This window comes from Manis javanica, chromosome 5, assembly GCF_040802235.1.
Source record: "Manis javanica isolate MJ-LG chromosome 5, MJ_LKY, whole genome shotgun sequence".
Lineage (NCBI taxonomy): Eukaryota > Metazoa > Chordata > Mammalia > Pholidota > Manidae > Manis > Manis javanica.
In genome coordinates this window covers 71,815,522-72,059,150 of record NC_133160.1, presented here as the reverse complement: position 1 = coordinate 72,059,150, position 243,629 = coordinate 71,815,522, and the positions used below count along the sequence as shown (strand labels likewise).

At 37.9% G+C, this 243,629-nt stretch overlaps 1 protein-coding gene across 8 annotated transcripts; it reads right to left on the bottom strand.

Annotated features, from left to right (window-relative positions):
* Positions 1–16,123: 16,123 nt before the first annotated feature.
* Positions 16,124–126,020, bottom strand: TNIP3 (TNFAIP3 interacting protein 3). Of its 8 annotated transcripts, XR_012131600.1 has the most exons (14): positions 125,882–126,013; positions 88,860–88,968; positions 67,021–67,104; positions 63,719–63,799; positions 61,230–61,295; positions 59,675–59,947; positions 57,547–57,675; positions 53,058–53,177; positions 50,135–50,260; positions 46,389–46,439; positions 45,393–45,488; positions 42,721–42,851; positions 42,505–42,565; positions 30,440–36,788 (listed from the first exon to the last, which is right to left on the bottom strand). XR_012131600.1 is itself a non-coding variant. In XM_073237101.1 (13 exons), the coding sequence occupies exons 1-13, from the start codon at positions 125,911–125,913 to the stop codon at positions 16,212–16,214; spliced, it is 1,299 nt and encodes a 432-aa protein (XP_073093202.1). In that variant the 5' UTR covers positions 125,914–126,012; the 3' UTR covers positions 16,124–16,211. The 8 variants fall into 8 exon arrangements, 7 of the variants coding, with proteins under 7 accessions (XP_073093202.1, XP_073093203.1, XP_073093205.1 ...); XM_073237101.1 differs by lacking the exons at positions 30,440–36,788; positions 42,721–42,851 and adding an exon at positions 16,124–16,282 and having other exon boundaries at positions 125,882–126,012; XM_073237102.1 differs by lacking the exon at positions 42,721–42,851 and having other exon boundaries at positions 125,882–126,007.
* Between the last annotated feature and the right edge of the window lie 117,609 nt (positions 126,021–243,629).

Sequence of the window (243,629 nt, the reverse complement as noted above, 5' to 3'; positions counted from 1 at the left end):
AGAAAATAACATCTAACATAGAGACTCAAAGGATGGGTCTGTCATCTTGGTTCAATACAGGTATGTGGAGTTAATGAGGGTTTGAAGGAAGAAGGAACATATTTAGGGAATGTTACAAAGAACCATTACTAAAAAAAACTGCCTTAATTTTAAAGATGTAGACAAGATCAACATATATTCCTTGAGTTTCAGTTTTCTCACGAAGTAAAATGGCATATTTAAAAATCATTATATTGCATTTAAATGCATTTAACTTAAACAAGAATTACCAGTATCTTACACAGATATCATTGGATTTTCAAAAATTAAAAATTTATCAGAAACCTCAAACAATTTTGCATGATTTCTGAATATTAATTTAGAACATTGAAAAAAATTTTTAAATTCTGATTTCATTCAAAGCACTGAGCTCAATGCTGAAAGAGATACCCAAAAACTTAAGGCATAGTATTTACCCAGGAAACTCTTCAAGAAGAGTCCAGAAATGACAGCCTCTCAACAACTGGTGTTGACAAAACTGGACAGCTACATGCAAGAGAATGAAATTGGATTATTGTTTAACCCCACTTACTTTTGTGTACTCAAAGACCTGAATGTAGGTCATGAAACCATAAAACTCTTAGAAGACAACATAGGCAAAAATCTCCTGAATATATGCATGAGCAACTTCTTCCTGAACCCATCTCCTCGAGCAAGGGAAACAAAAGCAAAAATGAACACATGGGACTACATCAAACTAAAAAGTTTCTGTACAGCAAAGGACACCATCAACAGAACAAAAAGGCATCTTATAGTATGGGAGAATATATTTGTAAATGACATATCTGACAAGGGGTTAACATCCAAAATATATAAAGAACTCACATGCCTCAACACCCAAAAAGCAAACAACCCAATTAAAAAATGGGCAGAGGATATGAAGAGACAATTCTCCAAAGAAGAAATTCATATGGACAACAGACACATGAAAAGATGCTCCACATTACTAAACTAATCATCAGGGAAATGCAAATTAAAACCACAATGAGATATCACCTCACACCAGTAAGGATGGCCAGGATCGAAAAGACTAAGAACAACAAATGCTAGTGAGGATGTGGAGAAAGGGGAACCCTCTTACACTGCTAGTGGGAATGTAAGCTAGTTCAACCATTGTGGAAAGCAATATGGAGGTTCCTCAAAAAACTCAAAATAGAAACACCATTTGACCCGGGAATTCCACTCCTTGTAATTTACCCAAAGAATACAACTTCTCAGACTCAAAAAGACATATGCACCCCTATGTTTATTGCAGTACTATTTACAATAGCCAAGATATAGAAGCAACCCAAGTGTCCATCAGTAGATGAGTGGATAAAGAAGAGGTGGTACATGTACACAATGGAATACTATTTAGCCATAAGAAACAAATCCTACCATTTGCAGCAACATGGATGGAGCTGGAGGATATTATGCTCAGTGACATAAGCCAGGTGGAGAAAGACAAATGATTTCCCTCATTTGTGGAGTATAACAACAAAGCAAAACTGAAGGAACAAAACAGCAGCAGACTCAGAGACTCCAAGAAGGGACTAGTGGTTACCAAAGGGGAGGTGTGGGAGGGTGGGTCAGGAAGGTAGAATATGGGGATTGAGGGGTATTATGTTTAGTACACATGGTGTGGGGGGTCACGGGGAAAACAGTGTAGTACAGAGAAGGGAAACTGAACCTGTGGCATCTTACTACACTGATGGACAGTGACTGCATTGGGGTGTGATGGGGACTTGATAATATGGGTAAATGTAGTAACCACATTCTTTTTTCATGTGAAATCTTCGTAAGAGTGTATATCAATAATGCCTTAATAAAAATTTAAAAAAAATAAAAGAAGAGCCCAGACATGTTTTCTTTCCTTCTTTTAGATTTTCAATAAATATTTACCAGCCAGATCCTGATGATGTATTTTTTAAATAAATGCTGCTCCCTTTGCTCAAACAGAGCATGCAGTACAATAGTGACAAGTTAGTTGGCTTTCTAATATTGGTGACAGCATCAGATACCAAGTGCTGATTGCCAAGGGAGTGGTAAAAAATTATAGGATGTGACTTATTCACCAGGAGTAAACATCTGAATTGATTGATGGAGAAGAAGGTAAAAGCATCAAAGCCATAGCAGTGTCACTGGGAAAGGTTCAGAGGAAGGAAATACCAAGATGGATCAAGAGACAATCAAAAGAATAGTTTGTCTAGGTTGGATTTTGCTTTGTTTTCTCATCTGTAAAATGGGGATAATAAAATTTCCCTGGTAGGGTTATTTTAATCAGAATTAAGCTGCTTTGAATATGTAAGGTCTGCAATACATAAATAGGCACTGAATAACTGCCAGTTCTTGTTCCTCGGATTCAATTTGCCTTAAAGTGCTTAGAACATGTGTCCCTAACTAGTCAGAAAACTGTTTGGAAGTGTAAAAATAAAATGAGCACAACCATTCAGAACCTGTCCATTAGGATGATCAAAGTGAGTGATTCCTCATTTGACAAAATGTGCTATATCTAGTATTCTTCCTTTACAAATTTCATCTAGTTTATTCCTTAAAATATCCTGTGGAAAAGACAAAAACTCCCACACTGCACAGGTGAGAACACAAATTTAGGGATGTAACTGGCCATCACATTGGGGTCTGACCCAAAGCCTCTGGTCTTATCCAACTTGCTAGGCTGTGCTGATACATTACTTGGAGTCTTTCTATCAGCTATTTTCACAGATTCATTTTTCTCTTTTTGGTGCTGTCAACATAATGGACAGCTTTTAAAAGAGGACTTTACTGCAGAATTTGATTTGGTGGCTCCTTGTTGCTGCTTTATAAGAGCAAATTTAACTGTTTTCACAAAAGTGTACCGATTCATCAGTTCTAGCCACAAACCTCTCAAGTCCCAAGCCTGGAAGATCAAACCAGGGGAAGGTACAGTAGTCCAAACTGATTGAGCAGCCGGAGTTGTTAACCTGGGAGCCATTTTAACTCCATCCTATTGACACAGTATGGGTCCTTCCCTAAAGGTACTTAACAAATCAGCTCATCTATGAAAAGCATTGTGGATAGGAGGCCTAACACAATTCTAAAAATCTTAATCTGTGCAGCTAGTAAAAAGCAGACGTATGATTGTGTAGTCCTTTGATTTAACCAGTTTCCATGTTTCCATTACTAGTAACTTGTTAACTCTAGAGCTTAATTACTTAAAAAAAAGGCATCCCTTCATTTACCTTTTGAGTGTCCGATCCTTGTTATTAACTGAATGATTTCTACATGCTTGCTACTGTTACTGCTCCCTAGTCCCCACAACAGCCATCTTCAGTAGGAAATAATATGATTCTCAGTTTAGAGATGAGGCTACTGAGGCTCTCAGGACTTGTCATATTTTTTTGCCAAGAAGAAATGTGAACCCAGGCAGTGCTTTTTGTGAGGACAATCTCTCCTCCCCTTTTGGAATGGATTCAAGACAGTCCCTCACAAATGTGGGGAATGAACTAAATTAAAGAATGCATAAATTAAAGAATAAACCAAGTACAGTCATATCGACATCCATTTTTAACTATTTCTTAGTAGTTTGGCATATATAAATTTTCACTTTGAGAAAATGAAACTTTTCTTGAATAGAATTGCATTACTTGAAAATTCTGTTAAGCTTTTCTGTGTGTGTTATCAGACTCAAATATATTAAATTTCTTATTGGATTAGACCTCTAACACTGGATTCTGTCACATTTCTATTTTTAAATACCACATGGAGGAAAGAAATGGATTAATATTTACTTTATGGAGCCAAATTTGATTCCATTATAATATCAGATCAAATATGAATCACTATGCTGTAAAATCAAAATCTGTATGTGTAAGGTAATGAGAAACAGAATTCTTATTTTTTTTGTTCGAGAGGGCATCTCTCATATTTATTGATCAAATAGTTGTTAACAACAATAAAATTCTGTATAGGGGACTCAATGCACAGTCATTAATCAACCCCAAGCCTATCTCAACAGTCTCCAATCTTCTGAAGCATAACGAACAAGTTCTTACTTGGTGAACAAGTTCTTACATAGTGAATAAGTTCTTACATTGTGAACAGTGCAAGGGCAGTCATCACAGAAACTTTCGATTTTGATCGCACATTATGAACTATAAACAATCAGGTCAAATATGAATATTCGTTTGATTTTTATACTTGATTTATATGTGAATCCCACATTTCTCCCTTATTATTATTATTATTATTTTTAATAAAATGCTGAAGTGGTAGGTAGATGCAAGATAAACGTAGAAAACATAGTTTAGTGCTGTAAGTGAGCAAATTTAGATGATCAGGTGTGTGCCTGTAGACTAAGTGTTAATCCAAGCTAGACAAGGGCAATAAAACATCCCCGGATTCAGCAGATTTCTCTCAAAACAGGGGGGGTGAGGTTCTAAGCCTCACCTCTGTTGATCCCCAATTTCTCACCTGATGGCCCCCCTGCGACTGTGCCTGTCTTAGGTTGTTTCTCCCTTGAGGAATCTTACCCGTCTCTGGCTAACCAGTCATCTTCCGGGGCCATACAGGGAAATGTAAAGTTGGTAAGTGAGAGAGAGGCAATATTGTTTGAAAAGGTTAGCTTTTTACTTCTTCGCAGATTTATGCCCTGTGGCTCTTATGCCCAGTATTTGTCTTGAGGTATCTTTACCACTTGGAAGAATTATGATACTTGGTAAAGAATTCTTATTTTTTGAGCAAGAGTTCTCAACTCTTATTATGCCCTGTTGAATAAAAAACTTGCATTATTTTGGCTCATTAAAAAAAAGTAAAGCCATATTTTTCTGGATAATAAATTGTAATCAAATCACTGATATTATTTTGGGAAAACAGCTTCCATTCCAAAGAGTCTGATGTGGTGCTGAACACTATTGGTGTCACAAAGGAAAAAATTGATTTTGTTAAGGTAAGTTTAGGTTATCTAGTCTAAATCTTCATTCCTTCAGAATTACCCCTATATAACATTTTCTCTCCATAAGACAGAATCAATACAATAATTCAGTTTTTCTCTTTTGTCTTCCTAGCGTTTCATCAGTAACTCTCTCCATTTCTAAGTACATAAATTTCTATTAATGTGATAATCATAGTGATATTGTATCACTTCTAATCTCCAAACTTGAAACTACTCAGACAAAATCTAAGGGAATTCCTTTTGTGAAGAAACTGAAAATTTAAGGGTTGGAAATTTTTCTGCAATTAGAAGAGAGTAACACCATGAAAATTCAAATAGGATGGAAACTCAGAGGTCATTTGAAACACTAAACTCCAAAGAACTCATTTGTACATCTGTCAAAACACAGGAAAATCATTCTGATTTTGAAAGAACTTTTCAAAGACCTTATCTATGTGGGAAATTACACACTGACCTATGAGGAATATGTAATTTGTGTTAAACACAGAGTCTCATTCAAGAACTAAATAGGTAGTAAAATGATTAGGGTTAAGTTTGGTCAGTAGCGGGCATGGAGGCAGAGGATTTGAGAAATGAAGGCAAAGTGAGTCAGAGGAGGCAAGAAATCCAAGAGAATGGGGTGATACATGACTTGGCACCAAATCTAGAGGTAGCATCATAAAGCCAGTGTTTATGTGGTGAGGAAACAGGGTGGGGACAGTGACATTTACTGGGGGGCAGAGTAGCAGAATTTTTATCTAGCTACCAGTTAGGAAAGCTTTAGAGGTGCTTGATTTTCATGGACAATTTGAGTGAAAGGAATGATGATTGATAGAAGCTGAAACAGAGAGGATCTTGAAGTTACAGAGGCCTTCTTGGTAAAAGGAGAGAAAGTAAATTGGATTGTGTATTAGCACCTAGTGGGATTTCAGCCAATATGCCTTAAAGCAGAATTTCCGAAGTTTTCCACGTTTACACAGCCTCTATTACTTACTTGATTTGTTTAAACTGTAGTCCTCCTTTTTCACTAAATAGCTTACTTAAAAAGGAAATTATCAACCTAAACAGCAATATCTGTTTCACGTGCTGGTTATATTCCTTTTTCTCATGCACATTAAAATAAATAAAATATTTGCTATGGAAACAGCTAAAATAATAGATCATGCCGTTGATAGTTTGCGTGTGAGGTAGTCCTAGCCTCTGAGGAGGGCAGGAGGGATCTTGTCTGATCCACAGTAGGGGGAAGTTCCTGAATGATTCTAAAGCGGCAGGAAATACGAGGGCAGCAATGGGGAGTGACCCCTGAGGCTTGGAAGAAAGGAGCAGAGGTGAGGAATTGTCCCTTGAGGTCTGGCACAGAGGCAGCACACTGTCACTTCTTCCTCATTCTGTTGATAAAAGCAGCTCACAAAGCCAGCTCAGATTCAAGAGGTGAGGAAATAGACTCCATTTCTTGATGGGATGAAATGTAAAGAATTTGTGGCCATTTTTAATTCACTTCAACACATATAATCACAGGCCCCAAAACTCAAGAGTCATCAATGTAATTGAAAAGAGGTGATGTTAATGTGGAATGTCACTTTCATATTCTTTTGAACTTCTAATATGTGCGGGGCTATGTTTCACAGAATTAGGTCAGGCAGAAGAGGAGCCTAGCCAGTTTTATTCTCTCACTGTTATTTTGGGAAGCTGATTCTTGCATCCTATTTACCGTAAGTATACAGACTCACGTAAACACACACACCTCTAGGTCTCTTGTAGATTCTTGCACTATTTTTGTTCAAGCGAACTAGAAAATTATTTTTATAGCGTGAATGGGAAAAAACAAATTAAAAGCCAACTTAATTTATTTTAATCCAAGGTAAACACAAAATGTCTTGTTTTTATACAGCATCTCTCAGTGGGTAGAACACCCAATTCAAGTATTTTAAGAAACAAATATTCAATGAAATTGGTGGAATAGTTCCCCTACAGAATGGAGATGGAGAAAGGATTTTATATTCCACTTAGTTCTTAACTAAGAATAATATAGTGTTTTACTCAACACTTCTAGTATATTATTGTTAACTCAAAAATATAGAGGAGAATAATTTATGAATTCTATTGCCCAATGTTTACAGACCAGTGTAAAATTCACAAATCTGCCTACAACAATTAGGGACTTGCTTTCTTACCTCATTGTTAGAGTTTGGGAATGATCCCTTTTTCGAAGTCTAAACATGTACGAGGCTCCCCTCTGAATGTACAAATACGTGTGTTACAACGTTTGGTGCCTGATGTTTCGTCTCATCTCTCCGTGTTGCCCCACCAGCCTCCCCGTGCCGCCGCCGCGCCCAGCAGGACCGCTTCCCTGGGCTGGGCTGGGGACCAGCTCCAGGCTTCCCCAGCGAGCGGCGCCAGCCCCGCACACCTTCAGGGGGTCGCGCAGCGCAACAGCCCAGCAACCGGGGCCTCTCCCGCGGCGGGCGGGTAGCAGGCGCCCGAGGCGGCCTCATCTTCGCGATGGCAGGTCCGCGCCGCCCGCTCCAGGCCCCCAGGTTTTCATCACTGCACCCCTTCTCTCTGTGCCCCGGGGAGCCCACTGCCTTCTCAGCTGCTGCCGCGTGAGGCCTCGGCGCCCCCCTTCGGCCCTCCGCGTGCCTTTTTCAGTTCTTCCATGCCTGGTTGTATTAAATTCTCTTTGCTTAAAGAGCATATAGATTTCTGTCCTCTGACTGGACCCTGACTGATACATGTTATTTCCTGTTTGGAAAGAAATTCAGATTTTGACATTGGCTCCATTCTTACTGAAGAAATTTTATTAAGACAGTGACTAAAGAGTAACATAGGTAATAATATACAGCTGACCCTTGAACAACATGGACGTTAGTGGCTCTGACCCCACACAGTCAAAAATTGGAAAACTTTTCACTCCCCCAGTATTTAACTACTAACAGTTACTCTTTGAGTGACTTATGGATAACGAACAGTTATCAGAAGCCTTACAGACAACCAGCAGCTGACTGACACATTTTCTATATTATAAGAATTATATGCTGTATTCTTACAATGAAATAAGAATAGAAGAAAATATTTTTTCAGATGTTGTAAATCTTTTTGATAAAAAAATTTCCAATATTTTTAGTGAAAAAAATCTATGTATAAGTGGACCTGCACACAGTTCAAAGCTGTGTTGTTGGAGGGTCAACTGTAATAATATAACATTAATCTTGATCCTTTTAATTGTCATGTTCCAAGCTCAGGATGTACCTCCTGGAATCAGAAGGCTTTAAAGAATACAACCTTTAAGAAGTTTTGGGGTTCACAACATTCTCTTTAAGTAGTTTAAATTAGAGAGACTCTCTAACATTGAAACTACATAGTTAACATTAAGTAGGCTTTTCGCCCAAGGATTTGAAAAGAGCTTCATAATACTGACTGTCTTAGTTCATCTGCACAATCATCTTGTGAATATGATAGCATGTAACTATCACATATGTAAGTCAGCCAAAGATTACGATTATTTCACGTATACTTGTTTCAAGCAAATATAGGGAAAAATCCAATAAATAATTGTATATGCATCGAAGTTAAGCAAGGGCGTGGAGAAGAAAAAATTAAAACAATTGATTTTTGATGGTTTGCCTTTTCAGTAAGAATGTGTAAGAATAGTGGCCATTTAGTTGTTAATGATTCTGAGCAGAAGATGTAGCAACTTTGAGCTTCACTGAGCCCTCTGCTCCCTGGGGGATTGTGTGCTGAGAAGGATGATTTTTTTAGACTTGGGACAGAATCCTTCTCAGTGACTGAGTGACTTTTAATAGTAAATACAGTTAACAGTGCCAAGTAGGTCAACTGTAGGTGTCACCCCTGGGGGCTGCTGGCTTCAAAGGTGGTAAGTGGAGTTGTAGGTTGGAGGAAGGTGTGGAGGGCAGTTGGAGAGTTTTATTAAAGTTACATAATAAATTGCATGTAAATATAACTTCTTTTAATTGCATATAAATGTAAAATATGGAAGGATAAGCAAATGATAACATCTGTCGCCCCTAGTGAGGGAATCTGAGATCTAAGAGGCTACAGACAGAAGTGGTAGAAGGATGTGCCTTTCATTGTATACACATTTGTATTTTTAAAAATTTGTACAAGTTGTATAAATTACCTATTCAAGAATAAAATAAATGAGCTAAATGTTTAATTCCTATTCATATTGTCCTCTACAGTTTTCAAATGGCTCTAACTTCTGTAATTCCTTCCTGTTCACAAAATGCCTGTGAGACAGATATGGGTAGATTCTTCTCATTTTATGCATGTAGTAACTGAGGACACAAATATCTGACCTCTTCAGAGTCACACAGTCAACTAAAGCTTGGGTTAAAAACAAGGTATTTCTGCTCCAAATTGCTCCTTCCATCATATTGCTCTGCCTTATGTGTACTGAGGACTACAAAACAGACTGGGGAGAAAGAAATGTCTGCCTTTACAAGACAGAGCTTACAGGCCAATCTCTGAGCTATGTTCCCCTCTATGCCTGGTGAAACCCTGTTATTGCAGCCACAGTAATCTACAGACCAAAAAGCAGACCCAAGCTCCATACTATATGAATTAAACAAATAATGTATTAAATAATGATAATCCCCTGTTACTAGTCCAGGGCTAAGGACCTTATATACAATATTTAGGAACTTAACCAAAGTATTACAAACAGGTATTCTCCTCATTTTGCAGATAGACATATTGAGATACAGAAAGGCTATATAACCAACACAGTAGGTAAAAGAAGATAATTGCAAGGCTGGGATTTGTCTTTGATTAGACTTTCCCAAAGCCCATTCATTTTTGGCAAGTGGGCTCGTTGCTGTGGTGGATACCCAAGTAAGTAACAGAGCAGCTCCCCCAAAAGTGAAATGTGCATTGTGGGGTGTGGAGAGGAGCAGATGGTGGGGTAGAGAGAAAACAAGTACTGTGACAGCCGCAAAGCTGGTGAACCCCAGTGTGATGAAAGAAGCCTGAGCAGGATGCCGCAATAGTTTCAAGGAGGAATCACCCTTAGTCCCCTTGAGATGAATTAGACATGGCCTCCTGAGACAACTAGGATTTGAAAGAGCATGGAAGAGTAGGTGGAACCTGAAATACAGAGTACATCTGGAGCGTGAATGGGAAGAAGGTGAAGTATTACAGATGGAATGTGTGGATGCTTTTATGACTGGCCAGCATCTGGAACATAAACTATATTAATGAAAACAACTGTCTATTGGCTCCTTTGGGTCAGGTCTTTAGGTTGCAGGAGCACTGGCAGAGATTTTAGCGACTGAAGTCCCTCAGGAGAAAATAGGACAAAATAATAATAATAACAATTGTTGAATGAATGAGTTTAGGGTGACAAAAAAGGAAAGAAAGCACAAGAACCTCTTTTCTGTAATCCCCTATCATTTTGTTTTGCTGAGTGCTGAGTTATCTTATTGTAATAATTATTCAGTGTTTGATTATGATATTAAAAAAAAACAACCTCAACACTGTTAAGACACATATGAATACAAAAATGATGTTTTGCCATGTCAGCTGGCTTTCTCCAAGTACAAGGAGAATGGCAGAACTCCTATTGCCCAATATCAACTTCCCTCAGTCTAGGGTAGGTTTCCAATTCTACTCTCTAGATACTTTGGACCCTTGAAAAGATTTCAGGGGTTCCACAAACAATGAAGATTTAAACTGCCTCAAAAACTCATCTGTTGATTTTATCTACTTTTTTTATATTGTAGTCCCACGTAAGATGTCATTAAAAATTTTTTTTACAATCCAGCCAGATAACATATGTCAATGAAATATGTACTCAATGTTGCAAGGCTTAGAAATTCTGAGCCCCACTGGGCATGCTTGCATGAAGTGTGAGTGAAGGGAAGGCTGGTGTCAGCTACAACACAGTGTAATGGGAGGACCGCTGGGTAGCCGGATGTGACAGTGGGCTCTACTCGGACATACTGACAAGACGGGAGTTCACTTCTATGTAGGGCGGGATCTGAACAATGAAATCTGACCTCTTGGGACTCCTTTTTCCTTATCTGTATGATGAGTGAATTGAAAAAGATGACCCTTGCTTGTCCAGTTATTGCCAATTAAGTACTGAACTCTTTCTAGGATTAAAGCATACTGCTGCTTATTTATTTCTTCTATATACATTTAGCCATTTGGATAATTGAAAATGTTACATTTGATGTGAGTCTATGAACTAAGCTAAAGAATTCACTTCGATTTTTAAATGCCTAGAATTGTCCAGCACAAAGTAAAGTGTTTTCTCCACTAGTTCAGTATAACTGAAGATAAACTACTTCTTCAATATAAATGTTATAGTGTGTAAATACATACACAGGCTGGGTTTGAACTATTGCCAAATATCAATGGAATGTAGACTTTCCCTGGCCAATTTATTTATTATGATCCTCTTGAATATCTGTATTGATTACCACAGGATGATTCAAATGTTATGATGTGACAATCTGTGTAGACTTGCCCATCTATGTATATGTGAAAATACAATTTGATAGAATTGCCCAACTTTTCCATGATATGACTTATGTGTATGACCATATAACTGACTTGCTTAGATGAAATCATTGTCATAGGTGTTCTGCCATTCTCCTTGTGCTTGGAGAAAGTCAGCTGACATTATTCACATGGCAAGGAAACCCCCAAACTATCTAACCAACCACAGAAGGTCTTTTTCTCCCCAGTGTAGTAGGTTTTATTACTTTTCAAAATTCATCATGTATTACATACATTGTTGAGCACCTACAATCTCTTCGACACATATCACACATTGTTCACTGCTATGTGCTAGGCACTGTATTAGGCACTGTGGTCATGGCTGTGAATAGTATCTGTGTACATTAATTCATGAGCATACAGGTGTTTGCAAAGAGGCAAGAACAATTACATATGATCTATAAAGGGTAAGATGCTGCTGGAAGCACATAGGACAGGTACCTGACCCTGGTGCGGTAGGTTCGCGGAGATTTTTCTAGAGAAGAGATGTGTCACCCGTGAGGCTTGGAAGATGAGCAGGAGTTAGCCTTGCAAAGGGGTTGACAGGTGGTAATAAGGTGATGTAGACATAGGGAATGGCATGTGTAAATGGCCCAGCAGTAAAAGAGCGTGGTATGTTGATGAACCTGAAGGTATTAGAAGAGCTGGAGTGTTGTGTTTGAAGGAAGTATGGGACCATAGGTGATGCCAGAGAAGTGAGTAGTGATTGGGTTATGGACACTATTGTAAACTATCTTAAGGAAATTGGACTTTGTCCTACAAGTCATTAGAGTGATTGATGTGTTTAACCAGCGGATGATCAGATCTGTATTCATCAAGATTGCTCAACCTTCAGTGTAGAAAATGCACTGACAGAAACCAAGGCTGTAGGCAGAGTGATGAATTAGAAGGCATGGTGGAAATCTAGGTGAGAAATTATGGTCTTAACAAAGGTGTTGGGAGAAAGATTGGAGAAGAGAGGAGATATTTAAAAGCTTTGTAGTTGGTAGAATTAGCAGGGCTCAGTGTTTGATTGACTATGTGGCATAAGAGAGGGATTATCCAGGGGAGATTCTCTAATATCTGATTTGGGAAACTTGATTACTGGTACTGCCTTTCAATGCGATGAAGAACAAAAAATAAGGAACATATTTGGGTGAAGTGGGAAAATGTGATGAGTTTGTCTTAGAATATGTATTTGGGGTATATATGGCCCACTCAAACAGAAAAGTCTAGCAGGCTTTCTGTAGGTATAAAGTTCAGGAGAGAAGTCTGGGCTGGAGGTAAACAAAGAAACACAAGTCATCGGTCTAGTATCATCTGAAGCTGTGGATTAGATGACCATTCAGGGAAAGTGTGATGACTTAGAACAGAAGGCCAAGGACAGAACACTGATTGAAATCCATACTTTAAACAATGGGTTGAGACACAAGAGGAAATCCCGGAGCATAAAGTGTTACAGAAGTTCAAGGAAAGAGGGTATTTGAAAGAGGAAAGAATGGCCAATAGCATTAGGTGAGGTCAAATAAGGAAAGGTTTAAGAGGAAAGGTTTAAGATGTGCTTTCTGGATTTAGCAATCAGAAGGTCATTGGTTTCCCTTGTGGGAACAGTTTGACGTGAGTGATGGGGATGGAAGCCAGATCACATAGGGCTCAGAAGTGAGTGGGAGCTGTGGACATGGTGATAGCATGTGTAGAAAAGCCTTTCAAGAAGTTTGGCTATTAAGGGGAGAAGAGAGAATGCTGGTTGAAAGAGTGTATCAAGTTGAAAAGAAGGCTTTAGGAGAAACTTAATCATGATTACATGCCATGGGAAGAAACCAATAAAAGAGAAGAGAAAAGCCAGTGACAGGAGATCCCTAAGGAGGTGGCAAGGAGAGTATGAGATATGGTGTACTAGTGCATTAGCCTTTACCAAGAAGATGCAATTCCTCCAGGTAAGAGAGGAAGGGGTGATGACAGTCCAGATGGTTATAGGTTGGTAATGGAAAACAGTGTGATAAAAGCATTCAAGATGCAAAGATGAGTATGCCAGTATCTGAGTCCTCTCTCTGTTTTGAAGAGGGAGGTAAAACATATGCAAATTAGGTAGAAAATGACATAGCGTAAGAGAAATACAATGCAATGAGTGGTAGCTTAGAGACTGGAAAGGTTGTTCCTGATTTGAGACAGAGTAGAATCAGAAAGGAGTTAAAATCTGAGATATGTCTTGAAGTATATGAGGAACTCAGAGGTGTGGACAATTATATAGCAAGACAATAGTTTAAGCAAAAGGAAAATAAGAAAGTGAAGGTGGTGTTTAGAGAAGGATGAGTAAATAAGATTTGAGTGAAATATAAGATATGTGAGAAATAGTAAGACAACAAATTTCAAAATGGAAGTTGGAGTTGTATTAAGGAAAGCCATGCACGTGAGACTCAGGAGTTTGGTGTTAGGTTTGTTTTCAGTAGGCAATAGGAACAAAGAAGACTTTTTTAATGTTTAAAAGCAGACTATTTGGGAATCAAATTAAAATGGTAAGACAGCATACTAAAATAAAGACATGGAAAACATTGAATGCCAAAAAAACACATATTAAGAATTTGATAAGTATTGATTGATGAATTAAGGGGTAGATGGATGGATGGATGAGAAAACAAAGTAGTGTGCAATCATTTCAATACTGGAATCAAGGGCTTACGTTGTTTTGCACTTCCTAAAACAATTTGAGTAGGCTAACTTCAGTTCTACTCCTACCATTTATGCCAGACATCACCAGTGTGGAGTTATTGACGTAACAAACCAGCCCATGATCCCATAGGAATAATTCAGTTGCAGAGTTTTATGACTGGAAAATGAGCTTCTAGGTATTTCAAAACACAAAGATTTTATAAGTAAAATTTACAGGGTGAGAACTGCTTTTGTATTTGTATGAATAATATATAATATTAAACTAAAGCCTAATGTTTGAAACTTCATTTTGACAAATGATTTAAAGGAAGAATATAAAATCATTATGTTAGTTTTTGAGAACCTTAACTTATTTGCTAAATTTTACTGTTAAATTAAGCAAGAAGAACACTTATTCTCAGAATTTTTTAAAATATTTTTCAACTGTGAAGGAATTGAAAAAAATGTAAGAAGCTATTTTAACTTTTGCTATTTAATTAGAAAAAAAACTCCCTTCAACTTTTATAACAAAAAAGAACCACAGTATTTTCAAGGACCTCATGGTGACTCAGACTTGCTTTATGAAGTAAATACTCTTTGATATTTCCAATTATTACCTCAGAGAGTTTGCTGAGGGGCTGATTTATTTTTCTTTATCAATTGTTGAAAGTATACACTTGTGGATGACGTGCAGAAGAAGCTTATCATTAAGTTGCAGGCATGAAACCTCTAAAAAGCTTTTATATTGTATCATAACTTTGCCTCCTCAGAATTGTACCTCCTAAAGATAATGTTAATAATTAATTCCAAAGCCATGTTTAATTAGAAAACATAATATGCCATAAGACATTAAGTACATATTTTTAAAATATTAGTCATAAACATCATTTGTAACAAAACAAAAAACCACTTTAGAAACTGCCTTAAGTATACTAAAGGCAAACTATGACAAATTTCAGTTAATAAAGAGAATTTTTATGTCCTTGTCAGAACTGCATAGAGGAATGGAATGTAATTCGCAGCTTTACTGTGCCATTTGCATTAACAAATAGTAAAATATGCACTTTAAGTACAGTTGTATAAACTGGGCAAGAACTCGTGAATACACTGTGGTATTGTTTTTTTTGAGAACTTGATAGATATATCTAAAAGATACTCACATTTAATTTGTGTGTGTGTGTTTCCACATTTGAGGTTTTTCTTTTTTTAAGTATTTCAGCTTTTTCAAGGTGTTTTAGCTTTCGGGTTTTTATTTAACCTCTATAAATTAGGTTTTTTATTTTTGACTCATATTAAGCAAGTTCCTAGGACTCTGATTTTAAGGCAGATTTTATAATGAAGATATTTTCATTTGTGTAATTAAACCTGTGAAGTGTACAGGGAAAAAATGTTTTACAAAAAATCTCAGCACTGAGACTTCTTCACTAAATAAAGTCTTAAAGATGCAGAGGTTTTCAGAATACACCCTGTCAAATGGCATTCATTTTTAAATGCTAATGTAATTTTTATTAAAAATATTTTTAAAAGAAAAAGAAAGGACATCATCGATCAGTTTTGATGATGTAACTTTCAGTGAAAAAATTTTAGAAATAGGTCTATTCCAAGGCATAACTCTCCTTCTTTTGAAACAATAGTTCCATCTAGTGGACATTTTACTTAGAAACAAACCTTTGATTCCAAATGTTAGGAAAAGGTTTTTCCCTTTTGGTGAAATCGGCATTAAAGGAAAATAACCAGGATAATAGCAGAGATAATTTGTTTAAAATCTTAAACTCACAATTAACAAGCTAGAAACCAAATGATTAAGTTCTAAAACAAACACAAATATCTACTTGCAAGTAAAACACTTTCCTATGTTTAAGAACACATGAGAAATCTGGTGAAAATTTGACTAATTTAATCAATAGAGAGGCAAGGCCAGTAACACTGGAGTGACTGACATAGAAACAAACTACAACTTGATTTTAAAAAAAGATCTGATATCAATACTTCAAAAAATACGGAGTAATAGAGATTGTTCATTCGTTTATTCATTTCAACAGCAACACTTACAGGACTTGAACTTCAGCTGTGTGCTGGTCACTCTGAGCTCTGTGACACAGACACTCGCTCTGGCCATGTAGCACAGGAGGTGTCACTCCGTCAGTGCTGTCTGCAGGGAGCCATCAGAGAAATGAAAGCTCGGCTTCTGATAAGGGCTCTGATCTGCAACACAGCAAAATAGCCAGATTCATCAGACACCTCTTCCAAATAGTAATCGTCTAGGTGATTCTAGTGTCAGCATTATGGATTTGGCAGAGTGGTACTTATGAATATATCATCTCTAAAACCAGACTGAAGGTCTGCAGAGTAAATTTCCAAACACTTGGAGTAAAGTAAGCCTGAAGTTATAGTTCTTGTCAGTGTTGGTCTGCGTTCCATGAACTTAACACCTGAATCTTCTATGAATGGCTCTGTGCCAAGTAGACCTTTAACTAATTTTATTTCAAAAGACCAAAATGGTTGATTGGATCATTATTTACTTTTAGTTTGGTTTACAATTAAAATGATTAAGGTCTGAGTAAATCTTTTAAAATGGACAGATTGTGTTTCTAGGTACAAGGTCTTTGGATTAAGGCAGGACATATCTGGCTTTCTTTTAGCCCTTCTTTTATTTGACTATGACTGGCTCAACCCAAAGCAAACAAAATAACTACCAGGGCACTCTTAGGTTAAGTAAAGTCTCTGTACCTCCTTCACATAAATTGGTACCAATTCTAGGGCTTTCCAATGCTGTTTGGTTTTAGGTGTATGAGTTGGTACCAAGCCTGTGCTGAAGACTCAAAAATGAAGTCCAATAAATACAGTTTCGACCCTCAAGAAGTACCTCTTTAAGTCATGGCAAGTAGGCCTAGTAGGCCATGATTTCCGGCAGTGCATTAAGCCCCACTGCACAGGGATACAGAGTCCTGTGAGAACACAGAGAAGCATAACCAGGGGAGATGGAGACTGGGGGAGGCTGCGTAGAGGGGAGGATGTTTGTGCTTACTTTGATGGATGGAGATTTTTATTTATTCATTCAACCAACCAACACTTACTGAGTACCTGTATGTGTCAGGCATTCTTCTAGTACTTCCAAACTTTAACGTGAATCAGAATCATCTGGAGGGCTTGTTTAAACACAGTTTGCTGCTCACTGAGGCAGGAGATCTTCAGTAGAGTTTGAGAATTTGTGTTTCTAATGCATTTCTGGGTAACAGCACTACTGGTCCAAGAACTGTTCTTTGAGAACCACTGCTGTAGACAGAGTGGTAAGAAATGGGGGGAAAGACAAACAGTGCCAAAATGAGGAGTAAAAAATGAGGTTTAAAGCAACTTTGCTTGAGAAGGAAGTCTATTAGGAGAAGGTTAGAGACCCTAAGCAAAACACCATTCTGAAGAAGAGATTTCACTTCAGTAGTGAAGAAAGGGAAAATCCTACAGGTGATCATTCTTATTTTTTAAATGTTTTAAAGAAGCCCAGAGCCTTTGGGTTATTTTGTGGGATCATACTTGCTGTACACACCCACAGTATTTCCACTGCCTACAATTGTTCAGCCCCTTGTTTTCAAAACAGCTTGCAGTTTCAGAGAATATGACTGTGGATAAAATGAGAGTTCCTGTGGCCAGGATTCTCACCTGGCTGTGGTTGACTAGCTCACTGCACACCTGTGGGCACTATATGGCTGTTGACTCTATAAGAAGAGCTCTGCCCAGTGCTTTGGGCACAACATGGTGGCAGGCTGCAAGGCTGCAGGAGAGCAGAGCAGAGGCTGGAGTGGTGGCAGCGCCGAGGACAGAGGCCCAGAGGATGGCTGTGCAGGACGGCTGTGCAGAGAGGCTCAGAAGATGGCTGTGTGGGACGGCTGTACATGCAGAGAGGCCCAGAGGATGGCTGTACAGACAGAGAGGCCCAGAGGCAGAGACCGGCTTCCTGCATACAGACTCGCTCTGAGTGAATGGGATTCTAGCGACTGACCTGCCACTTGGAAATAAAGTTGGGTATAACCCTTTCACCCTGATAATGTTTGCTGTCATTTTCTTTGGTCACGTTGAATCCATAGTGAACTTGACTGGAGCTGAAACCCATTGGCAAGACAATGATCAATGTATTAAAATGGATTTGGGGAGAACAAAAAATATTGAAATTTCAACATTTCTATAGTAGAGCCAAAAAGTTTAAAAAAGATTATTGAATGTTCTGCATACAGTACCTTGTATACAGTGTTAGGACTTCAGCAGAATGAGAGATTCTTCTCTTCATTATCCAGTTAACGTGCAGGCAATAGCTGCTGTCTGCTAATACATTACATGTGAAGTCTCAGAATGCATCCAGGCCCCAGGACAGATTGGTAAAACTGATGGCCAGGCTCTCACCCCTGGAATTTCTGATTCAACTTCTAGGATATGACCTGAGAATTTGCATTTCTAAGAAGTTCCCAACTGATGTTGATGCAGCTGATCTGTGGACCATGAATAATTCTTACAATGAGGAAATCAGTATTTAGATGACAAGAGTCCAGCTTCTGACAGTTCATAAACGAGTGTGGTAAAGCCAGAGTTAAGGCAAAACCAGAGTAACTGTGTGCACCTCTCACTGCTGTGAAGAGAAGGTGCCAGTTTAGCACCATTGTAGACCAAAGATTTCATACATAAAATGATAGGTATAATATAGAAGCATTTCAAAAATCTGACCTCAGTGGAAGAGATTGGTTATCAAGTTAGGTAAGGCTGGTTGGGTCACATCAAGTAAACGGAGGATGTGAAAAATATAAACATTTGTTTTGAATTTTCTATTAAATGAGAAAAAGATTCCCTAGAGGTAAACGTGAGGGCATATATTTGTACAAATCAGAAATCAGAGCAAAATCTGTGCTACATTTGTCCTTGAACATGCCACTTTGTATTTGAAGAACACTGCCAGTTGGAAACAAGCACAAAGAGAATAGCACAGAATAGACTTCCCGGTGATGTCTACAAGCAGGTCTGGGGACCCTCACGGATCTTAAATCTAAGAGCCACCACTGAGATTCAGCGAGTGGCAGCTCACCCGCACATTATTTAAGCACTCCTAGATGAAGTGGCTTATTTGGCCACAAATAAGTCACTGAAATAATTGGAAACTGAAATAGCTTTTGCACACTGTCCTTTCTTTGACTTCTTGCTTTCCTTCTTTCTCTTCAGGAAACAGGTTTCATCCAATGAAATGAAAGTGGATCAAAACTACTATGGAATAAGCTCAGTTGGTGAAGGGGTTTCCAATATTTATCTGTGAGTGACCAGGCTTTCATGAGTATATATTACTAATATAAATTGGTCTGTTAATATGTAACCTTCAGTCGAGAAGCTAATTTGGAAAAGAAAGCAGTAGGTGATGGGGACCTATTTCAAACGGGATAAGTTTAACACAACACTGTTACTGTGAAAAATAGCACTGTTGGTTCTGAAAAGAGAAATGTGTAGGCTCTGAGTAACTATCATAGGAAAACATTGCAGAGTCTTATTAGGAATGCGGTTGGAAGAGGCTGGGGTGGGAGCGTGGGGCTCAGTCCCTTTAAGAGGAAGGTTGGGACTATTGAGTTCACGCTCAGCTCCTCTCATTAAAAGGGACTTAAATGAAGACTCCTGACTGCGAAGGGGAGGCCAGACAGGCTGGGTGAAGGAGGAGGCTTCTGCTAACAAGCCTGGTATGGGGCCTTACACAGAAAATGAGCACAATTGACTTCCTTTGTTGTTTCTTCGTGGACTGCTGTATGGGATAGAAGGCCCTGGTGGGTTAGTTAGGGCTGTCCCTTTTGAGGGAGCCCTAGAAAAAGAGCCAGATGGTAAAATAAAGCTTAGCTGAGATCAATGTGACGCAGCCTCCACAGCACCCTGGAGTCATGGCTCTGTCATACTGGACGAAAGTGTGTTCGTCCCTCTCTGGTCACATGCCATGCTGTTGTGGTGTGAGTGTCTTGAACGTGCCCATACAAATGCAAAATGCTTGGACTGGTATAAAGCGTTATTTCACTATACCCACAAAGGCACCTCAATTAGCTAGCCCTCTTCCCAAGATGTATTCTGATGGTTGCCATTCTTTACTCCGTATGTGCGGTAGAGCCAGGTAGCCACCAATCCCAGATGGACTGATTGAGAAAGGCTCACTGCCCACTTCAGTCCAGCAGCTTGTGTTCTTTTAAGCACTTATAAGGTGCTCAGCACCCTTATGCTCTGAGGTTTTCCCCACCACGGAGGGTGACCTGGTCCCTGCAGTATATTCGCTATGGCTTGGCCTCCACAAAGTGTGCTCCTCATAAGTGAGTCCGAGGAAAAGATCAAATTCAAAACTGGAGAGGCATTATTGCAGGATGGTTTTCATGAGGAAAGTCTGAGGAAATCATGCATAATGTGTTTTTCCCTTTAAACCAAATAATGTTTTGAAGAGTGGAGTGGAACCAACATGATAGAACCTGGAGACAAAGCTACAGATGAGGGTCCTGAGGCCAGAAATAACACAAATAGGGACGGAGATTTGCAGAGTCCACCTTTACCACTTTATAATTTGTGTTGCTTTGAAGGGATTCTCTAAAGAGATTTGTTTATTTCATCAAAGCAAGATGGCTGACTTTTTAGAATATCTATTTCCAACACTAACACTGGCTCTTCAGTTTGCCCAACAAGAATTTTTGCCATATGTTTGCTATCTGTAAAGCAGCTTTTCCCCTTATCTTCAATCAGTCCCAGAGTTCAGTGGTCTGATGCCCATTCCCTACAAGGTCCTAATAGTCTTGGTGTTGGACTTGTTGGGTTAGAATTGTGTCCAACCATCCAATGTGTTTCCAGTCTGCTTTCATTTTAACCGTATTTCAATGAAAAACTTTTGTTGGCATTGCTTTTTTCAAATTGTTAATTCTCAAACTTTTTTGCTACATCTTAGGAATTTTATGTATGGCTCTGTTTTGTGAAAGGAATATGCTGAATCATGGTAGTCATGACATTGTTCATTGCCAGGTAGGCTGCTTCTGGCCCCAGGCATCATCAATAACCTTTGGACAAACCCTAATATCTGCAAAGGAAAACAACCATTACAACCACAACTGCCACCACCAAAGTTCTAGCTAGGGGATGGGGAGATTTCAAGACAATGAGCTAAAAATAAGCAAGATATTCCATTAAGAAGATTCAGGAATGACTGAAAGCAAAGGATTCATAAAAACCTCATTTTATAAACCCTATGTGACCAAATGTCATGTAAATGCATGCATGTGATTTTTGTTTTGGTACTTCAGGTATCCTATTTAAAGTGTGGAGATCTTAGCTATTTGTTGTTAAAGCATTTCTATAGACATTTAAAAAGACTTTTGAGTCGGGTCTTGAGAAAAGGAGCTCACAAAATTCAGTGCCTGGATATTATTATCTTGTCATGTGGTACTCAGATTTGTTCACATGGTTTGGGCAACTGTCCAGTATGCGCTGGGCTGGAGAGCCCCTGTGCCATCATCTGAAGAGCACTCTGCCCCTAACCTTCCCTAGTTCCTGTCTGATCAGCCTTTTCCACTGGCAGGGCTTCTGCTCTTCTGCTGCAGGAAAAGCAATCCCTGCTGAAGCCTCTACAAAAGCTCTGCTCTCCGCAGAATTCACAAGGTGTTTCAGACACAAATATGCAGACCATAGCACCAGGACACTTTAAGCCGGAAAGGGATACTGTGACAGATTATACTATATCTCCCCAAATTCATGAATTAAACTCCTAACTCCAGTACCTTACAGTATAACTTAATTTGGAAATAGGTTCACTGCAGATATAATTAGTTAATTTGGGATAAGCTTGTGCTGAAGTTGGATGAAACCCTAGTCCAATATGACTGATGTCTTTATAAAAAGGAGAAATTTGAACATAGACATGCCCATGAGGAGAAGGCCACGTGAAGACGAAGGCAGAGATGGAGCTATGTTCCTGCCAGCTAAGGAGTGTTAAAGATGGCCAGTCAACAGCCACTAGCTAATGGAGAGACCTGGGATGGATTCTTCCTCACAACCCCCAGAAGGAACAGCTCTGCCAGCACCTTAATCTATGACTCCTAGCTTCCCAAACTGTGAGCCCGTCAGTTTCTGTTGTTTAAGCCCCGCTGCCTGTGGTCTTTGTCGTGGCAGCCCTAGCAAATGAAATGCTGGGAATGATGCCCTCAGCAGCAGGGAACAGGGTGCTCCCTATTCACCTGGGTCAGGTGCAAGCCTGCTAAGAAGTCTCTGAGACTGTCTCATGTGAAGATATCACTTCAGCAGGTCTTCTTGTTTTCCAGTTTCTCCAGGCCTGGGAACACTTTCTGTGAGGAACTCTAGTTTGAAGCTGTTTTACCAGGCCAGGGGTGGGATTGGGGAACAGGGGATGTTCTTTTTCTTCATCCCTTAAGTCCCTGAACTTTGACCCACTATGATGCCAGATGGTCTAGCTTGGGGGGTCCTGGGAGCAGGAGCACATGCATAAAGCCGTGGAGGTCTACTGCTTCAAATATCATTGCTGCAGGAGTTGTTTAAATTAAATAGTCATTTTTTTCCTACCCTCCAGTTCTGCTGTCAGATTAGTAAATCTAAGTACATTTTCAGTTTTCAACTAGAGAATAGAAAAGTTAAGTGAAATTTGATTTGATATGAAAATATATTTACCTCTGAAGTGTTAGATTCATAGAGCATTAGAACAAATTAAAATTAACTATGTCACAAATCTTAATAATAATGTTTGACACTACATATTTATGCCATGTTGATAATGTAGTTTCTATGGCTTTGCTGGAACATGACCACTGGTAATAACTACTGTTTTTAATACATACTGTGTCAGGTGATTTACATATATTATTTAGCTCCACAAAACTCTGTCAGATGTTTAAGCTTTGCTATTAAGATATACAGACTCTGGTTAAAAAAAAAAAAAGCCAAGTAAATTGCTTAAGATTATCCAAGTGATAAGTGGAAGAGCTGGGATCAAACTTTGTTCTATCTGCAAATGCCATGTTTTCCACTACAATACTTTGAGATTATTACATTTTTTTTAAGAGAAAGATAATTATCTTAATGTATTTGGGAACAATTGTATCTTTTTATTTAAAATGTTTGTAAGACTGAATAGGACATACTCTATCTCAAGAGCAAGTCTCATAATCCCAAATACCCAGAAAATAACAGATGCTTTTTACAAGGGGTGCATCCATTATCCTCCACTGACCTCACTAAATTTCACATAGCCTTTTTTCTAGAATTCACCTGCACAATTTAATGTTTTCTAGATTCCTAATGGAAAATAGCCCTATTTTCAATAAAGTCACATTATGTATCTTCTACATTTATGACACTGATTTTTAAACATACTGATTAGTTTATGGACACTGAAGAATTTTCACATTCTAGTAAATTATGTTGTGGTGGCACCTATTGATGATGTATGATATTGCAGCTAATATCATTGGATTCTTCAGATTTTGGAATAGGAATAAACTTTTGTCAAGTTTTAAAACTACAAAATGCATTCCTGGAGAAATATGGTATGTCTAGAGTATAAGAATTCACAGAATATGCATGGCACATCTTTCTGATGTCTCAATTTTATTCAATATTTATATTTGAAAACAAATATATATCATGACTTAGACTGTAAGATTGGCTGGAATTTTTAATCTATGATGAAAATCTTCCAAAAGTGTCCATGTTCCAAGCACATTCACTTTTACCTTGCCATTAGAGGTTCTTCCATGGGAAACTTTGAAAACATCAAGTCTAGCTTATCTTCCTGTGTGAAAGATGAGAAGATGATCCATTTCTGGGTCTAGTCTCAGAGACAAATTCAAGGAAGACTGAGTTCTGAATTCTTATTCTACCTTCTTTTCATCTGAATTTACCACAGGATCCTCATATGTATAGTATATATACCCAATCAAAAGAAGAAGAAATGTTAAGTTTGGGGGAATCACAACATGTGGTCAAAAAATTTGGAGGAATGTGAGAAATTCCATAACCTTGGAATGACTGAAAATTGGTAAAAATCTTCTATCTGCAAAATCTTTGCAAGTTCTCAAATGACTGGAAAAGATACCCAGCAGTCCAACAACAATTTTTGGAACTGATAATCAGGGAGTTTTCTTTGCTGGAAGTTTTTAATTCAGTTCTCCTTGGAGGAGTTTTTGGTTGGGCATATACATTTAATTTTATCATGTTGGATAACAAATACATCATCAGCATCAGCTTTATAATGCAGTCATCATTGTGAAATATATCTATTCCATATAATAAAGGTTACTTAAACTTAAGCCAAATGTTTAAGATTCAAAGAATAGCTTTGAAATAAGACTGTAGATGAGCTATTTATTATTTGATTTGTACTAGGTAGATCTCCAGATTTTTTTCTCATATATGCTTTTTGTGTTTTACTCTGCTTTCTCAGAGAGCAAATTGTGAATCCAATTGTAAGTGAAAATATGTTCTCAGAAAGCTAAGGGATTTTGATGTAGCCTAACAATAGACCACTTCAAAAATTCCAAATGGTTGCTCAAAATGAAGTCATAGGTGAGGCTGGCAAAAATAAGAATTGAAAACATACAAGGAAGCATTACTATGGCAAATAACAAAATATGGCTTAAAATGTGCAAATTTGCTGCTATCACATTGCTGAAAAGGCATGCCTTTGGCTTTTACTCAAATGGCTTGGGTCAATATGGAAACTTAACCGTGGAACACTAGTTTTTAGGTATAGAAAGGCTCCAGGTTTGTTAACACAGCAAGTCAAGAATGCCATTAAATTCCCAGAGTCATTCCTTTTGTTCTACCAGGCTTCCTTTCCATCTTGGATAGGCTCGTTAATGTTTGCAAAATGACTGTACCTGAAACCGTACACCTTCACTTATCTATGTCCAGAGGCAAAACTGACCCAAGAGGCCTCTCTCTCATGTCTTTTTTAAGAGTATAGAATATTTTCCCAGAAGCTGCTCCATTCATGTGTTATTACTTAGAATTGGATCAGGTATACCTCTTTCTAGCTCAATTTCAAAATGTCAAAGGAAATGGAACTATTGCTGCCTTTTTAAATGAAATGGACAGGGAAGACCTCACAGAGAAAATTTTGCGTGTTTGCATGTGTATGTGTGTGTATTATACATCTATGTAATATATATATATAAATATATTTTACATAATATATTTTTATGTGGGTACAGAAATACAGGTAAATTAAAATTAAATATTAACTATATATGTATACATGCATCTTTACACTGAAAATTCATTAATATATTCCCCATTAATTTTAAATTTGTGATAGGGCAAACACTAAATTGGTTAAAAATTTATCTTCATGTTTTCCATGAAGAGCTTCTAATAGTATAAAATATCTTTGAAATTAATGTTAAAAATTTTTTTTTGTTTTTCTTGATTCTAAAAGCTTGCTTACTTTAGAAAATTCAGAACCCAGAAAAGAAAGAAAATAAAAATCATCTGTAATCTCACTGCTTATAGCTAACTACTACATTTTAGAAAATTCCTCCCTTCCTCCACGCCAGCCCTCTTCCTCTTTTCTCCCTCCCTCCTTCCTTCTTCCCTCTGTCTATCTATCCAGATAAAATTGAAAATAATTGTATAAATGGATAGATTTTTTAAAAAATTGAAGCTCTCTATAGGTCTTCATTCCTCATCTGAAACTTTTGGCACCCAAATGTGCTTGAGAATTATGAAGTAATTGACTACATAAACAGGTAATTTGATATAAAAATATAGTCTGGCGCAGGACTCAGAAATCAAATACATTAACATTGAAATGTCTGAGGGTTCACAGTAAAAAAGATGAATAAAGACTAGCCTCATATGAGTTAAGGTCATATTTTGCTATTAAATAAATTACTAAGTAGTCTTCTGATTTTCTGAGCTTCCTGGATTTCAGAATTGATATAGTGAATTGTGAAGCTAAGTACATTTTTTTAAATGGGACTTTTTCTTTGCTTAAACTTAACTTTACATTCTATTATGTTAAATTTTTGTAAACAATTTGTTAATGACAAAGTAACTTATTACAAGGATGTTTCTTAATTTATTTAACTATTCTCACAAAAACCTTTGATCACATTGCTGACTTTTTCATTTAGATTCGTAGAAGCAGACTTTACTGGATCAATGAGTAAGAGCATTATTAGAACACATGATACATCAATTGCTTTCTAGAACAGATGAACTAATTTACACTGAAATCAGTAGTATAAGGAGATTCCAGACTTGTTTTAGATAGCATAAAGTATAATTAAGTGCTTAACAAATACTTAGTAAATAAAGTTTAAAAAATGTGTTGAAACTATTAACATTAAGCATGGGAGCCAATTGTCCATCATATTGGATGCATATATGTTTTCCTGGTTTATTTTTACATATTTGCAGTGTTTAAAAAAATATTCACATATGGCACTTATGGTGCTTACATACATATTTTCCTACTTTATAGTTATGGTTGCATTTTGTAGATCAAATATATTGCTGTTTTCAGTTGTTTCTTCTGTTAAATTTTGCTTTCTTTTAGGGTGGTTTTATATTTTTCTTTTTACAACTTAATCCACCCAAAATATGTTCTTCAGCTATTAATGTGTCTTTAAACATTTAGTTTGGAAGTTCGCATGCATAATATATTTTCTGAGCAGATATATATCATACCTACAGAGAGAGAAAGCTCACAATACACACACACACACACACACACACACACACACACACACACACACACACACACGTAAGTATATCTAAGGCTTCAAGACTTTGGCAAGTCCAAACTTTCTTCTCAAAACTTTATGAGAGCCTCTCTGATTTTCGAGAGCCAGTCTGGCTCGGAGAAGCACTCCCAGCCACGTGGAAAGCTTGGGAATGGCGCCTGACCTTCCAAGGGAGGGCCGCCTGGGCCAGTATTGCGGGCGCTGGGTCAGCAAGATTATTGGCCAAGTATCATCTTCAAAAAAACAAAGACAATAATTGCAAGTGGCTAAAACCGTGAAGAAGGGAAAGCAGCTTTTGTCTTCAGAAAGTTTGTGAAGTGTACAAGAAGAAAATGCAGTGATTCGGGTGAATGCCTGTACATTAGAGCAGTCACTCACTGGTGTGGGTTTTCAAAGTGGGCCTGATGCTAGGAAAGAGCAGAGAAACTTCTTAAGGGGTGCACGGCATTCAGAAACTCCAGAAAAGAACTTGACGTCTCTTATTCTATTTAAAGCTATATAGATGGCATTTCTCAGCAAAGTATTCTCTGCTGGCCTGGTTGATGGTCATGATGAAGCTTGTAGTGGCTGCTGATATACCAAAGATAACCTTTGTGCTTCAAAGATGTGGGCACTTAAGTTGGCTTCTGACTGTAGTTGCTGGGGTTCCCAGCTAAGGCAAGTTGATTGGTTTTGTGCATGGAGTGTCAGATGATGGATGTCCTTTGATGTCACCAATCAACCCTCCACCTTCTTTCTTTCTGCCAAATCCCTCTTACCCCTTAGACCCAGAGCCTATGAAATTGTAAAGAGGGTGGCTGAGCTGAGAATGGGAGAATACATTTTATAACCTTACTTCATTGAGTTCTGCTTCTTGTTCTAGCAATCAGTCTAAGCACAGGCAAATGTCACACCAGCATGACTGTTGCTATTCTATAACCTGCCACATAACGTCCTTAGCAATTAATTTGGAAATCCCTTATAAAGAATCTGAAATGCATTTCAGGTGGCCTGATTGCTGGCACAAAAAAACTTTCAGAAAGTTACCAGAAGAAAAAAAAATGTTTTTATCAGAAGTTTAGTTCTTTCATTGTTACATTTGTTAGAATATTTTAATTGTCCAACTATTTTACACTGTACTTTAAAAATTTATATATATATATATAATATATATAAATCGTTTTCACAGATTAACTATATAGGAAAAACATGTGGATTATATGCTTCTTACCATTAATTTCCTGCTGCTTGAACAAACAGTTTCAGGTATATATTTGGCATATTTGTACTTGCACCTTTTGAAATGACCTAATTAGGAACCAGGATTTATATTCTGTTGAAACTAATTGACAGTCTAATTTTCTTTGGGAAATCGGAGGTGGCTTGCAGACTTTATCAAGAATGGGCCTGAAGCTGCTTTACTCTTGAATATGGTCAGATCTCCAAAGTTTCTCTACATACATGGTGTATGTAAGTCTTATTCCATCAGGATGCCTACAAATGCTGTCATTTTGCTAGATTGTTAGCTCTATATCCATACCCGTGATTTAGCTTTTCCTTATGTGATACGATTTGTTTTTCTAAGGGAGATAAATATGAAAAACTGGAATCTGAGTTTTACTTGAAATTCTTCAGAATTGCAAGACAGGATAAAAAGTATAATTTTCTGCAAATTTTGTGCAATGGCCAAAACGCTTTTTGGTTTCAAAAATAAACTCTTCTGACTCAAATAGCCTTTAGCTTTCAATTATGACCTGTGTGTTATGAAACTAATAAACCCTCAGTTTTTCAAAATTGAAAGATAAACGCTCAGGGAGGCAGGCTCCTTGCATTCATTGTACCTGCCACATTCTAATTAATTCTAGATATGGTAGAAATGTATTAGAAATTTTTTGTTGCAGTATAGTTAATATACAATATTATATTAGTTTCAGGTGTCTAACATAGTGATTCAACAATTACATACAGTACTAAATGCTCACCATTGCAAGCATAGTTACCATCTGTCACCATACAGTTGTTACATATTACTATATTCCCTATGCTGTACTTTTCATTTCCATGACTGATTTATTTATCTGTTTTGGTTTTTTTTTTATTTTTTTTTTATTTGAATAAAGTTGATATAAAATATTATATTGGTTTCAAATGTACAACATAATGACTCTATAATTGTATACATTGTTAAGTGCTTGCCATGGTAAATATAGTTCCCATTACCATACCAAGATATTACAATATTATTGGTGACAATATTACTGCACTTCCATTGCAATATTACTGCACTTCCATTGCCATGACTAACATTTTTATGATTTGCGCTTTGTACTGCTTTACCTAATTTACCCATCCCCCCTCCCGCCACCCCTATGTCAATGGACAGTTTCAGTATTTATGAGTCTATTTCTGTTTTGTTTGTTTTTATTGTCTTAGATTTTCCAAAGAAATGAAGTCACATATTTATTTGTCTTTGTCTGACTTAGTTCAATTTGCATAATACTTTCTAGGTCAATCCATGTTGTTGCAAATCGCAAATGCAAATTGTTTTTTTATGTCTAATCCTCTGCCTACTTGTTAATTGGGTTGTTTGGGGTGTTTTTCTGAGAGAAATCTCTAAACATCACAGTGAACAGAAAGGAGCTAACATGTATTGAACACCACCCAAGAGCCAAACATTACATATTGATGTGAATTAATTTTTTACAAAAATCTTCTGAGATTGTTTTCTTGTCCTTTCTCAGTTGCGGAAACTTAGATTCGCTAACTTAGGCATGCTTGCTCATGTTTGCAACCAGTGCAATCAGGCCCAGAATCCGTCCATGACTCCAAATCACATGCTCTTTCGGCACAGTTTTGCTGCCCCCATTCATTATATTCTTATGTGCAAAAAGTAGATCTCTCACAGGAGGTATGATATAAACTCTTCGACTACCTTGATTACTCGTATTGGTAAAAAAAACCTTAATTTTTACTTGATTATTTTTTCATTTTACTAGAAAGCAATTTAGCATATACCATCTCTCCCCAATCAGTAAAGGAGGTAAAGGAGATAGGTGTTAAATTATTTGGAGGTAAAGCAAGAAAAAAAAATGTCTAAAAGTACATTAAAAGTTTGCAAATATTGTTAATAAATTTCTTGTGAAAAATGTATGATAAAACTGAAAAAAAAAGAATTTATGCAGAACAATGGCCTCTAGGTCCTTCCATTAAAAAAATCCATTTTCACTTGACCAATTTTCTTAATAATAGATGTTTTGAGATTAACCTTTAATATCTCATGGGAAAGATAGATTTCTGTCATATTGTTAGAAGTTTATCAAAGTAGGAATAATACACAATAAATTAAAATCAAGTTGTTCCTTTGGACAGAGTGGGTCTAGATTTTGCTGATTATTAAATAAAACATTTTTGTAAAAAAAAAAAAAGCTTACAAAAGTTTTCTAGAATGCTTGAGTATTGTATTATTTTTCTCAATTTCATTGCCAAATTCTCACTATACCCTGTGCTTTATGTAAGGAAGGTGGTACTCTGACAAACATTCAAAGACCATGGAGTATGTTGGAAATTAAAAAGAGCTTCAATCTCCTCTGGCTTCAGTGCATCCTCCCCACAGCTGCTAGAATAATTTCCCTTAGACATCAGAAAGAATAGGAAATGGCTTTATTTCTTTTGTATCACCCATCACTGCATGCCCAGTAAAGTTGTATGCAAACAAAAGAGATTTCTAATAAATGACATTAAGAAATAACAGCATCCATAATAGAAAATTGATCAAGGTGAGAATTAGGATATGTGAAGAATTGACCAGCTATCTAAATATATACTGATTCACAAGAAATTGTGAAGCCACCAGGAATTTTAACTTCTCATTGAGGAGCTACTCTGAATTTACATTTTACTATAGAATAACCTTAAGTTTATAATGCTAGAGTTTCTTGCTGGAAAGAAACACCATCATACCACTGATTCTTAAAGCAGAACTCTTTTGGTACAGTTCTTACACAAAGGAATTTTATTTTCTGTGATTTATTTATTAACGACCTATTGAAATGTCAATTATCAGTTATATGCAAGTAAGCACTTCTGTAAAAGATGTAAGGAAATTAGGCCTCAGTTTTTGTGGTTTTAGTTCATTGGAACGTTTCCCAAGTTTGCTTCATTAAAATATTTTCTTAAGGGGTTTGGTCAGATTTAGGAGAAAATTCAAATGAAGTATTGTATTTTATTTTTTCTTATGGTGTTTTCCACTTTAAAACATACTAAAATGTGCTTCACAATGATCCAAGTAATATTTTGAAAAACTGGCAAGCATAACATTTGAATTGTTTAACTCATCTGGTTATGTGAGATCTTATATTATCATAAGCTTCCCACCAGACCTATTTTCATTTTTAAAGATATCACATAGAAAGAATGTATATATTTGTAAGATAATATAAATATTATCCAGACAATCCTCACAATACCCCTGTCATAAACTGTCTGAGCTTTAACTCCCACATTTGTGATTAATTAAGATTCTTTTGTTTCAAACTAGAGAAACTAACTCAGAATGACTTAAAGACTTGACTAGAGAGACACTGGGTCACTCACATTGGTGACAGAGTTGTAGAACATGGTCAGTTTTAAGGAGCCCAGGTAACAACCACTGCCTCCCCAAGGCACTTTGCTGGCTTCAAGTTCACATTCCAGCAAAGGAATGTCCAGTGGTCCTAGCTTGGGTCATGTGACTGTTCCTTCCTCAAAAGAGCAGAGGTTACTGTAGATCAAACTGGGTCCAGTGAGGGGAAAAGATAATTTACCTAAAGGATATATTAAAGTGCTATTTCAAGATGCTCCACATCACTAATCATCAGGGAAATGCAAATTAAAACCACAATGAGATTATCACCTCACACCAGGAAGGATGGCCAGCATCAAAAAGACTAAGAACAACAAATGCTGGCAAGGATGCGGAGAAAGGGGAACCCTCCTACACTGCTGGTGGGAATGTAAGCTAGTTGAGCCATCATGGAAAGCAATATGGAGGTTCCTCTAAAAACTAAAAATAGAAATACCATTTGACCCGGGAGTCCCACTCCTTGGAATTTACCCAAAGAATACAATTCTCAGATTCAAAAAGACATGTGCACCCCTATATTTAATGCAGCACTATTTACAATAGCCATGATATGGAAGCAACCTAAGTGTCCATCAGTAGATAAATGGATAAAAAAGATGTGGTACATATATGCAATGGAATACTATTCAGCCATAAGAAAGAAACAAATCCTACCATTTGCAACAACCTGGATGGAGCCGGAGGACATTATGCTCAGTGAAATAAGCCAGGCAGAGAAAGACAAGTGCCAAATGATTTCCCTCATATGTGGAGTATAACAACGAAGCAAAACTGAAGGAACGAAATAGTAGCAGACTCACAGACTCCAAGAAGGGACTAGAGGTTACCAAAGGGGAGGGGTGTGGGAGGGCGGGTGGGGAGGGAGGGATATGGGTATTGAGAGGTATTATGTTTAGTACACATGGTGTGGGGGATCACAGGGAAAACAGTGTAGCACAGAGAAGGCACATAGTGAATCTGTGGCATCTTACTACACTGATAAGACAGTGACTGCATTGGGGTATGGGTGGGGACTTGATGATGTGGGTAAATGTAGTAACTACATTGTTTCTTCATGTGAAACCTTCATAAGAGTGTATATCAATAATACCTTAATAAAAAAAGTTTTTTAAAAAAGGAAATCTTCACTATCCAAGGTCTTAAAAAATAAAAAAATAAACTGCTATTTCAAAAAGAAGATGGAATGGACATTTGGAAACCAAGAAAGAAACAAGTCTCTCAAGCCCATTTTTAGTCTACTTCAGCACAGCAGCTCTCCCACTTGCAGAGGTGTGTCTGAGTGTGTGTGTGGGGGGGTGTTGTTCTTGCCAGCTGTGTGTGTGTCTGGGGTTGACTAATGTGGGTCAGCATCCCGTGGCTACAGATGAGGGGGAGGGAAGCCATGAGGTTCGTCCACAGATGTGCAAGTGCAATCACCAGGCCATCTAAGCACACTCCTGCCAGTCAACTTGAAACCAATATAGTATTCTGTATCAACTATACTTCAATTAAAAATAAAATGGGTTCTCCCAGTAAATTAATTTTCAGTAATAAGGTAAACATATTGGGAAAGGGTTCGGGTGTTTTTTCCAAAACAGTATTCCATGCATCTCATATACAGTGCTCTTCCTTCTGATACTGGAACGGAATCAAGTGCAAAAAGAGCCAAGAGAAATTATTTTAACTTTTGACTGCAGTAGTACACAAACTAGTGAAATTCACCCACTCCCACAAACATTAAAAATTCCCTCATATTACTCAATGATTACCAGCACATTAATTGGGTCTAGATCTCAATGTTATCACTTTCTGTAGGAGGCCTAAGATAGTTTGTCAGTATTCTTGGCAACATATTATACACACGGGGATTTTAAGCAAAATGAAAAAAAAATTATGCAATTTTTTCCATTGAATAAATCTATTAGTCACAAATGGAGAAAGTAGAGAACTGTAATGCTGTCTGAAAGATTGGGGAGGCAGAAGCAGGGAGACAGAAGAGTTGTGTGTGTGATGTGTGGTGTATGTGGGTGTGCATATAGTGTGTGTGTGGAAGTTTCCTTTTCTATGGAATCCCTAAGGCTGGGAGTGTTAATTGCTCCCTTATAACATCTTTCTTCTTTGGAGTAAAAGATGAGAGTGAAGAAGTAGATATGTAATAAGGAAACTAGGAAAAGAAATTATTTCTAAAATTATTGAAAAGTAGGGATTATAGCAAATATTTTCTTTTCTTTTGAGCTGTATAATTGGAGCTTAAGCAATTTTGAGCCAGGAAAAGAAGGATCACAGTGTGACTGCAAGAGCAGTGTAACTGGTTTTATAACGTCCTAGGATTTAATATCATAGGGGTCCCCAGGATGATGAGAAGGAAAATGGAAAAAATGAAAAAAGGGACAAAAGGTCTTCAAATTGGGGAGAATAAAGGCTGCTAGATGACTTGGTCCCCCCCTCTGAATATATATTCAACCAAAGCTAGTGCACAGAGAGGATGTGTGAGATGTTTTGTGCTTTGTAGACAGTTTAGAAAATTAGTGGGTATTTCAATAAATTGCTAAAATGGGTTATTAAATTGGGGGGACATATTCTCTTAGATTCCATTCCACTAGTGACTGAGGTACATAAAAGTATTGTTGCACAAAAGCAACCATTCAGAAGCATACTTGTACCCTTAATGCACTTAAACATTTAATGTCTATTTTTCTTCTCTCAGGTAATAGTCAAAATGAAATACTTCCCTTAAGGGGTGACTTAAACTTCTACACCATATACAGTATTTTTCTCTTATCAAAACACTTTCTCCTAAGAAGTATGTTCTTGTAATGTGATGTGATGAAAACCCAAAGGGACCCTAAAAGCCATTTGAACTTGCTGGGGTGATCTAGAAAGAATTAGAGCCTGCATGGAATGGAATGGCCCTGGCTCCAACAATTTTGAATCCTGGTTCTGCCGTTTTTCTGCCACAAGACCTTGGGGAAATGACTGAAACTCTCTTTGCCCTAGATTAATAATTTATAACAAGGGCATAATAGAAGCTCTCTTACTAGGTGATGGAGCTCAGTAAATAACTGAGGAAAATAATCTGAAAGTCAGTCAGTCAGTCCATGCTTAATAATGTTAGCAGTTTAGTCCAAAACATCCTTTTTGTTGATAGAGAAAATGGGGTCCAAAAAAAAAATCAGTGCTAGTGAGCATTAGAGGCTGGCCTAACCCGCAGACCTAACTGGGCTCTGAGCAAGGGTTTCTTCTGACCTCACATCACAACCAAGACAAAGTGAATATACTTTTCTCTTCAAAAGATACCTTCAAGTCAAAGACCATATTCTCCATAACCATGAAAAACTTAAAATATGCCTATTCTGACATTACTTAAGTAAAAGAGATTGGTGGTATGGCTTCCTCTCTTTTCAAAGAGACACAACTATTCCTCACACAATTTCCATAAGACAGTGTTTGATAATGAAGCAGGTGCCACCACTGAGGGATGTGACTCTTATAATGAGCTGAGACAGAAAAGTCCCCACACAAATGATTCAGGGAGAGGGACACCATGGGGACTGGCTGACTCTCAGACCGGGGCCATGGAAATCTGTGATCTTGGAATGGCAGTTGCACTCTGAGCAAGGGGTCCTCTTCCCCCATTTGCAGTCACCCACTGGGAGTTCATATTAAAGAAGGTCTCACTTAAATTGGATTTTCTTCCATTAAGTTAGCATTTGCACAATCTTGCCAAAGTTTGGCAACTTGCTAATTACTGACAGGATGACTTCAGTAATAGTAATAGGATAGTTAAGTCATGTTTTACTGCTGTTGAATTGACCTAGAGTAAGCCCATTAAGGATATTTTTTATATACATGTTCAGTTTTTGTTCTGAGGTGGGTACACCTCACTTGGCAAACTTAATCCACCACTCGAAGTTGATATTATGGTGACTTTTTCACTGATCTGAGGAGCTGGAAATTAAAAAATATATGCCAACATGTTTCAGTGCAACTAATGTGTTAATTCTGTTGTTTTACTGATTTGCTTATGCTGAAGTATTGCTCGAGAGTGATTTGTTTCTTTAATAAGTATTAGCAAAATAAAAGCTTTTGAAAATTAATGTAAGAGAAAGACAATTCTTTCTCAAGAATTATGTTCAAGTACACAAAGTTGAGGCTAAAAGTATTTAACTTTCTAAGACTCTTTCACCTTCCCCATTACGTAGAGCTTCAAGTATTTGCAGAAAGTGAAAAAAAAAAGTTTGAGCTGGAATTAAGCAGCATAACTTCTGGAAGTTGGAGCTAGAATAGTCCGAGCAGTATGCCTGGATTATGTTATGTAACTGCAGCTCCAACCAACGCCCCTGGTTTTCTTTATGTACTTTAGCACAGATACCTGTGGATCTCACACTTTTTTGTGTATCTCCTCATAAAGAGGATCTCCAGTTGGTCCTAACAGAATCCTTATTAAATGGAAGAAATTAATACTTTTAAATTTGCTTAGTCTTTAGACATCTGTCATATCACTGTATAATTTAATTGCAATAAAATTTGGATACATTTGTTCTCCACTTCAATTGATTTGAGAAGTCAGAGTTACGTTTTTCACTAATAATTAGTCAAGTCCATGAGAAGGAAAGAGGTTTAACTGCAAATTCATGTATCTTGGAACTACTTTTGTAAGTATACATGACCTGCAAAGCCATCATCAGCATGTTAGGATTTTATCTTTCATAATCTGTTCCACCTAAAAATGAAGTAGGCTAACAATTTCTCATCATCTTAAAGAAATGATCAGTTTAAAGAACAGTTTCAAGTCTACCATTTTATTCTGATGGAGCCATTCATTTAGTTTAAGGAAGTATATACACCTCTTCTGTCCTATTTATAGGTGCACAGGGACCAACAATGCTGAACGTGGTAGCTAACAAAACTGGCTAAAGAATGAAGCCCCTATAAAAATAATTGGAGCAATGTTAAAAATTTGCAACTGCAGAAAATTTCCCCCAGGGAATACATATTTAAATCAACATACAACATCACTGCACCCAAAGCGGAGTCCCTGGAATCATGAATGCATCTCTGTAAGTTCAACAGTGACATGCTGAAGAGAGCTTCAAGGAGGGCCGCAGAGTCCATCTGCCAAATCTCCTTTTGAGGAAACTGGAAGTTGTGTTTAGTTGTGTTATACTGGCTCCTCAGACCTGATCAGGATCTCAGCTGTCACAGTCTTTTCCTCTATCCACGCCAGAAGGAAATATTATGAGGCACAAGTAATGGAGTAGATGATGTGCAGTTGTGGCAGACACAAGACACCGTAAAAAGAAAAATGAGGGCTGCCAGCCAAGCTCTCCCTCTGTGCGGTCCTCTGCTTGTGTATCTTACTATTGATTGATTTTCTTTTCTGAGGAGAAACCTAAGAAAAACAGCAGGAAAATGTTTCAGATTAAAAATTATTAAACATTCATTCCTCTTCTTTGGGCTTAGGGCTAACATAAACTTTGAGTCTGGCAAAATATAAGGAATATTTTATGAGTCCCCACAAGTTCTTGCTGTGAAATCAATAGGCTGGCAATGGAGGATCATCCCGTTAAGCAATGACATATGCTTACCATTTCACGAAATCAGCTGTGAACTCTGTCTAAGCCTGCCTGCAGAGGAGTGCTCCACACTCCTTCTCGGTCATGCTGGTGTTTTGGTGGCCTGGGCTTTTGCTTATGAAAGTGTAAGTCACATATCTTACTCTTAGGTTCAGTACGTACCCCACAGAAAGATAACAGCCAAATAAACTACTTAAAAAATATGGTACAGGGCATGTTATTGTTAAAGCCATAGAAAAGATCTTAGTTCTTAATATGGGTTAGTGTGTCATGAAGACCAATATGAGAAATTTGGTAGTTGAGTAAGACCGAGTTAGAAGGCCACAAATGAGTACCATAGGGAAGACAAAATCAAAGAGGTCTACTCAGGAACAGAAAAAAGAAAACATATCAATGCCAAGAAATAAGGTATTATCCTTATTTATGATACAGTGTAGAATACAAGAGGTGTTTTCTGCTTGCGGTCCTGCACTTGGTATTTCAAAGACATGCTAAATTAACATCTTGGTAATAGAAAGATAATGTGGCTTTTCCAGACTTCAAAAATATTCTTCTGAGAACAGTGGCCATTACATTAAAAATATTTTAATATATTGAGAACATAAATTTGGACTCAGAAGTTTAATACTCTGGTCTAACAATCTAAAGTTTAGATTCAATCCATTAATAATACGTACCCCAGGTATCTTAAAACACTTAGAAAAATTTATTCCTTTGTAGTTTTCATAGTGCTTTTGCAAAATAGGTATAGAAGCCAGGGTCATTATCCCCATGTTTTAGATGGAGAGAGGTTGTGACCCAGGAGGAAATCCATGGCAGAATGGAAGTCTAAACAAAAGCAGAGATAGCTCTTCAGTTCCTTGAAGGGAAGGCAGGAGTGTCCCCTTGAAGTGCAGGTGGGAAGGCACTTTGGTCGTGAGACCAGTCTCGTGGTTCCAGGGGCAGGGCCAGGAGAACGGCCACATGGAATTGTGGGTCCCCACAGCGCTGACAAAAGCTGGCCTCGTCTTACTGGGTGGCAAAGCACTCCACAGCCCACTGTGGGCCTGACCGCTCAGTAGTGGTATCTGTTACACTCCATGCTTTTATGTTCATGACGGCTAAGTGGCATGATGCCAAAGTGATCTGACTAGGACCCAGAGATGCTGGTAACAGCGGTCATGTCTAGACTTCACATCAAGGATCAGCTGAACCTGAATTCAGACGGTACTGAGAAGGGAGAGGGAATTCTGTTCTGTACATGCTCATGAACCTCTTAAAATGTGGCTGCTTAGGCATAAACAGTAAGAAAACCTAGGAAAGAAGATGTTCTTCCCAGTTGGGATGCAATGTAATGATATACACCTTCATTATAGATTTTTATCTTCCATTTAAGAGATTTACTGCAATTTTATTTACCTGGTGGAATAATGACTAGTCTAGACTTACTGTGTGTATTTTTCTCAACTAGGCTTGCTTTATCATATTTATAAATATATACCAGTATATATTTATCTGCATAGAATACTCATTAGAGTGTTTAGTCTTTGCTTCTAAAATCTATATTTTAATAGGAATATATTTACCATCTACTACCAGAAACAGGAAAAAAAAACTAATGATTCCAGCCATTCTACCAATGCAAAATTATCTGTAATATTTGGATATAAAGACATTTATAAAAAGACAAACTGAAAAATAAAGATTCTGGCTTTCAAGACTGGGCCATTAGAATGAACACATCCAAACTGCACTGCCAGTATATTGTACTCAGGCATAACATGGGGTAGTCCATGCTGCTTAATAGTTATAATGTGGGTTTTGGAGCTGGACTGCCTGGGCTTGTTTATGTCCTTGCTGGGTCCTAGCTGTATAAAAGTACATTATCCCTCTGTTCCCCAGTTTCCACACTTGTAAAACAAGGCCAACCACCATCTAGTTTAATAGAGTTGCTATAAGGTTTTAATGAGATAATATACAGAAAGCACCTGAAATAGTTTCTGGCGTATTAGTTAGTGTTAGGTGTTGAATTGTATCTGTCCCAAAAGCCATGTTTCAGTCTTAACCCTTGGTACATGTGAATATAATCTGATTTGGAAATAGGGTCTTTGCAGACATAACCAGGTAAATAAAAGATTATACTGGATTAGCCTAATCCACTATGATGGTGCCCTTATAATAAGAGGAAAATTTGGACACAGACCCAGACAGAGGGAAGACAGCCAGGTGGAGATGGAGGCAGGGCTGACAGTTAAGCTGCCACAAGCCAAGGAACATCTGGGGCTACAAGAGGCTGGAAGCGACAAGGAAGTTTCCTCCCCTAGAGGCAGAGAGGGAGCATGGCCTCCCGACACCATGATTTCAGACTCCTAGCCTCCGGAACCATGCGAGAATAAATTTCTGCTGATTTAAGCTGCCTACTTTATGGTACTTTGATATGGTAGCCCTAGGAAACTATTTCAGTCAGTATGCAGCTAATTAGCTATTACCAGACATTAGTAAAGGCCTATTGTAAGAGTGGGGCTTTTATTTTCTATATGTAGAGAAATAATTATGTCTGCTCACAACACAATCTCAGATGTCTACATTTCATGTCTTTCCAAATATGTTAAGAATTGAGTTCCAGCTCATTAGACAAAGTTCAGCTCTGTACCCTATGAAAAATTTGGAAGGTACAGAAGTGAATGTCATGCAATACACTCAGAAAACATAGTCTTTTGACATTTCACAAAGAAAGAAACAAATATTATGTTTTTAAGGTCACACTAACTCTGCTATGCCATAATAATTGTTTTTGAAGCACAGAAGTCCTTTGCATCCCATTCTGATAACAGATGAAAAGAGATTAAAATATTCTTTGTAAAATCACGTTTCTAAGTAGGAACTGTAACCCATTAACATCTGTGGACTCCAGTGTACAGCAATGCCACTTTTAATGCCATACAGAGAGAAAGCAAGAAAATCTCAAATACCTTGAAAACCTCTATTTAAGTCTTTAGTTTTTGAAAGTAGAGTTGATTTTCAATGTGACCGCAAAGCACTCTAAAATAATCACTGAGAGCTAAGTTGGAAACGAGCTGACCTAGAGACTGTTTGATGTGGTACTCTATACCTACAGACCTTAATCCCTGGCCAGGGAGCCCTTCCTTGGGATTCCACTCTTCAGAGGACCCTGCTCGGGCTCTCTTCCAACCACTCACTCTCCCTCCCCCCACCCACCCCATAGTATGAGGCTTTCCTCTAGAACAAGCTCCTGTTATCCACCCACAGACCCCCAAATTCTCTGCTCTAGTGAGCCTGGGTTTGCCTCCAGGCTAGGGGTTGGAAGGCAAGGCGGAACCCTTCACCCCCCCACACACACACATTAAAGAAGCAACTACAGCAAATACAACTCACCCTGAAAACAACCTGAAGACTGCAGAGCAGACCACCTACACCTGGCAAAGGAGAGAAGACCTCACAGAAAAGGGGACCTCACTTCCTGCCCCAGATGGAAGCCACAAACCACACACTATTGAAAGGGTGTAAGAGGGCCAAGAGAAGTTGACTTATGCCTGTTATCCAAGGTCTTATAACACATCGGAAGAAATAGCCATGCAAATCACTAATCACAAATAATGGCATGGTTCCTGAGGTGTGACTACTCATGTTGAGAACGGAGGAAAAGGAGATATTGGACATCAGGATTATGAGCCACACTGTTGATAAACTGTCTTTTCAAAATCTTTCCTGGATCTACTTGCAATAGCTTGGCTCAAGATACATTTGAATCATGATATTCATGTATCTCTCATGGTGAGGCTGAGAAATGAAAACACAAGGTGTGCACAGGAAGTCTGCATCAGCCTAGAGCAGGGTGAATTTCAGATGACTCCCACAAGTATGACTCAACAACCCTAATTACCCAGGCTACTTATCTACACAGCTACTGCATTTCTAAGAGCAAAATATTAATGGAGAGGAGAGAAAAATATTGGTGGAGAGCAGGACCCATTCTGTTGTTCTTGGGTTCGATATTGATAGAGGAGGAAGGGATCTAATATCCAGTTAAGGGAAACAGAGACTAGAGATCATAAAATAAAGTCTAAAGGGGAATTAATTATATAGCCTTTTATTATTACAATAACAATACATATGGTAATAAATCAGAAAATAAAAACATATATTTAAAAAATTAAAACATATTGTTACTAACAAGAGAAAAAAATATTCATTCCAGACCAATATAATACAAAATGGAAAGCTGTAATTGGGTGGCAATTAAGCTTTTAGACAATAGTGGATTTAAAAAGCACAGACATTATGCAACAATCATGATGGTTAATAATATGCCTTTTTCATAAAACTCCATTAAGCCTGACAAACAACAACTTCATTAAAACAAATGGTTATATTTGTAGTAGAAAGAAAAGAAAAAAGAAAGTCCAAAAATTTTCTGATAAATTATAGAGTTCTCTCTCTTTTCTCTATGCTGCTGGGTAAGCTATGACCTTTGCCACTCTCATTGCTGCTGGGTATAGCTGTCTAGGTTGTACACTGCACAACTCTAGGAGGCTCCATTTATATAAACTACCATAAAGAGCCCCTCAAACTTATGAAGTTTGCAAGCTTCAAAACTATGTGGTTTCCCTGGCTTCCTACTTCCACTCCATAATGGACTTATATTAAAACTAAATTTGATTATCTCAAATACAAATGAAACAAGATTAAATTTCAAGTATGGTCTGAAATTGGAATATGACTCATTTCAGTGTTTCTAGATAGATCAAATCTCTGGAAATTAACAACTCACAGGTGTTTATCATATGAGATTTTAAGCATTTAGCAGACACTGCTGACTTTTGATTCCATGTGATGAGAACAGAAGTGGGATTCTGATGATAGCCCAGTTTATACAGCCCACTCCTGGGTGGCCTCATGAGACCACAAAAACCAGCAGTAGAAAGTATAGCAGGTTCTGGAAAGGAGGAGGAGAATGGCACAACAAAGCAACATTAGGTAAGAGTCCTCTTAGTTGTCAGTACTTTATAGGTGACTTTTTAGCACCTCCCAGCACACTTAAAGGTGGGTGTTTCTGGGCAACCTTGGCCTAAACCTGGAGTCTGATATTTAGTCATCAGGGAAAACAGTTCTGAGCCTTTGGTTTCCTCTGTCTGTCTGCCAGGGACATTTAAAACATCTGTCTAGCAAACTCAACCTGGAAAAGTGGATGTGCATCTGTCCTTTGTAGTCAAATCACAAAGCTTTATTGTTGTTGTTACAGTACAGCTCTACTTGAAGTTTTCATTTCTAGTCCCACATGGAATACTAACTCTGAAACTGGAAGAGTGACAGAAGCCAGAACTGAGATTCATGTGTTTCTGCATTCGAACATTTTCTTTTTCTTAAGTTGTTCAGTTTAACCCCAGGTGCATCAAATTACAGTTGTGTATGCAACACAACTAAATAGTAGGCCCTCCCCAAGTACAAATGAATGTACATTGAGTAAACATCCCCAAAAGATCCCATTAAAATGTAAACATGAAAGAATGCTCAATACAGCTGTGGTCTTACCATTCGCCTTGTGCTGCACATCTGGCGGAAACTGGTCAGGAGCGTACCATTGACAATCAGGCTGTATGGAACAATAAAACATTATTACAGCAAGATGACTTCAAACAAAACATAGTGGTGCATTAAAAATATAATTATATGATGTGGCTTTTATCGCGCAGGCAACACACAAGTAGATTCTATCCAAACCTGTTGCCAATCTCACGCATCTCTTACCTCACTCATCACTACTACCATCTCCCTGTCCCAAATCCACTCTATGTTTGGCCAGAGTTTCTACTACTTTGGGGTTGAGGCATGTTTTCTTTTTTTTTCTTTTCTTTTTGCAACAGATGTGTTTTGGATATCTGCAGAAGTATAAACACTTTAGTAAAACTTACTATAGCCCATAAATAAAACAAAGCACTTTACCATCAACAAATACTCTCTAAAACCCTCACACAGGAGGCAACAGGAAGATCAGGAAAAAAATGACAAGCTTAAGATTCTCTTGTGGTGGGGACTTGGCTTAGAGAGGCTTGGGATGGTGAAGTAGGGCAGATTTTTCCCTTTGTCCTGTTCCTCGGCAGAAATTATTCTGGAAATTGCTCAGATAGTTTAGACTAGAGAGGCAGTAAGAGGAGATGAGATGTGGTTTCCCACCTGGGATTTTCTCCTAGGTTTACCCCAGTTAAAAACTGCTAGATATTGATCATCAGGGAATGTGTCAAACAAGCTGCACTGAATAAATCATAAACTAGGGACCTAAATTTCAACATATTTCAAGTCCAGTGTCTTTGTATTCAACTACTTGGAACAGGGCAATCGTAGCTTTCTCTGCCCATGAGATTGGTTCGTCTTCCTGCTCCAAATGCTAACCCCTGCCTCCCATTTCTCCGCAGTACACAGAAAATATAGACCTTTTGTTCTATTAATCACTTAACTCCTGAAATAACTAGGGGAAACTTCTCCAACATGGAGCTGACAGGGAGCGTTCTAGGGCTGCCAGACTGTCCCAGGACAGCCCGAAGGCCAGCTACCTGCCCAGACCCTCGGACTTGCTGCAGGTGGTGGAGGCTGGCCCAATGCTTCCCCATACAGACACCTAGGCTCTTGGCTCCCTTCGGTCCATGAAAAAGCTCAAAAAAGAAATGAGATCACCTCTGTTGTTTATCTCCTCCTTTATTTTTAGATGTCTCAAGTAACACAGAGGGTAAGTGATGTGAGCCTCAGTTTTATATTCCAGGAGAGCTGCCAGAAGGGGGGAATATACTGTAGTTTAAAAAATATAATAATATTTTTGTGCTTTCATTTGGCCTTAGAAATAAACATGAAACATGAAATATTATTTTAAAATGAATTCGGGGAGTTTTTGTAAATTCTACTGTTACACTGAGATTTTATTTAACTGAATACTGCTTGAAAGTGTAGGCTGTAATACATGGCTTGGAATCTTTATTCAAACAGACCTTTATTTGGTGATACTTTCACATGATCTGGACCACCTTACCTCTTGTAACTGATTGGGGAATCAGTTGGGCTTTTATAGAAGGTGAATGTCTACCTAAAATAATATTTTTATTTTTAGATAAACTTGAACGACGCACTGGTTTTATAATTAACCTTTCACAAGACTATTTCTAGAATTCCCTAACCTGTAAGAGCTAATGCCTAAGTAAGTTTCATCTCTTTATGTTTTCCATGATGTTAATTTACTTCTACATGCTAAAAAAACAAAAAAAACATTAAGGAATGATAGTTGTGTTGGAGATTCCTAGAAATATATCTGGTGAAGACAGTGAAGTGAGCAAACAGATAAGAAGAAAAGGAAATGAGGGAGGGAGAGCAAATACACTTAGCAAGCGACAACAACACAAAAAGAAACAAACTCTCGGTAGTGTGCTGAATCCCACCAGGGTCACATAAGAGATGCTCATTAAATTCTGATATCCTTCTGCTATCCAAAGAGTCATTATCTCCTCCCGTGGGAAAAGGGCTTTGAGTTACCCTTAAATATAAAAGTATGAGAAATTTCATGCAACCAAGAGAATCATGCTCTCCATAGTGGTCTCCTAGGAAATCCCAGTTAATACCTCAGATTCTTTCCATGATTAGACACACAGTTAATGAAGACTAAGGGGGAGGGGAGTTGTCTGAGCAAATCCAAAATGCAGAAAAATGCCAATTTTTTTTCTTTATAAAGATTCTGTCTGCATAGGCAAAATAGGAGAGACAGGAGTCCAGAGCATGGAGAAGGGTGGGTGGAATACTGCTATGAGGAAGGAGGAAGGGAGCTTCGGGTCGGACTTATTCAGGTTGACTGTCCAAATCAATTCTACTCACAAATAATTGCTCCACTGCTCATTTCATTTTGCCTGGGTAGACACTCCATAGAGAACAATTTAAGTGGGTCACGTTTTCTTAGATCCTTTAAGAATATCCTTTCAATTGGAAAATGTCAAAAACCATTTTGCACAGATGTACCAATTTCCATAGCAGTTCAACAGAAGTTTACAGATGAAAAAGACATCTCCCAGACTGTTTTTCTGTATTCATTTTGGTTTTCTTGATAAACGAAAATATCTTGTTGGTAGGGTCAGGTATGCTATTAAAACTGACCCATATAAAATGTTTTATATTCATTCATTGGATTATAGCTCAATTTGATAACTTTCAGTTAATTTATTCATATCTATATGTCCTATGGATACAAAGTCCTAAAGATAATTATACTTTACATTAACCTCTGTAACCCTGCAAGTTAGAGGCTGAGATAAAGTAGAGGCTCTTTCTGTAGACAATATTATGTGCCAAAATTCCAAAGACAGATAAATTTCTACCAAAAGAGAGTATTAGCACTTATTAGAGAATATAAGCACTTATTTGTTGATGTGAGAGTTCTTACTTACAGGGTGCTTCTGGAGATCCTGCACAGTCCCAGGGCCTGCTGGTACATGTGGATCCTGCAGGAATCCCAGGTCACAGTTACAGGTTGGGAAATACATCTGAGGAGAACAATGCTGTCAGTTCACTGGAAGTGGGTGAAGTTGGAGTCATACTGACTCTTGCTTTATAAACCACAAGATTTGGTTTAAATCATAGAGTTTAGCCTAAATCTGGAATAATTGTAACTCAAAATAGTAGACATATCACTGTAGACTCTGGACCACTACAGATGAGGCTCAGAGGCCAAATTTTACTTAAGGTGAAATTATAATTATTTTTCCATTTTGAAAAAATTAGAAATACTTGAAAAGTACAGTTAACTTTATGTTTCTGAATTATCTTCATGGAGGGTTCTTGCTTAAAAAGAACCAGCAGTTAAGACATAAAATAAGTTTTCTTAAATTGCTCCCAGAGACTCCTACTGCATAGCTAAAGTATGGAGAGAAAATCAGGAATTAAGAGAAACAATATTTGTTCCTTAAGGCTACAAGGGAACCAATGGGGTAGAATGCTGCTTCGGAACCCAAGAAGATTTCTATTTCCTCAAAAGAGGCACAGGCCTTTGAGGTAGTTTTCCACTAAAAGTGGGTAAGCAACTGCAAGAAATATCAAGGAAATGTATTTCCAGGTGTTTGTGGGTCTATGAAGAAATCTCCATGAGCATGAACATGCACTAAGGCATGTACTAATGGTACTACATTCTGGAAAGCATGTGTTTTGTATGACTTTTAGGGTTTAAATGCTTTGGTGGTACTTAAGCATCATCTATGCATGGACATTGTAGTTGAGAATGAAGACTATGGGTTGTTCCAGGCCATCTGTAGCAGACAGAGCTTGACTATATCTTTAATTAGGACCATGAGGAGCTGCTACTTGGAAATAAATGTGTGGGTAAAACTTAAAGCTACTGTTTCAACCATGACAATAAAGTTGGTGAATTTGGGTAAGGACCAACGTACCTGTTTTAATTGCTTTTCTAGTTTTTCTTTCTCCATCTGACAGGTTTTTATCTACATACAAACAAAGGCATTTGTTTATCAAAAAGAGCTCAGATGGTTAGTTCCAAAGCTAATCTTGACCCAGCTGCCAGTGACCTGCTCAGAAGCCCAAGGGGTGAAGCACCAACAGCAGTATGAGAACAGTCAAATTTTGGATTTTCCAGACATGCAGTGGTTCTACTTTGAAATTACCAAATGAAGTTTGGAAAATTAGAGATTTTTAAATTGTTATTCCAGTTTGTTGGGGCCAGTAGAGGTTTACTTTTAGGTTTATATATTTAGATATAGATGGAGATGGAGATATAGACATAGATATGAATGCAGAAACAGCTTCCACTGCTTATTGAAGGCTTCCACAATAAAATTTAGAAGCTGTTCATGTACTTAATACATGCCTCACCTGATCTAAGTGCTTCATATAAAACAACTCTGGCTCTTTCCAGTGGCCCTATGTGATACTTAATATTAACCCCATTCTACAGATGAGGACTCTGGGACGTGAGACGCTGAGTAACTGCTACACTTCACGGCTTCCCATTGGTTAAGGCCCAACCTCATCCAGCACAGTCATCTACCTAGCACCTAGGAGGACTCCCTGCCTGGAATTCCTCAACATCTGAGGACACTTCTAGAGAAAGCTTGTTTTCCTTTGACTCTCACCATGCTGCTGTCCTCCCAACACCTCATGTCGCACATCCCCATACGCCATATGACCAGTTGTCCCCTGCTGGATGATACTTTCCCAAGTATCACCTATCGGAATTGTTCTCTCCTTCCTTGGTCTTCCCCTTTAGCATTATATATTTACTATGTGCTTTTTTTATAGTCCAGTGTTTACTGTGTACAGTCAGTTCTCATTATTCCCAGTAGCTCTGTTCTATAAAGTCACTGTGGACACAGCAGCAGCAAACACTGAACCCACTGCTTGTGAGGAAGGGCAGGGTTAGGTTCTTAGGAGCCTCTGGTCATACAGTTTGGTTGACTGGTCAATACATAATTTTGTTTTACATGTGTTTGTATTAAAGATACCTTATTTAATAAATATTGTTGACCCATTAACATTGAACTCGTGGCCAATCACACCCTGAATGAAGCTTATCTAACACATCTTTTCTGTTAGGCATGTCGTAGCCTTCCTATGCTTAGGAACATGAGACAACACTATGGCATGATGCCTGGAGGACACTTTAAACAATGAAACCACCAACAAAAAGCATAAAAATGTGAACACTATGGCACTATATAGACTATGAAAAGGATACTTTTTTATGATATGAGAGCCGAAGAGGAAGGCAGAGCACCACTTTGTTGCACCTTAGCAAAGGAGTCAGCAAGTGTGTCAGGCAGCTCATGTTTTGATGCTCTACATGTTCTCACAAATGACCTTGAAGGTGACATGAGTATTGATTTGGGGGTCATGAATAAATTTTAGTGAATGAGCAAGTTCACAAATATAGAATCTGCAAATTTTAGATATATATATATATATATACACACACACACACATATATATATATATATGTACCCCTCATTATATTGTAAGTCTTTTAATAGCAAGGATCATTCTTTTATTCCCTCACAGCATAACAAGGGTGCCTTGCAGACAGAAAGCATCAAAATTAGATTATAAAGAACTGAATGTGGCATACTAATTATGCAACCGAATGAAATTATTAAAAATTCCCCCTTCTAATAGACTAAAGTCATTTATGAAATACTTGTAAGCTATGACCTAAGTGAGATGTTTTGGAATAGACTTCTTTCACTTAACCCTGAGAACAATTTTTTGAAATCCTGATCGGTACCACCTATATTTTGCAGGTGAGTATATTGAGGAGGGTAGAGTAACCTATTTTTCCAGACAGAGGTTTTAGACTTGAAAGAACCGTTTGAGAGATGATCTAGTCCAGTTTTGCCATTTTACAGATGAAGAAAAGGAAGAAAAGAAAAGTTGAATAACTTGTTCAAGGCCATCACCAATTGTCAAAGCGGGCAGGAACACCAGGTTTCTACCCCTAAATTCCTCTGACTCTTAAGTGTCCCTAAGGATACTTTCATTTCGCCACACTGCCAACTTTAACAGCCACTGGCTTAAAATGTCCTCAGTGACAGAATGAATAAACTCTGATGAATAAGCAACCAATTGGTCCAATTACACCACAAGAAAATTATACAAGAGTCAGATAAGACAATGCCAATTCTATTATATCATGACATTTAATCTCCTGTTAATACATTAAACATGGGTTGTTAAACCATCTACTGCATCTTTTTGTGGGTTCCATCATCCTTTTGCCAGAATCAATGAGACTTTTGAAAAATAAATGCTTGGACTATCATTATATTAGAGAAAAATCTGATAATCTTTGTTACTAAGATTGTCCCATAGTTCATAAGCACAATTGTACTATACTGTATTTAGATGATAGATTTATTTTGTTGATATAAATTGACATTTAGATTACAGATGACACTGGAATCAAAAAATCATGTGCAGAGTGAGCAGAGGGTTATGTGTTCCTGGTTGTGCCAAAACTAGAACCATGAGGACACTGCCAGTCTTAGATGCTAATTTGCCATCATCTGAACTTAATGTAATAGAACAAATAAACTTAAAACATGACAAGAAATAATCTTTGCAGTGCCAACTTAAAAGAAACTAAGGCAGCTTCACATGTAAGACAGAAAAATTGAAAGATTTCACATGTAAGACAGAAAAATTGAGAGTTGCATAAGTTATTTTCAGGAAAGCATTTTCTTATATGTTTACCACTATTTTACTCTTTCCAATTTCTTAGAAAAGAAATGGTTCTAAATAATTTTTCTATACAATTGGGAATTTAAGTTAATTCTTGAAAAAACATCAGAGAATAAATTAAATTTACAGTATACTTTGTATTAGGAAGAAGAGGATGATGAATAGTTTAAAATGTCTTCTCAGACTAAGAATCCTGAAGCTCTAGAGCTATCACAGCATGGCCCATAACAATTTCCTATTCATTCAAAGACATTGCAATAAAATTTTGTGGTTTATTTTCTTTTCTTAAGCCAAAATTGTGTTAACTACACTTTCTTCATTAACATCTTTATTTACCTATTATGGAAATTTCCTAAGTCCATTTTTAATACTTAATATTAGAGTGCTTACATTCAATAAATTCTGTTTCAATAAACTGGCTGAGATTATCTGGCTTCCTTGAGAGTGCTGCTCCAGTTACATAAATTTAATCTGGGAACCCACTGAACATATTCTCAGTTTCACCAGATATATAAATGATATTAGGAAATACATAAATTTTTGGAAGACAGGAACATTCTGACACAGCCCTTTAACAAAAATGACAAGAATTTAGAAGCAACTTCACTGTGCTGGAGTGTTTCAGATTTGAATTTGAGTACTACGTAGTTCAACCTCCACGCTACCAAGATAAACATTATGAGAAAAAGATCAAAAGAACTGGATTTTACAAAAGACACTGGAATCCAATTTCTTGGGTAACTCCTTAATATATTTAAGTTAAAGAAATCACCGGTCATTTTCATCTCCTTACAGGATTGTTTAAGAATGATTTCATTCCAGGTGCTAACCTCTCAAAAGAAAAATCAATGTCAATTAACAGAAGCCAAAACATTTTGATATTTTTTGAAATGAGAAAATTAAAAAATTCAGATGTGCTGGCAAAGATTTTTTTTTTTTTGATGTGTACCTGGGAATTCAGCTTGTTCAACTGGGATTGCGACATTTGATTAATTTGCTGTAGCTCTTCTTTCTCTTGATTAAGTCTTTCTCGGTCTGATCGTTCCTTTTGGAAGTCTTCTTCATATATTTGTACCTAGGAAATATTAACTTGCTGTTATTGTTAGCTTCCTTTTCCCTTAGGCCGTTTAAATAATTTTGGAAGAGGTTTCTCCAGATTTGTCCAGTCTGAGTCATTCCTATCTTCTTCCTATAAATACTTCTTTGTGGGACTCCACCCTAACAGATATGACTACAATTTTATCTTTCGCTTTCTTTAGAATGGCAGTTCTCAACTTTTTCCTCCTTGAGTATGTATCAAGAATCCAGAAGCAAAGGAATAACATGATATTTTGAAAAAATTTCCCTCACCCATTATTCTGCTGCATATTCCATTACTGTGATGAGCTCTCCAACCTAGTGTTAAAGGTCACTCTTTTGGAGCAAGTCATATATTCCTAACACAAGGCTTTGATGTATGAATACTGCTTGAAGTACTAAAAGACAGTTTACTGATGATAGAGGTGAAGCAAACCCACTATTCACATGCCAGTTTCCAAATAAAAATTATAAGTTGGACACAAAATAGAAATGAAAGGCTCATGTCTGTGGAAAAGCAAAGTATAACTGCTAAAAAGTATTCATGAAAGTTGCCCCAGTAATTTTGGGGGTATATCCCCCCAAAAAAAGTAATGTTTTAGTGAAACTACTCTCAAGAGACATTCCAAATCTTCCAGAAAAGTAATCAAATAAAAAAGAAAAACAGACTTCATTATTATTGTATTTAATTGGCATAGTGTTGACTGACAGCTTGGAGACTCTAGTAGGTAGATTTATGATAACAAATGAAGCTTAGGGAATGAAGCAAAGGTATTCCTCTGAGGATCATGATTTAAATCACAACTTACAGTGGAACCTAATAGGTTTCTGTCTATTAACACTAATGCACATTGCATCTTCATCACCAACAGTGCAACACATTTTAACTAGAAGTTTACCAATTTTAAGTCAGTAATAACATAACAAAATGTAATAGGATGAAATTAAACATTTTATACAGATCTAGATGCAAATACACATATTTCATTTTAAGGTTTTATTTACCAGAAGCAGGGGACTACACCCAGCCAAGTTGATGTTTTATTTTTTATTTTGTTTCTGCTTGAGAGCTGAGGTTCAGTTCCAGACACAGTCAAACTAATGCTCTGTAAACAATTACCAAAGGCAACTAAAACGGGAGAAGTCCATCTGATCATAAGGGAACGCTTTTTATCAAACAATACTGATAGTGATATCATTGCTTTAGTCTGGTGGCCAAGATTCTGGCTCAGTTTCTCTGTGAATTGTAATTCTTTGATGTTTCACTTAGCACTTGGTAACATAATGATTGTGTGTGCCCCATGAGAAATGTGTAGGGTTAAAATGTGTATGTAGAAAGTTAGCAAAAGAGCCACATAAAATCTAAGGAGATGGATTCTGGTCTACTCTTGGGATATTGGAAAAAAGAATACCTGTCATTGTCTGTATCAAACATGAGGTAAACCATGACTGCAAACTCTGTGTATAAGAGTGACTCTCTTGCATGTGGTGTATATTATATGAAAGCATCAAAGATGATTCAAGTGTCTGGACATAAGCAGGACTTCTTTTCAGAGGAATCCTGGTGAGTGCCAAAATTTAGGGGTTGAGAATTTGCAAAAGCTTTAATACTCTCAGTACTACCCTTATTCTCATCATAGGTTTATTTTTAAGCTATATATTTGATCCTGAATGTAATGAGGTGGATTATTCAAATGGAGTTGACAGAAGAGAAAAATCTAACTTTATCATCAGGTGCTCTGAATTTTTTAGATATATCTATAAGAAGTAATAACAATAGAGTAAACAACAATAACACAATTGCTCAATTCTTTATGTGTATTTCATCAAGAATCTTTGTAATTGGCACTTGCTCAGAACAAAATAGCCAACAAATTGTACTCATGGACATCAGAAAAATAATTCTTTCCAGCCCTTTGTTCTATGATATTCTCTCCCCCACCACTAATATATTACTAACAATGTGTGCTTTGGAGATAGGAATTCTTATATGTATCCTGTATTTGTTGAGATTGCATGAAGTGTTGGAGGCTTTACCTACATGAGCTTATTTAAGCTCTCACAGTAAAAGAGATATGATATGCATGGGGGCCCCTCAGCTATACCACCTCCAGTTAGCTGAACTAAATTTTGACCCAAGTAGTTTAGGATGTCCTATTTCCCCCATCCCTGTGCTGCTGACACATGCAGAGGCTTAGAGAGGGCATCCTGTACTCTTGCTGTCCACTCAGCAACAGGGAGTGAGGCTGAGTGAGTTGGGTGAGTGCATCAGTAAACTGCTAGGTGGTGCCATCGATCCATGTGGGTGGATAGCAGATCTGGCTCTTCAGTGATTATGATCACTGCAGAATATTCGCTTTAAAACTGTCCTTTGTGTTCAAAGGTCTGGAGGCCGACAGCTACAGAATAATAGCCCAGCTGCTACTACTTTCTGAGAAAGTCCAGAGTCTGGATTAACAGTGTTTTAAAAATAAATTAGGTCTATATGAAACTTTCTAGATCCAGTGCTAACAGAATAGCACCAAAAGGTTAATTAGTATGACCTTCTCTTAACTGCATGATCTTGGGCAAGCCATATTAATCCACCTGAAACTGAATTCCCTCTTTTATAAAGTTTGAGTTGGGCTATCTAATCTGTATTCTCCTATCAAGCTCTAAAATTAGATAATTCTAATGAAAACAAATGCAAAACCTTTGACACATTTTGAACAGCAAGACTTCTAAAAATGTCAAAAAGGAAGAAGAACAACAACCCCTCCATTCTCCACATGATCCTGCCACTTTCAGCTTCTCACCTGTTGTTTGAGGACTTCCATTTCTGTTCTCATCTGCTCATGGCTGAACTCCATTTCAAACTTGCCCGAACAGTTCTCAGGAAATGAAGAACACTCGATTTTTAAGGCATCCTGGAGAGCCTGTTTATAAGATAAGCACACTGTGAACTGAGTTATCACATCATATGAACTCCTCTGTAACTGTTACCATCATCTCAAGTTATTATTTTAAAATACTTTAAGACCAATATATTCAAATTAAGTATATGCTTCCAATGAAGTGGGCTCTGATTTACAGTGGAAATAGTTCAATCAATTTTTTCTTAAGGGGCAAGTGCTATAGTAATATAGCACTATTGCTATAGTAATAATACCAGGAAAAAAGTGTTGTGCCAGAAGTCTTTAAAGTGGCAAGTCAGAAATATTTACTCAGAGTCACTGAATTTAATTCTTCCTCTCAGAATTCCAAGTTGTAAGGGTTACTCAAGAATATATATCACACAAATGAAAGAAGCAATGTGAGTCTTTCTTAATCTGAACTATCATCCTGAATCAGTAGATCTGGGCACTGAGCTTGAGAACTTGTAATCTTCAAAAACAGGTGCTGCTGGTCCAGATGATATTTGAGTAATATTCTTCTATAGAGCCATAGGAGAGGGGGCAACCCATAGAAATGTGAGCCTATGCTGATTCACTCTCTGTTAGATCTGCCATACGCTTGCTTTTCTGCCCTGTCCTCCGCAGCAAACCATGACCTAGCTTAACCTGCCCTATTCGTTCTCCAATAAAATATCCGTTAACTCACTACAGGGTAGAGAGAATGCTCTGCTTTCCTGACATTCAGCAGAACTTGGAGTTTTCACAGTGGGGTGAGGAGATATAGGAAATAGACTTAGATTTGCCAAGATGATTACCGTCCTTACTAGCCCATGATGCCCTGACATAACCTACACTTGATCAGATCTCTTGAAAGCCACTGCCTCTATGCTGAACACCTTGGTTCAGGATGAGTTCATTAAAATGGCTGCCAAAGATGGTGACACAACATACCTCATACTGGTGTGATCTCAGAGCCCACACGCAAAGTGACTACTTGCTCACTATTAAATGAGTCCTCTATACAAATAGAAAAGGTTCACTTGCAGAGTTCCAAGAATTCACTTCCTCTGTGTTTTTTAGTAGCTTCGGTGATGTTTGATGATACTATTAATAGCTCACTTACCTGAATTACTATATAATATGGCCATAAAGGTAGGAAAAGCAAATCAAACTTATGGTCTTAAATATGTGTAGACAGACTAAGAATTACCTAGTAGAATGTCTTATGGTCTCTGGATATTGTCTAGTCCGGTCAAAATGTCATTTTTAAGGAAGGTGTAAGAGAAACAAGAACTTTTTTCTCCCTCCAAGAAGTTGAAGAAACAGCAAAAGTTGTTTAGTAATGAATGTTTTTTTAGAATTTGTTTTGAAGCTACAAAGTTCTAGGAAGTATCATAATAGTTACAATTTTTAAAATTGTCGTGTAGTTGTAGAGAATCTAGGGTGGGGTAAGCCAAATGAGTTAAGACAATGAAATATGCCGGTTCCATACCCTACACCTATGAATAGACTCTTTCTGTGGGTCTTGTTATATTTGAATTTCCTGGTCTACCTTTCATGCTATTCACACTTCTAGAAATTTTGCAAATGAGTCACAAATGAAAAGTGAGTCTAATAGATATTCATTCCATCTTGGGGCTTTCCAACTTCCTTGAACAAACATCTGTTAACCCATTCTAGAATAGTAATTTACCATCTGCACAGATACACTGTTAACAATTCTACCCATCTCACAATGCTGAGATGTCAGACAAATCAATTTTGCCCATGGGTGGCACTGGCTAACTACCCTCAGGTAATTTCTCACTTTGGTTAAACATCTGGCTTCTCTTCAAGAACTTGATGAAAACAATGCCTATGGGTATTTCCTTCAAAGCCACAAAGTTGAATTACTCAATTATACAGAGCATATGCAGTTGTGTGAACTTCTGACAACCATATGCTAATTACTAAGCTGACATGCTACAAATTTCTGCTGAGTGAATGAGAGGGCAGGCAGCTGGCTTGTGCAAGTAGGGTGGGCCCCAGATTCTATGCTGTGATGGACAGTGAGCATGATCAGTTCCCCAAATCAACATTTTTAGTAACTTCTATTTACTACGGTGATAGAAAGAAAAAAAAAAGAAAAATTTATCCTGAAAAATAGAATAATTTCTTATATTTCATGATACTAATTCATGCATTAAATGAGAAAAAAAGCTCTTTTCATTGCTCATCACTTTATATTTATGTGTTTTTAAGTGAAAATTTAAGGTAGAGCTGTGGGAAATTATTTCTGGCTTGAAGCACCCTTTTAATTTTCCTTACTACTCATAAGTAATATGACATGCCTGTTGAAGTATGAATCCCAGTGCCAGAATTAACTATTGAACATATTATGTACTAGCTAACAATTCATTCATTGATTCACCCATTCAACAAATATTTAAGAACATACTGTGAGCAAGGCAGGCCCTATCCTAAGCACTTGAATACAACAGTAAACAAAATAGGAAAATCCAGGGCCACATTGTGACTGTTGTTTTTATGAGTCCTTTCCTCCAAATAAGTATATATGTTATATTTCATAACTGCATTCTTATAAAGATGAATATGTTAATATTGGAATTTTTTTCAACCTAAAAGTTCTTTTTCATCTTCTGATTTTAAGAGAAATTAAACATAATAACGGGCCACTACTAAAACTGGTGTGTGCCCTCAACACTATGCCTGCCATGCCTGATAGAGAGGTAGGGCTGAAAAAATCTTACCTCTATGGGGCTTACAATCAAGATTGGGAGACAGGAAATTAATAAAGTAGTCAATGTGAGACATTAGATAAGCATATATTAGATAGAAATAAATTCTAAGGAAAAATTAAAATACGAAACAGTAGAGCTGGAGTATGTAATTTCAATGAAGATAGCCAGGAAAATCTTCTCTGAGGTGATATTTGTGTGAAGAACTGAATTTTACTCAAATTAATTTTTCTCACTGAGATATGATTTAATCAAAAGAGTTATAGAATTTTTACAAATTAAAAAATTTCTGTTGACTATAAATACAGATACACAAAAATGAAGGGTGTACATGGACATGAGAAAAAACAGAGTTCTTGGCTGTTCTAATTTCTACAGTCTTTATATCCTCATGCTTTCATTTAGAGAAATGAATTAGAGAATGAAGAAAATTTATTAAATAATACATCAGGAATGGGAGACATTTTAAACATAAGCTCAATTAATGTTAGTTTCTCTAAGTCATTTGTGGAGAATTTCCAACAGAGAATAGAAGGGAAAACTCATTTGCCCTGAATTTGTTTCTCTGAAAGTTGTTTTTCTCTCTTAGAGGATAGAGAAGTACATTGTTTATGCAGTCATTCTCTACTTTCCCATTTTTCTCCTGAATAATTACATGTCCCACACACACATCAAATATAGCATTGCATTTGTAAAGCACCCTGTCAACGATGCAGGCACATTCTTAACATTTGGGGAATCTTTAAATGTCACCTCTGAACACTAATTAACTACAAGATTGCACACAATCCAAAATGCAGGGATTGAGCATGTTTTCAAGGCTAATCACCTACTCTTGTGCTGGAAGACGACTGTGTTACTTTGGTCAAGAAATGTCTAGCTTGAGAAATGAATATCTCAATTTAACTAAATTCTATAAGTATTCCTATGGTCTACTTGTGATAAGACTCTTGGAAAAGTCAACAGCAAAGGATTTAATTTTTTGCCTGAGTAAGTCAGCACTTTCCCCAGAAAATTAAGCTATTAGTTCATAAAACACACAGACACACGGCACACATACACATGCAACAATGAAGCATCATCCTTTGCAGCAACTCACAGGTGGCCCGTCTGAATAGTTAAATCAGAACAAAGGTTTTAAGCCACTTGTGTTTTCCTCCTAACAGACCTACTCCCCTCCACCCGCCATTGAAGGCGAGTTTTAGGATCATTCTCAAGAAGGGCACCCTCACCATCCTCGCTTTGGCATTTCACATGCTTCCAAAGAGCCTGCATCACACTCAGCTCCTGGTGATGATTTTCAAGGGCAGCCTGTTTCCTCAGGAAACTTCTGCGGTTGACCAAGAGATATGCTACTGGTCGCAAACGCCCACTTGCTTTTTGTGGTTCTTTGAACTAAAAAATTGTTCTTACTGTCTTCTATAATCTCGCCTAATTTCTCTTTTTCATGATGATTCTTTGCAGGGACATGAATTCCCTAAAGCCTCCTTCGCCAAGTACGGCTGAGAGCAGCAGATAGGAGTGAATTACAAAATTACAAAGGGGCTCCTGCACAAGCCCCCACGACTGGGAGCACCCACGCGCGCAGGAGGCTTCGTTGTGACTCTGTCAGGAATGTGCTCTTCGTACAGGGACCCCTCATTTGATCTCCCCAGCTTGACTAGGCCTGATACCTTGTTGAGGCGTTTTATCTCACATTCATAATGTTCCTTCTTCCTGTTTGAGAGAGCATTTTTTTCCTTCAAAAGCTTGTTTTCCTTCTTCAATTCATGTAGTTCTTTATTTAGGTTCTCCTTTTCCTTCTGTAGTAAAGAACAAGAGAACAAAAGTCAAAATCAATGAGATGCTAGTGTAGGAATACTGAAATACAATAAAAACAGAACTTAGTAGATTTTCACATAACATTCCATTTCAGCAATATTCTCTGAGTGGAGGTCAGAAGAAATCTTTCTTTTATTCTGTATGCTAAGTTTGGTGACCCCAGAAAAAGGTATCAAAATTCCCAATCCTCACTTCCAAGGGTCAAATGGGTTTCCACTTAAGTACTGCTACAAGGGGATGGGTAAGTGATTCTTGAGTAAAAGTGACTGAATGTTCTAAAGACAAAAAATATATATTGTTGCAATAAAAAATACTAAATATGTCAAAGCCTGATCCTGCATCATGCTGGACTGGAGAGAAGAGGATAAAATTTCAAGCAAATAAGACCCTTCACTACAGATAAGTACACAGAGCAAACTGTATTGTTGTGATTATTTTAAATGGAAGAGATCAACTTGTCCAACTGCCATCACTGCTCCATGTTTCAGAGCATCTTGAAAGAGTTTCACGATTGAAATGACTGAAGCAAAGATAGTTGCTTAGACACTCACAGGCTCTGGATTCAGACAACATCTGTGTTCTCACTTAAACTTTATATTCTAGATAGTGAACTTTTTGTGGCATGAATTGGATTTTTAATGAGATGGAAAGTTTTACCTAGTTAAAAATATTCCAGAACTTACGTAAATCAAGATGAGAAAATAGCTAATATACATGTTAAAGTATGTTGTCCTAGTAATTAATATTTCCTAATACAGTAATTAGATTTAAGAAATCTACTCTGGGTGATTTGTTTTCCTTAAAGGTAAAAATATTTGATTCTATCTAAATAGGATGGGCTTAAACACTTCAAAAATGAATCAATCATTTTCTAATTTTGCATAACCTAAGAGAAAATTATTTCAACTAGAAAGTGGTACCAAATACATGAGGGAAAAATTGCTATGATTCCTGGTCAGGGAGTAAATGGAAAGGGAAAGGACTACTACACGGCCAAAAGGGAGTTGCTAAGCCTTGTTTGTTTTCCTCTGACTCTCACAAAGATATCCTTAGCGAGATAAGAAAACCTGGACTGATGTTGTCTGTACTGATTTTTTAGACACTGTGCTAAGATTTGTGCACACTTTAAAAACACAGCCAGTGCCTCGTAGTATCAGTCACAAGACTTCACCTGAAAACATTTACAGTTGTTTTTTTTCTTAACATATCTAAAAAAATGAAGCCATAAGAACTTAAGTTTTCCTTCCATTTTCTACAATATTCATGAAGTCTTGTAACTTAAAGTAAACCCAAGAGTATATTTTAGGAGAAGCTGTCACCTCAGTTGCCACCATCTCTTTCTCAGTGGGGGTTAAAGGAGCCCTAGAACCTGGAGACTGGCTTCAAGTCCCATTTCCCAGTTGCTATGTCAGTAACGTTGGCAAGTCTTGTGACCTCTTTACATCTCAGCTTTCTCATTTCTAAAATGGCCAAAACACTGTCTTCCTCACAGGTGGGCTGAGAACGTTAAATCAGATAATGAGGGTGAAGTACTTTTTCAAATGTTCTATTTTTATGATTACACAGCAATACCTTTTGTAAAACTAGAAAAAAAAATCAGCTGTACAAATACAAGGTACTGTCATATTATTATGAACATGTAACAAAAATAATAGATAGGAGTAAAAGAAAAATAAAAAAATTAATTTTCTCCCAAGCTGAAATGCCCTATAATGATATCACAAAGCTATGGGAAAGTGCTCTCTGCTCATAGAACCCAGCAAATTCGGGCAAGGGAGGAGGAAGCGGGCAGAGCACCGCCTTCCCCGGGTCTGAGAGGCGGTCCTGATGGGTGGCCCTGGGGACTCGCCTGCCCGCGGCCCTCGCATTTCGGTGCCCGCTCAGCAGGGGGTTGATGTTACTGAAAGGACAAGCTCCCGAAGGCAGCCGGTGGCCGGCCGCGGCCCCGAGGCCTGGGGACGGCGCCCTGGCCGCGCCCACCTCCTCGCGCCGCAGCCGCTCGCGGGTCAGGTCGCGCTGCCGCTCGCTCTCGCCCCGCCTCTGCTGCCGCTCCGTCTCCAGCGTGCCCAGGAGTCTTCCTGCCGCGCCCAGTTTCGTTTTCAGCTCTGCAACCTGAGGAAGCCGTTCACGGACGGTTGCACATAACCTCCCCTGGAGGCAGCACAGCCCGGGACTGATTCCCAGCCCCTGCTCAGGGCCAGACTCCCCAACTTCAGGGCGTCCCCGAAGGAGGACGTCCCCGTGCCACCGCCCCTAACAAAGATGACGATATTTGCATTTAAAAAAGAGCTTCCTCTACCTGAAAAAACAAATACCCGAACAGCCTACAGCCCAAATCCCTTGTTGCCCAAACCACACAGCACTTCCAAAGGGATGAAAATTTAGACCTTATAAAGAGACGCTTCTAGGCTGTTCATTCTATTCTCAGCTCTCCAGAAGTGCCTTGTCTGATCCTGAAAAGGGCAGGAGGCTAGAGGGTAAGCGAATGTGCCTACAGAGAAACACTGACGCGGCCTTTGTTCATCGGTGACCTACAGTGCTTGACCTGGTCTAAATGCCGAATTCGTTTTCAGAGTGGCAACCGCCAGGTGAGAGAAGCCTTAGAGAGGGCGCTTCATCGGAGGTGGGCGTTAGACCCACTGTTAATTCCAAGTCCTCCTGAATCTGCAAGCCATTCAAGGATGTGGCTCTTTTACTCAGGGACCACTATTCTTTAGAATTTGGAGATGGACCCAAAAGCTGCCCCAGGCTGAATGTAACAAGTTGGCCTGACCGTGGCCTGGTGTAGTGGGAACATTATCCTGCACTTCCTAAATGTAATACCTCGGAGTTCAAATGGGGAAGAAGAGCTCAGGACTGCTGTGTTACTCACTTGCGGTCAAGTTTCTTAATTATGAATTATTTAGGGGAATTTGCTTTCTCTTTTCTCTCTTTTTGAACATGAAATTTAAATTTTTAAATTAACTTTTACCTATTAAATTCTATTTTGTCCAAAAAATTTCTTCTCCACCAAGCAAAATCTTCTTAACAGATAACATGCTTTAGAGAGAAGACAGGTTGCCCGTATTCCCTCACATGTTCACCATCAAAACGGTTTGTTTCTTTATCCATGGAAAATGGTTTATACTCTCTAATGAAAGAATTAGGGCAGTAGCCTTGCATGAAACAATATGAACTTCAAACCACCTTTCACTTCACTTACAGCCTTGTGTGTTTATAGCTGCTAGTAACAAAGCAGAGGCCAGGATACTCTGTGAGCTGTGATAATGTGCACAAGAACTCCAGGGTCATCACTACACGCTAATTTTGTCCCTTTAGTTCCTTTCATTTGCCCTGCTCAAGACAATTCACTATATCGTTCATTAATCTTCAGTACCAAGGGGCAAATATTACACTCAGTACCATGCCCCACATTTATTTTTCAACAGTTGACTACCCACAAATCTTGTCAGCTGAAATCAGTGAGAATCTACACACAGTTGGCTCCCCCAGCTTATTGATTTAAAACAAATAGCCAGCAGAGAGAGGTGTTTACCTTTCTTTCATATGACTCTTTCATACTTCTAAAGTGCTGATCCCATTGCTGATTAACTTCCAGGAGCTGAAATTATTAAAATTTGGTAAATCAACAAAGGGTTTCTACCCATTTGGAAATTTGGCCAAAATGAAATCCGTTACTGAGGTTACTAAGATTTTGGAAGCTATGGGTGAAGACAGTATTCCTTTCAAGTTCTGTTAGGGCTTTAATTAAACACACACTCACCTTTTCCTAAGGTTTACATATGAAAAACTATATACTCTTAGGTATATATCTTAAGGCCAGCATGTTTATGGGCAGTTGAACAGTTTATTAACTGAACGGTCAACTGAACAGTTAGCAACTTTTAACTTTGCTTAGTCATTTGAATTTTCATCTTCTTTGTTTAATCCAACCAAAAGCTGGTTAAAAAATTCCAAGTATTGATAGTTTCCTGTAAGATGTATTAACATATGAAGAATATTTTTTCAAGCCTTTCCATATTGTTCAGTATGCTTACATTGATTATTATAATGGACTACTTATCCCCGCTTTTTAAAGCAGAATATATAATAACAAGCTCCAAATCCCATTAACTGATAATCATTTGCTTGCAGTATTATGCTTTTAAAAATAAACTCATATCCAAAAGACAAGGAACAACAAATGCTGGCAATGATGTGGAGAAAGGTGAGCCCTCCTACACTGTTGGTGGGAATGTAAATTAGTTTAACCATTGTGGAGGGCAATATGGATGTTCCTCGAAAAACTGAAAAAAGAAATACCATTTGACCCTGGAATTCCATTCCTAGGAATTTACCCAAAGAAAACAAGATCCCAGATTCAAAAAGACATATGCACCCCTATGTTTATCACAGCACTATTTACAATAGCCAAGATATGGAAGCAAATTAAGTGTCCATCAGTAGATGAATGAATAAAGAAGATGTGGTACACATACACAATGGAGTATTATTCAGCCATAAGAAGAAAACAAATCCTACCATTTACAACAACATGGATGGAACTAGAGGGTATTATGCTCAGTGAAATAAGCCAGGCAGAGGCAGAGAAAGACAAGCACCAAATGTGAAGTATAACAACAAAGCAAAACTGAAGGAACAAAATAGCAGCAGACTCACAGATTCCAAGAAAAGACTAACAGTTACCAAAGAGGAGGGCTTGGGGAGGGTGGGTGGAGAGGGACAGAGAAGGGACTACGGGATATTGTGATTAGCACACATAAAGTAGAAGGGTCACAGGGAAGGCAGTATAGCACAGAGAAGACAAGTAGTTTTTTGGTAGCATAGTACTATGCTGATGGACAGTGACTGCAGTGGGTTGTTTGGGGGGGGGGGACTTGATAATGTGGGTGAATGTAATAACCACAATCTTGCTCATGTGAAACCTTCATAAGATTGTATATCAATGATACCTTAATAAAAAATAAAAATAAAAAAATAAACTCATGATTTGTAATATATACTCAATAAATGGATAATATCACCTCTGAAAGTATTGATTTTCAAGGAATAATAGTTCTGTCATAAGACAATATTTAGAAATAAATCAGGCTTCAAATAATTTGGAAGGTTTAAAACCATGCACTAGATGGAAGGAAGGAAAAACATTATGACGTGTGCATTATTTTTCTTGAAAGGGAAGTCTGCTACTTCCTACACTAAGAGAAACCCCAACCATAGCAATATGACAGATATTGAGAAGATAGTCACAATGACTAAAAAATAGTAGGTCTTTCTTCTAATTACAAAATAAAATATCTAATCTAGAGAAGCAAGCAGTTGTTAGGTAAGTTATCTGGAAATAGATGCCTATTTAGTATAAGACTGTATAGTATTATTATACAAAGATACCTGATCTGTTGACATTTTAGGGATTAACATTTCTACGCTGAAGTAACATTACTCTGCTATAGTTCAGTAATTTTCCAGAAGGGCGTATTTTTTGCAGTATCAAAAAGTTGCAGAAGGCACCATAGAAAAGAACATGTAAGATACAACATATAGAATGGTTTGGAAAAGGAATGAAAAAGTTGCCAATGTGTACAGTGCTAAACTTGTTACACTTTTCTCCTCTTTTTCTTTGTCAAGAAGAATAAAGATGTTCTAACATTCATTAAACTCAGAAAAACAGAACTCAAAATATCCATCACATTCCCAACAATATTTTAAGAACAAACATTTTTTATGATAATGTTCCTTAACCCTTGTGTGGTCAGATGCCCAATGTATGGAGTCATTGCACCTAAATTACTATACTTAAAGCCTTCTGACAGTTTGAATTTCAAGGTATGTCAAGTTGCAAGGCATAAAGGGCACAGGTGATAAGCTCACATGATCCATGTGGAGAAAACATCTAAGTTTTGAGAAAATTATGATTATAATTATTAGATTTATGACTTTCTCATGTTTTCAATCATGTGCACAAACACTGACAAAGAGAAATGTAGGTGAATAAGAAAAAAACATTTGCTTTTAAAACATTACCTCTTTTCTCTGTTTTTCCAAGCACTTTATCTTTTGTTCTAGAGAATCTGTCAAGTTCTTTCTGCTTGATGATTGAGCACCCTAAAAAAAAACAGTGACACAAAATAGTGTATAAAATAAACAGGAGCAATGCTGTGCTTCACAAACTCCATGTATTTGGCTAATCTTGTGCTGTGATTTATAAAAATATCTTATTCTAACAGTAATAATCCTAACACCATAGTCCTTCACAGAGGCCTGTTTATGAATAAACTTTATATTTTAGAATCCTTTATGTGAATTAACTATCAAAACAATTATCTAGTAAATTATAAATGTATCTATACAATAGGCAACTAACAAATTGGGATTTCATGAGTTTCAATTTCAATCATTTTTCCAAAAAAAATTGAAAATTCAGAATATAATGCTCATAGATATCGGCTAAGTTTCATGGGCACATTGTAGGTATTTACATAACAAACATTTCTAAAAAGTTATTTTTGTGGATGTGGCCACAATCTGAAAGTGGCCCTGGCAAAAGTCAGAGGAATTACAGAAGCATCAAGAAAAAAAGACGACCACATCCATCTAAAAGACAGCAGACAGACCCTAAAACAGTAAGTTAACTACCTCGGTGACCATCATACAGTTATGTTTAAGAGGCTGGCAGAGATTATCCAGTCCTTTGTAATCATAACCAGCCCATTGAATAAAGCCAAGAGGTTACAAATTTGGATTAATAATACATCATTGGCACAGTGAAAAAGTTAACCTCTCTTTTCAGGCTTTGTTTTGTCTCTTTTAGCATTGGGGGTATTGATTTAAAGAAAGCATTAAAGCTCTGAAAACTGACTGCCACTTGTCTAAACTGACCACCAACAAAGCTCACCTAAGTGCTGTTTTCTCAATTTTAATGCAATAGTTTTGTTCCCATGTCATCACTGAGTCATATCAGACAAAGAATTGGGTGATGAGGGTAGTCCCTAAATATGCCATTCAGTGTCAGGCTGAGCACTTACTGTGGACCACAAAATTGCTTAAATATATTCAAGAACAATTAAGAAATATTTTCAAAATGTGTCGGCCTTTGCCAGAAACATTTACAGGAAATGTTCTTTTGCAACCATCATGGGATTTCAGGGACTTTGCTCATTACAAATGATTTATAAAACTATTTTTCTATCTTTTTACTACTTACCTATGTCTCACACAATGTTTTAGGGTTGATATTTTACGTCTCTATAGATGTTGTTCTCAGTTTTCTTAACTTCTTCCTATTCAGATTCATGTATAATTAAGGCCACATTTTAAAAGAGACATTCTTCTGTGGGTCAATAAATTCAGAATGATAATACCTGTTTCTGACCTCAAGAGGCTGGTTTGGCTGATTGCCAGAAATAACATCAAAATCCAGGTGATGCTGATGGTGGGTCTTAAAATTGGGCTTTCCCTTTTTTAAGAAGACTTCTAAGAAACCGAACTCACTCTGGATCAGAACAGACTAAATATTAGGCACCTTTGATCTGGAAAATGCTGAGCCAATCTACCTAGTGTGCTCAGAGCTCAACAAAACAGAGGCACAGTGCAGCTGGGTCTAGACCAGTGGTTCTCACCACAGCAGCGCACCAGAGTCATCAGGGGAGCTTCTACATATAGGGCACCCTGAACGCCGCAACAGAATTTCTAATAAAGTAGCCACTGAACACCCATTTCCTTTTTAATAGGCTTTATTTTTTAAAGCAGTTTTAAGTTTACGTCAAGACTGAGTGGAAGATACAGGTATTTCTCACATATCTGCTATCCCCACACATGTGTACCCATTACTAACATCTCTCACCAGGGAGGTGCATTTGTTACAATTGATGAACCTACATTGACACATCACCCAAATCCATAGTTTAGATTAGACTTCATTCTTGTGTTGTACATTCTATGAGTTTTGACAAATGTAGAATGACATATATGTACTACTATAGTATCATACAGAATAGTTTCTCTGCCCTAAAAATCCTTTGTGTCCACCTATTTTTCTCATCTCTATTTTCAGTACATTTCACAGATTAACATGATTTATACTAAAGTTCAAGTTTCTCCCATTCCAGACCATGCTTGGGAACAGGGATTTGGGGTCCTCAAAAAGTCTTCTATTTGTGATGTAGAGAAAAAGTCTGACTAGCAAACATTTGTATGACCCTGCGTTCTGGGAATTCATATTAAGAGCAATTGAATAGTGTGCTTTTTCTTTATGTCATATATAATTTTCTCTAGAAATAACCCTTGATGTTTATTTTATAAATGAGAGTTCTGAACAGCTAGGTAATAAATCTGCAAGAGAGAGAGAGAAAAGCACGCAGTAATAAGAATGGCTTGGAAGCCATAAATGTATCCAGGGGTGTCTTTGGAGATGAATCATTTTACCACAGTTCATATTTCTCAGGTGTGTATTAAAATGAAGTGGAATCCTTCAAGCACAAGTTTTTGTGAAACCTTTTCATTTATATTTGCTTTGCTTTCTGGTTGCCAATCAGGTATCTGATGTTGAAATAAATATAAAGATTTTCAGTCATTGGTTCTACTAAGGGCCTAACAATTACACTAAGGGCCTCACAAATACATACAGTGTAATCTGTGGTCAAAGTATCTAGGCATTTCTTTCTCATTCACCACAACACCCAGATCAACTTCTAAAGTTCTGACTCTGCTAAATTAAATACTTAAATGAACATAAGTGTTCCACGTAGTTTCCATTATACCTTGGCTATTTAAAAAAAAAAATTTAAGAAAGCACTTTTATTCATTCACTGGTTTACTTAGTAAACATCTGTTGCAGTAATCAATAACCAAACAAAACTATGCTGTTCATTGTGCATATATATATATATATATATATATATATATATATATATATATATATATATATAAATGTTCTTTATGGATATGCTATTGCTATAATATGTTCTATTTTCAATCATGACAATATAATATTCTTTCCAAATTTTACATTGAACCAAATTCTTCTAAATCAACACCAAAACATGTCACCCATAGAACTGGGTTGCTGAAAGGAATTTGAACAGGATTTAATCTTACTTTGTAAAAGAAGAAACATAGCTCAGAAGAGTCCAAGGAAATAGTGACAATCACCCAGATATTTTTCCTTGTTTAATAACATTGGTGAAAAATGTAGAGCAGATTTTAGTCAAAGAAAGCAAACTAGCAAAAATATCTAATCCACTCTTATTAATCATTGCATAGCTAACCACTGGAAATGCTCTCAGTGCTAGAAATGGTCAGTTCATCCCCTATGAAGGCGTTCTTACCTCTGCCTGCTCCGTGGAACGTTCCGCAGCGCTCGTGATTGTGCCCTGTATGCAATGTGCCATGGGATCTGGTTTTCCTGGAGACTTGGAAAGTGGAAAGAAAAAAAGGAAGAAAATGGCTCTTACGGTGTCTTTTAAAGTGAGACCAAATATACAAAGTTTTTAGAAGACCACAAAGTTAACTCATGACAGAAAGTAACAGCAACAGGCAATAGTGTTTCATTAAAAATGAACAGAAGTGACTCTGTATGTGGATTGCAGAGAATAAGGTTATAAGCACAACTGTGACTTTAACATTTCTTCTCTTCCAAATAGGGATTTCCCAGGATGTCTCAAGTAGGCAGGCTGTGACTAAGTCGGGAGGCAGATTAGCCTTGCTAGGGTATGTAAATTGTCATCCTTCCTTTACTGGCAGCTTCTCCCAGTGGAGGAGGAAGTTACCGCAGAAAGCCTGGGCAAACCAAGTCGTTGCTCAGTAGCCTAACTGCCATAACTTCATTGTATTTCCCAGAGCAATTAGGTAACTGTTGACTTTTTGACGGAGTGGTTCCTTGCTTCCCTTAAGGCAAAATTTTCTGGCAGTGCATTCTAGGCCTGAGTTGAGCCTTGTGGAACTTTAATGAGTTATACATTATTCTATAAGTTCTACTGATTCCTATGAAACAACAGGAGAAAATTTATTAAAAAGAGAATGGGCATTGTTTGCAAAGCTAATCTTCTATATTCTTTCTCAAGTTTAAGACTGTCTTTTCCATAGGTCAAATCCAGATTTTCTCCATGACCCATTTGTAGTTAAATCTTTTTTTGCACTAACATTTCAGCCCTAATTAGTTGACTTGTTATTTTACAGGGCATTGAGGCAATGGACCACTAGTCAGGTAGTACAGATGAAAGCCTGGGAAGATGGATGCCTGGAGCTACACAACTGAGTCATGGTGACGCAGAAGACCTCATTCTGGGCGTGGACGAGGGGCAGCAAAAGACATGGCGCAAATACAGGAAAGCAAGCAAGTGTTGCTGAAATGAGAAAAGAATTTGCAGTCAATCACTTAATTTACATTTTTCTTTAGATTTTCTAATGAGATGGTTACATGTAAGTGGGATAAATCCTAGCACTCCTGAAATCCAAACTCCTGAAAAGGTAATAATGGATGGCCAAGACTTGGTTCTCCCTTTTCTCCTTCATATTTTCTACCACTCTCCGACTCTTCCTATGCTCCAGCATATTGAATTCCCTGTTTCCTGAAATGAGTCCTCCTCCCTAACACGTGGTGTGCTCTCTGCGGGGAGCAGACCCCTCTCCAACCAGGGACCTGGAAAACCTAGCTAATGCCTCTCTTGACCCCTGACTTCATTTGACTCTAACCAACCAAGCAGAATGCTTTCTGTAGCATTTACAATAGCTTATTTACATGTTCGTGTGTGAATGTTCAACTCGTTAGCCTCAGTACCATGGCATGGAGCAGGTGTTCAACACATTTTGCTGAATGAACAAATTGAATATACCAACTTTACAGGCTTTCTGCTGTATGTGTGTTTGTGGTTTTACTTTCTGCTAGTTTCTTGGTCTGTTTTGAGAGTCTGCTAAGTGAAATGGAGGTGGCATTTCCTCAAGGCAATATCTAAAAGTACAGGTGGGAATTAAATTGTTCAGAGTTCTAAAAGTAAGACTTATGATTCACATATGATCTTGTTTTAGAGGATATAAGCAGAGATCTCCTAGAGACTGACACTTCATTAACACTAAAACTTGCTCATCAAAAAAGAAAAAAAAATTCTATAATATATAAATGCTTTCCCTCCAAACACACAGATAAACACACACACATACAATGTAATTATATATAGCTTAAGGTTCCCACCAGCCTTATCTGTGTATTAGGTAAAAATAACCTAGTGGATGTGGTAACAGCGACCTAGGGAAGTAGTCTGAAAGAGTACTTTCCTGCCAGGAAGTGGTATGCTTGGCACTGTTGTTTTAGGGTCTCCTCTGTACTGATGGTCCCCTTTTGCACACTCATTGCATCACTGTGGTATAATGGCTTCTATGGACCAGAAATCCCATGCCTTTGTATTTGTCATACAATTCCTTTGCCTCTTCTGCTACGCAGTTTCATACTAAACAAGTTCTCTATTAGCTCCAGAGAGCATGTGGTGATTTATGAACGAACTATAATTCTTCTGGAGAGCCCCAAGTTTCACTTGAGGAACAGGGAACTTGCACTAGGTCAGTGCTAGGAAGGAGCTGGATATTCTCTGCCATACATGACTTCCCCACCTCACCTCTCCCGCTCTCACATGTGAGAGCTATGTCCTTTCAGAGTATGACTTTTACTCAAGCTTTGTTTCATGAGAAATCTTACTAGCTGCAATAACTCCCAGAAAACAGACAGGTCACTTCATGTTTCCAAGGTGATTTTGAAGAGTCCACATTGCTCAAGTGACAAAAATAGAGCAGAAAATAATTAACAAAGAGAAATACTGGTGAAGGAAAGGACCAGTCACTGGTCTGTAACTATCATTTGAGTTGATAATTCTCTCAAAACTAGCCAAGACAGGAAATTACATTTCTATAAATTCTTGGAGGTAAAATAAACATGTCTCTTTCCTTACTATCTTTTCAAAATAAGGGTTGAAAACCTCCTTGCTTCCTGAATTGATTTGCATGAATATTTAAGTGAATGTGCCATCTACGTAGGTGAGAGAGTACCCAGCAGCCACGCTAGAGTCAGGCCATGTAGTTTCATATCTCAGCACTACCACTCACTGCTTGTGACTCTGTACATCATGCTCAGGCCCCTACGGCTCAAGATTTATAAAACAAGTAGAGTAAAAGTGTCCTCTTCCTAAGGGGCCAAAAGTGTCTTTCTTGCTATTGTAATAATGCATATAAGAGCTTAGTATTAATAATAATCTAACCTTAAAGATAGAGACCTATCGATCAACCTATTTATACAGCAAATAATATGACAAAAGGAAAGGGCCCTCAATCATTTATGTTTCACTTACTATGCACTTGGCATTGAGTTGGCTCCAAAGAAAAATAAGCAAAGGCCCCCACTTGCAGTGAAGTTAACACACAGACACACACTCACACATACACATCCGCATGCTCACACCATGTGTGTCTGCCTGTAGGAATTCAGAGGGAGCTCGTTCTCAGTTTTAATAGTTATGGAAGGAGTTGAAGTTTCTCCTGGGCCTTGAAGGGTAGAAAGGATTTTGACAGATGGAGAAGGTGAGATAAACTACTGTAAGTGGAGCAATTTAAAAGGAACAGAGGACAAATCTAAGTATGAAGGATGCTAACAACCCACGCTCATGTAGTATATCTAAAATTGACTTGGAGCTAATTGTGAGGGGCCTTAAATTTCAGATTAAGAAAATTTGACATTATTGAATAGGCCATGGGGAGCTACTAAACCCAGAGCAAAGGAATAACATGGTCAAAGTGGCTTTTCAGTAAAAGTATACCTGGAAATGTGCATTATATACTAAATTGGTGAGCCTGACAACTGCAATACCAATTAATAGACATTATCAAAAGTAATATTCAAAATACTTAGGAGTTCATGGTAATCAAAATATTTAGCATCCTTTCACCTGGGGCACTCAGAATGGGCCTCTTAGACTTTCATATTAATAACTTCCTTGCCATCTCTGTTTGTATGCCTAGTGGGCACCTCCTCTTTGTCTAAAATCTATTTTCTGACCTTCCCCATCACAGTCAAAGATGACTTTCAGGCTCCTGACTAAAAACCTTGGAGTCATCCTTGATTCCTCTTTCTTTCACAGCCTGTATCCAATATATCTGAACGTTGTGTGGATGCTTTGAATATATGTACACAGAAGCGAGCAGTATATTGCCACAAAAGCCTAGAGACTTCCCAACTTAATGAGAGAGTGGCGAGGTGAAATAAACACACCTTTTTATAACTTTTTCAAAGTGGAAACTTTAATATTTGCTTCCTGGTATTATTCATCTGAAAATTCTTAATATCCAGCAGTAGCTGGTATCTCATGTCAAATCCTAGCTCCATCATGTACTAGTTTTGTGACCTTGGGCAAGGTACCTAACATCTTTGGACTAACCAAGCCGCCATCATCTCTTACCCAGATAATTGCAGTAATCTAATGGCCTCCCTGCTTCTACTCTTGCTCCTTCCCCCTTCTATTATCAACATAGTAGCCACTGTGTATCTTTAAAAATATGTCATTTCACACCATTCCTCAGCTCAAAACATTCAGTGGCTTTTCATCTCATTCCAAGTGGAAGCAGGACTCCACCAGAGTGGCCCACAAGGTCCAACACACTCGAGACTGTGCTTCTGTGACCTATTTCTGTGTCCTCTCATTTGCTCACTCTGCTGGGTGTCCTTGTCACACTGCTGGTCCATGAATGTGTCCTGCACACTTTCTGTTCTCTCTGCCTAGAACTATCTTTCCACTAGATGTCCACTTGGATTGTCCCCTCACCTTCAGAATATAATTGAGAAAATGTTACTTGTTTATTGAGTCCTTACCTGGCATGCCTATTTAAATTTTCTCTCTAGCCTAGCACTTTCTATCTGCCTTTCCTGCTATGCTTTTCCATATCACTGTATATAATGCACTACATGTTTTTCTTCTGTTTGTTGCTTCTCACCATTGGAATATAAACTCTATGATAACAATATTTGTCTGCTGTTGCTCATTCTGTATTTCTCAAACCTAAAACAGTGTCAATTATTTTAGTGCCAACACATGTACACACAGTGCTGAGACACACATCCCCTCCCAAAACTAATCTACAATGTTCCTGAATCAAATATCTTCTAAAAGGGTTACAAAAGATCTCTCTTTCTTGTAAATCATCTCTCTTTCTTACCCCAAATCTGGGCTTGGATTAGGAGTTTCAGGCAAGAGGGGTGTCCCATGTGCCATAGCTTCATGGAGGATATACGCTTGTGTCCCTCCAGGTTGGAACTTTGAAGCAATTCTCTCATACAATATACAGATACTGCTTATACTCTGTTTCCACCATGTGCTTTGAGATTTCAGAGCATAACACATACGTAACAGGACAAATTGGCTTTTGCTGACTAGTCAGTGGTCTTTAGGAAACTGCAGACTTTATGAAATTTCCACGTCTGAGGATATCTCAGCACAGCACAAATCAGTAAACAATCTGACCCAGCTAGAATGAGCCGCTCTTTGAAGGCTCCCCTGGTTGTCCACAGCCGAGTTAGTTATTGCCCCCTTTGTGATCCCAGGGTGCTTTGTGAAGCACCAGTTGCAGCATTTAAGGTAAACCAGTCATTCATTTTACGTACCTTTCTTTCCTGTGAGGCTGTAAGCTTCTTGAAGGTAGAGCCAATATTTATCACTTAAGCACTGGGAACTAACATAGTACCTTAAGAGTATGAATAGTGATACAACACATTTTACTGAGTGAATCTGTGTATGTATGAATCTTCAGTAGGAAATCATAGCATACCTCTGCTTCTCAGTTAAGCCCAGCAGAGAAGGACCGCAGTGTTATGCAAAGTCATATGTTTTGCCTTCAAGTCATAAAAGTTGAAGTATAAGAGTATCAGCCCATTTTTTAAAAGTTGTTCTGTTTCAATCTATTTCCTTTTATTCACCTTATAAGTAAGTATTTCACCCTTTCCTATTTTGGTTATGTGATTGATCCTTTTTTTTGCCTCTACACAAAACCCCCTTTATATTTTCCTTCCTAATATTGGTTAATATTTGATACAAAAACAATATAAATAATTCACATGCTGTGGGAAATTTTTGAAAGGCATAAATGTGGTCCTCCATAACATTTTCTACCTTTTCATAGTGCTATCTTACATCTTATGGGATAAGTTAATATCTTGAAGTATTTACTGATGACCCACCAAAGACACATTGCTCTTTGTTTCTTGTGACTAATCCTGTCTTTGCTCCCTAGGATATCTTTTGCCTCAGGCCTGATTAAGTTTGCCATAGATTGCAATGGGAAAAACAGCCTCTGATCCGCTCTGAATTTCGAAATACTCTCCAAACTTGAGGGACCATCTTGAAAGACAAAGCTTTGAATTGCAAAAGCTAGTGTTTCAGAAAAGAATATATTTTGCAAATTTGTCAAAGCTATTTCCTTCTGTGCAAATTATTTTGAAATGCCTCAGAATCTAACATGGACTGATGCATGAGAAGACGAGTGAGTAGATGGATAGATATGTGGTTAACAAGCAGGGTAAAATGTTAGCGGGGGACATTTGGGTATACATCATAAAATCCTTTCAACTTTGCTATATGAAATTTTCATAACAAAATGTTAGAGAAAAAGTCAGAATCCAGGCATAAAAACTTATCCCATAAACAACTGATAGAAAAGAGGAGAGAGAAAGAATCTATTTAACCTATTTCTCACCTCTTTTGGCCCCTGCCTCCCCATAGAAGAATAGATAAAGGTTTCATGGCCTGGGGAAAATGAGAAAAGAATCAGGGAAGAAGAGGATCTTGATATTTTGAGTCCTCATGAAAATTGAGCCCTATTCCCTACTTCTAAGCATTGATCCATTATCTATCAAACCTCCAAGAGTGAGGGAGCTTCAGCCTTACCCCCTGGGTTAAGCCTGGGGAAAGAGCAAGTCCCTAATTCTCCTCAGTTCTCCAAGTGACCACGGTACACAGCTGAGGCTCTGCAGTGTGTCCAGTAGAGAGGTCCTAAGACAACTGAGCCCCAGAGTGGTGTGGAAACAGAGCCAGAAATTTACTGAGAGGGAGGTGACAATATTTCACTGAGGTTTAATGGACTTAAGCCTTCAAATTGAGGAGAATGCAGTATTTACCACATGGACCTGAGGATGGGGGCAAGATGAGTGACCTAGAAGCTTCAGTGATTGCCAGGGAGGCTGCAGGCCCATGAAAAGACTGTGAGGATAGATTCCATCTGTGCCAACAACAGTGTGAGATGATGGACTGTTGCAGCCTGAATGTCCTCACCCTAAGGTTGCCAGAAAAATCCAGATAAATTTGAATTCTAGATACACAAGAATTTTATTTTTTGAAAAGGTACACCCTATGTAATAGTTTGATTATTTTTATCTGAAATTCAAACCTAACTTAGCATCCTGCATATTTGTTCTCTATATCAGACAACCCTACTCCACATGGATTACTTTACAAAATCTGCTTCACAGATGCTAGGTTCCATTATGAGGAGGAGAAAGAAGAGAGATTCCTACACATGACTACACTGAAAATACAAACTTGCTGAGAAAACGCTGAAGTGTCTGAGATTTCCTGCAAGTCATAGACTGAAATTAAATTCAGTTTAGAAAACAAAGAAACTGTAATTTTGCACACCTGAGTTATATGGTTAGAAACATTTTCTCTGTTTCGATTTGAACTTCATAACAGCCCTATGTGGTTGTCAGGAGAGGTATTAAGTTGAAGTTCAGAGACTGTTAAGTGACTTGTCTCTGGTTATTACATGACAAGCGGGTGGCTAACCTGAAACCAGAACTCACTTAGTGACTCTGGCTTATTCTGTGAAGAACCTTCCACCTATGTGGGAGATCTGAACAATGCAGCTAAAAATTACTAGACAAAACATCCTTTATTTGTTTGATGCAGGAGTCTGAGCCATTAAGGAATATAATTTAAGAAAGTTTCCAGGGAATAGAGCTTTTGCAAGGGCTAGATATGAACTGGATTGACTTCCAAGGTCATATTGAAACAAAATCTTACCAATTCCTACACTACTTGCCTAGAGATTAATTTCTACTACCAGTGGTCAGAAAAGTTTAGCCTCCCAAAACTGTAATCCTGTGCTTGGGTTTAAAAAATGTTTTCTCTTCTCTGCAAAAATATTACTCCCTTATCACCTGATATCAATGCAGATCACTTCATTTTTCTCGTGTACTTTGCTCACGTGTTGAACTCACCTTCATTCATGTAGCATTCTTACCATAAATATTTACTGATCACAGACTATGGATTGAGTTCTATGTTAAATACCAGGATATGAAGATGAGCATAACAGACATGCCTTTAAAGTATTTTCTCTTTTGAATATAAAATTGGAAGGTCAGAGGGACCACTCCATTGTTGACAGAATTATTTCTGCATCATTCCAAAATCTCTTGGTCAACCTCATGCAAAAGAGATTATTTCTTCTTGAGGCAAGGCATTCCAGCAAAAATTTAGATATTATTTCCAAGTAAAATATTATAATTATATATAATAATAAGGAAAGCATGTGGATATAAAGATGATGTAGAAATAATGGAAGCCTATGGTGATAGCTCAGTGGAAATATGGGTGATATAAAGAGTGTATATCAGGAGTGTTTTATCTGAAAATGAGCCTGACTCAAAAGAAAATCTCTCAGTATGGTAGTCTGAAAAATTGCAAGCATTTTCTAACTGGTCTTTAATGATTTAAGAAAATTTATTTTAAAGAGTGAATCTTCCTCATTGGAGGAAAAAAAATTAATCTCATTTTTTGCTACGTATCCCAAATCCCATAGGAAAAGATATTTACATACTTTGTGGGTCAACCCTCACTCTTCCCACAACTATAAAATAAGGCAAAAAGAGTCTTAAAACACATTTCATCCAGAATGATACAGGCATTCTTTAGTGAGAATCGACAGCGCCCATTTTGCTAGTATTTTTCCCACACCCATAGAGAGTTTCCAACCAAACTAGAAATGGGAGGCTTGCTTGAGAAAGAAGGCTTATTAAAGTATTAGATTCCAAAACCCAGCGTGGGTTTGGAAGTCCTTACGAGAGACCCACATCCTGCCACAGAGCTCAAGAGATCAAACACAGAGACACAGACTTGTGACAAAGAGCATAAAGAACAAGTCTTACAAACATATTATTCATGGTGTCTCCCAAGCCAAATATTTCACTTCCTTAATGACATGAATTTACAAATTCTCAGCCCAGAAGGTTATGTCATTCTTCTTGCATAATAAAGGAGACATATCACAAGTTTTTTTTCAAATTTACTTCCGGAAGTCATACAAGGCTGGGAGAAGGCAATCAAAGGTAGAGCAATAATTCTGAGAATATGGGTAATACCTTTGGCTTTAAGTGTCTGCTCAATAAAAACCCCAAAACTCTGAATTCTGTTTCTTCTCTTTGCAGGCTCCTAGATGCCTTCTATTCTTTTAGTCAGTTAAAACGATAAAATTGGTTTTAGCTTCCACCCAGCTGTCACTCTTCACTTCAAGGCTTGGTGGCTTCCTCCACCAGCCCCTCCTAGAATTCTGGGCTGCTTCTCTGGCCACCTGAACTGGAGCTGCCAGGATTGTTATTTTCACTGAGTGGAAGGAATCCTTTCCCATCCGCTGCTTACATCCTCCAAAGGACAATCCACACCATCTAGTTTTCTGTGACTCCCTCTCTTATGGAACTTGGCACAAATCCTCCAGGGAAGAACGGACAGCCTTTGAGAAAAACAGTGTCCTGCTCAAAAGTGTCTCTCAGCAGCTGAGAGAGAGAGCCTCACTTCTGCTGTTCTGTAGACTGCCTCTGCCCAACCAATGGAAGCCTTCCAAAAATTAGGGGGAGCTTTTGACTCTTTTATTTTTGAAGAGTTAATTCTTGTGCCTTTGAGTGCAATTTTAGCTTACAGACTTGTGTCTGTTTTCCTGTGGCCCCTGGTGATAAACCTTATTATGAAGTAGAGTTCAAGGCAGACACACACAGCAAGATGTCCTTATCTGAACATATACCTATATCTATGCATAGAAAAAGCCTTTTAAAATCCTTATAACAACTGGAAGGAAGAATTATAGGTTAGCCATGAGGTCAACATAACTCTGCGGTGATATTTTATGAAACACATACTGGCCATTTTACCCAGTAACCTGTTTAATTTTGAGATTTAATTACACTTTTAGAACTAGAAGACTAAAACTAATAGCTGACCTTATAGAAGAGAAACATATATAGCTCATTCAAAACAACTTCACCCAAGTTGCCAACTGGTACTTGAAACACCACAAGGTACGGCTGCTGAGCTAAACAGGCCTTCTGATTGCCTGACAATGTAGGAAGAGGTTTTCTAGCTAACTATGCAATCATTTCCTAATCAAAAGTAAATAGATTCTCATACAACCATGGAAGGGAAAAAAACATTCCCAAGCTACCACCAGTGGAATTAAATAATGGGATTCAAAGGGGAAGCCAGTAATTATATGAGAAACATGTTAAAAAAATTTTGAGGCTCAAGCTAATCTTACTAGTATAATAATAATAATAATAATAATAATAATGATAAATAGCATTTCCCCTCTATACCTAAAACTATTTTCAGATTTTCCACTCACTTTATATACTTATCACAATTTTACAGATGAGAAAAGATTTTGATAATCAAAATTTCATTTTGATAAAGGATAGTTAGCCTAGCCTTTAAAAAAGGGAAATGAGGAAAGGGAAACTGGTTTTTTCCCTCAACAATGTGGTTCCAGAAAACGTGTGTCAACTTACTGTAGCTTACAGGAAATTTTTCCTTCATAATCTTTCAAAGTGTCATAGTTGGTATTATTCTGAATCATCTCAAGAATTTTCCTAAGGCAATTATCTTGGGAGGAATGTCCAGATCTAGAATTTTTCCTCAGTCGCTGGGAAATCCTGCCTCAACTTGTACCAAAGTTACTAAGAGCCTATTTTGGGGACTGCCTCTGAGTTAAAATCAGAAAAACAAAATAGAATACAAAGACAAGACAAGATCCTTAAACTTACTCAGTTCTTAAGGATATTTTTGAAATTTGAGCACTTTGTTCTCTGTTTTTTAAAATATTTTATTAGGGTAATATCAATATATACTCTTATGAAAGGTTCACATAAAAAAACAATATGGTTACTACGTTTACCCATATTATAAACTCCCCACCCATACTCCAGTGCAGTCACTGTCCATCAGTGTAGTAAGATGCCACAGATTCACTGTTTGCCTTCTCTGTGCTACACTGCTTTTCCTGGGACCCCCCACACCATGTGTACTAAACATAATACCCCTCAATCCCCATATCCCTCCCTCCCAATCCGTCCTCCCAAACCCCTCCCCTTTGGTAATCACTAGTCCCTTCTTGGGGTCTCTGAATCTGCTGCTATTTTGTTCCTTCAGTTTTGCTTTGTTGTTATACCCCACAAATGAAGAAAATCATTTGGCACTTGTCTTTCTCCACTTGGCTTATTTCACTGAGCATAATATCCTCCAGCTCCATCCATGTTGTTGTAAATGGTAGGATTTGTTTCTTTCTTATGGCTGAATAGTATTCCATTGTGAATATGTACCACCTCTTCTTTATCCATTCATCTACTGATGGACTCTTAGGTTGCTTCCATATCTTGGCTATTGTAACCAAATTGTCTTGATTACTCTGGCTTTGTAGTAGAGCTTGAAGTTGGGGAGCATAAATAGTGCTGCAATAAACATAGGGGTGCATATGTCTTTTTGAGTCTGAGAAGTTGTATTCTTTGCGTAAATTCCAAAGAGTGGGATTCCCAGGTCAAATGGTATTTCTATTTTGAGTTTTTTGAGGAACCTCCATATTGCTTTCCACACTGGTTGAACTAGCTTACATTCCCACCAGCAGTGTAGGAGGGTTCCCTTTCTCGGCATCCTTGCCAGCATTTGTTGTTCTTAGTCTGTTCGATGCTGGCCATCCTTACTGCTGTGAGGTGATATCTCATTGCGGTTTTAATTTGCATTTCCCTGATGATTAGTGATGTGGAGCATCTTTTCATATGTCTGTTGGCCATCTGAATTTCTTCTTGGAGAATTGTCTCTTCATATCCTCTGCCCATTTTTTAATCAGGTTATTTGCTTTTTGGGTGTTGAGGCATGTGAGTTCTTTATATATTTTGGATGCCAACTCCTTGTCAGATATGTCATTTACAAATACATTATCCAATACTGTAGGATGCCTTTTCATTTTGTTGATGGTGTCCTTTGCCATACAGAAACTTTTTAGTTTGATGTAGTCCCATGTATTCATTTTTGCTTTTGTTTCCCTTTCTCTAGGAGATGTGTTCAGGAAGAAGTTGCTCATGCTTATATTCAGGAGATGTTTGCCTATGTTGTCTTCTAAGAGTTTTATGGTTTCATGACTTACATTTATGTCTTTGATCAATTTTGAGCTTACTTTTGGGTATGGGGTTAGACAATGATCCAGTTTCATTCTCTTACATGTAGCTGTCCAGATTTGCCAACACCAGCTTTTGAAGAGGCTGTCATTTCCCCATTGTATGTCCATGGCTCCTTCATCATATATTAATTGACCATATATGGTTCGGTCTATATCAGGACTCTCTAGTCTGTTCCATTGGTCTATGGGTCAGTTCTTGTGCCAGTACCAAATTGTCTTGATTACGTGGCTTTGTAGTAGAGCTTGAAGTTGGGGAGCATAATCCCCCCAGCTTCATTCTTCTTTCTCAGGATTGCTTTGGCTTTTCAGGGTCTTTTGTGGTTCCATATGAATTTTAGAACTATTTGTTCCAGTTCATCGAAGAATGCTATTGGTATTTTGGTAGGGATTGCACTGAATCTGTAGATTGCTTTAGGCAGTATGAGCATTTTGACAATATTAATTCTTCCTATCCATGAGCATGGGATGTGTTTCCATTTATTGGTATCTTCTTTAATTTCTCTCATGAGTGTCTTACAGTTTCCAGAGTATAGGTCTTTCACTTCTTTGGTTAGGTTTATTCCTAGGTATTTTATTCTTTTTGATGCAGTTGTGGATGGAATTGTTTTCCTGATTTCTCTTTCTGCTAGTTCATCATTAGTGTATAGGAATGCAACAGATTTCTGTGTATTAATTTTGTATCCCACAACTTTGCTGAATTCAGATATTAGATCTAGTAGTTTTAGAGTGGATTCTTTAGGGTTTTTTATGTACAATATCATGTCATCTGCAAACAGGGACAGTTTAACTTCTTCCTTACCTATCTGGATGTCTTTTATTTCTTTGTGTTGTCTTATTGCTATGCCTAGGACCTCCAGTACTATGTCGAATAGAAGTGGGGACAGTGGCCATTCTTGTCTTGTTCCCCATCTTAAAGGAAAAGCTTTCAGCTTCTCGCTGTTAAGTATAATGTTGGCTGTGGGTTTGTCATATATGGCCTTTATTATGTTGAGGTATTTGCCTTCTATACCCATTTTGTTGAGAAATTTTATCATGAATGGATGTTGAATTTTATCAAATGCTTTTTTAGCATCTATGGAGATGATCATGTGGTTTCTGTCCTTTTTGTTGATGTGGTGGATAATGTTGATGGATTTTCAAATATTGTAACATCCTTACAACCCCGGAATAAATTTGACTTGATCATGATGGATAATCTTTCTGATGTATTTTTGAATTCGGTTTGCTAATATTTTGTTGATTATTTTTCCATCTATGTTCATCAGAGATATTGGTCTGTAATTTTCTTTTTTTGTGGTGTCTGCCTGGTTTTTGTATTAGAGTGCTGTTGTCCTCATAGAATGAGTTTGGAAGTATTCCCTCTTCTACTCTTTGGAAAACTTTAAGGAGGATGGGTATTAGGTCTTCACTAAATGTTTGATAAAATTCAGCGGTGAAGCTGTCTGGTCCAGGGGTTTTGTTCTTAGGTAGTTTTTTGATTACCAATTCAATTTTGTTGATGGTAATTGGTTGGTTCAGATTTTCTGTTTCTTTCTGTATCAGACTTGGAAGGTTGGATTTTTCTAGAAAGTTATCCATTTCTTCTAGGTTATCCAGTTTGTTGGCATATAATTTTTCATAGTATTCTCTAATAATTCTTTGTATTTCTGTGGTGTCTGTAGTCATTTGTTCTTTCTCGTTTCTGATTTTGTTTATGTGTGTCGACTCTCTTTTTTTCTTGATAAGCCTGGCTAGGGGTTTATCTATTTTGTTTATTTCTTGAAGAACCAGCTCTTGCTTTCATTGATTCTTTCTATTGTCCTACTGTTCTCGATTTTATTTATTTCTGCTCTGTTCTTTATTATGTCCCTCCGTCTGCTGAAATCGGGCCTCATTTGTTTTTCTTTATCTAGTTTCATCAATTGTGAGTTTAGAGTGTTTATATGGGTTGCTCTTCTTTCCTGAGGTAAGCCTGTATTGCAATATTCTTTCCTGTTAGCGCAGCTTTTGCAGTGTCCCACAGATTTTGCAGTGTTGAATTATTGTTGTTATTTATCTAATGTAATTACTGCAACTCCTACTTTTTTCTCCCTATTAGTTGCATGAAATATCTTTTTCCATCCCTTCACTTTTAGTCTGTGTATGTCTTTGGGTTTAAAGTGAGTCGCTTGTAGGCAGCATATAGATGGGTCTTGTTTTTTTATCCATTCAGTGACTCTATGTCTTTTGATTGCTGCATTCAGTCCATTTACATTTACGGTGATTATTGACAGATAGGTACTTATTGCCATTGCAGGCTTTAGATTCATGGTTACAAAAGGTTCAGGGTTAACTTTCTTACTCTCTAAGAGTCTAACTTAACTCACAATAAGCTATTACAAACACAATCTAAAGGTTCTTTTTTTCTCCTCTTTTTTGTTCCTCCTCCATTCTTTATATATTAGGTATCATATTCTGTACTCTTTGTCTATACCTTGACTGACTTTGAGGATAGTTGATTCAATTTCACATTTGCTTATTAATTAACTGTTCTACTTTCTTTGCTATGGTTTTATTACCTCTGGTGACAGCTATTAAACCTTAGGAACACTTCCATCTATAGCAGTCCCTCCAAAATACACTGTAGTAACATTTTGTGGGAGGTAAATTCTCTCAGCTTCTGCTTATTTGGAAATAGTTTAATCCCTCCTTCAAATTTAAATGATAATCTTGCTGGATAAACTATTCTTGGTTTGAGGCCCTTCTGCTTTATTGCATTAAATACATTATGCCACTCCCTTCTGGTCTGTAAGGTTTCTGCTGAGAAGTCTGATGATAGCCTGATAGGCTTTCCTTTGTAAGTGATCTTATTTCTCTTTCTAGCTGCTTTTAATAGTCTGTCCTTATCTTCATCTTTGCCATTTTAATTACTATATGTCTTGGTGTTGTCTTCCTTGGGTCCCTTGTGTTGGGAGATCTGTGGATCTCCATGGCCTGAGAGACTATCTCTTTCCCCAGATTGGGGAAGTTTTCAATAATGCCTCCTCAAAGACACTTTCTATCCCTTTCTCTCTCTTCTTCTTCTTCTGGTATCCCTATAATGCAAATATTGTTCCATTTGGATTGGTCACAGAGTTCTCTCAATATTCTTTCATTCTTAGTGATCTTTTTTTATCTCTGTGCCTCAGCTTCTTTGTATTCCTCTTCTCTAATTTCTATTTCATTTATTGTCTCCTCCACTGTATCTAATCTGCTTTTAGGACCTTCCATTGTGCTCTTCAACAATTGTGTCTCTGACCAGAATTTATTCCTCAGTTCTTGAATATTTTTCTGTACCTCCATGAGCCTGTTAATGATTTTTATTTTGAAATCCCTTTCGGGAAGATTCATGAGGTTGATTTCATTTGAATATTTCTCAGGTGTTGTATTCATAATTTTACTTTGAACCAGATTTCTTTGGCATTTCATATTTGTATATGGTGCCCTCTAGTGCCCAGAAGCTCTACTCCCTGGAGCTGCTCAGCCCCTGAAGCAATGTTGGCAGGTCACAGAGGAGTGGTATTGGTGCCTAGGGGAAGGAAAGAGGTGTTTCCTGCTTCCTGGCTGCTATGCCTGCCTCTACTGCCAGAACCAGTGGGCCGAGCACACAAGTATAAGCCTCTCTGCTTTGCATTTGTAGTTCCTGTAGATGGGGTTTCCCTCTGGCTGGCCTAATGCCAGGGTAGGGTTTGCTGGTTTAAGAGCCAGGTGAGGCTGGCCGGGAGAAAGGCGCATTAGGCTCCATATCACAGAAGGGGTTTTTCCGAACTGTGTAGCCAGCCAGGGAGCTGGAGCACCTGAAAATCAAGAAAGTTCCCAACCTGCTAGCAGAGTGCACCCAGACAATTTTGTCTACCTGTCCTTTCTCCTGAGCAGTAAGCTCTGTGCAACCCTTGCCCCATTAGCAGCCCTCTTGCTGTTAGGAAGTCTCTCAGACTGCCCATCTTTCTTTTGTCCCAAAGCAGCCAGATATGGATCCCTGCTGTCCACAAGTGGCTGGAATCTCAATCTCTCCAGGTATTCTGCATGTCTTAGCTTTCCAACTCCCTGATCATGAGAGTACCATGAAAGCACCATGAAATGTAGGTTGTGCTCCCAGAGCAGATCTCTGGAATTAGGTATTCAGCAGTCCCAGGCCTCCACTCCCTCCCCACTCTCTTTCTCTTCCTCCCGCCAGTGAGCTGGGGTGGGGGAAGGGCTTGGGTCTCACTGGGCCACAGCTTTGGTACGTAACCCTGTTCCGTGAGGTTTATTCTTTTCTCCAGGTGTATGCAGTTTGGCACAGCCCTCTTTCCTGTTGCCCCTTCAGGATTAGTCATATTAATTATAATTTCGTATTATATGCGGTTTTAGGAGGAAGCTTCTGTCTCACCTCTCACGCCATCTTTAATCCTCCCCTTTCTTCTCACTCTTAAGTTGCATTGCTGTTTTCACACATTACCAGAAATGTTATTTGGCTGTCCTAAATATATATTTCAAGCCCCCTATCACTTTCTCTTGCATTTCAAGACAAACAATTACAGGGTCATACATTAATGTTTACATGTTAATTTCCTCATAGTATGAGGATCATGTCTTGGTTAGCGTAACTTCCCATTAATACTCATTTTGGAATCTTGAATATTACCCTCACTTAAGCAATTATTTATTTTTTTGCCTACAAGATTTTCAATGTCTTTTTTTCCAGCTTTCTGCTTCAACTATCCCAGAATATCAAAGTATACTTTCATATTGACAGAGTTCCTCATGTTCATCAATAATGTTTTTCTGTTTCTTCAAAGCAATGAGTCAGTCTACTCACTTTCTCTTATAGTAATTCTCCCCCTTTACTTATTCTTGGCAAAGGTAGTTGAGCAAAAAGCGAGCTTGACATATGTTTCAGGCCCTTTCATTAAATCACATCTCTTTTATTCAGCTACACTCTTCCCATCTCATAAAGTCATAAAGAAATTCATTTCCTGCCCCTGGAAAGGGAGGCTTCTTTTCAGTCTTATGCTTACTGGAAAGCAAGAGATACACTCTACAGGCCCTTGTCATTGGCTCACCTTTGTTTTACCCAGAAAGAAGTTTTCTTATACTTCTTTTTGTTCTATCAATATTTCAGTGAGAATTTAAAAAAAAGAAGCTTTTGTTTAGTTTTGAATGTACAATTTCCTTCTACAGAGTACTACTGAATAAATAATAATTCAGCAGCCATTCCAGCTGGAAACCAAGCTCTTTACTCAAGTAATCAAATATTTGAAGAGACCTTCAGACAACAATTGAGCAGGATATGCCAGAAGTCTACTGGGATGAAGAAAGACTCCAAGGGCTTGTTCTTAGGAGAACTTACTCTCAGAGAGTCCAGGCTCAGTGGCCTGATCCAATGGTGCTGCTCCAAGCCAGGAAAGGAGGGATTGCTCTGACCACAGCATCACTCCTGACACCAGCCTGAACTCTGGCTCAGCCACCAAGGAACCCTTACATAAGGGAGCAGGAATTCAGTCAAGAAATATAAGGCAATGGGTTTGTATTTAGCTCAAGAACCCAATTCCTATTAACTGTAAGACTGTGAGAAAATCACTGAGCCTCAAGGAACCTAACTTCCCATCTGTGGAAGAATAAGGATGAAAGAGTCTAATGTACAGAAATGCTTTGCAGAACGCTGGCCTGGGGTAGTCATGCTATACATGGCAGCTGAAACCTAAAGGGAAAACTGCCTGGACTGAGGCACGTGTCTCTGGCAAACACTATAGATGTAAGGTAGCACTGGGGGTCTGTGTAGCTGAAGTTGGGAAAGAAAACATCTCTCCACTAAAGTGAAAAAAACAATAATGTTTAGCTGCCTTTGGGGCTCTGGGGGACATATCCTGCATTGGGCACCACCAGGAGATGAACAGCAGGGCTCCCCAGAACAGTACGGCTGACGTCTATAGGCCACAGTGGTAGGTGAACATCTGACAATCATCTGACGACTTCAGGAGACCAGAATGGATGAGACCAATGGTGGCTTCCACACTGGAGCTGCGAGACTACGTTTATGAGTGCTCACTCAATATTCCCCTGCAGACTTCGGGAATTATTTGTGGAGAGACCCTAGAGATAAGTTGATTGTAAATCTCACTTTACCATGGTTCATGAAATCAAACATGTTATTTAACACTGGTGCCTTCTAGAAAAACCTCTCTGTCATGACACTTTATACCTCCATGGAACATTATACTCCATCCTCAAAAGCCCATGACTAATGGGGAAGGCGCATCTGTACGTAAATGATCACAAAACCAAGGCTATAGACCGTATGATTAGGTATAAAGCAGGTAAAGATTTAGGGCAGAGCAAGAGGGGGACTTGAGTAACTCTGTGGGACTAGAGAGAGGGTGGTTAAAGGTACCCTGAACAGTTCGAGTTGGCATAAAGACAATTCACCCAATCAGCAAGGAGAAAGGAATTTCCACAAAGAATACACATCATGTGAAAAGGGATAGCCTACAAAACTTTATGGCCTGTTAAAGGATTATGGGGTGGCTAGAGCATAAGTAGCATGTTGGGAAGTGGTGGGCTATGTAGAAGATAGCATGACACAGTAAGAAAAAGCTTGGTTTCCTATCCTGACAGTAGAACTCCACAATTCTGTGAATTTAAGTAACATTTTAAGATGTCTATGAACCTTAGTTTTCTTCACCTGAAAAATGAGGATAAGGATAGCCATATTTACATGGTGTTGTAGATATCAAGCATAATATGAAAAAATTTTCCCCCATACCTGTTATGATAAGTGACCAACAAATATTACATCCTCTTTCTAATGTTTTGTTCTAAAACGGTGGCAGGGGCAAATCATGGAGGATTTTATGTATCAAGCCATAGCATTTGGACTTTATGATGATATAGGGAAAAAAATCTACTTTTAAGTTTTAAGCACTTGCATATTGGCAAGATTGTGTTGGCAAAAATGAATTAGTGTGGAGCAAACTGAAGAAGGGAAAACCAATTAGGCATCTCCTGAAAATAGTCTGAGTAAGAGATAATGAATATCTGAAGTATGGCACAGTAATAAGAATAAAGGAAAAGGAACAAAGTCCAAATATATTTTGAAGGTAGAACAGGCAAAACCTTAAGGGTCTAGGGTGAAGAAAAGTTGGCATTATTCTGAGCCTGGTACCCCCTAGTGTTGTGTAGAGTGGCAGCCCTGGAGGAATCAAGCATTATGCCCAAATTTTGATGACTGTGTGAATAATGATCCATTAACCAAGGTAGGAAATGTAGAGGAGGAAAAAAACAAGCAGTTTTACAGGAACAACATTGAATTAAATATTGAAAATACTAGGTAAAATTGACATGCATGTAGAAAAGAGCTCTGTTTAGTAAGTGTATGTGTTTTGTGTCATTGGCATCTATTTTGTATTTTAATGAGCTAAGGGCTATGTACAGATCTCTGGGTAACAAAATAGAATATAGGTAAATAATTTAAGAGAAGCCATTGAGGGTGTGTGAGAAGAAAAGATCAGAGAAAGAAAGGCAGAGGGTGATAAGGGGTTAATTTAATAGATGTTAATGGAGTAAAACATCTTAAGAAAGCTGAATTTCGTGCGTAGTATGAAAAGCAAATGAGAGGACAAGTGACAAGATCAGACGTAAATAACCATTGGATTTCTCAAGGTCGAACTTGTAATAAGGGTCCAGAAAGTCTTAGTTGCCATTATCAAAAGTGTGACTATCATGTGTAAGTGTAAGTTAGATCACTACCCATAACATAATATGGGATCTCACATATGTTTAAAAGTGGAGGAGAAATGAGCATATTTTAAGCTGGTAAGGGGTGGTGGAGATGTTGAACACATAGGAACCCAAATATTGTTTAGTGATTGATTTTGTCATAAAGTGGTGACTTTCAAACTTAGCACCATCCCCACTGCTACTCAGCAACCCAGTTTGTTCCTCTCTTCTGTCCCTCTGTCTCCCACTGGCCGTTTCATATCTTACCCAGTTTTATTAAACACTGGATCTCACCTCTAACCATCTCACTCTCTGTAGATATCTACCTCACACTTCACAAGGAAAAAAAATCAGCTGGGAACTGGCTAGCTTTTGCTTGGATGTGTGAAGTGTGGGAAAATGAGCACATTTCATCAGGCAAGTGACAGAAGAAGTGATATCTTAGAGAGAGAAACAAGTTTTAATTAAGTCCCCAAAATAATGGGAACTACTTACCAAGAGACGGCAATGTGATGTAGAAGAGGTCGTTACCATACAAGAAGGAACCCAGAAGACAAAACTAATGGAATTGAGAGGGAAGTCTGTCAGGAGCATCTGAATGTTAGGTGCTGATAACCAGCGAATATGAGGATCAGGGAACTGAAGGGGATTAAAATTCTCTTTATATTTCTTTCTGGGATTAGACAAGAAGGCTGTTAAAGAAAAGGACACATTTCCATGGAATAAAAAAGTCCTAATTGGGAATTAGAGGTGTATGTATGAGGGCTGCAAGCAGGGATAAGAAGAGAAGAAAGAGAAGGGGAGATAAGCCTTCCTTGGCTCCTAACCATTAGCAGATACTCACTTCTAGCTGAAAATAAACGACTACCTCTTCAGGAAGAGGGAGTTTCTAAACAGAAAAAATGGACATAGAACTAGGACACCTGCAGTATCATTTATTTATTAAGTGAATGAACGATAGAGATACAGGAGTATCCACAACATATAAAGTGAAAAAAAATAGGTTTATCAAAACAGGATGTATGTGCACGTGTGTGTGTGTGTGTGTGTGTGTGTGTGTGTGTGTGTGTGTGTGTGTCACAGAAAAAGAAACACAGAGGGACTAAATACTTATAAATGCTCTCTAGGACTGGTGGGATTAGAAAAGATTTCAGAGGCAGATCTGTGTTTAGCGAAACTGAGGTTTATACAATTCTGGGGCCTCCTTTAAGAGAAAAAGGTACAAATTTGTGAATGCAAGTTAGGTACAAAAGTACATTTTGTTTTAGGGTGAATCTAAGCATCATTAGTCCCAGGGTAAATCTGTCTTTACATGATCTTTATAGATTTCTCTGTGCTCAGCATAGCTTTTCCACAATGAACACAAATAACTTTAGAAAGAAGGGCCAATGTAGAAGTGCTAAATAATGTAATTTTTAAAATGTCAGCCATGCAGTCAAAAAATGATCATTAAAGCAGTTTCTAATCAAGAGGGCAAAAGAGCTTCAGAGTTGATGTCATTTTGGAGGCATTTCTAGAAAGGGATAAGTTTATCCCTAAATCTTATTTACTTATATAAAGCACCATAGACAGATATCCTGAAACAAAAGGAAATTCCAAGTCAACTACTTTAATCAGGAGTTCTTTGTTTTTTCTTTAAAAAAATTGACATGAGTTGTATTGTTATCAGTGAGTTTACATAAATTGGGTTACTTCCTCCCAGAAGAGAGACATCACTGTATTAAATGTTCTTTCTAGTAGCCTGAGCTCCCCCTTGCTTTCCTGTGGTCCCTGTCACCTGGTATCACACTTTAAACTCTAAAGTGCTTGCGCTGAAGGGATTTTTTAGTAACAGGAAGTGACTGTGTAAGAGAAGTTTTATACTAGTTTTCTTTATCCTCTCAGCGGTCAAGGAAGTATGTTACTGTAAGTGATTAGGGGACTGTCCCCATAAATTCTTCTTGGTGAACACACTGTTGAAAGGTATTTTGAGAAAAAAGTAGACAAGAAGATGTTTTCTTACCTTCAGAGAACATGGATTTCTGTGACTTGGCATGGCGCTTTTTAGATCAGGAGACATATTCCTCTCAATCAGATCACGAATTTTATTGTCCAGCTCCATGCTTTCACATCTGTCCAAGGGAACACAGGAAAGTCACATTTTATAAATGTGATTAAAAATTAGCCAAATGTACAATGAGTTTGTGAATGACATGGTAGTGTTACTTGTATGCAATACCCCTCTAGAGTCTCCAGATCTCTAGTCTCATTTTGTTTTCATTAATCCATGCCATAAGAATACTTTAATGAGTTTAGAATTTAATTTTCCTTTACTTGCATGTTTATGCAAGTGATAACAATGACCAATATTGAGCACTCACAGTGAGCCAGGTTGAGTTACATTCATTTTCTTATTCAAGGGGCACAACAATCCACTGAAGTAGTCAATTACATTCATTTTACAGGTGAGTAAATTTGGGCTTAGGAAGTTAATTTATATACTAATTTATGAGGTCAAAATGCAAAACATTGGCTGGGTCAAGATCAAACTCAGATCTGTAGCATTCTGTAGCCTGTCTCTTTGTGTGTGTGTGTGTGTGTGTGTTTCTATTTTGTAGTTTTGTTGAGAAATAATTGACATAATCACGGTATGAGTTTAAGGTACAGAGCATGATGGTTTGATTTACATATACTGTGAAATTATTACCACAATAGGTTTAGTTAACATCCATCATTTCATATAGGTAAAATAAAAAGAAAAAAATATTCTCCTTGTGATGAGAACTCTTAGGATCCATTCTCTTTAACAACTTTCTTCTATCTCATACAGCAGTGTTAACTATAGTGGTCATGTTGTGCACATCTGTAATACTTATTGATCTTATAACTGGGAATTTCTACCTTTGACTAACCTCTTCCATTTACTCCCCCTCCCCGACTCTCTGCCTCTGGTAACTACAAATCCAACTCTTTGTTTATGAGTTTGACATTTTTGGTTTTTTATTTTTTTCAGATTCTATACATAAGTGAGATAGTATGGTATTTATCCTTCTGTGACTTACATTTCATTTAGTATGATGACTTCAACTTCCATCCATGTTGTCACAAATGGTAGTATTTCCTTTTTTTAATGGCTGAAAAATATCTCATCGTATGTATATACAACAACTTCTTTATCCATTCACCCATTGATAGATGCTTAGGTTGTTTACATGTCTTGCCTATTGTAAATAACACTGTACAGCCTGTCCCTTAACCATTTTTGCTGTATGTCTTCAGTTAACCTGAGAACATATCCCTAAGCAATTCTTTGCCACCAAAATGGAAATATTATATAAGTCAAAGAGTATCTGGAAGTTCCCTCAAGCAGACTCTATGCCAACTGCTTTATTTATCTGAACACCTGAATGAATTGCTCACATTCACATGACCATTAACTGATAATGATAAGATTTAAACCAGATTTGCTGAATCAGGCCACACCATGTTGACATGATGGAGTAATTTCCTCATTAACAACATGAGTCACAAGAAAAATTTTGCATACATTATGTGATTTTTCTATACATATTTTTTTGCCTGCCTTATCACTTTTTACCCCCTAAAAATAAACCCCTTGGATTAGGGTAGATCTTTCATGAATACTTTTCAAAGTTGTCTCCACATAAAATAATATGTAGGTGGGTGATCTAATCACATGGCTATGTGGCAGCAGTTGCTTGGATTGTCTGCCCAGTCCCCTATCTTCTTTAAAGGTGACTTTCAGGAGCATGTTCTCACAGCCATGCTTGTTGACACTACCTGATCTCACTTCCTTGGTTATAACTGATTGGACCAAGAGTAAACAACTGATCCCAGCTTGGCCAATAAGATTCACTTCTCGCATAAGAGTGAAGCACATGGGTAGGAGAATAGAGCTATAAGATGGAGAGTGTCTTGACAATTTTCTAGTTCCAGATAAGCCCTTTCTAAGGCATAACTGTCTTCTTATCCTTTGAGTCTGTGAACCAGCCCATGCCTTTATAATGAATTATCTTTGTCTTTTTTTTTATAAGCTAGCTTTGTTTGGTTTCCATTATTTGTAATATAAAGTACCTAGATAATATATCTATATTCATATAGATAGAAAGGTATCTATATTTATTCTTTCAGGCTGTGTAATGTCTATACCTCATGTCCCACATATGATGTCACTGTATATTACAAGCTACTGGGTCTACAGTAAATCCTTCATGGCCCAAAAGTTTTCATATACCTAGCACTGAGTTTGAACTATCTTCGTTGTTTCCCACAACTCCTCTGAGAGGGGCCACAAAGTTGTTTTAATAACTGGCCTAAATCCTCCATATTAATTAGATTTCCCCCAGACTAGAATTGGACTTCACATTCTAAGTCCCTGAGGCAGCTTTCTGATTTACTCTGAAGCAGATTTGCCTGCCAAGAGGTCACAATACTGGTCCTACATTGCCCTGTGTGGCAAATATGTTACTCAGCCTTACAAACCCCAGGGAGGTTCATTTTGATATGACCCACTATGACCTCCAAATCTCAAGTGGTCTGGCCCCTTGCCATGTTTCTGAGCTCAGTGTCTACTCGCTTGCTCTCTGCTTTTATTTTCCAGGTGCACTTGCCCCATCACAGTTTATGGAACATGATAAACATGATTCCCACTCCAGGCCCTAGGTATTTGCTGTTACCTACACATGACCAGCTCCCCGATGCCATTCAGGTCCTGCCTCAAAGGTCACTCTATCAAGAAAGCCTCTCTCTGCTGATGAGCCTATCTGAAACAGCTCTGTCATATCATTTCTGCTGTCCCTTACTTCTGTTTTACTTTCTTCTTAGAACTTATTATTTTTATGTTTATTATTTCTTATATACTTACTGTTTGTCTAGTCCATGTCTCATAAAAGAAGAGGAGCTTTGTCTGTTTTTATTCACTGCTCTGTCCCTTCTTAGAAAATAGTGTGGGCTCAGTAAATATTTGTCACTGAGTAAATGTGATTCCAGGATGAAGTTTAACTCAGGACACCTAACATTAACTCAAATCTAACCATTAAATTGGATGCTCACTTAAAATGTATGCAGTAACCTGAGACTCAGAGGACTGATAAAGTTGAGACATAAATCATTAAGCACAGAAACACTAATAGGAGCTTTGGTATGGACCCTTGAGCTCAGGACCTTCCTCTCATGGCTGCCTTGTTCTTCTATACTTGAATTATGTGCCTCCTTCAATATTCAACAATAATTTATCGAGTGTCCATTATTGTAGGGCACTGACTTTTCACAGCAATAATCATGAGCAGTGATGGTTCTCGAACTATCTCAGCTTTAGTGGTAAACATGCTTAGAGGCCAGCAGCCACCCTTTCCTTTTTCATTTGGACAGGGCAGTGAAGGTTCTGCCTCAGGAGGGAGCCCTGCATGCTCTCTTGAGAGTAGGGCTCAGTACATGTCCCTCAGAACAATAGCCAAAGAGCAACAGGCCCTCAGGGGCTGGTGGGTTCCTGGACTTGGTGCACAGTGAGCCTCAGTGTGGTGGCCACAGGTTCAGTGACTTTCGTCACTGCAGGAAGTGACAGCAAAGAGGAAGAGACCTATGTGGCGGTGACCAGACATAGGGAAGCTTCTGGTGACATGTAGGAGTTAGCAGGTCTCAGTGCTGACCACGGTGGCTGGGACAGGGCTTGAGCACACAGGGTCTGGGAACAGAACTGAAGCAAATAAATCATAAAAAATAAAAATAACAAAATGTTCTAAGAAGAAAATAAAATAGAACTAAGGGACAGGAGTGATGGTGTGAGAAAGCTGTCTCAGATAATTAGTCAGCAGAGGCTTCCTTGATAAAGGGACTAGCTGGAACCTGAAAGGATGTGCAAGGAGTGAAGCGCGAGAGAGTCTGGGCCCGGCAGGACCGGCACTCACTTCCCTTCCCACTGCGGTTACAACCAGCGTTCTCGCCATGATGAGGATGCCTCAGAACTTAAGCAGAAAGCTCCGAAGAAAGCATTATGATGCAGTAGAAAGTAGAGGGTAAGATTTCAGAGTTGAACATAACAGTGGGACCCAAATGAAGTCCCTTGCCCTCTATGAACCCTATTGGCCTGGTTTATAAAAAGAGGAAAATAATGTTATATTGTGAGGTTATCAGTAAAAACAGCGATATGTACAATGGTTAGTACAGTGCTAGGCATGCTGTTGGTGCTCAGTGACTGATACCACTGTTACTACTCTGAGGGGGTGGCCCAGTTACCAAACACTTTAACAAATGAGTTTGGAAAATAGGAATCATAAACTTAGTGTCGTACTGAAAAGAAAAACAATTTACAAAGCACAAAATAATTTCAGTTTGGTTTAACGGATAATCAACAAGTTTAGTCACACCTCGCATAAAAGGCAGCCATGTCACCTACTTGGGTTTTATATCATACTTAGAAAATCTTATAGATTTTTCTTTAATGTAAGAATTTAGTGGATGAGAATATTTTTATATTCTGTTTATAGTTAGTGAAATTCATTTTGTTTCATGAATGTCAGCTGGCTCATTGCCTTAGGTTCATTTTATAGAAGAAAATAGGATTTATTTCTTTCCTATAAAAAAATTCTGACAATATAGTGTGTCTTTGAATACCATTGTTTAATAGGCTCGCCAAAAGATTATTCAATTATTTAAATTTTGCTATTTGAATAGGGCCTAGACATTGTTAATTTGCAACCCCAGATTTGCAACATTTTCCCTGGTAGAAATATAATTATGTGTAAAATAAATAAGTAAGCGGGATGTAATGTATAGCATAAGGAATATAGTCAAAATATTGTAACAACTTGGTATGGTGATAGCTGGTACCTAGAATTATCATGTATATAAATGTTAAATCACTGTGTTGTACACCTGAAACTAATGTAATACTGTGTGTCAACTACCCTTCAATAAAAAAAAAAAGAAATATAATTATGGCTTACTACCTTGCAGGGCTTTAACTAATCTAACCATCTTATTCTAACATTCCTTTATTAAATTGCCTTATAAATACCCAGCTCTTCAAATGGCTTTTTGAATGTACCTCCTTATCTTTCTGGATGTTTCATTAATTAATGAGTTGAATTAAAACCATAGACATATGTTCATTTTATATTTCTAATACAGCCATAATTTTAACCTTTTGTACATCAGCATTAACATACTGGACATCTATATTTGAAGACCATTTGAATTTCCAGTTGCTGATAATGACATGGTGAGCAGGCGACCCAAAACCACCAGACCCAGTTTTCATGGTTGCATGCTATTGTAGCCTCATTTGGCAAGTTCAATTAAGTTCCTGAAGAAAGTAATCACACTCAATTGACAAAACAGATAGCCACAATCTTGCAAATAACCGGAAGATCATTTCATTCATCTCCTGCATTAACAAGACACAGAAATGAAGCTCCGAGGGGTTAAGTGACAGACAGAAGAGCCTCTGCAGGAATTAAGGACCCTCATCTTCTTCCTTCCTCCACACACTCACCCACCTCAAATGTCCACATTTCCTCCCAGTCTGTTGCCAAGGTCAGATTTTATGTTTTGATCTTATGTCATAAGCCAAGTCTTTTTAGGAAGATTCTGGAGAACAAAGCATATTTTCATATAAGACAAGAAAAAACTCAGTATCAGGTTCTTCTATAATGGAAATGTTTCCAGATGTTCAAAAACTAAGAATTATAACCTTTGAGTTAGAGGTGAATGAGAAATGCTGTCTAAAAGACTACACTCAAGCAGTAGTTTTTAGGTTTTACTGCATTTACAACATTGTTATTATGATTAGTACTCTGAGTTCTCCCCTGGCTAATTTGGAGAGAAACAAATTACTCAAGAAAAAAATTACTCTGTATATATGTGTTTTAGATGAGCAAGTCATAATGCATTAATTCTTTCAGTAACTGGGAACTTTTAACAGTTGAAGCTTAAGAAGTTAGAAGAGAAAAGATTTCTCAGAGAATTTTAAAGTAGCATTGGACTCCCAAAAGAATAAATATATCTAAAGTTTTAATCATGGCTATGTGGTTTAATAATTTAAATTGATATCTAAAAATGGTCTTTACATGTCTGAAATGAAAGCCCAGAGGTTGAGGAATATTTCTGATATACATGGACTTTGTTATTGCCCTTGATCTGTATTCTTGGCTGGATGCCTGTTTATTTCCTCTGCTTTTGTGTTGCACCAGCTCACTGAACTGATGCCACATAACCAAGCCAAACCTCTGTGGCTGCACCCAGGAGGTCCAGGAGGGCAGAGGAGCTAGACTGGAGCAGAGATGGAGTACAGCTGCAGGTGCTGTTCAGGCCAGGAAAGGGTACCAGTGAGCAAAAATCTGTAGAAATCATGTCCTCCTACAGCTGTCCTACTGAGGTAGGATTGGCCTCCTATTGGAACTACTCTTCCCTGAGTGAAACTCTCTGGTTCACAAGGGCAGAGTGACAGACTGTCATAGGTATAGCATCTCTGAATACACACTATTTCGATTAAAGATATTCTGGTACATGCACACCTTGGCCTTTTTGTCCGGCTAAATGTAAACCATCCTACAGTTCTTGCCTTAAGTACGGGAGGGAAACAGAACCCCAGATTGCATGAAATGTTCCACTAGGTCTTTTCATAGCAATCATTACACAGCTTATACTTTACTGTAATTGCATGTTTACTCACTCATGTCCGCCAGGAGAGTAGAAACCCCTGAGGGCAGGGACAGGTTTACTTGTTAACCATTGTATCTCCAGAGACTTACAGTGATAATAAATATTTGACAAGAGAACAAATAGTCAAGAACAACTAGAGCTGAGGTCAATGAAGATACAAGGTAGTACTGAAGGAGGGACTGATATTAAGAAGTCATGTGTGGGTTGCTTCTCTGTCCTCTTTAGATGCCTTCTCTCTGTGGTAGCCATGTTATGTCTCCTCTCTTCATCTCATTACATCTGCTTCTGGGAAAAGGAGCTGACAGAGGCTTAACAGCTAAGAGTACTGTATCAGATGACACACTTTTCCACTACAAGCCCTAGAATTCCAGGCAAGTTCAATGCATCTGCACCATGGTTCTGTAGTGTCAATATAGCAGACCCTTGAACAAGGTACAGTTGAGAGGTGCTCACCCGCTACACAGTTTAAAATCCACAAATAACTTTTGACTCCCCAGAAACTTAACTACCAACAACCTACTGTTGATCAGAAGCCTTACTAATAACATAAACAATTGATTGGCACATATTTTGTATGTTACATGCATTATTTACTGTATGCTGACAATAAAGTAAGCTAGAGAAAACAAAATGTTTTCTTAGGTTGTTGCAGATCTCTAAAATATATTCCAATACATTTACTGAAAAAAATCTGTGTATAGGTAGACCTGCACAGTTCAACTCATATTGTTCAAAGGTCAACTGTTTACTCATGTTGATATATTGATGAACATCTGGAAGAAAACAAAATTAAACTAGCTATACATGCCCAGAACAATTATATATATTTTATTGTGTATGTTGAAGGCTAGCAGAATATGCTGCCCCAAAATATGACCAATAGAATTATTTCCAGCTACAGGCACTTGAAAATAGCAGATGCAAGAAGAGTTCTCTGATCTCTCCTTTTTCTTCCTGAAAACAGGAGATAAAACTAGGAGAAAAGAGCATTCTTATCATCAAGGACAGAAAGTTAAGACTGAGAAAGAATTCTGCATAAACAGACTTGTTAAAATTATTCTTATCTTTCTTTAGCCTCCCCATGTATATTACTTTTCCACAAAAGCTTCTTTTTGTTCAACCTGGTACAGCATTCAAGTTTTGCCATTTCTTTGGGTCTTCTTTTTCATATGAGGGCTCTCATTGCACAGAAAACATAAATGTGTATGCTTTTCTCTTGTTAAGTTGTCATTTGTTACAGAGCCCCAGCTGAGACATAAGATAGATGGAGGAAAGAATGTTCTTCCCCTAGAATGTTCTTGGAAATAAAAATTTCATCAGAAACATTAATTGATATATTTTACAGTTGTTTCTATATCAAAAAAACAAAGGAGCTAAATTAGATCTGAAACACTCATCTGATAAGCCACATTCTTCTGTCAGCTATAGTTTTCCTTTAATTCATCAAACCGTGTCTCTCAAATCTCTGCTTACATAGTACCCAGTTGTAACTTTGTCTAGAAAGATTAGAAGACTAAATTTTAAGTCATAGTATTTTCCCTAGTATCTCAATAATGTTTACTAACTATGTATTTAGGTAAAAATTATCATCAATTAACAAACCAATATCATCTTAAAACTATTCTCTTAAATCAGTATTGTTAAAGATGAATTTCATTGGCACAAATATTTGAAAGAGCTTTTTTTAAGAGGAACAGCCATTGGTAAAATAATTGTATTCAAATTCTTTTCAATTATAGCAAAGATGGTAAGAAACAGATGCTTTTAATACTGTATCTGAGGTATTAAGTAACTAAGACACTATAACTTTTATAATAATAATGTCCCTTTCTATTAATTGATCATTAAATAATATTTTTTCAAACTGTATCAATTCAAATGTGATTTTTTCACATCTTTTGTGGAGTTTCATGTCAAGACATGATTACAATTCTTGATTTTAATTCATCAGCAATTTTGAACCTGCAGCAGTGTGAACTAAGGTACAGAGCCAACTAACTGATAGGTGAGACAGCCTGCCAATCTGAATCTATACCTGATTTGTCTATGGCTGTTGAGGAAATAATGGAATAAATAAGGAAGACATTCCTTCTGCATAAAACCTTTGGGAGATTTCATCTAACATCTTTATCAAAGATCACAAAATGACATATGCACTTCAATGTCTTCTCTTTTGATAGCACTTTCCCAGTTCTTTCCTCCAGCTGATAAAGCAGGAGGCACTTTTTGTCAGATCCCTTGCATTATTAATTTTGTTAGGGGTTGTACATATGCTGAATCAAATCATGATCAGTTATTGTTATGTGTAGAGTAAACCTATGTGTTTAACAAGAACTTTCTGAAAACCTATAGAAATTTAAGTAGGTTCATGTGCAATTGCAAATATGCATTGATTGAATGATGCCTCTAGAGGGCACTCTGCATTCAGTTCAGGTAGAAACTAGTTTCTGGCGTGGCTCACGTTCTCTGTAAAGGTTTTCAATTTGAATTTTGAGTGCAGGAGAGAGGGAGAAATGTATGGTGTCTGCACACACATATGTAATAACTGTACCTTATTTCTTTTTTTACTTATTTTAAAATTTTTAATAAAAATTGCATTTTAAAATAATTTTTTTAAGTTGCAATCTTATTTAATGTTAATGTAATAAACAAATATCAAATATCTTTCCTACTATGGTGGTAAGCTGATTTTAATTTAAGATAGGAATAGTTCATACTCATTCTTTTTTGTGAGTGTGGTACTGTATCAATGTTCATTTCCTAATTTCAATGTAAAGGCAATCAGTATATGCCATCTGACAATACTCCACTTTGACATAGGGATTATTTTGAGAAAAGGAAGTTAAGAATCAATAAAAACAGGGAGACATCTCTGCCCTCTCCCGATCTCCCTAAAAGCAGCGTATACATTTACATTTGTGAGGGTGGCATAAATTTCGTTCTGCCCCTGTACTGGGATGAGAAGAGTGACTCACCACTGGAGATGGATCTGGCACGGAGATGAGTCTGCATAAGCAAACCTTACCAAAATGTCTTTAATCTTCCATTGGTTCCCCCACACATTTCTTAGTCACTTCTCTGCAATTTATATCCCCTTGAATCTCAAATCCTCTTTCCTTTGTTAAGAAGTGCATATAAGCTCCCAAGCCTAACTGCTTCTTTGAATATGACTTATTTTCTGTGAATTCCAGTGCAGATAAAAATATGAATAAATGTGTATTCCTTTTCTCTGGTTAGTCTTTGTCAGTTAAATTAAGAGGCCCCCTAACACTGAACCTAAGAGGGTAGAGGGAAAGTTTTCCTCCCCGATAGTTGGCTATTTTGTGGTTACATGAAAGAATGTGCCTGGTGGAATACTATGAAAATCTATATGCTAACAAACTGGATAACCTAGAAGAAATGGACAACTTTCTAGAAAAATACAACCTTCCAAGATTGACCAAGGGAGAAACAGAAAATCTAAACAGATCAATTAACAGCAACAAAATTAAATCAGTAATCAAAAAACTACCCAAGAACAAAATCTCCAGACCAGATGAATTCACTGCTGAATTTTATCAGACATTTAGAGGTGACATAATACCCATTCTCCTTAAAGTTTTCCAAAAAATAGAAGAGGAGGGAATATTCCCAAACACATTTGATGAAGCCAGCATCACTCTAATACCAAAACCAGGCAAAGACACCACAAAAAAGAAAACTACAGACCAATATCCCTTATGAACATAGATGCAAAAATACACCACAAAATACAGGCAAACCAAATTAAAAAATACATCAAGAGAATCATACACCATGATCAAGTGGGATTCATCTCAGGGATGCAAGGATGGTACAACATTCAAAAATCCATCAACATCATACACCACATCAATAAAAAGAAGGACAAAAACTAAATGATCACCTCCATAGATGCTGAAAAAGCATTTGAGAAAATTCAACATCCATTCATGATAAAAACTTTCAACAAAATGGGTATAGAGGGCAAGTACCTCAACATAATAAAGGCCATATATGACGAACCCACAGCCAACATTATACTTAACAGCAAAAAGCTGAAAGCTTTTCCCCTAAGACCAGAAACAAAACAAAGATGCCCTCTCTCTCCACTGTTATTCAACATAGTATTGGAGGTCCTATCCATGGCAATCAGACAACACAAAGAAATAAAAGACATCCAGATTGGTAAGGAAGAAGCCAAACTGTCACTCTTCGCATATGACATGACATTGTACATACAAAAACCTAAAGAATCCACTCCAAAACTACTAGATCTAATAACTGAATTCAGCAAAGTTGCAGGATACAAAATTAATACACAGAAATCTGTTGCATTCCTATACACTAACGATGAACTAGCAGAAAGAGAAATCAGGAAAACAATTCCATTCATAACTGCATCAAAAAGAATAAAATACCTAGGAATAAACCTAACCAAGGAAGTGAAAGACCTACACCCTGAAAACTACAAGACACTCTTAAGAGAAATTAAAGAGGACACTAATAAATGGAAATTCATCACATGCTCTTGGCTAGGAAGAATTAATATTGTCAAAATGGCCAGCCTGCCTAAAGCAATCTACAGATTCAATGCAATACCTATCAAAATACCTATAGCATTCTTCAATGAACTGGAACAAATAGTTCTAAAATTCTTATGTAACTGCAAAAAAACCTCAAATAGCCAAAGCAATCCTGAGAAGGAAGAATAAAATGGGGGAAATTACACTCCCTGACTTCAAGCTTTACTAAAAAGCCACAGTAATCAAGACAATTTGGTAGTAGCACAAGAATAGATCCATAGACCAGTGGAATAGAATAGAGAGACCAGATATAAACTCAAACATATATGGTCAATTAATATACGATATAGGAGCCATGGATATACAATGGGGAAATGACAGCCTCTTCAACAGCTGGTGTTGGCAAAACTGGACAGCTACATGTAAGAGAATGAAACTGGATTATTGTCTAACCCCATAAACAGAAGTAAATTCAGAATAGATCAAAGACCTGAATGTAAGTCACGAAACCATAAAACTTAGAAAAAAACATAGACAAAAATCTTTTGGACATAAACATGAGCAACTTCTTCATGAGCTTATCTCCCTGGGCAAGGGAAACAAAAAAAAAATGAACAAGTGGGACTGTATCAAACTAAAAAGCTTCTGCACAGCAAAGGACTCCATCAGTAGAACAAAAAGACTTCCTACAGTATGAGAGAATATATTCATAAGTGACATATCAGATAAGGGTTTGACATCCAAATTATATAAAGAGCTCATGCACCTCAACAAACAAAAACCAAATTGTCCAATTAAAAAACGGGCAGAAGATCTGAACAGACACTTCTTCAAAGAAGAAATTCAGATGGCCAACAGGCACATGAAAAGATGCTCCACATCACTAATCAGGAGAGAAAAGCAAATTAAAACCAGAATGAGATATCACCTCACTCCAGTTAGGATGGCCAAAATCTAAAAGACAAACAACAACAAATGTTGGCAAGGATGTGGAGAAAGATGAATCCTCCTACACTGCTGGTGGGAATGTAAATTAGTTCAGCCATTGTGGAGAGCAGGATGGAGGTGCCTCAAAAAACTCAAAATAGAAATACCATTTGACCCAGAAATTCCACTTCTAGGAATTTACCCTAAGAATGCAGGAGCCCAGTTTCAAAAAGACATATGCAGCCCTATGTTTATTGCAGCACTGTTTACAATAGTCAAGAAATGGAAGCAATCTAAGTGTCCATCAGTAGATGAATGGATAAAGAAGAGGTGGTACATATACACAATGGAATATTATTTAGCCATAAGAAGAAAACAAATCCTACCATTTGCAACAACATGAATGGAGCTAAAGGGTATTATGCTCAGTGAAATAAGCCAGGTGGAGAAAGACAAGCATCAAATGATTTCACTCATCTGTGGAGTATAAGAACAAAGAAAAAACTGAAGTAACAAAACAGCAGCAGACTCACAGAACCCAAGAATGGACTAACAGTTACCAAAGGGATGGGACTGGTGAGGGTGGGTGGGAAGGGAGGGAGAAGGGAGAAAAAGCGGCATTATAATTAGCACACATAATGTAGCAGGGTGGGCATGGGGAAGGGAGTATAACACAGAGAAGACAAGTAGTGACTCTATAGCATCTTACTATGCTGATGGACAGTGACTGCAATGGGGTATGTGGTGGGGACTTGATAATGGGGGGAGTCTAGTAACCATAATGTTGTTCATGTAATTGTACATTAATGGTACCAAAAAAAAAAAAGCCTGTGACACACACACACACACACACACACACACACACACACACACACACACACACACAAAGAATTCGCTTGGTGGTAGGAAATGCACATTAAATCATCTAGTGTTAATTTATTTCTGAATGGCTCAGGAAAAAAAAGATCTCAGTACACTTAGAAATTTTTGGTAAGTATGAAATTATTAAAAAATGTTTTAAACTACTTCAATATTATTTTTATAAAATCTGATTTGACACTTCAATTATCTGATGCTCAATATATGAATCATTTTATAAAAAATGAAATTAACATCTCTTTATGTAGCAGAAACTAAGACACACGCCAATAAATCTTCTTTGAGATTTGTGAAATTGTTGCAAACCAAAACAAAGTAAAGATGAATTAGTGTTTTGTTTTGCTTTTCTAAAAAGAGGAATGCACTTGTGTGAATCAAATTACTTTGTCTGTTCTAGTCCAAGGATTCCGAAAATGAAATAAGCTATTTCTATTATAAATGTAAAGCCCAAATAGGAAAAAACACACACAGAAACACAAAAAGCCCAAACTTTTTTCTGTAATGGGAGGCATTCCACCTCCTGGTGGACTTAAAATAAATACACAGTGTCTGTTGAAACCTTCAGATTACAGACCTTTGCCTTTGGAAATGTCAGTTAGTGCTAAAATCCATGCACAATGGAAAAAAACAAAAACTCAAAAAAAATCTCATTTAATTCAACAAATATTTCTTTAAAATTTTATTTTGTAAGGTGTATAACGCTCAAAAGTCAACCAAATCTGTGTCCTCATGGTTTTGGATGAAATCCCAAAAGAAAGAAATGTGTATAAAAGGGCATTTTTTCTTTTGTTAATCACTTTTTATTTTTTACACAATAATATGGCCTTTGATATCAGAGAATATCACAAGTGTTTAAAATGGATTTTTATTTTTAGATACAAAAGCTATAAAATAGACCTTGTCTTATTTTTTTATGAGCATAGAGAATTGAGAATGGTTTATTCCATTCTAGGTGAAATGGAAAAAAACATTGGCTTCCCTTCGTTTGTTATAAAATATGAAATCACCAAATTATCAAGGGTCATGATTATGTGAGAAACCAGCAAAATGGAAGAGTAATTTGGTATAAAACTTTTTTGTTCTTCATACATCTTTACAGGATTGACATAAAAGCAACTCTAGTATTTGTATAAAAGTGACTATTCAAAGTTAGAAGAGGAATTCCTAAAACTTGGGTAAGTTAGAATACTTGGTAGCAGAAGCAAATATCACACAAAACGGGCATTTCAGAGATTAAGTGATTAAAAGATAATTTCCAAAGGCCAGGTGGCATTCTGTAGTAAAAATAAAGACCACCAGGTGCGTGAGACAACATTGTCTTTATGAGCGATGACAGGATGGATGGGAAATAACAGCATTCAACAAGAAATGACATTCACCCTTACTCAGCTGGTGCTTGTTGAAATAGGTACAAGCACATAGTCATAGTCTACTTGGCCAGGCAAGTCATAGTCATGGCAGCACTTATTAAGCCAGGCACTGAACACTGTATGTGCTTTATCTTGCTCAACCCTTAGAAGGTCCTCCTAAGGCAGGAACTGCTTCCCCTGTCTTACAGTTGAGGCAAAGAGGTCACAGAGATGAAGTAAGTTGCCTGAAGTGAGCTCTTAACCAATTAAGTCACTGAGCAGGGCTTATGTGTAGATCACCAAGGTAAAGAATTAGAACAGATCAACTATTGATATGGCAGAGGTAGATCTTTTTAATAAGTAGTTCTTTTCTATATAACAGGTACCATGGTTTAGAATCGAAAAGAAGTAAGAAAAGAAAGGGTCATATACAACATTTGGTCCTGAAGAGCTGAGAATCAGGAACTGGTACAGAGAGTAATTGTTTGGTTGACTGTGTGATGGAGATCAGAACACAATTAATTTCAGTATCCCAGTGAGATTTGGAAAACCAAAGAATTGGTCAAACTTACTGTTAGAAATATGGAATTATAAAATACCCAGGGGAAAAGTTTTTAGTTTCGAAGATTAAAAACATTTAATAATTGCTTGAAAGTACACACTCATACCAAACAGAAATATGACTCTCCATCAAAGTCAAGTCTCAACAAAATGCTGAACAAATAAATAGGCCCAACAAGCATTTTAATCTTTTGTAATATAAACTTTTAAAATAATAATTATAGTAATGTAACTTTAATGTATAAAATTTAGAATAAAGTCATGGTAGATTTTCACTATTTTCTTTATATGCACACATGTATTTTTGTAAATTGGGATTATGGGTATGCAAAGTTTTATATTTTACTTTTTCTGATTAATATATCATGAAAGTACTAAAAGCCTTTCTTTTAGTGAAGATATTCATGGGTGGAATAGGAATTCAGTTTGAAGCATTCAAGAACAAATATGAACACACCTGGCCCAAAGTGTGAGGCTTAAGGAACTTAATAAAATACAGTGTATTTAAGTGCACCAAAGACAGGCAAAAACCATTTAGAAAGCACTGGGGCTATCAATGCCATACATAAGTTGTACTCATAAGGGAAAAACCAAATATTGTTCAAAGCTAAGAAACTTGATGTTGGACTTTACTGTTAAGGATTTGGGATGTTCCTTAACATTTAAATCCAAGCTCAAGTTCACACAGAATCTATTCTAAGCCTAGCTATAAAACTTAACATAAACTAAATATTGGGATTCACCCAAGGATTCTGAAGGAATTTGAGGACAAATTTAAGAATTTCCTCAAAATACATTAGCTACCTACCATGAAAGAAAAAAGAGCCATATAAGGTCAAAGGCCTCATCAGTGATCGGTGGATTTCCATGGTAGAGATCCACTCATCCAGTGACAGGAAGAGAAATTTAAGGTGTGGAAAGAAAGGTTTCTGTAGGGACAGATCTTGCTTGACTGAACAAATACACATGTGAAAACTTCATGAAGATTCTAGGCAAAGGCAGTTTTGCAAATTGAGTAAATATGAAAATGTTTTATTGTATTTTTAAAAGTAGATTCCAGGAAAGAATGGAAGGGTGTACATGGTAGACATTTCTGGGTGAGTATAAATATTTGGTTTCTTTTAAGGATCTAGACGAGGAAAGATTTCATTGTGCTTTTTTGTAAGTTACAGGGAAGAGAAAGTAAACAATGTCAATGACCCTTCTAAAGCCTTTTCAAACCAAAATGCCAAAGCAAAAGCAATGAACAACAGGAAACAGATACAAACTTTTGGAAATCGGCAGAGAAGTAATACATGACCTTCATTGTAAGAAACTGTACTCAGAGAAAAAATAACCCCAAACATGTAAGTCTGGTATTGATGGCTTAAACTGTCCATTACAAAGAGGTTTACAAAGCATTGTAGGCTGTTTGCTTAGGAACTCATCCTCATAGCGTAAAGGCGGTAAAAAAACAAAATAGAATAAAAATGTCTAGATTTTATCATTCAACCATTCAGCAAGTACTTATTGAACACTTATTATGTGCCAGACACTCTTCTCAGTTGTAGTTGGCATATTATATCAATGAACAAAAAAGAAAAAAAAATCCCTGCTCTTGTGGATCCTACACTCCAAAATTTCTTTTTAAAAAGACAATTGTACCATTATCCTGCCTCTGAGCAAACTTAGAGTTTGCTGTCAAGTTGGTTTATAAACAGAGAAGGTCTAGCGAGGGCCAACTACACTGATCAAGACGATTAATTACCTTAAGGTGCTTAAGTATTTAGTATATCTGTTTGGAAAATATGAGTGGATTCAAAGAATATTAACAAAATCATGGAATATAAGAACAAACAACTCCTCCTCTCAAAATGACTATGGTCTGCATGCACTGTGCAGTTTTATATCATAAAATACATGTATAGTTCTGAGGTATTTAAATATTTTAAATAAAGGTGAAGAATTGCTATGAAAGAGATACTCTTTAATCTGCAAAACTTGAGATCTTTTGAAAAGAGTATAGATCCTCTATGATGGCTAGAGATACAAAGTTGTAAAAAAAATTAATAGATTTACTGAAACTTTCAAAAACAACCAACAGAAAGACTTGAGAGAACCCGGATGCAACCTGACAGGCCCACCTGAAGGCCTTGTGCAAGGATAAGAGAGGGGAGAGAATGCAACCAAACCAAAACCAAAAACGGGAAAATAAAATCTAGGGAAAATCCATAGAAAAGGAAACCTGGGAACTGCTCATGGGGGTGGGGATGGCACAGCCTCAGTCAAGCAGAAGATATGAATGCAAGAATTAGCAAAAGGTTAGTAAAATACGTCTAGTATTGAGTGTTGAATTTATAGAGTGTTGAACTTAAAGATTCATCAATAAAGCTCATTGTTACGTTGACAGTAGTTTTCATTTAAAAGTACGAATAGTGGGGCATGGGACCTAGGAGGAGAGTGCTGCTGCTCTTGTAGCTTGGAAACAGCCCTGCCAGGCGGCCGTAAAACGGGCAGGGAAAACAGAGCCCCGAGCCCGGCCAGGAGTAGGGTCAGTGGACTAGAAACGGAAGTGGCAACTGGGAACCTTTGATAAATATATCAACCGAGAGATGTGAGATTAAACTTAAAACAGAACTGATTTGTATCTCCCAAATTCCCCCACACTCAACTGGGTCTGCCTGTGCGATCCGCGCCGACGTGGCAGAGGGGAGCGACCCAGAGAGGAGAACGGGTGCTGCAAACGCAGTCACCGCACCGGAGGTGCCCCTCCCCTTTGATCCTCTCAGGGAAGGAAGGAGGTTAAAGCAGCTTGATCTTCCTGAGGAGACGTCGAAGCCCGTAACTTGGCAGGGTGACTGCGCACGGGTGTGGGGGTGTAGCACCGGCTGAGGCGGCGACGGGCGGCTCTGATCCACGGCACCCAGTCTCCTCTTGCCCAGCGTGGGGCTGCAGACACGCGGAAGGGGAGCACCGTTCCTCAGGCACACAGGCACTCTGTGGGTTAGCTGTGCCCCGGTCACTGGGTCCCCTTTCAAAAACCACCGTCAGAGGCAGAGCCCTTATCTGGCAACACTGAGGCGGCATTTGGCATTTCTTCTCTTTGTGTGTGGAGACATCATGACCACTTTGAGCTGGTTCCTTTACTGTCCCCAGGGGACACGGACATGCTAAGGGAGCTACCTTGCTTTTGTTCTCACCCAGATAGTTAACACAACCACAGCAGAGTGCTAACAGTGGTTTACTAGGACAGCTGCACAGGAGGATTTGCAGAAAACACACTATAAACATCACAGATTCCCTTTGCATAACCTTGAATTAAGAAGAGGCCACTTTACAGTCCAAGATTTCTCAAAAACTTTATAGTAGGGCCCTCAGTAGTCTTTATTTAAACCCGGTTTCTCAGAACTGTACCTAGTTAGAACTTGTCAGACTGAGGGGGTTTTCCACCCTTCTGAGCAACGTTTTCATCTTTACACAGAGATCTGGCCGTCGGTGCTGCTGGACCACTGGCGGTCTCTGGGTGCCCAGAGAGCCTGAGCACACGTGCCCTGGCCAGCAGGCTCCCGGCTCCCGGGCTGCTTTTGGTGATCACTGACCAACTGCTGATGAGAAAACATCCTTTTCCTATCATAGAACCGTCTAGCTCAGACAGAACTGGGGCTGACGCCATGTGACCATCAGGGAATTTCTGCCAGCAAACAGGCCTGTTGGCTGGCCTGCCCTCAACAGATTGTTTTTGTTTGTTTTTGTTTTTATTCCCTCAGAGAGCTTTTCGTTCCTTTTCATCCCTCACATTTCTGGAACCCCAGCCCAGCTGGCCATTCAAGTCCTCTGCTTGGGCTCTATTTCAAGAGAGAGAGAAAAAAACGAACAGTACTGGAAAATGATGTATTTTAGGTGGAACTAACCCCTGAGAGAAATGCCACAGAGTGAAACTGGTTCTTTGGATCTACTAGGTGAGAGTGAAAGTAAAGGTCATTTTTTTGACTCTCAATATTAGTAAAAGTGGAACTGTGTGTTGGGGGACAGAGTAGGAGTTAAGGTCAAGGGGGAAATTTGGTGGCTGCCATAATTATGGTTAATTTATGAATGGACTCTAAGCTACGTCAGCGGTCGCTTCTGATGGAGCTGGGGGCAAGCAGGAAGTTCTGGGGTGTGAGGAAAGTCCAGAAAACGTGCTAATCAAATGTTCCACAAAAAAGAACTGCCTAGCCGTTTAGTGCTTGGAAAGACCACAAGAGGACGCACCAAAGAAACGATGAGGCTTTCCCATGCGAAATGGCATGTGGTCGCTGGCCTGCTTCTGGCAGAGCAACAGTCTCCAGAGCAGAACATCTGGTTAGGAGACATTGTTTTGAGTCTCAAATGTGTTTCAAATTAGTTTCTAAGCATTGTTTCATATGCTTCAAAAAACAAAACACAAAAACAGAAAAAAAAATAACTCAAAGCAAAAAATAATCAGCTTTTTCAGAGGAAAACATAATGATGGTTCATCACTATGTGCATCATGATTTTTGCCTTAGGCAAATTTAGAGCTAGAATGCTCCTATGAGTTTTCCAGATAAGCCTCTCTTTGCTTCAGGCAATATACACATCTTTCTGCAGGCTGCAATACCCAGCCTGTCGTCAGGGAAAGAGCCCTGTACCTGAAATCAGAAGATCTGGATCCTAGATGTATCTCTGCTGTTAACTAGCTATGATTTGGGCAAGTACTTAGCTCATTCTTTGGTTGTAGTTACACTAATTATATTAATTCATTTATTATTTAGTGGCCATACACTGAGAACCTGCTATGTGCATGAGAATCACATTTTTCTCATATGTAAACTAAAGGAACTGCCCTCAATGGACTCAACACTGAAGTCATATAATTGATTTAAAATGTCACTTTTTTTGATAATCGAGATAAAAATCATAAGTGCTTTGAGATGATACAAAAACTTATTATATATTTATCAAGATAATGGGCTATGTATTTTCAAATAACAGCCTATCTTATTTTTTTCATTATTGGGTATTTTACACTATAAAAAAGTATACCAATTTTAAAAAGCAAACATTAGAGAAGATGAAAGAAAAAATTAATTCTTATTCTTCCCTCAGTTTCATCTTACTGTGATAATTAATATTAATACCCATATTCATTACCTTTTCTCTATGCTCATACAAATATATTTCTTTCCTTCTTTATTATTTAAAATAAAAATACAGTTATATCATCAATTGCTCTGCTAATTATTTGGTTATTTTGCATTTCTTTCAATATTCCTCTGGGTTCATATGTATAGCTCTATCCAATTATTTTTAGTGGTCAAATAATATTTGAAAATTCTGAAGGAGCCAATTTAAACATCTCCTTATGATGGAATATCAAGTTTTTTCTAATTATTTTTTCTTTTGATGTCACTATAATCAGTTCTGTATTAAAAATATTTGTCCAAATAAATTCTTACACACTAAACTTTATTAACATAGAATAGATTTACCAAAGTTAGATTTTCAGGTCAAAGAGTATGAACATTTAAACTTTTCATAATGCTTCTGAGTTTCTTTCAAAATTGGTTATAAACTGTTGTAAGAATTCTTATTTTCCTACAACTGATGTCAGCTTTAGGTGTATTGATAATACCTTTGCCAACAATGGGTATTCCATTATTATTTTATTCATATTTTCCTAATTATGAATGATGTTTATCATATTTTAATATGGTTGTTATTCATTTGCCTGTTCTCTTCTGTAACTGCTAGTTCTGATTCTTGAATGACTTTTCCTTATGGATGTTTTTTCCTTTTCTCATTTGTAGTAGTTCTTTGTCTGCTTAGCATTTTAACAGGTGTAGGTGTTACAGAAAAAGTATGAAACAAGGTAAGTGGGATGAGGACCATGGGGTGTTGGTCTGGGGAGGTAAGGATGGGGATTTTATACAGGGTGATCAAAGGCAGGGCTCATTGCAAAGGACATTTGAGCAGTCTTAGTGCAAGTATAGGAGTAAGCCATGTCTAAGGCTAGAACTTTCCTGGTCTGTCCAGCAAATTGCAAGGAGGGAAGTATGACTAGAGTAAAGAGAGCAGGAACGAGAACTGTAGCCAGTAATACTAGACAGGAAAGGCAGCCAACTCAAGGAAGGCTTGTGGGCATTAAAACAATCTTGTTTCACTCTGAGGAGATGGGGGTTTGAGTAAATGAATGACCTACTGTGACATACTTTGGAAAGATCACTCCCATTGCTGGGTTTGGAATAGCTTGTAGGTAGGCAAGGAAAAAGGCACAGAGGCAATTTAGAAAGCGACTGCGGTAATCCAGGCAGAAATGCTAGTGGTTTGGACACAGTGGTAGTGTGGGATATGGAGGGAAAAAGTTGGATTCTGGATGCAATTTGAATTTGGTTAGTAGGAAGGACAAGAGAGTTAGTTCAAGGATGCCTCTAAGTTCTTTAAGGCTAAGCAACTGGAGAAAATGGAGTTGCCCTTCATTGAGACGGGGAAGACTGAAGGAGGATCAAACATGGGGTAGTTAGAGAAGAGGGCTTTTTTGAGCCTCTTATTTGGAATGTCTTTTAGACATCCCCACAGACATGTTGAGTAAGCAGATGAATATACAAGACTTGATCAAAGTAATCTTTGTGAAACACTTAACATGTACAATAAGATGTTATCCCATGTATATCCTCACCTTAACACAGTAAGGGAGTATGCCTGACATGCAGTTAAATATAACGATGATCAACTCATTCCTTTAAAACAACCCACAAATTATCCATTATTGTCAGAAACAGTTTATCATAGCCACATGACTTAGCATTCTGACTTTTTAAATACAAATTTATTTAAAGGTGTTGAAATGTTAGACTTTGGATATATCCAGGGTTTATTCTTGTGTTAAGCCCCTGCGGGTACACAGCTATCTATTTTTATAATTGTGAGGGCTGCCTCTTGACATTTTAACTCAAAATAGAAATAAGTGTAAGAATTGATTCCAAACGGCAAAGAGTTAAGAGCAAAAAGAGGTAGTCAGGTGGAGGAAAAATCTTCTCATTGGAAAACAACAGTCATGGAGAGTCACATTAGTGAGAATACCTAGTATGTGGTCTGGAGTTTTTTGTTTTGTTTTGTTCACTGTTTGTTTGTTGGTGTTAACTACTGCACATGAAGAGCAAAGATGGAAGGTCCTGAATGTCCAGAGAAGTGTTCAGAAGTGCAGAGAAAATCAGCCTCCTGAAGAGTTAAGAGTAATAATCAGTGATGTATTTAACTCAGAACATAGAGAAGACATTAGGCTTTGGCAGCTGTAAAGCAAGAACTTCTCACAAAGAGAAATTATCAAGTCTCAGGAAAAACAAAGAAAATTTCACTAAGGTTAAACCTATTCAAGTTTGGTAGAACCTGAATACCAAATTGTTGAAAATCAGGTCATACCAATACATGATTTATAATAGATAAATGCTAATGAATTAAGTAACTGATTCTACACAGATGCTATATTTCTTTTTATTTAAATTAAAGTATCATTGAGATATTGTCTTATATTGGTTTCAAATGTACAACACAGCGGTTCAATAGTTACCCGTATTTTTAAATCCTCACCCCTTCTAGTGCAATTACTATCTGTATTTAACAGATATTTAGCATATAAACATGTATGTTACAGAATCATTGACTATATTCTCCATGCTGTACTACCATCCCTGTGACTAACTTACATTGTTATTGCAAATTATTGTGCCCTTTTATCCCCTTCACTCACCCCTCCACCTGTTCCAGCCCCTCCCTTTGAAAACCACTAGTACCTTCTCCATGTCTATGAGTCTACTGCTGTTTTTTTCCTTCTGTTTTTCTTTGTTTTTATATTCCATATATAAGTGAAATCATGTGGTATTTTGTCTTTCCCTGCCTGGCTTATTTCACTGAACATAATACCCTCTAGATCCATCTATGTTGTTGCAAATGGAAGAATTTCTTTTGTTTTTATGGCTGAATAATATTCCATTGTGTATATGTACCACATCTTCTTTATCCATTTATCTATTGATGGACACTTAGGTTGCTTCCATATCTTGGTTGTTGCAAATAGTGTGGCAATAAGCATAAGGGTGCATTTATCTTTTCAAATCAAGGATCCTGTTTTCCTTGGGTAAATTCCTAGAAGTGGAGTTACTGGATTAAATGGCATTTCTATTTTTAGTTTTTTGAGAAACTTCCATACTGCTTTCCACAGTGGTTGCACCAATTGACATTCCCAAAACAGTGTAGGAGGGTTTCCTTTTCTCCATGTCCTCGCCAACATTTGTTGTTTGTTTTTTCAATAGTGGTCATTCTAACCGGTTCAAGGTGATATCTCATTGTGGTTTTGATTTGAATTTCCCTGATGATTAGCAGTGTAGAGCAATAGATGCTATCTATATCTTTAAATCTCACTCTCTACTGTATTTCCTAAGTCTGGTGGTTTTTGAATGGTCTATTTGAGGGTCCTAACACTGAGTTAAAGTGTTAGTGAATGAAAATAGTGACAACACACATGCAGATTGTGGGTAGAGTTGAGCACACAAAGCAGTTTAGACCAGGAGGTCAAAAACTGGGTGTAGGATAATAAAAAATATGTTTGGTCTTTGTCCTTTGCTCTTGCCAGAGCTCCTAAAACCCTCGGAATTCCCTGAATGAAAGGAGTGGCTTTTTATTCATAAAGAGTTCCTTTTGACCACACCTAAGTTTATACTAAAGAGGTGACTCAGTGGGGAATTCAGATGGTTTCAGGTTGGTGTGCCCCAGAGACAAGCTCAGGTCCAGCACCACTAGCCCTCCCATACATCTCTTCCATTTGGATGTTAGTTGTTCCTTTATAACAAACTGGTAACTGCAAGTAAAATGTTTTATTGAATTAAGTGAGTTGTTCTAGTGAATTATTGAACCTGAGGAGGGGTTTATGGGACCCCTAAATTTATAACTGGCCAGTCAGAAGTATAGGCATGCCCTGGGACTTGCAAGTGGTGTTCTTGTGGGACTGAGCCTATAATCTGTGGGGCTGTGCTTACCCCAAGTAGCTAGTGTCAGAATTGAATTGGATTATTGGACACCCAGTTGGTGCTGGAGAAAATCACTCATTTGGTGTCAGAAAAAGATGTCATAATGGATGAAAGTGATGCTTAAATGAACCCAAGAAGCATTATAGGTAGAAGGAACAGTGAGCCCATAAGAAATAAGAAAACTTTGGATCAGCCTTGTAAATGCAGATCAATAATTATGGCAAGTCTCACACATATTCATTTATAGCTCTGAAACTTCATGAAATAATTATATAAGAATCAAGATAACCTATCCTTTGATCTCAAATGGGGTGAAGTAAATAGCACTCACATCATTTTATTAGGTGGTTTTTACTCACTCACCTATCAAATATTTTTTAAAATTTACCATGGGCCAAGAACTGTCCTAGTTGCGTCTTTTAATATTTTTCTTATTGTAAGAAGCAAGTGACACCATTTTGGGTAATACACAAAATTGTACCAAATTTTACATGACCACTTTTGTAGTCGAGTTAAAATGTTGGCATCTCTGCCTTCATATTGTATTTGTTTCCTTTGCTTCCTTAACCTTTGAGCCAAAAGGAAAAAAAAAAAAAAGGAAAAGAGTTCCCACTCAGCCCTGCAGCCCTGCACATAGGCATGTTGGTCATCAAAAAGGGGATTTTGCTGACAGTTTGAGATTTCTGCAAAGAGCTCTTTTCCTGAAGCTTGCCTCCTCCAGGAGAAAGGGAAACAGGCCTGAGAATGATAACTGCCTAGTCAGAGTTTTAGGAACATCAGTACCAGACCCAGGTCAGCGAGAATCCACTAGCCAAGCACAGGGAGCTTCTCAGCTCCCCTTGGACTCTCGTTGGCACCCAGATGTCTGCAGCCCTTAGTCACCCCTAACCTGCTCCTTCTCCTGCTCCCCATCTTCTGAGCATCAAAGAAGCTTGCAAACAACTCTGAGTTTTGATGCTGCTTTAGGACATTAGTCCACCAACTTCTGAGTCTGCCAGCTTTCCGAATCAAGTCGCTTTCTTTGCCCCAACAAGACTTTTTCTCTCTACTTACTGGAATGTCATGTTGCAAGGGGCACGAGCTTGGACTCAGTAACAATTCTAAGAGAAGACTGTTGAACTTGGAAATATTTTTAAGACAATCTGTTTTAAATACCATAATTCAAGTTGGTTGTTAGTTGTTTTAAATACATTTATGATAATTGAATTCTTACTATGCTTCAGGAGCTCTATATGGATTACCTTATTTAATCCTCACAACTATTTTCCCAATCAGGAAGATGAGAAAATGAAGGTTTTAGAGAGATTAGATAATTTACCTAAAAAGTATAATTTGAACTCAGGCAGTCTGACTCAAGAAACCACATTCTTAACCACGATACTGTTTTTAAGTGGTGTCATTGAGAGAGTGGATGCTGTTCACCTGTCAATAAATAAGAACTTCTGCCATCAGCTTTCCTCAAAAGGATAGGTGTGAATTACCCTGAGCCACCGATGAGAAGAGGTTTAACTATCCTTTAATAAATTATACCATATAAGGAAAGATTACCACTACCTAGAGATGAAATAAATCCTCCTCTTCTTAAACATTTTTAATAGTCTTGAATTGAACCAGGTTTGGTAATCATGTCTTTGCTAATAAAAGTCCTCGTGGTTCTTTAGGGGAATACTTCCCAATATATTGGTGAGACTTCTAGATGCCTAGGTGATATTAGCAGCTGCCTAATCCACATTCCCTCAAACTTCCTATCAACAAGATCAAGAAGAGCAAGTGAAATCCGTAATAGGCACCTGTCACATAAATTAATATCTTAGCTGGTCAGGCTTCGTAACAAAATACTATAGACTAGGTGGCTTAAACAACAAAAATTTATTTCTCACAGTTATGGAGGCAGGGAAGTCCAAGACCAAGGTGTCAACAAAGTAGGTTCATTTTAAGCCATTTTGCTGTGTGTTCACATGATCTCTTCTTTTTAGTGTGTGTATGGAGGGAGAGAGCGTCAGGCAGCTCTCTGGTGCCTCTGCTTCTAAGGGCATGAACTCTATGGTATCAGGGCCCCACCTTTATGACCTCATTTAACCTTAATTATCTCCTAAAGACTTCAAATATTGTTACATTGGTTTAGGGCTGCAACATACAGATTTCAGGGACAAAATTCAGTCCATAGGAACAGGAGACAGAGAATACTTCAAATTTCAGTCCCAAACTAACAGAGATAGCTTGGAAACCATGCCAGAGCAGGAGCTGGTGAAGACTGGGTTGAAAAGAGGAGCAAACCATGCAAACCTAATGGTGATAAACATCAATAAAATCTCCCCTAAAAAGAAAAAATCCTCATTATTTTGAAAACAGGTACATGAAAGAATCAACTTACTTATACTGCCTCCCCTATGTAATCTGCATCTCAGGATAGTCATATAGTTTTGGGGGCAATTCCTATTTATAGAAGTGTTCTTCCACATAATAAAGGAGAAATGGTAGAGTAATGCTATTTTATGATAATAATAAATGAGTTAATGAATCTAGGCAATTATTAGAAGCTGATAGCATCACGAAAAAAGAGATGAACAAACAGTATTTCCTGATGGAAGTACACAAAACTGCCTATAAAGTAGTGTTGCCAAATGAATAAGTAAAATCTGATTCTGACCAAGCTTTCAGATCTAAGGAGCAATTTATAGTAAATACAGCAGACAGAAGAACATATTTTGTATGATCAACATGAGTTCTTTTGGGCAAGCTCTACAAATTATCCAATTTCTTCTGTAAGAACAACAGTAGCAAAACCAAACAAAACTCATCCCTGTGCCCCCCCAAAAAACTGTAAGAAAGAAAGACAAGAACGATAAGAGGACGCTATCCACCAAAAGATCATTAAGAGCTAGGTTAACAAATTGAAATGTTTGATTCTAACTTAATAAGCCATAAATGGAAATAAGTCAACTGGGAAAAAGTGAACACTTAGTAGATGTTTGTGATGTGAAGGAATTGTTCACAGTGTTAAATTCTTTTGGTGCCATGATGGTATCTTGGGTATGTTTTTTAAAAGGAATTCATGTCTCTTCAAAATACTGAAATATGCATGGATGAAATGATATGATATCTTGGATTTTCTTCAGAATAATCCAAAACTGGGGGAGCAGGTGTGGATATAGATGAAATAAGATTGCCCATGTATTGAATATTATAAAAAGCTGCTCTGATGGTTAAGGGGTTCATCATCATCTGTCTGGTTTGTATATGTTTGAAAATATTCATAATAGAAATTTTAAAGAAAAATATATACAAGATATTTTGGATTAAACAAAGAGAGAGAAAGTTCCATTCTGAATGGGAAAATTCTCACAACATGTCTGAAAACAGGCTTCTGGGAAACCAAAGATCAAAAGGCATCCGTCAAGAACTATGAAGAATTTCACTTATTTGCCAGCTAGTAATTTAGCCTGTCACTGTTTCATGGATACTGACAAAAAAACAAAAAAAACAAAAAAACATGAGATTCCTATATCAGAGACAAAGGATTTTATTACTCACAGCAATAGTAGTAGCCAAAGTATCAGCATTTTTCATAAACTGGGCTTCAGCCAGTTCTCACAGTAAAGGCCAGAGGTTGTGAGACAACCCTTGCAACCAAGTTCATTGCATTACAGAAGAGGATCCCTGCTCTTAGGGGAACTGAATCTTTTATACCAGACAGTAAATGTGTCTTCCCTAACTACAAAGGGATACATTATATACCAAGACTGTAAACAAGCTGACTTCAATTCAGAGGAAGATTACTTTTGTCTTCTCAGAATTTTTAAAATAAATATCTTTGAAAAGGTTATTCATAGCAAAGACAGTCAGTACCAATGCTTCCAAGACACACATGAATGTGAGAGACCCATGGGGAACTGTCTCCTATCATGGCACTGGGAAGAGGAGGTTGAAACTTGGAAGGAGGAGGTATCCCATGGAGTCTAGTGGTGAAAGCACATAAGAAAGCAGGCTGTGGAACTGAGCCCTACAAAACAAAGTCAGAAAATATATCAACCTCAAATACACCAGAGAATAAGCATTTACCTTTATCAACAGGAGAGGGTCCTCTAAACTAAGAGATCTAGTGAGATGTGTTCACAGTATCTACATAGAAGCACTTGTTACTCTCAGCCCAGGAAAATGATTATAAAGTGACAGGCGATATCCATTAAGAACTACAAGAAGAAAGCAGAAAATGAGAATCCAAGGATTTTAGCTGATGTAAGTATTCTCTGAGAAACTGAACATGAAACAGAGGAAAAACTCTAATAAAACTCTCACCCCAGCAAGCACTAAACATTTCCATATAAGCATTTTTAGACATAAAAGAGGACCTTAAACCATAAAAATTAAAAAAAAAAACAGGACTGAAGTGGACCAATAAGTGGCACAAATTAAAATGAGATATGACCAAATTCAGGAAAGAAACTGAAGAACAAGATCAAAATCATCTCAAAAGTGAAAGCCAAATTAAAAAGTACTCAAGGGAGAATAGATGTGACTGCAATCTAATGAGATTTTGAGGAGAGGAATAATAATAAAATGAAGGAGTAAGCAGTATCAGAAAAAAATTGCTAGAAATGAAACAGCAAAAAATTTCCAGTGTACATTTAATTTTCCTGAATAAGAAAAAACAATGGAATAGAATTACCACTAAAACTGCACTCAAGTTAAAAAATTAAAAATTAAATCTTAATTGAAATGTTGAAAGTGCCCACATGTACCTTAGAAATTATAAGAGTGAATCTAGTAAAACTGTTTAATTTTAAAGAATCAGGAAAAGAAAGGTCCTCTGAGGAAAAAAAAATACCAAGAAACTTACAAAGTTTCTTGACTGAAACATACAAAACAAGGCAAAACTTACGCAGTATTTTGTTTTAATTTTAGAAAAGTATGAGTAAAGAATTTTGCATCCAGTTGTTACATTTATCAAAACTAAATAAAACTTTGGCAAAAGGACTGCTGATGAGTATTAAAGAAGTAATCTAAAAAGACATCCAAGACTAAAACAAAGGTGAGAACAAATTTTAAAATTATAATGCAAATGTGTGTTCTGACAAAGTAAAAGTAAAAGTAATTTTGAAAATTGGAAGAGAAGGGAAAAAGTAGAAATTAAAATACGTTTGTTGATTACTGCATAGGTTATTACAGATAGGAATCATAGGTTGTGATTTAAATCTCACAATACAAATGGTAGGAACTTAATTTTAAGAAAAGATCAAGGGAATTTTATTAGTTATTAGCAGAGTTAGGTAACTACAAGAAGAAAAATACAAGCTTTTTTAAATGCAAAAATAAGTACTAAAAATAAGCAAGAAGACAGATCAAGAAGAGAAAGAAACACAGTTAATCTAGTATTAATATTAACATCAAATAATAAGGCAGGATTGAGAAAAAACATACTGATCGTGTCACCAGACATAAATGGGCTTAAGGTGACTATTTAATGAATGAGATTTTCAGTGTGGCTTGCAAAGGGAATCCCAAATCTATGCTGTAGAAAAGATGCTCTAAAACCAAGTGATTCAGAAAAACTAAAATTAAGGGACTGGGCTAAGGCAGAGAAGACAAATGAAAGCAACAATAAGAATGCCGGGCTTAAAAGCAGCGGGGTAGAAATCTGGTGCAAAGCATTAAATTAGACAAGTGAATGCTCTATGAAGCTCATTGGAAGTAAATAGACTTGATGACTCATCTAGTCTCTGGTCATTAATTTGAAAATGTCAGAAAACATTAAGCCTCAGTTAGTATCTAAACAAAATGTCTCACTTATAAAATAATTCTTTAAACTGATCTTGACCTATTCAATTTCAGTAATAAGCAAAAAAGTATAATATCAATAAGGCATATATTGATAAGTATAATATCAATAAGGCATATAGCAAAGACCTGTTAAAATCCCAAGACACAATTTCTTTAAATCATCCTTAACTCACAAGGACAAATAGAATTGGGTGAGGTGACAATAGTAGATGATATAGTTTCAATCAATTTTTGGAAGAATAAAAGCAGAAGTTTGTAACTGAATTGCTGGAGCAGAGGAAGTTAAAACCTATGTCTTTAGAAAGAGAAGCCATCAAGAAGTGGAGACAATTTGCCCCATAAAATCTAAGAGAGGCTGAGCACTTGAAAGGACTGCAGAAGCAGTAGAAAACAAGGGAACAGATTCACTGCCCGGTTTTGGAGCATTTGAATCCCTGAAGTCTCTCCTCCTGTGACCCTGTGCAGCCATGACCGCAGGCTGATTAGTTTAGGGAGATGAATCAAAAGCCTCTGGATGCAGGTCCAGGAGTTACAGAGGAGGACTGGGATTGCATGAAAATCTTCACAGGAAGCTGTATTGGACTGAGCTTTCTCCCTCACTTTTGCTCTGAATACTTGCAAATTGGGAAAATCCTCATGAAACTGAACAGTCAGAAAGGAACCAACAGTTCTGAGGCGGTAAAAGAAAATTCTAGGAACTACACCATAGGACAAAGAGTAACAATCCAGATTGCCGAGAAGGAGAAAGCCAGCCAACTGAAGTAACAGAACAACTTTTAACTCCAATAAGGAACAGCATACTTAGGAAAGACATTTTGACCAGAGTGAAGTACTTGTACAACAGTGAATAATATTTGGAGCAATAATAGTGTAGAAAAATTATCTATTCTTGGAGGGATGATAAACCGGTGTTTTTGCTTGAAAGCACTGTGAAGTACATCTCAAAAGTTTTTCTATACTTCTGCTTAACAATTCCACTCTTTACCTAAGAGTTTACCTTAGAAATTTACCCTAAGAGAACAAAAGTGAATATACACAAAGATTAAACACAAGTATGTTTGTTGTGGCATTATTCCTAACACCAAAGATTGAATTCAACCTACATGTGTCAAACAGGGAATCAGTCAAATAAATACTGATATAACTGTATAACTGGATACTACAGAGAAAAATATTTACTTGGGAGAATATTAATAGTCCATCTACTAAAAAAACGTTTCAAAACTACTTCTTCACTAAGGTCCCATGTTTAAATTAAAAAATAGTGAGGCAGCGAGAGGTCTGAAAAATTCTCTCAGTAGTTATTTTGGATGACGGAATTAAATGTGAGTTTTATTCTTTTTGTCTGCATTTTGCAAATGCTGAAGCCTTTTGCATACACAGAAAGAACTAACGTATGATGCATGTATTAATGTTACAATTAGAAAATAAAGCTACTTTCAAAAAGAAAGAGAAAGAGAAAAACAAGGAGAATAAGAAGATGGTGTGGTAGCAAGTTATTTTGTAATGTAAGAAAATTGTTTTCTGCTTAGCATTAGGAGTAGAGCAACCTTACAGGCTAAATCAGTCTCCATTTTAGCCATTCGTTCAACAAACATTTTAGAGCGTTTACCACATGCCACTAACTGTGATCAGTTATTTTCCTACAAAGAACAACTAAACATTCAGCACATAGGAAATGGAAGAAACTGAAAATAACCAAGAATCACATACTTATCTTGGTGGCTTGTAACCTACTCTAAATTTAGATATAAACGTGAAAAGACTTTCTAAGCTATGTAAAATATCAAACAAATACAAGTCTGACTATGAATAATAGCACCCCAACAGTGTCATATTAAAGTATTAATAATAATGACAGTATAGGGTGTGAATTTTCTAAGTTTTGTTGCTGATATTTAAATTTCCCTTCCTGTTTGTGTCTAAAACAAAATGTGATAGAGTACAGAGTAAAACGAAAATTTTTAAAAAGGCAAATTATCCAAATGGTGTGACTCTCTCTTGCTACAAAGGGAGACACTATATGTTCTAAGATTGTAAACAAGAGAGTCCTTTAGTCCAGAGGAAGACATTACTATTGTCTTCTAAGAATTTTTTAAGTAAATTGTCTCTGAAAATTTCATTTTGCTTTTTAATGTGATGGCATTTTCTTCAATAACTAAAAACACTGATATGTTTTTAGCTAACATAATGAGAATAATGGAATTTACATGGTTAGAGCAATGGAAGTAATTGCATTTGGAAAGCAGAGGTCCATGGCTTAGAAATATTTCCTAGAAATGAAATGGAAAAATGGTTCTGTAGTCCAGTTGCCTTGGAAAGTGAGGTAATATGTGCTTTAAGTAATTACAATCCTATCTAACAAGTAGTAAATTCAGAATATAAAGTGACAGCTGGAGTATTATATCAATATAAAAATTAGCAAACCATATAATGACTAAAAATGAGGAAATAAACTTTAGTTCAAATAATTTCTGAACATAACCTGTCTACCCTCTAAAGTAAACCTACTTTTGAACAGATATATATGTAGTATTATATAGTAGTACATAAAGTATATATATTACAGTGTATGTGTGTGCATGTGTATGAAGTATACAGTAGTATATAAAGCAGAAACCTACCAGAATGAAAAAAACCCAATTCACTGAAGGATTACATTAAAATTTTTAATTTATATGAAGGAATAAAGAAGGAAGATCCTAATCAAAACCAAACTGAATTTTCCAAACTCAGGTCCCTTCAATTTTTGTCCCCATTGTTTCCTCACTTAGTGTATTTACATGATTTCCTGTCAGGGCAGCATGAATAAAGTCACAAATTTATTTCCAACTTGCTCTGCAAACTGGACTTTTCATAATGCACTATCTTTCAGCATGTTAATTGACTTTGAACTGTGTCAAGTGCAAGCCACAAAAATGGAATGTATTGCCTTGGAAGGGTCTGTGTATTTAATTAGCCTGTTGGAGGAGATATCTTTACCTCAACTCTGAAGCCTTCTGCAAAAAAGGGGGCAACTCTTAGAGTTGTCACAGACACGCAGAAACAGACTTGTGACTCACTCAGCTGGCTGCATGTTGAATGCGACCTGCCTTGGGCTTGATGTAGACCTCCAAGCAAGCTCTGTGCCTCTACAGTTTAGTATCAAAGACACTTCCACCGAGGTAAAAGTTGGCAGATATACAGTCTTCAGATACACAGACGTCATACTGAGCAGCTCCAACAGTCCCTCCCAGATAACTGATAAGTAGATTCTTCAGAGAATTCTAATTTGGTGTTATTTCCAACAATAGCTCCCCAACACGTCCTACCAAATAGGAGTAGCTCTACAAATGATTGTTGAATTGAATCAAGCAGAGAGTTTAAGTAGCTATAGAGTGGAAGTCTGTTTCTCCCATGGGAGCTGTTGGCACTACAGAGGCTTTTCTGAAATGTGCTTTATAGAGTCTGGTAGAAAACACAGGTTTTCCAAAAGCCCCTAGTCTGTAAATGTATCCACCCAATAAAAGTTAATTTTATTTACTGTAGTACACATATGCACCTGGTTGAGGTGCTCCTTTCTTATTTTGGAAAGAGAAGATACTTAATTATACTGTTGTCCAGAAATCCAATATAACTTTAAAGTTTATTAATTTGAAGAACTATAATTTCCGAAAATCTGACAAATTTGAACATTAATACTAAACCTTAATATTGAAACTTAATATTGAAACTACTTAAAGCATGACTAAGAATTAGTAAAATTTATGAGAAAAAACTGTGATGATCTGTGCTGTTCTGTGAGTCATTAAAATTACTTATTCAACATTTCAAAGTCAATTTCTTTTTTACCTGATGAAACAATATGAATGGACAGAAAATAATCTATGTCTGACTGAGAAAGTAGATAATACTGCTAACTCCCCTGCGATGTGCACAGCAACTGTATAAATGGCTCTTTATTCTGCCTTTCCAGAATAGTTTAATTTAGGGTCAGGTAAGAAGAAAGAGGTCATCAGAATTGTAAAAATTTTGTTATCATGAAAGAAATCATTTTAGCTTTGGCTTAACCACATACATAGTCATGCTCCAATGAAAACATCTGCCTGTCACCCCATAAACGTCCCTACACTTTTCTTCCCTTTATGAGCAAAAAATGGAGCTTTAAGAGACATTTAATAGCCAGCAGATGTTTGGCTGACAAATATTGCATCTGGAGGGGAGCATACTGTTCACATGGAAAAAAAGAAACTATTATTTAATTTTCTTAAAGAACACCATTATGCGAAGTATTTTTGCATAATGACATTTGAATGCTTTGAATATGGGGAAAGACACAGGAACTCCTTAAATGCATCTTAAACCAGTATATTATTCCCAGAAGGCTGAATAACTGAGATTGCCTAATACATAGGTTGAATGAATGCTAACAATGAGTTTAATGCCAGGTAAAAGGGGCATTTCATGAGAATTTAACACTAATATTAATCCTCTAAAAGTACTTCTACTTTGGTCTATAATGAATAATAATAAGTTTCCATGCTAGGTAATGACTTTAATATTCTGAACACACCATTCATTTAAAAAAATACATTCCTCAAAATAAACGTTAGGATGGGGAAACGTGCTTTAGAAAAAATAAAACGAGAGGCTGGCACTAAAATTAATAGTTCAAAACAAGGATGACCTGAGCTTCATAATGTGTTGAGTGGGGCTGCCTTTTAAAGAGTATGTTGTAGATTATGTTAAAGGAGAATTTTAAAACTGTTAAACATTGTGTGTCCTTTGATAATCCCTCTCTGGTATCAAAGTTGTTCCCTTCATTACTTTTACTTTGAAAAGAAGCTTGGTGTGACAACCATGATATTAATACATAATGCTTAAAGAGATGGCACAGTTTACCACAGCAGAACCTCAGATGGTTCTACCTGGAAGGAGTTAGTTCTGGAACAAAAGAGGGAAAGGTGGCAACACTCACTACTGTGCTTCTGCCCTGTTGCCTCTCATCTTTTTCTTCTTTCTTTCTCACCTCCCTGAGACAAAGACATGGGCTTGCAGCTTCTGCCACATCCATTCCCTCTGCTTTTGTGCCCCAGGCACATACACCTTAAAGGTGAACCTACACACCATCTCCTGAGCATTTCAAATTACTGTTAAAGGACCTACCTCTCTCTCCCTCAAAAATTCAGATTTTTTTTATTACAGTAGAAAAAAATGTTACCTATAAAGTTATCTGTAATTCTCATTGTTGGTAAATGGAGAGAATCTAAACCTTAATATGCATTTCTGAAGAGAGGAGGTAACAGAATGTGGTTCAGGAGCTTACAGAGTCTTTATTATTTTTTCCCACATGGAATAAAATGGTGTGAAGGTGAGGGTGAGGGTATCCCTACCTCTCTGAGATGGTTCTACTGAAGGAGATGCTAAGAATATATGTATGTATCTTCAAACACAGAAACAATAGGTCTCCCTTCCTTCCTTCCTTCCTTCTTTCCTTCCTTCCTTCCTTCCTTCCTTCCTTCCTTCCTTCCTTCCTTCCTTCCTTCCTTCCTTCCTTCCTTCCTTCCTTCTCATTCCCTTCCTCTCTTACTTTCCCTTCTCTTTCATTCTTTCCTTTGTTAACTGGTAAAATTTGCCAAATAGGGACCTCAGCTGCCAAAGGACAACAGGGTATCATCTTTCCTAAAAATTGTTTGGTGTCATGTGCTGTGTTTTATGCTTCTATAATATCTATAGTGTCTTAGAAATTGTCAGTGTAACTGGTTAATCTTCAGACTGCTCCTGTGATGTGCATGTGTATTTTACTTACATTTTATAAAAATGTATATGATAAAAATGATCAATGCTTATTGTAGACTTACTGTTAAAGTGGTTGTTGTAGGCTGAGGTCTTTTCAGTAAGGTAGATAAGATTTTATCAAGGAAATGACTTTTACACAAAAGACAGTTATAGTATAATAAAGAGCAGTATCTAATGAAATGCTAAGTTTATACAACTAAAAGCTAAAGTGCTTGTTGTACATCCTGAATGTCACTGGTTGAGAGGAAAGGGAGAAATCAACATGTCTATATTCAAGCTTCTAGTCTTCTGCTCTGCCAATTTTAAACACAAGTTGCCAGGTTAGCCTATTGTCAATCCCCTGTTCAAATTTTCAGTGGCTCCCTTTGATGATCTTCATATCAGAAGTACACGTGTCCCTTTTAGTGAAAAGTTTTCACAGACAAAGAACCCTGAAAATACGTCCCCAGACCCCAGGTTTAGAGAACCGTAGTTTGAGAAACACTGACTTAAGAACTTGAGTCTTATTATTTCTTTAAATTATCTTTCCCTTGAAAAAAGTTTTGTCTTTATAGACACTAACATTGGCCTATAGAATAAATTCTCAGCTATTTAGACTCTTGCTCAAGATGTGTTTCATATTGTGTGCCAGATGTGGAAGCCAAACTGAACTGCTCACTGGTCCTAACACAAGTCTTCAACTTGCATAGCACTACTTTTTTTGTACACATTCTGCTGTCAGCAGGGAATACTCTTTCCTTCTCTCCCCTATGCCACACCCCCAGCACTCGTCATTTTCTTTTTGCCAGAAATTAGGTCAAACAATTCCTTCTTCATGCATCTCTTCATGCTCACAACTAGGAATCTCACCTTCCTGTGATTGCTCAGAATAGTTTGTGCTTTTTTTTGAGGCAAAACACTCGACATATATTAACTTAGGTGTGTGGCTTTTCACTTCTGAACTGCAAGCAGCTAGAGGATAGGGCCTGTATCTGATTCATCTTCTGCAAGCAGCTAGCACTGTATCTTGTACATAAAAGGTGCAAAATAAGCAGTCTAAGAAATAACTATTATGAGTCAATGAATAGAGTGATGCTTGAGAAGTTCATAAAAGGCTGATAGAATGTGGGAAGTGATTGAGGAAAGGCTTTTTTTCTTTTTGATAAAGAACTTAGTAAATTTTTCACCCTGTACCTGAGCTAAGGATTTAATAACTCAGGAGAGAAAATATAGCTACCTGTTCACCAGATTAACTAGAGTTGTTTTCTAGGGGAAAATCTGTGCTACTCAAGAGAAATTATCTCAGGGTCCAAATTGGCCAAAAGAAATGCACCAAATCCTTTAAAAAAATACCAAATAATTTCCATAACCTACCACCATTCTTGCCCCTTGGATAGCAATGAACAAAAATGCATTCAAATAGTTCATGCTGTTATCCACCATCTTCTTCTTATCTGTTCTGTACAGTTCTATCCTGATAGGTTCTCGTCTACTCTTAATAGACTCATTATCTTTGAAGGCAGATGTACTCCAATTAGAATAATACTGTCAGAGGCATACATCGTCTAAATAAAATGTTATTACCTTTCAGAATCTTCTGGCTGATCGGTGAACATTACCAGTTTCTCTTCCTGTTTATCAATTTTGCTTAAGAGTCGTCCACATGGGATCTAAAAGGAAAACATGGAAAGGCATGAGGCTTGAATGTGTCTCAAGGGAAGACAACTGTCAGCAACTGCAGGAGAAAACCACCTGTTACATGTATTTTTCACTAAGAGCCATGTTTTTATTCTCGTGTCTTGTTTTCAGCACTGCCACTTATGAGAAGACAGACCACACATTTGCCTGTTGCCTAGTTTCAAAGGTAAAACGGGGGTGTAAACATAAAGTCTTAGCCTTTCAGTTAAGAAAGAGTCCTTACAACAGGGAGAAATTGTCCAGGAGCAAGTAAAAGAAAGCTGGACATTCCAACATACAAGTCATAAACCGTTAATGTTGTCAGACTGACATGTTTGTAGTTCAATGCGCCACAGTCCAGGAATACGTTTTCCAGGAGAGCCTAATGACCTGAGGACATCAAGAGCCTTCTTCTCAGGAAGCCATTCATTCGAGCTTTTCCTCCAACAGGAGTTAGTGATTATTTCTATGATGGTCAAGATAACAAAGGAGCTGGTAATGTGACCTCTAAAGGAAAAAGAGGAACAAAATCCCAAACTGTAAGACACAGAGTTTTTTCATTTCCAATTTTTTTCTATTTAATATTAATTGCAGTATGAGCACCAAACTGTGATCAAACATTCCACAGACATCATAGTACCTCATGGGGCTTATAGCAGATTCTTGAGACTGAAGCATTTGAAGACGTGCATGTTCAAAAAGCCAATTCCTGCAGGCACTTAGCACATTTTAAATGCATCTGGAAACCACTAACATCGCATTATGAAATTTAGGCAGTTCAGGTCTGTGGGAAACATGAAGCCAGCCTGTCTGATATTTATGAGTTTCTGTTTAATTATAACAACAATGAAGAAAAAGTTTGTTTGTTAAAACTCTCCAAGAAAGATTTGTTTCAGCTATTGGCAAGCAGTCTGTACCTAATGTGGGAGGGTGGCTTTTTTATTTTGTTTTGTTTTCAGCTTGTGACAGCTGTTTAAAAGTCATCTGTTACCACCATGGTAGCCAGTTACTAGATGAAAGCAAATGTCGTACATGACTGTTAGAGTAATTGGACCACCAACTAGTACTTTTAACTATGCAAAATTGCAAAAACAGTTCTTTATGTGGCACTCTGGAAGTATTACACAATTCTGCAAATTTCTTGCAAGTATTTCAATTCTTTCATTGAAGAGACAGGCAAAGGAGGTGTTACCTGACAGAGTAATTTGCAGTAATTGCCTATATTGTAATTTCTGGAAGATGAGGTTTTAAAATTTTAATTAATTAATTTGTACAAAGGTTTTTAAGAAAGATCTTCAATGGTTTCATTAGTCCTAAAAATTACTTTTAAAAAATGCAAATTTCCCAGCAGACCTGAAATGATGGAGTCCTGGAATATCAGAAGATCATAGAATTTAGGACCTTGGAGAATACTCTGAGAAATATGACACCATCATTTTACAGGAGAGGAAACAGAAGCCCCATGAGTAGAAGTGATTTGACCGATTAATGGCTGATCTAGGATTAGATGTCAAGTCATTTGACTCATATTCCGTGATTTTCTACTGTTGTTTCCTAATTGAATATTATACAGATGACATTTCAAGTTTGAACTAAGGTAAGATCTAATTTTAATAATAAAGTACTCAAGTACCTTAGTAAGATCTTACCTTTGCAATTTTGCATAGTTAAAAGTACTTTTAAAGTACTTTATTTTTACATTATAAATTTTACATTATATATGAAACCTCATAAAAATATATTTGTCAGGCAATGACATTGTATTATTTGAACTCTGGTGGTAAACAACCCTCAAAACACCATGTGGAGAGAGAAATTTCTAGACCTAAAGTTTTATACTTAAGATTCACAGATAATACCTCTGAGGCACTGGAAACAGACGTGACAGGTGTTATCTCAAAGGTATTAGTTACCGAACATTTTATTTCCTTTCTGAGTAGCATTTTTATAGGCTGGAATTTTATACTTATAATTATTCTACCCAGGAATTAAAAATATCAACTAGTGATAGTCAGGAAAAGTCAATATCTCAGGCATAATTATAATTTCCAGTGGTTTATCCACTTCCACCAATAGAAGTATTTTTCCAAGGGAACAGAAATGGAGAAGACAGTCAGAAAAGGACAGGTAGTCACAGGGCTCCTCTTTGAAGTCCAAGCAAATACAATCAAGGCAACTGTGAGGAATCAGGGTTGACACTTTCTCAATACTGGTGCCTTATTTTTTTAATTGTAGAGAAAATCAAAATCATCAGAAGTCTCATCACACTGAGTAAACATCTGAGTGCCTCTCTGAACTTGATCTCCACTCATTACAAGGCAGGGTGACACTGAACCATAAAATTAGGAATTCTGCTAAAGTTCCCTCTCCCACAGTTTTTCGTTGATGAAAAGCACATAACCAACCTGAAAGGGAGGGCATGGACTCCCTGAGTCCTTATTGGCTGGTGTGGAGACACTAATCCAGGCAGGAGAAAAATACCCGATACAACAAAATACCTGATACAACAAACCGGGCAACACCGTGCACACCTCCCCGTTCCAGCAGCGCGCGGCAGTCACCTCGCACTATCGCTCACCGATTTCTTGTAAAATGTGCGATTCAGACATTTCTACTTTGCTGAACGTTTTAAATATTTGAAACAGATCTTGCATGGGACAACTGAGTTAGACATAGAACATGGTGGACTTTCGTGAGAGCAAATTGTACTGGAATAACAAACAGTAGAAAGAGAAAGAAAAAAGATGATACCTGACCTCTTAACCTTTGCCCAAAGTGAATTTCTCAGCTATTCCATCCTGAAATACTGACAATACAACTGGTCCAGTTTTTACTGCTTGATTGCGGTGTCTGCCTTTTATATAAATATATATATTTAGTTTTCAGGTAAAAGTCAAAAGATCTTTCCTTTCTCTCTTGTCTGTGACACGTGTCCTCTACCCTGCAGGGCCACGCAAGGCACCATGATTTTTCCCCAGCTATGTTCGTGTGCATTCCATGAGACACAGGACCCCTGTATGCTATCGTTGCTGATAGGAGGTGTGATCACAATGTAACTACTCTGTGCCTACAAAGCTACTATGAATTAAGGACTGAGATCCCTCTTCTGAAATTGTTTCTAGAATCTATGCCACATTCTACTGAAAATTTTTGGGAAAGGCCTAAATTGTCAGTTTAAAGTTTGGTAAGTAAGGTAGAGAAAATAAAGCTAAGTAATATCAGTGATTTAAAATATAGTGTGAAAATAATAGAGCTGGCTTCCTTCCCTTGTTTGTAAACTTTTTAAACCTTTTTCTTTGCATCTACAGAAGCTGAGCTGCATAGTAATTAAGGGCAGCCTCAGAAACAAAACTTCCCAGGTACAGTCCCTGCTACCCTAGGGACTCTTTAACTGGGAGATCAAAATTACATTTTTGTGCCTGTTTCCTTTTTTTGTAAAATGGGAATAATACTAGTACCTGCCTCATTAGGGCTGCAATGAAGCTTAAACATGTTGATGTGTATGAAATGCATAAAGTAGTGACTGAAATGTAGTTAGTACACTATAATTGTTCATGGACACCATTTTTATGGAGTCCTAGGAGGGCGGAGATAAATAGTTGTGGTTTCTTCTCTATCTTGACCCATGGTGGGCCCTGGGTGCACTCATTTTGAGAAAGCTGGGTGTATGTGGTGTTGGTATAAATGATTACCTCCAAGGCACTTTTAGACTCTAAAATTCTTGACAAGTAAAGAAATAGGCACTTACCATCAAAGAATTCGTCTACCTGTTGAGGAAAATAGGATATCAAGCCCTAGAGGCCCAAATCCAGGTGTTTCTAATTTTCATATCTCCAGTATCTCGCATGGCACCTAGTTCACAATGAGGACCAAATATTTTAACAATAGAAGAATGGAGGAATGATACCTAACTGTACAAGAGGAAAGACAGGAAATACATTAAAATGAAAACTAAGTGGTATTGCCAATTAAGAGTTTGAGGATAACAGGACTTACTATGGCCAAGAGCGACTGCTCAGGTGTTTTACTGACTAATTTATAGTGTTTCACTTTTGCCCTTTTTTTATATCAAGGAAAGTTGAAACCAAGAGGGTTTAACAATTACTTAAAGTTTAATAATCTTGTTTTCTTGGAGAGGTGGGGAACTAGACCACATCTAATTTCTGGGAACCAAAAGATTTCCAATTAATGACCACAGAAGTTAGAGTACCTAAGTGGCTGACAGCATCCTCTAAACTAAAAACAAACACATTTATTTGTTCCCATCATTCGGTTACTTTCTTCTTCCTCTTCATCTCCTCCTCCACTTCCTCCTCTCTTTAAGGGGGTTCTTACTGCTTAAGAAGCAGCTGTGGCTTTCTGTTTAACTTAACCAAAAGATATCCTGGATTCTTGGATGGATTTCAGTACATCAGTGAAAATCATAAGCTGTTTGATTGTTTAAGCAGAAGTTTACACAATCCACGGTTCCAAAATAACCCAGCTTTAGAGTATAAACTTACTTTTGGAAGTAAACCAAGTTTTATGAGCTTTTCACCATTTGTGGTGACAGATTTTAATACACTTGGATTTCTAATGTTAGGTTCAAGGGCTAGAGTGTGAGTATTACCAGTCATAGTCAACTCTGTAAAAATAGGTTTTGCAGACATTGAAAATGTGATGTTAAAAATTGCTAAAGTATTCTTCTACCATTGCATACATTTGTTGTTTCAAGTCTATGCTATATAGCATTGAAATGTATCAAAATACATGTGTAATCAAAGGCATGAAAGTTTACTCAGGAAAGAAGGAACCTAAGGCTGATGAGTGATTTTTGTCTATATAAAATACTCTTCCCTCTGGGGCATACAATTTAGAACTCATAATACTTATGTAGAAATTCTGTTTCATTCCAGCATCTACCTTTACTAAACTCAAAACCAAATGTTGACCAGATTCAATAGACTTAGGATGCAATGTCCCAGGGAAGTACTAAACCATCATGAAAATTATTATCTTTATATCTAAATATAATAAATAATGAATATTTCATAAGATAAGATACTGTAAAGCATACATAAATATACATTTGTGCTTACATATATAAAAAAATTCTATTGAATTGTTTTCTGAAGTGATTTTGGTGTCTAATACATCGAAAGCTTTCTTACAGCCCATATAAGAGAACTTCAGGAAGTCAGTTGATTAAAAAACTGCTTAAACCTTGAACTAATGAATAATAATACATTAGTACCATATTAGTCTACTGTAACTTAAAATATAAGTTATTTTTTTATATCAGTTGCCAAGCCTTCTTTTCCAGGTTGGGATGTGCTGTTGGTGGTCCATGGGCTTTCTAGCCCACAATGAATCCCCCATGAATTCTACTTTTAGTTTCCTATAAGGGAATTCTAACTTTGAGACATACAAAGCTATCTGATAACAGGATACTTTTAGATATTTATGATATTTTCCCAGTCTTCTATATTTACCAAACCTACATCCAATTTAAATTTGGTGATTCACCTTTATTGGCTATTTCCAAAGTACTCAAATTAACTGGCAGAGAAATAATCTTTTTGTACTAATATATCATCGGTTTGTATACATTTTATTTAAATTATGTAATTGCAAAAAAAGGAAGATGGTCGTAAACAGCTTAACGGAACAAACAAGACTGACTCCTTGTAAACATACTATTCAACTTTTCTAGGCAGAAGTAAGCCAGTGTCCTGCGCCGCGAGCATTCAGCATGCCTTGAACGCTCGTCTGTATGCTTTACGGAGCGAATAGACAGCATGGTTAGTCCATGCTGAGGTGGTTAAGCCGTGGCTGAAAAACGAGCAGTCTTTTCAGTCCAGAGGGGGAGAAAGCCTGCAGAGTCAGGGAGCTGACATTAGTTGGTGACATTAGGTGGTCGGTGGTGCCTGCAGGGAGCAAGTCAGTGCCTTTAAAATTCAATTTTACAAAAAGCAAAGTGAACCAACAAAACACAGTGCTCTTAAAAAGTATTTCTGTTTATTGTCAGCAACTATAGAGTCTATTTATTTTTATAGCTCTTTTTGACTTCCAAAGCATGAGCTTATTTGTTGACAGTATGCAGATAATAATGTTTTGAGATCCTTGTTATTTTGAATATGAAGGACATTTGAAAAAGGAAAGCACTAGTTTAGAAACCAGAAGACTTTTCTGTTTGTTTGTTTTTTCTGTTCTCAATTCGTAATTGACTAGATGTGTAATCTTAAGCATATTAACTATTTTCTCTAGGTTTCACTCCTATTCTGCAAAGTCAAGGCCTGACAGGATGATCTCTAAAGTCCCTGGAACGCTAGCTACAATCCTCCAGCTATCACCGCCAAGTATTTACTGCCTGCCCTGGGGATGGTAACCAAGGTAACCACTGGGCGAGGCCCAGGCGGGAGGGCAGCACAGGTGCTATCGCCCTTCTTCATGCTTGGCTCTTCACAAAGGAGAATTAAATGACTTGTGCAAAACTGAAGAGTGAAATGGGGAGTAAAAGGGAGAAACAAAGTTGCCTTTGTGCCTAATGTTCTATTATATTGGCGGGTGAGAAATAACTCCAGGCATTTTGTAGGTTCTTTCCGATGTTTTTACCTGGACCGCAGTACTAGCATCCTGACTGCTCTGCCTCTTCCCATCCTTGGCTCCCTTCCATCCACTCTCCAGGTTGTAGGCATGGTGTTCTTTTCAAAACATGTCATGTCTTGTCATCTCTCCTGTCTCCATCCCCACAATAAAAACACCTTCATGGTTTTCCGTCACAGTGACCAAAGTCCTTCTCACAGCTAAGGGGCTCTGCCTGTCTAAGTGGGTCACTACTGGAGAGGGAGGGGAATGCACTTCTGGTATTGCGAGATGCTTCGTTATACCTGCCCTCAATCGTTATGATAACCAGAAATGCTCCCCCATTGACCCAGAAGCATCTTCCAGCCTCTTATTACCCATTAGCCTTTTGTCAGTTCCTTGACCACACCATGTTCCCTTCTGGTATAATCCTAGAATTTGCCTGCTCTTTTTCCTTAGATTGTTCTTTCTTCAAAACTAAATCTTTCTGGATTTCCCATATTGTACAAATTCCTTTAATGTACATTCTTAAAATTGTATGCACCTCCCCTGTGTAGCATTTATCAGAATTAAAATTTCACTATCTTGGTGTGTGATAGTGATTTTTTAGATATTCAAATATTAATATTCAGATATTCAAAATTTTCAGATAATTTCTATGCAAAATTAGACAAACACTTAAGGTTTTTAAGAATATAATAGTGTCATTAAAAAAAACACCATCTGTTCTAGTTTTCATTCATTTATTTCCTCTGCAAGTAAGATTCCTGTATCTAATAAGTACTTAAAGTCCTTTGATTTCAGTGTGGAGGAAATTGGAGGAAAGGAAAATCACACACACTATCATTTACAGTAATGGCTCAAGGGAAATTGAGAATAAGAGACTTTGACTACACATTGTCTAAACCAAAAGAAAGAAATATTCAAAAGAACTCTCTTTTTTTTCCACTTCATATTTCTGAGAAAGGTGTCAAATCAGGGGACTTTTACCAACTATTCCCTTCTAAGAAGTCTTTTTGTTTTATAGCAATAAATAAAAATTCTTTGCCACTACAGATTATCTATTGCTCAATTACATCAGGGCACCTGTACTAATTTTAGATGAAAAACTGACATTTGGGAACTGAAATTGGAAAAGTTCCTGAACCAGAAGTCAGGAGACTAAGATTCAAATAGTGACAGGACTGTCACTAAACTTGCTTGTCCCTGGATAAGGTATTATCACCATTTCTGAAATGAGAAGATGTTGGATATTATAATGGCTAGGAGCTCTTCCAATTAGCATTTATGTGCCATGAAATTGGACATCCTAGGATTATTATATATGTATTGCTATATTGCTCATGATGCATGTGTCTTAGAAGATTATTGAAATACAACCAATGGCCAATTCTAACCCTACAGAGAGGATCTTGTCTATAGAATGGTCCCTGATTCTGAAGCTAGACAGGCATGTACTTACTCTGGGTCTTCATGCAGCTTTATTTTGGGAACTATTCTTGTATTGTGGATTTCTACTGAAGAACTTAATTGAAGTTCTCCAAATTACAAATTCACCTTTCTCATAATGTGTACTGTAAAGATGATTGTATTAACAGTCAAAAGATGTGGGTCCCCACATCTGTCTCTTATATTCAGCAAGATTTTTGACTTTGGGAAAATTATTGAAGCTCTCTGGGTTCCAAAGTCTCATCTTTGAAGTAAGGATAATACTTCTGTCTTCAAAGGGAAGAACATGAAGATTAAATAAGAGATTACATTGGAAAGCACTTCCAATTCACCTGAACTACAAGGAGATTTGCGAAGAGTTGTCTGGTGAATTTTAAGCTCTAAAGAAATATGGTGGAGTTTAGATCTTGCTTAACATTTCAAACTCATTGGAAAGCCAATAGAGAATGTGGTTTTTATGGGACATGAATGTTATTATGTATGTTATTATTTATGAATATTGATTATTCTGCTGATAACCATGAAAACATGAGACTAAGGATGTTTATTTTTATGGGACTATGCTTCAGGGGAGTGTCTTCTGACCTGTACCCAATTTTTAGCAATAGAAGCCATGTCAGAGACTGTACTTTCAAAATAATAGTAGTGTGTTATTATTTTTAATAAAATAATATTTTATTATTATTAAAATCAAGAAATTGTTATAAATCTAACTACCCCTGATGACACACAGAAATTTCTTTGGAATTTTAATATCCAGGTGATTATCCCCAGATTAACAAACATATATATACTTATCAATGTAACTCAAATGAAAAGAAATGAAAGACTGTATGATCATGATAAGAATTAGTAACGACTGAGCTTTAGGCTCCCCAGCTGGGAATGAAAAGTTGAGATGAGACTTGACCCCTGAGCACTGATTGCTGACAGAATCCATCCTTTGGTTTTTACATGTGAAATTCAAGATCCTCTCATACAAATTATGTAGTCTCTTACTTAGTCTTAGTGTTAATTTTATGGTTATATGTGTTGATATTTTTTTCTTGTTTTTAAACAAGCAACAAAATGTCTAACTAGAAATTTATGTTTGTTTTTTAACACATATTTAGGTTGGAGTAAATTTGTCCACATTAAATACTTTAAAGTTGAGAATCTTCCTACTCATTTTTTCTCAGTCAGAAATCAAATTTGATTATTTTGATACTATTCCAACATTTTATGTTCCTCTCTACAATAAAAATTCAAAAGACGTACATTTTCCTGTTGTATAGGCTGAACAATTTTTCAGTTATTTTAATATCTACAAGTTATGTTACCTTTTGCAATTCAAAAAATGTAAGCTATCTTCACAGAAGACTTTTGAACATCTCTGCATAGTTTTTGAAAAAAATGTGTATTCCCAAAAATCAAAGGAGGAAAGGCAATACGGCAACCTACTGAAGCATATGCTAATATACCTTGTAAATATACAATCTGTCTTAGAGTCATCTGGACATAACCTATTCTATTTATCAATATTTACTCACATCAAAAGGAAACATTTCACCCTATTTGTAATTTAAGATGTTATTTAAAACTCTAAAAGGGATAATTTATCTTCAAATGGAATTTATGAGTTACACTGCTTGATAAATTTCTTCTTGCAGAAATTGTACTTGTCAGATTAACAAAAGCCTAGACTAATTCACTTAGATTACTTACCACAATAATCTATTAACCATGTACTAACTGCCTCACTATGACTATTTCTCTGTCATCCAAGATTTTTTACATTCTTAGATCAATCAAGGGATCCATTTTTGGCACTGTGCTTTGCAGCTACTAGAATAATTTTCATTCATGTTGTTTTTATTTTAAGACCATGGGGATATTTAATCTTGGCAGTGTTCTCAAATAAAATTAATTTTTTACTCATGCCTTGCTCAATTTCAGTAGTAAAACTTTTTTACTCTTGCCTCTTTCTTGAAGACTTGAGACATGTATGTCTAAAGCACGATTCTTTTATTTTATTCTAAGTCCTTCATCCTTCATGAAAACAATATTTGAAAGATCCAAACTGGCACAATTCCAAACAGATGGGGGAACAACTGTGACTAACAGGTTTTCCTTTGACAGGTCTTTGTTATCTAATCTTAATGAGGGAGCAAAGTTTAGAAGTTGATAGTTAAGCACTAAAGAAAAAAGCATTAGAGAGTTAATGTTTACAAGTTAACAGTTAAAAGGAGGCCTCAGATTTTATCCTTGGCAGGAAGTATTCATCTGGCAAAGAATTTAGGAAGCATATTCCCCATCCTCCGCCCCACCCCACTACCTGGATGAAGAGGCCTAACCCCAGTGGAGGGGGATGCTGAGGACCAAGGGCCTTTGTCCGTCAGGTATATGGAATTGGTGCCTGCTGCTTCTGTGTTGTTTCACAGGTCCCTTTGGCACCGATGGGTTTCAAGTTCCTTAACAGAAGGAATTGAGTTAATACTCAATTTCCCATATTTAGAAATTATTATTTCTTCCTCATTCATGCCTCACTTATCTCATTAAAACTGGGAAATGGTACAATGGCTGCAAATTTCAGTGGGGAAGTTGTACTGGAAATGAATGATACACTAATCAAAGTGTGGACTTAGCAGAGGGAGAGAGGAGAAACAGACTGATAGGGAGGGGGGACAGAGGGAAAAGGAGAGAGAGAGAGAATGAAAAGGAAAAGAGAAACTGGGAGGATATGTTTCCCCTTATTTTCTGAAGTTTAAGAATATATTGCAATTCTGATTTTTTTTTTAATGGCCTCAAAAATGTGAGGGGAGCATATCTGAAAAACAGTCTGCTAACACGGATCCATTCTACAACATACTTGTTTGTCACCCATAATGTTCGGGTCCTGTGCAGGGGGAACAGGGCTGCAGATGCCCTGCCATTTAAAAGAGGGCTTTTGAGTTTCTACAACAGGGCACTGCCTGAGATTCCGGAGAAGAATGTAGTCCCTTCCCATTTCACAGCAGGAAATGGTATGGCTAAGGCAGAAGCTCAGCACTGCTGCAATCATGGGACATCCGCACTGGGCTCGCAGGCACCTAGTCTACTTTGCCTGCTGCTGACTTTTAACATGAGCCTTCCTTGGACGTCAGTTGGATTGCATACATGTAAGTTATACTTAGGGAAGTTCATTTTCTAATCTCCTTTGGAAAATCTGCATCGTTTAAATAAAACAGCTCAGTGCCTTTATATTTAGAAATACATTCTTTTAGAACTTTTTATGTTCCCCATCAACAAGCTCATACAGAACCCTGAAGAACACAGTGAAAAAGGCCTGCTAGGGGATACCATGGCCTGTGTTGTTACCCTGACTGGTACTGGATCAAGATTATCAAACCTGCTGATAGCCAGAGATGAATGCTTCAATATAGTTATCACTTACAGAATTCTTAGAAATAATAAAGTAAATAGCATAATATTCATACAGTGAAATGTGTCATTTTAAAAGCTTACTTTATCTGACATGGACAAGGGGCTAGCTGGTAAAAGCCATAGAAAAAAATTTTTTTAATTAAGATATCTTTGATATACAATGTTACGAAGGTTTCACATGAGCAACATTGTGGTTACTACATTCCCCCCTATTATCAAGTCCCCACCACATACCCCATTACAGTCACTGTCCATCAGAGCTATATAAATCTTAAAGGAGAACATCATACATTATTACATTTTATGAGTCCTGCCTCACTTCCCACCTGGAATACATGAAACCATATTTTCATTGCCAATATTATCAAACTCCAATCACACATGCCATTTTGATAGGAAAACTTTAGGCATTTTAAAAAGTAATTAAGTTATAGCCAACTCTGCTAAATAAGCGAAATGAAAGTAAAGTCCCAGGCATTAGTTACTCACCATGTTTTATACTGAAAGTCCCTCTCAGAGCTAGGTAAGCGCGCTACAAGCTCTATTAGAGGCGTGCAGAGGTTGTCTTTAGGGCTCTTTGAATCAAACAGTAACTAAGTGGTTTAAGTAGAAACATGTATTTTGAAAGGTTAATCCACCCATACACAGGGAAACCCCTTTTTTAAGAAAGTCACTCGGCTGCCAAGAGGCTATTAATATTCACCTCTCGGATACAATACAACCTACAGATAAAAGATTTGCAACCTTATGTGAAAATACCACAGAGGATTCCCTCTGAGTCTCTATGCTGTAATGGAAACACAAGAAAACAATATACCTCTTCAGGCAACTGGGGGTACTACAGGAAATCCACCTGCCCACTTAATGGAAAAGTTCTATCAGCTTTATAGAGCCACAACACATAAACATAAATGTAGAATAAGTATAATTTACTGTAAGGACCACGTAGGTCACACACTCATTTCTAGGAATGTTCCTCTGTTTCATCTTCCTGTTTCTTTCTCTGAGAGAGCTCACACCCCAGGTTAACATTTCAACACTCATCCTTTGAAGTAATTTAGAAATAAGTCCACTGCCTTTTAAAAAAAGGAGTTGCTGAGTGTATTCCTACGTAGAGGGGAAATTTTATTTATAGTCTCTATTGCTTCACTGGCATTATAGGGTAACAATTATGCATATTTTTTCTCATACTAGAAAATAGTCTATGTAATTATTAGAAGTGGCAAACCTCTCCAAAGTAATAAAGAAATTCCCAGTCAGGAATGAAATCACTGCTGATGAAGTACCTAAGCATAATCATGAATGGTTAGTTATACCTTTTGTTTATACTTAAGGATTTCTTTTTCAGTAGGCATGCTAAGATTCAGGCAACAGCAAATAGCTTGTTGATATACACTGGAGAAGACAGATTACGTCAGCTTGGCTGTTGCTTCACTTCAGCTCTCATCACCACAGGTACTGTACTTCAAAGAAATAGATTGACACTGGAAGTCAACAATGATCCCATCCCACTTCTATAATCCCACTTCCACAACACACCTTGGAAAGTCAGTGAATCACAAAAGCAACTTCAACATTATCTTTCCTATGATGAAGTGTTATACATATCAATCCTGGGTAATGAAGTCATGAATCTTGGCTGTATTTTTCTTCATGCCTTTCTGTATTTTCAAATTTTTTTCAGAAGGAAAAAGCCATCCATAATACAATGTAGCTTGCACATGCAGTCAACCTTAGCAAAAAATCTAAATAGAAATTAGACACTAAACAATCTGTTATTAATCTGAGTTACTAGGGTAAATATATACATATATGATATGAAAATACCATTGTTTCAACACCTTCTCAACTGTTTTGAACATGGCTTTTAAAAAATCTTTTGAATTGATACAAAATGGCATTTACCAGTTAGTTTCTTTCCATGTGAGAAAAATAATTACTTAATGTTTCACAAGAACATGCCGTTTTAGTGTGATACCAAAAGAGCAAGGAGAAACTTAGCAGCCAGTAGCAATAAGGCGGAAACAGCTAAAAGACTGAAATCTTTACATCTAATGTATGACTTCTTTTTCAGAAATTTCTTTTAAAGTTATAGAGTTATAGAAATATATGATGTATTGCTATTATTAAAACTTTTCAGTGTTCCTGACGTGTACCTAAGGAACAATCTTGTGTCAAGTCATGTACCTCTTTATTTGACAAGTACCTAAATTAAAAGGTGTGAAGAAAGAATAGAAGTTTGTTCTAGAGTCTATTGAAAGTTAAGCAGGAGGTTATTGCCATTAAAAACTATAAAATGGACAGTGGGAATGGGGATGCTAATCAATGGAAAATGGAAGAAGACATCATTTTCATTTACTTCCGGACAATGTTGGAGAAGAGAGTCTGTAATCATCAGGACAGATCTCGCTATCTCAGCCTCCAACCATTCTCACTGTAAAAGGGAAGCTGGACCCTCTGTTGAACGCCACTGTGAAATAAAGCACTGGGCCATAAGACACTGAATGGCTTCCAGTATCCAGTTAAACCACTCAACATCAACTGCAAGCAAAAGCTGGCTATCTGCCAAGAAAATGATTTTTTCTGTTCACAGAAGAGCATTTTATTTAGCTTTAGGGAAAAATAAGGAAATGAGTTGAAAAAAAATTTAATAAAACTTGAAGACTAGTGCCTAAAGTGATTGATCCAAAATTAATTTCACATGGCTTGAGGGTACAAGTGACTGAGGGAAAAAGGAAGAGAAAGAAGAAAATGAGACCAGCAAAGACAGACAGGCCATTGAGAGTTGAATTTCGGAAAAAGAAGGTCATATTCAGTGCTACTTCCTTTATCTGGAAGTAATATGAAGGTTATTAAAGAGACTAAGGTAAGGAGGTTTCTAAGCTTTAGGCTTGGAAAAGGGCAAATGCAACCTGTCTCTAAAGATGAGCTAAATATGTCACTCAATGATTAGGCTCTCACGGGCCTCTGCCACACCTCATGTGCAGGCCAGCCATGGGTGTCCCTGGGCAGACAGGCAGTGGGCTTCTACAGGCTTGCTTCCTGGCCTGATTCCAGACCTGTTCCTCCTCCTCTGTGCCACAGACCCAGGCTCCACCAGCTTTTAACCTCCCAACATCCCAGATTCCAAATCTTGGGTTAGAGTGGAGGTTGGATGGAAGCAAAAATGTAGGTGCCACAGTTGAGGAACTTACTTTCAAAGGCTTCAACACCATAAGGTTTTCTAAGAAATGTGGTAAAGGCCACATTTGTCGCATTAAAGTACTGAAATTAATTTCCTTGGAAATTGTTCACATTAGGTGGGTTCCTTCTGTTGAGCGAGAGCTTTCTGAAGACTTGGGGCACATGACAGCCCTCAGGAGTCCTTCAGGAGAGAGGCCATGGCTTCTTGCCAAACTTCAGTCCTCATTGTTTCATGAGAGATTCAAACCAGAGAATGTATTTCCATTATGACTTCAGAACCTCACCTACACTATCACTTGCAGGATGGAGATGGTTTTGTCAGAAGAAGCTTTGGCTGGGTAGTGTCAGACTAGAGGAGTAATCTTACAGCTGGTGCTCTACTATCTCCTAGCCCAGATAATTAGGAATGAGCCTCAGTTAATTTAGCCTTTCTACTTCATAAAAAAATTCACATTTTTTTCTCCCATATTCCAACTTCTACAACAACCAGGAGTGTAGCTGATTTTACTATTTGATGAACTTCGTATGGATGAAAATTGACAGAGAACAATTTGTCCTCATTTTTCAAAATTAAATACTCATAATTCTCTGGGAACAATTATACTCATCACATAATGGTTACACTTGAATTGTTTTGCCCATTCTTTTTTTTCCCCACTGGAACAGTCATTTGAAGGAACTGAAGACTGAGAAGCCCTGTGCATTTTTGCTGAGTCTCCCTCATCACCAAGTATATAGAGTGTGTATGGGTGCTTTTTTATTATTTTTTTACTCCAGAATGGATAAAAAAGGACTAAACAGTATATGATTTAAACCACTAAAATATCACAGTTCTGCTTTTTCCTAAGGATTGGAACCAAACTAGTCTTGAAAAATTCTGCCAAAAAGAGGATGCATCAGGCCAATGGTTGGGCATAAATCTCCTTTCTTAACAGTAAGAAAAAATGAATACAAATCACAGATGTAGCTAAATCAGAAGGCAGCTGTTTGGGACCAAAGCCCACTTACTGCTTACACCAGGCCCAAAGATGTGGTATTCTTTCAAAGGCAGCCCCAGGTGTTGACAGAGTAGAGACATCCCAGGAGAACTCTTTGACACTCAACCTCTCTTTTACCCTCATCACAAATGTAGCCCTTCCTATTTTCAACACAAATAAATATATTTTCTCAGGGAACATACCCGTTTTCCACATTAAATTTGCTTTTGATCTGCCTGTCTTACAGGAATTTCCACCCAAAGAGCATTAATTTAGAAGTCAGGCATTTTGGACCAAATTCTATGAGACTAACATTAAATAATTTACACATAACTATTTGTGTGAAAATTGAGTTTTGAGTTGGAAATCTGACTCATCCTTTTTGAAGGACACTTTTCTTGTAGCTGTTTCTTGGTTTCAATTGAAAATCTAAAACAGAAAAATAACTTTTGATCTTAGTCTGTGATTTTCACCTTCTATGACCCTTTTTTATAGCCAATTGTCTTCCTGTGATTTTTCAGATCTAAACTCCAAATCTAGAGCATGGTGGGGTTTGTGCACTTGGAAATAGACAGAAACTTCAAACCTGTAAAAAAGTTACCAAAATGATTAGCTTGATGGAGATTTTAAGAAAAAGCCATTTACTATGCTGAAGTTTGGGAGGGAGGGCCCTCACTATTTTATCCCAAAAGACTCAGAAGGTTACATAAACGTAAAACTTGACCTCTAGCACTTCAAAACTCACAAAAATAATTTTAAAGCTTTTTTAGAAGTCATTTTATACACCAAGGAGAAAAATGCTGAAATCTGTTTATAGAAGTTTAACTTAAACCAATGTATTTTTCTCTGGTGGCATTCATTCTAACAACCTCATCATAAACAGAATTCATTTAATCCCTGGAGACTTCTGTACCTTTTCTTAAAAATGAGATTGGGACAGCTGATGTTCAGAAAACCTCGTATGGGTCAAAAATTCGATAATTTGGTATCTCCTGACATAGCAACACATTTCCATTTTGATTGGTTTTATGGTTTTTAAGTTTCCTTGTAGAGATGGGAAAAAAAATCTCAAAAATATGACTCTCATATTGTTTTACCATCTTTCTACCCTGAGTTGATTTTACCATGAAATTATATTAACCCTTTCAGCTCTTAAACTGAAATATCAAAGATCTAGAAGAGTTGGATTTCCCGTACAATTAAGAAGTTACAGAATGTGTAATTTATTGACAAAGAGTAACTAGGCCTTAGGAAGACCTGCTCTCATCATGTCTTTCACTGTTCTGTAAAATGTTTGACAGTCAGCAGAACAGTTCACTCTAAGTAAACCTCCTCTATTTTACAAAGATGCCAGGGTTCCAGAAAGTCAAGAGTAGCCAAGGACCCAAAATAATAATAATTTTCTTTAACTTTCTAATTATAAATGTCAAACGTGAAATATGCAAACTTGAAGAATATAAAATTATATGGAAATAGAAAAAAATGGAGCAGTAACTTCTAATATTAGGGTACGACTTCCAAAGATAATACTATTTTCAGATAATGCAGTAAATGTTCCTGTAATTATTTTTTCTCTGTACACGTAATAATTGTTATCATTATTAGGTATAATATTTTATAACTGGAAGAAGCTAAGATGTACAGGATTACTAATGGCAATAATATTTTCTACTGGGTGAAACTAGACTACTTCTTGCAGTCTAGTAAGTTATAGTCTTTCCTTTATCTACTAAAATGAGGAGAGAGAATAAAAAATAATGTTATCAATTCAAGAGGCTTTCAGAGTCATAATCTCTAGTTTTTGAAGTTGTGAATAAATGAGCCATGTAATATAAAGAATTAACACATATAGAGAGAGCTCACTGATGAAATTAAGCCAAGATTATAATAAAAGTTATGTTGGAATATTTAGTAACTTAAATTATCATTGTATTGCATGATAATTAACTCTAAAATGGAAGCAATTCATATATGTGTATCTGATGATGATGCCGACTGGGAATAATTTCTGATCATCTATTACATACCAGGTGTTTTATAAACATTATCTCCTTTCTGCTTATAGTGAGATCTTTGGACAGGCAGGAAACTGGATAGAAAGGCAGAATCTTAGGCCCCACCCTAGACTTAATGAATCAAAATCTGCATTTTAATAAGATCTCCAAGTATGAGAGGGAATTTCATTAATAACATAAAGTTTGAGAAGCATTGCATGATCTCATTTTTCTTTACAGTAATTAGCAAATAAGGTATCACTAACCCCCTATTCCGCAAGAGGTAAATGAAGCTCAGAGAGGCAGAGGTGGTATTCAAAATATCTGACAATTGGTTCAACACAATCATCAACCAATAAGAGGGGAGAACTGAACCAAAATAGGTGTAGGTATCCAAAAGCAGTCCTGCAGAGAAAGGCAGTGCCGTCAAAGCTACTATGCCTTGGCTAGTAATTAGCATAGCTAGAATCCAGACCTTGGTTTGGGAGTCTCAGAAACACATAATTTTCCCACTGTCCCACACAATGATCAGTATGACTGTTACATGAATAAACCAATAATTTCTAAGGTCAGTTGGGGTGAGAAGTAGATGCAAAGCTAAACTTATAAGATTTCAATGTTTCTAGTTTCCCTTAGCCCATTCATTTCTTCATTTCAATCCATTCCGCCCTACCACTCCACCTACGTATGTCCGCGCTCCATGAGAGCCAAAATGGTGGTGTCTCAGTCAAAGAAACAAAGCTCAGTGTCCTTGAGGATGAATGGAACCTGACATTCCATGGGTGGGTCATTTAACTGCAAAGATTCCCCTGTGACACTGTGATACATATGTTTTTGGTCTAGGTCCCTGTTTCTGGCACAAGGCTCCAAACCCTCTTGGACTTCCCTAAGAGGGCGGTAAAGGTATCTTTAGTTATGTGAAGGAGGTGACTTTTGGGCTCCACCTGAGGATGGGGTCTGGGTGCCAGGAGAACCAGCCGTGAGATCGGAGATTGGAGGAAAGTTCAGTTCCACCCCTAACTGCCAGGGAGGAGAGCGGGACTGGAGTTTGAATCTAACCCCGGTGGTCAATGATTTAATCAAGCATGCGTCTGTAATGAAGCCTCCATTAAAAACCCAAAAGGATTGGGTTCAGAGAGCTTCTGGGCTGGTGAACGTGCTGAGCTTTGGGTAGAGTGGTGCAGCCCCAGAGGACATGTGCCTCTCTTCCATCTGGCTGTTCCTGAGTTACAACCTTTTATAATAAATTGATAACCTAGTAAGTAAGATGTTTCTCTGAGTGCTGTGAACCACTCTAGCAAATTAACTGAATTTAAGGAGGGGGGTGTGGAAATCTCTGATCTATAGGCTATTGGCCAGAAGTACAGGTGACAGCTTGGACTTGAAACTAGTGCCTGAAGTTGATGGTGGGCAGCTTTACAGGACTGAGTCCTCAACCTGTGGAATCTGACACGTCTCTCAATAGTGTCAGAATTGATCTGAATTGTAGGACACCCAGCTGGTGTTGCAGAGAACTGCTTGTTGGAAAAACCTCTACACATTTGGTGACCAGAGCTGTCAGAAGTGAAGTGCCCTGTGTGAGTGTGGTAGTAGTGTAAAAGTAAAGGAGAATAGAGAGGGGAAAGAATTGCATGTGGAAGACTGAGGTGTTTTCCAATACACTCTCCAAAAATGTAATGCTTTTTTCTTTGTGACTGCTCTTCTCACGATAAAAGATTATGCAGTATTACTGATGATATCCTCATAAAATCCATGTCACCCTCTGTACCAAGAAAGTCCATAATCCTTTCACTCTCCTCAGCTCTGCTCACAGTCCAAGAAACCCCCTCTCCTTCTTCCTGGTCAATGTCACTGCAGTCTGGCAGGTTCAGCCAGGGAGTGTCTGCACCATTTTTCTTTCATTCCTAAGGGTTGTGACAACAGGTAATGTGAAAAGATGGTGTTATGTTATGTTAAGGAGGTGACTTTTGGACTCCACCTGGGGATGGGATCTGGGTGCCAGGAGAACCAGCCATGAGGTCGGAGATTGGAGGAAAGTTCAGTTCCACCCCTAACAGCCAGGGAGGGGAGCTTTTCATTTTTTTCTGAAAAATATCTCACAGTTCTAAGCTGTGACTACATTGTCTTTCCCAACAGAGCCAAAGCAAAGTCAGGGGTATGTCCAAGCCTCAACATTGGAGCGTTTTGGAGCTAGGATTTTCCTTACTCTTTTAAACATTTTACTGATGTATAATATATAGGTATAGTGCGTATATCACAAGCATACAGCTTGATAAATTTTCAAAAGCTGAATATACCTCTGTAACCAACATCCAATTCAAGAAATACAATATTACCAAAGAGGTAGCCTTTTAGTTGCCTATCATGGCAAGGTTTATGAATTGCCAGGGACAGTACCCCTCCTGTTAATGACCCACCTCATCCCAGTGAAGTCAGATTAATAAATGTAGCCCTCAAACTGAGGTCCAGGCTGATGAGAGTTTGTGGAGTTGGAAAGTAAATTCTGAGTAGGTTGCTTGTCTTTAGAATTGGAGAGCCTGACTATTTCCACCACCAGGTTCTTTGTTGGGTCTGTCCTCAGAAGCTATGACATTATTTCCAGCTCTCAAAGTCCACTGCATTTTCTGGAATTGGACCTTTTTTCCTTTTTCCTGCTCCTGGAGGGCCACTGGAGACTCACCTTTTTTTGATGTCATCTCAGTGTGGGAGTTACCAAGATTGTTTCTTGGCTAAGAATACATTCTACTTGGACTTGAACTGTTTCTTCTTCATCTAGCATTTTCCTGTCACTTTTCCCAGTTGATGTGTTGTGACTAACTTCTAACTAGAATTGGAAGCTATGGGATCCTGCTTGCTGTCTATTTGGACCTCTTGTTATTGAGTGGTGAGGCCATTCCTTACGGTTTTTATGTGTCTGAGGTCATGAACCACTCCAGAGATCTCTCATTTGACTGTTGGTTTTTCTCAGACTCTGAGGCTTTCTCCTGTCTTGTGTCACACTGCTATCATCTAACAGGATTCCAACAAAGCCCTTCCTTAGGATCTTAGAGGAGTGAGCTCTGGGAATTTCTCTAGTTTTTGGTAGAAATGCGTTAGGCCCATTGATCAAATCCTGCTTGCTTACAAATCACACGGTAATAGCTACTTCCATAAGAGACTTGAGCTCTGTTAGTGAAGCAGACCAATTAAGTCTGTAATAGTCAGAGCAGGTAGTACACCAACCTAAATAGTGGTGGTTTCTCAGGAAAGTTAGTGTTTCATGGATGTTGGCTGAAAATGATATTAGATTCACTACTTCATAGGAGAGATACTGAGTTTTTCTTAAGTTTTGGAAGCCACATACTATTGTGTAAGTTTGGTCCTGTGTCTGAAATAGCCAGTTTCAAACCATGCACTTTCCCCCAGATTGTAAGTCATATTTCTGTGACATTTCATCAGTGTTTCATTAGTCACTGGTCGAGTTCTGAAAACAGAGCAGAAGCAAACAAGCCTCTTGAGGTTGAGGCTCAGAAATAATACAACTTTGCTTTCTGAATATTACATTGGCCAAAGTAAACCACAAGGTGAAAGTAAGCTACAAATTCAGGGAGTAGGGAAATAGCTTCTATGCTCTTGACGAGAGAAGCAGTGTGACTTTTCAGTTTTTCTCATCAAGAGGACAGATGTGTGTGTCCTAGGTGCCCCCTCCCTGCCCCAAGTTAATGGCCAGCCAACCCCCAGAGCATTAATTGCCTCACTGGACCAGCTGCTGACTGCAAACACAAATGTGAGTCCCACTGAGACAAGGTCTACTTTTCTGAGCCCAGTCCAAACTGGGGAGCCACGTAATTGGAACTAAATAATTGGCTGTTTTATTACATTACACAGTTTAGGAGGGATTTGTGACAAAGCAGAAACTAAACTGATAGGCTGCCCTATTAGATAGGAAAAATGTACAATAATTATTAACCATTAAAATTTAATTCTAATTCTACTTTTATCTTTTGAAAAACAGTGAAGGGTATCCATTCACAGCACCACCTCTGAGAAAACTGAAACACAACAACACAAACAATCCCTTAGCCTCTGCTCTGTAATCCCTCAAGCAGGCCTGGAGCGCTTCTTGACCCATTCTGGAACTCTCCTCAAAATTCTGCCAAATGCTCAGCCCACCGGGCTCCTCACTTCCCACCCCCAAAGCCATGCCTCCCTGGGCCCCTGTGGGAGTGAATCCAGGGGCCTGACCCTGCTCCCCTGGGTATCCAGAGGACCCAGCCGCAGCCACATCCTTGCCTTTGCTGGCTCACTAAGCCAGCCGTGGCGCTCCTTGCACAGCTGAGCTCTTCTCTCACTCAGATTGCTTTTCTTAGAAAAAAAAAAAGCCCTCTGAACAGTCTTCCAAAGAAAACATGTCCACCTTAATACCTAAGCAAATCCTTCTGGGGATGATATATGGAGGTAAAGGAGCCTCAAAGAGTGAGAATCACTCACACCTTCACAGGGGCTTGCTGTCTACACTCTCTTCTGGGCGTATTGCCGGGTCATCCCTGAAGAATGTACCCAAGACTAAGAGTTGAAATGAGGAAAAACAGAGCGAGGTGAGGCTTTGGGCAAAGTTTACAATTAGAAGCAAACTTTTTCTAAATACACATAACTTGTTCAAGTTGGCAAGTACTTCCAAAATAAGTGAAAATCAGAAAACAATTATTGTTCTAGCAGCTGCTCAAACTTTAATAAGTGTTTCAGCTCATGTTCGGCTTTAAATGACAATACCACGGGAGCACTGTCGGGCTGAGCTGTGGGCATCAGAGTGTTTTCTGTGGGAGGTCTGACCTGCCAATTAGTACAGAAAACTCAATCAAAACAATGAATCAGAATATTAGGTTAATAGGGAAATTCAGGAATGAGAACCCAGAAGTAAACAGCTCAACATATTCAGACAAGCTGCTTCGTCAGCCAGTTATCACATCTTGGAATCAGCCACCTGGGTCAGGAAAAGGAAAAACTATTTTTTAAAGACTTTCAGTTAAGACACTAAAATGTCTTACTTGTTTGTTTCCTTCCAAAAATGACTCTGTATTTATATGAGTTAAAGTTGCATAAATCTGGACAAAATATCCCAGACCCTCTGTTTGGGAACCCCAAGTGGGAGTAAGGTGAGGCTTAGATTTGCTGGGTATGAGCAGCAGAAGGTAGGAAAGGTCAAAGGCCCTGAGTGTCCAATTCCCAGAGCCTTTCTTTGGGTCACATCATCGCAGTCATGATGTAGATCAGAGAACAAAGATCTTGACCAGTACTGGAAATTCGTTCTGACTCCTTGCTTCAATGGTTACAGGTAGACAGCAAAACCAAGTTGGCCAAAAAGAAGAGGATTCAAGGTAAACCTGGATGTGGCAGTTACAATAAATAAGACTTGAAAATATTTTGAAGGGGTCAATGAAACAAGTATGTACGTATTGGAAATTATGAAAAAAACAAAATTCAAGAGTGAGGTAGATTTAGAATCATAGTCAGTCTCTGACCTGGAGAAATTCTCTCAGTGGATATAACTTTGTCTATTTGCCATTTATTAGTTACCTTGACCAATGAAAGGATGACTCCAGATAATGCATGATGTGCAGTTGAACAAAGGCACTAAACTCTATTGGATCAGTCTGAAAAGTTCAGGAAAACATGACTTTGGGGGAAGGTTGTTTTAGGTAGAGTGGACTCTAGTTATATATGGACACTGCTCTTTAGACGGAACTCCTTGGCTGTTGCTGCTTATGTAATTCTGGAAGTTCTGTAAGTTCTGTGTTTAAAAGGTGCTTTCTGACTATTAGTCTGAGAATTCAGGATTATGAAGTCAAGTTTAGTTATACTTAGTAGAGCTAAAAATATGCTGTTTAGGTACATTTGTACACCTTTAATAATCATGTTTATACCTTGACTGGGGATAGAGTTTGCTATCTAAGTCCTGTCTTAACCACCTTAGGTCAGGTAGAACAGCAGTACTCCCCAAGGCTATAGAGGAATCACCTGCAGAATCACCTGGGAAGGCTAGTGTTCTCAGAAGACCACAAGCTTGTGAGGGCTAGCTCAGGCATGGCAGCTGAGTGGCTGCAGGACACGTCTGCTGGATCCGGAAAACCTGAGGCCTTTGTCGTCAAGGATATGTCCCCTTGGGCTCTCAGAAAAACTTGGGTGATGATTCAAGAGGAACTAATTTCCAGAAATTAGGCCAAAGAAGATTGTACCAAAATTATGCATAAAGAGGAAGTACCTCCCTGGGTTGTGGTGACAGGCCGTTGAGAGTGGGGAAGTAAGTGCTGCACTCAGTTTAATTGCCCCGTATTAATGAGGAGCAAAGGGGCTCCTAAAATAACAGAGCAGTGTGGCTCCATTGTCATTTCAAACTCCTTAGGGAAATTATGGATGTCAGATTTTCAGATTAGCTTTGCCCACCTGGAATATTTTCATGTGGTGGGCATTCTCAAAATAACAGAAAAGTTATGAAAACATAATGTGTTGCTGTGACTTGTTTTATTTTTCATTTCATTTACCTTTCTACATAGGAGTCTGCATGTGTTTATGCACATACACAAAATATATATAAAGACAGATATGCACATAAATACATTTATATACATAAAGCATGTATATAATATGAAAGTTCGAGATTATTGGGTCTTTGATAGAATGATAGGTAATTAAACATTTTTAATAAAGATTTTAAAGTTACTTCATGTAGTCTTAAGAGAAAAAGGAAATTCAGAACATCAATTCCTGTTTGCTCAGTGTTCTACAGGCAAGTGCATTCTCTACTAAGGTAATTCTGAACCACAATCTTAAATTGAATGATGTAAAGATAGAAATTACTCCCTTGGTGAAAACCATGAGCATGTATGACCCAAGGCCTTCGAGAATTTCAGATAAAATGCTGAATTTAATATACTGAATGACACAGCATCTTTATGTTTAAATGGAACAATTCAGTAAGATATTTACAGGAACACATGGCTTAAATGACAAAATGTGTGTGAATAAGATCTTAATAATTCATTCCATTTGCTTATGCAACTTGATACAAACTGAAGTGTTGGTTCAGTATGAACTATAAGCTGTTTTTTGAACCTATGTGTTGGATTTGAGGGAGACAGGGAGAAAGAGAGATGGAGAGAGGGAGAGATAGAGCACAAAATTAAGTAACGAAAAAGTAGCAGGGAGCTGCTAAAGCCAGATGGGTAGGAGTCTGAAGCATCCCTGGCGACCTACCGCTGCCCACGCAGATCGTAACCTCCTCCCTCGGTGCCCACACCAATACTTTGTGTAGGAGTTTATCTTTTCTAGCTATCACTATGGGTGGGATAAAAACTAATTTTATAAAAACTACCTTCATGGTTACTGAAAGCTGAGGAGGAATACTTCTAATCATGGGTCATGACTCATAGTTTAAAGACTTAACTAGTAAGCATTTATAAGATTTCTATGGGCTAGATTTTTCTCATCATATAGTGCTTTCATTTCATTTCATCCACATCATTGTGGCACTTTCTGGATGAACTTTTTAACTCTTTATGCTTCCTCTAAAATAGCATTTAAAAAGAAAAGGTCTTTCAAAATTGGCCACTGTGTGCAAAACACTCCAAAGAGTTTATAGAAAATTTTAAAGTAATGGAAGACATTGAGATGACAGAAATGAACATACACGATCCACTTTAGCTACACATAAACTAGTTGATGTATTAAGGACACTTCTAGAACTTTGGAGACAGGGTCAGGGCTACAAAACTTCTATTTTAATGCATGAAAAAGCTTTTTAATATGACTGCATTTCTAATACTTTAATTTGAGCATTAAAATGCAGGCATTTTTATAAAAGCCTGACATGAGAAATGAACCTGATAGTTGGATATGAAAATACATATACACTCTGTTTGAAGTGTTCATTCAGCTTATGGTTCTCTTAGCACAGTGCCAATCACATGGGAAAGGGGTTCAACTTGGGCTGAGCTTAGAATCTACCCTGAATGTTGCCTTAGAAAACAAATGCCCTCTCATGTAAACTTTCCTCTTATGCTTCTCCTTTTTCTTTCCCAAGCCATATGCCAAAAAGTTTCTATAATAAGTACATTGAGTAAAACATCAGTTTCTATAGTTTCCAGGAGACAGGGGAAATATTCAAAGGAAATAGGGGAAAAAACCCATTAACTTACTTAATAATATTAAGGAAAATTATACCCTTCAGGAAAAAAAAATCAGTAAATAATATTCTCAAGCAGATTATAGTCTATCACTTATTTTTATGTCCTAACATAAAAGAGTGCTTCTTCCATGATCTGGCATCAATCACTTGTACATAATTAAAAATCCTATGTTCATTTATTTATTTTCCAATCTGAAAATATGTATTTTATTATATTTTTTAAGCTTTTTTGAGATATAGTTCATGAAATTGTAATATGTGTTGATTTACCATTTCATTTCTAAGCTTCCACAAATGTTGGTCTAATGGTCTATAAACTAGTTTACTGGTACTGATGTTTATAGAAGAACCATATACAAGTGTAGTATAAAATGTATGTGTGTATAAGATTTTGTGTGGGGGCACATGTATGCATGTGTGTAGGTGTGTATTTGAGGGTAGGGAGTATGGTGTATTCATGAAATGCTTGTGTTTGTTTGACTGTGAGTGCTTCTGGAGGACATGGCTCCAGGGAGACAGGGAACGAGACAGTGACAGGAAGGAAGGCCAAGGTTGAGGCAAAGGAATTAAGTGGGGAAGTAGGGCTCTGCCACACATATTCCCAGGGCGTTTTGAATTCTTGAAAGCCTCTGGGGTGGTAGACAGGGATAGCATGCAATAGATTTGACAGCAGAAAGGAAGCAGGACGTTTGCAGATGTTACTCTCTGATATATCTGACAACCTCCCCTTGGTGTCACTCCTCATTACTAGCAAACCTAAACCTACATCTCAACCTCTGAGATTCTCAGCATCAGTCTCAAATTATTGAACACTAGTCCTTTGAGGATAATCTTAAATACTCCTTTTTTGAAAAAAAAAATCTTTTGGATATATTTTACACAATCATATTTGAAATTCTAATTGATTTAATTCATTTCTAGGTAAACTGTTGACAAAATACATTACCTAAACTAATTTTAATGTAATAAAGTCTCCGTTGACATTTCACATCTCCACTGATGAAAATGGAACTTAAATGGAATTTCCCCCTTTAATAGTGAAATTTCTCTTGGCTTAATGCCTTTACTTATATATCATTAATGTTTTATTGGAAAAATAGTGAGTGTCTCAGGTAGTAGGACACTATGTTAAGGTCCATCAGAGGCTGCTGAACGTCACTGTGATTGTCTCAGAACTTTTCTGATTGTCATTATGTGGATGAGGTTAAGCATTTTTTGGCTACAGTAAAGCCTCTCTCTTGGCTCCATTATATTGTCTATAATCTGAAGATTTCATAGCAGACCAATAACAGGAATGAAATTTTGTCATCTGGCTTCAATTTTTAAAAACATATTTATATTTACCTGTTCAAAAATTCGTTAATGTTTGCTTTACCTTTATGTCCCCCAAACATGATTTCCCCCAAATCTTTTATCATTATATATTTTAAAAAAATTTTGCTTATGTTTAATTTTCTGGGAACCTTAGCTCTCATTAGACTTTTCTTCATAAGCTTTACTTATTTTTGATGTTTAAATATCTTGAAATATGCAAGATAAAACCATGGTGCATACAAATGAGTGGGAGGAAAGCTGTTTCTTTAAAACTGCCCACAGAGAGTAGAATTATTAACTAACTTTCTTTCTTTAAGGGGAAGGGAAAGATTATGTAACAGAAATGTCAATTCATATTTTTTCTCATTCATTCATTCATTCATTCAGCCAATATCTATTGAGCCCCTGCTATGTGCTGAGCACTGTTCTATTTGGAGACCAGAAGTAAACAAAAGAAAATTCCATACTGTAGGTGGGGCATAAGATTAACTGGAAAGAGATGAAATATTATGAGCAAGTAAAACAGATGTGTCAGATATGTGATAAATTATATGCAGAAACATAAAACCTAGAAGAGGTAGGAGTGTGGGATTTGGTATAGTAGTCCTTCCTTCTCCACAGTTTTACTTTCCAAGTTGTCAGTTACCCATGACCAACTAGTCAACCATGGTCTGGAAACAAATGAACTTCCTTCTGATATATCTTCAAAAGATCAATAGTAGCCTAATGCTACTTCACAATGCCTACATCATTCATCTCACTTCATCTCATCATGTAGGCATTTTATCATCTCATATCATCACAAAAGGAAGGGTGAGTACAGTGCAATAAGGTATTTGAGAGACACCACATTCACATAACTTTTATTACAGCATATTGCTATAATTACTCTATTTGATCATTACTTATTATTGCTCATATCTTACTGTCACTATAAATTAAGCTTCATCATTGGTATGTACATATAGGAAAAAACATAGTGTAATAGGGTTTGGTACTATCCACAGCTTCAGGCATTCCCCAGGATTAAGGGGGACTACTGTAGTCAGAGAAGTCTCCACCACTGACAAGCTGACATTTGAACCAAAATATGGAGCAGGTGACAGAGTGAACATGTGAATATTTGGGGAAGAGCATTCCAGGCTGAGGGAACAGCAAGAGTAAATGTGCTGAAAGGAGGGGAAAGTAGAGATTAAAGAGGTTAAAGGTAAGCAGGTTGATTATACAGGGCTTCTTGGCCTTTCAAAGACCACTGCATTTTACTCTGAGAGACACTGAAAGACATTGGATAGCTTTGACAAAGGAATAACAATCTGACTCTGTTTCCAAAAGAATCTTTTTAGTAGCTATATTGAGAATAAAACATAGGGGAGAAAAGGTAGAAACAGAATCTGTAGGAGGCTATTTAGGACAAAAGATGCTGATGTCTTAGATTAGGGTAGTGTTGGTGGAATAGAATCTCAAATCAGACACAACAGGATTTTCTGATGAAGATAATATGAGGTATAAAACAAAGAGAATTCAAGGATGACCTCAGGGATTTTAGTGAACAACTGGATGGATTTGTGTTGCCATTTACTTGAATGAGGAAGCTGGTGTGAGGATGAGTTTAAATAGGGATATCCAGAATTTGGTTTGTGACCTGTTAACAGGTAGGATGCATATTAGGTATCCAAGTAGACCCAGAAAGTAGGTGGTTGTATATATTAACTGGAAAGCTGTAAGTATATGTTAAGAGAGAAGTGCAAGTCAGAGATATGATTTTGAAAGCATTTTCATATAGATGGTACTTAAAGCCCTGAGACTAAAAGGAGATATTACCAAAACAGTGAAGGTAGAAAAAAAAAAGATGCAGTGACTGAGCCCTAGGGTGCTCAATAAAATAATAAGAATGGGCAAGAGAAGGAATCAGAAAAAAAAACAAACAAACAAATGGAAGCATCTACTTAGGGGGATAATTAGCATGGTGCCCTGGGAGCCAAGTGAAGAAATATATTCAGGAGGAGAGAAAATTGACTCTGTAAATGCTCCTGACATTTCAAGTTAACTGCTTGAAAATTTCCCACCAGGTTTTATTAAGTGGAGTTCATTTGGTGACCTAGACAAGATCTGGTTTTTTGGAGAGTTGAAGTAAAAGCCAGATCGGAAGGAGCTACAGAAAAAATAAAAGAATTTGGGAGGAAAAACAACTATGAACATTACCCTGATATCCCGCTGTTGGGTTGACTCTGGTTCAGGCGTGGACGGGCCAGGCAATGCACAGCACACCCAGCCCGGCACCTCATCCAGAGCCACTGGTGCGTCATGAGCAGGGTGCGTCGGTGGGCATCTGGGGAGATAAAACAAAACACAACAGAGATTCTTTTTTAAATGAAGAGAAAGTGAAAATCAATACTATCTTTAACTCTGTTGTCCACTCTCTTTCCAGCTATAATTTTCCTTGGACTGAAGCATTCAGTTATTGCTACCCACAAGCCTCCAAATGTGATTTCACAGCAGTAAAAGGGATAGAAGTCCCCACACAGCTAATGTTGTACCCTGGTAACACCTGAAGGACAAAACACCGTGGGTGTCAGCCTGCGTAAGCAGGGAGCAGATGGCAGAAGCGCACCTACAAACCCAGCCAGAGGCAGCCGCGGTCAGCCCAGCAGGCAATCCCAAGAAGGACAGCAGGGCCAGCGGGGTGGAGCACGGAGGATGGGCTTTAGCCAGGGCCGTGATGGGAAGCAGGGGGGGAAACTGGCTGAAGCGTGGCCAGAGAGGAGAGGCCAGTGCTAGGATGGGAGGAGGGCCCAGATCTTCAGACTGTGATGGCCTCACTAGCTTACTGTGCACTCACTACGCTCCTCTCCCGAATGGTCCCAGCCAGAAAGAACTTCCCCCTCCGCTCCTGCCCAGATCCAAGACAGCAGCCGCTGGCTCCTCAATGCCAGAGGGACAGCTGGAGTTCAGTGGAGTGTTTCATTCAATGAGGAGCCCCTGGATTCCTTCCTTTGGGCCTAAGCCTCGTGCTGAAACTAGAGCTTCAGGTGATCAGTCCCGAACGGCACATTGTCTCAGCTACCAGACTCTTTCTTTTCGATTATGTTTGCTCTTCATCCCTCATCCCTGTGACCTTCCATGTCCTAACAGACCTGATGATAACTAGAATTTCTGCATGAAAGGCAGGAGATTATTCACCGCAAGTGATGGAAATCCAAACCAACCAAACTAAATGAAAATCACTGGCTATGTAATTTACCATCTGAGGGGTTTAAGGCTCTCTAGTCACCATGCTTGTATATTCACGTCTTCAAGTCCCTGCTCCCTGACAAACCTAGGGTGGTACACACTAAATATGATCATTCTCTTTAAAGTCTATAAATATTTTTTCTTAGCAAAATCTAAGGTTCTGTTCAAGTCATACAAATTATGAGAAATGTAGGGTTTTAGATAAGGAAGGGATTCTCTAGCTTGAAATTCCTATCATTGAAATTCTTTCTCATTGCATATGTAATCTTTTCTGTGGAGGGCTGGATTCACCTCACACCCACCTTGAAGCTGGGTTCAGTACTTCAGTTTCTCCCAATAGGAATTCTCTATAAAACAGAAGTGAACAATATATATTTATTAATGATTTTGTAGAGGAAGCTATGGGAGAACTTGCATTATCTAACATACAGTATTGTACTCCAGAATCACAAAAAGTCTCTCAATCTGTCCTCTTGACTACCAGCCTTTGGGGATCCCTCTGACCACCCTTCCCCTGTGAAGTCTCAAATCTCTTCATCACTCCTCTCAGTCTCCAGTGCCAGGAACTCCAGGTAGGCTTGTCAAAGTGTTAACTCCAAAACTGAATCTCCGCTAAGAGCAAACTTGGAATGTGGCTAAGAGAATACTGTTTTCTTTGATATTTATATTTATACTGATGTCAATATAAACATATATATAAAAACACATAATTTCCAAATTTACATATATATATAAATTTCCAAATAACCTTTTTTTTTCTGTCGATAAACCCAGGGTTTAAGTACTTTAATTACCCTCCAAGTCTAAAAAAAACTTTCCGTTAAGGTTGGTTATCTACAGTTAATGGGCTACCACATCTTTGAAGATTCAGGAATCATTGGAAAGCTTTTCTGATAAGCAACTATAAATCATCAATGTAGAGAACTCACACGAGCAATTTCTTCCTACTTTTACTTCCAGAACAAAACTTGAAGGGGTGGAGAGAAGTGTTATGGTTACATCTATGGTAATTATGAAAATAATTAATTAGGTCAAGAGAGGAATACACATGGTTTTGCATGAAAAACGCAGTCTCTCTCCCAGCCAAAAGAATGAGAGGGGACAGAAAAAGAGGAAAAATCATCTCTGTGGCTTAAGACTTTCCACTGCAGAAGACAAAACTGAGAAAACTTGTTATACAAATTTGCATATTTTATTAATATTTACCTGTCAATCCAATTAGACAAAAAGGAGTAAAGAATAAATGAGCAAAAAGAATTTGGTGTGCATAGACCTTAAATATGTATTCATCTTTCTGTCGCTGACAGTATTTTTACCCACCCTTCCCTCATTCATGCTATCCACTACATTTTATGCCTTCTTAAATTGCGCACTAAACATTCAGGTTGCCACAAAAAGGCAAGGATGAGAATCCATGCATCAGATTGAGTAGACATAGCTTCTCTCAGGCCAGCCACAGGAACATGGTGGACTCATGATTTTTTTTCCAGTTTATTGAGATATGATTGACATATGACATGGTGTAAGTTTAAGGGCTACGATGTAATGAGTTGATGTATGTATATACTGGGAAATGATCACCAAAATAAGTTAAGTTAACATCCATCCTCTCACATAATTACACTTTTTTCTTGTAATGAGAACTTTTAAGATCTCCTCTCAGCAACTTTCAAGTATACAATACAGTATCAGCAACTGAGTCATCATGCTCTGCATTACATCCCCAGAACGTATTCATCTTCAAAGTGGAAGTTTATGGCTTTTGACCACTTTCACCCAATTCCCCACTCCCACACCCACGATTTTTTTAAGGATACAAATCTTAGAGAGGAAAATTAGTTTGAGAAGAAAATCTTTTAACTTTTTTTCTGTATTGGTATCATATTTTTAACTTGATCACATTGAAATTTATCCTGAAGGAAGGAAAGTGATGCATATAATAGGTTTCACCAAACTTACTGACTGTAATTAGCACTCTAGATGTGTGCAGGCTCCAACACTGAATGAAAGAATGAGCCTTGCTAATGGCCATACATGTCAGATGGGAAACTGCACTGTGACCATGGCCCAGAGCACCCGGAGGGTGCAGCGCCTTAGCTGGAGATGTCTCCTCCCTCACTGAAAACACAGAGAACTTGACAAGGACACTTGGGTTTGCAATTAAAATTGTACAAAATAAACTTGCTTACGAAGAAATATACCTATAATCAGGAAAGTTATTCATTTTCTAAAACCCACTTTTTTCTTCCTTAGGAAGAAAAAAGATTTTGGAAAGTACTGTAGGCTTTCTGGTCTGCTCCATTCCTTATAACTGTAGTCAAATGAAATAGATGATTCAAATTCTTTAATATATTAATAGAAATTATTATCTGGTTACAACACAAGTTACCATTATTAAGAGATCATCTGGGATATAAGAAATGTCTTTTACTTACGACAGCAAAATCTTGCTATAACTAGATAGCTGGGGTTTTTTTAAGTATTAAATATGGGGTCACATTATGCAAGATTTGTGAATTACCTGTTGAACCTAGGCATCTAGTTGGCAAGAAAGTTTGAGGCATAATCCAAATCCATCCTGATCCTAACTGCAGTTTGGCGCCACCTAGTGGCCCCTACCATAGCAGTTTACAGTATGGTGGGATTTCCAGGAGATCCAATGATTCCTGGAATCTTCTGGTTATTTGGCCCTAGTTTCACAGGTTCTCAGTGGGGGAGATTGGTCTAGGAAGATACTGAGGGTTCAGGGAACCACTCTTTTCTTTATTTCCTGCTTTGCCAGAGAATGTTGCCTGTCATTTCCAAGGCAAAAACTTTTACCTGTTGAGAAAATAAGAGGAATCAATTATCAATTGCTTTACATAGGAATTCACATTATCTTGGTACCATATTACTAAAAGGTTTTACTTTAGTCTGACACATGAAAAGTAACAGAGGACAAGAGCAAAATTGTGAGGCCTCGTTCCAGATGATTATTCCATGTATTTCCAGTTTTAACATAATGTTGGGAATGGACAGCCAGCACAATGACAGGAAGTGTGCTGTGTCCTGGGACATGGATTCCTCATACAGGTTGAATGTCTCTCCACTTTGGTGTAAAATAATTGGGTTAATACCACAGCACACTGGAGAGTATTGACCCTTCTCTAAAGCATTTACTATTATTCCTGACAGAAAAACTTTTCTCTGATTGTGATTGCTTTTAAAAGCACTATTTTGCTTTTCATATATAAAATTATCGAGAAATTTTAAAAATTACCCACACTTTAAGTACCCCCCCAAAAATCAAGATTTTTTTTTTAAGGAATACATAAATGTATTTCAAAAGTTCAAGTAGGGCTGAAAATAATACAATGAGAATTAATAAGTCTTTCTTTCCTCACCTTCTTCTCCCTGAAATAACCACCTTTAAGGCTTTTTTAATATTCTTTCAGCTGTATGCATGTGCCAAACATTCTGCATTTGCCATTTTGCACTTAACAATATATTTTTGAAATATTTTCTATTTTAGTACATGCACATACAGATCCAACTCATTTAAAAAAATAGAAAAAATCATTTAATGTCTTAATATAATTTCCGCCCAAGAGCAGAGCCTGAGATAAAGGCCTTTGAATAAGTAGTTTATTGCAAGTGACTCCAGGGATCATGAATGAGGGGTAGAGGAAATGTGGTGGCCAACCTACAAGGTGGCCCACTACTCCCACCTCTTGGTATTTGCCCTCCTCCCACAGTGCACCAGGGCTGGTCTATGTCCCTGAGAGCAGAGAGCAGAAGTGATGGTATAGTCCTTCCCAAACTAGGTCACAGAAGATGCTGTGGCTCCCTGCTTGACTCTCCCTTGGCCTCTTCCTTGGATCACTTACTCTGGGAAAAGCCAGCTGCCATTAGGTGAGCAACAGTCCATGTGATGAGGCACCGAGTGTTCCTGTTCACAGCCACATGAGTAACTTTAAGGGTGGACTCTCCAGCTCCAAACCTGAAGAATGCAGCCTTGACTGATATTTGACCTGCATCTCTCATATCCATGAGAGACTCTGAGCCAGAACCACTAGACTAGAACTGCTTCTGATTAGATGACCACAGAAATGTGAGAATAAATATAGAATAAACAATAAATGTGAAAAACAATATGATTTGTTTTTTGAAGTCACCAAGTTTTGAGGCAATTTTTGACACAGCAATGGATAACCCAACAGGGAGTCAATGAGGGAGGGAGGGAAAGTCAACATAAGGGCGTGCTGGTTTCCCCTGTGGTCAGCTGGTGCTCAAAGCGAGCAGGACCTTCTGAAACTTTATGAGTTGTGTGTTGAGGGAGAAACATTTCCGTCAGACCCACCCTTCACTGGTCAAGCATGCTCCATGGGTGTTAATTCTCCAGCACTTCCAGGAAACATGTGTGAATACCAGCGGGGTTCCCATGGACTTCTCAGGCCACACTGTGAGGCCCATGACATGGCTCCAAGCAAGACGGGCAGGCTGTGGCTGCAAACATGGTTGCAGCTTGCTGCCAAACTGCAGGCTTCACAGGTAGAGTAGACAAGAGCTATCTGATACACCATGCACATCACAAGGTATTTCCCCTACTCCCCCTTTCCATAAATCTACACAACATGGCCCATTTTTAATTTGGCCATTCTTTTTTTTTAATATTGCTGCTGAATGTGTTCACCATAATTAACTTTTTGCTTCATGTGATAAATCAATGTTTTATTGTAAATGTGTCTATTGCTTAATTCTATATGAATTTATAAATTGACTATTTTTAATTTAGGAAATTATCTTTCCTTTCAATTTATAATACTTTAAATTTTTTAATAAAGGGTCATTTTAATTGATACCAATTTAATTGATAGTCCTACAGTTTAATTGATAGGACTAAGAAGAATCAGAAGGATGTCTGGTCTCCACATTGTTAATCCAGCTTTCTCAGGTCCCTTTGAAGTCTGATTAAGTAAAGCCAGAGAAATTTAGCACTTTGGGGACCCATTATGACTGAGATGAATCACCACTTACTTCTTTGCATCAGAAATTTCAGCTGAATTCAACTGTGAGATGCACTGAAATGTTGGTATTTTTCTTTTAGTTTGAATTTTGTATTGATTGTCTTTGATACTATGATTTCTCAAAATGACCTATTTTTTTAAGTCAATCTTAAATGTACGATGGCATCTTCCTTGCACCAGGGGAACAAGGTACTGCTCAAACGGGGCATTCCCAATTTGTAATGCTTTCTTTTCTGAAATTGGATGGAGAAGTCTGTTGGCAGTAACAGACTTTAAAATAAAGGCAATGACTCAGCTTCTGAAGCAGGTCCAGATTCTCAGGCTGTAGGTGCTGGGGTGGGCAGAGCAAGAACTCATTTCGGAAGAGTACAGGAAGTTACTTAATGCTGCTTATGAGTCAGGGTGAGGAGAGTCGGTGACAACTGGACTCTCTTCTCTAGTGACATGTATATGCAAATAGCTTAATATATGTGTATAAAACATGTATGTGCATATTTTTATTCATCTGTGTTCTGTGTTTTGCTTTGATAGGAACCCCCACCCTCATTCTTCCTCTGCCTTTTGAGCACCGTAGTCGTGAGTCACTGCCGCCTGCTGCTGTTCTGAAAGTGAGGACTTTCTGGATCAGAGATATTTTTTTAAAATTATCACTACACATTCTCCTTTATTCACTGCCCTAAGTGAGATTATATATCAGTGTATGTAGTTTCAAGAATGCTTGATTGGGGAAAGAAAAAGATAAGCTATTTCACAGTACATCAGCTTAGCTGTGTGCTAGGTACTTTAGACACTATTTTATTTCATCCATAAACAGGTATGATGCTTCACTCTGAAAAACGTGAAAATGGCAACAAGGGCTTCGTTGTGTTAAGCGACTTCTCCAACATAAACTCTGAAGTGGCAAATGAACTGGAGTCAAGGTTTGCCTGATCACATAACCCATGATCTTTCCACCAATTTTTTTTTTTTTTTGCTTGTGTTTTTGCCATGGTCCAGTACTGTGCCATGGGCTGGCTCACTACCTCTCTGAGTTATTTTTTCTTCTGAAAAATGAGATGCTTCAAGAAAAGAACTCTGGGTGCCAGCCAAGTTCCAACATTGTTTAACTTCATTTTATTTTCCATCAGGGCTTCCAGGGTCCAGCCACTGATAATACAAGTGCTGAAAGCCTTGGGATTGCTAGATCTGCCCCCATTCAGACATTGATTACTGAGCCATTTTTCAGAGACTTTTCCATTTGTTGGGACATTTAGAAATATTTTTTCACAAGCAGAAAGGCCTCAGGAAATCTGCCCTCAGCTGGGAATCAATTTAGGTTCTCTTCGACTATGGGCCTTCCTTTGAGGTCAGGCCAGGATGTCTTGGGGAAATTTTAGGAAATTCTGCAAACAGAACTATTCCATTAGTGAGAACAGAGAAGTATTTGGGGCCTCTAGCCCCTTCTTTTTGCCTAAGGGAGCAAAGAGGAATTGGCAAACAGCTGGAAAAATCAGGATATCCTCCCCACACTTTCAGCCATCACTGTCTCTATATGTTATTGTGCCATCTTAATTCTACAAGTGCTTCTATGTGCAGAAATCAGGTGGTGTTTCTGGCAGTTTCAAAGTAAGTTATTTTGTGGGAGGTGGTCTTTGACATAGTATTAAAAGATAGTATTTCCAGATGCTATTACTATTTTAATAGGATTTTAATAATTCTGCTTTCCTTCCTGGAAAAGAAAGAACACAACTTACAAGAGACACCAAAGTAACAGAAGCCTTACTGCAGTTGTTGATACAAGAGCTGTCTTAAGAGAAAATTCTGATCAACTTCTCCCTTTTGGTCTATAGTTAATCTACTTTTTCTTTTTTTTTAAAGATTCATTTGGAAAATCAAAGAAATAGGAAATGTGATCACTGCCAATTCCTATTCGATAAGCCAGTGGAGAAAATTCAAAGGGCAAATGGCAATAAAGTGAAAGTTAATGTAGTACAACTGACTGCAAAGATTATTTCTTAAGGTTCTATGCGTGATAACTCTAGCCTTTTTTTGATTGAAAAAGATAAAGTGAGTATCAGGCTTTGTATGAATTTTCGCTTTGCAATTACCTTTCTCTCCTTGAAATTAAAAGCCAAAATTCGGTGTTCAGGTTGTAAGGACAATTTGGCTCAAAATGTGTTAGAATTGGAGACAACTTTTTGCTACACAGAATCAGTTAGATTCTAACAACAAAAATCTCTTCTTTCTCTGCAAAATCAAGACAGCTGTTGAGATTACAGTAATTAACCATCTAGTCTTATAATTGGATTTTCAGGATCTTAATTTGGTCAGACTGTAGGAGGAATTGAATAGGCTCTCTTTATTCAAATTAGTCCCCCAAATAATTCTGTGACACAGAGCAAAAGAATGACCAGAGAGCCACAAAATAAAAAAATAGCATTACTACTACAAATACTACAACAATAACTACTACTACCACTACTACTAATTATAATTTATTATGCCCCAACCACTTGTCAGACACTGTGCATAATGAGGTATTGCTTCTTGGCAGTGCAGAATGTCTACTTCCTATCTTCTCTTTTTGTTCTAATTTGTGCTTCTGCAGATATTTACAGATTAACTTGATGTTCTCAATAGTGGCTCATGACTGGTGAGTAACATTTTGCAATATTAAGCAATTCATATTCATGTGTGAAATTAAACACTAATGTTTAACATTGGCAAATAGTTGAACATTGAACTCTAGGATTGTAAGAGTTTTTTTTTTTTTTTGAGAGGGCATCTCACATATTTATTGATCAAATGGTTGTTAACAACAATAAAATTCTGTATAGGGGGGTCAATGCTCAATGCACAATCATTAATCCATCTCAAGCCTAATTCTCGTCAGTCTCCAATCTTCTGAAGCATAACAAACAAGTTCTTACATGGTGAATGAATTCTTACATAGTGAATAAGTTCTTACATGGTGAACAGTACAAGGGCATTCATCACAGAAACTTTCGGTTTTGATCACACATTATGAACTATAAACAATCAGGTCAAATATGAATATTCGTTTGATTTTTATACTTGATTTATATCTTGATCCCACATTTCTCCCTTATTATTATTATTTTTTTTTTTTTAATAAAATGCTGAAGTGGTAGGTAGATGCAAGATAAAGGTAGAAAACATAGTTTAGTGTTGTAAGAGAGCAATTGTAGATGATCATGTGTGTGCCTGTAGACTATGTGCTAATCTGAGCTAGACAAGGGCAATAAAACATCCACGGGTGCAGAAGCTTTCTCTCAAAACGGGGTGGGGGGGGTGAGGTTCTAAGCTTCACCACTGTTGTTCCCCGATTTCTCACCTGATGGCGCCCCTGCGACTGTGCCGGTCTTAGGTTGTTCCTCCCTTGAGGAATCTTACCCATCTCTGGCTAACCAGTCCTCTTCCGGGGCCATACAGGGAAATGTAAAGTTGGTAAGTGAGAGAGAAGCCATATTGTTTGAAAAGGTTAGCTTTTTACTTCTTTGCAGATTTATGCCCTGTGGCTTCTATGCCCAGCACTTGTCTTGAGGTATCTTTACCACCTGGAGGAACTATGATACTTGGTAAATTCGATATGAGGCATGAATTCTACTTAAGGGTTGTAATTAGGAAGGAAGAAGAAAAGCTATGGAGGTAGCATATGGAAGAAAACATGGGAGGATTGATTATTTCTTTGACATATCTTCTTGTAGAGTACCTTAAGCATGTATAGATTTTAAACTACTAACTAACTTGTGCACACATGTTAACATAATAGGAATACGGTGACATAAACAAAGCAAATCTATAATTACCAGCCATCTCCATTGAAGCCAAGAAAACCATTTAGGCACCCTAGGCATCTGTGAAAATTAGTCTATGATATGATGGATATTGTCCAATTGTACTTGAACAGTTTGAGAGAAATCAGACAAATTAAAGCAACCCATTTCTGGGATCTGTTCACATCCCATATGTTCTTTTAACCGTAGATAGTCTATAGTCGTAAGATTTTGTAGTGCTACAACTTGCACCCCTCCCAACTCCTGATTGAGTTCCAACAGTACAGATTCAGTCAAATTCGTTGTCTCACTGTATGCACATGCCAGCCTAGACATCTCCCTCCTCATTCCAATGGCAAGTCCAGGAAACGGTGGGATGGACGCAGCCACAACCGCAGCATCACCCGGATCCCTGTGGAGGCTTTTTGATGATCATCCCCCAGCACGAGTCCTACAGAGAGTGCTGATGCCGGAAGCTCCTCCTCATATCGTATCTTAGTTCATTTTCTGGGTAGCCAAGCTAGGCCTTGATCTTCTGCAGAGAAACAAACAGACCCTTTGCCCACACTTTGACATGCCCTCTATACCACTGTGTAGAACTCATTGGAGGTCAGCACACAGGAACTGCTTTTTTTTTTTTTATTAAGAGAAAGGAATATTATCAGAAAAGAGTACCTCCATAGCCCATCATCTGACACCCTTTAAGTGATCAAAATTAAGGATATTTAAAGCATGTGTTAATCTTTGATTTACCAATAGTTTTATCCTATCAAAGAGTAATCCCCCTTTTCTTTCTTTCTTTCTTTTTTTTTTTTAATCTTTAATCTACACTTACATGAAGAATACTGTTTACCATGCTCTCCCCTATACCAGGTCCCCCGTAAAAACCACATTACAGTCACTGTCCATCAGCATAGCAAAATGTTGTAGAATCACTACTTGTCTTCTCTGTGTTGTACAGCCCTCCCTCCCCTTTCTCCCTCCCCCCCATGCATGCTAATCTTAATACCCCCTTTCTTCTTCCCCCCCTTATCCCTCCCTGACCACCCATCCTCCCCAGTTCCTTTCCCTTTGGTACCTGTTAGTCCATTCTTGGGTTCTGTAATTCCACTGCTGTTTTGTTCCTTCAGTTTTTCCTTTGTTCTTATACTCCTCAGATAAGTGAAATCATTTGGTATTTCTCTTTCTCCGCTTGGCTTATTTCACTGAGCATAATACTCTCCAGCTCCATCCATGTTGCTGCAAATGGTAGGATTTTCCCTCTTCTTATGGCTGAGTAGTATTCCATTGTGTGTATGTACCACATTTTCTTTATCCATTCATCTACCGATGGACATTTAGGTTGCTTCCAATTCTTGGCTATTGTAAATAGTGCTGCGATAAACATAGGGGTGCATCTGTCTTTTTCAAACTTGATTGCTGTGTTCTTAGGGTAAATTCCTAGGAGTGGAATTCCTGGGTCAAATGGTAAGTCTATTTTGAGCATTTTGATGAACCTCCATACTGCTTTCCACAATGGTTGGATTAATTTACATTCCCACCAGCAGTGTAGGAGGGTTCCCTTTTCTCCACAGCCTCTCCAACATTTGTTGTTGTTTGTTTTTTGGATGACAGCCATCCTTACTGGTGTGAGGTGATACCTCATTGTAGTTTTAATTTGCATTTCTCTGATAATTAGCAATGTGGAGCATCTTTTCATGTGTCTGTTGGCCATCTGTATTTCTTTTTTGGAGAACTGTCTGTTCAGTTCCTCTGCCCATTTTTTAATTGGGTTATTTGTTTTTTGTTTGTTGAGGCATGTGAGCTCTTTATATATTCTGGACGTCAAGCCTTTATCGGATCTGTCATTTTCAAATATATTCTCCCATACTGTAGGGTTCCTTTTTGTTCTATTGATGGTGTCTTTCGCTGTACAGAAGCTTTTCAGCTTAATGTAGTCCCACTTGCTCATTTTTGCTGTTGTTTTCCTTGCCTGGGGAGATATGTTCAAGAAGAGGTCACTCATGTTTATGTCTAAGAGGTTTTTGCCTATGTTTTTTTCCAAGAGTTTAATGGTTTCATGACTTACATTCAGGTCTTTGATCCATTTTGAGTTTACCTTTGTATATGGGGTTAGACAATGGTCCAGTTTCATTCTCCTACATGTAGCTGTCCAGTTTTGCCAACACTATCTGTTGAAGAGACTGTCATTTTGCCATTGTATGTCCATGGCTCCTTTATCAAATATTAATTGACCATATATGTTTGGGTTAATGTCTGGAGTCTCTAATCTGTTCCACTGGTCTGTGGCTCTGTTCTTGTGCCAGTACCAAACTGTCTTGATTACTATGGCTTTGTAGTAGAGCTTGAAGTTGGGGAGTGAAATCCCTGCTACTTTATTCTTCTTTTTCAGGATTGCTTTGGCTATTCGGGGTCTTTGGTGTTTCCATATGAATTTTTGAATTATTTGTTTCAGTTCATTGAAGAATGTTGCTGGTAATTTGATAGGGATTGCATCAAATCTGTATATTGCTTTGGGCAGGATGGCCATTTTGACGATACTAATTCTTACTAGCCATGAGCATGGGATGAGTTTCCATTTGTTAGTGTCCCCTTTAATTGCTCTTAAGAGTGACTTGTAGTTTTCAGGGTATAGGTCTTTCACTTCTTTGGTTAGGTTTATTCCTAAGTATTTTATTCTTTTTGATGCAATGGTGAATGGAATTGTTTTCCTGATTTCTCTTTCTATTGGTTCATTGTTAGTGTATAGGAAAGCTACAGATTTCTGTGTGTTAATTTTGTATCCTGCAACTTTGCTGTATTCGATATCAGTTCTAGTAGTTTTGGAGTGGAGTCTTTAGGGTTTTTTATGTACAATATAATGTCATCTGCAAATACTGACAGTTTAACTTCTTCTTTACCAATCTGGATTCCTTGTATTTCTTTGTTTTGTCTGATTGCCGTGGCTAGGACCTCCAGTACTATGTTAAATAACAGTGGGGAAAGTGGGCATCCCTGTCTGGTTCCCATCTCAGAGGAAATGCTTTCAGCTTCTTGCTGTTCAGTATAATGTTGGCTGTGGGTTTATCATATATGGCCTTTATTATGTTGAGGTACTTGCCCTGTGAGGGTTTTTTTTAATATGAGGAAATTGCTTTGTATTTCAAATCCAAATAAAAAGTTCAGCTCAACTTCAATAATTTTTATTTAAATATTTGATATTCATTTATTTCATTTTGTATTTTAATCTCACAGTGTGAATATTTAGAAGAAAATGGAAATATTTATGAAAAGTAATTTACATTTTTTAAGTTTTTTACATTGCTCTATTTTATATTTGTATAAAATATATTAAAAGCTTGTATAGTTTGAATGCAATTATATTTATTTTTTAATCATTTAGATCCTGTCAGTGGAACACAAATTGAGAAGAAATTTTGATGACAATAGCAGAATTAGTCATCAGATATAAAGGTCCCCCAAAATTGGAATTAATACAAAATTATAATTTATAATGTCTTTATTACTCATTCAAATGTTGTCAAGGTAACATTCATATATGAACAGTCATGATTAAATTCATATGTCTTTGATATTTTGCCAATAAACTACAGCTTTATGTGTCTCTTTTATTTTGTTGTGATGAAGCCATATTTGTCAGGGTAGAAGTAAAGAACTCATTTTACTGGTTGTTACTGTTATTTGTAACTTGTAATATTTGGGGTTATAGTATAGTACAATATTGGAGTGACTTTCATTTGTATTCTTGCCCAGGGCCCTGAGAATATTAAGGCAACAAGGGCTTCGTTGTGTTAAGTGGCTTCTCCAACATACACCTTCTGTGTAATATTCTCCAAATTCCAGACTATAGGGCTGAAAGCAGAAACCCTCTACTGTGTCCCTTTGTTTTACAGATGGAAAACCAAGATGAGTGGCTTCAACCCTGTGCCACACCATAACTTTGTGTGCGGAAGGCCAGGAAGTGGAGGCAGAGCAGTGTGCTCCCTGCGCCAAGCTGGAGGACTCCCAGGTCCTCTCTGGAGAACAGCTCACTCAGTGTACTGAAAGCGTGGGCCCAGGAGCCACTCTGTGAGGCTAGCTTGTTGAGGAGGTCTCAAGCAGCCCACATTGGTAGCAGACCCCTAGCCAAGAGCCTTCTTCAATTGCCATCTCTCTCTGTAACCTATGCATCTCTTAGCAAAGCCCTGCAGTTGTTTTGTTGAAAAGGTTTACTATAAAGAGGCTTCAAGGCTCCCTCAAGAAAACACAGAAACAGATTTCTGAGAGTCACTAGAAGCCAACATTCAGGGGCAGCGCAATAGATTACACGATGTCAAAAGTCATGATGTAAGCAGCATTAAATAAGTGGTATTGCCTCTAGGACAACCTGACCAGTGTGAAAATGAGCTGCCTTTAAACAAGAATTAGACTGTAAGCAGTGGAAGACTCTAGATCTAACCAATTTATAGGAAAAAACAAGGGGCAGAAGAACATGTGAAATGGCATTTCAGGGATATAGTCAGAAAAGTCCAGCATGTACCAAACTCTACAGGACAAATTATTCAGTTTCTTCAATCAATAAGTTACAAAATAAAAAATAAAAAAAGGAGAGGGGACCCTGTAGATTACAAGAGATTTAAGAGACATAATTAAATGAGATGTGTGGGTCTTGTTTGGATCCTGATTCAAACAAGCAGTAATATTCATGAGATAACTTTTTGGAAATTTGAATGTTATAGATTTATTGTCATTTTCAGATGTTAACACTGGCATTTTTGTTTTGATTTTTAAAAGAACCTTTAGATTTTATATACATATTGAAATATTTGTGGATGAAATAATATCTAGTATTTGAAAATAATCACATGAGGGGAAGGGAAGAGGTTATAGAAAACAAAAATTATGGAAGCTGAGTGATGGTTACATGGATGTTCATTATTTTAGTCCTTCACTTTTGCTTTTCAACATTTTTCCATAATAAATAGTAAAAATAAAAAGTGGTATTGGGCAACTGTAGGGATAAGAGGAGCTGTTATTTTCCCCCCATAAACATGTTCTGAAGATCCATGGCATTGTGAGTTATAACTGCATTGCTACCATCTGCTTGTGGTGAGAGACATGAAATTCCAGACTCTTACATTTGTCAAAAAAGAATTCCTGGATCTGAACAGGAGATGATGTTAGGATACCACAAAGAATCTTTACTGAACTGACCAAATGTGAACATGTAATTACCTCCTCTCTACCCTTTATCCTAAATCTTCCTCAGTAATACAGTATACCTCCCATGGACTCATCAGTCTTATAATGCATTTTTAATCAAAATGTTAATAGAGATAGGGGAGCCACTTAATTTATTTGTGAGGGGTCTGCATACCTAGAAGGAGCCCCAGACAAACCTCAAAGTAGCTTCCTCCCTTCGCACCCAGATCACAGCAAGTCTAACACTGGTCACAAAGGCAGTGTGCTGGAGATGTAGTGAGATTGCTGGTCCAAAAGATAAAAGCCTGCATTCAAGTCTGGAGTTTACTTCTTACTAGTTCTGTGGCCTTTTGTAAGTGAACTTGACATCACAAATCTTCAGCTTCCTCATGTATAAACTGTAGCAATAATATGAGCCCTGTTTACCAAGTTGGTTTACTGTAGTGATAAAAGAAATTTATGCTTATGAACAAATTGTAAACTTCAGAGTGATTTGAAATACGTATTTTGCAATAGCAAATTTTGTATAGAAACAATGAAATTAATTCTTTCCCTTGGAAGCAGTTCTATAACAATCACATTTAAATTTATTTTATTGTTATTACACAATGAAAAATGTTTCTCTAAAGTCGCCTTTTCCTCTTGGTGGTTCAAAGCAGCATTAGTTAAGCTTCTTTGTGTAATGGAACTAGTCAAAATTGCATTAAAAATATTAAAAAGCCATTTTCCCCTCAAAGGCTATTTGATTTGGGCTTTCCAAATCATTGACGATTTCACTGCTCTGTGTTTTCAGCAAAACTGTACATTTAAAGTGTAGATATAAGCTGAAATTCTTCTCCAGGAGACCAAGAGCACCACAAGTTTCCTTTGGTGTCATTTGTGTTATGATTGTAATTATTTCTTGACATTTCACAAATGAAAACTTAGGCTTCCACGCTCTAAGACTTCAAAAGATGGAACTCATTAGATCAGTAAGTGAGCCGAGAGCCTGCGGGTATAATTTATCCTGCTGCTGGTATTCACTTCCCTTTTAGCCTGGGGTCTCTTTTACCCAGGAGATGAGGAAGACTAAGTACTGCAGTCTAAATAGAGTCAAGTGGAGAAAATACTGGGCTCTGTTTTCATTATTTGGTTAAGAAAAATAAACCTCTCTATGTCTATCTATGTCTCTAATTTATTATAGCTTTTCATTTTAAGGTATTTCAAAAAATTAAAGTCCACAGTCCATTGTCATTGTTGAGTTAGAGAGCTTTAGCCCCTTTCTCCCTGGAACAAGTTTATCTGATTTAGACTTCATCTCAAAGATCATATACATACAGCCATGAACTCTGGAAGGGAAGTTGTGGTGATACTGAATTTGTAGATCTTAAGTTACCCCTAAATCTTGGTGCATTGTGAAGTCAGCACATGGTCCAAGTCGGGAGGATGCATAAGGGTGTCAGATGTAAACACACTGCGGTGGCTCACTAGTAGAGATCAAGCTCTCTCTCTGTTTCTGACCTTAGAAGGAACATTATGAAAGGCCCTTTGCTGAAGGCCTGAGGGTCTGCTATGGGTTTATGGAGAAGTGTGAAACGGCTTTAATAATGGCCTTCAAGTAAGAGAAAGTTTCAAACAGGAGGTAATGCATTTCTTTTTTATGTTCACAATAGGTTTTCATTACTTTGCTTGAATTTTTTCTTTCAGTCTTCTCCCCAACTCTGTATTCTTTGCAACTTCAAAACCAGTTGCTTTTTAACTCAGAAGTAAGTCTTTCATTTCAAATTTGTAACAGATGTAACTCACCTCTATGAAACATTTAGTGCCTTGCCACTCCATCGCTAGAATCTGTAATTTCCTTTTCCGCTCGGCCCACCCTTCAGTCACTGCTTCCTTCAGTCCACACTCCTGTCCTTCTCAGCCCCTTCACCTGCCTCTCCTGTCAGCCACTGACCCATCACCTGGCTTCCAGGCCCTGCTGGCTTTTTAGTCTCTGTATCGTTCCTCTCCTTGTGGTTGGAAATATTTTTCCTTGCCTGCAGACAGTCCTAGCTGAATCTCCAAATGTTTCTTACCCATCTGTCCAGTTAGTAACAATTTAGTCAATGCTTTTTCTCAACACCTCCTGTTCCTTCCTCACTATCATTAACTGTAGTTCAGATCATGGTAAACCTATTCCTGCAGCAAGAGTCAGCGTACCAGAGTGGTTAAAATATTTACACGCTGAGTTTAGACAGTTTTGGTCTGTCTCTGTTTGCCCCTTGCTAGCTCTATCCCCAGGAACAAATTGCTTAATCTCTCTACACTATAAAGGAGGGGTATTAGTAGCAACAAACTACAGGGCAGATTTCACACAAGGCTAATGAAGCTTAAGCTTTAGGCCTCTCCGCTTGCATGGGCTCCCTTCAGAGCCCTGGGAGGAGGAGCTGTACCTAGCCTTGTGTTTACTTAGTCATATCTTCTTGAAAATTTAGCAAACTAAGATATTTTTGTTGTTTTTCTTCCTCTCTTGTAACTCCCCTTGCTGTTGGTCTGAACCCTCCCAGGAGTTTCCTGGGTACAATCCTACACTGGACCCCTTACTCATAGGGCAGGGAGAGAAGAACAAAGAGGCAGGCCACTCCAGATAGGTAGGTAGCAGGTTTGAAAAACAAAGAAACTTACATACAAGGCTTGTCCTAGGCAGCCACAAGGCAAGCAGATCTCAGCACCAGCCTGTCAAATCTTAAGTTTATATGGAGGCTTTAACTGTTAAGTTTCAGCCACAGATACCATCCAAATGGTCTCTACACCACATCATTATCTTTAGGCTCTGTCCTTGGGGCAGCTTCTTGGAGTGGGGAAGCCAACAAGAATGTGCATTCCAAGGCCTGGGGTCAAGGCGAGGCACCTCCAACTGCCAGAGTCCAGCTCACAGGTCACCTGAGGCAAATGTCCTCTCAATGACACACCAATTATAGGGTGTTTTGAGTAGTCACAAACATTTTTGGATCTAGCTACAGTGACGTTTAGCTGGTGATATATTTAATTTGAGAATGGAAAGATATTTAAGTTTCATAATCCCTTTATCATGGATGGTTACATCTTGCTTGCCGTTTCCATCTTGGAATGTCTGCCGGAAATAGTTCTGCTGTTCCATGTGGCCCTGGCAGATGCAGGGCCAGAGGTCATGGCAAAGTAGGAATATGTCCTGCAGATCTGACATCAGAAGTACATGGATAAAGGAGGAAAACCAAGATGTGAAATATACAAAGCCAGAAGACAGTTTGCATAAAATTCTTCTGAACAGAGGTATAAAGCTTTAATTAGAGCATTCAAATCCCATAGAGATCTTTTCAAAATGGAATGTACCACCTAAAAAGATTATATTCAGTAACAACAGCAAATAACTATGCACCAATGCTTATTTTTTAAATTTTTTTATTAATGTTTTTGTAAAGGAGTGCAGAGAGCATTAAGAGTCAGGAAAAAGAACTAATAAAACTTAGCTAAACCTTAACAGCAGACCATTCCGGAATAGTAAGAGATTCAATGTCTAAACTTAGAGAGAGGCCAGATCAAAGGAAGAGAGAGCGAGAGGCCAGCCAAGGGCTATGTGAATCCTGGTTTACTAAATCCCCATGGTTTACAACCCTGATATCCGCCCTGGCAGGGCCCTTGCTTATTTTTATACTGCTTCTCACTTGAGGTCCCTGTATCTTAAACCGGCTAATAGCCTTTGTTAGGGAAAGAGTGAGTGCTGTTCAGGTGCTAATGCTGAGACCGCAGTATCATTCACTCACACAGCAGGAAGAAACAAACATTCCATGATTGGAATGGTCAAAGGAAAGTGGGGAAATGTAGAATCTAAGCATTAGTAAGATTAGTAAATTAGCATAAGCATAGCCATCTTAGAAACCTAGAAACCATTTTCTGAGGGTGTGACTCAGGAAGAAGAAAAAACAAAAAACAAAAAAACCTGGGCCTGGGTAAGGCCTTGAAAAACAAGTTAATCATGAGCACCGAGTGGTGGGCAGCTGTGACCCTTGGTCAGCTAACCTTGGTCAGTTAACCTTACATACCAAGCTTATCGTGCAGAACCTCCCTAACCATTGAGGAGTAGTCTTATCCTGCCCTTGCTTAACCCCAGGATGTATGTCTTGCAAGAATAATGTATAGTTGTGGAAAATTACTATGACTTAAGTGCTTTGAAAATGCTATACGAACCCTTGGCTCTGAGTGCTCGGGGTCCTTGTTGAGACCCACTGCGTCGGGCTGACACTTGGACCCCAGCTAGCTGGCTGAATAAAGACTTTGCTTGAATTTACATCTCTATGCCTGTGTAGTTTGTTCTCTGGAGATGCCTCGGAAGCCTGGACCCTAACAGTTTTATTGATATACACTCATATGAAGGTTTCACATGAAAAAACAATGTGGTTACTACATTCACCCACATCAAGTCCCCACCTGTACCCCAATGCAATCACTGTCCATCAGTGCAGCAAGATGCCACAGATTCACTATGTCCCTTCTCTGTTATACACTGTTCTCCCATGATCCCCCACACCATGCATACTAAACATAATACCCATCAGTCCCCTTCTCCCTCCCTCCCCACCCACCCTCCCACACCCCTCCCCTTTGGTAATTACTAGCTCATTCTTTGAGTCTGTGAGTCTGCTGCCATTTTGTTCCTTCAGTTTTGCTTCGTTGTTATACTCCACAAATGAGGGAAATCATTTGGCACTTGTCTTTCTCTGCCTGGCTTATTTCACTAAGCATAATGTCCTCCAGCTCCATCCATGTTGTTGCAAATGGTAGGATTTCTTTCTATCTTATGGCTGAATAGTATTCCATTGTGTATATGCACCACATCTTCTTTATCCATTCATCTACAGATGGACACTTAGGTTGCTTCCATATCTTGGCTATTGTAAAAAGTGCTGCGATGAACATAGGGGTGCATATGTCTTTTTAAATCTGAGAAGTTGTATTCTTTGGGTATATTCCAAGAAGTGGGACTCTGGGGTCAAATCGCACCAATGCTTTTTGCTGTATTTTTATAGAAATCATGCTAGATAGATCTTTCTAGAACTCCTATGTTTGTATAACACAAACCAACAGTAGCAGGATTAGTACAAACAGCAATAATATCTGTGACAAGTATCTTAAAAATTTGATAGCACTCTTCCCAAACTTAACAACTATCTTAAAAAGGTATATTACCAAGATCAATGATCAATTTAACAAATAAGGACATCATCGATAATGAGATATGAAGTTCAAAGAAGAAGCTTTTCCAAATAAGCAGGAGTTTTAACAAAAGCAACAACAAATTCAACCAACCATGCTAGAGGAAGTTTTCTACTCTGTCAGTTATCAGTTGTCTCAATAATGCTATGTATTACTGCAAAATCTCAGCAGCATTCAACAGAAAGCATTATTTTTCATGAGACTGAAGGAAGATAGGAGTCAACTAGATGGCTCTCATGACCTTGGCTTTGTTCCTTATAAGTTTGGGCCCAATTAGCTGTAGGCTGATCCGGGCTGGCTTTCTGTGCGAACCAGTGACTGGGCTTACCGTCACCTGTCTCATCCTCCAGCAGCCTGGCCCAAGGATGTTGTCATTGCAAAAGCAGATGTACAAGACAGAGGAAGCCAAATTATGTATTTTTCAAGTCCTTACCCGCTTCTAATTTGCTTACATCCCACTGGCCAAATCGAGTGACAAGGTTAAGTCCAAATTCCAAGTGCTAGGGCACTGAAAAGCTATGTGACCAAGGTATGGGTGTGCAGGGGTAAAAATGTGCGCCATTTTTGAAACTTAATGAGTCAAATATCAACATTACAAATATGCCTCAAGGTATGGTATAATCACTTCTGATATTGCCAGATTTACTTGGCAAAGTGTTAATTACATAGAGTCACAGCAGAAAATGATTATTGATATTGTAATGTTTAATGTTTAAAATTAGGATTTAGAAATAATGTACACTAACTTTAAGCATTAAACATTACAAAAATTATACCCTTTTTACTAAACAATTGACATCAAAATATCTATTGTGTTTTGTTTATTGTGTTATTTAGAGTCTTGCCTTTAAACTGAAGAGACAGTGTATGTGCAGATGAGTTTAAGGGGTGTTCATATATTACCACAGTATTACTTTTTGAACTTTGATTTCACAAAATAGTTGTTCACACTGTGTGGTAATTATTTTTCATTCCTTACTATGTAATAGCAGAAGGCAGAATTAAATAAAAGACTGAAGGGGGAAGATGAACAGTGGAGTTGATATGATGGGGCTGGGGTGTTGGGAAAGGTGCTGGACTCAACAAGCAGCCAAAGGGTGGCATGATGGAATGGATAATGCAAAGGGGAACTTGGAGGGCACTGAACACCCAAGCCATCATCACCCCACTGCAGGGCCTGCCGGGGAGCCGCACAGAGGGAATTACCAGAGGTGGCTCTCCTTAGCAGCATGTAACCAATGACTCCAATAATTCTCTCCCTTTGAATCCAGCACTTTCTAACCTCTTCACCATGGTGCAACCAGAGTGGTTTTTCCCTAGAGCACAAACATGATTATATTACTCCTTACTTGGGCTTCCTGCAGTGGCCTCCAAATTAAAACTACTTTGTGCCCCATGATCAAACAGGGGATCCTATCTCTAGTCACATCTCTTAGCATTCCTCTTGATTCTATTGTTTAAAAAAAAAAGCCAAGTAACCAGACAAAGGAAATAAAACAAGCTTCTCATTCCCTGACAGCCTGCAATGTCCTATCTCCAATTGTATGGACACCCTATTCCCTCTGCATGAAACAGCTCCCCTCTGGCCCATCCCTGCCCTGTCCTGCACCCACTCATGCACACATTCCCATCCATCTCTCCTTCCCTTCCTCTTCTTCCTTTAGGGCTGGATTCAGACCCCACTTCATCTAGAAAGTCTTCCTGTAAACCAGACCTCTTCAAAATGATTTAGTGCACATCCTCTGGGAGCTCATAGACCTTTGCATTTAACTCCATTGTAGTCTTTACAAATATGCATTGAAATTGTTTATATATGTGTGGTTATATATATGACCAATATTTGCTGTTTTTAACTGAGAATGATTGGATGAAAATAGGGATGATAGATGATTATATTATTGTGGAAGTTTTCTGAGTGTATTCAGAAAAATCAGGTCATATTCAACTCTTCTTGCTTAGTTGTCTGTTCTTTCAGTGTTGCAACGTAGGGACAAAATGCTTGCAATATTCTGAGGATAAGGGAACAAACCTTACATCTACCTTTCTCGTGCCTGAGTCATCAGAGGATACTAATGTTGGAAACTGCATCTCTCTGTTCTCTTGAGCCCACTGTCTTTTGCAATCAGCTGTGTCATCTCCAGATATTTTCTTTGCTGCAAGTCATCAGTGCATTGGTTGATCTGGAAGCACGTGCATACTGCTGGACAACCTGTTACCTGAATAAATCAGTTCCATGTAATCACATTGTAGCTGACTTCAGTATTTGTGTAGATCCAGCCTTTAAGTAAATGAAAAAATTAGAACCTGGGTATTTGTATGCTTGCATTTGTGTGTGTGTGTGAGAGAGAGAGAGACTCTTTGGATACAGCTGATGTGTGTGTCTGAGAGAAAAAAACACACAAAAAGGAAAAACACAACAAAGTATACACACCTTCTATTGTGACAATAAGAAAAAAAAATCCGTTATCTTGGATTTAAGATAGGTAGTGTGCTCCCATTTTCTTTTGCTATGTAACAAACCATTCCAAAACATAGTGGTTTAAAACAACAGCAACATGTATTTTGCTCACTTGTACTTGGACAAGGCTCAGTGGGGACAGCTTATATTTGATCCATTCTGTACTGCATTTTGAAGCCAGGATGACTTCGAGGCTGGGGGCTCAAGTCATCTGAAGACCCTCTCACTCACACATCTGGCAGTTTTGGAGCTGATACACCTACAGGGGGCTTCTGAATATCGGCAGTGTGGCTTTCCTCACAGAAGGCTGGATGTGTTCTCAGGTCAAGCATTCAAAGAGAGAGAGAGAGATGGACATCCAGAGCCAGGGCAAGGTTAACACCATAACCCTTTTCAGAAAACAGTTACTTACCTTGGAGGTCTCACAGCATCACTTCAAAATCATTTCTTGAGTGAACACTTGCAAATATGAATCTAATTAACAAATTTGCCAGTAATTGCTCCTTTTTTCCTGAATTTTATTCTTTCATGTAGGTTGGTATGTTTCTGTGCAATATGAAATTGATTGCCTGTTAATATTTTTATGTCACAAGGCAATATATCTCAGTTTGCTCACTATTATTCAAAAATGCATCAAGCTCATTATTAAAACTGTTTTTGACCTTACTTCAAGATTATTTTGCCAAGGGCATGATAGTACATTTGATCCTTTATTATTCAACAATATTTAGCACACCTCCCAAAACTTTGGGTGCCTCACCCTTTTAGGTCAAAGCACACTTTAATTCATTTCAGACACCAAGAGACAAAGACAAACCTAAAGGGTTTTCCTGCCCTTGTATTTCCTGCAAAATATCATTCCAGGTAATATTTAGGTAATACCAGCATATGTTCCATTCCTCTTCCCAAAGTAAAATCATCCCAAAGGCTCTGGTCCCTAGAGCTAGTGATTCTGCCTCCAGGACTGGTAGCAGATGGGAAAGGTGTGGCTCAGACTCATGGCTTAGTTTCTGCAGGACTCACCAGACACTGTTTTGAAGAGTTGATATGTGGGAGGGAAATACACTTGCCCACTTGGCTTCTTTTCTCACTTTCTACATGGAAGGGAAAGTTTTCACCCCAAAATGTAAAATAATAATTCAGATATTAAAAGTATGATTTCTATATAAAGAGGGGTTATTAATAAAGGATGTTAGGATATGATGAATCTGTCCTGAGGCAGAGAGGTAACTGCTCTCTGGCAAGAGGCATGCAGATCTTGTACTTGCATAGAATCAAGAAACATAAAGTCTTTTATAACATCTGCCTCCCGTGAGGAGAAATCAGTGTAAATCAGTGTCAGGAGTTCTCAGGCCTCATTGGTATGATGTTCTTGAGGGTTACAGATTTGTTATGCCTGTTATTATTTTGGACACAGCTGATGTGATAGTTAATTTTATGTGTCAACTTGACTGGGCTATGGGCTATCTGGTTATTTGGCCAAACATTATTCTGGATGTTTGGATATTTACATTTTGGACAAAATTTACATTTATATTACAGTAAACTGTGATTAAAGAAGATTGCCTTCTATAAAGTGAGTGTGTGTCATGCAATCCGATGAAGTCCTGAATAAAGCAAAAGGACCAGCTTCCCCTGAACAAGAGAGACTCGTCGGGCAGGTGATCTTTGGCTGGACGGCAGCAGCGACTCCTCCTTGCATCTCTGGCCCAACAGCCCCCCTGCAGATTTGGACTTGACAGGCTCCATAGTCATGGGAACCAACTCCACATAATAAATCATACATACATCTAGATATATATATGTAATTACCACAAATATATATTATGTATAATATATATGCATATACACAAATTATATATCTATATCCAGTTCAATTTCACTGGAGAAGCCTAATACAAATAGGAACTTATCTTTTTGTGTCTTCCCCTTCCTTTTTCCAGCAATCAAGACAAGTTTATAAAAGCAGTCTTAGCTTACAGCTTAGTAAGAAGAAAGGAGACTTAGTTATTGAACAGGTGATTCAAGAAATACACAAAAAATAGGCTGCTCCTGGATTGGGTTCAGGTCAGCCTTGACCCAAGAGGTTCTCTGACTTTGTGGAGCATCATCGTTAGTTAGAAGCTCCAGCCAACTGTCCTGAAAAACACCCAAGAGACCCTCTAGCCACTTGAGGAGTGCAGAGGTTGAGGGCTGATGAAAGACACTCACCCTGAGACTCTCTGGGGTTGAAAGATGAGAATCCAAGAGAACCTTAAGGAAATATGGTCTTCAATGTTGGGAAACGATTGGCAGCTGTAAAAGAACCTAAACAGGATACATCTGAGGATTCAGAGCCAGAAAATGGTGGTAATAGAAGACCGCAATTTATCATCAAAACCAAAAACTTATAAGAAAAGTGAAATGGGATACTATTAATAATGTAGATAAACACAACTTCTGGGAACAAGTTAGGATGTATAGATACTCTGAATGTAAGTCTGCGGGCACTCCTGTTGACTTTGCCCATACAGAACTCTCTACAAAGGATGTGTGCTGAGTACCGAGGCAGAGATGAGAGGAAGACGGAGTAAGGCAGGTAATGGCACGGAGATACCATATATTTTTCAATAAAGGTTATCTTTAGATCAAGTATAAATAAAAATACAGTTATTATAAAAGATGGGGAAATACAGAAAGATGGGAAACTACTAATGTTATAGTGCATATTCATCTGCTCTTTTTTAAAAGTCATATGTATATTTCTAATCCTACTGTATTCAAAGTTGTATAGCTTGTTTTTAAAATTAAAGTTATAACACAAGCATTTTTATGTTAGCTCAAATTGTTTGAAATATGATAAAAAGAGCTGCATAACAACAAAAAGATCAACTATAAAGGTAAAACAAAGAGCTACATAAAACTTTACTGAGTGGCAATATTCTTGTTTCCCAAGCCATTGTGTTTTTTCCAGTACTTAGATTGTTTTAAGTTTTTTACTACTCTTGTTAGTGTACAAGTCAATGTCAAGGAGCATCTTCATACACAGTGCTTTTTTCCCATTATTCTCATTATAATATATTTTACCTCTTATAAATCTCTAAAAGGTAAATACCAGGTTCAATATTTTGAAAGCTTTTGATATTTCTAATTTATCTCCCTCAAAAAGTGTTTGAACATTCCCACCAGAAATCTCTGAATACTTCTATTTTATCTCAAGTATTTTACCCATGTTGAATATTAACATTTAAACTTTTGCTTTTTCTAAGCAAAAAATTATTATTGTCTTAACTTATATTTCTTTGGTTGCAAAGGAAGTTGAGTAATTTTCCATTGTTATGCTAACCAACTGTATTTCTAATAGTGTAACAGTACTCAACCTTTGGTTTCAGGACCCTCTTACAGTCTTAAAAATATTAGGGACCTTAGAGCTTTTGTTTATGTGTTATATCTTTTGATATTTTACCATACTAGAAATTAAAATAGAGGTTCTAAAACATGTACTTATTAATTCATTGAAAACATAATAAACCTATTACATGCTATCATATATAACATTTTAATAAAAATAATAGTTTCCAAAACAAGAACAGTTGCATTGTTTTGTATTTTTACAAATATCTTTAGTATCAGACTTATTAGACAACTGAATTCTCATATCTGCACTTATATGCCATCAGTTGCTATATGCTGCCTAGGCTGAATTATATGAAGAAAACTTGGTCTCTGACAGATGTTTAGTTGGAAAAGGAGGAATATTTTAATAGCCTTTTTTTGAAAAGTGTGGATATTCTTTTTTTATTCTGCAACAAAACTTGACAAGTGGCTGTTTCTGAAAGGTTACTTTCAAAATATAATCTGAAACCATGTCAATGAAATTTTAATGTTCTTTTCATTAAAACCCATTGGTACTTCTAGCACTTTGAATAAATTTTTTTACCCATGCATGATTTTAAAATATTGTGCATAAACCATTTAGAAAATTATTAGTTCACTGAGTTAATGCAAATCTTCTAAATGTTATCGCATTTCATTATAAAATGTCAAAAACTCAAATTTGTTAGTATTACCACCAATCTCATCAGAAGGAGTCTTGAAAAACTGGAATGCCATCAAGTTTTCAGTAGTATTTACAAGTTTTCCAATATTCTAATTTTCACTTGAAAACTAAGGTTTTTATCAATAGCAACAAATACAATTGTTTTCTTTAAAGTGACAGGCTCACTTCCTTCAGTTTTAAGAAAGTGTCTGCCAAATATCTAAATCTGAAAAACCATAATTTGTCTGTCAATTCTCTCAAGGGAAAATGTTTTTCCATGAAAAAAAAAAAAGGTTAGTTCAGCTTGTAATTCAGGCAATCACAAAGTGACTTCGTGAGATACTATTGTACTTTGGTATTCAGCAGAAGTGCTTGTTCATAGTGTCCACAAGGATTGAGATCTAATACAATTCACAACGTAACTTTTACTGTTTCATCAAGGACGTTCTTTAGTAAAATTGGCCTTCTTGTTTTGCTTTGTTTTGTTTTATTTACCATGAGTGCATAGCAGTTAAAAATACAATGATTACTACTTTGGTGTCATTGTCTTGATTCATGCTAAGGTACGAGGAATTTACCCACCTTTGCTTCTGTGTGTTCAATATAGAATGCCTCGGGGACCTCCAGGGAGCCAAGGACAACACACTGAGATCATTACTAAAGTGAATTTTTAATTCACATCTTTTGCTCTTTTGCCCATGAAATGTTACCTGGGTATAAGCTCATTACATACTTTAGATATTAACCCTTTGCTGCAATATTTGCTTTTGACATAATTTTGTTTGCATGAAAATTTGGGCAATGTTCTTGCTTTTTATGCATGTGTTTTCAAACATTTCATATGCTCCTATACACTGCATTTTTCTAGAGTGCAGTGTCTTCTCTTGCTTTCTTTTTCATTTAAATTTTTATTGATACAATTATATTGATACATAGTGATATAATTATATATAAATATATTGTAGATTCATATGCATGAATTTGTAAGAAATAACACAGAGAGATAGAGATCTCAGGTATCTTTTTAAAAGGTTTCTCCCCAATGGTAACTTTGTACAAAACAACAAAATTTTTCAGAGGTGGAGCCAAGATGGCGGCGTGAGTAGAGCAGCGGAAATCTCCTCCCAAAACCACATATATATATGAAAATATAACAAAGACAACTCTTCCTAGAATAGAGACCAGAGGACACAGGACAACATCCAGACAACATGCAGACCACATTCACACCTGCGAGAACCCAGCGCCTCGCAAAGGGAGTAAGATACAAGCCCCAGCCCAGCGAGACCCGAGCGCCCCTCCCCCCAGCTCCTGGTGGGAGGAGAGGAGTTGGAACGGGGAGGGAGAGGGAGCCCAGGACTGCTGTACACCCAGCCCCAGCCATCCGCACCAGAGCGCAGACACAGTACATGTGTGGGGTCCTGGATACTAGGGAAACAGGGCAGCAAGACCAGTGAGCAGGTCCCTGAGCCGACTCCCTAGGACAAAGAAAAGCGAGTGGCTTTATTTATTTTTTTATTATTTATTTATTTATTTATTTATTTATTTATTTATTTATTTATTTATTTGGCGAGTGCTTTTTGGAAGTCTTAAAGGGACAGGGACTCCAAAACCGGACGGAAGTGTCCTGGGACACTTAGTGAAGAGGCAGAGAATCTGGAGATCTCTGGGTACTCTAACCCCCTGGGCAGCAGGGAGCACAGAGGCCCCTCACAGAGATAAATGGCCTCCTGGCTGCTTCCCCTCCAACACGGCTCCACCATTTTGGAGCACCAGCCCAAGGCAGGCCACGCCCACAGCAACAGGGGATATAAACTCCATCGCAGCCAGGCAGGAAGCAGAAGCCCTGTCTGCGTGTAGCTGCCCAGCACAAGCCACTAGAGGTCGCTGTTCTCCCAGGAGACGAAGGCCAAAAACCAACAAGAAGGGAAGTTCTTTAAGCCATCACTATTCCCAGCTCTGCAAACTATTCCTATCACCATGAAAAGGCAAAATTACAGGCAAACCAAGATAACAGAGACAACACCAGAGAAGGAGACAGACCTAACCAGTATTCCTGAAAAAGAATTCAAAATAAAAATCATAAACATGCTGACGGAGATGCAGAGAAATATGCAAGAGCTAAGGGAGGAAGTCCAGAGGGAGATCACAGATGCCAGGAAGGAGATTACAGAAGTGAAACAAACTCTGGAAGGATTTATAAGCAGAATGGATAAGATGCAAGAGGCCATTGAAGGAATAGAAACTAGAGAACAGGAACACATAGAGGCTAACATAGAGAGAGATAAAAGGATCTCCAGGAATGAAACAATATTAAGAGAACTGTGTGACAAATCCAAAAGGAACAATATCTGTATTACAGGGGAACCAGAAGAAGAAGAGAGAAAAAAAGGGATAGAAAGTATCTTTGAAGAAATAATTGCTGAAAACTTCCCCAAACTGGGGGAGGAAATAATCGAACAGACCACAGAAATACACAGAACTTCCAACAGAAAGGATCCAGGGAGGACAACACCAAGACACATAATAATTAAAATGGCAAAGATCAAGGACAAGGAAAGAGTTTTAAAGGCAGCTAGAGAGAAAAAGGTCATCTATAAAGGAAAACCCATCAGGCTATCATCAGACTTCTCAACAGAAATCTTACACACCAGAAGAGAATGGCATGATATATTTAATGCAATGAAACAGAAGGGCCTTGAACCAAGAATACTGTATCCAGCACGATTATCATTTAAATATGATGGAGGAATTAAACAATTACCAGACAAGCAAAAGTTGAGGGAATTTGCCTCCCACAAACCACCTCTACAGGGCATCTTACAGGGACTGTTCTAGATGGGAGCACTCCTAAAAAGAGCACAGAACAAAACACCCAACATATGAAGAATGGAGGAGGAGGAATAAGAAGGGAGAGAAGAAAAGAATCTCCAGACAGTGTATATAACAGCTCAATAAGCAAGATAAGTTAGGCAGTAAGATACTAAGGAGGCTAACCTTGAACCTTTGGTAACCACAAATTTAAAGCCTGCAATGGCAATAAGTACATATCTTTCAATAGTCACCCTAAATGTAAATGGACTTAATGCACCAATCAAAAGACACAGAGTAATAGAATGGATAAAAAAGCAAGACCCATCTATATGCTGCTTACAAGAAACAAACCTCAAACCCAAAGACATGCACAGACTAAAAGTCAAGGGATGGAAAAACATATTTCAGGCAAACAACAGTAAGAAGAAAGCAGGGGTTGCAGTACTAATATCAGACAAAATAGACTTCAAAACAAAGAAAGCAACAAGAGATAAAGAAGAAAACTACATAATGATAATAGACTACAATGCATTCATTTTAGGAGACTTTAACATGCCACTCACCCAAAAGGATAGATCCACCGGGCAGAAAATAAGTAAGGACACGGAGGCACTGAACAACACAGTAGAACAGATGGACCTAATAGACATCTATAGAACTCTACATTCAAAAGCCACAGGATATACATTCTTCTCAAGTACACATGGAACATTCTCCAGAATAGACCACATACTAGCCCATAGAAAGAGCCCCAGCAAATTCTAAAATATTGAAATTCTACCAACCAACTTTTCAGACCACAAAGGTATAAAACTAGAAATAAATTCTACAAAGAAAACAAAAAGGCTTACAAACACATGGAGGCTTAACAACATGCTCCTAAATAATCAATGGATCAATGAACAAATTAAAATAGAGATGAAGGAATATATGGAAAGAAATGACAACAACAACACAAAGCCCCAACTTTTGTGGGATGCAGTGAAAGCAGTCTTAAGAGGAAAGTATATAGCGATCCAGGCACACTTGAAGAAGGAAGAACAATCCCAAATGAATAGTCTAACATCACAATTATCGAAATTGGAAAAAGAACAAATGAGACCTAAAGTCAGCAGGAGGAGGTACATAATAAAGATCAGAGAAGAAATAAACAAAATTGAGAAGAATAAAATAATAGCAAAAATCAATGAAACCAAGAGCTGGTTCTTTGAGAAAATAAACAAAATAGATAAGCTTCTAGCCAAACTTATTAAGAGAAAAAGAGAATCAACACAAATCAACAGAATCAGAAATGAGAACGGAAAAATCATGAGAGACTCCACAGAAATACAAAGAATTATTAAAGACTACTATGAAAACCTATATGCCAACAAGCTGGAAAACCTAGAAAAAATGGACAACTTCCTAGAAAAATACAACCTTCCAAGACTGACCAAGGAAGAAACACAAAAGTTAAACAAACCAATTACGAGCAAAGAAATTGAAATGGTAATCAAAAAACTACCCAAGAACAAAATCCCAGGCTGGACGGATTTACCTCGGAATTTTATTAGACACACAGAGAAGACATAATACCCATTCTCCTTAAAGTTATCCAAAAAATAGAAGAGGAGGGAATACTCCCAAACTCATTCTATGAAGCCAACATCACCCTAATACCAAAACCAGGCAAACACCCCACCAAAAAAGAAAATTACAGACCAATATCCCTGATGAATGTAAATGCAAAAATACTCAACAAATTATTAGCAAACAGAATTCAAAAATACATCAAGAGGATCATACACCATGACCAAGTGGGATTCATCCCAGGGATGCAAGGCTGGTACAACATGCGAAAATCCATCAACATCATCCACCACATCAACAAAAAGAAAGACAAAAACCACATGATCATCTCCACAGATGCTGAAAAAGCATTTGACAAAATTCAACATCCATTCATGATAAAAACTCTCAACAAAATGGGTATAGAGGGCAAGTACCTCAACATAATAAAGGCCATATATGATAAACCCACAGCCAACATTATACTGAACAGCAAGAAGCTGATAGCTTTTCCTCTGAGATCAGGAACAAGACAAGGATGCCCTCTCTGCGCCCTGTTATTTAACATAGTACTGGAGGTCCTAGCCACAGCAATCAGACAAAACAAAGAAATACAAGGAATCCAGATAGGTAAAGAAGAAGTTAAACTGTCACTATTTGCAGATGACATTATATTGTACATAAAAAACCCTAAAGACTCCACTAAAAAGCTACTAGAACTGATATCAGAATACAGCAAAGGTGCAGGATACAAAATTAACACACAGAAATCTGTAGCTTTCCTATACACTAACAATGAACCAATAGAAAGAGAAATCAGGAAAACAATTTCATTCACAATTGCATCTAAAAGAATAAAATACCTAGGAATAAACCTAACCAAAGAAGTGAAAGACCTATACCCTGAAAACTACAAGTCACTTTTAAGAGAAATTAAAGGGGACACTAACAAATGGAAAATCATCCCATGCTCATGGCTAGGAAGAATTAATATCGTCAAAATGGCCATCCTGCCCAAAGCAATATACAGATACAATGCAATCCCTATCAAATTACGAGCAACATTCTTCAACAAACTGGAACAAATAGTTCAAAAATTCATATGGAAACACCGAAGACCCCGAATACCAAAGCAATCCTGAGAAAGAAGAATAAAGTAGGGGGGATCTCACTCCCCAACTTCAAGCTCTACTACAAATCCATAGTAATCAAGACAATTTGGTACTGGCACAAGAACAGAGCCACAGACCAGTGGAACAGATTAGAGACTCCAGACATTAACCCAAACATATATGGTCAATTAATATTTGATAAAGGAGCCATGGACATACAATGGCAAAACGACAGTCTCTTCAACAGATGGTGCTGGCAAAACTGGACAGCTACATGTAGGAGAATGCCACTGGACCATTGTCTAACTCCATACACAAAAGTAAATTCAAAATGGATCAAAGTCCTGAATGTAAGTCATGAAACCATAAAACTCTTAGACAAAAACATAGGCAAAAACCTCTTAGACATAAACATGAATGACCTCTTCTTGAACATATCTCCCCGGGCAAGGAAAAAAAGAGCATAAATGAACAAGTTGGACTATATTAAGCTGAAAAGCTTCTGTACAGCAAAAGAGACCATCAATAGAACAAAAAGGAACCCTACAGTATGGGAGAATATATTTGTAAATGACAGATCCGATAAAGGCTTGACGTCCAAAATATATAAAGAGGTCACTCACCTGAAGAAACAAAAAACAAATAATCCAATTAAAAAATGGGCTGAAGAACTGAACAGACAGTTCTCCAAAAAAGAAATACAGATTGCCAATAGACACATGAAAAGATGCTCCACATCACTAATTATCAGAGAAATGCAAATTAAAACCACAATGAGGTATCACCTCACACCAGTAAGGATGGCTACCATCCAAAAGACAAACAACAACAAATGTTGGCGAGGTTGTGGAGAAAGGGGAACCCTCCTACACTGCTGGTGGGAATGTAAATTAGTTCAACCATTGTGTAAAGCAGTATGGAGGTTCATCAAAATGCTCAAAATAGACTTACCATTTGACCCAGGAATTCCACTCCTAGGAATTTACCCTAAGAATGCAGCACTCAAGTTTGAAAAAGACAGATGCACCCTATGTTTATTGCTGCACTATTTATAATAGACAAGAATTGGAAACAACCTAAATGTCCATCAGTAGATGAATGGATAAAGAAGATGTGGTACATATACATAATGGAATACTACTCAGCCATAAGAAGAGGGCAAATCCTACCATTTGCAGCAACATGGATGGACCTGGAGGGTATTATGCTCAGTGAAATAAGCCAAGCAGAGAAAGAGAAATACCAAATGATTTCACTCATCTGTGGAGTATAAGAACAAAGGAAAAACTTAAGGAACAAAACAGCAGCAAAATCACAGAACCCAAGAATGGACTAACAGGTACCAAAGGGAAAGGGACTGGGGAGGATGGGTGGGTAGGGAGGGATAAGGGGGGAAGAGGAAAGGGGGTATTATGATTAGCATGCATATTGGGGGTGGTGGGTAAAGGGGAGGGCTGTACAACACAGAGAAGACAAGTAGTGATTCTACAACATTTTGCTATGTTGATGGACAGTGACTGTAAAGGAGTTTGTGGGGGGGGACCTGGTATAGGGGAGACCCTAGTAAACATAACATTCTTCATGTACTTGTAGATTAATGATAACAAAAAAGAAAAAAGAAAAGGGGGATTACTCCCTTATAGGATAAACCTAACTAAATCATTAATGCATGCTTTACATATCCTTAATTTTGATCATTTAAAGGGTGTCAGATGATCAGCTATGGAAATACATTTTCCTGATTATATTCCTTTCTCTTAAAAAGAAAAAAAAGCAGTTCCTATGTGGTGATCTCCAATAAGTTCTTCACAATGGTATAAAAGGCATATCAAAGTGTGGGCAAAGGGTTTGTTTGTGTTTACATAGAGGATGAAAGCCTAATTTGGCTACCCAGAAAATGTATTAAGATACAATATGAAGAAGAACTTCCAACATCAACATTCTCTGGAAGAGTCATTCCAGAAGATGATGATCAAAAAACTTCAACAAAGATCCTGGTGCTGTTGCAGTTGTAGCTGCATTCATCCCACCAGTTTCTGGACTTGCCATTGGAATGAAGAAGGAGATATCTAAGCTGGCCTGTGCATATAGTAAAACAACAAATTTAACTGGATCTATACTGTTGGTACTCAACCAAGAATTAGGAGAAGTGCAAGTTGTAGCGCTCCAAAATCTTGAGACTATAGACTATCTACTGTTAAAAGAGCACATGGGATGTGAACAGTTCCCAGGAATGTGTTGTTTTAATTTGTCTGATTTTTCTCAAACTATTCAAATTCAGTTAGACAATATCCATCATATCATTGATAAGTTTTCACAAATGCCTAGGGTGCCTAACTGGTTTTTTTGGTTTCACTGGAGATGGCTGATAATTGTAGGTGTGCTTTGGTTATGTAGCTGTATTCCTATTATGTTAATGTGTGTGCGCAATTTAATTAGTAATTTAAAACCTATACATGCTTATGTTACTCTACAAGAAGAAATGTCAAAGAAATAATCAATCTTCCCATGTTTTCTTCCGTCTACTACTTCTATAGCTTTTCTTCTTCCTTCCTAATTACAACCCTTAAGTCGAATTCGTGCCTCATATCAAAATTACCGAGTATCATAATTCTTCCAAGTGGTAAAGATACCTCAAGACAAATGCTGGGCATAGAAGCCACAGGGCATAAATCTGCAAAGAAGTAAAAAGCTAACTTTTTCAAACAATATGGCTTCTCTCTCACTTCAAACTTTACATTTCCCTGTATGGCCCTGGAAGATGACTGGTTAGCCAGAGACGGGTAAGATTCCTCAAGGGAGGAACAACCTAAGACAGGCACCGTCGCAGGGGGGCCATCAGGTGAGAAATTGGGGATCAACAGAGGTGAGGTTTAGAACCTCACCCCCCCTGTTTTGAGAGAAATCTTCTGCATCTGTGGATGTTTTGTTACCCTTGTCTAGCTTGGATTAATACTTAGTCTATAGGCACACACGTGATCATGTACATTTGCCCTCTTACAGCACTAAACTATGTTTTTTACCTTTATCTTGCATCTCCCTACCACTTCAGCATTTTATTAAAAAAAAAAATAATAATAATAAGGGAGAAATGTGGGATTCACATATAAATCAAGTATAAAAACAAAAGACTATTCAAAAAAAAGAAAAAAAAATTTTGCAAAACAGTAATACAATATTGCAACCATGATATTGATATTGACACAATCCACTAGTTTTATTCAGTTTTCCTAGTTTTATTAGTACTCAACTGTGTGTATGAAGTGTGTGTACTTAGTCTATATAATTTTGTCACATGTGTAAACTCCTGTGTCCAGTAAAAATACAGAACAGTTCCATCACCTCAAAATCCCTCATGTTGTCCCTTTATAACCATATCCACCTCCCTGCTGCCTCCCTTCTTCCCTCCCCTCCATGCCTACCTCTGAAAACCACTAATTAGTTCTCCGTTTCTACAACATTGTCATGTCAGAAATGGAACCACAGAGAATGTAAACCTTTGGAACTGACTTTTTTCACTGAATCTCCTTCCCTGAAGATCCTTCCAAGAGGTTCTGGGTAATAGGACTCTATTCCTTCTGTTTGATGAGTCCTAGTCCATGGTACGTGTGTGACTCTTCGTTTAGCCTGTCATCCATTACAGGACACCTGGGCTGATCACATGTCTTCGCTATTATAAATAAAGCAGCTATGAACATGTATATACAGGGTTTTGTTTGGCAAAAGTTTTTGTTTCTTTGAGATAAATACCCAGTTGTGCAGTTACTGGGTCATACAATAATTGCATGTTTCGTTTTTTATTTCTCATTGTGGTAAAATATATGTAAGATAACATTTATGTTTTAAACCACTTTTAAGTGTCTAATTCAGTGGTTATGTATGTTCTCATTGTTATGTAACCATTCATGCTAACCATCTCCAAAACTTTTTCCTTGTCCCAAACTGAATCTTTACACCCATTAAGCACTAACTCCCCATTACCTTTCTTCTCAACCTCTGTTAGCCTCTATTCTATTTTCTGTCCATAAATTGACCATTCTAGGTACCTCATATATGTGGAATCATAGAATACTTGTCCTTTTGTGTCTGACTCACTTGCTTTAGCATGTTTTCAAGGTTTATCCATGTTGTAATGTCAAAATTTCATTCCTTGCTCTGGTTGAATACTATTTTTATCATATGCATATACACATTTTGTTTGTTTATCCATCCATGGACACTTGGGTTACCTCACAGTTTTGTTATTATGAATAATGTTGCTCTGAACACAGGTGTGCAAATATCTGAGTCTCTGATTTCAATTCTTTTGGATACATACCCAGAAATGGAATTCCTGAATCATATGATAATTTAGCATTTAATTTTTTTAGGCACCACCATACCGCTTGCCACAGCAGTGGCACCATTTACATTCTGACAAGGGTTCCAATTTTTCCATATCTTACCAACACTTGTTGTTTTCTGATTGTTTGGTTTTTAAAAGCCATCCTAGTAGCTGTGATGCATAGTTTTATTTGGAACTGCTAAACTGTTCCAGAGCAACTGTACCATTTTACATTCCCAACAACAATGTATGACCAATTCAGGTTCTCTGCATTCTCTACAGCATTTGGTGATGTCATGATTTCTTTTACTTTGGTCATTGTGACAGATGAATAGTGATATCTCTTTTTGGTTTTAATTTGCACTTAGCTAATGACTAAGATGTCGGACACCTTTTCATTTGCCTTTTGTATATTCTCTTTAATGAAATGTCTCTTCATATCTTTTGTCCATTTTCTAATGGAAGTCTTTTTTAATGTTGAGCTTTGAGAGTGCTTAAGACAAAATTCTGAAGTAATTATGAATCACCTTATGCGGACCCTTCTCCAAAATGACCTATAAAACACCAGGCCCTAAATCCTTAAGCACACCTCCTTTCTGAGGTTGCCCACACTCACCATTCTTCAAGTGTGTCACTCTCTCTGTTGTATTCCAGGTAAGGAGGGAGGGGTTGCTGAGAGCTCTGATTTGAGCTTGCAAGTTCCCATTGTCTGGGTGACCTGAATGGAACTGCAGCTGTACAGTCTTGTTTTTCAGTAGCCTGCCTAAAAATCTCCTTTCTCTGCCTTTGGGTTGTTCTCAGAACACAATCTCACACCATCCAGTGCTCTGCAGCTCCCCCAAATCCTGGGGTGGTAGGGACTTAGTTCCCATGCCATGCAGATTGAAGTGGACACTGGACACCAGGTAACCCTGGCTTTCGGAGTTGGCAAGGGGTATACCCAATGTCGAGCAGGAGTTCAATGAGCTCCCCTTTCCTCCCTCTGTTTTTCATTCCTCTCTGCTTTATTCAAGTAAACCTGCCTTTGTGTACCTTGACTCTGGCCCGCTCCTCCTTTGGAGTGCATTCAAATAAAACCTTAACTCTGCTTCACTACTCTGTCTCTGCCCTTAAATTCTTTGTTGCAGTAGGGACAAGAACCTAGGAGTATAAACTCAACCCCCAACAGTTATTGTTGTTTTGATTATGAATAGTACTAATAAACTAGAGTTTAGAATTTATATTGGTGCATTGTGTGAGAAGAGGGTATGAATAACTCTAAAAAATAGTCAACTACACTAATTCATAAATTATAATTATCTTCCAGACAGATATCTTTTTGTTCCCGTTTATAAAAAATACAGTCTGTTTTAGGGCTTACCTATCAGTTTTGTGACTCTGTCTCCAATTGTGTTGCTAATACTATTGTCTCTACTTCTATGTGTTTTAGTAGCTTGTAAAACTAGTTTTTCCCCACCCATACCCATTACTAATCACATTACTTATTAAGAAACATCTCTGCTATTATTTCCTGATTATTCTTTCAGATGATCAGTATAAAGAATATACTTTCCAGCAGTTGGAAAAGTTATTTTCCCTTTTCTAATAATAACTTTGATCCCTTAACTCATCAAATGTATTTGGGAACTGAAAGACGATGTTGGTCTAGTTAGAAGGAAGCTGAAGGTCAATTCCACTTGTCTCATTATTATAGGCTGCTTTTAAAACCTTTCATGTGTGGACTTTTTTACTTAGAATGTGAACTCTAAGATCCATCACTTTCTTGTGCTTTAAAGAGCCCCCAGCTTTCCCTCCTGTTGCCAGTGTTTGAGGTCATTTTGCCACACAAAAAGTCAAAGTTACTATGATAATTCACAGTACCATTTGCAAGTACTACATGGTTGGCACTGTGGTAAATGCTTAGAAAAACAAACCCTTGCAACAATTGTGTTAGATTAAGAATGCTATTGGAGAGGAAACTGACACACAAAAGATAATTTACTTCTAACTCAAGGATTCCTGGGTACTACTCCAGTAGAGTGATAAGATAATAAGGTAGACTGTTCATTGTGCCCCCCAATTAAACTACAATCCTTACTATCAGTTTAGCTACCACTGTGGTAGGCACAAATCTAATATTATCCTCAGTAAATTTTGCCTTTTTTATATAGTTCCCTTCCCTTTGAATATGGGTGGGCCCTGTGAATGTAATTGTTACAGGTTGAGTTCAGTTCTCTTTGGTCCTTGTCCCTACTACAACAAAGAATTTAAAGGCAGAGACACAGTAGCAAAGAAGAATGAAAGTTGTTTTTGAATAGACTTCAAGGGACGAGCAGGCCAGAGTCAAGGCCTACAAAGGTATGGAACTTTTAGGGGAGGGTCTATTTATCATCACCTAGCTGGGAGGCACTTCCTTTGACAGGATGAGGTCATTTGATTGACAACTCTAGTTCTGCACCCATTCCTCTTGATGCACATGTCTTTTCCCAGAATGCACACAGAAAGGCCCATGGGAGTCAGGGGGTGGGGGCAGCAGGGCAGAGGCCAAAACCACAATTTTATTTTAATGAGATTATGTGGTTTGGGTAGCTCATTGTGCCTATGTTGGGACCTGGTTGGGACAGGTTTAGCCTGGTTCAATAGGCAAGAAGATATCTCCCTGCAAATCCTTTGTCATCTTCATGTGGAACCGCCTATGTGGGCAGTTTGGGTAGCTTTTCCTTGAACTTTATCATCCCCTTCACCAGCTGCTCATATCTACCCTTCTACCTAACATAATGAGATGTAATTCTTGTGATTATCATGGGTTTCTCCTCAAGGAATCCCACAAAGTCTTCACAGTGATGAAGTGGGACAGACTGCCTTGTGACTGGCAGTGGGAGGAAAAGTAACTATTTTTACAATATTCTCAGAGCATTCTTTGTAAGAGAGAACTACTCTCCAGAGAAAACAGTTTACCAAAGCCTTTTCCCACCAAGGGGAAAGAGCATTTACCCAATTCCAACCCTGTCTGGCCTTCTGCTCTTACTCACAGAGGATAAAAAAACTAAGAAACACTTGCAATGGAGCACTAGCCACTAAAAGTGTGAGATTTAATCATAAGATTACAGAATGGTTCCCCATCCCAATACCACCATCACACCAACAGGGTCCATAATAACAACAGAAGATCATAGCTAGAAGACATGCAAGACTCTATTTAAGAAGGAATTTCTAAGAAAGCCCAAAGATAACAGGGAAATAGAGACACTAGGGGAATTTAAAGCCTCTGGCATCTATAGCTACAGAAAACATTAAACATAGCTCAACTACATATTAATATGAAACTATACAGTAAAGGCCTTTAGATCAGTTCTTATTATCTGACACATTACACCTGGCTTTCGACAAACAGAATTACAAGGCATGTTAAACAGCAAAAAGAAACATAGTCTCAAGAAATAAAGTACTCACCAGAACCACACTCAGATATTGAATTATCAGAGGACTTAAAATAGCTAATTATTACTATGTTAAGATCTCTAATGGTAAACATAGACAACATGCAAGAACAGATGGCTAATGTGAGCACAAAGACACAAATTCTAAGAAAGAATCAAAAGGAAATGCTAAAAATACTTTTAAAAAAATACCAGAAATAAAGAACCCATTTGATGCACTCATCGGTAGACCAGATGTGGACAGAAGAAGAACCATTGAGCTTCAGGATATGTCAGTTGAAATGTCCCACCCTGAAATACAGAGAAAAAAGAATGAAAAAAAAATTCAAGAACTGTAGGGCAATTTCAAAATGTGTAACATATGTGTAACTGAATACCAAAAAGAGAAGACAGAACACAAGAAATGTTTGAAGCAATAATAGTCAAGAATTTTCCAAAATTAATGACAGAAACCAAACCACAGATCAGGAAGTTCAGAATACATCAAACAGAATAAATACCAAACAAACCATGCATAGGCATATCATATACAAATTGTAGAAAACCAAAGACAAAGAGAAAGTCTTGAAAAAAAACTAGAGAAGGGAAAAATACCTTTAGAGGAGCAAGGATAAGAATTACAGTGGGTGTCCTGTCATAAATCTTGTAAGCAAAAAGTGCATGAAGGAGATTCAAGATGGCTGCATGAGAGGGGAGATGGAGAATTCCTTCCAAAACCACAAATAGTATGAAAATGTAGTTAATTGATGCAACTAACCCTAAAACAACAACAAGAAAGAAGGCTGAACCAGACTGCATACAGACCTCACGAACAGACCAGACCTCACAAAACAGGGTAACGTATGAAAGCCTTAATCTGGCGGAACCCGAGCCCTTCCCTCACCCCAGCTCACCAGCAGGAGGAAGAGAAACGGAGCAGGGGAGGGGGTGGAAGCCTAGAACTGCTGAACATCCAGCTCTGGAGGTCTGCTTTGGGAGCAGAAACCTACACTGTGTGCTGCTCTGGACCTTGGGGAGCTCAGACAGGTGGAGTGCTTGAGAGACAGATTCCGGCCATTTGTGGAGGAGGGGATACACACCCGGCCTCTCTGTGACAAGGGAAAGGCAGGTGGTCTGAGAGCCTTCCTAGCAGTGAGAGGGCTGCTGAAGGAGCGGGGTTTGCACAGAGAATGCTGCATGGGGGAGGGGAGAGCTGGACAAGGTTGTCTGGGTGCGCTCTGCCCAGCTGGTTCCGACTTTGAGGAGCTTCAGGTGTCCCATCCCCCTAGCTGCTTGCTCAGCTCTGAGGCCCCCCACTGTGACATGCAGCCTGCTGTGCCTTCCTCCTAGCCTGCTGGCACCAGTTCACAAACCTGCAGTCACTGTGCTGGAGTCAGGTCAGCCAGAGGGAGGCCCCGCCTACAACAGCTATAGACGCAAAGCACAGAGGCTTTCACCTGTGTGCTTGGCCCACTGGCTCTGAAACTGGAGACAGGCACCACAGATAAGAATCAGGAAATAGATCTTTCTTTCCCCCAGGCACCAGCTTGGCTCCCCTATGACCCCCAACCTCACTGTAGGGGCTGAGCAGCTCCAGAGACTGGAGCTTCTGGGCACTACTGGGCACCACACAGAAATATGAAACATCAAAAGAACATGGTTCAGACCAAAATCTCACACACCCCAGAAAAAGGGTCAAATGAAATGGAACTCACCAATCTGCATGAGACAGAGTTCAAAATAAAAATCAAGGAGGGCGGAGCCAAGATGGCGGCGTGAGTAGAGCAGTGGAAATCTCCTCCCAAAAACACATAGAGCTATGAAAATATAACAAAGAAAAATCTTCCTAAAATAGAGACCACAGGACACAGGACAACATCCAGACCACATCCACACCTGCAAGAACCCAGCGCCTTGTGAAGGGGAGTGCTTTTTGGAAATCTTAAAGGGGCAGGACAGGTCACTTAGACCAGAAGCAGGAAATCTGGGGATCTCTGGGCACTCTAACCCTCTGGGCAGCAGGGAGCACAGAGGCCCCTTACGGAGATAAATAGTCTCCTGGCTGCTCCCCCTCCAACGGGGCTCCACCATTTTGGAGGAACAGCCCCAGCCAGGCCAAGCCCACAGCAACAGCGGAGATAAACCCCAAAGCAACTGGGCAGGAAGCAGAAGCCCTGTCTGCGCACAGCTGCCCAGCACAAGCCACTAGAGGTCGCTATTCTCCCAGAAAAAGGCTACAAACCAACAAGAAGGGAAGCTCTTCCAGCGGTCACTTGTACCAGCTCTGCAAACTATCTCTATCACCATGAAAAGGCAAAACTACAGGCAGACAAAGATCACAGAGACAACACCTGAGAAGGAGACAGACCTAACTAGTCCTCCTGAAAAAGAATTCAAAATAAAAATCATGAACATGCTGACAGAGATGCAGAAAAAAATGCAAGAGCAATGGGATGAGATGCAGAGAAAAATGCAAGAGCAGTGGGATGAGATGCAGAGAAAAATGCAAGAGCAGTGGGATGAAGTCCGGAAGGAGATCACAGATGTCAGGAAAGAGATCACAGAAGTGAAACAATCCCTGGAAGGATTTATAAGCAGAATGGATAAGATGCAAGAGGCCATTGAAGGAATAGAAGCCAGAGAACAGGAACGTATAGAAGCTGACAGAGAGAGAGATAAAAGGATCTCCAGGAATGAAACAACACTAAGAGAAATATGTGACCAATACAAAAGGAAAAACATTCGTATTATAGGGATACCAGAAGAGGAAGAAAGAGGAAAAGGGATAGAAAGTGTCTTTGAAGAAATAATTGCTGAAAACTTCCCCAAACTGGGGGAGGAAATAATCGAACAGACCATGGAATTATACAGAACCCCCAACAGAAAGGATCCAAGGAGGACAACACCAAGACACATAATAATTAAAATGGCAAGGATCAAGGACAAGGAAAGAGTTTTAAAGGCAGCTAGAGAGAAAAAGGTCACCTATAAAGGAAAACCAATCAGGCTAACATCAGACTCCTCAACAGAAACCCTACAGGCCAGAAGAGAATGGCATGATATACTTAATGCAATGAAACAGAAGGGCCTTGAACCAAGGATACTGTATCCAGCACGACTATCATTTAAATATGATGGTGGGATCAAACAATTCCCAGACAAGCAAAAGCTGAGGGAATTTGCTTCCCACAAACCACCTCTACAGGGCATCCTACAGGGACTGCTCTAGATGGGAGCATCCCTAAAAAGAGCACAGAACAAAACACACAACATATGAAGAATGGAGGAGGAGGAATAAGAAGGGAGAGAAGAAAAGACTCTCCAGACAGTGTATATAACAGCTCAATAAGCGAGCTAAGTTAGGCAGTAAGATACTAAAGAAGCTAACCTTGAACCTTTGGTAACCACGAATATAAAGCCTGCAATGGCAATAAGTACATATCTTTCAATAGTCACCCTAAATGTAAATGGACTGAATGCACCAATCAAAAGACATAGAGTAATAGAATGGATAAAAAAGCAAGACCCATCTATATGCTGCTTACAAGAAACTCACCTTAAACCCAAAGATAAGCATAGACTAAAAGTCAAGGGATGGAAAAACATATTTCAGGCAAACAACAGTGAGAAGAAAGCAGGGGTTGCAGTACTAATATCAGACAAAATAGACTTCAAAACAAAGAAAGTAACAAGAGATAAAGAAGGCCACTACATAATGATAAAGGGCTTAGTCCAACAAGAGGATATAACCATTCTAAATATATATGCACCCAATACAGGAGCACCAGCATATGTGAAGCAAATACTAACAGAACTAAAGAGGGAAATAGACTGCAATGCATTCATTGTAGGAGACTTCAACACACCACTCACCCCAAAGGATAGATCCACCAGGCAGAAAATAAGTAAAGACACACAGGCACTGAACAACACACTAGAACAGATGGACCTAATAGACATCTATAGAACTTTACATCCAAAAGCAACAGGATATACATTCTTCTCAAGTGCACATGGAACATTCTCCAGAATAGACCACATACTAGCTCACAAAAAGAGCCTCAGTAAATTCCACAATATTGAAATTCTACCAACCAATTTTTCAGACCACAAAGGTATGAAAGTAGAAATAAATTCTACAAAGAAAACAAAAAGGCTCACAAACACATGGAGGCTTAACAACATGCTACTAAATAATCAATGGATCAATGAACAAATCAAAATAGAGATCAAGGAATATATAGAAACAAATGACAACAACAACACTAAGCCCCAACTTCTGTGGGATGCAGCGAAAGCAGTCTTAAGAGGAAAGTATATAGCAATCCAGGCACACTTGAAGAAGGAAGAACAATCCCAAATGAATAGTCTAACATCACAATTATTAAAACTGGAAAAAGAAGAACAAATGAGGCCTAAAGTCAGCAGAAGGAGGGACATAATAAAGATCAGAGAAGAAATAAACAAAATTGAGAAGAATAACACAATAGCAAAAATCAACGAAACCAAGAGCTGGTTCTTTGAGAAAATAAACAAAATAGATAAGCCTCTAGCCCAACTTATTAAGAGAAAAAGAGAGTCAACACAAATCAACATAATCAGAAATGAGAATGGAAAAATCACGACAGACTCCACAGAAATACAAAGAATTATTAAAGACTACTATGAAAACCTATATGCCAACAAGCTGGAAAACCTAGAAGAAATGGACAACTTCCTAGAAAAATACAACCTCCCAAGACTGACCAAGGAAGAAACACAAAAGTTAAACAAACCAATTACAAGCAAAGAAATTGAAACAGTAATCAAAAAACTACCCAAGAACAAAACCCCGGGGCCGGACGGATTTACCTCGGAATTTTATCAGACACACAGAGAAGACATAATACCCATTCTCCTTAAAGTGTTCCACAAAATAGAAGAAGAGGGAATACTCCCAAACTCATTCTATGAAGCCAACATCACCCTAATACCAAAACCAGGAAAAGACCCCACCAAAAAAGAAAATTACAGACCAATATCCCTGATGAATGTAGATGCAAAAATACTCAATAAAATACTAGCAAACAGAATTCAACAGTATATCAAAAGGATCATACACCATGACCAAGTGGGGTTCATCCCAGGGATGCAAGGATGGTACAACATTCGAAAATCCATAAACATCATCCACCACATCAACAAAAAGAAAGACAAAAACCACATGATCATCTCCATAGATGCTGAAAAAGCATTTGACAAAATTCAACATCCATTCATGATAAAAACTCTCAGCAAAATGGGAATAGAGGGCAAGTACCTCAACATAATAAAGGCCATCTATGATAAACCCACAGCCAGCATTATACTGAACAGCGAGAAGCTGAAAGCATTTCCACTGAGATCGGGAACCAGACAGGGATGCCCACTCTCCCCACTGTTATTTAACATAGTACTGGAGGTCCTAGCCACGGCAATCAGACAAAACAAAGAAATACAAGGAATCCAGATTGGTAAAGAAGAAGTTAAACTGTCACTATTTGCAGATGATATGATACTGTACATAAAAAACCCTAAAGACTCCACTCCAAAACTACTAGGACTGATATCGGAATACAGCAAAGTTGCAGGATACAAAATCAACACACAGAAATCTGTAGCTTTCCTATACACTAACAACGAATCAATAGAAAGAGAAATCAGGAAAACAATTCCATTCACCATTGCATCAAAAAGAATAAAATACCTAGGAATAAACCTAACCAAGGAAGTGAAAGACTTATACTCTGAAAACTACAAGTCACTCTTAAGAGAAATTAAAGGGGACACTAATAAATGGAAACTCATCCCATGCTCATGGCTAGGAAGAATTAATATCGTCAAAATGGCCATCCTGCCGAAAGCAATATACAAATTTGATGCAATCCCTCTCAAATTACCAGCAACATTCTTCAATGAATTGGAACAAATAATTCAAAAATTCATATGGAAACACCAAAGACCCCGAATAGCCAAAGCAATCCTGAAAAAGAAGAATAAAGTAGGGGGGATCTCACTCCCCAACTTCAAGCTCTACTACAAAGCCATAGTAATCAAGACAATTTGGTACTGGCACAAGAACAGAGCCACAGACCAGTGGAACAGATTAGAGACCCCAGAAATTAACCCAAACATATATGGTCAATTAATATTTGATAAAGGAGCCATGGACATACAATGGCAAAATGACAGTCTCTTCAACAGATGGTGCTGGCAAAACTGGACAGCTACATGTAGGAGAATGAAACTGGACCATTGTCTAACCCCATATACAAAGGTAAACTCAAAATGGATCAAAGACCTGAATGTAAGTCACGAAACCATTAAACTCTTGGAAAAAAACATAGGCAAAAACCTCTTAGACATAAACATGAGTGATCTCTTCTTGAACATATCTCCCCGGGCAAGGAAAACAACAGCAAAAATGAGCAAGTGGGACTACATTAAGCTGAAAAGCTTCTGTACAGCGAAAGACACCATCAATAGAACAAAAAGGAACCCTACAGTATGGGAGAATATATTTGAAAATGACAGATCTGATAAAGGCTTGACGTCCAGAATATATAAAGAGCTCACACGCCTCAACAAACAAAAAACAAATAACCCAATTAAAAAATGGGCAGAGGAACTGAACAGACAGTTCTCCAAAAAAGAAATACAGATGGCCAAGAGACACATGAAAAGATGCTCCACATCGCTAATTATCAGAGAAATGCAAATTAAAACTACAATGAGGTATCACCTCACACCAGTAAGGATAGCTGCCATCCAAAAGACAAACAACAACAAATGTTGGCGAGGCTGTGGAGAAAGGGGAACCCTCCTACACTGCTGGTGGGAATGTAAATTAGTTCAACCATTGTGGAAAGCAGTATGGAGGTGCATCAAAATGCTCAAAACAGACCTACCATTTGACCCAGGAATTCCACTCCTAGGAATTTACCCTAAGAACGCAGCAATCAAGTTTGAGAAAGACAGATGCACTCCTATGTTTATCGCAGCACTATTTACAATAGCCAAGAATTGGAAGCAACCTAAATGTCCATCTGTAGATGAATGGATAAAGAAGATGTGGTACATATACACAATGGAATACTACTCAGCCATAAGAAGTGGAAAAATCCAACCATTTGCAGCAACATGGATGGAGCTGGAGAGTATTATGCTCAGTGAAATAAGCCAAGCGGAGAAAGAGAAATACCAAATGATTTCACTCATCTGAGGAGTATAGGAACAAAGGAAAAACTGAAGGAACAAAACAGCAGCAGAATTACAGAACCCAAAAATGGACTAACAGGTACCAAAGGGAAAGGAACTGGGGAGGATGGGTGGGCAGGGAGGGATAAGGGGGGGGAAGAAGAAGGGGGGTATTAAGATTAGCATGCATGGGGGGGAGGGAGAAAGGGGAGGGTGGGCTGCACAACACAGAGAGGACAAGTAGTGACTCTACCACATTTTGCTAAGCTGATGGACAGTAACCGTAATGGGGTTGTTAGGGGGGACCTGATATAGGGGAGAGCATAGTAAACATAGTATTCTTCATGTAAGGGTAGATTAAAAATTAAAAAAAAAAAAAAAAAGAAAGAAAGAAAGAAAGAAAAGGGGATTACTCGTTAACAGGATAAAACTATTGGTAAATCAAAGATCAACGCATGCTTTAAATATCCTTAATGTTGATCACTTAAAGGGTGTCAGATGATCAGCTATGGAGGTACTCTTTTCTGATAATATTCCTTTCTCTTAATTAAAAAAAAAAAAAAAAAGCAGTTACTGTGTGCTGACCTCCAATGAGTTCTGCACAGTGGTATAGAGGGCATGTCAAAGTGTGGGCAAAGGGTCTGTTTGTTTCTATGCAGAAGATCAAGGCCTAGCTTGGATACACAGAAAATGAAATAAGATACGATATGAGGAGGAGCTTCCGGCATCAGCACTCTCTGGAGGACTCGTGCCGGGGGATGATCATCAAAAAGCCTCCCCAGGGATCCGGACGATGCTGCGGTTGTGGCTGCATCCAGCCCACCGTCTCCTGGACTTGCCATAAGAAGGAGGAGGGAGATGTCTAGGCTGGCATGTGCATACAGTGAGACAACGAATTTGACTGGATCTGTACTGTTGGAACTCAACCAGGAGTTGGGAGGGGTGCAAGTTGTAGCACCCCAAAATCTCATGACTATAGACTATCTATGGTTAAAAGAACATATGGGATGTGAACAGATCCCAGAAATGGGCTGCTTTAATTTGTCTGATGGTTCAAGTACAGTTGGAAAATATCCATCATATCATAGATAAATTTTCACAAATGCCTAGGGTGCCTAAATGGTTTTCTTGGCTTCACTGGAGATGGCTGGTAATTATAGATTTGCTTTGTTTATGTCACCGTATTCCTATAATGTTAATATGTGTGTGCAAATTAGTTAGTAGTTTAAAACCTATACATACTTAAGGTACTATACAAGAAGATATGTCAAAGAAATAATCAATCCTCCCAAGTTTCCTTCATATGCTACATCTATAGCTTTTCTTCTTCCTTCCTAATTACAAACCTTAAATAGAATTCGTGCCTCATATCGAATTTACCGAGTATCATAATTCCTCCAGGTGGTAAAGATACCTCGAGACAAGTGCTGGGCATAGAAGCCAGAGGGCATAAATCTGCAAAGAAGTAAAAAGCTAACCTTTGCAAACAATATGGCTTCTCTCTCACTTACCAACTTTACATTTCCCTGTATGGCCCCGGAAGATGACTGGTTAGCCAGAGACGGGTAAGATTCCTCAAGGGAGGAACAACCTAAGACAGGCACAGTCGCAGGGGGGCCATCAGGTGAGAATTTGGGGATCAACAGAGGTGAGGCTCAGAACCTCACCCCCCCTGCTTTGAGAGAAATCTTCTGCATCCGTGGATGTCTTGCTGCCCTTGTCTAGCCTGGATTAATACTTAGTCCATAGGCACACACCTGATCATCTGATCATCTACATTTGCCTTCTTACAGCACTAAACTATCTTTTCTACCTTTATCTTGCATCTACCTACCACTTCAGCATTTTATTAAAAATAAAAATAATAATAATAATAGGAGAAATGTGGGATCAACATATAAATCAAGTACAAAAATCAAATGAATATTCATATTTGACCTGATGGTTTATAGGTCATATTGCATGATCAAAACCGAAAGTTTCTGTGATGAATGCCCTTGTACTGTTCACCATGTAAGAATTTATTCACTCTGTAAGAATTCGTTCACCATGTAAGAACTTGTTCGTTATGCTTCAGAAGATTGGAGACTGACGAGAATTAGGCTTGAGATGGATTAATGATTGTACATTGAGCATTGACCCCCCTATACTGAATTTTATTGTTGTTAACAACCATTTGATCAATAAATATGAGAGATGCCCTCTCAAAAAAAAAAAAAAAAAAAAAAAAAAGAATGCAAAAAAAAAAAAAAAAGAATGCAAAAAAAAAAAATAAATAAAAAAAAATAAAAATCATAAACATGCTTATGGAGGTATAAAAAATATTAAAGAACTCAGGAATGAATTTAAGTCAGATATTCAATCATTAAGAAATTCCGTATCAGAAATGAAACATACAATGCAGGGATTTAAAAGCAGATTAGATGTAGTAGAACAGATTGTAAATGGAATAGAAATTAGAAAAGAGGAATACAAAGAAGCTGAGGCAGAATGAGAAAAAAGAATCTCTAAGAATGAAAGAATATTGAGAGAACTGTGTGACCAATCCAAATGGAACAATATTCATATTATAGGGGTACCAGAAAAAGAAGGAGAGAGAAAAAGGGATAAAAAGTGTCATTGAGGAGGTAATTGCTGAAAACTTCCCCAGTTTGGGGAAGGAGATAGTCTCTCAAGCCATGGTGTTGCACAGATCTCCCAACACAAGGCACCCAAGGAAGACAACATCAAGACATATAATAATTAAAATGGCAAAGATCAAGGATAAAGATAGACTTTTAAAAAGCAGCTAGAGAGAGAAAAAAGACCACATACAAAGGAAAATCCATTAGGCTATCATCAGACTTCTCAACAGAAACCTTAGAGGCCAAAAGAGAGTCGCAAGATATATTTAATGAAATGAAGCAGAAGGGCCTTGAGAACCAAGAGTACTATACCTGGCAAGGTTATCATTTTAATTTGAAGGAGGGATTAAACAATTTTCTGATAAGAAAAAGTTGAGAGAATTTACACACCACAAACTACCTCTACAGTGCATTTTGGATGGACTCCTATAGATGGAAGTATCCCTAAGGCTAAATAGATGTCACCCAAAGGATAGACAAAGATTACAGAATCTGACTCATAACATACAAAGAATGGAGGAGGAAGAAAAAGGAGGAGAAAAAAAAGAGAACCTTTAGGTTGTGTTTGTAATAGCATACAAAGTGAGTTAAAGTAGCCTGTTAGATAGTAAGGGAATTACCCTTGAACCTTTGGTAGTGATGAATCTAAAGCCTGCAATGGCAATAAGTACATACCTGTCGATAATCATCCTAAATGTAAATGATCTGAATGCACCAATCAAAAGACACAGAGTCACTGAATGGATTAAAAAACAAGATCTGTCTATATGCTGCCTACAAGAGACTCATTTCAAACCCAAAGACATACACACACTGAAAGTAAAGGGATGGGAAAAGATATTTCCTACAACTAACAGGGAGAAAAAAGCAGGAGTTGCAGTACTTGTATCACACAAAATAGATTTCAAAACAAAGAAAGTAACAAGAGACAAAGAAGGACATTACATAATGTTAAAGGGGCAGTCCAACAAGAGGATATAACTGTTATAAATATCTATGCATCCAACACAGGATCACCACCTACATATGTGAAGCAACTACTAACAGAATTAAAAGGGAAAATAGAATGCAATGGATTCATTTTAGGAGACTTCAACACACCACTCACTCCAAAGGAGAGACCAACCAGACAGAAAATAAGTAAAGACACAGAGGCACTGAAGAACGTATTAAACAGATGGAACTAACAGACATCTACAGAACACTACACCCAAAACAACAGAATACATATTCTTCTCATGTGCACATGGAACATTTTCAAGAATAGATCATATAATAGGCCACAAAAAGAACCTCAGTGAATTCAAAAGGATTGAAATTGTACCAACCAGTTTTTCAGATCACAAAGGTGTGAAACTAGAAACAAATTACACAAAGAAAATGAAAAAGCCCACAAACACATGGAGGCTTAATAACATGCTCCTAAATAATCAATGGATCAATGATCAAATAAAAACAGAGATCAAGCAACATATGGAGACAAATGACAACAATGATTCAACAACACAAAATCTGTGGGACGCAGTAAAGGCTGTGCTAAGAGGGAAGTATATTGCAATACAGGCCTACCTCAGGAAAGAAGAACAATCCCAAATGAACAGTCTAAACTCACAATTAATGAAACTAGAAAAGGAAGAACAAAAGAGGCCCAAAGTCAGTAGAAGGAGGGACATAATAAAGATTAAAGCAGAAATAAATAAAATTGAGAAGAATAAAGCAGTAGAGTTAGTGAAAACAGGAGCTGGTTCTTCAAGAAAATAAACAAAATAGATAAACCCCTAGCCAGACTTATCAAGAAAAAAAGAGGCTACACACATAAACAGAATCAGAAATGAGAAAGGAAAAATCACTAAAGACAACACAGAAATACAAAGAATTATGAGAGAATACTATGAAAAATTATATGATAACAAACTGGATAACCAAGAAGAAATGGACAACTTTCTAGAAAAATACAACCTTCCAAGGCTGACCCAGGAAGAAACAGAAAATCTGAATAGACCAATTAACAGCAAAGAAACTGAATTGGTAATCAAAAAACTACCAAAGAACAAAACTCCTGGTCCAGATGGTTTCACTGCTGAATTTTATCAAACATTTAGTGAAGACCTAATACCCATCCTCCTTGAAGTTTTCCAAAAAGTTAAAGAGGAGGGAACACTCCCAAACTAATTCTACGAGGCCAACATCACTCTAATAACAGAACCAGGCAAAGAGACCACAAAAAAAGATAATTACAGACCAATATCCCTGATGAACATAGATGCAAAAGTACTCAACAAAATATTAGTAAACCGAATTCACAAATACATCAAGAGGATCATGGATTCACCCCAGGGATGCAAGGATGGTACAACATTTGAAATCCATCAACATCATCCACTACATCAACAAAAAGGACAAAAACCACATGATCATCTCCATAGATGCTATAAAAGCGTTTGACAAAATTCAACATCCATTCATGATAAAAACTCTCAACAAAATGGGTATAGAGGGCAAGTACCTCAACATAATAAAGGCCATATATGACAAACCCACAGCCAACATTATACTTAACAGCGAGAAGCTGAAAGTTTTTCCTTTAAGATCAGGAACAAGACAAGAATGCTTACTCTCCCCGCTTTTATTCAACATAGTTCTGGAGGTCCCAGCCACGGCAATCAGACAACACAAAGAAATAAAAAGCATCCAGACTGGCAAGAAAAAAGTCAAACTCTCCTTGTTTGCAGATGACATGATGTTGTACATAAAAAATCCTAAAGAATCCACTCCAAAACTACTAGATCTAACATCTGAATTCAGCAAAGTTGTGGGATACAAAATTAATACACAGAAATCTGTTGCATTCCTATACACTAATGATGAACTAGCAGAAAGAGAAATCAGGAAAACAATTCTATTCACAATTGCATCAAAAAGAATAAAATACCTAGGAATAAACCTAACTAAGGAAGTGAAACACCTATACTCTGAAAACTACAGGACACTCTAAAGAGACATTAAAGAGGACACTTATAAATGGAAATTCATCCCATGCTCTTGGCTAGGAAGAATTAATATTGTCAAAATGGCCATCCTGCCTAATACAATCTACAGATTCAATGCAATCCCTATTAAAATACCTATAGCATTCTTCAATGAACTAGAGCAAATAGTTCTAAAATTCATATGGAATGACAAAAGACCCCGAATAGCCAGAGCAATTCTGAAAAGGAAGAATAAAGCAGGGAGAATTACGCTCCCTGACTTCAAGCTCTACTACAAAGCCATAGTAATCAAGGCAATTTGGTACTGGCACAAGAACAGACCCATAGACCAGTGGAACAGAATAGAGAGTCCAGATACAAACTCAAGCATACATGGTCAGTTAATATATGATAAAGGAGCCATGGATATACAATGGGGAAATGACAGCCTCTTCAAAACTGGACAGCTACATGTAAGAGAATGAAACTGGATTATTCTCTAACCCCATACACAAAAGTAAACTCAAAATGGATCAAAGACCTGAATGTAAGTCATGAAATCATAAAACACTTAAAAAAATATAGGCAAAAATCTCTTGGACATAAACATGAGCAACTTCTTCATGAACATATCTCCCCAGGCAAGGGAAACAAAAACAAAAATGAACAAGTGGGACTATATCAAGCTAAACAGCTTCTTGTACAGCAAAGGATACAATCAGTAGAACAAAAAGACATCCTACAGTATGGGAGAAAATATTCGTAAATGACATCTGATAAGGGTTTGATATCCAAATTATATAAAGAGCTCTCGCACCTCAACAAACAAAAAGCAAATAATCCAATTTAAAAAATGGGCAAAGGAGCTGAAAAGACACTTCTCCAAAGAAGAAATTCAGATGGTTAAACAGGCACATGAAAAGATGGTCCACATTGCAAATTATCAGGAAAATGCAAATGAAACCACAATGAGATTGTCATCTCACACCAGTTAGGATGTCCAACATTCAAAAGACAAGGAACAACAAATGCCTCAAAAAACTCAAAATAGAAATACCATTTGACCCAGGAATTCCACTCTTAGGAATTTACCCTAAGAATGCAGGAGCCCAGTTTCAAAAAGACATATGCACCCCTCTGTTTATCACAGCACTATTTATAACAGCCAAGAAATGGACGTAACCTAAGTTTCCATCAGCAGATGAATGGATAAAGAAGATGTGGTACATATACACAATGGAATATTATTCAGCCATAAGAAGAAAACAAATCCTACCATTTGCAACAACATGGATGGAGCTAGAGTATTATGCTCAATGAAATAAGTCAGGCAGAGAAAGACTAGTATCAAATGATTTCACTCATCTATGGAGTATAACAACAAAGAAAAAAGTGAAGGAACAAAATAGCAGCAGACTCAAAGAACCCAAGAATGGACAAACAGTTACCAAAGGGAAAGGGACTGGGGAGGGTGGATGGGAAGGGAGAGATAAGGGGGGAAAATGGGGCATTATGATTAGCACACATAATGTAGTGGGGCTGGACATGGGAAAGGCAGTATATACAGAGAAGACTAGTGATTCTATAGCATCTTACTATGCTGATGGACAGTGACTGTAATGGGATATGTGGGAGGGACTGGATAATGGAGGAGTCTAGTAACCATAATGTTCAAGTAATTGTACATTAATGATATCAAAATTTAAAATAATAAAAAAAAGTGCATGAAGTAAAATATTTTAAGTGTTGAAAGTAAAAAAAATCTCTATGAACCTCGAATTCTATAACCAAAGAAATTATTCCTTAAAAATGAAGAAGAAATAAAAACCTTCTCAAATAAACAAACACTGAGGAAATTCATTATCAGCATACCTGCCTTAAATGAAACCTTAGAAAGTTCTTTAGGGGAAACGAAAGTTAAATAGGCCAGAAGCTCTGATCTATGTAAAGGAAGAATGTTGGACAAAGAATAAATCAAAGTAAAAATACAACCTTTTTTTATATTCTTGTTCTAGAAGATAAGTAAAGTATTAGCAATGTACTGGGTGAGTATAACATATGGATAAGTAAAAATGAATGACAGCAGTGTCATAGAGATGGGAGGTAAGAGATGGGAGTACCCTGTTTTAAGGTGCCTTTACTACCTGTGAAGTGTTATTCAAATGCAGGCTTTGAATAGTTGTAAAGGCATATTGCCTACTCTATGGGCAACAACTAAAATTTTTTTAAAGAAATATAATTAATATGCTAACTCACAAGATAAAATGGAATAATATAAAATGCTCAACTAAAACCAGAAAAGGCAGGAAAGTAGGGGAAAGAAAAAAAAACAAGTACAATCAAATAGAAAACAGTTACCAACATGTTAGGCATTAATCCAACTATATTAATAGTCACTTTAAATGTGAGTGGTCTAAATATGCCAATAAAAAGAGATGGTTAGAGTTTATTAAAAAATTATATGTTGTCTACAGGAAAACCACTTTTGATATAAGGACTCAGGTTAAAAGCAAAAGAATGGAAAAACTCATTGAGGCTAAATCACGATTTTAGTCTTTAATTTAATTAATTGAACCTCTTAATTCAAAACCTCTTGATCTCTCCTGCCCCCTTTAAGATTATGAAGGAAAAAGAAACATGGTCGTGTTCTCTGTTTCCTGGTGTTCTGCCTACTTGTTCCATCATCTGAGTCTCCCAGAGTCAGGGCAGGAGAGGGGGTTAAAGAAAAAGGGTTTGTTGGCTTCAAGATGGCAACATGAGAAGATCCTGAGCTCACCTTCTCCCAAGGACACTGAATCCACAGCTATATGTGAATCAATGTCCTCTGAAAAAAACCTAAAAACTAATGGAGTGACACTTTCACATCAAATAAACAATAAGGGAACCACATCACAGTGGATATGAGAGGCTGAGACACAATCTTGCCATAAACACCACCCCTTTCTCCACAGGCTTACTCACTATCAGGTGGGAGCTCAAAGCCCAGAGCTTCTCCCTGAGGAGCAAAGGGTCTACTCACACCTCACACTGAGCACCCCAACTTTTAAGACTAGCACCTGACAGTTGAGCCCTCGAAACATCTGGCTTTGAAGGCCAACAGGGATCACGTCCATGAGCATGGCGGTGTGAGGAACATCTAGACGGCCTGTGTGCAGATTCATGTGCCCCAGGGCCCAGCACAGAAGCAGTCCTTTGAAAAATTTCCAGATTTCATGAAAAGGAGACTCAGTTCCTAATTTTAAAGCATTAGTCTGAGGGCCAGAGGCCTGCTGGGTTACTCTCTGGGGACTGAGGCTGGTGGAAATCGTTCTCCTGCTCTCCCTCTGCCTTGCTAAAACCAGCAGGTGCCATCTTTTCTTCTCTTTCTTCCTTTTTCCCTTTTTCCCCCCTTTCCACTCCTCTCCTGCAGGTGCCATCTTTATGATCCAGCTGGTGGGCACCATTTTCCAAGCTCTCCTTCTGCTTGTTGAAGCCAGTGGTGCCATCTTCTTTTTTCTTTTTATTTCCATTTTTTTTCTCTTTTCTTTTTTATTCTTTCCTTTTTTTGGCAAATACCATCTTTGCTCTCCCCCTCTGTCATTCTAGCCAGTGGGCACTATCTCTGTACTTTCAGTCTGCCATGGTCCAGAGCATCAGGATCTCCCAGAGGGGAGCTTCTACACTTTGGTGCCCTGGTTTTTATGTTTGGTGACCCAGTTTTTGCAGCTGCCACCTGGGGCACCCCTGATTACCTGGCTCTGGAAGCCAGGAGGGCTTGTGCTCATGGGTCCCATGGGACTGTAACAATGAGCAAGACCATGCTTCGCAGGCTCCCACCCCCAGGACACCACAAAGACAGCAGGCTGGAATGCACCCCCCGTCTGTCTAAGAAAGAGGCCCATTTGCTTGTTCAGGAGCTTTGGAGGGAGAGACAGACTGCTGGTTTGGAGCACACCTAGGAGCCACCCATATGCTCTCAGGCAACAGAGGCTGGTGACTGCGATCTTTGGGTTCTCCTTCTTGCCTCACTCCAGTTCACAGGCATTGTACAGGAAGAGCCCTGATTTCTGTGGCTGCTGCCAGGGGACACCTATAATCACCTGGCTCTGGAGGCCAACAGGCCTTGTGCTCACAGGTCCCCCAGAACTGCAACCAATGGAGGAAGAGTTCTTAACCAGTTAGCATCCCCAGAGCACAGCAGGAAGCAGCACACTCCAGAGCTCAGTCTTTCTGTGAGAGAGGCCTATGGGTTTACCATCACAGCTGTAGCCTGAGGGGCAGGCTTCTAATTAAATACAATCTACGGGCTGACTGTGAACTTTCCAGAGACCTGGGAAGGTGGGCAGTCTTTGCAGTCTCTGTCTGCATGCTACAGGGTGCTAGCAGCTCTTGGTGTGAAGCTCTCACATGGGCAGTAGCCCAGTTCCTACACCTGGTACCCTGGTCTTCATTGTTGCCCCCCAGGGGATAGCCCTTGATCACCTGGCTCTGGTGGATGGGGGGCTTGCATTCCTGGATGTCACGGGATCATTATATATATTTCAGGAAGCATGGATTAACAGAAAAGAACATGGCAGAGATGAAGTTTACCTGTATAAAAAGAATATTTAATAAATAGCAAAAATATATTGCATGTACTGTGAACCTGCAAAGTTATAGGCCTTGGGACTGTAGCAGAACACCAGAGCAGACATGATCTCTAGCCAGATGGACTTTATGTTGTGATGCTGTATTTCTTAAGCTATTGGTTATAACCCACTTGTAGGGGGCAAAAACAATTTTGTGCAACAAAAATTACATTAGTTTTTTAAGTATATATACATATATATATAGAATGAAATATAAATTATTAGAGTGTATCACATGTAGTAAGGGTGAGGTTTTTAGTTGTATATACTTGTGTATGCCTATTAGATCACAATATTATTTCTTATTGTAATTGTGTTTGTGTGTCAGAAATGGTAATGGACTTCATAGGGCAGTCTTAAAGATTAAATGAGACTATTTATTTATTTATCAGATATTATTAGATATTAAATATATATCCATATCTAATATATCTAGATAAAAATATATATATAATATATAAAATATACATATTATTACACATAGATGTTGATGCCTTCTTTTTCCAGAATGTAAAGCTTTAGGTACTTTTATAAAGAGATATACAAAATAGAAAGGTAACATAAATTAAAATGATGGAAAGATATAAAAATATAGAGACATATATTAGAGCCAGATATGGGGCTAATTTTCTGCAAATGCACTCCATGAAGTTCTAAATACTTGCAAACTGAGGAACTCAATTTTGGCTTTAATTTTTGTTGTTACAAAATAAATTAATAAGAGAACCAGGAGGGGCAGCATGATCAACTCCTTTGATTATCTAGAAGGTAATGCTCAGGAGCCTATCTAGTATTGACAGGAGGCCAGAAAGAAGTTTATCTCCAGGGTTCTCATTAGAAAGAGACTCTAAAATGCAACATACATCTTCTCCACAAGTAAACACTTAGCTCTATGACTAGCTATAAATGATTAATTAATGTTATTCCTTTTCTTCCTGTCCTGTTCTATAATACTCCTCAGGCTCAGAAACACCAAGGGAAGAAGTGGCATAAAAGCCAAATGAAGAGCCAGGGAGAGTGCCATGTGAACACAGAGCCCACACTTGGGAATTGCCAAGTCTAAATAAGGTTTCTCAGGAATTAGATCTTCAGGTGACAATAATTATATTAGGTTTGATAATACTTGGTACAATTGCACTGTGTAAATACAACTTTTACTTCTTAAACTTGGCAAATTTATACTCATAAGAAACAAAATTTCCTGAAAGCACATTCACTATAAATTGCATAAGCACAAAACACTTACTACTTAATAAGTATGCAAAAAAGTAGCATTCACTAAGTAACATACTTTTAACTCGTTAGTGTTTCTTAAACCCAGCTTCATAGATATGATGTCAGATTACTAACCCAGATTATTAACAATCATAATTAAATGACAGAAACCGATCTCCCTAGAAGAGAAAGTGTATGAAAATTCTACAGAACAAAGCGTCAAAATGGGCTTCTGGGGCTGGTTGCCTTGAGCTAGAGAAAAGATTTGGCATCTTAATTTTCAAATCTTCATCCTAATGCCTACAAACACACCAGCTTCCTGAGAAGTACATGGTTAGAAATACACTAACAAACACCCTTTCTTGATCACCACCTGGCGTGAGTCCCAAACCACTGTTTTCATGCCAGCCCTAGCGATGTGGGCTCCGTGATACATGGCACAGGAACAGCACAGCTTACTCGTTCTGTGGCTCCATCTCCCTGAGTCCATCTCAATCCCCTCCTGCTCTTCCAAGGACCACTCAGCGACATAGCATAGCTCTCTGAACAAGCAAAAGCCCCTGGGAGCCGAAGGGAATTCTAAAGGAATAGTATTTGCCCTAGTTCAGTTTTACTCAAAACCCCCAACATCTATCTCCTTATGTGGCTATCTAATTAAGAGTTCCTGAAAATTCTGATTTTCTTCAGTTTGATTTTAGAGAGCTTGCAGTGTGGAAAGGGGTTGGGTGGAGAAGACATGCATGCCCCCACCAATGGCTAGAGTGTGGCTCACGCAATGCTGCCAGAAGAGCTTGACTTACTGAATCAGCCAGCCTGCCTGTTTATAACACGACCCTAAAGGGGTAAATGGTGATTATGTTTAGATCCCTTATGCAACTCATGAATTGAGTGGGTTTATCTCAAAGGGAGAATGGTCAGGAATTGACTGTATTTTCCCCTCATCATCATGGCCTTTAGAATATTTCCATTGTCAGATACACCACCACTTGAAGTCATAGTGGATGGGTCCCATAGTTTTCTGTTAATACCTCTTTCCAGTTAGTAAGACTTGTTTTCAAGCTTTAAAACGTCCTAGTCCAGTCCTCGTGTAAATTCAATCTTCCACTCTTACAGTCAGTCAATACAGCAGGCTTAGGGTGTCATTTTCATTCCTGGGCTTGGGAACTTCAGCCGGGAGAAGGGATGGCCTTTTCGTCCTACTGCCTTTCCAGCTCTGTTACTTCCACGTTTTGTTCCTTCTCTGGTGTTGTGGCCAGATGGTAGGGGTGGGTGTAAGTCACAAAGCTCCAGGGGTCCCTGTGATCAGTGCAGGCCGGGTCCCACTCCAGGCACCCTGTGAGGCAGGCAGAGCCACATGCCCTTTGGGCACATTTGTGAATTTCTTTGGGAGGCTTGATGTGTAGCTCTCTCAAGTGCTGAAAAGGTCCAGCTTAGTTTCCAAACAAGGCAAAGTACAATCTTCCCTTTACTTAAACAAAAATTGTATTCCAAAAAATTCAGACTGCTAAAACCAAACCAAAAATACTGGGTATTTATGTGTCCAGAGGAGTTAAGTTCTGGTTCATTATAGAGTCATCAACAGGACATCTAAAGGTTGTGGGGAAGTGGGACAGTTGTCTGCTGCGGGGTGACTGTCCTATGCACTGCGGGATGTCAGACACCCCACCTCCTCCCACTAAATGTCAGAGGCAGCACCCCCACCCCCTCGTCACTATGACATCCAAAATTACCCCCTCAAATTTCCAGAAATGCCCCATCGGGGAGTTGTACTGCCCTCATCCAGACCTCTAGCAGTTACTTTTTTAGCACGGGGACACTTACCACCTCCTGCTTCAACACTGAGCCATTACCTGCATCTCGAAGACCACGGTCCTGACTAGAAAACCACCACTAGGGGTTTCAAAATAAGCTACACTTACTGTGCTTTGCACTAAGAATACAAATTCTCACAAAATTCTGTTAGGTTAAACGCTTTCACATGAGGAAACTCAGAACAGTTAAATAATTTATCTGACATCATTCAGCTAATAAATGGCAGCATCAGAATTTGAATCACAGTCTTCTGACTCAACTACATTAAAATAACTAAATTAAACTTATGTGAGAAAAATGGAAAAAAGAAAACAAAGATTACATGATTTAATGGAGATAGGGATAAAGTTTATATTCATAAAATGTCTGCCATACACTTCAATACACTGCCTAAGGATGGACCAGAGACTTTGCTCTGAAGTAACAAAAGGGAATCATTTTTAATGACATGTTTCACAAAATCTAAAAGCTAAATTAAAGATAATCACTAGCCCTAACTTTAATCCTAGTGTTCTCTGAGCTTCTGTGGCCCTAAATATCTGTTGCCCTCATTTGGCATTTTCTATACACCCGCTTGTGCAGTTATATATTTTTGACACATGTTTTCTCTCCGTACCTTAACTGTAGGCTCCCCGGAGCACAGACTGTTTCTTACGGCTTTGTATTTTCTAGCATGTACATAATACAAGGTCTGTAATTCTATGAGTTTTTAAAATTCTTTTTCTTTTATTAGAAACACTAAAAAAAAGATAAATAATGGAGCTGTTTTAATTGAAGCAGGGGAAGAGTTCCAAGCCCTCTTTCCACAGACACACCCAGGCCCACACGGCCCTGTCCCAGCTCCCCACTCTAGCCCCACTGCACAGGCATCAGACTCCGTAGAGCGCACTTTCAAGGGTGCCCTGGCAGTTTCAGGAGGATGCCCGACAGCTGCAGCACTGTTGGGCCTCTCCTTTACCCAAACGCCAGGAATGCTCCTCCTCATGTCTCTTCAGGCCAGAGTGGAAAGCATCTTCACTCTTGTTTGACTCCTGATGTGTCATCAGGCCCTGTGGGCTCTCACTCTGCATACTCCCCTCCCCATTGTCCCCTCATGCCTGGCCAGCTCACCCGTGGGTGTGCTGTTTACTTCTTGAGGGGCTCCAACTGATAAACAGCATCACCAAAAACATCAACGAAAGCTAATTGTTGATGGATTAAGGCTGTTTTCCTCAAGATTTTCGCTCTGTGGTGGCTTCCCCACTCCTTCCCCATGCCCGACCCTCCCTCTCTCCCTTCTGCTCCCCCACTGCCACTCCTGCCTCTGCTCCTGCCTCTCCCTCTTTGGCATCTTCACGCTGTCCTATACCCACTTTATACTTTTGTCTGATGGTTTAGGGAAAAATGAACTCTTCAGCCAACTGGCTTCAAATGAATATGCCTTGGGCCAATTGATTTTCAGCGAACTGATCACTCAGAGCATTGCCTTCTCTGGAAACTGGCTGTCAGCAACTTAGATTTTTTGAGAACTTCCCATGAGCTCACTTTAAAAAGCATTGTAGAAAGTTCCTTTTGTGAAAAAGGATGATGCTGTTGATGATGGTCTCAACTCCCTTACCTCTCTAGAGCCTGCGTTCTCTTCTCCATTCTCAGCATTGTTCACTGTATCCTGACTGATCTCCTTAGCTCTGACCCGGCTCCCAACTGTCCCCCACATTGCTGCTTAATTCTTCTTCCTAAAATGCAAATCAAACAGTGTATCTTACCTGTTCAAATGATTCCAGTGGTTTCTTAAGGTAAACCCCCAGAGAGTGGCAGGAGGCTCCTTTATGACACTTTGCCTCCTGATTCTTACAGTCTAATCCTATGCCCCACTTGGGCCCTATGTTACCATCTGTTGAGCAACATGAACGTAGCAAGACTTTAGGGACCTGGAGGAACTTACTCCTGCTTGGAATAACCTTCTTACCCCATCTTCCTGACACATATGTCTTTCTTGCTTTAATCAAGGATCATTGTACTAGTGAGGTTTCAGTTGCTACCTGCTAGATAATAAAAAATCCCCAAATGCTGGTGGATTACAATCATAACATTTATCTCACATTTGGGGGTTTGCAGGTGAGCTGGGGCAGCTCTGTCTCAGGTTTACACCTGCTCCTCAGGTCTCTGATTCTGCTGTTTTTCTCCTGGTATCCTGGCCATCCATCCCTAAGGTCAGACTGTCACTATCTCTCACCTGACTGACTGCCTCAGACTGTGGCTCATCTGCTCACTCCAAGTCTCAACATCCCCAAAATCATTATCTATGCTGCAACTAGAATTTTGTTCTTCAGTACAAATTTAATAATTTTATTGCATCCCTGCATTAAGTCTTTCCACAGTTCCCTGTCATCCTCGTAATAGAATCAACAAGTCTTAGCTTGATATCAAAGACCCTGAGGATACAATTCAGTGTGTCTGGGTCTCATCAGGTACTATACCCCTCAAGCCATTTCCCACTTAAATTAACTTTCATTCCCTAAAATGCACCACACTTTCTCTTGCCAGGACTTTTAATGTGCAGCTTCCTTTGTTCTCCATACACTACCCCACCCCAAATTGGCAGGAACAACCTCTCCTTTGGCACCCCTTCTTGACTCCCACCACCCATCTAGCCACCTGCCCTGGGCACCCCCCAGCTCTCTGTGACTTTGCCCCGGGAGCACATCCCTCTTCACACTGTTTTTATTACTTTGCTTGATTAGCTGTTTTATCATCCCTGTTAGTCTATAAGCTCCGTGAAGGCAAGGGGTGTATCCTATTCATTGTTGAATCTCCAGTGCTTTATTAAAAATTTGCTGAATGAATATAAACATGAGGATAGACTAAAAAGATTGGTAAGAAGCTAAAAGTATGAAAATGAAGTTGAGTATCATTGGTTATCCTCTGAGGAGAACATAGGTTCACCATCTTGAGGGCTTCTATAAATGTTCTTTTACCACTTACAAAGGGTAGCTTAAAGAAATCATTCTATTTTTGCTTAAACAACACACATAATAAGCTGCTTTTAATTCATCTTTACTTTGCGTCTCTGTAAGACGTAATTTTTTTTGCCTTTCTTCATGTTAGTCATACGCTTTTATCTAGAATGCCTAAGTTTTGCTCTTATCCACTCTGAACTTCTTTGGACCTCATGCATGGTGGCTGTATGGTGTGGTTAGTTAGGAGCACAGACTCTGATATGGGACTATGGGTTAAAGTCTTGCCTTTTCTACATACTGCTGTGTGACCTTTGGCAAGTTACTTAAATTCTCTGTGCTTAGTGCCCTCACCTGTGCAATGGAGTTAACAGGATTATTGTGAGGTTTAAGTGAGTTACCAGATGTGAAGAAGTAAAAACAGGACCTTCTGCCCCAGGAAATACTACATATGTCTTGTTATTATTTATTCACAATTAATACCTTCAACATCCTCTCTTACTCTTTAACCACAATTGCCTCTCTAATATTCAGCTACACTCCTTGTGGGGAGGTACCATGTTCTAAACTTCTTTATACTCCTAAAAGCACCTAGACTAGGACGAGGTACACAGTAGTTCACTAGATCTCGATTATGGTTTGATTTGTAACCTAGGTGTACTCAAGTCGACATTCAGGATACAAATGTGTTCACACCTCTCAGTTGTGTACAGTTAATCAAGGCTCCTTCCATTTGCTGTTAGGTGCTTGTGTCATCTCCAGTGAGCTCTGCTTCCAAACACCAAGCAGTGGCTGCTGTGCGGCTACTCAGATCCTGCACACTCTGGCGGCTGTGGTTGCCTTCGTGTAGGATGTCTTTGCTAGATGGATCCCTATCCAAGCCTGGGCAGTGCCCGTTCTGGACTCCAAGGGCAGGTCTACAAGCTCAGTCATTGTTCTTCGCCAGCACACCCGAGCTAAATCCAGAGGGTCTTCCTGTCCTGAATAAGCCTTGTGCAAGAATCAATATCAGGCCCATTACCTTTGGGCCATCGGCTTGGCTCATTCCTCTTTCCCTTAAGAACCTGCCCTTAGGGTCTGGTTAGGGCCACTTGTTCCTCCATGGCCTGTTTCTCTAACTTCAAATCGCAAGGAGCAGAGGTTGGGGAGGGGGCAAGTGTCTCTGTCCTTCCCTTCCCAGAAGGTTTTTGAACTCCTTATGCAAATGTACCCACCCCTTCCCCTAAACTCTGCACACCAAAGGGCAGGGCCACATTTAAAAACAAAACAAAACAAAACCAAAACCACAAACCCCAAATTATTCAAAAGTCAAAAGATTCCTAATCTGACTCATATCTTCTAAGGGCAAGGAACATCTCTTGATCATTCAGAATTTTCTCAATTCTCCCTCCCAGCAATCCTCCATTAGAAAATTTCCGCCCAAGATGATTTTTTAGATCCTGGAGTTAGGAAGCTAATAGATACTTGCTAGTTCATTTTTAAGAGCCACCCTTAAACATGCCCAATGGGTCTGATTCTTTCATACTGTTTCTCATTTAGTCTTTAATGTGTCAGATAAGCATGAGAATTAGAAGACTATAAACTGCTCAAAAGCAATAAACAAAATCCTGTTGGGGATAAGCCAAACCTGGCAGGGACTGTTCCAGATTTAACAGTGTGAAATCAAACTGTAATTTTTGCCTCAATGCTGAGTTGTAAAGTAGTTACCACATATGCAAATGAGTATTGTAGGGGGAAATATTCAAAGCAAGGACTCTGCTTCAGGGAGCTCCTCATGTGGGAGAGTCAGTGAAGTCCTTCACTCCTTCCATTCACTTAGGAGAACTGTTGTTATCATTACAGTGATCACCTCTGTCACACCGCACGGAAAACACTGGATTTTCTGAACCTAAGTAAGAAATATGTTTACAGTATCATGTTCCCGGTTTGATGACAGAGGTGTAAAAACTATGAAAAGACTCTGCTTTCTATCTTCACCTGAACGTGAGAAAAGGCATGAGTTTGTGTTGCCATTGAGAGGAAGTTCTGCCAGGTGGCGTTGCGCACACTCCGTCCTTGCTGGCCACAGCCATAGCAGCCCTGGGGTTCTCTCTGGAAAGACACAGTCATTTTGATCATTTATTTATTCACTTATCCATTCATTCATTCTTCTCTGATCACTTATTCTTCCCACCCACCTGCTTACCTCCTCACTCCTCACATTAACCGTTGAGATCAGGTTTAATGTGGGGGTTGGTGGCGTGGTAGCCGCTAGGTCTCCTGAGGAAGCCTGGCAAAAGGAGAGGGTGGTCTGTGGGCTGTTAGAGGGACAATTGAGCCTGGGGACTGAGAGACATAGCAGAATAGACCCTAGCAGCCACCTCCCTCTTCTGAAATGGGGAGAGTATTTTTAGGAAAATAGATGGATGTATCTTATTTCCTCCTATGATTCCTGCTCCCTCGAAGTCCCCAGGCTGAGTTCTGAGGCTGCTGCCGGAAAGGAGAGGACAGATCCCTCTGGGAACAGGAGGACTACCATGAGCTTTGCTTCTCAAAGGCACCTCTCTCCAGCAGACAACAGAACAATTACACTGCGGCCCAGTCTTAACCAAAATGCAAAAAGATATTCTAACTTACTTAGTAAACACAAACATTCTACCTGGGTATATCCAATCTTTTAGTTTTCTGTCAGGGAATTCTTGACCTGAGATGGAAAATGAGAAAGCATCCCCCTTCCTTTTTTTGCTGGCTAGTGGGAGGAAGATAGGCATAGAAAGCTGGAAATGGATGGGGAGACACCATCTCCAGGCATTCTGTCTCCAAGCAAAAGTCCTGAAGACACGCTAAATAATTGGAAGACGATGCAAAACACACAAACACACATGCCACCACCACCAGAAAACAAACAGACTTTTGCACTTTTCTTGTTTGGGGATCCACAAACTGGGTGGCCACATGGCCAGAGTAGAGAGTCTGAGGATGATTTTGTACTGTCCCCATCAAATTTCTTGTGGCATGAATGAATTAAAAACATCGTGAATTCCCTTGAGAAGGATGTGAAAAGTAGGCAGTGGTTCTGGTCCACCAATTTCAGCAAAGAGGAGGAGTATCACAGAAGCCCAGGCAAAATGCCCCTGGATATGAGGCCACAGGCTGAGTCGGGGCCAAATATCAGGAACAGAAATGGAACCCATGAGAGCCAAGGTGGGCAGAGTGATGACGGAGGTCTGAGAAAGCTCAGTGCATTTGCTAATGAATCAGCTTTCTATGCCAATAGGTTTGACAATACTCGGGTGGAAGGGACGTTGTGTATCAAGCTGTCAATCTGTCTATCTGTGGTCTACCTGTTTAGACCATGGGGATGGAGGAGGAGGCAATTTCTGAAAGACTAAGTTTTACTCAAGAGGATATTTATATTATTAGATCAAACTTCGTTTTCCAAGTTGGACTAAATATTTTTCTGCCCATCTCAGGTGAGTAGGAGCTCATGAGAAAGATCATATGAACTCTGGAAAAGGACAAAACTATATTTGCCTAAATCTGAGTTAATCTACATCTCTGCTCTCCTCTGCAAATGCCCAGAAGGCAGGTACGCTGTTCTCTTCCCACACAACTGAGTGTGCCTCCACAAATGGGGTCCGTCCACCCTGTTGATGGATTGATGGGTCTATTTCCCCCCCAGAAAAAGTTATAGGGGGACCTTTGTGACTGAGTGCTGTTCATTTCAGATGATTTACACTTCCTACCCTTCTGGATGTACCCTTGTTGCAAAGGTGCCAGCTATGCTGGGCAAAAAGGTATCGTTACCAGTTCCACTGTTTCTTCAGTCAAAACAAGGCAAAAGCCTTAAAAAAACTGTTTTTGGCAACTTTTCTGATGAGAACTGATACTACAAATCTCATCTGTGGGGCTGATGTGTGCATGGGGAGGTAGCCTGGTGGGGCTGGCAGAGTTCCAGGCTCAGGCCGTCGGACTGGCCACAGCCTGTCTGTGGCTCTGCTACTTGAGGAACTTTAGGGCTGTGGTTAGATTCCTCCTTAAAGTCCCCAGTGCTGTGACTTTTAAGTTCTGCAGTATGAAAAGAGAAATGCTGATCCACTTAGTTACACTGCCAGGCATGCTTTCCTTTTAGAAGATATTTAACTAAAATTTTGTTTAATTAAAATGTAGCTCCTTCAGGCAGTTTTCATTTGACTTTGGTTGGTTGAGGAGTGAAACAAGGTCAAGGAAATAGATTAAATATAGACCTACATGGTCTTCATTTCTGTACTAGTTATTACAAAGACTAGAGGAGTTGAGTCATGGAAAAAGCTCCCATGCTTGAAAAGGTATTTGAGGGGAGGACATGTCCCAGTAATTGCCTGGTTATCACAATTTATCAAGGCTCTTATACGTGTAAAATTGTATGTTTAAGATTTAATAGGTTATTTTCCTTCTTTTTCTTGTCCAAATAATAAGCAGTAGATTCTTCCTTCAATGAAATTCTCTAGGCAATTCAGCATAACTGTATCATGTAACTAGTGATTGCTAATCATTGGCCTGCCCCTCACGGATCCAAAAACATTTACTGAGCAGTCACTGAGTTCCAGGCACATGGTAGGTAATGTACTTGCAGAAGTTAACAAAATCTAATCCCAGCCTTCAAGGAGTTCAGGGTGTAAATCAGGAGAACAGTGTCTTAGGAATGATGATGAACACCATGGAAACCTAATCACAGCCCAGTGGGAGACATACATAAGCAACAAACCGCTTGCATGAAATGTAATCTGTGTCCATGAACCAAAGATTTTGGTTCTGAACAACTTGTACATAAAGTTTGGAGGCCATAACCACACCCTATCATTTATGGCTACCAAGATAAACCATTCTGACTAATCCACAAGATATTTTTAGATTACACACAAAAAGATGTTACAGGCATTGGAGAGCAAGCAGGATCAGGGCAGTCCCTCCAAAATATCATCAAAGAAATGATTCAGGTGAGCATAATGCATGGCAAGAATGACCCTAACTTGTGGAAAGTGACACGTTTGTTGCTTTTAGAGCTTTTCCTTGATTTTGTCCTCTTAATTCTCACCACCGCCTGCTCCTTCCAGCCAAGGCACCTACCCTTGCTTTCTAACAAAATGCTTTCTTCTTCCACCTCTAAGCTTTCATCTAACTCCATTTTTCCAATCTGAAACTCCATTTTATAAAATTTTCCTCACTATCTCCCACTTTTTAGTTTCCCAGATCAATTTTTCCCCTAAACACTCCCCCCTCACCTATCCTCCCTTACCTTGAATAGGGAGTCAAAAGAACTGAGTTTTAATATTAGTTCTGCCACTGTCCAGCTGTGCAACAACTTCAGACAACTTGCTAACCACATGGGGCCTCGTTAGCCTGATCTCCCGTCTATGGAGGGAGGGAACCTGCACCACTCACCTCTGGGCTCCTTACTGGTCCTACCATCTCACAGGTCTGTGGATTTTCCTGGAAAAGTGAAGTCCCAGAAGATTTGTTAATGATTTTACCATCATTCTTTGACATTTCAAAACCCATTTCCTCTCATTCTTTACCTAAGGCTCCCAAACACAGAACTACCTGGACCTCTATGACCCTTTACCTTTGGGAGCCGTTGGCTCCCTGGAGCTGAGGAAGAGAAATGAGGGGTTTTCTGGTATTCGCAGACAAACGGAAATTTTAGTACTGAAGCCCAAGTATTTTTACTGTTTACTCACTGCCATTCTCCATGGTATTTTCATCTTTTCAGAAAGACAGGCCCTCACCCATGCCAGGAATAATGTATAGATGCAGCCCCACCCTCCCACAGCACCTTCGAGTGAAGAACTTAAGTCTCAGAGGGTCTGAGTTCCTTTCATCCCAGCTGATGTGTTCAGCTCCCTATCTCTGCTTCATCCTGCCCCTTGCTCTCCTCCAACCAAAGCACCACTTGGGCCTGGCCTCCTCTGAGGCTTGAGCTGTCCGCTTGGATGTAGATGTTAATCTGAGGCAGAGTCTTTCTTTCCGTATACCCAAATGTCTGAAAATGTTTTCAGTATACCCAAATGTTGATTTTTTTAAACCCAGGGTCTCTTAAGTTCTTCCTGCTGAATGATTTCTCTTCTAAAACTTCTGTACCCATTTCTATTTCACTTTCAGGCCACAATTCTTCAGGCCCTCAATTTTCTCCATGGCACTGCCAGACCTAATTCTTACTCTGGTGATGATGGATTCGCAGACGGGCTTGTAACTGAGGCCAGAACCTCAAGATTTCTGGACTATATGAACTGAGCCCTGACATGGAAACATCTGGCAGAAACTTGAGTCCCAGGCAGGCTCAGACTTTCCAGTACAGTTCTTGAAGAACATGTTGAGGCATCATTCCCTTGTCCCCAGTCTTGCTGGTAAATTAATTATATGATTGTTCTTGTCTAATTAATATCAAAGGTCATTACCTATTAAAGCTTCCATTTGGCCAGGCCTAATATAGATCTATGGGATAGTTTACAAAGAAACAAAAGCCACCTCATATCTTCCAGTGTTTTTCCAACCTTCTAGGAAGGTTACAGTTAGAGTAACCATACATTCTAATTCCTGCCTGTTGTCCTGTTGTCTTTATGAAAAGCTACCCATTTTACTCTCTGAAGTGAAGAGTCCCAGCTTAATAAATTGCACAACCTACCTAGTTTGGGCCCTGAGTAGTTGTTTTGCACATGTGTGGCTAAAATTCTACCTCCTTGTCATGCTGCTATAAAGGGGCCTACTTAATTACATGTTGAATTTAAAGAATTACACAATTACTTGTGTTCCTAAAGCATATCTGGCCTGTGCTAGAAAGAAAATTAATGACATGAGCATGGCTAAATTTCCCTGATTCCTTGTAGAAAAAAGGATAGAACTTCTAACAGTAGAGAATTTGTTAAAAGTAATAGACCATTCAATTGAATCTGTTTGTGAGGAAATTAGAAAGGAATCTTTCTGATGGAATACAGAACATAGAATACTGCTCTATTCCCCACTCTCTGTCACAATCTTATACACACCTACACACACAGCCCTGAGCAGGTTGTCTGTGGATGTTCATGCAGATGGATGGACAGCTCTTGCCCATGTTCACGGACTCATGTTCAGTCAAGGAGCTGCACATTCATCTGCACGGCCCACTCATGGCATAGTTCCATATGATGATGACATTAGAAGCCTGTTCTACCTTTGTCCAAAAAGTAAGTCATTCAGCTGAAAGATATAGCTAAAACTTTTGTTTCAACAAAGGATAAATCAAATATTCAGGAAAGTACAGGTTTTGCTTAACTGATATAATTGAGTGTGTGCCAACTAGACTTCCTTTGGGAAAAGATGACTTTTCAATAATGGCCCATGTTGTGTTCACAAAAGAATTCTGGGATGGATACACCAATGTCAGGAGAGATACAGCAAATATTGTGGTAGAAAAAGCACTGCCATCTAATATTAATAGTGACATTAAAAACAGCTAAAATTGCCTGAATTTACTGAATGCAGGGCACCACCCTGAACACTTTGTGTGTAGTACCTCACCTAATCCCATAGCAGCCTGGTATCAGATGTACTAGCAGGACACTGTGCGATCACACTGGAGGAAGTCTCAGTCTACCTACAAATGATAAATTCGAATTTTTTTTTCATGGATTTTGATAATATACTCTAATGATTATATCCTAATGAGTTTCTGGTTCCATGTTGGAAAATAGTCTCATAAATGTGGATTATTATATGTGAGGATTATAAATCATTTGTATTATTCAGAAGGTAAGTAGATGGAATGATAATAGGTAGGATATATTAAAAGTTCTCTCTATAAACCCTGAAGATGATAGCACAAAGGTTGCTAGTTAAAAATTTTGTGAATCTAAATCTGATGACTGAAATATCAATCAGAGGAAAATTGTGTGTAGTATTAAGTGAAAATTATATGTCAAGACAGAGGACTGGAGTTGAAGAAGGTGGGTGGGTATTACTGGAAAGTCTCAGAAAAATCCCCTATGGGTCTGAGGCCCTCTTGACACTCTGCCATATCTGACTTTTCCTTCTAAAGGAACAAATTGGGTTCAAAAGGCTATGCGTTTTTTCTATAGTTAAACAAGGTTTGCCAAAGGTATTTTTTCAGGAGCAAAGCAAGACCAAACCAAGCCAATCTTCTTTTAGTACTTGAGGGAGACAAACAAATAATTTCTACAAATCTACCTAAAATTAATTTATTTCTAAATCTAGCTTGCCTGAAATTTTACATATATATAATATATACATATTACACATATTTGTTTTATATTCATATATATACACACACACATATATATAAATTCAAAAAGTTAAATATTTTCTCTCTGTTTCCCAAATATGGCAGAAAAATTGTGATTGGATATCATGGGTCCACAATGCGGTTAAGGTAGTAAAGAGGGCAGAGCACTACCATATCCAGCCATTTGGAGGAACAGTCCCCCGATTACACCCACAATGGCTTGGCCTCAGTCTGCAGTGGGGTGAGGGACCCATCCAGGTTCATACCTATTGACAAGTGAGGGATGCCACCTGAGGGCCCAGAACTCTTAGCATAATAAAAAGAATCGTCTCCATTTGTATGGCTCTATATTTAATGAAGGAATAAAAGGAGAATCAAACCTTTTGATTAGCCCCTATCCCTTGGTATCCTACATTTTCTAAAATATGGCAATAAAAAGGATCAACTGCCAATATAACCCAGAGGGGATAGTCACCTTTAATTGTGGCAGAATCTAAAACAGTGGGGTAGCTTCAGAGGCCAGATACAAAGGCAGGACCCTCACCCTAGCCTGAGCTCCGGGTACCTTCCTTCTCTATGCCTTCCGTTCTCTGCATTCAAGTCAACAGGGAAGAATGCAAGGAGGATGCAGTGAAGTCACTTGGAAAACCGAAAACTAAATCTATTTTTACTCTAGGTTCTAGTCTTATGTTCTAAGTAAAAATAAAAATTAAGGAGGAAAAGGAAATTTTATTAGTTGGTTCAAGTTATATTCAAAGTCAGTGTAAAAAAAGATTATCACTCCTATTTTACAATGAGAAATCTGAAGTTTTTTAAGTAAATTAACTTGTTAAGCAAGGTCTTTAACTTAGTTCTGTATTTATTCTAAAATATATCCTAATCATCAAATGTTTGGGTCTTTTAGAATGTATTTCTCACTTTAGCCTTGATGGTGACTTTGGCACAGAGAAAACAAGGCAAATCATTTTTCTGTGCTTCATCTATGTAGTAGGGATAATAATCCATGTCCTTTAAAGGCTGGCGCTCGACAAGTCCTTTTCTTGAGTACAAGACTAACATCACAAAGGGCACCTCTTTTTGTATTTGGCTTCTAGTTTCTAATAATCTAACAGGCTCATAATCCAAAACAATTTTATAGTCTTTTATGTACCCTAAAAGGCTACAAAGGACAAATAAATCTGGGGCTTCTTTTTCTGGAAGTTTAAAAGAATTCTTTAAGTCATGGTGACCTTAATGCAAGACAGAACATCTGTATAGTGAAAGCATATTTCTTTGTGAGTCATTCATGATGGAAAAGGTTTCATAGACTCTGATAGAAAACAAAGAAGATGAGTCTACTTTAAAATGTATAATGCTGGTTTAGAATGGGCTCAGAGATTGCATTCTTTTGAATACTCTTAATGAGTCTCTCTGCCCTAGAACTAAGTGGGTCTCAAATAATGCTTAATTGAAGTTCTTCAAGTGCAAAACACATGTAACACACTTGCTTTTCAGAAGGAAATTCAGTTCATAGCTAAATAAACCATTCTGGCATCAGTCTATAAATAAATAATATTTGTGTAACACGTATGGCTATGAAGTGATTAAATAAAAAAAATAATAGTTGGAATATGAGGAGTAGAGTTGTTTAAATGGGGAAGGTAATAGGTTCTATCAGAGTATAATTTTTGAAAGAAAGAGAACCTTTTTCATTTTGGAACAAATCTAGATTTTCTTTCACTTTTTGAAAATAAACAGTAAAATAAATACTTTGCTTGCCACTAATAATAATAATGTCACAGAGAAAAATATAATCATGCATAAATGATGCTACTCCTGACTAAAAAGCTGCAGACAGCATTTTGCAGAATATGTTAAGCAAGAACAATCCTTAGATTCCAACCTTTTATGCTTCCATACGGTGGCCAGAACATAGAAACACAGTTCCTCAAAACAGTGTTCTTAAGATGTGAATTTTCAACAAGTTACAAATAGAAAGAACTTTTCATTATTTTTAATTGTTATTAAAAGCTATGTTACAAAATAAAAAGTTCCCTTCCAACACAAACTTCATAAGAAATAAATGACATAGAAAACAGAAGAGCATCGGAAATACTATTAAAAATCCAAAATAAAGTGGTGGATCCACAGACCTCAGAAGAAATAAACAGTATGAGAAAAGAAGAGAACCTACTATAAAAGAAGAGAAATACTATAAAGACACAAAATAAATCCAAAGGGGCATGAGATGAAGTAGCCAATAGGTGCAAGCTAGAGACGACCCAGAAGTTTCAGTTACAAGATAACACTTGAAGAAACTGTGATTAAGAAGTTAAAGAAAGTAAAGGGAAACATGGACAAAATGGATGAAAGGATGAAGGATTACAACAGAGAATTAGAGTCTACAAAAAAAAGAATCAAACATTCTAAAAATGCAAAATATAGAATCTAGAATAAATAAATCTTTAGTGGGTTTAAGAACAGCCTCAAAACACAAGGCAGGATTTGTAGACTCAAAATGGGTCAGAAAGTATTTGAGAAACACTGACAGAAGAAAGAATGGAAAGGACAAAATAAAATATGTAAGAAATATGAGATATAATTAAAATGTGTAATACACATATAACATATAACTGGGGTCCCAAAGATTAAAGAAATAGTGGCCCAAAGCTTTTCAAATCTAATGAAAAATAACCCATGATTTCAAGAAATTCAGTGGACTGAATACAAAGATAAATACAAAGAAAACTTCAGATCTTATTATTCTAAAAACTATTATGAGAAAATCTTTAAAACAGATTAAAAAATTACTGCTTTCAGAAAAATAACAGTAAGAAACACCACTGACAAAAGCTATATAATAGAAGTTGGTGTTAAAGAGCTGCAAGAAAAAAAAATAAAACCTTCTATCCTAGGATTCTATACAGAATGAAAATAGCCCTCAAAAAAAAAAAGAGAGAGAAAAGAATTTTTCAGATAAGCAAAGATGAGGGAATTGTTGCAAGTAAATCAACAAGAGAAGAAACTACTAAAGGTTGTTTTTCATGTCAAAGGATAAGGATCTCAGATGAAAAGACAGAAGTACAGGAACAGAAGTACAAGAGTTTATAATTTAAGTAGAAGGAAAAAATGTGGTTTTGGCAAAAATGATAGTACAGGAATAAATAAAGTAAACTATTATAATCTCACAGTAGTTAGGACACAGTCAGTATAGACTATAGTCATGGTTGCACATTGTAATTTTTATATGGAGTTCTAAAATAATAGTGATACAAAAATGTATAACAAAAAGAGCTAATAGAGGAGATAAAAATCCAATAATAAAATGTAATTTATTAATGCACAGAGAAGTAATATTCTTAGTCAGTAAGGAATAAAAGGATTATATGACTCTGACTTTCTTTTAAATATAAGGTTGAACTATTTGAACTCCGAGCTTCCTCTCTGGGTTTTTCATGCTGTTAGAAACAACACCTACATTATTGCAGTCTCCATTTTCTTTCTCACTCCCTATCAGCATGCCTACAACTTGGGACTATTGTTCTCTATCAGTCTATTTAAATTATACACTGGTGTATATTAGCTTCCACCACCTTCTCAATTCAGTTCACACTTAATATATTATAATGTTTATAGCACCGAGACCCTTAAGATCAATAACGCAGCATGTCCAAGAGCCAGAGACCAGCTCATAAGGAATGGGGATGGCACAAAGGTTATTATTTTTCACTAAAAGTATATCTAATTCCTCTACTAGGTATCATCAGGAGGTGAGTATGATTCTACTCTTTACATATTAACAAGAACCTGAGAGAAAAGACTATTTTAATTAAGGTATAGTCAGAAAGCAGTAAAAGGATTTAGATTCCAGGATTTTGAAATCCAAATCTCTACTTCTCACCCTCAATCCATCCTTTCATTCATTTCCAATTTTGTACATGCAGGGATTGTAAAATGTTAACACAAGTCCTGGGAGCAGAGCCATGTTCTTTCCGGTTTCTAGCATCAATTTTCTTATTCCTTCTTTACAGGCCAGACTTCCGACTTATCAAATTCTTGGAGTGATTTTAGAACATTTAGGAATATAGATTCTCAAGTCTTGTCTCAGATCTAACTGCATCATAATCTCTGTGGATGGGGTTCAGGAAATTTTTGTTTTAAGACAGAAATCACCCTTCCAGGCTGTTATTTCTTAAAAGGCACAAACAAAAAAACAAAAATCTCTATATACTGAAAATGTACTTGGGCCGAGCAAACTATACCTTTTTTGAACCACCATAGCAGATCATACTGTTGGAAGGACCATTGTCTATTAAAAGAGCTGACCCACAGAGTCATGGTGGGCAAATCTATTAAGCATGTCACTTTGATAGGGCTATTTATCAATCTGAGTATGCTATTAATGCAACTGCATACTTTCACAAATAGGTGACTCCAGTTGAGTTCCTGGGGCTTTTTAGGACTTATTTTTCCATGTACTTTCAAGTTTGCTGGGGGATTTCAAGAATGGGACAGAATACATGGTAGCCAAATGCTCCTTTTCAGTCACATTGTCTGGCTTTCTGAAAACCTTCATGAGCCTCAAGATGTATCTTTCTTTGGGTTTTTTGCTCACATTCATATTCTACTTAATTTTTCTTCCAAAAATAAAGTTTTGAGGGAATGATTTATTCCGTAAAGCAAGTCAGAAAGAGACACAATGTTTTGTTACTAAGGTAAGAGAGATCATTTGGGCACAGGGAGAAAAGCATGAGTTTGCATGAAAATGAAAACACCTCCCTCACTGCATGTCTTCCTTTCCCTGGCAATTCTTCTTGCCCACCTTTCACAGCCTAAGACTGACTCTTGAGCAGGAGAGCACATTTTTATACCAGCCCAGGTGAGCTCTGAAAAGTTCAAAATAAAACATGAGCTGGGCTGTCAAGAGCATCTCAACCATACTTTAAGGACCCTGAACCTTCTCTCTTACTGTCAAACCCACTTGTGGTTTGCGACCTCTACACTTACTATCCTTACTTTCCAGACAGTAGAGGCAACTGACCAACATCTAACCACAGACCAAATGCTGAAAACATTCAGCCTCATCCAGCCTTGTGCCAACGCTGCAGATCTGCCTATTTAAGGTATTTTGAGTTCTCTTAAAAGGCTAATTCATAGGCAATGGACCTGCCACTATGCAGCAATGGCGCCATCTACAGAACAATGTGTGAAAAAAGTGACCTGTACCTCAGAGATGAAGGTCAGAATTGGGGGTAGGAGTGGAAAAAGATAATTTTTTAAAGTATAGCACTTTACAATATATTTTCTGTGTGCATTTAGTAGGTTAGTGTTATCTTTGCTTTTAAAGGGCAGCTCTGTATTTTTCACTACCAATAGTTGATTTTATTTAAAAGTGTGAAGTTATAAAAATAAAATTGAGAAAATAATATATTTGGAAAGAACAAATCAAAATCACAACGCATATAGTCATGGATCATGCTAAATGGGATGGAGTCCTGAAGCTAACAACTGTGGTGGTGGTCTGCTGATTCCTCATCTTCCAGACAGCAGCAGAGCAGTAGCTTCTACTCAGACCAGGTACACCTTGTGAAAGTACTTCCTGCAAGCTCAGCCTATAGCCTGCTCCTCCAGCCCTTCCAAAAATGTTGGGAGTCATCCCCAAACTGCTAATTAACCTCTTTTTACATACATTAATTAGAAGGTGTTCTGTTGCCTTCAGCCTAACCCTAACTCTATACGATGACACAGAAATGAAAAAGGTTACTGATGGAAGTGAGGTGTGAGGTAAGGAGGCCTCTGCTGCCAGCCACCCCCTCCTAAATGATTATAAAGTGACAGCTATGAAGGTAGATAGAAAGAAGGTAGTTATGAAGGTAGACAGTTAGGAAGGTATGATAGGTGTGTCTCCCAGATCCCAGGCCAATGTTGTATCACGCGAGTCCTGACCACTAAAGGCTTCTGGGAAATGTAGTCTTTAGCTTCCAGAACATCGTGGACAGCAAATCCATTCCATGTGAGTGGGAATGACATAGTGAGCCCGTCTTCAGTACCCGCCTCACATTATTTCAGCCTGAAAATTCTTTCTGTGCTTTTGCACACACCTGTTTGTTCTCATTTCAGAGGCAGTTTTTTTTAATAAGGGCAGCTGACAGTGTTTTCCAAATTTCAGTGATTCTTATACCACAGTCAAGCCTAATATTTGTTTAATATTTTTAAAAAACCTACTGAACATTTTAATTTAATTTTCCTAAGCAAGTGTCTCTGAGAGCTCATAAGCTTGCTCTAACCATTATATTTTCTCTAGGGCATATTAAAATGAATATGTGACATTTAAATTTTTAAGTGTTTAACTGCATACCACCAAATATTCATCTTGCATGGAAAGAGTGCAGACTTTGGAGTTATGTCTGATCCTGATAACTGTCTACTAACCTCACTTACCTTCAGCCTCCACTTTCCCAGCAGGATTCAGTCATACCACATGTAAGTACTTGCCCGATCTATCACCCAGTGGCTCTAAAAATGATTAACTGTTAGATATTTTCTTACTTTTCAAAGGTTCTAATACAGTAACTGATCTCCCTGGAAATGTGAGGTATTTAAATATATTTGACAATCATTTTCAATGAGGTATGATGGGATTCCACTCAGTAAGAAAGCACAGGATGCAGTTTATAATAAGCCAACATTGGTCTCAGTATAAAAAATGATAAAATCACTTTGATTCTTCAAGCTCTGTTTATAATTTGTGTACTTTTCTCTACGTATATTATACTCCAATAAAAAGCTTATAATAAAAAGAGAAATGTCAAGAGATTTCTTTCAAATAAACTTGGACATAGGTGGATGAAGCTACAAATAAGATATTTTCTACAGAAAAAATGGGCAATGAACGCAAAGTAGATATTCTAGTAGAATGAAGAGAGCAAAAAGAGATTTATACAACTGTTTTCTGGGAGACTCAGTACAGAGTATTGTACTTCAAATCTAAGAGTCTCTTATTTTGTACCATAATACAAATGAAAATGGATTTAAGTCAAAAGAGAAAAAATTGTTGAAAATTACCCTTCATATCAGGGTTCTCAGTTGACTCTTTTCTCCACTGATTTGAGTTGAAAATTATAGCTTTTCAATTAACCTTCCCCCCCAAGTCATATAATTTGGTTCTTTTCCTTTAGACTTGAAGTAAATATTTGTTTCTACTGCATTATATCATCACAGTCACAGACATTTTAGATTTAGGTATTCTTTTTTCAAACACTTGGAAATTATAAGTACTTTTCATCCCAGAAATGTGTAATAAGGATGTGGAGAGGGAACTGAAGTAAACTGTAATTCAAGAGACAAAATATGTAAACTCTAGCAGTTAAATATGACTTATGTGAAGAATACAATAAAAAGTCTCTAAAAATTCATGAAAACTGAAAGGAAGAAAGAACATGTATTTAAAAAGACACTAATAGAGAAAGATATTTACATCTAAAGAAAAAATTACTCTTGAAGTTTATTTACATTTTGAGTGGCTCTGGTGACTAGAATAAATTATAATAAAAGCATTAGGAAGCCTGAGTGTGTCCCAGCAGTATCACCTTGAGAATGAATAAAACTAGGGTGAGCAAAAGCCTGGTTTCTGCTGGTAAAGATAGTCACAGAGGCGTTTGTCTTTGCAGCAGCTGCCATTGGAGAGATCCCAGGGCCGAGTTCTTCATTCTCCAGTGTTAAACAGCAGAACATGGGGCATCTACTCAACTGGCATGGATCATGGCAGAAGTGATATGCTGAGGGTTGGCTTTCCAGTTCTCTACCCAGCAACGTTGAGTGCTTATAAAAAAAATGATTTGTTTTATATAGACACACTAGGCTAGAGTCTATGTGTTCTGTTCCTGGTTAAATATACCCTAATGGATACAGGATGATGGAGCAATAAAATGGATTAATAATAGAAAATGTTCAACTTAAAAAGGATGAAGAAGAATTGTGACCCATTTTAAGAAAATTTAGGATAAAATCAACAATCAAATATTTTTCTCTTAGTGGGCTCTTGGGCAATTGAAGAAAATATTACTGTGTAACTCTGGGGGTAAAACATTTTCCCAGCCCGGGGACAAAAATATCTTTGAACCGAAATCAGTCAGAGAGAGAAATAAGGTGGGAGAAACCCATTTATTGCTTGCAAGCAGTCATCTACTTCTGCTGGTCTGTGTCTCTTATGACCTAGCTGTAGAAAAAGGCCCCCCACCCAACCTCTCTGGTCCAGATATGCCCTCACTCGCCCTTGTAATTGCCTACTGATATGGAGATAGCCTACTTCTCTCCACCCATTGGAAACACCTATTGATATGGAGATGCACTAAGGCCAGGTGAGAGATTCTGGAAATATTGCAATTTTACCCACATACTGTATTTAGTTTTATATGTTTATGTAGTAGAATGGAAGGTGGGATAGTACTATGAATACACAGAAATAATAAGGATCATAAGGGATCATAAGGGAATACTATAAAAATGCTATTCCGAGAAGTAGTTAACTTAGATGGAATTAACAAATTCCTAGAAAGACAAACTACTGAAACTGATTCTAGACGAAATTAAAAATCTGAATAGGCCTATAAAAAAGAGATTGAATTAGTAATCAAAAAATGTCCCACAAAGAAAATTCTGGGACCAGATGGCTTCAGGGTGAGTTCTGCTAAATGTTTAAAGGAAAATTAACATATTCAGAAACTCTTCCAAATACAAAACCAAAGAAAATCAGAAGAGGAGGAACAACTTCCCAATGCATTTCATGAGGCCAGTATTACCCTGACACCAAAACCAGATAGTCAACATAAGAAAAGAAAATTACAGACCAATATCTATTATGAATATACATGCAAAAATCTTCAACAAAACACTAGCAAAACAAATTTGGCATCATGTAAGGATTATATACCTACGATTGAGTGGTATTTATCCCAGGAATGCAAGGCTTGTTTAATTTATAAAAGCCATCCAATGTAATACCACATATTAATTGAATAAAGGATAAGAAGCACACAGACATCTCTACAGGTCCTAGGGGAATAGAAGGGAATTTATCTAGCCTGATAAAATACATTTATGAAAAATCCACAATTAATATCATACTTTATGGTGAAATAATGAAAGCTTTCACCCCAAATCAGGAATAAGGCAAGATGCTATTCAGACCACTTCTATTCAACATTGCCCTACAGGTCCTAGCTAGGACATTAAGCAAGAAAAAGTAATAAAATGCATCCAGATTGGAAAGGAAGAAGTAAAACTCCTTCCATTCATGGAAGACAGGACCTTATTGTATAGAAAATCTTAGGAATCCACAAAAAAACAATCAGAGCTAATAAATGAGTTCAACAAGACTGCAGGGTACATGATCAATATATAAAAAAATCACCTGTTTTTCTATATAGTGACAATGAGCAACCAGAAAAAAATTTTTTTATTTCATTTGTAATCACACCAAAAATAATAGACTATTTAGGAATAAATTTAGTAAAAGTACACTGAATACTATAAAACATTGTTGAAATAAAGAAGACAAATAAATAGAAAGACATCCCATGTTCATGGACTGAAAGTATTGTTAAGATGGTAATACTTTCCAAATTGATGTACAAATTTACTGCAGTCTCCATCAAAGTGCCAACTGCTGTTTTTGCAGAAATTGACAAACTGATCCTAAAATTTATACAAAAATGCAAGGGATCCAGAATAGTCAAAACAATCTTGAAAAGAAAGAATAAAGTAGGAGTATCATGCACATAGATTTCAAAACTTATTATAAACCTACATTAATCAAGAAAGTGGTACTGGCATAAAAGTTAACATATATATCAATGGACTAGAGTTGAAGGCATAGAAATAAATCTAAACATTCCTGGTCATTTGATTTTTGACAAAGGTCCTAAAATTATTTAATAGGGAAAAAATCAGTCCTTTCAGTAGATGGCACTGGGACAACTGGATATCCATATGCAAAAGAATGAACTTGAACTCCTACCTCAAAATGGATCAAAGAGTTAAATGTAGGAACTAAAACTCTAAACCCTTAAAAAGAAAACATAGATCTAAATCTTTGTTACTTTGGAAGAGGCAATGGTTTTTTAGATATGATGTAAAACCCAAGGAACCCAAGAAAATTAAGGTAAATTGGACTCCACCAAAATTTAAAACTTTTGTATATCAAAGAACACTGTCAAGAAAGTTAGAAGACAACTCACAGGATGGGTGAGAAGATTTGCAAATCATAAATCTGATGATGAGCTAGTATTTAGAAAACATAAAGAACTTTTTCAATTCAACAATAAAAAGATAAATAATCAACTTAAAATGGACAGAGAATTTGAATAGACATTTCTTTAAAGAAGATACACAAATGACAACAAGCAAATGAAAAAATGCATATAATCAATTATTAGTGAAATGCAAATAGAAATCAAAATGAAATGTCACTTCACACTTGCTAGAATATCTATGACTAAAACATTGGAAAGTAACAAATGTTGATAAGATTATGGAGAAATTTGAGCTCTTCAACATTGCTATTGGGAAGATAATAGATGTAGTTACTGTGGAAACAGTTTGGCAGTTAAACATGAGAGTTACCTTATGCATACCCCAAGTATATGTCCAAGAGAATTAAAAATATAAAAAAAAAACCTAAATGTTCATCAGCTGATGAATTAATACACAAGTGATAAATCCATTCAATGGAATGTTGTTCATTCATAAAATGACAACATTCATATGTTCATTCATATGACAACATGATGAAAGTTATACTAAGTGAAAAAAGTGAGATGAAAGGCCACATAGTGTATGACTTCACTTATATGAACTGTCAAGATAAGTAAACACCTAGACACAGAAAGTAAATTAGTAGGCCAGGAGAAGGGCCTGATGGAGAGTGACTGCAGTAAATGCAGGGTTTCAACCTGGGACCATGAAAATATTCCGAGATTGGATAGTGGTGATGATGGCACAACTTTTGAATATATTGGAAACTACTGAATTTCACACTTTTAAATGATAAATATTCTGGTATATGAAATATATTGCAATAAAAAATCTATATCTCTTTCAAAAACAAAGGCAAATACTTTTGCTAAGTATTAAAAAACAGAATTTTTCTTACTGTTATGAAAATGAATCAAATCTAACTCTTTACATACCCCTTTAAAGAGTTTCTTCACCTTCTGATTCAGGAAGGATTAAGAATTTCAAATTTTTCAGTCCCCAGAAATAATCTCTTAGAATAAGTAAATTCTCAGAAAAAAGTTCAGTGATAGAATGAGCAAGAGAGGAGACTACTAACAATGGAGTAAAGAAACTAAGAGCTTTCACATGCATCTCGGCGCTGGCGCATACACATGAAGGTTTTCTTGATCCTCACGACAGTATGGTGTGTTAACTTTTATTGCATATATGTATTTGTGTATTGCATTACTATAATCGTATTATATGTTATAATTATATATACAAATTTATGTATTGTATTTATTTTAGTGACAGATAATATAAAGAAAAGGCTGCATAATATGTGAGCAGGAGAGAATTAAACCGAAAAGTTCGAGTTGGAAAAATGTCAGTCTTAGCTTGAAGACCGAACATCAATCTTCTTATACATGAAACATCAGGGAAAAATACACTTCAGAAAAGTCTTGAGACAGAATAGTAGGAGAACAATACAAATTGCTGGATAGGAAAAAAACATATCTAGAGAAACAGCTTCTGAGTAAAAGTATTTAAATCAGCTTCTGAGTAAAAGTATTAAATACTTTCAGAAAATATGTCTGGCCACTTAAGGCCTTTCTCCTTCCACTCTTTTTGGTCAGTTTTATCATTGGCTTATTCCTGATTCCTATTCACCATCTCCAGCTTAGCCCTTCTCCTCCAATTCCAAATCAGCAAATTTCTCTGTACTGCTGTCTTGTTCTCTTCAATCTGCCCATTTTATCTGACTTTTTTCTTCTTTCCTTATACCAATGGTAAGCATTTATTCTGTGTTGCTTGCCCAGTGTATTAATCACTTAGGCACAACATAAACATATATTAAATTAATGGGTACATAAAGGACAACTCCTCTGTTTTGATAAAGTGATAAAATTCTCAACATCAAGTGCAATAGTAGTTTAAATACACTTTCATTCTAATACCAAATATAAAATGGGCTTATCTATTTTACCATCTTTTCCACTAAATCTTCCCAAATGTGATGCAATAAAGATTTATGATATGAGAAAAATAGTATTTTAGTGGACAAAATCAGAATATCTGCTTTCCTTTTAGGTCTTGCCTTTTATATTCTCAATGATCTGTAAAAGTGAGGCAATCATCAGATAAGTGACCCAAAGCAGCTACTAGAGATAAAATTTTACTTGTTATTTCAATTTCAATTATTTATTTTTTCTTAATTCCTTTACTTTTATCATAAAGTACAACTCTCTATTCTTTTTCAAAAAAGAAAACCTATTATTTGCCTTTTATCTTCATTTAATTATGTGTCTACTCTGTCCTTTTTTTTGGGGGGGTGGAGGGAATCATGGTCCTGGAAAAAGTTAGTTCTAATTGAATAAACATTTAAATTAAATTTATATAATAAGGTACAAATTTCCATAACAGCACAATATAAATAAATCAATATTTGCAGAAGAATAACCAGTGAATCAATGTTTAACTAAATTTCCCACTAATCTGGTCAAATGAGACTCTATAGTTAAATTTAATTTAATTAATTTTTAAATTCATTTAATTCTGTTTAAAGTGAATAAATTAATATAGTATACTTTACATTTCTGAGTTCTAGGTTTTAAACTTTTAACCACCACAATTTCATTGAATCTTTATACCTTAACCTTATTCTAAGAATAAGAAAGGTGAAATTCAGAGATCGAGTGACTTACCCAACCCAATTCAGCAAACAAGGGTACAGCTGGGATTTGAATCCAAGAATATGACCTTAGCCCATGTTCTTTTCACTCTTCCATAGATGACTAGCTAGAAAGGTATGGGGATGGGGTACAGGGAAGGTATTGCAGGCTGTCATGAATGTCCCTCCATCTAGATTAAAAAGTTCTTTCTTGGAATTAGCAGAGTGCCCAGGTGATTATCATTTCTGGATAAAGTTTTGATGCTAACAGTGAATTAACCAGGACATCTCCATCCTTCAGTTCTTCCCACACAACACGCTGGACAATAATATTCATACTGTGACCCAGAACTTTTGTTCATCCCCTATTGTAGCTTCCCACTCTAACTAGCACAAAAGTTCCATTAATGGAAGATCTGAGACCACCCATCAAATCAACAAATAAATATTTTACCACTATGAAATACAAAGCACTGTGTTTTGTACAGCATATGTATATGTGTGTATCAATATATATCTTTCCCTTGAGGGAACCTACATATTAGTTGGCAAAATAAGATACAAATGTAACTCAAACAATACAGAACATGAAATAATTAAATGGTGATTTCCTAAGCCAGAGAAATGTGCCAAAGAAAATGTTAAATACCTTTACCAATATATTCCACTGGCTTTTGAGGATCTCTCAGAAGTTTCAAAACCAAAACAATTCAACATGTCTTAGAGAAGAATTCCTTGCTGTCCTCCAGAATCTTCCCACTCAGTAAATTACTCCACCATCTAACCTTTATTACATGGGAACCCAGAATCAGTCCCTCTGTGTCCACTTCCTATAGCCAATGCACCAGCCAATTCTGTCTATTCAACCTACTTAGTATCTCTTCAATCTCTTTTAATCTGTCCATCTTGATTTTGATATGTGTCTTTCCTTAATAATGTCTAGACCTCCCAGTAGACTATAAATTCCACTGATCAGGAACCATGCCTCTTTTTGCCTACCACTTTATTCTCAGAATCTAACAAAATTTCTCATACAGAATACACCCTCAATAAAGGTGTTGAATACATGAATGAACACACAGAAAGTATCAGGACATTAGCAAACTGAGAATTCATTTTCATTTTGAACTCCAAGCAGTCAGTAATATATTCATTCAATGGTTTTTGAAAACTTAACATCCATACAAAAACCTGAACACGGATATTCAAAGCAGCTTTACTCATTTAATGGCTTACATTTTTTTCAGTTGCAAGTGACAAAAATGAACTACAAGTGGCTTAAGCCATATTGAATTTATTGACACATATTTAAGCATTCAGGGAGTTGAGTTCTTAGGGAAGCTTGATCTAGGGCTTAGTTTTTTTCTTTTCCACTTTTTGCCTTGCTTCTTCAGTGGAAACCTTACTCTAAAGTCACCATTTGGCATTGTTCACAGGATGGCTGCATCAGCACTTGGCCTGAGTCCAGCAAGAAAGTAGAAGCTTTTCTTTTTCAGATTTGGCAAAAATGTCTTGGGCCTGACTCCTACTGGCCAGAATTGGGCTATGCGGCCATCCCTAAACCAATCACTGTGACTTACACTAATGATGGAACATTTTTGGAGTTATAAATAGGGACAATTCCAGTCAAATGCCATAGTCTAAGTTGAAAAAGGGGTCATTTTCCAAAGGAAATTTTTACCATAAAAAGGGTGAATATTTTTCAGTAGGTCAAAAACAGCAGACAACAGACCCTCACTATAGGGTTTTTATGCCTTTCAATTATTGCTGTCATTAGGTCAGAAAAATACTAGTATCTACATCTACAGAAAATTTGTTAAACTAGTGTACACAGAGAAAGAGAAAACCATAGAATATGCTACAACCCTTCAATGGTGCAGGTGGCAGTGTTGGCAGGGGTATCACAATATGGAATTCAATTTTTAGAATAAATAAACTAAAGCTACAAAGCTATAAATATGGGCCTCAAAACAAGACTAGGGAGGCTCAGTAATGCAGTCATAAGGCCAGAGCAACACAGCACAGCACAGAATGTATTTGTTTACCATTAGGGTAAAAAAGTTACTATTGGATTATTGGATGACTGAAAATTTGATGACTTGTTGAAAAATACTGCCACATATATTCATATATTTATGCTTATTGAGATTCTAATATCCTAAGTGGGCAAAACCAGATGAGCAGCCCAACTACCCTACATTTGCACAGCAATCTGTCTGTATGTATATGTTACTTGAGGATGCAGAAACTAACAAGATCTAAGACAACAAAGAAGGCAGAGCAGGACTTATTGCCAGAGACATGTGCTGCAGAAAAAAAGTGTCTTAGGAGTTGGAGAGACCAATTCAGGCTGCACTCTTCAGAGAGAAATGCAGAGAATAATATTTTGTCCTTCCCAAAGGAAGATAATGCAGGAAACATAAAAATATGTGTTTTCCCTTGCTTGCTTTTGTCCCCCCAATCAATAGTAACATCTTGGAAGTGACTCAGCCATGTATTTTTACCTTCTCTCTCTTGTTACATAGGCATGTACTGATGTAACACCAGATAAGGATAAGGATGTTACCTATAACTAAGAAAATAGAAAGCTTCAATCAGTCCTCAGGAAATCTGAAGAGCTAACATGTCTTGTACTGAATTTTGAAAGCCTCAGTAAGATTCCATTCTCAGAGGACCTTATTACCAGCAAGGCCAGAGCATCAAAAGAAACATCTTTCCCTTCCTCCACCCCAGGAGATGAGGGAAAGGTGGCATCCAGGGGCTCAGTCACATGAAATTTGCAACTGAAAGAATGATATTAGACAACACACAATCTCACCTACTGACATATCCAGCCCACCAATGTTTTCTGTGCCCCATCTCACACTTCACCTCCTCTTATTCCCACCCCTATTATCTGTGCCTGACGACAAAGGGTTAACCCTTCATGTCTGCTCACTACTGACCAAATAGTTCTCTTCCTCTTTACTATTTTCTTCTGCTTTTTCATTATTACTTTTCCCCATTACTGAAGGTAGAACAGCTGTTAATATTTTCAGGAAAATGCATTATTTTGTGTTCACCTTCTCCACTGATCTGATTTCCCCAGACAATGCCATTTATTCTTCGGTATTGTTCAAAAATGTTAAAAGACAAAGCTGACTTGGTTCCCTAGGATCTAAGACAAAGAACAAGTTCCCTAACTTGGGAAATCTTACTTTAGTGTGGCCCAACTACTCACTCAGAGACCCTTTCCGTCATCCCTTCTTGATGCAGTCCCATAGTTGACTGCTCTGGACCACATCTTCACAATCTAACACTCCAAGCACTATTTCCTACTCAAAGAAGATGTCTTTGCTTTAAAACCATCCTATTAGAATTTCTACAAAATTGTCCCTTACTACCTCCAGGTTTAAATACTTCAAATATCAGCTGTCATTTCCTTACTGTCTCTGTGACTGTTCAGGACCTTCTCTAAATTTCCCTGATAATATTTGTATCTCTCATTTGACACATCTTTTGCTGTCAGTGGCAACTGTCTTTTTTGTGTGCATATTCTGCCTTCTTGAGCAACAATAAACATCAAGGCAGAAATCATGAGACAACTCCTATTGCAGTGTCTTAGAATTTTCACTTAATAAGGCTACATTTTAAAGTATTAATCATTGTTTTACAGACATAAATATTTCAGTCTCTGCACATTTTATAGGTTTTTCCTTTATCATCTTGAAAGTTTAGAAAATGTCTATTAGAAAAGATACGAGTATGTGTTTGTCTGCAAAATGACTGGTCAGTTTTGTTCAAAGATATGGCCCATTCAATGGACCAGACTCAACAACAGTTAGAGCTAACTATCTTGGAAATGCAAATTTGGCAAATGGAAGTCATTTGACAAATATATATTGGATGGACAGATAATTGGATAGAATAAAAATGTGGACAACTTCATCAACCTCATTGGAAGGAGGAATTGAGCTGACAGCATAGTAAGATGGCCAAGGTTCCCTGAGGGGGAAAGGAGCCGACCAGGATGGCACAGCACCAGTGACCCTACTGCCTGAGGCCCATCC

What these genes read in the sequence shown, in the direction of transcription:
- TNIP3 (XM_073237099.1), bottom strand. Translation starts at nt 125,913, where the DNA reads ATGTTCACCGATCAGCCAGAAGATTCTGAAAG. An exon ending in TGAACAAGCTGAATTCCCAG is followed by an intron (nt 46,440 to 50,134) that starts GTACACATCAAA and finishes GTTTGTATGTAG; the next exon opens with ATAAAAACCTGTCAGATGGA. An exon ending in AGGATCTCCAGAAGCACCCT is followed by an intron (nt 42,566 to 45,392) that starts GTAAGTAAGAAC and finishes TGTTCCATACAG; the next exon opens with CCTGATTGTCAATGGTACGC.